The sequence below is a fragment of the Neolamprologus multifasciatus genome, chromosome 3 (assembly GCF_963576455.1).
Source record: "Neolamprologus multifasciatus chromosome 3, fNeoMul1.2, whole genome shotgun sequence".
NCBI classification, from domain to species: Eukaryota; Metazoa; Chordata; class Actinopteri; order Cichliformes; family Cichlidae; genus Neolamprologus; species Neolamprologus multifasciatus.
In genome coordinates, this window is record NC_140441.1 from 40,789,651 (window position 1) to 41,078,008 (window position 288,358).

The 288,358-nt window shown below is 41.8% G+C and overlaps 2 protein-coding genes and 4 long non-coding RNA genes across 7 annotated transcripts; 4 read left to right on the top strand and 2 right to left on the bottom strand.

Annotated features, from left to right (window-relative positions):
• Positions 1-2,891: 2,891 nt before the first annotated feature.
• Positions 2,892-5,713, top strand: LOC146523208 (uncharacterized). 2 transcript variants are annotated; one of them, XR_014870031.1, is made up of 2 exons: positions 2,892-4,564; positions 4,599-5,713. It is a non-coding gene; the product is annotated as an uncharacterized LOC146523208 (long non-coding RNA). The 2 variants fall into 2 exon arrangements; XR_014870032.1 differs by having other exon boundaries at positions 2,892-3,804.
• Positions 5,714-12,929: 7,216 nt separating this feature from the next.
• Positions 12,930-200,276, bottom strand: nlgn2a (neuroligin 2a). The gene is given in 10 exon segments (XM_085136744.1): positions 12,930-17,709; positions 19,621-19,682; positions 19,684-19,988; positions 20,775-20,928; positions 32,172-32,437; positions 36,958-37,143; positions 106,070-106,219; positions 146,632-146,685; positions 183,036-183,905; positions 184,083-200,276. Coding segments are annotated over 9 exon segments (2,514 nt in total). The 5' UTR covers positions 183,544-183,905; positions 184,083-200,276; the 3' UTR covers positions 12,930-16,880.
• On the top strand, positions 27,693-30,407 carry LOC146523210 (uncharacterized). The gene has a single exon (XM_085136754.1). The coding sequence runs from the start codon at positions 28,764-28,766 to the stop codon at positions 30,075-30,077; it is 1,314 nt and encodes a 437-aa protein (XP_084992880.1). The 5' UTR covers positions 27,693-28,763; the 3' UTR covers positions 30,078-30,407.
• LOC146523211 (uncharacterized) lies at positions 42,560-96,676 on the bottom strand. The gene is made up of 2 exons (XR_014870033.1): positions 86,830-96,676; positions 42,560-86,764 (listed from the first exon to the last, which is right to left on the bottom strand). It is a non-coding gene; the product is annotated as an uncharacterized LOC146523211 (long non-coding RNA).
• Positions 200,277-200,941: 665 nt separating the features above from the next.
• On the top strand, positions 200,942-203,547 carry LOC146523212 (uncharacterized). The gene is made up of 2 exons (XR_014870034.1): positions 200,942-201,033; positions 201,135-203,547. It is a non-coding gene; the product is annotated as an uncharacterized LOC146523212 (long non-coding RNA).
• A 4,823-nt stretch (positions 203,548-208,370) lies between these two features.
• Positions 208,371-211,838, top strand: LOC146523213 (uncharacterized). The gene is made up of 2 exons (XR_014870036.1): positions 208,371-208,763; positions 209,084-211,838. It is a non-coding gene; the product is annotated as an uncharacterized LOC146523213 (long non-coding RNA).
• Positions 211,839-288,358: the final 76,520 nt, after the last annotated feature.

A 288,358-nucleotide genomic window follows, 5' to 3' on the forward strand; every position in this document is an offset into this window, starting at 1 on the left:
TTCTCACTGTATTAACAAGTATGCCCTTTTTTAATTATTTCCCACAAGCTTTGCCATTTTTCATTGGTTGATTTATTTTTGACTTTTTATGCAATCGGGTGTACCATACAGTAAATGAAGTCCTATCCTGTTCCCTACTGCATTTTTAGCCAAACAATCCGCTCCTTTATTGCCTTCCAATCCATGAGTCAGATTGAACCCAGATAAATCCATTTCCCACTTCCACCCCGCTCTGTCTATTCTGTATAATGTTTCATATGTCTCTGATAGCAGGTCAGGTCTGGATTTGAAATTCTATTCCTTAATTGCTAACAGTATTTTTTGAATGATTTTGCTATTGGTCTTCAACCCACCAACCCAACTGTGATCAACTCTGCTCTAAAGAATGACATGATCTCTGCGAGCCTTTAACTTGAGGTATGTATACACTAAGGATGGGAATTTGAAACTGGTTCTCAGTAGTCCAATTCTATTGGAAGAAAAGGGAGAAAGCACAATGGTAAAGTGAAAACTTCATCCAGTACAGAAACAGCTGCATTATGCTGCTAACAAAAGTTTGTCTCTTCACAAGAACCTGCACAGACAGCATGTTAACACTAAGCTAGCCAAGAAAGAACTCAGCGTGGAAGCTGAATGACTTCAGCACCGCAGCCACACCCTGAATCAGGTAGCAAGCTGATAAGCAGTCAGGCTGCAGCCTTCATTTCTACCTGTTCATGTGTCTACAGTAGAATCACAGTGACGATCGCTTTTTGTCTTTTTGTGCTTATTTTCCTTTTTGGTTTGTGTTTTCAGTTTTGTGAACGATACGTTTGAGTCCTCATTAGGATAGGGATTTGTGTTGGTGTGTAGGGCTGTAACTTATAGGTTCATTTTGTTTAACTGTAATTATGAGACAGTGTGTTTCAGCTTTTTTACAGAGTAATATGAAAGTAATGTAATGATCAGTATGATGACTTACTTTCTTCATGGAATAATTAAGCACCCTATTACTATTACAATTTAAATAGTAATGCAGTTTTATTATAATTAAAACTCCATTCCTTTAATGAAATGTGTTCTGTGTAATATGTTAAGTAATTACTTTTTCTGAGTAATAACCCTAACACCAATCACAAGCAGAGCCAGTGAGAATCGACATATATATATATATAGAATAGAATAGAATTCAACTTTATTGTCATTGCACATGTTACAAGTACAAGGAAACGAAATGTAATCTTCATCCATCCAGAAAGTGCTTTGGCAATAATATAGATATATTACAAAAATGGGTCTATTATAGGAATGAAGGTATACACCTGGAACAAAACAAAGAAACTGGTACTGACATATGCTCTTCTCTCATGATCAGTAACGGCCGTTTTAGATGCAGTGCTACAAAAAGCACCCTTACAAGTGTTACAAAGAAATTTATCCGGACTGTAAAATCCCTCCAGATTCGAGCCTTGAGGCATCAGACTACTGGAAATATGTAATGGCAAAGTAAAACAAAGACTTTGCCAAAGAATATAAGGCAGAACCTGCTGATATTCCTGAAACTTTGAATGTCATCACAAAAGAGCAGGCAGAAAAAAGCCTCAAAAAACATCAAGTAACAACTTATATTCCTCCTCACCTTCTTCTTATGTACAAAAGAACATATTCCAGATATCATGTCATATCATTTAGTTTTAGTTTTTGTCATATAGAAGAAAAACTAATATTTCATAGACAAACTTTAATACATTTCTCATGCACTTTAATGACTATCATTTAAAATAAGCTTTAAAAGTGCAGTTATTCAGGTTTCTTTTATGTGTGTTTGCTTTTACTCAAGAATTTTTTAGTAACTGATTCAAGTAATTATAATAAAATTGAAGAAAATATATAAGGCTATTCACAAGCTTATTGACAGATGTACATGAGCTTATTTTTGCTTTGTCAGATAATAATTATGTTTGTTATAGATGACTGATTTATTTGTTATTTGTTTTAATAGGACAGTTAATTAAAAAGAAGTCCATACAAATTTTCTGTTGCTGAGGGATCTGATGGCAAGTATTTACATCTTTAGCATTTTAAACAATCATATATGTTTGTTTTTTTTTAAAGTATGTGACTTTCTTACTCAGTATTTAGAATTTACTTTTCTTTCACTTGCATATGTGATCTTACATATTTTCCCTTTTTAAATGTTTTACAGGATCATTTTATATCTGTATGGTCCACAGAGTTACATTTTCTCTTATGTTAAATCACTGAATTGTAACCTTGGTTACCTCAAGGTACCTTTTTATAATTTTCCCATAGATTTTGCCATTTTCATTTTGTAATTTATTTACTTGTGATTGGTGTTAGGGTTATTACTCAGAAAAAGTAATTACTAATTCCATGCATTCTGCTGGCCCATACTGCAAATAAAATCCTCTTCTGTGCTCATGTACTGAATTTTTGACTAAATAATCAGCTCCTTTATTGCCTTCAAATCCTGCGTGTGATGGAACCCATATATTCTGATTTCTTTCTCTTGCTTGCATAAGTTAACTTTGGAATGCACATCAGCCATGATGTGCAATTAACCAGCAGACTGGCCACACATTAAAGTTCACAACTGCTCACATATGTTTTGAAATTCCTTGCTGATCTCACATATTTCCAGTGTTGGCTAAACAGGGTTTAAATTTGAATAATTTCATTCTGTCCTTTTATTTGTATTAAGTACTTCAGTTTAAGTTTATTTATTTTCTTCTTCTTCTTCTTCTTTTTTTTTGCAATTTCACCCATATCTAGTAAAAGGGACTGGCCCTTACAGAATTTTTAATTTGGGTGATAAAAAATGCTACTTGTAGACCTTTTGACTGAAAGCTCTACAAGCTTCTTGAAGGGGCAGCTGGTCCATATGCCATACAACCAGGGGCGATTTTAGCCCAGTTTTGGAGGTGCTTCAGCACCCCCAAAATTAATCAAAGCACCCCCAAAGATGTCTTACTTTTTTTGAAAATATTTGCTGTTTGTGGGACATACTACTAAAAATATAAAAAGCATACAGTACTTAATTGAGATGGAACATTTTAACAACAAAAGTATAGATAACCCCTCCCAAAATGGTTTGTTCCAGCTCGGCTCTCTCCTACTTGCTTTAGCACCGTTGCTGCCAGAGCGATGGTGGCTGAGACGCAGCGGAGCAGAGGTGGAAGTGCCTGGCTTAAAACAGGACATATTAGCTGCATTTAACTTTCAGTTACTCTTTATATAGTTAGGTAGGAGTCAGACCATGTTTCTTTTTAACTAAAAAACATTACACCAGGTAACCTGCTGTGTTGAAAATAGGGCTGCCATGATTAGTCGACTAGTCACGATTACGTCGACTATCAAAATCATCGACGACTGATTTAATAGTCGATGCATCGTTTGAAGCTTTGTAAGATCACAAAAGACGGCAGCACTGCATGTACAAGGATGCCAGCTGCCGTTAAACCCCGAAGAAGAAGAAGGAGCTGTGTCCCAGAATTCATAGCGCAGCCCAACTCAGTTTCCAACAATGGCGGCAGCTAGTTAGTTTTAATATTACTCTTATTATTCTTTCTGGGTCACAAAATAAACGTTTAGCATATTTTCAGGCGAGAATGTAGCTGTGTAAACCTCAAATATCTGCTCAGTTTATCAAGACACCACATATTTTCAAAAGCGCTCCGACGTTTTCAGAGACGTCTGTTACCCACTAGCTTGATAGCTAGCTGAGGGCAAGGCTCTCTAGAGCCCGTGAGAACACCGGACTCCGGCAAATCGCTTTCAAACCCACTGCGGTCTTTCGCTACTCAGGTTAAACATATATAAGTCACTTAGATAACTTAAAAATGTTATTGTTTGGCTTTTTTTAGTATTTTATTTGTTCCTGAGTAAATCGGTTAGGCTGAGATTAAAGTTATAGTTTTTACACAGCTGAATAAATGTCATGCAGACAGCTGATTATCAGAAGTGTGAGATGCTCGAGAATATACTCCGGTGTCCCGTTATATTTTAGATAACAATAAGTTTATTAAACTTCACCGAAACAATCTGCAAATTTCATTCAAATTTAATAAACTATCATCTTGTCTTTATTTTTAGTTAGCACATACCTTAAACACTTAAAGCTGTAAGCTAATGATAGTTATATGAGAGCAGATGCATGCTGGTGCAATAAGCTGTACGCTGTACGTCCAATGGATGATGATCTGATTAGTCGACTAATTGCAAAAATAATCGGTGACTAGTCGACTATCAAAATAATTGTTTGTGGCAGCCCTAGTTGAAAACGTGTTTTCCGACGATGTTTGCTCTGTAGTAAAATTAGCGATATTTGACTGCCCTGTTGATCTCATTGAAATGTATACAGCCTATTTAAAATCTAAAACTTAACATTGTCCGTTGCCTGCTGTTGTTACCACTGTCCTGTTTGAAATGTAATGAGAGAAACTGGTTATTTTGCCATATGTGCCGATATTGAACCCAAGGTACTAACTAGCTAACTGACTGGATGCCCATTAACCTTATAACTCCTGTTGTGTGTGTGTGTGTGTGTGTGTGTGTGTGTGTGTGTGTGTGTGTGTGTGTGTGTGTGTGTGTGTGTACAGATTGTCAGTCCAAAGAGGGAGAGAGGAAAGAGGGGAACATGAGGACAAAGTACAAGATCAGGATGTACCAGGTAAGAAAACAGACAGGGAGTACTAACAGGCAAAACAGTAACTGTTTAACTGTCAAAGAAAAAGAAAGACAAACAACTAGTACAAACAACTCATACAATCTGGAAGTTGTGTTCTCCCTATATTAAAGCTGCTATACAGAATCTGCAAAACAAACTGGGTTGTCAGCCCTGGCACTGCATTACCATATTGAGCTTCAGTCAGAGGAAGTCACGGTTGCCAAAGACTTTATAAAGCTCAAGAGTGAGGCTGGTGCCATTCCAGATATGTTAACATTGTACAATCTTCTGGATAATCAGATCTTCCCCAAACTGAAAACTGTTATTCAGGTTGCCCTAACAAACCCAGTTAGCAGCTGTAGCTGTGAGAGGTCTTTTAGTGTCTTGAGTCAGCTCCATACCTGGCTGAGAAGGACCATGGGTCAAAGCAGACTCCAGCACCTGGCTGTGATGTCAGTTGAGAAAGAGATGCGTGAGAGACTTGACCACCAAAATGTGATAGACAGATTTACCAACATCAAGGTGAGGCAACATGTTAAAAGAAAAGAAAAAATCTGCAGAGCCATAGTAGTATCTGCAGTAAAGATATTTTCATACATTGTATACATTGTACCAAAGGCCAAGTGTCTCCATTTTCTAATAATATTTTGTATATTTCAAGGACTCTTCTATTTTTGGAGTGTATTTTTTATGTATCTGTATTGTATTATACATACACTTTAGAAGTGAATCTCTGTCCAAAAAATGCACACAGTTTACTTTTTACTCACTATGAGCATCTTTTATCATTTTTCCCCAGTAATTAAGGTTAGGATATGTATTTTTTTTTTTATTCCAATCCATTCTTCTTTGGCAGCATTTTAATAACCTTGATCAGATTTGATGGTTTTGTTACAGACTTTTCAAAAAGGTGTTTTGCTATTCTTTCAAAAATGTGGGGATTAAATTGTGTTAAAATGTACAAAACAGTGATGTCATGTTTTGTGACGAGGACCCAGGCACAGAGAGACTTGATGAATTTAAGAAACTTATGATTTAATAAAGAAATTTGCAGACTTGAACAGAGAGGGTAAAATTATGATGACTGATAATGGAGATGAAGACAACAGACGATGAGGACAGGGAGGAACAGGGGTTTAAATGCACCAAGGAGGCAGTCAGACAGAACTCTGGAAAACTGGAGGCATTTAGGGATGCAGGGACTGACAGAGATGGGGAAGAAGTCTCATTGTGATGAGTAAAGTTTACCTTGCCTGGATGGGCAGCTCTCTGGGTGCTCAGCACCCCCAAAGCTCTGATCCTAGAATCGCCCCTGCATACAACCATTGTGAATGATAGATTTTATCTTTATGTTAGCTCTATATATCATTACCAATAACTCTGTATTGGTACCCCCATTCAGATCCTTCCAATAGTAGGGTGTGTGATTTCCTTGGAAATGAAAGTGAAACTACAACCTAACCTTATTGAGATAAAACAATGAAAATTTGCAGTAGTTTTGGTTTTGTTTTCTTGCAAGCTTATTAATCATGCACTGTTCCTAGGAAAAAAAAGTTAAAGTAACTATCCTCAGAGATGATTGCTCCAAATGCACAGAAAAAACATAACATATGTTAGCTTAATTGGTTAAAATTCATTTACCACTTTAGGGAGTACTTCATGCAAGACCCAACAAGTCAAAATTAATGGCCAAAGCCATCATCATGAGATTCAAAGCCAGATTTAAAAATGGTATGCACCAGCGCAAAAACCCAGCTCAGAAATGAATGCAGCAAGTGTGAACGCAGGTTTTACATGTGTTTCTCTCTGAAAACAGTAAGGCAGTTCAGATAAATTAACAAAAGCTGGAGAAGAAAATCAATATGGTTTTATATAAAGGTCAACGTGTCTGTTAGTTGTTGGTGTGATGTGAAAGATCATGAGGAGACTTATCCAGAGTAGAGCTGCATTATCAGAAACTATTACACCATATAAACCTGTGTGTAACATCTGACCTGTATGATGTATAGACAAACATGAAAAATGATTTACCATCTACTCCCAAGCCATCTCCGTCTAAATACAAATACTGTTACAGTGCCATCATTGCTCTGTTTTTTTCTCCAGGCTATTTGAGGCTGCAGGTACTTCTTAAAGTCTGACACACTAATAACGCCAAATTTTGACAGACAGAAGTTTTAAAAAGAAACTATGTGAACGTCACTCTGCATGCATGTCATTTTATGTACTGATCTCCATGTGTAAATGCAAACAGCAACTCATAGATGTTTTTTCTTCTTTCCCCCCATTCATCCATTTTTGGATCCAAACTTTGAGTTGCCAGGGTGCTGGAGCCTAACCCATCTGTCATAGAGTGACACAGGGATAGATAAGAATAAAGCCATAAAGATTCTCTCTCTCAGGCTTTGGACAAATACCCAGTCTATCTAATAAGAAACAGGCAAAGAAAAAGAAAGAGATTTCACTTAAACCACACCCACATCAATCCAACACCAGGGTGTGTGATTTCCCAGAAAACGAAAGTTAGCATGACTACATCCAGCAGAATAAAAGGCGAGGGCTGAATTTGATAAGGGATAATAGTTATGCTGCATTCCTGCCCAGTGCTGGTGATGTTTGACAGGGATCAACTCCAAGACGAAAGAACTGCACTTTTCTGATTTTTGGACATGAAAATTTTTCTGTCAAAGGTAAGTCACTATTCTTAATCTCTTCTTCTTTATTCTTTATCTTCTTGTACTCCGAAATTATCAAAACCATTAAAGAAAGAAAAGAAGAGTTCAACTGAGGTCTGGTCAATTTCAATAAAATACTGGTATTGCTACTATATTAATAATTAATACTCTCCTCCCAAAGTTTTGCTCTGTGAAAAGGAAAGTCCTAAAAAAAATACCCGTGAAATAAGAAATAAGAAATAAGTTTGTCAGAATGCTTTAACTGATGGGACTCAAAAGGCAGAAGAATTCACCAACAAATGCTTGAAGCCCGCTGTGGAAGACTATGTTAATCGCTCCCTGGGTCCTAATATCATTGATGACATGCTGACATGTGAGCAGTTCAGCACACGAATGTCCTTCCAGTATTCAGTTTTACTGGATTTACTTTCAAAGGATGATTTTAAAAACTATGTGAGCTATATTCTGTCATATGAGAATTATGTCAAGACATGGATACACAGCAAAATAGTGGAGCGCTTTTCAACTGTGTCCACAATATCTGAGTTTGAGGACAGACATCTCCAGTCATGTATCAAAAGCATAAATGATGCCATCAATGAGGCAAAAACAGGAAAGACTCATGACTTGAAGACATTTGTTGAAAGTATTCGTAAAGATCTTGATAAATTGGTCATTTCCCAGGATGCTTTTGATGCTTTCATGTTCCTGAACAATGCTGACAAGGAACAGTTTGCTGATTTGCTCACAGTGTCTGTGGCTGACATGGGAAACAGTCTTAGGATTGAGTTTAAAAAATCAAACTTTAAAATAAAGATAAAGCATCTCAGTATGAAACCACACAGTGAGCTTTTTACCAGAGTGATTGGTTGCGGCAAACAGTGTCCATTCTGTGCAGTGCCCTGTGAAGCAGGAGGAGGAGCCCATAATGAGCACTTTGCTTCACTGCATCGACCACAAGGTCTGGGTACATATAGGTTTGTTAGAACACAAAAACTTGACACAGGAATATGTTCCTCTCTTGTGATCAGTGATGCTCAGTTTGGCAGCAGTTTTACAAATGATAACTATCACCCTTATAAGTGTTACAAGGAAATTTACCCAGACTGGAATATCCCTCCAGATGTGAGTCTTGAGGCATCAGACTACTGGAAATATGTGATGGCAAAGTACAACAATGATTTTGCTAGTGAGTATCATGCAAAACCTGCTGATATTCCTGCTGCTTGGAAAAATATCACAAAACAGCAGGCAACAGAAAGCCTTAAAGAGTCCTTCTGGATCAAGTAAGATGATCTTTAATTTTGTGTGATACATAGATAGATTTTTGTAAAGGTAAATGTACACACTAAGTTTGATTAAAGTCACTTCCTCAGTCACTTCATCTCAGTGACTGAGTTGTCTCATTGTGTCCTCATTTTTTATAGATCGAGGCCAAGTAAGTAACCCAACCTTAAGTGTTTATTAAGGTGTTTGTCACATAGATATAAAATAAGCTCAGAGATTAAGCGGATTAAGCTTTTATTTGAATACATCCTTCACTTCCTCTAATCAACTGTACCCGCATGTACAAACATATACTCACATTAAAACTACACAAAGCAGCATGTGTAGCATCTGTAACAAAGCAGCAGCATGTTACAGACAGCAACCATACATGCATATAAAGGAAAAGTATACATGAGCAGTCTTTGGCCTTATGTGAGGCAGTCTTTTGGTCTCCTTATTCCTGTGCCGTTCATAGATATGTGTGTGTGGAGAGAGAGCTCTTAAAATTAGGTGGTGTTCTTCATTGTAATAGTAAAGGTAACATGGGTCCCCACCGTTTCTCAAAGACATGTTTCTGTAGTCTGAGTATATAATTTGTTCCATCAGACAGACATCATACACTCTCTGGATCCTTAGATTATATCTGGTTTTAATCATCTGATAGTTATGCATTTTAGGGCTGCAGTGAGTAATATATTTAGCAGGTAAGTTTTGGCTTTGCAGTCAATATGTTCTGCAATCCTTCCCAACACTGCTACTGTAGGACTTAGTGGAATATTTACCTTGGAAAATGTCTTTAAGAGCATCAAATATCTGCCTCCAGAATACACAGAGTTTAGGGCAGAGCCACAATATATGAGTGTGTTTGGCAGAGTGTGTCCCACAGTTCCTCCAGCATGAACTCAGATGTGTTGGACCCATCTTAGCAGTTATTTCTGGTGTTCTGTAGAATCTGGTGATATTGTTTCATTTAAACTCTCCATGTGTTTGAACTAGTGGTTTGCTGTGCTTCAGTACATATTTCCCACCAGGTGTCATCAGGTATTTTTTTCATTTATTTCTGCCTCCCACCTTTCCCTCATCCTCACGGAAATATGCTTAATCATTGATGAGCCTGCATTATAGATTTTACTAATAGTCTTCCTGTCTCTGTTTACATTTATTCTTCAGATGTTCAAATGTCTTAAAGTTCCATTGTTCCAATAGTTGTTGTACATATTTCAATACATTATGTGCCCAAGTTTTAAACCCAGCATCCAGGTGATTATAGGAAAAGGTTTTCATAGATTCTGTGCTTGATAGTCAAGAAAGATACTTTGGTAGTCCCAGTGCTGACTGAATTTTGTTCAGAGTTTATAGTGTATTTTTGTCCAGGTTGCCATTTCTTTTATGGGTTTTTCTAAGAAATGTAGTGTTTCCAGTGTTTTGGGACATTTACTTTTTTCTATTTCGTGCCAGCGAGTGTGTTTTGATTGCACTGTCATGTCAGAATACTGCTTCCACCTTTACTTTGTGCTACACTCATGTTAATTAATCTTCATAAATTAATGTTTGCAAACACAAAATATAAAGTTTTCCACTCTGTTATTTGTACCTGCACAATAGATGTGAATAAAACTCAAACCTATATGAGCTCCTTCTCTGTTTCCCTGCAACATTTTGTATAGATCTAACTTTTTGCCACATGAAATAACCTTGTGATGTGTTTACAGTAACTGTATTTGATGTTAGCTTATTTTGTTACTTTTAGTGGGCCTATGCAATGTTCCCTCTAAGCTGCGCACGTGCGCAATTGCGCACTGCTGGCACAGTCTCTGCGCACAGAAATTCTGCGTTGCGCACAAAAAAAATCTAACCTGAATTGAAATTAAAATTAATACTTTAACAATTCTGTTTTGCAGTGTTAGTCAGTAAGTGACTGGCTGCTCCAATATGGGAACGATGCCACCTTATCCCATAGTCCAGCCAATGATGCAGCCAATCAACATCGTTGACAGGCTATGACAGCGTCCTTATGTGCCGACACCGGTGTTTTAGCTAGCAAAGCGGCGTGGCTGATGTGGAGTGAAGCCACGTTAATGACAACGTGTACAACCATTGGAGATGTGAGCAGGACAGACGGAACAATTGACGGAAAAATTGGGGACTTTATACCAGTTTTTAAATTGTGTTGATCGGCCACGTAAAACCAGAGTTGTGATAAAAACAAATATGCAATGTTTGGTTTTCTTCCTGAATACTGGTTGTTTATATTTACTGCGGGAAGAAACGGTTAAATCGGCGTTTTATAAGAAAAAATGCTCGAAAGCACTCTCCACCTGTGAGCAAAAACAAACCCCAACCTCCTTTGCCTTTCCTATTCGTCCAAAAAAGTACCATGTCGACCAATCAAAAAATGATATGGCAACGTGGCATCTAGTTGTTAAGAAACGGGGGAAGTTTTAGGAGTGACGGCGGTGTTTTGAGATCTTTGTAGTTAGTGTGTAGTGTAGTCAATAGTTTTGTTGTGTGTGTCAGAACAATGAGGCGACTGCTGAATGTTACAGGTGTTACAGCAGTGATACATCTCCTGTTGTCAGGCCTGCAGGTATCAGGCTGTTGTTCTCCTTTATCTCATAGTGGACAGAAATAATATTTTGGAGTGACACAAATAATTTGTGTGGCATCAAATTTGATGCAGAACAGCTGATTGTTCTGTAAATAGTTTGAAATGTTTATTTAAAAATGCCTTGGCTGCATTTAAAAAATAGCTGCAAAAAACTTTGTTTGCCAAACTGAGTTACTTTTTTGAAGAAGTAACTACATAATTAATTGCCCAGCATTGGTCATTATATACTGTATTTTGGAGACAGACAGTTACAGGAATCTCTCCCAGACCACAGACTCATAATACAAGTCAGAGCTTTATAAAAATAAAAAATAAAAAGTTGTATTTTCGAAATTGGAGTTCAAGTTATTTTTACTTCCAATAGTGTTAACATACTACACAGGTCATGAACAAGATTTTTTTTACATTTTCATTGTAAATGGGCTAAAGCAGTTAATTAAAAGTAGTCTAACATAAATGTAAATGCTGTAATTTGATTATTTTAATAAACCATGAAACTTGGATGGATTCGATGCCGGCGTGACCACAGTGCACACGTCTGATGTCGCTCACAGTGGTCCAAGGGACCGCTCAGGGAGTTTGTGTGTTCGCTCAGACACGTGAAAAATTAGAGGGAACATCGGGCCTATGACATTCAGTACCCAGTTATTAAAATGTTAAGTGTAAATCATCCCCAGCCCACAATAGCAGCTGAATTTACTACGATTTCAGATCTTTTTACACGTCAATAAGAAACCACCGATGTGTAAAACAGGCTGACAACAGAATGACGTAAACCACACTGCTGCAACTGTGCAGCTCTCAGGTTTTATCTATTGTTACTCTGTGTGGCCAGCAGGGGGAGGTATTTTGCTTAGTTTTTTTTTTTTAATATTAATGAAAACATTTTTCACGAAAATTGCAAATTTGTTATCTGTTTTTATGACATTCTTCACTGTGGATTACAACAACATCAACATTAGAAAATGAAATACATTTATAGTAGGTGATCATTAATCAATATTATTGGCACTATTAAAGGGCCCCAAAAATCAAACTTTGCTTAGGGCACCACGGAGGGCCAACCCTTTTTACACTTCAACGATTGTACACAAAATACAATCATCCATCCTTCTATCTATTTATTTTCGTCCGCATATATAATTCAGCATCACAGGGAAGCTGGATCCCAGTTGTTTTTCACAGAGGGCCAAGCAGTGGAGGGAGCTGCCGACCTCCCAGCAATACATGTAAAAGCTTTATTTTATACTGACTCTGGTCAACTTTATCTATCATAAAAATTTGCTTCACGATCTGAAACACGTAAGTGTGGCAAATATCTTCTCTTCATTGAATCATATCTGTTATTAACCTCTGTCTCTCTTCCACAGCATGTCTTTATCCTGTCTTCCTTCTCTCACCCCAACCGGTCGCAGCAGATGGCCGCCCCTCCCTGAGCCTGGTTCTGCCGGAGGTTTCTTCCTCTTAAAATAGAGTTTTTCCTTCCCACTGTCGCCAAAGTGCTTGCTCATAGGGGGTCATATGACTGTTGGGTTTTTCTCTGTATCTATGAAGCGCCTTGAGGTTACTTTTGTTGTGATTTGGCGCTATATAAATAAAATTGAATTGAATTGAATTGAATTGAAATATGCAAATAGCTAAGAAATCAGGATGGGGTAAATCGTTTCTCACTGCACTTCTGTTAGGCGACTGAATAAAAACAAGTCAGCAGTCTGGCTATGAATGTCTTTAATGTTTCCCAGATCAGAATCACAGCATACAGTGTATAATAACTTCTAAAGTAAACAGAAATATCATCACCTCATTTATTTATATAATTTTACTTTACTTTTTTTAATAATCATCTTTTTTTTATTCCATTATTTAACATTTTTCTTCATCTCAAGTGTCGAGTTTCTGAGTTCAACAAAGAAAGTAGAAACAAGACAACAGGTGCAGAATTGCAATGGACACCAAGCTGAGGGTTTCTCTGTGGGTGTCACTGTCTCTGTGCACGTTTGACACTGTGGACGTGACACGGGATCATCCAATCATGAAGTTTTTCTTTGCTGACCGTTTTTGAGTGTTGAAATAAAATAAATCCAGCAGTTATACCACAGAAAGGACAAAGTGTTGCTCTAACAGCTGTTGAACACACACAGACTGTGATGTACTCCACACGTCACCCATCGCTCTGCACTTTTCGAGCATCCAACTGTTTTTCTGCTACATAACATCACTGCACGAGAAAAACAACGGACAGACAGACAGCACAGTGTGGCACGAGCAGGTCAGACCACCTGTGTGATCTCATGAGTCTGTGAGGATATGAGGCATCTTATGGTATCAAAGCCCTGGAGTCTGTCAAACATGGCTACATGTAAACACTGCTACATGTTAGGTGAGCTAACATTTAACTGACTGCACTTTTTTTCAGTCTCAGTTTAGGTCATTTATGTCCTTACTGCGAATCACTGAAAGGCAAAGCTGGCTTTTATCGCTCTGATGTTACGCACATCATGCAGCACAGATTCATCTCTGATCACAAGACTCATATTTCAAAATAAAAGCGAGCTAAGGCTTGAAAAGAGGACGACGATTTTATGACAATGGCAGAGAAAAGAGCAACGAAAGGATTTAAAACTTGATGAAAATGTTTTTTCTCACTGAAAACTAGCAAATCCTAATAAACAGCATGACTGGCCCTCTGCTGTGAGGGGGCTTCAGTGGAGATGACTTCTGCTACAGCGACCTTCCTGCTACAGGATGGTCACATGATAACGATCAACGTTATGACAAAAATAAAATAAATGTTGAAAAAACAAAGACAAAACTGATCGGTGGTAAGGATGAACTCATTTGAAACCTCAAATGTCCATTTTTTTCTTCTCATTACAAACTGCACCTGTTGTCTTTTGTCATCACAAAATAAGCATATCATTCATTCACTCCAAAACAAAAACAAAAAACAAAACATAAAATAAACAAGAAACTTAATATTTACAAATATTTTGTCTGTTTTTTTTCTTACACTTAAAAATGTACAGTTCTGATCTTCCAGATGTTTCGTCTCCATCCCATCTCCCAGTTTGGTATTTTCTTCTCTGTCCAGTGACCTCAGAGTGAGCGCTGAATGTGCCACAATGGCGCCCTCTAGTGTTAGCTTATAAAACAGACAAGGAGAAAGAACAGAGCCGAATGAAAGGACTCGTTTGTGTCCTCTCCTCTGCTGTAGCTGTGTGGTGCTGAGGTTAACTACACAACCCCTCGCCACCTCCTTATACACAGGAGTGAGTACAAAAGGGTTCGTACGGACGCATCAGCCGGCCGTCCTTCTGCTCGACACTGTTAGCTGAAAGATGATCGGATCATCCTCTGTCCTGTATTTAAGGCTGAGAGTCTTTGTCCAGTCTCTTTTCCACAGCTACTGTCCACAGCACTGATCCACCTGCAGCACAGCCCCAGTCAGTTGTTTTATGATTTACATTGTGCACGTTTCCCTTCCAGTGAGCTTACAAAACCTCTGACAGGAGAAGTCAGGCATGTGTTTCCCCCACCTCCCCTTTTAGGCAGTAATAAAATAGAAAACAAACAATCAAACAGGCTAAAGCTAGAGCACAAGCAAAGACAGCACCGGTGACTAAGTTCTCTCATACTGGACGTACGCTACCATGTGGGCTCAAACAGCAGCACATCAGCTCAGTTTACATACTGTTGACATCTTCATCAGAGGATCAGCAGGGAGCGCTGCTGAGCTGCAGTCGTCTCCACCAGAGTGACGGAGCAGGAATCACAAACAGCACAAACCCACCGTGTGGTTTCTACCCTGTTCAGGAGATCTGAGCCCCCATCCCCTTTTTTTCATGTTGCAGCTCTGCACTGCAGGCCCTGAACGCCTCCCGGTTACCCTCAGTGTGCTTAGAGTTTAATTTACAACCGACGAGCTCACAGATCATCTGCAGGCAGGTGAATGAACCCTTAATGTGAGGATAATAGCAGAGCTGAACTGAGGTCAGAAATAGTCAGGAACGGTGTCGACACAGTGAAGTCAGGTGTTTGGGAATTTGTCTGATTATCAGTTTGGGGGGGTCGGTGTTAAATAACAAAGGTGGTGTAGGATGGAGAGTGGAGGAGGGAGGGAGCGGTGATGATATGGAGGAAGGTGATTGGTTAAGCAGCAGGAAGGAGCTCATGCTGGAGTCTGAGTTTTTACTGTTGGCCTTTTTCTGCTTTTTGTTTATTGTTGTCTGACGCGGGCCCGTCTACGCTTGAGTGATGCAGATGTGATATCACACTCACACAGCGACAGCTGCTCCTACACACACACACACACACACACACACACACACGTACCAGACATAAGGGGGTCAGACAGGAGCAGCATCAGTCTCTGCTCTGTTTTGTTAATAACGTAGAAAAATAATTTTGTACAATCAAGCTACATCGACGGACGCTTTACCTCACGTACCCTAAAATAAAAAAGTAGTGACAGTAAGATGAAGGCTGCACATGACACCATGACAGAGTTCACAGCTGTTGCTTTGATTCTAACGTTTAAGACTTTTGGCATCGACTCCGTTTTAATAAATGAGTGCTGGGAGGCGTCGTTTGACTTCAGGAGCTCCTGCGATGCTCTTACTCTGCGGGAGAAAACCAAAAACCAAAAGTAGCAAACATGGAGCGATATGACTCGTTTAGATTTTGGGAAACGTGCATCGACAGGTACAGTGTCCTTTTCCCCGCCTCTTTAAAAATAATTCATGCATAGATCCCCCACTGAGAAAACCCTTTTATATACTTTCTCCTTTGTACACATTTTTATATAGAACTATATATAATATCATTTCTCTATATCTATATTTTCAGAAAAATTCTTTCCACACAATAAAAAACAACAATTAAACAAATGCGTCAAACAAAACAACAAAAAAAGAGAAGATGAAAGAAAGAAAATCACGACTGAGGCCAGTTTGGCACTTTGTCATGAGAACATGACAGAATTCTGTTAGTTGACGGTAAATAGCGATACTCTGTTTTTCTTTCGTTTTTCTTCTCCCTCGATGAGAAATGAAACACAGCAGTACTTACTTGGCACCTAAAAATGCTGGTAGAATGAAAGATATCAGTGTTTTCATAGTTATATGTTTAGTGTACGCCTCCCCCCTCCAAACTGCTCAGCAGATCGGGAATTTTTAGAGAAGAGCAGGAGGGAGGCGTGTCAAATGAGAGGAAGAGAGCAGTAATAAAACACGGATGTAGAAAAGAGAAGCATAATGTGCACATAACACACAGGAGATGGAAAAAGAGATGACGCCAACGTAAAAAAGAGAAAACAGCGAGGAGCGAGAGAGCATTCGTCCCTTTGACAAATGTTGGAGGTCTTGAGCCTGGAAACAGCAGACCGTCTATGAAAACAGTATCTTTGAAAGATCTGAGTCACCCACCCCACCCCCACCCCAAACTGCTCATCTGCTGCTGTACACTTCAGTTGCACCTCCACATGCCACCAGTGGAGGGAGCTGCCAAGTTTTACAGCACATGACGCAGCAGGTGTAGTTGCTTTTGGAGAAAGAAGAGAATAAGAGGACAGAACGAAGGCCCACGTCTAGAGGCCTCCCTTCCAGAGCGGTAGCAGAGCCAGTGTTCCTGGTCCCTAGGTGGCGCTGTGTCGGGCCTGTCCCTACTATACCCTGGTGGTGGAGTGGGGGTGGGGCAGGGTGTTGTTGTGGCCGGTGGAGGGGAATGTGTTGAAGGCGTGAAGAGGCTGCATGCTGGTGATGGTGCTGGGGATCATGGTGATGGTGTTTGGCGTCATCAGCGGCACGTCGTCGGGGGCGCGGCGCAGCGCCAGGGTGTAGTCGGGAGGGCAGGCAGGCCGCAAGATGTCGTGGGGCCTCAGGGGCTCCATGTCATGGTGAGCGTCGTGCTCCGAGTGCTTCATCTGCAGGGACATGATCTCCTCCTCCTGGCTGTGAGCCAGGTCGTTGGCGGGGCCGCCCCGCTGAGGGGACAGCCGGTGCCGGCGCATCTCGTGTCGCTTGTCACGCTTGTAGTAAAGGGCGGCGAAGGCCAGGATGTTGAGGAAGAGGAGCGACGCTCCAACTGCAACTGTCACGCTCAGTTCGGTGGAGTAGTCGCGGGTGTCTCCGGGAAAGAGGTCCTGGGGCGGGCGCTCTGAGCCCTCGGGCTCAGGATCTGACGGGAAGGTAGGGTAAGGATGACGAGTGGTTCGAGGAACGTTGTTTCTGGGCCTCATGGTGCCGGGGTCACGGCCTGCAGGGGAGCGCGTAGTGGTGGGAAAGAGCACATCGTGCAGGCTGTGAAGATGAGGGACTAATTCCAGCCAAAAGGCCACTTTGTTAGCTCTGTAGTTGTCTCTGACACGAGGCTTCAAACCAATGTGAAGGTACTGCTTGTCCTTCGAGTTGAACTTGGTCCAGATGACCTCCTCGAAGCGGTTGGGCTTGGTATGAATGAACTTGGTGTCCTGAGGGACGGGCAGGTTGGGGTCCCTGGTGGAGCATAAAGGTTAAACGTTTCAGTTCAAAGTTATATTCAGTCTCCATTATAAGTAACATGTGGCATCAATACACTGAATACAGACAGGAGGCCGATTCTCTGTGCAACCTTTAAACTATAGTGGGGCAAAAAAGTATTTAGTCAGCCACCGATTGTGCAAGTTCCCCCACTTAAAATGATGACAGAGGTCAGTAATTTGCACCAGAGGTACACTTCAACTGTGAGAGACAGAATGTGAAAAAAAAATCCATGAATTCACATGGTAGGATTTGTAAAGAATTTATTCGTAAATCAGGGTGGAAAATAAGTATTTGGTCACCTCAAACAAGGAAAATCCCTGGCTCTCACAGACCTGTAACGTCTTCTGTAAGAAGCTTTTCTGTCCCCCACTCGTTACCTGTATGAATGGCACCTGTTTGACCTCATCATCTGTATAAAAGACACCTGTCCACAGCCTCAACCAGTCAGACTCCAAACTCCGCCATGGCCAAGACCAAAGAGCTTTCAAGGACACCAGGAAAAGAATTGTAGACCTGCACCAGACTGGGAAGAGTGAATCTACAATAGGCAAGCAGCTTGGTGTGAAAAAATCAACTGTGGGAGCAATCATCAGAAAATGGAAGACATACAAGACCACTGATAATCTCCCTCGATCTGGGGCTCCACGCAAGATCTCATCCCGTGGGGTCAAAATGATCATGAGAACTGGTGAGCAAAGATCCCAGAACCACACGGGGGGACCTGGTGAATGACCTGCAGAGAGCTGGGACCAAAGTAACAAAGGTCACCATCAGTAACACACTACAACGGCAGGGAATCAAATCCCGCAGTGCCAGACGTGTTCCGCTGCTGAAGCCAGTGCATGTCCAGGCCCGTCTGAAGTTTGCCAGAGAGCACATGGATGATACAGCAGAGGATTGGGAGAATGTCATGTGGTCAGATGAAACCAAAGTAGAACTTTTTGGTATAAACTCAACTCGTCGTGTTTGGAGGAAGAAGAATACTGAGTTGCATCCCAAGAACACCATACCTACTGTGAAGCATGGGGGTGGAAACATCATGCTATGGGGCTGTTTTTCTGCCAAGGGGACAGGACGACTGATCCGTGTTAAGGACAGAATGAATGGGGCCAAGTATCGTGAGATTTTGAGCCAAAACCTCCTTCCATCAGTGAGAACTTTGAAGATGAAACGAGGCTGGGTCTTCCAACATGACAATGATCCAAAACACACCGCCCGGGCAACAAAGGAGTGGCTCCGTAAGAAGCATTTGAAAGTCCTGGAGTGGCCTAGCCAGTCTCCAGACCTCAACCCCATAGAAAATCTGTGGCGGGAGTTGAAAGTCCGTGTTGCTCGGCGACAGCCCCAAAACATCACTGCTCTTGAGAAGATCTGCATGGAGGAATGGGCCAAAATACCAGCTACTGTGTGTGCAAACCTGGTAAAGACCTATAGTAAACGTTTGACCTCTGTTATTGCCAACAAAGGTTATGTTACAAAGTATTGAGTTGTATTTTTGTTATTGACCAAATACTTATTTTCCACCCTGATTTACGAATAAATTCTTTACAAATCCTACCATGTGAATTCATGGATTTTTTTTTCACATTCTGTCTCTCACAGTTGAAGTGTACCTCTGGTGCAAATTACTGACCTCTGTCATCATTTTAAGTGGGGGAACTTGCACAATCGGTGGCTGACTAAATACTTTTTTGCCCCACTGTATCTAAGACCAACCGGCTGCTCTGGGATCTGGATGCTTTTGGTGAACCAGTATGTTCAATTTGTCAAAGCCACACGGGAATTAAACTAGCAACCCAGATTCAAGTATTCAAGATGACTAGAAGGCTATCAGACAACATACAGTAACGTGTACAGTTTACACTACTATGACATGAGGCCTACCCAGTCTTTGCGAAGTTAGTCCAGTAAGTCATGACCACAGCGCTCAGCATCACATCGTTCTTAGGAGAAGTTGCACGGGAACAGGTCCGTGGCACCGATCATCGGTACGCCGAACACGTAAGGTATCTCGTCTCCGTGCGCGGCGTCGGCCCACTCTGGCCGCGTCTCGGTCTGGCAATGGTGGTAGAACGTGTAAAAGTAAACTGGGGACTGAAACTCAGCATGGAGTTTGGCAGTGGCCACAGCTGGTGCCACCCACTGGTGGTCCGTAAACAGGGCCAACAGAGTCTTCCGCCGCATGTCGCCGTTGTCCCTGTCCGCCCAGTCTGTGTACATGAACTTAATGGTCTCCCTGAGGATGTCTTTGCCTGGTGAAGAAGCACAGGAGGGGACAAAAGGAGCGGGGAAGAAAGATAAAAGTGAAAAACTGCTAAGAGTAAAGTAACAGTAGTGCAAGACATTTTTTTAAGAGATCGGTCTGATCAAAAGATATGAAACCAAAGCACATGTTGGTGAGATGAACCAAGAGCCAGGAAGCGAGTGAAACATCTAGAGAGGAAAAAAAAACTCTTTCAGATAACAGAACGAGTGACAGGCAGCAGAGAGGAAGCATGACTGCATTATCCAAACATGTCTGTACTGTGACTTTGGTCCGGCTGTGAGGAGTTCGCAGGCCGATCTGTCAGAAACAACGACACTGAGATTGGGAGCCGACTACCTGGGGGATGATAGCATTACTGCCCACAGAGCCTCAAAGGCGCAGACACGCCGTGATGTGGATGAGTGGCTCTCTTTAGCACGCTTGTCTTGTTTGATGCACTTCACTGGGCTCACATGTTACTGATTCCATTCTTTACTCGCATGTTTTAAACGCTTAAAGCACTTTCACAGGTTTTTATATTCTTTTGAAAATTAATGTGAACTCAAGCTGTCAGAATTGTAATGTAAGCTTTGATAATTGTCAACATTTGTCATTTTGATGATTATCCGTTTATTTTAATGAATACAGCAAACAGAAAAAAAAACTAACAAATCAACAAACGCGGCTCCTAATAAGACAAAACCTGATGATGCTGCAAAATGCAGTTAAGTGAGAGGAGGCTGTAAAATGGAATAACTGAAAAAGTGGCAGTTTACAGAGGAGGCGTCCTCACCCTCTGGGTATCCGTAAAGGTTGTCAACAAAGTTGGAGATGGTGTAGTCGAATGCCGCAGCTGAGATGCCGTCGTTGTCCTCACTGTCGTCCACAAACTTGAGCCCCTCTCCCTGGTTCACTCCTATCAGGATGTCATAGTTTAGGAACTCCCCCTGGTGGAGAAAATAAGGAAGAACATGCTGAGTGCTGGAACAGAGCCTGTGTGCATCACAAGTCTAATAACAGGAAGTGCAGCTGAAACACAGCTTTGTGAATTGGCAGTGTTCTGTTTTCAATATGTTCATATGCTAATAACACAAATAAGTGTAAAGTGTATTTCTATTGTTATACATCAGAAAATTGTGAATCTTTTATTTTGACATCTGGATAGACAGGAAGGCTTTTATTTTGACATGTGCATAGACAGGAAGCAGGAAATGCAGAGAACAGTGGGAATAGCATGGCTACACCTTTGTAATCATTCATGTGGAATCCAAAGCAATCCTTCAAAGGAGTCCTTCAGAAAGCAATAGTCATAAGTTCTGTCAGTTCTTTGTATACTAAGCAATTAATAATAGGGTGTTTTGAGACATTATTTTGTACCTTCTTTGAAGTGCAGCTATAGGGTGTAGCTTCTGAGCTAATGATACAAGTGTACGCTCACCCACTACCTGCTTGTTTTTCTTTGTAGTAATATCAGTTTGCATATCTACAGTATACTTATTTCATAGTCTCCTGTGTAAGTGCCTGAATATATTTACCTGCTGATTATATGACAATCGATTAAGAGTTTTGTATTATGTGTTTCTCTAGTTTCACACCAGTTCAATGATGTCAGTTCAAGATGATTGCTATGTTTGGAGTCAGTACGCTCACCTTCCTGGCTCTTGAAAAGGAGTTTGGCTGGCTGTTTATCTATGTTCACACTCAGGGAGTTCAACACATAGAGAGAACAGTACAGTGAAAGACTATATTCGTCAGAGGGATTCTCCAGCATAGTTATGGATGCCAAAATGGACGACAAAGTGTCACCGGTCTCCAGGTCCAAGCGCACCTCTTCTTCAAAGCATTCAGTAGCCAGCGCCGCTGCAAAAGCCAGGGCTATCGCTGAAGCTGCACGCACCAGGGCCACATTTGCACAGAGGGAGCTCAAAATAAAAAAACAAAAGGCCAAGTTGGATTTAGAAAAGGCTACTCTTGAGGCAGATCTAGAAGCATTGGAACTTGAAAAAGCAGCTGCCGTTGCTGTTGCTGAGGTTTTAGAAGCAGCAGCAGCCATAGACTGTGATGATATACACAGCAACAGGAGTGGCATCTCACCTTTGTCCATAAAACAGCAAACCGAGGCATACCTCGAAGATCAAGCTCGAATCAGTTTTAAACCTGCCATAAAGTCCCATCTATGTTAAGAAAGCATCGCTGTCAACAAAACAAGAACTCCCAGAATTCAACGTAGAATATCACACTTTATCCACAAACCCTGGTTACTCACAGCTAAGTGAGCATCAGCCAACTACAGGACTACAGGACAGCAGCCATTCTCGCCTCAGTCCACTCCATTGAGCTCTCGCTATTTTTGTAAGGCATCTTCAGAACGCAGTCCACACATAAGGCATTCAGATACTTCTCAAAGGATCAGCATACAGCAAAACTCTCAGACTCCATCTACAGGCATGTTAGACTTTGCAAAGTATCTGGCACGCAGGGAATTAGTAACCACAGGTCTCACTAAATTTGATGATCAGCCAGAATGCTACAGAGCTTGGCAGTCATCCTTCCTCAGCGCCATTCAGGATTTGGAGCTGACAACCAGTGAAGAGTTAGATCTACTAGTAAAATGGCTTGGCAAGGAGTCATCAGAACATGTAAAAAGGATCCGTGCTGCTCATATCACTAACCCTGAAGCTGCGCTTAATTTGTCATGGTTGAGACTTCAAGAATGTTATGCAACCCCAGAAGTGATAGAGTGTGCTCTCTTTAAGCGACTGGACTGCTTCCCTCGCCTCATGTTGAAAGAAAACATAAAACTAAGGGAATTGAGTGACCTACTGATGGAGCTTTTGGCAGCCAAGGAAGATGGTTATCTACCAGGTCTTAGTTACTTGGATACTCCAAGAGGCATTAACCCCATTGTCGAAAAGCTGCCAGTGAACCTGCAAGAGAAATGCCCCATTTGCCTTTTTTGTGGATTTTGTGAACAGTGAAGCCAAGGCTAGAAACTATCCCAGTTTTGTTTTGACAAACAGCAGCCATTATTATAATCGAAATGAAAAACCCATGGCAAATCATGATGGTGGGAGAACTGCCATAGCCGTTCGAAAGACAAATGTGTCTACAGTAGCTAATCCAAGCTCCAGACATAGAGAGAGAGAGAGGCGCAAATGATCTTGCTAAGTACCCCACCCTCTGGAAAAATGTAGGGTCTTTAAAACGAAACCACTCATGGAACGGAAGAAGTTATTAAAGGACCATAGACGGTGCTTCAGGTGCTGCTCAGTTACTCATGTTGCGAGGGAATGTCACATGAACCTACAGTGCAATGAATGTGAGAGTGATAAGCACTGCACTGCTCTTCATCCGGAGACTATTCTCCCAGAAGTGTCGCCTCCTGCATCAGTGTCAGATACAGACCAGCGAAACAACTCCACAACAGAGGTAACCTCAAAGTGCACTGAAGTCTGTGGAGATGGTGTCCTTGAACGATCTTGCGCTAAGATCTGCCTGGTGCGAGTTTTCCCAAAGGGACAACGAGAGCGCTCAGTCAAGATGTATGTAATCCTTGATTACCAGAGCAATCGCTCGCTGGCCAAATCTGAGTTTTTCCAACTCTTTGGGATCAGTAGCAACCTTTCCCCGTACTTGCTGAAGACATGCGCTGGTACTACTGAGATGACAGGGAGAAAGGCAGTCAGGTTTCAGATTGAGGCTTTAGACAGTGAAGTGTGCTTAGACTTACCTCCACTCATTGAATGTAATGACATCATGACCAACAGGTCTGAAATCCCCTCACCAGAGGTTGCGCGTTCCCATGCCCACTTGATGCCCATAGTGCCTTACATTCCCGAGATAGACTATAAGACTAGTGTCCTGCCGAATGGACGTCCATCTTTCATGGTGCCATGTCAGAATGAAACATCTGTGAAAGAAAAGTTGGCGTATGGTGGGGAGCCAAGACCCGATATTTACCCTTCCCTGTCCAGTTATGGCTCCATCAACATGCCTGCTGAGGAAAAACTTGGGGTAAGCGTATTCACAAGACAGACATGTGATAACGAACCGGCTTTGTCGTTTGAAGACGAGAGCTTTCTGAACATCATGCAGAAGGAGTTCTGTCAGAATGAACAAAACAGCTGGGTTGCTCCTCTACCATTCAGGTTGCCCAGACCACACCTACCAAACAACCGTGCTCAAGCCTTGTCTCGTCTCCACTCTCTGGATCGCACATTGGGCAAAAATCCTAAAATGAAAGAGCAGTTCATTGCGTTCATGAAGAAGCTCTTCGAAAATGGGCACGCTGAGAAGGCACCTTCTCTCCAAGAACATGAAGAATGTTGGTATTTACCCATTTTTGGGGTCTACCACCCCCAAAAACCCGATCAAATACGTGTGGTATTTGACTCAAGCGCACAAGAAAGTGGCATTTCTCTTAACGGCCTCCTGCTCTCAGGTCCTGACCTAAATAACTCCCTGTTAGGAGTGCTGCTCAGGTTCAGAAAGGACATTGTTGCCGTGACAGCCGACATCCAACAGATGTTCTATGGTTTCATGGTGAGAGAGGACTACAGAAATTATCTAAGATTTCTTTGGCACAAAGATCATGACCTGACAAAGGAAGTAGGGGAATACCGCATGCGCGTGCATGTGTTCGGGAATAGCCTGTCACCTGCAGTCGCTATATATGGACTTCGAAGAGCTTACCAAGAGGGTGAGCACAAATACGGACCTGACACACGCCAGTTTGTGGAGAGACACTTCTTTCAAAAAAAAAAAAAAAAAAAAAAAGACACTTATGTGGACGACGGACTGATCTCTCTCTCGACAGAAGCAGAAGCTATTGACCTTCTCAAGTGCACTCAAGCATCACTGGCAGAATCTAATCTTAAACTGCATAAGATTGCCTCCAACAGTATCAAAGTGATGCGGGCTTTCACCCCTGAAGATCTGGCTACAGGTTTAAAAGACTTGGCGCTAAATGAGGAAGTTCTCCCAGCACAAAGAAGCCTTGGTCTGTAATGGAGGATAGATTCTGACACCTTCACATTCAAAGTTGCAGCTGACGATAAACCCTTCACTCGCCGAGGAGTGCTATCGACAGTTAACGGCCTCTTCGACCCACTGGGCTTGGCTGCTCCAGTGACTATCCGAGGATGAGCACTACTAAGGGAACTTTCAGCTGACATATGCGACTGGGATACAGAACTTCCCACAAACAAGTTAAATGAATGGGAAACATGGAGAAGATCACTACAGGATTTAAGTAATCTTCAGCTTCCTCGTGCCTATATACAACAGTCCCTCTCCACTGCTATGTATACTGAGCTGTGTGTATTTTCTGACGCCTCAAACTGGGCCATAGGAGCAGTAGCTTACCTGAAAGTCATCACTACAGACGGACAGTATCGAGTCGGCTTTGTACTTGGGAAAGCCAAGCTAGCTCCTAAACCAGAGCCCACAATCCTTCACCTGGAACTCTGTGGGGCAGTGCTGGCCGTCGAAGTGGCAGAACTAATCCTCAGGGAACTTGATCTTAAACCTGATACTGTGAAGGTTTTCTGTGACAGCAAGGTGGTTCTCGGATACATCCACAATGATTCTAAACGATTCTATGTGTATGTGCACAATCGTGTTCACTGAATTCGACAGACAACTTCTCCTCAGCAGTGGCACTACGTGCCAACAGATCAGAATCCAGCTGACCTAGCCACCAGATCGGTCAAAGCATCTTGGCTTGGAGAGACTATGTGGTTTACAGGTCCAGATTTTCTTCACAAGCCTCCTGTGGCTGAAACACATGAGCCCTTTGAGCTGGTGGAACCAGATGCAGATGTGGAGGTAAGACCACAGCTGACATCCTGTGCTACCCATATAACTATGAACTTGAAGTTGACTTCAAATAGGTTCCAACGCTTCTCCACCTGGAGGTCTTTACTGAGAGCAGTTGCCTTCTTGAGCCACCAGACTCAATCATTCAGTACCAATCCCCCAAATACATGTAGAGGATGGTATATGTGCAACAAACTTCATACTCCAGAAGAACTGACCATACTTGGGTTGGTCCAAAGGGACGCTTATCCAGAAGAGTATGTTGCACTGCAAGAGAATAGAGCAATTTCAAAGACAAGCACAATCCTCAAGCTAGACCCTTTCATGTGCAACGGTCTTTTACGGGTTGGTGGACGTCTGAAACACTCCACTGTTAGTCTTGGAATGAAAAATCCAATCATTCTCCCAAAACAGAATCATGTGACCAAATTGCTAGTGACCCATTACCATGAAAAGATAAAACATCAAGGACGACAGTTTACAGAAGGGGCAATCAGAGCGGAAGGCCTGTGGATTGTTGCTGACAAAAGGTCGATTAGCTCTGTAATCCATTCCTGTATTGTCTGCCGAAAGCTGAGAGGAAAACTGGAAGTCCAGAAAATGGCCGACCTTCCCCCAGAACGTCTGAGCATGTCTCCTCCCTTTACATATGTAGGGTTGGATGTTTTTGGTCCGTGGGAGGTAATCACCCGAAGAACTCTAGGTGGAGCAGCTCAGAGTAAGCGATGGGCGATCCTTTTCACATGCATGAGTACCAGGGCTGTGCATATAGAAGTCATTGAGTCCATGGACTCAAGTAGCTGCATCAATGCACTACGCAGACTTTTTGCTTTAAGAGGGCCTGTGAAGCAGCTGAGGTCAGACTGTGGTACAAACTTTGTTGGAGCATGTTCTGAATTAGGAATAAGACAAGATGATCAGAAGGGTGGCTGGCCTCTCCCTTAGAGATAGGGTGAGAAGTTCGGCCGTCCGGGAGGGGCTCAGAGTAGAGCCGCTGCTGCTCCACATCTAAAGGAGCCAGCTGAGGTGGTTCGGGCATCTGACAAGGATGCCCCCTGGGTGCCTCCTGGGTGAGGTGTTCCAGGCATGTCCCACCAGGAGGAGGCCCCGGGGCAGACCCAGGACACGCTGCAGAGATTATATCTCTCGGCTGGCCTGGGAACGCCTTGGTGTTCCCCCGGATAAGCTAGAGGAGGTGGCTGGGGAGAGGGAGGTCTGGGCCTCTTTGCTTAGGCTGCTGCCCCCGCGACCTGGCATCGGATAAAGCGGATGAAGATGGATGGATGGATGGATGGACAAGATGATCAGAGTCAATGCAAGATCCTGAGATACCTCTACGAACACGGCTGTACATGGGAGTTCAACCCTCCACATGCCTCGCATATGGGAGGTGTGTGGGAGCGCATGATTGGTGTAACCAGGAGGATACTGGACTCCATGTTGTCTCACGGTAAACACAGTTCCCTGACTCATGAAGTGCTCTGTACCTTGATGGCAGAGGTGTCTGCTATAATCAATGCAAGGCCATTGATCCCAGTCTCCCCCGATCCTTCTTCACCACTGCTGCTGACTCCCGCTATGATAGTAACGCAGAAACCTGGTGTACCACCTCCAGCTGGCGAGTTTGTTGGAAAAGAACTTTTGAAGTGCCAGTGGAGATGAGTAGAGGTACTTGCTGATGAATTCTGGACCCGATGGAGAAATGAATACCTACACACTCTGCAGCCAAGACGCAAGTGGCAAGTAGCATGTCGCAACTTACAAGTGGGTGATGTAGTTTTGCTCAAACAGAAGCAGTCATCTCGTAACGAGTGGCCAATGGGATTGGTCACTACCACCTTTCCAAGTAGTGATGGGAAGGTGCGCAAAGTGGAAGTCAGAACATCACAAGGTAAAGTAAAGACTTTCTCAAGGCCTATAAGTGATGTTATTTTGCTCTTATCAATAGAGAGTCAGAAGTCAACCAAAGACAGTTAAGCATGAAGTGGCATATTTGGAAATGCCAACCGGGGAGTGTTCTGCTTTCAATATGTTCATATGCTAATGACACAAATGTAAAGTGTATTTCTATTGTTATACATCGGAAAATTGTGAATCTTTATTTTGACATCTGGATAGACAGGAAAGCTTTTATTTTGACATGTGCATAGACAGGAAGCAGGAAATGCAGAGAACAGTGGGAAAAGCATGGCTACACCTTTGTAATCATTCATGTGGACTCCAGTCCAATCCCTGAATGTTCACACTCCCTGAGTATGAACACTCAAGGAGTTCAACACATAGAGAGAACAGTACCGGCAGCATTTCATTTACCAGTAAACAAAATAAAGATTAGCTGTTGCCATGAAATTCCTACTATAAACTGTAAATACTGCAATATATGCAGGGTTCATACACATTTTTAGGGTCAAATTCAAGCACTTTTTAAGCACATTCATGGTCAATTTTTCAAGCTTTTCCAGCACATTACCAAAAAAGAAGAAAGCATGTTTCACTTTGCATCACCTCAGTAAGACCTTGTAAAAATTTAAACAAATCATCTTAGGTCGATTTAAATGTCTTTTGTTCCCCTTTTGTTAAAAGAGCAGCACACAAAAATAGTGAAAAAGGAAACGGTTGCCTTACATACATATAGTGTACAAGATGTTTGTGACAATTAATTTCTTAATCGGCTGGACTAACCAATAGTCCACAACTAGGAAACACTGAAATTTTAAGTTAAGTTTGAAAACAGTTTAAAAAAAAATACCCCATTCCAAAATGTCTTGTGACAATCTCATTGGCTTAGGGAGTGATGATGTCATAGATCTTAAGAATCTTAAGTCCTTTGATGTTTTTCCTTAAGTAGGGGTGAGAAACAGCAAGTTTTAGTTCGTTTCAGCAGCATCTGTGTTTGCAGCCTACAAAACGTTCACCACAGAAACATTTGGAAAGCTCTTCGAAGTCATCGTATAGAAACTCCAACATGTTTCTAAGAAAAAAACAACCAATTCAAAAAGATTACGCCGCCTCTCCTTCCTGGCGTGGCCGGACAATTTCCCCAAATGGCGTCTCATCCTTCCAAAGGGCATTAGAGGAGAGTAGGAAGGAAAACTACCTTCTCCAGAAAAAAATGCAACAAATTGAAGAAGAGAAACTTCAACTGGAGGACAAGTGTAGACGAATGGAAGCCCAAAATAAAGAGCTGGAAGAAAGACAACAGCGCCAGCCGGACATAAAAATTATTAATGAGGGCTGGGGAATCAAGTTTGCTCAGACCCGAGAGCAGATTGTGCACCTCATTAAAGAAAACAGGCAAAAGAGTGCAGAACTAAAAGAAATGACCAACCAGCTCCAAGACAAGAAAACGATGACTGATAAGATACAATGGGATCTCCAATACATGGACCGAAAAAATCGGCTCCTCCAAAGACAGCTCCATGAAGCTGTGGAAGAAAAGAGTAAATTCCTCCAACAGAAGGAAGAGCAGGACAAAAACCAACGAGACATGCAGCACGAACTGAAGAGCATGCAGGAAAAATACCACATGCTAAAAGAAAGCCTGGATGAAACACTGCGCCAAAATAAAGACCTTCTTCAACAGAAAGAGCAACAGCAGGAAAGACTGAAAGAAGGAAAACGTATCGTCCAGGACTTTGAGTCTAAAAATCTAAAACTGCAAGAGTTTTGTAATCAGCTGGAGGACAAAGTAACTAAAGTGGAAGAAGAAAAGGACAAACTGGAGAAACGGTGCTCACAGATGCAGAAAAGGATCGATCAGATAGCGAGAAACAACTCCGAGCTCGTTAAGGGGATTTTGGTGGAATTCAATAACTTGAAGCGTGAAAACACTCAAATGCAGGTGCAAAAACAACAAGAAGACAAAATACATGAAGACCTGCAGCTCACGCTCCAAGAAATCAAGAAAAGAAACGAGCAGTTAGAAGACAAGCACAAAGAGGTCCAACAGAGAAATGCAGACATGCACAAGGACAAGCTGATACAGGAGGCAACATCCAAACAACTCAAAGACAAGCTTGAAGAACAACAAGCAACATTGGAAGAGGTGGAACAAAGATGTGAGAAACTTGAAAAGCAAAACGCAGAAACCATCGATGAGCTGAGAAATCTCATCCTGGAGAAAAAAGCGCTCGTGGAAAAGTGTATGAAAAAAAAGAAAAAATGGTTCCGCTTATTCCAGAGGAGAGACGCTACTGCTTCCTCACCTGATGTAGTCTCGTCTTGCTCCACCTCCGTTAACCCCCCCAACCAGTCCCGGCAGTTGACTGTCCCCTCCTGAGTCTGGTTCTGCCAGGAGGTTTCTGCCCGTTTAAAGGCAGTTTTTCCTTCCCCACTGTCGCCAAGTGCTTGCTCAGAGGGGATTGTTGGGGTTTTCTCTCCTCTGCCTTTTTTCTTCATTTACTTGTTTAACTTTTTTCATTATTACTTCATTTTACCTTTTTTCTTCATTTACTTGTTTAACTTTTTTCATTATTACTTCATTTTACCTTTTTTCTTCATTTACTTGTTTAACTTCTTTCATTATTACTTCATTTTACCTTGTTTCTTTATTTACTTGCTTATTTAACTTTTCTTTCAACACATCTAAATAATAAACCAATTAAATTTATCCTTTGAGTATTTTTCATCTCATCTTTACAGAATCTTTCCAAAACATTTTCAAACATTCAGATCTGTCTTTTATTTTGAACTAAACCAAAAAAACTGTGAACTAAAAACCCGGAATATAGTTTGAAACATAGTTTCAGCTGAAACCGGCACAACATGCTTGAGTGAGAGTGTGTGTGTGTGTGTGTGTGTGTGTGTGTGTGTGTGTGTGTGTGTGTGTGTCAGGGTATCACTAGTTAGGTCATCATGTTTAGACTCATTCACTCCAAAATTATTTAGGCCAAATCTTTAAAACAGTATCATTTCATACACATTTTCAATTCACTTCAATCGCACAAATGCAGAAATAAGTATTTGCAGTATCTTACTTATTATTAGAATGTCATGACTGATCATTTGTACCTACACCACCAAAAATGGGGGCAAAAGGGAGGAGATCATGTTTAATCGGTTATAAGAAAAGGTCAGAAATATAAGTGCCAACATGAGCAGTGTCCACAGAAACCTCTGAATCTCAGCTCAAAACTCATTTAAACCATTTCTACAACCAGCAAACAAAGCAAAGACACCGAACAGTTAAAAGAGCAGTGACGTCACCACAAATCTGTGGTCAGGTAATATCCATATTTTGATTGATGATTTTCAGGAGTTAAATGTCAACCGAAGCATATTTTCAAAGGTGTTATATGCTATTAAATACTTTTAAATAAAAATAATCTCTAATTAATTAGGTTTGGGAAATAAAAAAATCTAATTTTTCTATGTTTGAGTCACAGTAACTTTTAGTTACAACACTTTCAAGCACATTTAAGAACCACATCTGAAATTTAAGCACTTTTCAAACCTTGAAAAGACAATATTAAAATTCAAGCATTTTCAAGGATTTCAAGAACCCTGTATATGACTCTTAAGTCCATGATCTTCATCATATTGCATGTTCTGCAGGTCACGGCTTCAGGGCCGATCCTTTAAAAGTCCTGCAGTGTCGATTAATGCATAGAGCTGCAAAACTCAAAACACTTCTTCCTCTCACACACAATATGTCACTGTAGTGATTTTCACGTTACTGCTTTCTACACACCTTTTGTTTGATTTTTTTCACCTTGCATAAAACACTTCCCCCGTCTCACAAAATGACTTTCACATTAATGACACTGATTGCATCTGCAATCTCTTCAAAATGTAGCATTTATTTAATCAAATAATAAAACTTTTTAAGAATCTCTTTTGTAATTAAAAATCCTGGTCAACCAGCAGTGGTTACTTACACTAATAATACACACAAATCAACTTTTTCAGTTTTTCACTCAGAAGTTGGTCCAAAATACCATCTGGATGGATGAATAAAGAAGAAGAAGAATTTTTTATTCTTGTCACATGAAAATATTCCAATCAAACTGAGAAGAGAAACCCGCTCTTTGAAAACCTTGACGACTCTCTGTCGGCTTTGAATTACAGGATCACATCTTGCTGCTTTAAGGTTCTGTTCCAGCTTAACATTTTCCAGGTCTGACTACATTTAGCTTATTTGCTACTGTGTCTTGTTGCTTCCTGTTTTATTTTGGTAGTGATTGTTGGAAGAAAACTGCTCTCCCAGTTAGTTTTACTTGTCCCAGTCAGATCGCTCTTTGTCTCTATAGTTGTGTCTCATCTTTGCGTGTACTTGTGTTTATACTTTTCTTTAATAAAGTCCAGGAGTTCTCACCACTTTGCTTGGATAATAAAACACAACAGAGATGTGCGGCTGCTGTTATCAGACCCTCACCTGCTGCATGAGAATCTCTGGATCATCAGGAACTACGTCTCCATCCACAACAGGCCCAAAGGCGATGTGATAGCGGGCCGGCTGGATGTCTTGGTCCACCAGCTCTCTGAAGTTCTTGCGCCTCAGGCAGTCAACCAGGTCAGCCGTCTCTGCGTAGGTGCAACCCACCTTCCGGGCCAGGATCTTGGTGTACTTGAGGGGTTGGTAGTTAACGGACCAGCTGGAGATGGCTGTGCCACTCTGCGCTATGGCCCTGTGGAACAAACCTGAAAGGAGACGTGGGAAAGAAAAACATTTTGGTGAGGTTCAGGGCGGAGGGAGGATGCCTGATGTATAAATCACATAACTTTCTTTCTGCTAGAGAACTTGATTAAAAATACAGTTTAACAATTTTTCCTCATCACGTTTCTTACTAGAGAAAAGCTGGTAGACACAGGATGGGACTACAGACCCAGAGCATCACTGACAGAGCATGCTATGGAGCTTTAGCTCCAAAAAGTGGAGGCAGGACTGGGAAAAAGCTCATCTGAGATGTCAAAAGATCTATTTTTTCCTTTCTTGAGCTGCTTTCTTCTCCTTTAGTTCTGGCTGTCCTGTGCTGTTTAAACCACTCAAGTGGCTCATTAAGGGGGCCGCCTGGCTCTCTCTCGTTTCCTCCCGAGCTCCCTTTTTCTTTCTCTCCCTTCTCCTGGGCCGAAGATTGGTCAGTTAATTATTAAGCAGAGCTGCAGAGCCTTCTTTCCCTGGGAAATCAATTATAGTAAGAAGTAGCTTGGAAACAGCTATACCTACATATCTGCACCGAGAGAGGCCGAGGAGGGAAGGAGAGACAGACAGAGAGGGTATATTTTATTCGTCTTCAAAATCAGTTTCTTTGTCGCTCCTTTAGTGCCTCTTGCCTTCGCTGCTTGAAACCTTGCTCTACTTGGCTGCTGCTTTTTTCGTATTTTCCATTTCAAAGCATTTTATTCCCTCTTTCTCCTCTTCAGCATAGACTCCTGTTTCTCATCCTGTCCTTGTCTCACTCCTCTTAACTGTGGATGGATACTGATTACTGTCCTCTGCCTCCCTCTAACCTTCATATTAGTATCACTAACAACCCCCTCCCTACGTCCTGCTATCCCTCCTGTAAGCCTCTGATGTCAGCCCTGCTCTGTGACACTGTGTTGTTGACATGATTGGTGTCCATTAAGTGTGAGGATGACAGACTCCTTACCTGGCACCCTGGTGGAGGGGAGAAGGGGGGGGAGGCATGACAGACAGGTGGCGTCTAGTGGACTGATGTAACGCCATTAGATGCTGATGAAGAGGAAGATGACGACGGGGTGATGACAAAGCGCAGGCATGAGGACAGACAGGTGACAGTGAGGGACGGGGTGAGGCTGGTTGTCAGCAACAAGACAAAAGGGGTTAAGAGTGGCATTCCTCGGTTTTTAAGGTTGTGCTTTAGATTTTTTGTTTTATTTGAGCTCATGTTGGAGCTGGAACATAATCATTATGGATTAGCATTAATACTAGAAGCAGAGCAAGTTAGACACTATAATTAGAGACATCTCTGGAGCTCACTTGTTGATTTAATCCTTGCAGAGAGAAAGAAAACGTGAAGAAAAGGTAACATTTTACATTAAAGCACATAAATCTACAACTGACAAGCTGCTTATTAGCATGTTAGCGACAGAATGGCTCCTCATCAGTCACAATGTTTATTAAGCATTAACGTCTAAGTCTGCATATTCTGCAACTAGAAGACCATTTAGAGAGTTTCCTCACTAACCTTCTTATTGCTGTTTAATAACTGCTGAGCAACCTGTTAGCCATGGGCACGATTTGACTTTAGAACAGGGAATATGTTCTGAGTTAGCTGTAGTTTTGTGGTCAGTCACCCACATTTACTACATGTTATTAATCTTGCAGGATGGCACCACCACCCTTTAACCCTCTCAAGGCAGGCGTTGCAGATTTGCAACAAGTAAAAGCTAACAACCCCACATACATTTTATGAGTTTTTTTACTCAGAAGTACCACTGCAGGTATTCTTTTGTGCATTAGCAACAAAAACTTAATTTGAGCCTGAGAGGGTTAAAGGGCTGTACACATGGAACTAGTGGTGTCATGGCAACCAGCGACCAATGACTTGTAGTCACAGTACTGAGTACTGAGGTAAACATTCCGCATCCACGAATGAGAACAAAGAATACCTCTGACTAACACATGACAGGGCTGTGAAACATACAATCTTAAAAAGTTAATTATATAAATAAACATGAAAAATGATATGTTAGCAAACAGACTTTACACATCAAGACTTAAAATCATCAGTCATAGCACTCATACTTTAACTGTTATTTACTGTTGTTATGCAGTAATGACAAGGTTTTTAAAGGATAACTGAAAGTGGAATATTGCCATGAATTGTAAGCTGTTATTACATCTTTTCATGATAACTAATAAAGAGACCAGAAGCAACTAATAATAATAATAATAATAATAATGGATTGGATTTATATAGCGCTTTTCAAGGCACCCAAAGCGCTTTACAATTCCATTATTCATTCACTCTCACATTCACACACACTAATATGGACTTATAATTAAAATGTGTATTTTCATATAAAGTATTCCCATTAATAAAACTACTACTAATAATGAAAGCATGTAAGTTACAATAACCCATTTAATATTAGTCACTTTGCAGGATGTCGGGCTAGTTATTTACCTCTTTTAACTTATGCTAATCACACCATGACTTAGCAACACAAAGAAAATACAAACTTTTCCCTCCAAAGTGTTAAAGAAGTGAAGTTAACAGGCTTTATAGGTTATATTTGTGTATATGCAATCAGACAGAGGTGCTCAACAGGAAAGTCTGGGGGTGGTCTGGGTTAATGTGAAGGGTTAACAGACATCAGCGGTAATTACAGACATTGTGTTAAACAGATACAGTGACACAGCAGCAGCGCACAGATGCTCATTCAAGCTTTGACAACACATTTGTTTTCAAGGCACATCTACGCAGACAGAATGAGTCAAAATTAGAGACAAGTCAGACGTCTGCTTGGTGCTTCAGACACGCACGCACACGCACACACGCGCACACAGAGCAGTAATTGAAACAGATGTGTGGTTGTGTGAACACACTCTCTAATCTCTCTCGTTCTTCTCACCCACCATTTCTTTCCTGTTTCTGTCCTTTGCAGTTTGTGTGTGCGAGACGGAAAATGAAGAGAGGGGAGACATATTGAGGGAGAGTCCTCGAGCAGCCGAGAGAACAGAGGAGCCACGACTGGAGGAGGACAGCTTCAAGAACAGCATGATCAAAGGCGGCGAGCGCGTGACCGTTTGGCTGCGGATCGTCGGCCACGCTGATCTCAGTTCCGATCAAAGTCGATTGGTCTGTCGGCCTCTGTCTTTTGGCGGTGCGGTGTTAACACTTAGCCCTCGGGGTGTGTTGTTGGTAATGGGGAGCACGAGGTCAGATAGATGTTGGATTTCAGTGGAGAGAGAGACTTCCTGCTGCAGAGCAGTGAAGCGCGGACAGAGGAGCGCACGCCAAAGGCAGGTAATTCAGGGTAATGCTGGAGCTCCCACGCCATTTATCCTCCAAAGAGATGAATAACATAACGTGGATCAAACCTCCGCTCGCACATTAGCTACACGACTGCTTAAATTGTTCAGTTCAAAGGACAAGCAGTGTTTTCCTTTGGGGATAAAGGTGTCAAGTGAACATCACAGGACTTAACCGTTTCTGGGCTGGAAGCTGCCAGCTGTGCTTCTATACGTGACAATCATATTTTAAATTAAATAAAACATGGCTCACTAAAGAGAGCTGAACTGACTGACTGAGGACAGAAACTTTAGTCATTCAGACAGAATGTATGTAATGTAAGGAGAGAAATATATTAGTCGAGAAATGTATGTTAAAGGAGGCATGGTCCTCCCCGTGGTCCGACCCGGTCTCTAGCTGAACCACACATCTTTCTATAGTCTGACATGCTTCACATTGTGTGACGCAGCAGAGCACCACAGATGTGCAGAGAACACAAACTGCATCAGTTTGCTGTAAATGAATAAAACTGCACAGATAAACAACTCTCCATGTTATTCACTAGTCCAGAGCACAACACCTTCATCCTGTATTTCATTTTTTGTTGCGCCTGGCCTGCACACATCTGGCCACTAAACAGACTGAAGGTGTGATTTAGCGAAGGATGTTGGTTCATTTAGAGTTTTGTCTCTGTGAAAAGAAATAAACGACGGGAAAAAACTACAAATCTTTAAGCTTATCAGATTCAGCCCAGAGTAAACGATATATGTGAAACTGATGTTGGTTTTTTGAGTTTTTTCTCCTTATGGCTCTGTGTGATGTCAGAGACAGCAAAAATCCTTGATGCAGTCATCTCAGGCACACAGCTATGAGCAATGAAGCTCCGCCCTCCTGCTGTTCACACCTTCTGTTTATAATAAGACGACAATCAGAAGAAAGTTGGTTTAAAGAAAGGGGGATAAGAGCTGAAATGGCTGTTTCAGTCTGAGGATGAACAGAGGAGCTGCACTCTGGTCCTCTATAAGACATCTCTGATCCATGTAAAGCATCTCCAGCAAAGTCTAAGAATGAAATACAGAGCTGGAAATAAGCTAACCTGGCCCTCTTTGATCATTGATTTGACAGGGTGGATCCAAGCTGGTAGCTGGTAGTTAATGATGGTTTAAATAAGAAAAAGCAGCATAGGTGGTGAAAAGATATTAAAAACTATGTGCTGTACAAGGAATAAAACATGACATTTACCCTCAGAGTGGTGCGAGAGGATGAGGAGGTTGACACAGGAGGCCCCAGCTCCAGAGCCGAAGATGGTGATCCTCTCCGGGTCCCCGCCAAAGTGGCCTATGTTCTCGTTGAGCCAACGCAGAGCCTGAATCTGGTCCAGCAGGCCATAGTTCCCCTTAGCAGACTGATCTCCGGTGCTCAGGAAGCCTTATGTGTGGGACACAAAGATGGAGGGAGGAGAAAGGTGAGGGAGTGTTTTCAGAAGAGCATGGGGAGGATGGAGGGGGATGAAGAGAGAACAAGACAAGATGTTATTGGGAAGTGTAGCTTTAATATTTAGCATCTGTCAGGAAAGTGATTCCCACTTTGGCCTGTAGCTCCACTTCTGGGAGGGAACTGCAAGAGTGTAGAGAACGAGAGCGCTCGAGTGTGCAGCACCATCAGTCATCAACAAGGAGTCACAGCCGGTGCACAGAGACAACAAAGGGAGGGCACAAGCAATTGCTTTTTCAGCCCCTGTCTTAATGACCTTTTCTCTCTCTAATGTCATTGAGCAGCAACTTCTGAACAGACCTAGTCAGAGTACGACAGCCGTGTGTCTGAGGAACGTAGGAGGCCCTGACCTGAATCGTACAAATAACCGGATCAAATATCATGACACATGATATGAAATAGAAACAGAAACATTTACCTTCACAGGCAGAAGATTTTAGGACAGAAAAAAACAAGCGACACAGGTGCCACAGAAAAATGCATGAATATTCAAGTTCAATTAAAGGACCCCAGCAACTCAAAACACATGCTGCGTGTATCCTATCACACCCATGAAGACTCTGAAATGAGCAAATGTCTCAAAGGGAGCGATCTGAATTAACTGAGAATGTGGTCTGATTGGAAAAGCCAAAGCCTCACAGTTCCTTACATGCATCCTCTCATGAGCTGTGCAGGGGCCTAATTTGCATACATAATGTGAACTATACATACCCCGAACACCTCCACTCTATGCATGCAGCACTGTTAGCGCATTAATTATTCATTCGGCGCTTTGTCTGATATAATTGAGTTTAATTTCTTCATTGTACCTCATAATGACACAGAATGCTGTTTTCAAATCAAAATCCCCCCGCGGAACGATAAAGCAGCCGACGCTTCCCGAAGTTTCCCCGTAAGACGACCGTCCCGTTTATCAGAGCAGCCGAATAATACCTCGCCCTTTATGATGTTCGCTGACATTTGCCTCTCACGATTACTGGTAAGTATCTTCGATTGTTCCACCAAAGACCTAAATCTTTCCTATTTGAGTACCCATTAACCGGCAGCCCCTGAGATCCTAACGGGACTTCTAATTAAAGCTTTATTAAAGACAAGTGCACTGGAAAGGTCATCAATTAAGCTGCTACAGTGGAAGCTGCACACTTGTATGCTGGTAGCTGCTCTGATCAGCTCTAACACAAACATACAGTACGTTATCTGCTATGGGTGTCTCAGTAGTGTTATCAAGATAAACGGAAATTTGGGAGCCAGCACACCAACATAAACATTTCTTAATTTATTACACATTTAATCTGTTCAGCGCTGGTTACACTGGGAAACAGCTAGGCCCAACTGTATTTATGGGGTCTAATGATCTGTCTGTGGAGGAAGAACAAAGGAAGGAAAATCTAAATAAAGACAAATAACTCAAGCCAAATTAAAAACTAAAAATACAACCAAGAACTGTATATATTATGTTATAATTGAACAGGAATTATAAGTGAGAGAGGGAAAGGGGGACTTACTAAGGGCTTACACATGAGGATGTGCTGCCACCTTGTGGTAAAAACAAGAAAGACCACCTGCATTTTCTCCAAATATCCCTCACATACTACAGAAACACATGCTTGATAAGTAATAAGGATTATAAAATAAAACCACATAATTATGGCATAATAATAATAATAATGGATTGGATTTATATAGCGCTTTTCAAGGCACCCAAAGCGCTTTACAATGCCACTATTCATTCACACACTGGTGGAGGCAAGCTACGGTTGTAGCCACAGCTGCCCTGGGGCAGACTGACAGAAGCGAGGCTGCCATATCGCGCCATCGGCCCCTCTGGCCAACACCAGTAGGCGGTAGGTGAAGTGTCTTGCCCAAGGACACAACGACCAGGACAGAGAGCCCAGGGATCGAACCGGCGACCTTCCGGTTACAGATACGCTTCCCAACCCCCTGAGCCATGGTCGCCCTACAATATGAATATGTAGTGGCTATAACTGAGAAATCACAGAGAAACCTGATGATAATTATTAAACACAAGAATAGCCAAAGAATTACAGTAAAAAGAAGACACAAGTTATTGGAATTTACTCGCATATTCGTCTAACTACACACCAGTGAACCTGCTGCACCTACATGAACGCATTAAAACTGGATAATCAAACTTCTTTCCATAAACCCCGAAGCCCCCACACTGCCGGAGCTGCTGCTGAGGAGGGAGGGAGTTTACTGCTCCGAGAAAGGTGGTGAGCTCATTACTGGCCACATGAATCCAGCTCATGGAGAGATGAGGAATATGAAGTTTGTTGCAGGGAGGGGGAGGGGAGGGGGGTGTTACCTGATCACCTTTTGTGCATGAATATTTCATTTTAATTGCACTGCACCACAAACGAGATGTCGATGCCGCACAGAGTTTACGGCAGAAACCAAACTAATTACGTCAAGTACATAATGAATCAATATTTTCCTACTTTCTCTTTCATTTTTACAGTTCACCTTTACGATCCATAAAACAAAACAGATCAAAGTGCGTCTCGAGAAGCATCTTATTCCATTACGGCTTTTGTGCTGCTCTTAAAAGACCACAAACACTCACAAATAAGCAGCATGTTTGGGTGCGTTAATTAAGCCGAGCACAAACAAGAGGCAAATAAGCTGCCTAATGCCCTACTGTAATCACCATGATATATTAAACATAACCAATTATGCTAATGAGGTCATTAATTTGGCTAATTACTGCAATGCATAGCAATATTTCTGTGTCAGCACAGTTTCTTGGACAAAGAAGAAAAAGGGAAAGCTCTGGCAGCAAAGTCCAAAGGTGGGAAATAATCATTATTGTGCAGCTTCTTGAAGCATCTATTATCACAGTGGCCGTGCCGGTGGAGCAGCAAAACAGAGAAGTGGGCCACACAGAGCCAGCAGACACCCCAGATCCTCGTGTTATCTTTCATAACAGCCGAAGCCGCCGTCTTCTCTGCACCTCCACGCTGCGTCCATCTGACAGAGAGACAGTGCACAACAGCAGGCCACTTCACCCGTCCTCCCCCCCACCTACCCCCGTCTGCTCTAATCTGATAAAAGGCTTGAGAGAAAAAAAAAAGAAATCGAGGAGCTGGTGAAAACGCAGAAATGCAAGATGAAAGGCGCAGCGCCGCATGAATAGCCTTTAAAATGGCTGTGGTAACGAACAGTGGTTGGGGGGGGGGGGGGGGATGAGGGAGGGGTAGAGCGAGGCAGAGATGAGAGTAAAGGAAAAGGCGAGGAGGATAGTGGGTGTTCTGTGAGCCCCGGATAGAGGCACACTGTTTCATCTGCCTCCAAGACACCAGGGGTTGGTTCACATACACACACACACACGTACACAGAGGGACACTGATCAAAGGCTGACGCCACAGAAAAGACTGCCTCCTTTTCTCTTTATCTCTCTCTCCTCTCCCAAAAACACAGGCCGCACACAACACACACATGTAAGCGCGCAAAGACACGGGGATCAAGCGAGTACGCACTGTAAGCACCCCTCCGAAACGCTCCACAGACTCCAAAGTGTGCACGCACCTCTTCGGGAATTGTGAGCACATGCACGGCAAACTGTGGTGCATCTATCCTGCACAAGTTTGTTGTTTGTGCGCAGCTATTTCTGTCATTGTGATCTGTACGTACAGGTGACAAACAGCACTCCTCGCAAACTACATGCCGCACAAAGCCAATGTTAGAGGGTGACACGGGTGCCAGGCAGCAGAGTAATTATTGTTCATCAGGTGTGTGCGAGCGTGTGTGTGTCGCTCAGAGAAATGAACAGATGTGGTGGCTCGAAGCATCTGAATAATGTATAGGACACACAATTTCAATATGTGGCCGCGCACACCCACACACGCGCACCGCTGCCTGCCTCTTTCCGAGGTGATGAAAGCCACCTGTGTGCTGGATAGACTGCACATCCCCAAACTGCTTCTAAGTGCATAATTCCAATTACAGCACCCCATATTTTATGCCACCATCGCCGAAGCTGGAGCGCGCGATCATCCCGCTGCCACGTTAAACGTTTTGCGATTTTTCAAAGGGTCACGCTGAGTGATGCAAGAAGAGGAGGAACGATTTGGAAGCAGGAGAAAAGGGGAAATGAGAGCGATTCCCCTCATTTTCTTCGACAGGCTTAAAAAGGAGCTTTTTTTTTTTTAATCCTCCCACAAACACCACTTTGGCTTAGACACAGCGATTGGCTAAGGGTGATTCGCTCTGCTCTTCTCTCTACTTCCCTTTTGTGCTGGCTCTCTATCTAAAGTTGTTATTGCTATTGCCAGCCTGTGACAACCAAATTATCTGTGAAATTATTCAGATTTTATGCCCTCTTACTGGGCAGGACCCCTGTGTATGTGAGTGTGTGTGTGCTGAGATGTGTTTGATGCCAGTCCTTTCCTGAGCAGAACAACACACCAAATGAGAAGGTTACCTGCTTAACATTAGAAGCAGGGAGTTCAATTCACGGCCTTCCTAACGCTTTATTTTGTATTTATCCTCTCTTCTTATCGCCCAAATCCTCCTTTTCTGTAACAGTCACGTTTGATTTTTCAGCACGGCAGAGAAAACAAACAGCGCGTGTTAATGGTGATGTAAAATAAAACAACGGCCTCTCGTTTTTAAGTTATAAAGCTTTGAATCAATCAAACCCTATTTTGTCACGCTGCCAATCAATGCTACTATATTCAGTAATTACCTCTCTGCCGGAGTCTGCGGTTTCTGGGCTGGAGTCGAAAAACCACTGATGCATGAGGGCTCACCAAAATCACTGTATGCATGGATCGATCGGGCCCAGCATTACACCCGTCTGATACCGTGTAGGTCCATCAACACAGCTCTGATTCAACAGGGCGAAAAACGGGACCTGTGGGGGTGTCCGGTGATGTTTGGCACGAGGGGATAAGCAGCTGATCCTGATGCTTCCCAGCAGAACATCACATCGTTATCATTCATTTTAACTCTTCATCTTGTTACGAACTTGCATGTTCATGTGTTTGTTTTGTGCAGGTGTTATGTCTTTTTATGTTAATTTAGCTGTGCCAGGGCCCTGCTCCGATTGGTGCATGGATACACTGCACCGACGTGACTGGTTCCAGCTGGAGGACCCGCCCATTAAAAGGAGGCTGGAGTGCTACGGCAGGAGAGGTCTTCGCGTTTCTCCTCACGACCCAGCAGTCTTCCCGTGGCAGCCGCTGGCTGCAGTGCGCTTGAGAGTTGTGGAAGTGGAGTGGGTAGGGGTGAGCTGCCGTTTCTTTTGATCACCCGTTTTCTCCTGTTTTGAGTTAGTTAAGGTTAGACTCTGTCTTTATTTTTGACTTTGTTTTGGTAAGGTCAGGGGTGCGGGATTTGTGTAGATTTGTTTTGTTTATTGTTTTGGCCTTGGCTCACCCTGAAGTGTTGACACTCCCGTTTTGGTTCCTTTTTTTTTACATTGTAAATAAATCACATTGAAACTAAAGGATTTGTTTCTTGTGGCTGCTTGGGTCTTGGGGGGGAAGCGAGTGCCTCACTCATGTTATTGCCTGGCCCTAGACGGGTCGAACAATCTCTTAACAAAAATCCACGCAGAAGGACACTAGTGGCTATGAGGTAAACCAAGATGGAAAGTCAATGAAATTCAGCAACTTGTAGCAATAACAGGTAAAATAACTGCAGCCATGTGAAGTGGGGAGATTTATATCAACCTATTTTACCAGCAGGAATGAAAGACATCATTGCTTGACATATGACAGGATATATCAGGGGGTTACCAAAGTAGTGTGTGAAAAACTTTACATGTTAACAGGTTTTAGTTGTTTCAGTTGCTGATTGGTTTATGATCCAGCTTTACTGATAGTTTACTGTCACTGGTATCGGCCTCAGTGTGGAACCTTTTAACACAGATCTGTACTGAGTTACTGCTATCGCTGCTAAACCGCCCCCTGAAATCATTCAGCAAACATGGGGTAACTTTTAACATGGTGGTGAAACAGGAAGTGGAATTCATTTGTTAGCAGAGAGCTAGATTTACTGAGTGGGAGTGGCAGATTAGCGTGGCACTGCAGTAACCAAGAGAAAAAGAAAAAAAAGCTGATGGGTGATACTAAAAAAACTCCAAAACAAAACACCAATCTGTGAACACAGAAGCAGCAGGTTCATTTCAATAATGATCAACACAAAGAACCGAGAGCAGGACAAATTAGCGAGTTGCAAACGAGCAGACGCGACGAGGTAGTGCTCTATTAACAACAAGCACCGATTGTTATTTGTAATCTCACAGCACATAATAAAGTGCAAGAGCAGGTTTTAGTCACGAGGAAAGGCAGCGGGAGAAAAATGCACATGTTTGGATGCAGGAATGAAGTTTTCCATCAGAAGCTAATAGGGAGCAGGCAGGGTCGGAGATGGTTGTTCAGTCTGTGTCTAACAGCTGATGGATGTCCAGTAGAGCACAAAATATTACATGCAGTGCAGACATGTGAACATCACACTCATCTGGTCGCAGCGGATGGCCCCGCCCCTCCCTGAGCCTGGTTCTGCTGGAGGCTTCTTCCGGTTTTTCTTTCCCACTGTTGCCAAGAGCTTGATCATAGGGGATCATCTGATTGTTGGGGTTTCGTAGTGGCTTGAGTTGACTGCTTTGGTAATTTTTTCAATAAAACTGACTTTCTGTGTGATACTGCAGGAAACACTAACCAACCTTCACTCATATTAACGGCTGTATTCTGACAGACATTTTAATAGAAAATATGTGAAGGACAGTGAGTGAAATGCTGATTTGTGATGTTGAAGAACTGTACACCCTCATTTCACAGCATCTCACCTGTCATTCAAATAAACGAATTCTCCTAGCGGCAACTGCGCAGCCGTATGAAGCTCAGGTAAGAGGTAAGAACAATAACGTGCACACATGCTGTTACCTCAAGTAATTTCAAGGTGTTAGCAAATAAACCAGGACATTTTTTTTTTCAAGAATCCAACTTTGAAGAAAAAAATCCTTTCCGTGTTTCGTATTTGAATCATTAATAGTTGAATATGCACCACCTTTTTTGCACTCTGTCTCTCTCCTCACGGACGCTCCTGCATTCACTCTTATGTCATTCATTCTTTCATCTGCCGCGTCCCTTGTGGTTCTGGCTCTTTTCCTTTCAGCGTTGGGTTTGGAGCTGGAGCTGCTAGCATCTGAAGTCCTGACACTGGTGAGAGAGAAACCAGGCCAGCTCCCAGCAGAGCACGACCATATGCACACAAGCGTTTCTCGTAGCCTTCAATCTGCCCATGCGGGCTTCTGTGTGTGTGTGTGTTTGTGTATGTGTATGTTAAGCATGAAGGGGTGTGATTGCTCTTGTTTTTGTCACAGGCCAGTCCAAGTGTGTCAGAGGGATACAGACGAACACACACACGTGCACACACACACACACTCGGTCATACTCAGAGGGAGGATGGCAGCAAAGGAGAAGTGGCTGACAGAGACAGAATGAGTCACAAAGGGACAAACACAGCGAGAGGAAGTGAGATGATAGATTGCCAGGTGTGTGTGTGTGTGTGTGTCCACAGGGATGAGAGAAAGACCAGTATCTATTTCACTCTTCTTCTTTAACAAGAGTCTTTATAGAGTGGAGGTGTGCATCTATCGATCAGGTTTTGTTGCCCTGTGAACACTTTTAGAGCCCTGAGGAACAATAGCTCATCCTCCTCATCACACACTCCCATCATGAGCCCTCTCCGTGTTGTGTGTGTGCACCTCCTTGTCTCCTTTTCTTTGTGTTTCTACAACTCTTCTTCAGCTGAATTCTTTCGCCCCACTCCTGTTTATCTTTCATTCAGCTCCTTCGGGTGTGTCCGTCCCCGGGGTCTTCCAACCAGTCGGAGGGTAATGGCGGGTGAAATAGGGGTGCCGTGGGCCAGATCGGACACGATGTATAGTATAGTCCAAGCTGTGTGCATTGCACTAGCACGCTGCTGCAGTAAGTGTTTTTAGTCACCGGCACGGCTAGCACAAGAAAACAACACATTGAGTTTCTTTATTCGCTCATTTGCCGAACCGTTCACAGGATGCGACGTTAGAGTCGATTAGTGTGTTCCATGCAGAAAATGCAATAATCGTTGGCTTGAAAAGGATTAAAGCTGTGTAGAAATGTTCCAGGTATTTAAAGGCAGTGAAATTGTGCCTAATGAATCAATGGTTGACCTTAACATGTCTAATTGTTTTCATGCTGAACTTTAAAACTGTTAAAAGGCTGAATAAAGAATTACAAGTGTCAAACTGAAGCAGCAGAGGATGAGATATCCATATGGCGCGTCCACACTGGAAGCCAGTCGCTGGTTCGCACATCGCTTTGAAGCTGATGTCATTCCAAATAAATGAATTCTCTGGTTGCCGTGGACGTTCCAGGCTCCAGTTTCCTAGGTGACTCTTTAATGTATCTACTACTATGTCATGTGTCAATCAGCGCCAGTCTTCAGTGTCACTTCAGTTGCTCGGCTGGAAGACATTTTTTAAAATCTTGGATCCCGCATGCTTCCGGCTGCCAGCCGTCGTCTTATTTGCTTGAAGTTTTGGAATGTCGTTCACTTTCTCTGGTCTCTTCCAGTGTGGATGCAGGTTTAGTTTACAGAATTGTAAAGTTCCTCGCCTTCTTCAAGTCATCATCGTGGGCAGAGATGCAAATGCTTGCAGCATACCTGCTAGTTTTAGTATGCTATGAATCTCATTGTGATGAATTGGGCTGGTTCATCTCTCACCTGCTATCTGCAAAAGTCTGATGTAGTTACACTGCAAGGTGCATGTGAGCAAGTGGTTAGATCGAAAAACAGTAAAGACTGAGAGCTGCACAAGGAGACAAAGCTGGAGGGAAAATTCAAATCTGCCACAACTTTTTTATTTTTTGCATAAAGCTTTGGTGTTTTTACCTTCAATAGCTTAAGAGCCTGTAATTCTTCCTGAGAGCATCTTTTATTAGCTCCTCGTTGACTGGTAAATGCAAAAGTGTACCAACGTCATGCCCCCAAGGGGCACAGCAGGCGAAACATTTAAAACTGTGCAAGCTACATATTAAACCTGACATAACCCCGAAGACATCGCTGGAGATCATTCTCTCCTTCGGAAGTTCCTTCAAAAACCCTTTCTACAACTATTCCTGCAGACTTGAAGTGTTTAAAACATTTAAGGGCAAATAAAAAAGGCAACACAAAGTGCCAAAACTCAGCTCCACAGAACTAGCGTCTGGGTCCAGCCGTGGAGTAACCACTTATACAGCGCTCCTGTGTCGAGACGCAGGGAAAAAGGAGCGAGACGAGAAAAGCGGGGAAATGAGGGGAGGAAAAACAAGAGCTAATGAATCCCTGAACTGGTGTCCGCGCCTGCTCCAGCAGCAGCAGCAGCTGTGCGGTGGTTAGATTTACCGAGCAAAACAAACAAACAGCAAAAATAAATGGGTAAACACTCCTTGTGGGTCTGCGGGGGTCTTTGAACGCGTGTCTCTCGGAGTATCCGACTGTACTTATTTGTATGTTTATCTGCATATTTATCTGTGTCTGTTTGTGTGTGTGCGTTTATCTAATCACAATTTCACAATTTCACCCTCTTAGGCTGCAAGTGGAATGAATGGATGTGACTCTGTGGAGCTAAAAGTAAACCTCTGCTATTCCACTACACGCTGGCAAAGTTGTGAAATACTTCAAATGGATCCCATGCTGGGTTTGGCCTACATACTGTAACTCCACTACACTGCACTGCATATAGCCAATGTGCTACAATTTAGCTGAGCTCGGGTTTTGTTTAGCTGCCACCGTTGCCACTTTTTGGAGTCTTGTTAATCAGACCATGTGCCGCGGCGTAGCACAAACGTCCCCTAACTATGTAACAAAAAGCAAAAGAAAAAAAGGCGATGACACAGACGGGCTCTGTTCTCGTTAACCAGCCTCCTTTGTTCGCAGCGTCCATAAATCAATCTGTTATTTACTATTGTGGAAGAAGTTTTTTCTGTGTTATGATGCATCACTAAATTGGGCTGAGAGCGAACAGATAGTCCTACAATTTTCACCTCAATGCATGTCAATGAAAAGGGACAGCTCCATATCTGCTCCTTTTGAAAATGTGTCTGAAATCATTATTCAGCTGCTAACCTCCATCTCAACTCAAAGAGCCGGCCTCGCTGGGGGAGTGTCAGTGTTAATATGCTCCTCTGCTGCAACCGCTTAAACCAAACCTCTCCAAGACTCACTCTGTGAGCTGACCAGTATATCGTACGTCTAATTCTCCCTCCCTCGCACACACACCTGTACGCATTTGTTTTTACACGACCATCCCACCCTTTTAAAGCACAACAACTCCGAGATGTCTGATGTTTTCCACTTCCGCGGTGTTGTAATTAAAATATGCAAATGGTATCATAAAATGTGTTTCACTCTAATGACTCAATGGCAGTCGTGCCCGATGCCTTCGGCTCTGAAAGGTTACCGTCAGATAAGACTGCTTCACATCAAAAGTGAGGCTGACACGAGCCCGCGTGTTTGAGAGACAAAGGGAATTCTGGGCTTTATCTCCGGCTCATAAAGAAACTAATCTGACTTCTGCTTCTGAAGTTTGCGGAAGACAGCTTCTCAAATCCCCCTCGTATTGCTCATCCTTGACGCAAACACCTCTGCACGCGCGCACACACAAACACACACAAGCTTTCAATTACTTTGACCTTCTATGTATTTTTGAGTAAACAACTTAGATAAATAATGTTTTGGAAAAATGCTGCAGCCAGCTCCCACGCTATTTGGTTGTGGGTCTAGTTTCACACACACAGACAATATTTTGACACAGTCATAGGGCTTAAACCCAGGAATATTGGTGTGACTAACACATGTTTGGCTGCGTGTGTGGGGAGGTCCTCCCCCAGGAAATATGTCAAACACGTAATATTCTGCATTCTTCTTTTTTTATGTACAAATTCCTTAATTTATGTCAGGAACACATTTTTATTTGTTCATATCATAAGAAATATTGTTCACTCGGCTGCTGTAACAATGTGAATTTCCCAACTCTGAGACTAATAAAGGCTACCTCATCTTATTTTATCGATAATGAATATTCAGTATTGTTAAAATTTATGTTACTTTGTTATTTGTTATTTGTTTGTGCAACTGAAATTATGACTTCCTGAATAATGTACTCTATGATGTATGGGGATGCTGGCAAGTATAGACTCACTGTTCGGATCACTGTCTCCAGCTACAGTGTAAATAAAGTTTTTCTTTAAGTAGGCATACAGCAGGCTTTAGATCTCACCCTCAGTCAACATGCCAAAGCTAAAGTATTAGTTCATTAGCAGGTCTCTGGAGAACTTCAAGACATGTCGAGGAGGTAATTTAGTCATTTAAATCAGCTGTGTTGGATCAAGGACACATAAAACCTGCAGGACACCGGCCCTCGAGGCCTGGAGTTGGATATGAAATTTAGCGTCTATAATTATATACACTGTTGCATGTCAATAAAAACAAATAAGAATATTTCCCACTGATATATATAATGAAATAAAAAAATTCCATATTTCAACATCTTTCAGCAGATCAACAGATCAGAGTTCATTTGATGTTTGGTATTCTTAGAATTATTAACGATTACGAACAACTAGAGATGAAAATTTGCTCTGCTCACATTATTTCCATAAACTCCAGAAGAGGTTTCGAAAACTAACTATACTAATGTAAAATTAGTTATACCCCTTTGGAAACAAAAATGTTACTTTTACAGTTGACTTACACTCGCCTTGTTAGGTACACTTTGGTGCCAGGTTGGACACCATTTTTCCTTCAGCACTGTCGTCATTCTTCACGGCATTAATTCAACAACATGCTAGAAACATTCGTCACAGATTTGAACATTTATTATGTTCAAGAAACCAGTTAGAGATGACCTGAGCTTTGAGACATGGAGTGTTAACCTGCTGGAACTGTGGTCATAAAGGGATGTACATGTTCAGCAACAACACACAGGTAGGCTGTGGCACTTAAACAAAGTTGAGTTGGTTCTAAGCGGTCCAAATTGTGCCACACCATTACACCACCAGCATCCTGAATCACTCACGAGGCAGGATGGGTCCATGTTTTTATGTTGTTTATGCCAAAACCCTACCATCAGAATGTTCCAGCACAAACAGAGGCTAATTAAAACCAAGTAACATTTTTGCAGTCTTCTGTTGTCCACCTTTGGTAAGCCTCTGCAAACTGTAGCATCGTTTTCCTAATCATAGCTGAAAGGAGTGGCTACTCCTCCCCTTCCTAGTAGATGCACTTAGGCTATGAATACACCGCCTCCTTTTCTAAGTATCAGATTCACAAACTTGAGTGTCCACGCCGCTCCGCCTGAACACTCGGCGGGTGACGACAATACCCCATCAGCCTTTTACAGCTGAGGGATAAAAAACAAAGAAAAGAAAAACCCAAGAGGTAAAAATACACCAAAACAGTAACAAACAGCTACAGTCCCCGGTGAATACTGAAAGCGTACATGAAGATCCCATCACACTAACAGCAGGATAACAGAGGTAGAGTGCATAAGCACGTGCTATCAACCTGAAGTTAAAGGCTACTGGAGAGCTTCCATTATTTCTCGGAATAATAATAATAAACAACAACAAATAAGTTTGCCGAAGGCTTTTGTCAGAGGTGATGTTTTTCTCTCTTCACTGCATCACTTACAAATGGAAAACGCCCCTCCTGCGTGAGAAGCCAGATAACTCTGTTTGTCGACCTCGTGATGTGTGCTTTGTCGTATCGCTCCGAACGCACACGGGGAAAACCGTGAATGAAATCACTCTCGGGAGGACCACGCTCGTCTCGCTGCATGATCAACTCACAAGACGGGTCTGTGTCGGGAGCACATCTATCACATCTGTAACGCGTGCAGAGGAAGTACCAGAAGATTTAGAATGTACAAATGGAACAACATGAGACTGTCAGAGGAAACTCCGTCATTTTTCAGCGCTTGCACTACTGGAAAAATCTACTTCATGTATGATGTAGCACACGGCAACCAATTACATCCAGTGTTTTCAATGTTCAGCCAGCCCCGGCAATGTTTAATGTGATGAAAAGGAGAGAGCGCAGAACATTTCATTCATATCCTACAATGATGCAGCAGCGCAGAACCAAAGAGAGAGCACTCCTCTTCAGTCTCATAGAAGATTGACGTAGCCACTATGACCTACATCCACTTTGCAGCTTAAAGTCTCCAGCGTTTGATTTCTTTTTTGGATGTAACCATATTTAGACTAGAGAGTGACGTAATCAAGAACAGCAAGCTTGGTAAGCGATCACATTCATAAACTGTATGGGTACAAAACATAAACACATAGAGACAAATGCTGCTAATTAGTGCTAATAGTTTAAAAATAATAATTTTACTTGAAGCACAAGCTTCTTTGATGGATTTTACTTGACGTAAAACACTTTATTTGACAAATAATTAAATTAAAAATGCCTGAAATAGATCGAACAACAGAAACAACGTGTATAGTTCAGGGACTTGAACTAGCTTCTACAGCTCCAAGCTTAAAGACTCAACACAATTAAAACAGGCGCGTTATGAAAAACGTCACCGAACATTCGGTTATTATGAAAGGGGGAAACTATTTATAGTTAACATAGTATTTAATACTTCAACATGGGAGTCTAAACATATGACATGATGACAGCCCAGTTATCACAGCTATGCAAAAGGCAAACAAAGAATAAAGTAAACTCATCATCAAACAACAAAAGATTAAATGTTGGAAGTCCCCAACATCTAAATGAAAGCAGTTACTGCAAGTATGTGTCATTTACCTTCAAAGACAATGTGGTATCTATTTCTTCTCCCTCCCACTGTCTCAGTGTTATTGAATGCACTGGCCCCTTTCTCTTCTCTAATTTGAGGTCTTCCAAGACAAGCCCAGGCATGAAACCTCCATCATGTGCACGTCAGACTGTCCCTGAGCTGGTGACACCACAACTCTGCTGACAGAATACAGTACATTTCATCTCCTTTCTTCTTTCTTCATCACACTGCTCATCACTCTTCCCTTTTATTCTCTGAGCCAGAATAAACTGCAGGGCTGTCTGTACACGACAACTGTCTGAGCTTCTAAATGACCCAATAAATTACCTGCTGTGTTCAATGGAAAGGAATTTTAATTGCCTTTTGCCAAAAATCAAGATACTTTATGAGTGCAAGAATGGCAGAGCCTTTGGATTATATCCAGAGCGTGTAGTTCGTTACATAATTACTCAACTGATTGATTGCTAGTTATAGTTAACTTTTTTCCAGAAAAAAATGAATTAATTTGCTCTAAAAGCTGCCCGTGAAACTCTCACATTATTATTACCTGCATTTAGAATTTTATAGAATTTAATGTTTTCCGAGATGCCATCCCATGCATTCAAAGTTACACTGGAAACTGGGCCTGTAAGAAAAATGTCAGCGAACCCATATTAAAATTTCCAAACTTGAGCATTAGCCACAGCTGGTTATTTTCAGAAAAAATAATTGAACAAAAACCCCAAAACACAAGTTTGAACCATTCAAATATTGCATTACATCCACAAGAGGGCAAGCCAATACAACAAAAGCTGCAACTACTGCTACAGGTTTAAAAAATCTACATAACCATGCAGTCCAAAACAGGCAAAGAAAACCAAGACTCCACCAGGAACCTATGTTGCATTTTCCCACAAACCCTATAATAACTGTGTAATAACAGTGGCACAGCCTCCTAACATAGCCTATCAACATATGCACACACTTGTTGATAGCCTACCTTAGCAGGCTGTGACTAATCTAATCTTTTACCACATATAACTATTTTCTTAAAAATTTAAATATAATAATATATTGTTGTATTTATTAACTTAGAGAAATAAGCAACAAAAAATGTAATTGCTTATTTTGAAAGTCAATTTTACCAACGAAGAAGAAGAACTGTGAAGTAAAAGAAAATATCTATTAGCATGTTTATCTAATGAAGGTTTATCTTATCTTATATTAATCTAGACCTACTTTGAAACAAAATTACTATAAACCTAGGCTCTCAGGCTCCTTTGAATCCAACCTGTGTCTCTGCAATTGAATCACAGGGACCAACTGAGAGGACCAAAAATGCCACTTTTGAGACCCTTGTACTGCCTAAGTCAGAGGTGTCAAACTCCAGGCCTTAAGGGTCGGTGTCCTGCAGGTTTTAGATGTGTCCTTGATCCAACACAGCTGATTTAAATGGCTACCTCACATGTCTTGAAGTTCTCCAGAGGCCTGGTAATGTACTAACCCTTTAGTTTAGGTGTGAGAGATCTAAAACCTGCAGGACATCGGCCCTTGAGGCCTGGAGTTCAACACCCCGGGCCTCAGTTAAAGGGCATATTAGCAAGGTTATGGTTTGGGTAGCATTTGTGTGTGCGTCGTTCTGTCAACTCGTTTAGGGTGGGGTCATGTCAACAACCCATTAAAATCTGTCTTACATCCACCACAGTCTTTAACCCTGGAGAACCCATGGGGTCGGCTCTGACCCCATGGGTTCTCCAGGGTTAAGGTCAACTTAAAGATTTATTGGTCGAAAATTGACAAAAAGCCTTATATTATTACGTTATCCCTCACTACAGAGGATTTTGAATTTTGAGATATTCACATGCATGACGATCGACAAGCTATACATTTTAATAAGTTATACATTTTTGGAAAATAACCAGATAAATCTTTTGACTTAATTCTACTTTGAATTAATCATTTATATCCGTCCAATTAAATTCCTAATTATATTGACTAATTATCACCTCTTTCTCTCCCCGTACTAGCAGCAGTGCATCTGAAGCCTGCAGCTACGCCACACAGCTGTTCCAGCTTTGCTACACAGCGTGCTGTATCACCCCCAGCAGCACCGCGTCTAACAGTGTTAGCATTCGGTAAAGCCTGTGAGAAAGACTGACAATGTTTGATTGTTTTTGTTTTGTTTTGGGGCATTTTCCCTGAAAAAAATCAGATATTGAGTTTATGTTTTTTTATGCTATAGCATACAATTATATGTAATGTAAAAGTATTGTAATGCTACATCTGTGTCAGACTTTTTGTTGTTTGTTTTTAATAAAAACTTGCAACTTCTTATTGATCTGTACTGAAAGTCCTGATAAAGCATATTTATCTCAGATAACAGTAATTAAAAAAACAAGGACGTATATTTCAGCAAATTAGAGAGAAATTAGAGACACATTTTCAACTGGCAAAGCTTAATAAGAATGTTCAAGAAATAAAAAGAAAATCTGTTTTTATCAGAACAAAGAACAAACACAACACTCCAACATTCTGACTGCAGTTCATAATGGAGAAAAAATAAAGTTACAGCATGAATACAAAGTAGGCTCATTAAAAGGCTTGCTATTCACACAAAGTTTCATCCCCTCCACTATGCACTCAGCTATCAGTCGGAGGGTGGGAAAAGTCTTCCTAGGAAAAGTCTGTAATGCGACCTTCGATTCTGAAAGTGGCTGAAATGCCAGAATCACAGTAAAGTGTGTGCTCTCTGGAAGCTCTGAGATGTCTCCTATGTTTATATGTTTCATGCACCCCCTGTAATCCTGCTGTATATCCTGAAAGGTCAGCAGGGTTTTTGGTACTGGCTCTGAGTGATGGGTAGCTCTACTGTGTGATCACTGTCATTGCTCTCTGAAGAGTCGAACAACAGAATAAATGTTAGCAATATGATGCAGAATACACACTAAAGTTTGGTGACCTGCCCCGTAATCCGGTCGTTCCTGTTGCCCCCCTGTTTGAGTGACAGTAACTGATATGGGGGAATGGGCAATGGGGTTAATGTGCACTCAGTGAGGTAATGCTATCCACCCTCCATAATGCACTGTGGCCCAGTGTAGCCAAAGACACAACAACACTCCACACAAAAGGGAATTAATTTACAATTTTCAACATGAAGACAAAGAATGTAGACTCTAGCTGCAGGAGAGCTTATTTTACATATAATGATGAATGACTCAGCCTACTAGAATTAGTGACCACTGACCTATAGCTCCACTAAACTCTTCTATTTTCGTATGTATGAAATGGCTCACCTGTTAGCTGTGCCTTCCCCGCACACTGGAATGCTAATGCATTAAAGGGGAAAACAAGCTAAAAACTGACTTCACTTGTTTAACTGCTCTAAGCAACTTTGGAAATGATTATATTATATTATTAGAACTTATTGATTTCTTTTTAAAACTGATTTCTTAAAACCTGAGCATATAAAAACCCCAATTTTGAGACAGTTTCTGAGTCTAAACTGAATAAATGAGTAATATTTTGTTATTTAGCTAGCTTGTCGAATATCTGCAATACCAACAAAGGAGAGTTATGTTAATATTTTAGGCTGCTTTCCATGGGCAGTCGCCATCAGCCGTGTGTGGGATGATACAGCACAACTGAAGTAAGCCAAACTGTGTTTGAAATGTTTGCTTCAGTGTTCAGTACAGTGTTCAGTACAAATCGAGCGCTCTACAGTAGGTGAGGGAGTGAAAAAGTGAGTACTTTGAGCACGGCCACGATTTGGGTAAAAATACCAAACTGTTCTTGGAGTGCAGCCTGTATTTTCCTTGCATGACTTCATTAAGCATCTTTGAGGTCAAACTATCACAAGGTGAAGATTCTCATAGCAGCAAAGGGGATTTAGCATTAGCATCCCAGAACAAGTGACTGCTCATTGGCCAGAATGGGCCAATCAACATGCCTGACATCATTTTTTAAACATCCGTCTACTTACGCAGAACACTGGTATGGTTAAAGTATGGTAGTGAAATAGAGCGAGACGGAAACTAAGCGAAAGAGATAAGTAAGTCAAAGTCAACATGTATGTGTGCCGTTCATCGAGACGTCCGAGGCTTTGATGAATAATTCATACGGCATAAATAGAAGCAGAGTAACCTAAAAACCCTTCACTGTGTAATATGTTCTTTATGGTTCTGCACACCAGAAATGTCCATTATTCAGATGATCTTAAATTGCCATAAAACATTTATCAGGAACCAAGCGATGAAGTCTTTAAGTTTAGCAGACCATAAAGGAACCAAATTAACAAATACACTTACAGATTCCACTCTGCTGCGCTCGAGGTTTGGACAGTTATTTACACTTCAGCACAGAGTGCGGGGATTAAATCTTCTGACCCATCCAAAGTCACAGTTTGGCCGATCAATTTGCGTTTTTGTGCCTAGTGGAAGTGGTGCCAGCAAAGATTGGCAGTGACATTGCTTCTGCTGGACTGACACATGAATGAATATTGTAAATAATCATGTTTTCTTCTGGCAGAAGAACCGCTGTGCACACCAGCATTCAGTCAATCTGCTTTTTGGTGTGGATACGTCCCACACCCACATCTTCCTCCATGTGAAGTTTCTCTGGATTATCTAGCAAAAAACAACAACTTACAATTCCTATTTTCTTCTCCTAGCTTCCTTAAAATCGTAGCCTTTTTCGTTTAAACCCCCGCCCTGCAGCACCAACCACAAACCATCAGTCTTCTAGGCGAGCCACAGTCTATCACCCTCCCACAGCATGAGACTATTAGACTTATCTTAGCCAGAGTTGCTCCTAATTTGGCATCCTCACAGCAATGGCTGTAGTGTGTTGAAAGTTATCAGAGTGAGACCAGCTCCCTATTTGGCAGGCAGAGGGGCAGTGCCACCGCTGTCTGTCTGCCAGGTTGATTAATAAGTAGCAGCGGAGCGGCTACGCTAACAGACTGGCCTGCCCGGACGCTTCCAGAGCTCTGCTAAATTAATGACACACACAAACTGCGTATACCCATATCAATACACACACACACCTACTCTCCCCTTACTTCTCGCCACACACATGTACTCACACTGAAGCAGACACACTGAAAACTCCGGGTAAAAACGCAGCACAACACAGGTTTGCTGATAAAACAGAGCAGACACACACACGGGCGAAAACGAACATAAAAATGAGGGAAGACACACACCTGTTCCCTCCCTCTTATCCACCCTAATATCAGCACAAACACACGCACGCATGCAAACGCACACAGGCTGTGCCTCCCTTTGTTCAGCAGCGAGGGGTTTGAGCGACAGCTCATCAGGGCTGTATTATCACATTATTGTGAATGCACCATTTCTCTTAAGCAGAGCGGGCAGCCAGGCATAACAGAACACTTCCTCATTCTGCCATTTGTTACTGCCAACGTGACAGGGGAGGGTTTGAGCAAGCACATGTGGAGCTTAACATATAACAGCAGACAAGAAAAACAAGGATATACAGTAAGTAAGAGTGCAAGTGACATTACAGCTCCGATAAGGTGGTTTTTTTAAATCCCCTTTCCCCCATTCATCTGTCATGTGTAATAGGTCAGACGGCACAGGATGAATGCAACTTTGAGGGGAATGATGCATTTCAGCAACACATTCCCGCACTAAAATATTACACGCCAGAGAAAGTTGACATATTAGCGTGTGACCGGCAAATACAAAGGAGCAGAACATTAATTCCAGGGATGACATCCTTACTGCTGCTTTGCTTATTTCCCTTTTAGGTTTCAGGCGTGCTGTGATTAATGTCCCATCTGTATTTAATTGTTTCTGAGTGAAAAAAGGACTCAAAGTGAGGGGTGTGATTTGGCTGAGAGGTGGGGTCAGCGTGTGATTTTCTTAAGAAATAAGTGAAATAATACAAATATACCTATTTGCTTACCCACTGCTGCCAATCATTAAAACGCTGCCATTAAAAACACTTTTAATGGCAACAGATTTGTGATGTTTGCAGATTAAACACAGCTAATTACTGTATTATCGCAAAGAGATTTCAGACTGACTCCATCTTTCTTTCATGTGACTATATCATTACAGATGACTGTAGATTTAGCATATATAGTCTAAAATAGTGCTTTCAGTAACACTTGGCCTTATTTGTTTTTGAATGATATGTGCATCATGGATATTGAACTTGTCTTCATATTATTAATGAACACATTTGCAATAAATTACTTTCTGGCGACAGATAATTTTACAAAATTACGTTAAATTTGATTCAGATTTTACACAGCAGAAACTTTTGTTTCACATGAACTGCAGAGTTATTTTACACATTTACAAAGCACATGCCACTGCTTCAGTGTTGGGAAGGTTACTTTTAAAATGTATTCCATTACAGATTACAGAATACATGCCCCAAAATGTATTCTGTAACGTATTCCGTTACGTTACTCAATGAGAGTAACGTATTCTGAATACTTTGGATTACTTAATATATTATCATGCTGTTTACAACTACATGAATGTACTATTGCTGTGATTTATTACTGTTACTGAAGGTCCGCGGCTCCGAACCGTAGTAAAGGGACCTCTGGCTAATACGGTGGGTTCTGTGTCGGCTCGTAGCCGAAAACTAGCTTTACTTTGTTGTCTGGGTCAACTTTGCTAGTGAGAGACAGAGAGAGGTGTTGAAAGGCTGCTCCAACGGAACTTATTGTTTTTGGAGGAAAACACGAACACGGTGTACAGTCGAGTCTTAATAGCTTACTTACAACTGGGCTCGTCAGGCACTCTTCTTGGCTGCAGTGGTTATTATTATATTTACATGCTTTCAGCTCCCGTTTTTGCTCGATGACAGCTCGTACTTTTCCTTTTTCTCCCTCCTCGCTCACAGACACATAACGTGTATGGCAGTCCATTCTCCCTGCAGCACGGACTACACTGCCCATGATGCTACATTCTTTAGAGCTATACCTGTAGCATTCTGCCTATTAGCTTAGCACAACAACAACAAAAAGGCCTCTCTCACCCAGGAAACACGCAGAGAGAGAGCGTCACCCTGTAACCATGGCAACCGTAACGCTGCCGCCTGGAACAACAGAACGTAGCTGTCAAACAAAACCCAAACAGTCCTGACCCGCCACAATATGAAACAGGGAAGTACCGCCGTGTAATCCATTTATTTCAACAAAGTAACTGTATTCTAAATACCACCTTTTTAAACGGTAACTGTAACAGAATACAGTTACTCATATTTTGTATTTTAAATACGTAACGGCGGTACATGTATTCCGTTACTCCCCAACACTGCACCGCTTTGACGTCAGTTAGCTTTCTTCTGTCTACAAATCAGATTAGCCCACATTTTTAAACCTCCCTTTCATGTTTCATGCTATGACAGACACCATGTAAATAATGTCAGTTTGAAAACAGCTTAAAATACTGTAGCTGCAACATTTAGACACACTTAACTGCAAGGTTACTTTAGCTATTGCATTAAAATAAATATTATTGAGTTCATGTTGATCATTGTTAATACATAAGACCAACACAACAGCAGACATGTTCAGAGATGTCAGTCCTCTCAGATGTCTTCTCATGTTTCATTCGCTTTCTTCTACTCAGTTACTCGCATCTGTCACTACAAGGTTTTTTTCTCAACTCCCACTGATAGTGCTCGCTCTGTGTGTGTGCACCATTTTTTTAAAATCCGTGCTTGTGTATCAGTGGTTGTATTACCATAAGCTACAGGTGTAAACAGTGGTGGGTCTCTGTTAAGGTGTCTGGTTGGAGACTAAAAAGGAGCAAAGCGCAGGCAGGTGGTCTCACACGCAGTGGGGGTGCACAGCCACTCGCTTATTCAAAGATACAGCATGAAACAGTGAGGTGGAGTAAATACAAACACGCACACGGACACACAACTGCAAAATGATTCCTTGCATTTTGGGGTGTGGCTACATGTGTTAGCGTGTAATTTTCGAGCCGTGAGCACGTCCTCTTCGTGTTGGTTTTATAAGCCAATTCTTTGCCGCGACTTTGCTGACGACCTCTGATCCCCCTCTGGTAAAAGAGGAGCGCCCTCTTTTTGACCTTGTGAGGGTTGGAGGGAGTGTTTGACACTGGCTCTCCTGCCACCGCTTGCTGTGACAGGAGAGCCACATCAACTCATCCTCAGCTGTTGTCAAGCACACCGTTGCCTGGCAACTGGCCAAAGGTAGAACATCGCTGGAGATAAGAAGGACGACCTGCCTGCATCCCTGCCGTTTTCCCTTCTTTCCTCCCCTCGTCCACTCCCATCTTCCTGCTTTCCTTCTTCATCTTTGCTCTCTGCACCTGCTGACACTCAGGTGCTTCATTATCTGGGCAGTGGCAGTTTCTTTCATAAATCTGCTGCTATACAACCGTCTTAAATAATGAAGGGAAAACTATCGCTTCAGCTGTTTAGGAGTTACAGTCACACATAATTCATTCATTTTAAGACCTAGCTGTGTCTTCGCCTTTATCAATTTCTCCTTACTTACGAGTGTATATTAAGGGCTTCCACTCCCCTGAATTGACATAAGACCTTTTCTTCTTTATCAAATAAGAAGATGATAACATCAGATTTGCCAGCGCTTGCCTCTCACTGTTGAAAGGCACAAAAAGCTGTTTCATTTTTTAAGACTTTCCACATTTAAAAGACTTCACATTGCGAACAAAAGACTTAAAAAGTGCAATGCAATATACCTACAGTGACAGTGAATGGACAACTGTGAGTGAAAACCCTTCCTTGTTCCCAGCTCGTTTGCTCCACTCTTCGTGCCTTTTTCCCTTTTAGCCATTCATAATCTTAGCGTTCCTCTCTCTTCTCTTTCAAACACAAGCGCAGCCTCTCTCTAACTTGTTTCATGCTCTACTTCCTTTCCCTCTCTACTTTCAAAGGCCCGGTAGTCCTGTGACTGGACTGCTTTTGTATAAAAACAGCTGGGACTGCATTCAACTACTGTTACAAAAATCAGGATTGAAGAAGCGAGATAATGAGTGAATACAGCTGAAGTATGTCGGCCCAGCATGACCAAATATGAAAGAAATGCTTCATACTCGTTACGTATGGACAGGTTATTTCAGCCCATTAATATCCACAGTAGAATTTCATCATTTCTTTCTAAGCCAGTGACTAAGGCAAGCACATTTTTCACCAAAACACAAGTGGAAATGTGGTTTCTGTGATGACATGAATAAAAGCAGGCCTTTAAGGACCAGACCGAATCAAAATGAATGAATTAAAAGATTTATCAAAGCAACTTCAGGACAAATTTATGTTGGAGTTATTTAAATATCCAATATGTGACAGTTGGTCACCGTCAGTCTTCTGCTAAAATTCAAATGGCCCTAATGAGATCAAAAATCAGCGCTGTAATATCGTTTTAGACATTTTTATATGACTAAAATGAAGATAAATGAAGTAAATGCTGCACTTCTAGACGCGTGCATGCCAGGCCTTGGTCAGACTGCCAGCCTAAATTCATTTTTTGGGCAAATACAGACAGGTTCAGAAAATCTGGACCACTAAACATCTCTTCGTCTCCAAACGCAAACCACATTTGGAGATTTTTTAAAAAGCATTTCCAAACCAAGGCGTCTCTGTTTTCTGTAACATCCGAACATCAGACTGACTGTGAATGATGAACAGAACTCGTGCTGGTTCTAGCAGTGTGCAACGAATATACAAATGGTGAAAATCAACTGTCTGTGTGAACATGATAATGCATCTCAAGAGGCCTCCTGGTTGGATAATGGCAAACAGCATACCATAATTAAACCCAGCAAAGAGAAGCATTTTATTATTGCAGACAAAAACACTCTATGGCAGGAGTATGAAAAGATAAAGAAGCATAATGGTGGGAAAACGTGGCAACACGGTCTCCTCTTTTGAAAATGGCACAAGTATAGCATCGCTTTCTCACGTCTCTATTTCAGCGTGTCACGTTTTCTCACCCTCCTTCTTTCTAGTTCCTCTCTCTTTGTTCTGTCTTCCTTTCATTCTCTTACACGTCTTCTTCTTCCTCTTCATTCCTTCTCTTCTTGTTCTCAGTCTTCCTTCCTCTCCACATCCTACAGGTCTGACGCCCTGGCTGTGTTTGCGCTGAGGGCAGCACTTTGTCACGTCCCTCATACATATGCAACATGCATTCCAGGTAAGACAGAGAGAGATGGTGGTGGGGGAGGGGAGGACTAGCATAAGCTAATGAGGAGATGGACCGGTAATGGAGGAAACAAATGGAGTAATGGAAAAGAAAGGCACAGAAGGAGAGGCTGACGCGTGGATATGTGGAGGTGATGAAGACACAGAGAGCTTAAGAGGGAGAGCGCAAACATTTGAGGAGGACAACAAAATGACAGGAGGGAGAGAGAGAGGAGGAGACAGGGAGAGATGGAGTGGACAGGAGTCAAAGCCATTAACCCACAGGCTCAGAGCTGCTGCTGCTGCTGCTGCTGTGTGTGTGTTTGTGCGGTCGGTAGGTGGATGGAGACATAGTCGTATCCCGAGGCCAGGCCAGCCAGGTCTGTTGTCAGCCTAACCCCTCCCGTCCTCTCCACCAACCAAGATGGATGAGCAGCAGCGCTGGCTAATCACGCGCTCCGCTGGCCAGGACACATACACCTGAGGCCAGCGGAGCCAAGCAACTGTAAAAAGGTACGATTCATCCCCGAGGAAAAATGTGAACTTATAGCTCTAATGTCTGTCTGTGTTACATAAATGTGTTAAACATGACAATATTTACATAAACGTAAGCACACAGAGCATGTGCAGTGGGAACAGAGTGCACGAAGAAGAAAAAACAAAAGAGATTTACGTTCACTGTGTCCTTTAACGTGGAGACTCACGTTACATCTGGTTGTTATAATTAGACTGCATCACATGGGACTGGATCGAGCTGATTGGTGGTGACAGTTGAGGAATGAATACATGCAGTGTTTGGATCTGAAGAAGTCAAAAGTGCCTGGCATCACAGTGCAGTGGCAGTCCATAGGTGCTTTGCAGAACTTTGCACATCTGCATGTTGCAGCTGTGTGCTCTGAGCAAGCGACATGGCCCCATGCACTGTTAGCTTTTTGGAGGATTATTAGTGCCTGTGTTGGTTAAATTCTCATAATTTCTCTTGCTGCTCGACTAAAGAGCTATACAGGGACATCATGGTGGCACTATAAAAGCTGCACTTTGAAGTATTTTGAACCCTGGTTACACTTCACACCTGTCACTGTATGCAGTTGTCTTTTAATGGCAAGTGTCACTAAATATAACACAAAATGAACAGAAAAAAACATAAACGTTGACACCCAATCTGTGTTTATTCTGTCTGTTAACACAAGCAGAGATGGAAATCCACCTTTTAAAAATAGCCTTGTGATTAATCCCAATCTAAAGGCTGGCTCACGATCAAGTTCACTATAATCTCTACTCTACGATCATTTCGTGGCATCTGACGTGGGCTAAAGTTTGCCATCTGCCAGCATTTAATGGCTGAGCTTTTTGAACCAGATGGAGTTATGTAATGTTGTGGAAGTATGATCAACTAGATGCTCGACATTTACGGGAGCAAGTCAACAAGTCACCAAAGCAGGTATTCCAGTCTCATTTAGAGGAGACAGTTTTAGTCTGAAAAACACTTCCAGAGTGTTTTTACTGGGCTTAAATCTAATACCAAGCTGAAGTCAAGATTTGGACACAAAGTATGCATGTTTAAGTTGTTCAGATCTCAGGTCTGACTGCGATCCATCTCGGCCTGCCTGGCCAACATGCACATAAATGTCAGCCCTCCTCTGGTTCAGAAGGAGCTGCTAACAAACCTGAAGCTGTTTGGTAGCTGCCAGAAACAAAAGAAGAAGAATTCTGCAAACGTACTAAGTCACACTGCTCCCTCAAAGCAGTAAGTGCTCTCATACCAACAAAGATCAGTCAGCGGCTGAACTGATCAGGGATCAGATAAACACGTATTTCATTATATGCAGAAATCGCTGGAGCTGTTTTTCATTGATCTTGCAATGAGACAAAGGTGTCAGTATCACAGCGCCTGAGGCGACGGGCAATAAGAAAATCAGACAGATCAGACAAGCGCTTCTTCTCAAACATGGAGGTTTGTCCACTTCTCTGTCCACCATGTAGCCTAGTGTTGGCATGTTTAAATATGGTATGCATTTATGACCTAACCACTCATCCTTTATTTGAAAAGAAACACGATTAGCATGATTAATACCACTTTATATTTCCTGCTGTATGTGCTTGGCAAAGCTCCACTGCAGCATCTCCAAAAGTCGATTCTGTTCATCGGGACGTAGCGTTTTGTGGGAGAAACGTTTCGTCACTCATCCAAGTGACTTCTTCAGTCTCAGCCGACTGCATGTTTCCCCAATCTTATAAACAGTACATTTGCATAATAACTGAAACCAGTCCACTGAAGGAACAATGGGCTGGGAGGTCAGGGAGGTCTGACGGTACGTCCGGATGAACAGAATCAACTTTTGGAGATTTACTTACCTGGATGATTGAGAATGCATCACCATATAGAACTGCAATATATAGACTGGGACTGGAATGATCTCGTCCTGGGTCTGTTAATACAAGTGCCAAAATTGCAGTTCCTCAAATGACCACATGAGGCAGCTTCCTAAAGTGAGTGAGCCCAATAGATTGTATTTTTAAAACAGACTTTAGTGAAGTCTTGCTGTGAAGTGTCAAGAGCGAGCAACTCAACATCACCACATCATCTTATAAGTCCAGGGTTTACATGATTATAAAAGTAAGCGATTCTGCACACTGATTGGCCGATGCCTTAAAAAGTCATTATGTGCTGCCTGTGTCGTTCTAGCAGGCTTTTGTATTGCCATACTGAGTTCCTGAGAAAACTCTGGCAGAAGAATTAAACATTCAGACAAACGTGCCTGCTCTTCTGCAAATATATAACCACTCTGATACACACTCATCCCTTCCTCCCACTGCCACAGAATAATATTGGACTTGTGACTGATGTATCTGTGCAGAGAGCTTGAAGAAGAGGCTGATTTTCCTCTTCCTGCGCCCTTCTTCCTCTCATCCATGCATATGAGAGACTCAAAGTCCTTCCATCCGTCTCTTATTGCAGCATGTCAGAACTTGGAGTTATTAGTCTACTAATTACCTCTCCGAATCCCTCATTTACCCCAGAATCCAATCACTCTCTGATTATAATGAGAAAATTATGATAGACTGCATTAAAGATAGAATATGGGATTGATTGGTCCGCGACAGAGATTGGGGGGGTGACGAAGGAGTGAGAGAAGTGGAGGGGATGGAAAAAGAAAATAAGGGAAAGAAAAAGAGCACGGGTGCAGAGAATTGTATGCTCAATGGCACCGTAAGCAGACAGAGAAAATGCAATCAATATGTAGTTTCATCTTTGATCTACTAGCAGACTCGAGTGTTAGGAGAAAGAACACGACCGAACAAAGAAATAATCAGTTGCCATCCTACAAAATACTCACTAATCACAGTTATCATCGTCAATACTGCGCCGGGGAAGAAAAAACTGTATAGAGCGTAAACGTCTGTATGTGTGTGGCTGAACCTCGCAGCAGACTGGCTGTGGTGATGTAATCTCAGTGAGTAATTATAGAGTGTTTAATCACACACTTATCGTGGACACCGGCAGGGCTTTGATCTTTACCAAATTCATAACGGAGGACGGCACATCCCTGTTTAAACACATGCATTCATCAATTCATCAGTTTTATTTATAACAACATCAACACAGAAGTAGAAAAGTTCTTTTAATAACATTTAGTTAAATATGAATAAAAAAGGAATTCCTGTATTGATTTCTGCGTCATTCTAATAATGCTGAGCTTTAATTCTCGCAGTTATCTTTGAGTTCCGGCCGCTGTTTGTCTTAAATAGTTGGCGCCACTTTTTATTGCTTTACTGTTTTAGTTTCTTGGTGTTTGCTGAGCTTTGGTTCCCATTTTTAGTTTATTACTTCTTGTGTTTTTAGTTCCTTCAGAGTTTCTGGGGGGTGTTTCTGTTTGTCTCTGTTATTCCCACATGTGCTGCCAAAGGTTTGTTTTCTGTTTCTTCCTATTTTGCTTGATATTTTGACTTCTTGAACTTTTTGAATCTTGGACTTCTTTTAGTAGTTATTAAAAGTTTGTCTTTTTTGTCAATTATTTTGCCTCCTTTTTCTGCATCTGGGTCCCCTAACGCAGCGGTCCCCAACCCCCAGGCCTCGGACTGGTACCGGTCCGTGAGTCGTTTGGTACCGGGCCGCGAGAGTTGAGGCTCAGGTGTGAAATGTATAGTTTTCAGGGTTTTTATCGGTTTTCAGCGTTATTTTGTTATCGTTTTTATCGTTAACTCAGTTTTCCTTGGTCTTTTCACGTGTGTTATGAATAAATCTCCTTTTTTCGGTACCGGTACTAGTTTTATTTTGTTGTATTTATCCGCGACACCTTAAAGGCCATGAAAATATTGTCGGGCATAAACCGGTCCGTGGCGCCAAAAAGGTTGGGGACCGCTGCCCTAACGTGCACGACACTTGTACTTGCACATTTTTCTGAATTCCTCATCCTCAGACACCATTTCAGCTTCTTCAGTTGAGGAATTCTCCTGCTTCACCGCTACCTATATGATCCCCACCCAGGTGACTGGCTTCTGCATGGAGAAACGGCAGATTGCATATAAAAAGCGTGCACCCTCTGATTTCGGATGACTCTGATTCACTAAAATACACATGGAGGGATGAGCAGAATTTTCCATTACACACATTTTACAAATTTGATGGTAATTTTGTGTGTGCACTTATTATGTGAGCAGAGCAGGAACATTTCCATGCACAAATTAGGCCCAATAACATACGCACCTTTTGCCCCGAGGACATAGATTTGCCAAACACTAATACGAATTTGCTATCACTAAATTCTGTAATTCATGTAGTAAATGTGGGTGTGCATGCATATCAGGCCGGAATGATATTAGCGTGGTATGCAGGAAGGAAAATGCCCCTCAGAGGAAATTAATCATGTTTTAATGACACCGTCCATGTTAGGGAAGGAGGAGCTGGCTGGTAGAAATTAAAGAAGATGGCGCTTGCAGCTACTCTGGTGTTAATAAAAAAAAGGAGGCTGATAAAGGTGTGTGTGTGTGCCTGAGAGAGAGAGGGAGAAATTGTATGCACGCACGTGTTCGTGTGTACATGTGCTTGACGTCATTACGAGCTGGAAGCACTTCAGCTCACGGCCCGGAGACAGCGCATGCATCAACATCCGACCTGCTGAAGTCACCGTGTTAAAAGCAGCTGATAATAATGAAAGGTGGGCTGCACAGCCCTGCCCTACTTCCAGCCTCCCATGCCATTCCTCCTCTATCACTCCCACCTCCACATCTTCCTGAGCACATCTTGAAAGAAGAGGGAAAAGAATTAAAAAATCTGTGGTGGTGAACGTGCTGCCAAAAAGCAGGGTGGGCATGCAGGCAGACAAAGGGATGGAAGTGCGACCGCACTGAAATAACACCGGGGAGGTGTGAGCACATCGTGGGTTGTTTTCTGGGGACGATGTTGGAAATGCAGGGTACTCGTCCTAAACAAAAGGCTTTGTGCTTTCATTGTTTTCCTGCCAGGGCAACCAGGGTGTCTGCAGAAAGGCCGATAAGAGCAAAAAATACAAAAAATAAAGCATAATTCCATTAAATAACGTCCCACTCTGACAAACTGGAGGTGGTGTGTGTCTTTCTGTGTGCGAGTGCAGGATGAGAGCATTAAGCCATCTTAATATCGTCGGTTTCTTTGGGGAGTTTGCACCGATACAGCGTGCATCCACATTTCCATTAGCACAGAAGCGGGATTAGGTGTTGTGTGGATGGTATGTCAGTGCTGATAAAATGACTTCAGTGGCATGTTTCACAGGATTACAGTGTGTGCCAGCATCAAATCTGTTTAGATAACCGCCGCTGCCGCTGTCTTGTCATCGGACTATGAGCAGTTTCTTCTGCATGTGCACCGCAGGGCTCTGATTATAATCAACATGCCAAAAAGGATACCAGTGTGTGACAGATGATATATTTATTTCCTGCTGAAAAAAAAAAAGAGTCTTGTTTCTGGAACACTTTTGTTCAGTTTGACTCTGTTGCTGAAAAGATCAGACGACTATTCAGCACTGGGCTGTTGAAATTGGCCTGATGGCTAATGATTAAGATGCTAATGATAGCCTAGCCATCTGCTGAAAATGGCCTGTGATGATACCCATTCATCTCATGCTTCCAATCTGCAACAGGTGAGGATGAAACACTTCCCCATGTTTAGGGTTGACTCCTAAGCTTCATTTAGATTTCTGCAGGAATGTCATAACTTATGATGTAACTGGAAACTCCTGTTATCCCTACACTGCAAATTTCCACACCATTCAATCCATTGTGGTTGCATCAACCCAATGTGTAGTTACGTAGAAGGCGACGTAGGGTTAAAATAGGGTTCCAGTTATGGCGTTAGGTATGACGCAGCTCTGATGCAGAAGTATAATTCACATGTTAGTGGTGACTTCACTGTATGGAGGGAGAGCGGCGGTCTCCTGATGCTAAAAGGAGGGAGTAGGCGCTAAGATGGGAAAGGCATTGGATTCAATGTGGCATTAGACTTACGCCTGAATTACCACGAAGTATACCACAGTGTTCACATGTTCACAATCCTTTCATTGTAAATTAGAGATGGTAATAAACATTTTAACATGCACCTGGTACCACTGGCAACCCATTAGGGTTAGGTGTTGTTTTGGCCCTGTTCTTTACAGACTAGAAGATCAGTGGGGTGGAAGACTTCAGTCTTTTTCCTGGATCGGGAGCATGCAAACCAAGAAAACTGTGCATTTTGTCTCTAGCTAAAATTCTTTGGAGGATGCTTAAAAAAAATTCCTCCCTGCAGGAAAAAACACTGCAGGTGTGTATTTCCTTTGTGCCAGCTGGGGCCAGACGCACTATAAAAGAGAGACACGGCACTTTTTTTCTAAATCAAATTTCACTGGTGACCAAGTGTCCTTGGGCAAAATGCTGAACCCCAAATTACCTTTGATGATTCCATTAGTGTCTGAGTGTGTGTGATACACAAACTGCTTTCACTGTTAGTGTTTTCATCCAAACTGTGGAATTTTGTAGTTTTGTCATTGTTTTTACTTGTAATACACACAAATGACAAAGTTTTTACCTGCTGTTGAAATTATTAGAGTTCTTGGATACTTTTATTAGATGTAGATTACGCAGAGATGTTTGTTCAGAAATATTTGTTTGTAACACATTATTTTATACAGAGAGAGCTACTGCCTTTTTGTTCTTATCTATAAGTTTACGGTTGGCTAGTTTAGACTTGGTGCTTTCTAGAAGTGATTCGTGCAGCATTTAAGGACATATACAATATATGGTAGGACAGTTTTTCTGCAGAATGAGTTCTTTTATTTCTGATATTATACATTTTGCTGATAGTGCCTCTGGACACTTAGAGAAGAATGAGGTTTAATAGAGGAATTATTACTTTCACCAATCTCAAGAGACTGTAAGTTAAGACAACAATGGCAATACTTGAATGAAAGAATGTTCTTTCTTCTTACTCACCATTACGTGGACACAAAACACAATTCAAAGTCCACTTTCAGACACAAACACTTGTCCCTTTGAAAGATAAACGACCTCTTGGTCATGGCAAGATGGAGTTCCAGCTAGAAAAACAAAGTGACGTGCAGCAACACAGAGCTCCTCAATGTGCTAATTGCTTTCGTCAACTCAATTTGTCTACCCATTCCTATCGCCAGACCTGTCAGCACAGGCCAGTGGGGACTACAAGGGTTCTTAGGTGTCTAAATGACAACAACACGTAACAACATGGTCGGCCACAGGGGGGGGTGAAGAGCGAAAGAGAGAGGCAGCGGGATACGAGGCCGACAAACAAGCCAAGTGAAATAAGGAGAACATGTCGGTTAATGAGAGGACCTGCCATGACAGGAGAAAAGTGTTCCAAATTAAATAGTCTCAGAGCAGAAACATAGCGGGGTCTCATTAAGAGAAGCTTCATCAACTTCACAAAGGAGAAGCGCGGAGACGGCGCCGGCGCTGAACGCTGTCAACCCCCCAATCGCATGGGATTTGAGCGAGTTTTTTTCCTCCAGGCAAAACAAAATGTTTTTTAGACACGGTACATCACAAGCGAAGAGAGGAGGCTTATTTTTTGAAAATGGCCTTTCTGAGTCTCACAGGGCGTTGTGCTGGATTGTGACTTAATTAGGGAAACATTTTGACCGCAAAAGACTGTTTTTGTCACCAACTTCTTGCACGTAACAGACACAAACTTCTCTGCCGGAAACATTCCTGAAGGTCTATTTGTCAAGCACCACTCAGGGTGAGCTGAGGCGATCGAGTGTCTAGTTCAGTGATGAAACTTTGACAGATGGATGCCGGGCGTTTCCCAATCCGACCTGTTCGCACTCTTTGCCCTGATTATGAGGCAGGAACCTTGTCGGGGAACACACACACACATATAAGCAAGCTGTCCGAATGCACACAGATTGCCATTGGTGAACTGACGTGGATGGAGCTCTGCCTCAATTTTGCTGATTACACCTCTTTCCTGTATCCCTCCTCTCACAGTGCGTGATGTTATTTTGTCAGTGAACGAGCGAGCCAGTCACCTGGAGAAGCGAGGCGAGCGAGAAACTGTATGTCACATGCCACTCAACGAGCCAGCCAGTGGAAAGTTTTTATTAATTCATCAACTCATGCTCGGAAATGAAGGCGAGGCTGAGGGGCAAACACATTCCACTCTCTCAGCAATATTATTATCATTACTAATAATGCAGGGTAATTACAGCTATATGCCACACTCTCTCCATGCTCCGTCCCTACAGCGTGTCCCTTTCTCCTTCTTTCAGCCACTCCACGCTCATGCCATCAGCAACCTGAATTAATAAAAGAAAAATTAGAATGCGGCGCTTCCGTAGGCGACGTCAACAGCTCAGGAGTTTGCCAGGTCTCTGGCACCTGGCTCGATCGACAGTGGCAGCAGCGTCGCCCTGTTCATCCGGGGCCCCGATTCATAATTTATGGAGGTTATAATTGCAAAGCAAGAGCATGATAGGCAAGACAGCGAATCAGAGAGTGGGAGGGAGAGACGGGAGCAATAATGAAAACTGAAAAACACACACATACACACACTCGCACACATACGTGCGCACAGTTGACATTTTGCACGGCTTTCATTTAAGCCATCCTTCCATTTCTTATGTCATTAACATTTACACACACGCGCAGAAACATGCGCACACACCGCTCGCTGAATGGCTAATGAAACCAGTGTCCTCTGCTTGTCCGTTTGAAGGTCTCAAACAATGAGTAAGGAGGTCAGTAGCTGAGAGCAGAGTTTAAAGTTTGCTCTCAAAACTTGAACAGAAAAATTTGCCGCTTTTTTCTCTGCCTCGGGATAAAGAAGTTTGTGTGAGCACTGTTAAGCAAATTGCATGAATTATCCGAGTATTTAATGATGCTCGGTATGGCCATAGAATACGTGATGTAACCTGACAGAACCCGCCTATGACACCATCTGTTCTTTTAAAGTTGTAAGAAGACCTCTAATCCACACAGTGATAACAACTAAAAGGGGTTTATAGAGTTCATTAAAATCCATTAGCTGTTGCCATGGCACCAGCTATTCTGTCATGGCATTAAAGGTCATAAAATAAGTATTCCTAATATATCCGTGCCGGAGAGTTTGCTCCCATTTCTCTGAGAACACGCTGTGTAAGGATCCAACACCCAGTGGCCTAAAGCACAAGAGAAAAATGGTCCAGTTTCATATTGTGAATACTGTCTTTGGTATTTTTGACTAGTTCATCTAAAGTCATGGACTGGTTAAAAAATGCAGTGCAGTCAGACTAAGGAAAACACTGGCTGGAGAGACTGTGGTATAACCAAAATTATTGTGACTGTGTGCAGTGAGCTTGTAGACAGGACCGGGTCTGTGACCGCTCACACTGAGTTGCCATTTTAAAGCAAACTTGTGTCAAGACAGCAATAAAATGTCAATAAGACTTAATCAGCTATCAGTTTGCGTTTGAATGGGGTCAAAGTGGCAGTTACATGCAGTCTGTGATAATAAATCTGTCGCTGTCTTCATTCACAGAAACTCACATTAAACACAAACTGACGTTAAGACTCAGAGTCCAGCCAGAAACGTGGCTCTGAAACAGAAATCCCCCCACAAAGAGTCACACAGTTGCTGCAGGATGGCAGCTTGGCAACCTTGTTTTTATCAGCCAGCCAGCTGGCAACCAGTTGAATCCAGTCACCTACTGCAAAAGGACACATCGCAGATGAGTCGCTCTCATCGGCACAGTGACTCTGAATGACTGCAACAATGTTTATAAATTACAAATATTTGCAAACATTCACCAGTCTGCCTGAGAGTGACTGCAGCCAGTCCAAGCTGGACCGCGACTGTTTGGGGACAGGTTGCCATCCAGTTGGTGAGCTTGTAATCTAAAAGGATTATCCAGAGGTTTGTGGTGCTACCAAGCAGTTGGTAACCATTACTAGTTGCAGCCTGTTGCAGAACACAAAAACAAACAAGCAAAGAAAACAAAACATAAGAGAAAAACAGGACTTATTGCAATCATTGGACCAATTTTCATAGTCATAAGAAGGTAGCTGTCCTATATTTACTGAGCCATTGACCACACGTAAACTCATGCAGGCTGTCCATGCAAAATAATGGCAGCCTGAGTATATTTGGAGTCCAGATATCTATTCTTCTCTTGACTCTTGACGGAGGTGGTCACACTTTCTCCTTCGCCCTCTCCCTTAGGACAGTAAACAACATCTACCAATTCAGAACTACGGTAACAGAGTTCTGGCTGATTGGAGCTGGCTTGGACCTGGCTTATCGAAGAACAAGAAGCGGCTACAGCTGTTCAAAATCCCACAAGGCTGGCCGACATGATAGACGATGGGCAGGGCTGTGAGTACTCAGACTGTTTTTGAGCGCAATATGGACAAGATCTTGGAGAAGCTCATGGCTCTGCTATATGGATAACATCTTGAAGAAGAACAACTGGAATTGAGAGACCTGTGACCAGTGACGGACATTAGACCAACTGTTAGACCAACACTGGATGCAGTTTGTTCGCACTAACCAAACTAACTACCATCTTTATCTCATGCACCACCCCCGGATGCTCAAGGCAAAAGCTGACAGGAATAACAGTTCTCCTTTAGTCTGTGTTGTGACTTTCTCCCCCCTCATTCAAGGCCACCAAATGATTGTTGACTTTTGCCTAACCGGGCAAAGGTACACTTTCTCTTGGCTGAACACGGAACAAACACACACTCTTAGGCACACATATGCATGTACACTGACACAGACCTACACCCCCCCCCCCCCCCCTCCAAACAGCTTCAAAGCTTATGTTTTCTACGTTGTGAGATGTGCTGATTCATGTGCTGAGGTGTTTTTTTTCTCTTCTCAAACTGATCTCCCTGTTGGAGCTCAGTCTGGGGGGAGTTCTATTTTCTCCTCGTCTTTCCTCATGTTGTGCATTTTCCATTGTTATACCTCTCTGACCTGTCTTCCCCATGTGATGTTGTAATGTATGTATGGTCAGAAGGGTAAGATGGCGCTGGCGAAGGTCGGCAGCCTTAAGCCAACAAATTTCCCACACATGGGACTAATAAAGGTTATCTTATCTTATCTTATCTTAACATCATCCACAACCAGTTAACAAGTGAGCAATTCACTCGCTCTGATTTTGAACCTACAGTTGCTGTTAAAGTGGCTAAATCACTAGTGTTGTGTTCCTCTGTATCCTTCAGCTGCCAAAGAGGACATGTGCTCACAGTTGGATGGACTCAAACTCCAACTAATCAGGACTTGCAGTAGCAGGAGAAGAGGTTCATGTGCTGCTACTCTGAGCTCACCGAGGCTGCAGTACAGTGACGACAGTCGCCAACTGCAGTATCAGATGTGAGACAGATGAATATAATCCTACACTATTTGTCACAAAATACTTGGCAAATAAAACATTTTGGGAAACAACTTAGCTCCACTTGCTCTGGGATCTACCAATCCCCACTTCATGTTGACACTTTACAATAGGTATCTGTTAACACACAGTACAGCTTCAATACGAGTGCTTCCATTTCCCCAAATGTGTAATCTGTAAACCTCGCTGTCTAAAACATTTTTAAAGTCATTTGTAAAAAGGTGATATGAAGCCAGGGATTGCTGTGAAACAAAAGCTGGAGATCAGCATTAATTCCTAAACTCACTCTTGGTGTATCCCTGCTAAAATTTGTGTTTTTACCCCTCCTTTTATTTCAAAATGTCACACCAGCTTCACAGTCAGCTTGTGTAATAAATAAGCTAAGTGGTTCTGATGCGCTTAACCACTTTAAAAGCCAATGTGTGTTCTAAAATAATGTGCCTAAAAGCAGAAGTGTTTATTCCCACATCGAATGGCCATGCTCACAGCTCGCATGCTAAGCCAGCATTCGCAGAAATGAATAAATTATACAAATGTGAACAATACAAACTCGTTTGAAAAGGCTCACTAAGTGTTTTGGTGCTAAAGTTGTAGACATAAAAAAAAGTAGTTGTGTGAAGAACAAGACAATGAAAAAAAACTGGAGAGATGGAAGTTCAGATCCTGCCTGTTTTCTCTACTTCACACGAGTGGCTAACTGCTATGAGAAGTGGGTGTGTTACAAAAAAGGTTACATGCACCCAAACGTGTTAACTTAAGAAAGAAGTGTGGGTTGGAATGCTAAACACCGTCTGTAGTTGCTAGATGATGACGCAAACTCTTCATTTAAAACAGTAAAGAGGAAACTTATGCTGTTCAAGTGAAGGAAATAATTAATTGATCCTCTACTGACTTTGGAAGTTTGCTCACTTATAAGAAATTAACTGTCTTTAATTTTTATGTTAGATTCATTTCAATGGAAAGAGACGAGAATATCAACCAAATATCACGGAAAAAAAAGCACGTTTTATAAAAGTTATAAGCTGATTTTCATTTCACTGAGTGAAATAAATATTTGATCCCCAAACAAAACGCACTGGGTTGACAAATCCTTTTTGGCAAGCTCAGCAGGTAGATATTTCTTATAGTTGGTCACCAGGTTTGCACACGTCTCAGGAGGGATTTTGGTCCTTTCCTTCTTACAAAAACTCCACAACTCTTGGCTGCCGCTTGGTAACTTGAGCTCCCTCCACAGATTTTGTTTAGGACTGAGGTCTGGAGACTGGCTAGGCCACTCCCTGATGGTATGTTTTGGGTCACTGTCATGCTCGATAGCCATCTACAACTCATGTTCAATGTTCTGGCCGAAGGAAGAAGGTTCTTCAAAATTTATATCACATGTCCATTGGCCCGTCATCCTGTATCCTTAGCAGAAAAACAGCCCCAAAGCATAATGTTTCCACCCCCACATTTGACTGTGGGGATGGTGTTCTTTGGGTTATACTCCGCATTTCTCTTTCTCCAAACATGGTGGGTCGCTGATGCCAAAGAGCTGAATTTTGGTTTTATCTGAGCAGAGCACTTTCTCCCAGGCTTTCTCTGATGTATTTTGTTGTTCACTGGCAAACTAAAGTGGGACCCGTATACGTCCTTTCTTGAGTGACCTTGTGGGCACTGAAGAATTTCAGTCCATTACTTTGTAGTGTGTTAGCACCGGTGCTGTAGGTGGCTGTGGTCCACCTGCCATCAGATAGTTAAAAAGTTCCTCCCATGTAGTTTTGGGCTAATTCACCAACCTTTCCAGCAGCTCCATAAGGCAAGATCTTGCATGGAGACTGAGGGACTGTTCATTTTAAATTTCTTCAATTTCCAAATAATCACATTAACAGTTTTACCTTCTTACCAGCCCTCTTGCTGATGGCCATGTAGCTGATCTGAACTTTGTGCAGATCTTGCCCACGGGGGTGGAGAGGTTGGAATGGAAGAAATGGATTCAGTGGACAGGTGCACTTTTTACATGTAACAAGTTGAGATCAGGAGTATCTGTAATTGACTGACTGATTGATTGGTTGCAATCTGTGCCCCACATGTGCACACTGCAAAACCTGTGGGAGCCACAATTCTGGCCTGGTTGTAGGGAATTCAGTATTTATTTTACTTATTTTGGAAGTCAGCAAACATCCAAATTTAGCAGATTATAAAATAATTATTTCCTCTACCATATGTTGTCCGTGTTGCCCAACTCTGGGTAAATAAATAGTGTAAATAAGTGTTTACAGCTGCTCAGAAATACTTTACTTAAAGGCAAGCGGAAAAACATGGACAAAGAGGAGAGACAGGGGAAGAATTTAACACTTAAGTACGGTAAAGATGTGACATTACTCATGGTTTGTTAGAGTTGTGGTACTAAGTGAAAAAAATAAATAAAATGAGACAGAAATTTAAATCCTATTAATACTCCCTCCTCCACACAATTGGCCTCTGTGTCAAGTGGGTGTGAATGTCAGACTGTCAGTTTGTGAAAGTCTAAACCGTGGCATGCAGCCCCTCACAGTTTCCACATCGCAAACACTTGTGTGCAGAAGGCCCCAGATTTTGCTCAACCATCCAGAACGCACTTTCAAAACATTTTGTGTCTTGTCTTTTCTTTATGGCTTTGCTGAATAAATATACCTAATAAATCCGACTATTAATTCAGCAAATGTGCACAGAAGCAAATGTCACTGCAGTGACACATGTTAAGAACAGGGAAAGATGAATTTATTATCACCAACAGAGAAGGTGTCAAGAAATGTTGAGGCTCCTGTTTAATTTCACTGAATTTTTCTCATGAATCTGAGCAATTGGGTGCAGGAACCTTGAACATTTTCTAAAAGTCAAAAAGCACAGCTTTTCTCAACTTCTGTTTTTCGAGGCTGAAACACTCCATTCAGTTTTCCCAGTGACTCACTCTATTATTTGTGCCTGCATTTATTAAATGACAGCAAGGAGACCCTCATTTCCTTGAGTTGGCCGCATTCACTCTCAGTAAAAGAGTTTGAGCCATTGGTAGCTATCTAACAGAGAGAAGTAGGACTTTGCAGAAGGTATGAATAAGAGAAATCTGTTATTAATTAAAATCCTTGAGAAGGAGAAAAAAAATGGAGACATAATTGAAAAGAATGGAGGACCAGAACACACTGGCTTCCCCTCACCTTGGAGTCAATTGATGGTCGGATTAGTTCACGCTTGTTTCGTTATTCGTCATAAGCGGGAAGAAGTAGCCAGAGGTAGTGGTCTACACATGACATTTATGGGAAATACAGTTTGAGTAACGCAGCATGAGTGCTTCTTCGATTCCTAAACAACAATCAGCAGGTACAAGTGAGTTCATCTTGCCTCTTTATCGAACCGACTGTCGGTATGGATGACTGAACTTTAATTAAGAAGTACTTCGAGGTATGTCTTAGTCCTTTGAACAGAAAAGGCATAGCTAAAGTCTTATTTTTTTGTTGTTGCTGCTTTTTAAAATTTTACAGCTGTAGGGTTAGATTTACAAAGCAGGGCAGAATATTGTGAGGCCACAATGAGAGAGAAAAAAGTGCCAGTTCTGTAGGTGATCTATTAGTCATGAGCAAATGTTTTTATGAACACAGATGCAGCCAGTTGATTTCAACACTGACCCATCTAATCTACCAAGATCAGCACAAATTATTGGGTCACAAGATCCTCACGAATGTGCTCAGGTTCATTTTTCATTCGTCGTTTACCAGCAGATCTGTCAGGTAGTGAACGCAGAACAGATCTACAACCAGATCGTCTGTTGCTTACTCGTCACTGACAGCACGATTTAACTGTCAAAGAAGAGTTTTGTAATGTTTCTGATTTTGTTTGTGTGCTACACACTGTTGCAAAGTTAACTTTGACCAAGCATATTAAAGTTTTCTCCATTTCTTATAGAAGTAGAGGTCCATATTTACTTTAGCTTCTACTTTAGACGTATAGTTTTCAGTTTTCAAACATTATTTCCTCTGGAAATCGAAATGTGCAGTTCTCATGGAATAAAATGGGGTTGTTGTGCTGTTAAAGATGTCCTCCTGCATGTGAATTTCATTCTGTGCTACTGTTATATTTTTACCAAGACCTTGAATGCAAATATTTAAGCCACATAAACTATAGAGCCATATTTTGGCCTAAACCAAACCAAACCCAACCACCCCAGTTAGCAGTTGTTGGGAACGCTCCACACTGCCCCATCTCCCCACGAGAAAGCAACCCTTATTTAGACGTTCAACCTCAAATCAGCCCATTCTCTCTGTCCTATCAGAGAATGGGAGGATGGACCATGATACAAAGCACACATAGTGCTTTCATTCACAGCCTTACGATCTTGACAAATGTAAGCGAATCTACCTTCAGGTAAAGATGTGACTCAACTGTAAGTCAGCTTTCCTTCAAGTCCGGGTGAGGATATCAATCTGTGATCATTCGCCTGCTTTTCCACTTTACAGCTTTCAATTGTTTTTTGCCTTAAGTAATGAGTTACATACACAACGGTTGAATGATTGATGGTGGGACAGATTGGCTAGTACATGCATTTGGGAAGCATTCATTTGTCAGCAACGACTGAACAAAGCTGAGCATCAAACCCCTGTGCCATCTCAGCTCATTCCCCTGAGTGGCCCGCAGAGAGATGGAGAGCTGGGGGAGGATATGACACTCCTTTGTATTCTCTGACGAGTGTCTGGAGCTGTTATCTTTCTGTTCTCCTACACCCTCTTCCTTCCCCTTCCCCAAAGATCGATATTCCTCCTGGGACACCTGAGGCAATCAGGAGGTGTTGATTGGTGTCCCTTTCGCTTGCTTGATCTGTCCTTTCCATTCTCGTCAACTCAGGTCCTTCGCATACTTTCTAGGTCTCCATCTCACCTCTTCTCATCGCCATCCGTCATCAACCCTCTACCCCCTTTCTATTTGCAATCACTCTCACTGATAACTCACTCCAGTGCTTTCTTCTCCCTTTGTCTTTCTTTTCACCCCGGATCTCTTTATCCCACTACAGTGTGATCTTTCATGTCTTCCTGTCTCGCAATGCTCAAGGACCATTGAGCAACACTGACTCATGCCACAAAGATTCTTGGGAGTATTCCACATCAACTGCAGATGGTTTTATTACAAATAAATGTTGGCTTAAACTGGAAAATGAAGCAGCATTGGTCAAACAAGCATCTGAACATAGCAAAGCAATCACAAATGCAGACATTTTTCATACTGAGCATGAGTCATGTGTGCAATTTATTTTAGTTGGGAGTAAAAATCACCAAATAACACAAAAATAGCCATCAAAATCCTCTGAACATGATTGTGAGGAAAGTGCAGTCCCAAAGGGATTTATTCAGGCAGTCACTGGACTTGGACATAATGTAGGAACAGGAGATAAAAGAAAAACTGTTTCCTGTGGGCTCTTCCCCAAGCCCCATCGGAGGTTGATGATCTTGTGAATGCGTCAATGTGTACCGGCCTGCAAAGAATACACCGATGCTTGATTGATTTTAGACTAATATCGATCCTAATATTGATCTTAAGTGTTGTGACTACTTCAGCAAACCAAAACACTTTAAATTGCTAGTAAACTTCAATATGGGTTAGATATACTGACCTCAATTTGGTCTTACTAAGATCGGCGTGTGTGTCTCTGACACACGAGCACGGGCCTGACGGCTTCAGGGTGCTTGGCTCTGCTCCACCCAGCTACACTGTCAGTCTCGGTAATGGAAAGGGAAAGCTGGGGCTAAACAGCCGCTAATGGGAGGTGACTAGGGAAACGTTAGTTCCATTAATGCGAACCAATGAAGAACTCCTGACTGAAGGTAAATCGCAATTTAAAGTAATGAAAAGACAATGTGCTAGGAATGCTATCCCAAACCAGCATGGATAGAACAATTTACACTAGCAGAGCAACATTAATGGCTCATTTTCTATCTAGAAAAAAAAGGCCATTTGCTAATTTAAGTGTGCAAACTAATCAGATTGAAAAGATAAAAGTGGTTCTAGCTTCAATGATTGCTGCTGATGACACCAATTAGAGTGATAATCATAATGTGACATACTATTGATTCCTCTCAGGGAGCCGTCTTTACTCTTGGCCACAACAAGAAGTTAGACGTCAGGGTCAATGCAACAACTTCACTTTCTTACTTTCATGACTTTAATAAAGGAGATGTCTGACTTGAAGCAAAGCAACAAATTAGGTGGGTATTTTTGGTATTCCGGATTCATGAAGTTAAAGTTTCTTTCATTTTTCTCTCTAGACAACATTGTGTGCTGGCACAATGAATTTCTTCCTACCACAAAGGTCACCCGTCCCTTGCTCCAGGCTTCACATTGAGCTGACGGCCATGAATGTAACCATGAGACGACAACTACTGTCAAAAGAATATTGGTATTTCCAAATGCAGTCATTTATATTTAGCAGCAAGGATCGGTTCTGATGAGAGCAGCTGCAAGAGTCCAAAGCAGCCATTAGTAACAAATAGATATGACAGTGATTAAGTTGTGAAATGAGTAGCCGGGCTGGAGGTGGGATGTAAAGTCCTTGCAGATGCACAGAAACTGTAGGCAGGCTGAAGCAGCTTAAACAGGGTGCATTACAGGGCGATCGTGGCTCAAGAGTTGGGAGTTCGCCTTGTAATTGGAAGGTTGCCGGTTCGAGCCCCGGCTTGGACAGTCTCGGTCGTTGTGTCCTTGGGCAAGACACTTCACCCGTTGCCTACTGGTGGTGGTCAGAGGGCCCGGTGGCGCCAGTGTCCGGCAGCCTCGCCTCTGTCAGTGTGTCCCAGGGTGGCTGTGGCTACAATGTAGCTGCCATCACCAGTGTGTGAATGTGTGGATGACTGGATATGTAAAGCGCTTTGTGGTCTTTAGGGATTAGTAAAGCGCTATATAAATACAGGCCATTTACCATTACATGAGATTTTCCAGTTGAATGTGTAAAACGGCCATCGGCCGGTGTGGCCAACCATTGAGATAGGCCCATCAGGTGGGACTGCATCTGAGCTAAACTTTGTGACCTGCCTCAACTAACATATTAAATTTTTTAATAGCTACCTGTGTTTTGATGCTAATAAGCAGTGAGGATGTCAGAGTCTACACTGAGAACTGAACAAAAAATGGATTAAAAATATGCAACAATTAAAAGAAAATGCATAATTAAAAAAAATAAAGAGAAAGATTTTTAAAATCTGTTATTTGCTTTTAAAAAATAAGGATCAGCTTGAAATTGCACACATTGAAACTACATTGTCCTCCACTGTTGTTTGCATTAAGCTCAGTGAGAAAGACTCTCCATATGGAATATGGAAAGCATACTTGCAAGAAAATTTTATATTGTAAAGTATATTGAATTAACTCGAGCCAAATTCCACTCCATGTAAAAGCATTCTCTTTGCTGAATGTAATTATATGTGGGCCGATGCAGACTGAAGCTGATCTTTATAAGGTTTTATTCTTACCTAACATTAAATGTTAACTGCTGAGTACTTGTAGAAAGCATTAGTCCAAATGAACATGTAAGAGTAAATCAATCAGGGGATACATCTCAGATGGGAATGAGTTTAATCCAAGAGTTTCAAATTTGGAGGAGCTGGATATAGAGACAGATAGATGATAGATAAGAAAGAGAAAGACAAGAGGAGAGCTAAAGATTAATGAACAGACGGCCCGCTTGTAACGCAAGAAAATGAAGATGAACGATTCCCAGGTTCAGAACGAATGGATCTTTTCATTAGGGGAAAAGTACAAAAACAGAAGAGAAATGGAGGGAAAAAAATGAAGGCAGGGACAGACGCGGGACCCAGGAAGGGGGATGGTGGTGGTGGTGTACGCAGAGTGGTGCAGGAGGAGACAGATGAACTGGGAAAGACGGAGACGGAGGGACAGCTTTTAGGTTTGAAACATATGCAAGGCAATGAGAGAAGACAGGTTGAGTATGTGATGGATGGGAGGGCCAACGCTGTGTTACAAGGGAGGAAGAGAAGCTGACAATGGCTGGATGGAGTAGAAGAGGATGGAAAAGAGGGCAAGAGTGTGATTGCAGTGAGAGATGAAGGGTGGATCAGGATGGACTGAGAGTCCAGCAAAGCTGCATTTTACAGAGATAGAGAGGAAGGAGAGCTGGAGGAGGAGGAGCAGGAGCAGAGGAGAAGGTGTATTCACTTTGACAGGCTGTCATAACAGGAGCTGACTGCTCAGCCTGACGCTCTGAACTGGCCTGACCCGCACTGCCAACGACGCAGAGGGCGTGAAAATAAAAGGAGGGCACGGAGCCATGGTTTCCACCAAAACTGTTATTCAGTGGCTGAGATTGGCCCGGAGTGGGTGGGGCTTAATAATAGGACCCTTTTCAGATAAATCAACCATGTGCGTATCACTCCTGAAACGCATCTAGGCTTATCAGTGAGACACACACTGAGGCACAGATACTCTTTCTCACTGCTTCGTCATGACAACCATGGACATATGCTGTGTGGGACAGACAGCACAGCAACCCGGCATGCTCCCTTCCTTCTGTGTGCACACTCAGTGCTGCTGACGATTAGGTCATCGGAACAGCATCTGACAAAATCCCAGATAAACGGTCACGTTATGATTACTCAGAATGAAACTTAGAAGTAGCACGCGGGTTCCTGCTGGGTGCTGCTGCTTGCTGAGGGAGCTGTTCCTCCAGAGGCTTTTGGAAAGCAGCATATTTTGAGGTAAAATTGAGCTGAAGCATGAATGCCACTGCTGTGAGGTGGACAAGAAGAGGTGGTAAACATTTCCATTTTTAAAAACATGCAACCTGCAATTACCTGTACAAAGACACTGAGAGGAACACACACAAGAGTTGATGATAATGGATGTGCTATATTTACATAATCACTGACAGAGAAAGCCATAAGCAACAGAATGTGTCTCACTTTGCTCTCTAACATGATGCATGGCCTCCACATGGCTCTGTTACCATCCTGGTCTTTGCATTGCCTTTCTCACATGCTTGCTGTGCTCTGTCTTTGTCTCCCTCGCTACTGTCTGTGTGAGTTTGGTCTTGGCTTCTTGTTTTATTTTAAAGGTGAGCTCATCGTGAGCTTTTCTGTTTTATTTTCACATCATTCCTTTGTTCACCTGTTCTTTATTACTCTATTACCTCCTCCTTTTCACCAGCTTGTCGTTCATGGTTTGTGTAAAAATTGGCTATTGTTAGGCAGTTGCTGTAATTTAAGGACGTGCGGCAGCTGGAGAACAGTACTTGGTAATATGTAGTGGGTGGTTTTTGGTTTTTGGGGGGGGACACAAAAAACTTGCTAAAAGGAGCAATTGTCAAGCACCCAAAATGAAATGTTAATCTAGTAAATTTTTAACAATGTTTACTGAATACTCAAATATTATGTATATATCTATATAGCTGTGTAACTTTAATCTTTTATTCCAAAGTAATTTAAATGTAAAAAGTCTACACAGTGCTAATGGAGAGATGCCAAACTGCCTTTCATTGTTCTTGTAACAGTAACTATAAAGATCTATTATATCTTATATTATTATGTAGAGCTCTACTCATTGCTGTGGATGGAGCCACCAGCAACTTTATATCTTTCTTCTGGCTAAATTAGAAAGTAGCTTATTTCAGCTGGATAAGAGTGAAACACAATGAAAGTCGTCCACATGCCGCATGATGTTAAAGATTTGTGTTCCCAATATTTATCAACATAGATGGACGGACATCTTTAAAACAACTGAGGCTAAAATGTATAATCTTCCCATGAGTTTAACTTCTTCATCATCTTGCTCTTTCATGCTGTTGTTAAAGCCTTTTTACATAAACACTGAGCCTGTTTAATGGTTCTAGCTCATATGTATATAAAAAACCCTTAAAAATCTTTGAAATAAATAAATAATTACAATGTAAGATAGGAAAATATTGTTTTTCCGTGCTTAAAATGACTTATGCAGTACTGATTACAGTATCATTTACAGTCTGTAAAACACACAGTTAGCTACTATTACAGATACTTATGTGATGCTATTTCTTCTTTGCTGTAAAATACACAAATTTGAGCAATACTTAACATTTCTCACGCTTTATGAAAAAGTACTTCACCGTTACTTAAAATGACTTCGGTATAAGTACGTACAGTTCTTTGCTTCCTGTAAAAGCTTGATTCGTTGCCCCCTTGTCTGAGTGCGCCTTCCTTTACCTGTTTGTAGGTAAATATAATTACACTGTAATTTCAAATAAAATACGCTGAAATTACATTTAATTACAGGGGAATTACACAGTTAATTGCAGGTCATATTTTAAAGTGTTAAAAAAAATACAAATAACCCCGAGTCCTGTACCTATCACAGCTCCAGGCTTGCAATACACTGGCAAAAAGACGAAAAATGAAGTGGAGAGATGGAGGCGGCAGGGCAAAAAATGTGAAACAGAGGTGTACAACACTAGGAAGTCCAGTCTGATCTGCTTGACTCCGGATACCGCGGAGAAACTGAGAGGTAGAGGATGCTTGTCTGAAGTGATCGCCTTGCTTTGCAGCAGAGAGGGTGATGGAGGGATGTGATGCAGGGAAGAAAGGAAAGGTTGGAAGAGAGCAGTAGGCCAGTTTCTCTGAGGTGACTGCTGCCAGATTCACACTTCAGAGTAAGTTAGCATCAAATAAAAACACTTACTCACTCGTGGAGAAAAAAAAAGAAGAGGTTTGCAAGGTGTTTTGTAAACATGTTGCACATCGGAAAATGTAAATCGACGGAGTCACTGATGAAAAAAAAATTTGATTCATTATTCATGCGCAACTCATGAGGTATGGGATTTCTTGGGCGGTATGTTTTATGAGTGGGCAGTCAAAAAAAATGTGTGTTTGATTTGCTACACATAAACATGGGCTCTGGGTTGATCTGATACATCAATGCTAACATTATCCACTGATTACTACAAAATGTATTATATTTCAACAGTTTTGAATCTGCAGTAAATGAGCAAATAAAACTCTCTCTCCGCCATCCCCTCGCTTAATTAAGTGCATCTGGTCCCTCCAAATTCCAGATGGAATAAATGTAAACATTTCAGGCGGCTCAGTGCTGCATCAGCTAAGAAAACAATGATTCATTAATATAAGGAGAATTCTTATTAGATATTTCAACTCTAATCACAAAACCTATTCACGAGGGCCGATAACAACAGTAACAACTTCCTTTTTTCAATTACAACTAATGACTGAAGTAGTAATCAGACACACATGCCAAAAATGTACTAATTTAATTTCCTTTTTGCGCAGACAAACCATTTGCCTGGAACATTATTAATACATATTCACACTTAAGAGAAAGATGAGGGGGAAAAAAACGGAAGGAGACAACGAAGGTGGCGTTAGCGAGGAGGGAGGCACATCGAGGGAGATACAAAGGCGTGATATCACACTGAGGAATAAAAAAAAAAAGGAGGAGGAGGAGGTTGGAGTGGAAGGTGGAAAAAAGGTGAGGTGGGGAATGAGTGAATGTTGGAGTCTAAGGAATTCCCGGTGGAGCTCTCTGCAGCTTTCCCCACAGCAGTAGAGGAGGAAGAAGAGCCCTTCTATTCTCTCACACATTCACATCAATTCTGCCAGGAAATCTGCCACGAGGCAGAACTGTGTAAGCATGCGAATAGACTTTTTTTACTCATGAATACTAATGGAAGAATACATAGTCATAGTCTTAGCTATCAGCCCCCCACACAGCTGTATTCATCCTCCCTGCGAGAATGTAAAACTCTCCCAGATGCAGCTCCGTGCTGGGAAATCAGCCGGGGAGTCGGGACGATCTTATAGCACGAATGTACCTGCACGTGCACACAACAGCCCACACAGTATTTGGGTAATGTTGGAAAAGGAAAGGCCTCTTTGGAGCTCCCTCAGCTCTAGTCATGCATTACAGTACACTGCTCGTGTAAGGGAGCAAAATGTCCTGCCTGTGACACCTAAATGGTTTCTGTCATGTTAGCTTTACACGTGTCATGTGTGTGTTTGTGGCACCATCCTTGATATTAAAAGACTAAGTTAGTTGACATTGTACCAAGCAGGAAAAAAGTTTCTGTCCATTTATAGGGTGAGAAGCGGGTACACCATGCCCAGGTTGCCAGCCTGTCACAAAAGACAGACGTCCATGGGCAGTTTGAAATCACCAGTTAACCTAACCCCAATAACTGCATGTGTTTGACTATGGGAGTAAGTACCCAGAGAGAGCCCACCCAGACACACAAAAACAGACCTGGCTAGTTGGTAGCTGTGAACCCAGAGCCTTCTTGCTGTGAGGCAACAGTGCTAACCACCGTGCCACCCGAAAAACTCTCCAATTAGCTGCTACTGATTCATTTATTTCACGAGTGAAGATGTTAGCAGTATTTTGAAAGACTGCAGACATGTATCAATGTGCAAGAAAGCCAGAAAAGGAGAGGAAAAAAAGAATCCCCTCATCTTATTCCCATACTGGGCCGCACTCGGTTTACCACGCTCATATTGAGGACGGGGGGGTAAGACACTTCCAAGTTGTCAGATCGAGTGCCAATTCCAATTTGCTTTTTCCATAGCTCACATCTGCTCGAGCCCACTTGGAGCCAGCTCATTTCTTCAAAGTCACCCAGACATCTCATGTTTACATGTGTAAGGCTACACCCTCCGTTTGATACAATTCTGCTTTCTAAAAAATACAACAAACGGTCCCGGCGCTTTGTTTTTAAGCAAGGATCTTCGTGCATGTGAAAAAAGACGGAATATTTTATTCACCCCATTTCCTTCATCAGCAGAGCTGAATGTTATTTTTTTAATTTCTGTATCCTTTCTCATTTTCATCATCCAGCTAATGAGCACATTTATTTCTAATTAAAATAAGCACGAGGAAGCAGGGAAAACATGTAAGGTGACCACGGGAATGAGCGAAGGTGGAGTAAATAAACCTTACTAAAGAGGGACATGATGACACGAATAAAGTCTCGCTGCATAAACAAGTGCAACAATTAACGGATTTCGAGGGCCGGGATTTATTCAGCACGACTGTTTCTTCTGCTGCATTCCAATAAGAGTGAACACGCTTCTCACAAAGGGCACAACAGAGACTACCAAACGTGTCAAAGCAAAGATCAGACGGAATACGGTTAATAACGTGTATCAAAACACTCGTGTCTGCATTTCATCTCCACTATTGTGCTGCATGAAGGTTCTTCAAAACACACTTGACATTATAAAAACACCACGGAGCGAATGAATCTCACCCCACCTTTCAGAGCACTCCGAATCCAAATATTTTACAGAAGCAGTCGTTTAGTAAGTGAAAATTCTGCTGAAGGGAAGGTTGGTGCAGTCTGTGAATCTTGTTGTGGGTTAATCCCCAGGGGGCTGAAGTACTAGTGCAAAGTATAAGGATGGCTACATACCTGCAGGCTAGAATACATTGCTGAAAACTTTCCAGCCATAGCTGTGAATATATCCAAGGCATGTCACAACTCACATAAGAAAGGACATATAGACATCGCTTTTCACACATAACTGTTCGACTGAGGTCTCTCACACACACACAAACACCTGTCCTCTTTCAACATGTACGCTCACCAAGCTCTGCTCCTATGCTATCTACTCCTATGTCTGTTAAGCTAACCATTCTAGCCATGACCACAGTTAAATATGAAGCACTATGAACATCTTGCTCTCAGCAATGCAGTAGAATCAAATCAGTTTTCACCACCGAGTAGCTGGCATCGCCACAATTAATGAAGCAACTATCTAAGACATAGGTGTCAAACTCTGGCCTGCGGGCCAAATGTAATTAGGCTGCGGGCCAAATTTGGCCCGCGGGCCAGAGTTTGACACCTACGCGAAGCCATACCAAATTACTATCAGAGCTGGCCTACTGGTATTATACAGCTAATATATATATTGTTTAGTATTAAGCTTTGCTTGTTCCATATTCAGTTTTCCAGCAAAACGTGTTTGAGTCCATAAGAAAAGATTCATTCTTATATCTGGAGGAAGATTTTTTTTTTTTCCAATAAATATTAACGTTGCAACTTTGTTCCAGTTTTGAATTTTGGCCCACTGTGTATTTGAGTTTGACACCCCTGATCTAAGAGCAACAGGTTGCTTTTTCAGAAATATAAATGTGTTTAGGTCTAAGCTCGTTCACACTAGAGCTGCCAAGGACATTTTGACAGTCATGTAACCCTGTTCAAATAAAACCGCATCATCTAAAATCATTTGAATTTTTTGGATACACCAACAGAGCCGTTTTGACCGCCACAGAAATCAATTTAAAACGCTGCACTCAACAATCGTGGCATGTCTGGTTGCCTAGCACCACGCTGTGTTTACACACATTTTGATATGAAGCCTGCTATATCATGGCCCAGAGCTAGCTAGATGTGACTGATAGATAAATATATCGGGGCCCGTAGCTAGATGAAAGATGAAAAATCTCCGCAGGGCTGAACGGGCTGTGGATGGGATATTGCTGCCAGGCGGAGCAGAGCACATGACGGATGCACGGAAAAAATCGGGCGGGGTGCTGGCAGCGCAGCGGGGGCCAGGTGGAAGAACAGACATAACTGTTGTGATTATCAGGAGTCATGCAAACCATGCTGGCATATGAAAGAAATCCAAAGCTTAACTGCGGGCCCCTCTCGTGCCGGTTTCTAAGCTGTGATTGGATATAGCTGTTTGGGAGAGGGGTTTCCAGAAGGACAGCTGGTTGATGGTTTTGTCTCCTCTTTTCCCTTCTGGATTTTAGGAGCTGAGGATGAAGCTGTCCATAATTGTGTACATTACTAATTCAAGAGTCAACTGTTGTGAGCAGACTCCTGTACGTACAAACACTGGCAAAGCTAGTAGAGGGTACAAGAGATACAACAAGATTCTGTAGAGAAATACGCAGGGAAGTGTTCACATGCATGCACACGGATCGTAAACATGCCCCCTTCCATTATTTCTTAGTCTCTGTCAAGCTGAAAGTGCATCCAGGCTTTGAAATCTACTTCATGAAATGAAAGCTTTCAATAATTTTCATTTGTGTTTCCCAGATCAGGCTGATTGTGCAGACATAACAGTTTGAAACAGTCATTCATTTAGTGCACTTTGAAATGGAGATATGTTCCAGGAGGGTTCAGGAAATAGCCAACAACAGAGAGGGAGAGAGCGCAGTTCCACACAGGAGCTCGAACTTGTTGTGGCACCACTTTAGAGGCACCATCTGCCTCATTCATTGCTCAGCAGATCACAGTGCTTTCCATAGAAAAACATAAACTCCTTTCAGAGCGTCTACGTCTGCGCGCCCACACGCGTCCATCCACAAGACAGCGCTGTCTGAGGAACAAATAAACGTTCATTATCATCAGCCGTCTTTGTTTCAGCCGAAGACACGTGTGAGTGGGCATGTCAAGGCTGCAGAAAGCAAATGCGGCAGAAAGATACACAGCCGGCTGCAGCCTTCCCTTTAGGTTAGTGAATGCAGCTCATTGAGGCTTGCTGATTGGCAAAGGGGTCGCTTCCTCGGGATAGGCTGGTTAATTAGATAATTAGCTGCAGCAGCTCCTAATGAGAGCCCTATACCGCTTCATCCAGCGCAGGTGGATAACGCATACATACTCACCGCCTCTCTCCTTCTACATATTCATAGGCTATTCCATCACTGCCATGAAATTAACACCTCTGCATAAATTCTTTAATGTGTTGAGCGCAGGGGAGTCAGTGCAAATGCTCCTCACGCACACACACCTCTGGCACCTCGGAGAAACCAGGTAAGGTTTTCAATTAAAGAACCAGGTGTTGAAACAGGTTGAAATGAAGTGTGTGTAGGTATTCAAGATGTTAGATCCGAACATCTAAAACTCACAACCTGGCTCTAATAAACTGACAGAAGCTTCTTGGCGTGCACGCACACTTCTTAGGCTACGTCCACACGTACACGAGTATTTTTGAAAACGAAGATTTTCCGTTTTCATTTATAAAAAAAATCCCGTCCACACATAAACGCCAAAAACGAAGGAAAACGGTGCTAGGAACATGCCAAAGCAGCAGGTGGCGCTATATCCATATCCGTGTAGAAATGTTGGCCAATCAGAAGTCAATAAGCCTGGGTGGGAAAGAGTAAACAAAGATGGCGCATAGAAGCAGAACTGAGTCGTATGTGTGGAGGGACAGTAACTGTGTGTGTATATGTAAGCATTTAAACACTGCAGAGAGAACAATTAACAGTAACAGTATTTTGTCTACGTCCGCCATTGTAGAAATTCATTTCACCGAAACAATAACGTGACGTCAAAGAATGCGCACACTTTGACGCTGCGTTTTCTCCGTTTACCTCGTCCACACGTAAACGCAAAAACTGAGTTTTTGAAAATATCCACCCTGGGAGGAGTTTTTAAAATCTCCGTTTTTAGTGACCGAAAACGCTGTTTACGTGTGGACGAAAGGCGCAACGCATAGAAAAATCTGCGTTTTCAAAAATACCCGGGTACGTGTGGACGTAGCCTCAGTGTGTTTACCTGTGAACTGCAGCAGACAGTGACCAACTCTGTATATGTGTGTCTTTTGGGGCTAATGATGCCATAACTTGATTGTTGTCTCTAAGATGGCAGATGAATAGCCAGGAGGGGGGATGTGGCACATGGAGGAAGCCTGGCTCAGAGGTGACATGGCTGGGTAAGGGGAGAGGCAGGAACTGCGTCTCTCTGGGTCTGACTGTGTGGACCAGAAAGGAGGTGGAGGAGCAGGCAGAGGAGAGGAGAGCAGGTGTAGCCTGGCTGCCACACTGCTCACAGCATCTGTTACTGGGCCACTGAGTTACTATGATCAGTGTGTTTGGCATGTGTGTGTGTGGAGAAGAGTGAGCTACACGGATGGGTAAACTCTATTTCTCTCACTACTCTCTCTGCGCTGCGCTTGCTTCCCTTTTGTCCACCTCCTTCTCCCTTCTGCTCTCTCATTCAATTATGCATGTGTGTGTGTGTGTTGATGTTAGGTGTTATCACCTCTGCCATGATCATACTTTTCCTCCTGTCAATCACGGCCAACACAGTCAACACCGGGCAGTTCTGTCCTTGACCTCGCCCGTCCTAAAATGCAAATGACTTGAGTGGCCACACATATTCCCGGTGTGCGCAGCAGAAGAGGGGAACACGTAACACGAGCAACGAAGCACGCACACTTCCCCTTCTGGCCTCAGGTGCTGTGTTAGCCAGCGCTGATAGGTTAATGCAGCAGTAATAGCAGGACAGACATGCGTTTGCGTGCGTGTTAGTGGAGATCTAGGGAAGAAGAGCGCAGATCGACTGTGATGTCCAGCTGTGCCCCATCTAAAAGACTACTCCAAGAGAGCTGGAGCCCCGGGATGACCTGGTGTTTCTGGAATGAAAGATGTCACAGCAGAGCAGGCTGGCAGGAAGAAGCGCAGGGTGGTGTAATGGGAAACAGCAGGCGGTGTGTAAATCAGTGAGGAAATGATGCGAAGATAAACCGGGCACAGCGGCACGGTGGAGCAGCGGTTAGCGCTGTTGTTTCACAGCAAGAAGGTCCTGGGTTTAAATCCAGCCTGTGAGTTCCTACCAAAATCCAAAGATATGCTGGGCTTAGGTGTGAATGCGAGCGCGGTTGTCTCTGGGACAGACTTCCACCCTGTCCAGTGTGTACCTCGAAAAAAACATAGTAAGTCTCAGGGACAGGGCCTCAAAATGATGTCATCATCGCAGACACTCAGGAAAGTAAATACCTGGAGCTGCTATATCATTTATATTGTGAGATGACACTTTTTTAAAGATGTAAAAATCTATCACAGACAGTATGTTATAGCACCGGTCCCCAACCTTTATTAATGTCAGACAATATTTTCACGGACAAATACAACAGGATACGACCAAGACAGAAACTGTGGTATTTTGTAAATATAATAATAAAAACCGCAAATTCACTGTGTAATTGTGTAAACTTTAAATTGCCAACAACATTGAGAGCAACATCCCCCTCTCTGCCCCTTAATGCTCTCTGGGCGCTATGGTAACGCGTAAATATTTCTTTGAAAATAAGACACACAACTACAACACAGGAAAAGACCCAGGGAAACCGAGTTAACGATAAAAACCCTGAAAACCACAAATTTCCGTACCAGTCCGTGTACCGGTCTGTGGCCTGCGGGTTTGGGGACCTCTGTGTTGTAGCATTTGTAAAAGCTTTTACTATTTTTGCTGTGAGCCTGGGTTGAGGACACAGTGGCCAGGACTAGTCGGCAATACCTTTTTTTTTGACTGATTATCCGGCACAAAGAATAAATGTTTGGAGGTACAACGTTCCTCGTATTCCTGGTGGTTCTGATATGAGACCAGTTGACATTAAGGACGGCGTTCCCAATCTTTTTAAAGATCTTAAGGTGTTTCTAAAAATATCCCCCACATGTATCGAAATTCTAAATACTGTGCAACAATCTAGCAGCTGAAACAACAGAAGAAGAAATTACATTTTTTAAGCGCCCAAGGCTGCAATCCTGCTGACCGAGAGCAGATTATTGAATTTCTTTCTAACCAATTCTTCACATTATGAGATGCCTTTAGGGCCAAACTAATTTATTGGCAGCTTTCACCTTTATTTCACTTCAATCCTAATTTTACAAAATGTCAACACTCTGCGTGTTTTGTCATTGCTCTCAGGTCCAGATGGCTTCATGAAGGGCTCCTGGTTTTAGACATTAGATGACATTAATGTTTAACGCCCAAGCAGGTAATTTACAGCAGTAGATGCACTGACTTCAAATAAAGCCACACAACATGGATACTGTCAGAGGAGAGGCAAAAAAAAGCCATTTTAATTCATTCGGGTGAAAAATCCATCACCTGTCATTCATAACTCACACATAACCAACAGGTGACAGCATCAACTTCACAGGATCATGGAGAGGTGTTTGGGAATATTCGGAAAATCATTAAAAAGAAGCTCAAGCTTAAGACGAAGCAGAACAGAAGGCAAAAAATAAATAAAGAAAGAAATGAAGAAAAATCACATTTAATGGTGTAACACTGTCAATGGGGGATTGCTTCTTGTTCACAGAAAAGTCGGCTTGTGTTTGTGATTACATTAGTAATTCACTGCAACCAAAGCACATACTTCTGTTTGAGTGAATGCTAAGAGAAACAAACACGCACAGCCTACAGTGCAGTGAGCATTAAATACACAGCACTGTAGAATCCTAATGCCATATGTTAATTATTACGTCTTTGTGTTGGCTGCCTGCAAAGAGAGCTCAAAGGCTGACACAAACATCACACGGCACCGCGGCGGGTTCCACATACAAATGCTGACTGCTTTTCTTAGCAGTGTTTACACTCGCTAACAGCCTGTCTTTATGAGCGCCAGTCTGAATGTACAGATGCACGCCGATGATCGTTTGGTTCCCCAAACAACTCCGCTATCCCCATGGGAGAACTAAGTCCCCCAGTTAGCCCTGTAGCGCTGCGCGATGATTCAAACGGCTGTCATCCCTCTGTAATGATGATCCATCCGCAGCTATTACCAGCCCATGGTTTCTCACTTACCAAGCTGATTGTTTGACATGTGAGACATACATCAGGGTAATTTGCCCCATAACTCTTTTTTTAAAAGAGCACCCACAGCAAACCACGCACTGTGTGTGAGGATGGGAGTCAGAACTTGCAGGTAAATGAAACGGAAGATGAGCAGAGGACAAAACATGGGAGCAAATGGAGAAGAGAAAGTAAAAGTAGTAAGAAGGTAAAGAGGGTGGCCGCCTATGGTTTTATAGCCAGGTCTCAATGGGAATTAGCAGATTTGTGCCCAGTAAAGAAACACGTCAAGTGTTATATAACCCCCAACAAAGCCCAGTTTTGAGTCCAACGGATTGGATTACGTCAATGAAAAAGATGAAGAGACAAGAAAAATGATTCACTGCTTTATGTCACTAATATAAACTCTAAGACTGTCATCCACCTCTGTTAAGTCTCTTCTAATGCAGTTCAGTTCAAGGTTAATTCAGTTTCATGTAGATATAGCACCAGTACCCAAGAACATCTCGAGAACATCTTATCTCAAGGTGTTTTCAATAAGGCCCTACAATATTAGAGAAAACCCCAAGAATCAATGAGGAAGCACTTGGCAACAGCGGCAAAGAAAAACCCTGCTTTAAGAAGAAGAAACCTCCTGAAGAACCAAAAAAGCAGAGAATAAAGAGACCATAAACAAAACATGACAGGAGAAAGTAGACAAAATGGCATGCAGCAGAGGCATGTAAGCACATGGAGAGTAAAACCGATGGGAGTGAAGAAGAAATTGCATCATGGGAAGTTCCTCAGTACCCTGGGCATATGGCAGCGTAAGTAAGAGATGGTTCCGGGTCAACTAATCCTGCCTTGACTATTAGCTTCATTAGAAAGTAAAGAAATGGTTTCTGTGTCCTGAATCCAAACTGGGAGCTGATTCCACTGGTGAAGGACCAGATCGCTGAAGGACGTACTTTTAAAAACTTTAGGAACTACAAGTTAGCCTGCAGTCTGTTGGGATACTATGAGGTGTTCAGGCTACAATGAGGACTGATCGTTTGCAACAGTGGGAAAGGCAAGCTTTTGAATCATTTAGAAAAAAAAACCCACTGAAGTTTTTATGACACTGTGGCTGTTCTTTATGATTAAATCTAAACTGAAAGTCTTTACAGATTTATAATGTTGGAGATGTGAAGGTAGGAAGCACTGCTGGATAAAGTGACCTTTGAAAGTAACTTGTCACATTATAACATTACTGCCTGAAGGTAACATAACACCCTGTTGCAACTCCTTGTGCATATTAGTTACATAGTCCAGAGGGCATGCACACGAGTGCCTCTGAATGTACTGAGTGGGTCTCGCTGCACGACATTATCACTCTGTGGATATCCGTAGCATCTTTTAGAAGAGTAGCAGTTTTGCTTTGCTAAAAGCCTATGTTTAGCTAGCAGATGCTAGTTTCATGCAGACGACAGATACAATCTGCATTTCCATAAATCAATTTCAGGTGCTTTTTAAATAAACTGGTAATACAAGGATTACTTTCATGACGTACAGACTGTCCTTTGTGCCACTTCGCTACACAAGCTTTATTTTTATGGCAACAAAAGGAACAGTGAAATAATAACCAAACTCCAAAACACACGATTCAATACTGCCTTGCAAGAGAAAAGAGACTTACAATACAATACTTTTACTGTATTGTATTGGATTAATTGAAAGAGAAGCCACAGCTCTGACTTGGAGAAGAAAGAGTGGGTGTTGGCATAAGCAGCGGGTGTCCTCTTGAAATAAGAAATACCGTCACTAGTGGGAATGGCTCCCTATTAGGATTATTGGAAGTTCCTTTAAGGTGAATTATGATGAGAGCAGAAGAGAAGACGAGAAAGTAGGAGTCAGATCAGCTGACTGACTGGCTGAGCATCAAGGCCATGGACAAACGGAGGAGAAACAACGTCTGGGGACAGATGAAAAGAAGTCATGAGGGATGTCTGAAAACACGCCTGAAACTGTGTTAATGTGTGTGTCAGCGCAGGAGAGCGTCTCACCTGTGCGTGTGTGTGTGTGTGTGTGTGTGTGAGACAGAGGCTAGCTGAGGTGCTAATCCCCTCTCAGAAAACAGTGGACCAGCCTGTCCTCTTTCTCAAAGTCACACTCTATACCGCCCAACACACACTTAAGACACTATGGTCCCCCTTTCTCTCCTCTCACACAGAGTCAATAGGACTTTGCTCATCAATTCTGTCGGGGGTTGCTATGGAGACTGAGAATATTGTGTGCGCGTGTGCGTGCAGTTGGCTGTGGTGAACAGCCCGCGAGTGTCTTAATATCTTCTCTGGTCCTGTCAGGTCACGTTTCACACTGATGTCTGCCTGTAGTACGGCACGCGCAGCCCACCCCCCGCAACTAAAGACCCCCCACAGAAGCCTGGAGGAGACATTTTTCAAATCCACGCTCTATGAATACCAATTCAAAAGTAACTGTGTAAAAAAGTGTGTGTGTGTGCGTGCGTACTGTAATGAAGAGTCAATGCCATCTCTCCTGCGTGCGTGCGCACAGACAGCAGCACGAAGCATATATAATTGTGCCCTAGCTGAATGTCTACTCTAGTGCACACTCAAAAATATGCAAGTTTTATTTTTAGCATCGCAGGCAAATAGAGCCCCTCTCCTCCCTCATCTCCTGCTCTCTGCCCTCACTCTCCCCCACTGTCACTTCTCTCATCTCTTAAAATCTCTCACCCTGTATTCTCAGAGCGTCTTGGCCGCGCACACACACAGGCGGCATACATTACATCCATGCAAGGGGTTGCAGCACTAAAAATAACAAATTCTATAAGCTTTGTCCCATGCTGTTCCACCTCTGTGCTCTTATCATCATTGTTAATGTCTGAATGAATGCACAGTCTCATTTTCTCTCCTCTCAGGCAGCCGAGGGATGTAAAAAGCTTGCTGGGGTGGAGGTGACGTATGTACTGTAAGCACGTCTGTCTCCACGGCAGCCGAGCCAAGGTCAATTGCTCGGTGGCCCGGTGAAGCTTTTCATTACATATTTAACTCGGCCGAATTCCCTGCGGAGACCTCGCCGGAGACTGCCTGCTGCTCCTCTCTACCCCTTCGAAGCCCGTCTCGCTGCAAGCCCGCCTGTCTGGCTGCAGACAGGTACGACTCCACCGCATTAGCATACGCACAGAGTCAGGCGTGTCCTGCTAGGTGAATAATTCCACGGTGGTTAGCATTTGTATAGCGCCGCCACGGCTGGCGAGGCAGCTGTTAAATAAGGGCGTCAGGGAAGACAGAGAGAGAAAAGATCACATCTCTCAATCAGCCAGACGGGAAAAAAAAGACCCCCAACCTCTATTACTGCCATCCTGTCTGTGCTTGACTTTCATTTTGTTTTTCTTAAATGCTCACGTATCAACTCTATCACGCACACACAGACACAAACATATAGATAAAGCCCAGAGGGGAGAGATTAGCAGAGAGAGTGAGAGAAACTATTTATTTACATGCTAATGGAAATGTAAATCCCAGCTATGCCTTTATTCCTTAATAACTGTTTTTGAATAATAATAAAAAAAAGAAGCAGAGTGGGGGAATTTTTACATTATTATTAAAAAGAAATTATAATAAGTCAAGACCAGTTCTTTCAAGAAATGGTTTTTGGAGGTTTTCTTCCCACAGGACACAGAGCGACTCTGCTGTCCTGACTGGGATTGTAACTCGCTAAATGAGATGCTGTGAAGGGTTTACAATGGATGGATTAAGGAGCAAGTTGCCACAAGGGAGAGGCGATCTAAATAGGCTGCAGAAGTAGCAAAGCACTAACCAGGATAAAGGCGGGAGCTGCAGTCTGGAATGAAGGTAAGTGTGGAGTACTTCTCACTAATTGTGTAGTGTCAACATACAAACCAATCAATTACATAACTTAAAAAAACAAAAAAAACAAAACATGAGTACGTGAAAATACAGTGTACAACTATTACAAAGTTGACAATGTAAACTAAAGACAAAAAAAAAAAAAAGGTCTCTGCATAACAGTCTTTGGTCTCTCCAAAGCAATAAACCACAATAAATTGGTTTCCATCAGAGATGGAAGAAGATATTTTTCAAAACAGATTCAATCACAGAAAAAAGGAAAGAAAAAAAATTTGAGACATCAATTAAATACAATAACTGTGTTTTGAACAGTAACAGAACAGTATTGCTTTGAATTGTGGGTAAGATTAGAAAAGCAGTATAGAAACACTACCTTGGTCCAACACGGAGAACAATTTGACTGTCACCTGCTTCAAATATTTTTAGTCCTTGAAAGAGGATTTTTCCCTTTTTTAATTGGAAATCAGGACAAAATAGTTTTTTGCTCAACAGTAGACATTAGCCTAGCGTGTGCTGATAAAGAAAACTTTTTTTAAGACTGAAGACAATGTAGAATTTTATTTTTCATATTAAACCTAACAAACAACAAAAAGAAAAAGACTGAAGAGAGCGCTCGACTCCGTGATGCATGCATGCAATGTACAGGGTGGGCCATTTATATGGATACACCGTAATAACATGGGAATGGTTGGTGATATTACAGTCCTGTTTGTGGCACATTAGTATATGTGAGGGGGCAAACTCCTCAAGATGGGTGGTGACCATGGTGGCCATTTAGAAGTCGGCCATCTTGGATACAACTTTTGTTTTTTCAATAGGAAGAGGGCCATGTGACACATCAACTTATTGGTAATGTCACAAGAAAAACAATGGTGTGCTTGGTTTCAACGTAACTTTATTATTTCATGAGTTATTTACAAGTTTCTCTTTGTTCACAGCCATTGACATGTCGAAGAGGTTAACACGTGAGGAGCGGATCGAAATTGTGTTGATATCTGGTGAACGCAGTAACCGGGTCATTGCAGCGGATTTCAATGCAAGACACCCTACGAGACCACCCATCTCCCATGCTACAGTCAGCAAACTGCTTGCTAAGTTTTGTGAAACTGGTTCAGTGTTGGATTTGTCAAAATGTGGACGCAAGAAAACTGTCACTAATGAGAAACATCAGTGGCTGTCCTAGCTTCATTCAGCAAGAGCCCACGGCGTAGCACTCGCCGCATGTCACTGGAGAGTGGCATTAGTCGAACATCCCTTCGGCAGATATTAGCTACTCACAAATGGCACCCTTACAAACTCCAGCTACTGCAGCATCTCAACGAGGATGACCCAGATCGGTGCACAGAATTTGCAGAATGGGCAAAACAAAAATTGGAACAGGACCCTCAGTTCACGCAGAAGATTTTGTTCAGTGATGAGGCAAACTTTTATGTGAATGGTGGAGTTAACAAACAAAACCACCGCTATTGGTCTGACACTAACCCACACTGGATGGATCCCTCCAAGACTGTTGGTACAACAAAAGTGATGGTTTGGTGTGGTATATGGGGTACAGTGATAGTGGGTCCATTCTTCATCAATGGAAACTCAAGGCCACTGGATATTTGAAATTGCTACATGATGATGTGTTTCCCTCTTTGTGCACTGAAGCTGGCACGTTCCCTGAGTTTTTCCAGCAAGATGGTGCACCACCACATTATGGCTGCCAGGTCCGAGCATTCCTAGATGAACAGTTTCCTGGAAAGTGGATTGGTCATCGTGGGCCAGTTGAATGGCCCCCAAGGTCTCCCGATCTGACCCCCTTAGACTTTTATCTTTGGGGTCATCTGAAGGCAATTGTCTATGGTGTGATGATACGAGATGTGCAGCACCTGAAACTACGGATACTGGATGCCTGTGCTGGCATTTCTCCTGCGGTGTTGCTATCAGTGTGTGAAGAGTGGGAGAAGAGGGTTGCATTGACAATCCAACACAATCGGCAGGCACATTGAACACATTTTATAAGTGGTCAGAAACTTGTAAATAACTCATGAAAGAATAAAGTTACGTTGAAACCAAGCACACCATTGTTTTTCTTGTGACATTACCAATAAGTTGATGTGTCACATGGCCCTCTTCCTATTGAAAAAACAAAAGTTGTATCCAAGATGGCCGACTTCTAAATGGCCACCATGGTCACCACCCATCTTGAGGAGTTTGCCCCCTCACATATACTAATGTGCCACAAACAGGACTTTAATATCACCAACCATTCCCATGTTATTACGGTGTATCCATATAAATGGCCCACCCTGTAGACAGTGTTGAGTGTATTGTAACAGTAATGACGTGTGAATCCTGCTTCCAGGTCCTCTCTGTGTTTATTAAAGCTGTTGCTTTTTTTTTTTAACATGTTTTAATGCTTTGTATTCCTGCAGCATTATATTAATGATTAACCTCGTATTGTGGATGGATTATCTCAGTTGTTCTCCTGACTGAAGTTTAACTCAGGGTTATATATCCCTTTTTTTGCATGACAATTCTGTACGTTATACATCAAACCATTGTAACAATAGTAACTTTAACCTTGGTAGGATGCAATGTGCTATGACTATCATCACAAGGTGGCATCTAGAAGCTACTTGCTAACTGCTACTCAACAACAAATTTTGAATAACACCCTGTTAACAAGAGGCATCAGACCTGTTAAACATGCACTAAAAAAGCCTGAAAGAAGAGAAACTTTCAAAGCCACAGACAACTACAGCTGTCAGAGTGTTGCGTGGAACTAATGTCCTGTAAAAACTCAGCTAGCTTTTAAAACACGTCACAAGTCTGCCTTTACCAAAGAGCTTCTAATATTCTCCACTATGCATACATGTATATACACTTGATGGGGCGACCGTGGTTCAGGGGGTTGGGTAGCTCGTCTTGTAACTCGCGATATGGCAGCCTCGCTTCTGTCAATCTGCCCCAGGGCAGCTGTGGCTTGCCTCCACCAGTGTGTGAATGTGAGAGTGAATGAATAGTGGAATTGCTTTGAATGTCCTGAAAAGCGCTATTTAAATGCAATCCATTATTATTACTTGAGAAATAAAAAGAGAACACTGATAATTGATGACAGAGGGATTTTGACTCAGTCTGCGCTCCAGTTGGGTTAATTATTAATCGCGTTAGTCGTGATGACGGCGCGTTAACGCTCACAGCACTAAAAAATTGTAAGGTTGCCATTGGCTTTAAACCAGATGAAAGAGGTAAACCTAAGAATGTAACCAAAGCGGTGTGCCACTTGTGCAGACGTATAGTGCAAGCAAAGTACTCAAACACGAGTAACTTGCATGAGCATGTACGTGTCCATGATAGGCTATCACCAGCTTCTGCACCTCCATCAACAAGCAGATGAGGTGGGGGCAGATGAAAGAGGGTGCTGTTAAAACAGCACTACTATTCTGTTGACTGCTTCTATTAGCTCCATCATTATTAGCAAACTTACTCATGAGCAGATAAATTAATAAATAAATCGCCCTTGTAAAAACAATCGCCGATGGGCTCAGCCTATCATTGATAGTCGTTATTTTCATCCAGTCGCCCAGCCCTACCTGTGCCAAAAACATTTACTATACATTAAATGATTTGAATTATATGTGTTTATGAGTTTTGACAACCAGATTCAATTTCAGGAGCAGAATAAATTGCACTTCCTTTTGCTCTCCAGATACAGTATGGGCAAGGCATGTTTCAAAGACCAGCTTTAAGTCCTAATTAGCAGCAGTGCATTCCAATTAACTCAACTCCAGCTTTAATCATTTATATGATCAGGGTAATTAAATACATCACTACGTCGAAACCATACAGCACAGGAAATTTTGCGAGACCCAGACTAATTTGTGGTAGGCTTCATAAACCAAGACCACAAAACTGAACTCTTGCACTGCTGACTGCAGCACCGGAAGACTGCATCGCTGATGATATCGAATATAATCTCACGCGAAGACGTCGGCCTACGCAGAAACACACGCTGTTTCGAGTTTTCATATCACATGGCCACATCTAGCTTCTGTATCAATAAGTCCTGCATCGCCCTTCCAAATCGACATGTCGGATTGCTGAAGCAAGAACACAAACAGCAGAAACCACCGCACAGCGTATCCACAGAGCAGACATTGATATGCATGACTGCATGCACCTACACGTGCCTGGTGCACACCACCTCTAAACACACAAACGCTCGCTTCTAACCCCACACTAGCTTTGCTGCGTGCCTCTCTCTGTCAAAGGAAAATGCCATCCATCATGCAGGATGCATGGGGTGAAAGATTACTCACATTTCTCCCAATCATGGCCAAATTGCTCTGGATGGCTCTCATATTTGGGAGATGGCTGTGGCCGTCTCTTTGCATACAAATGACAAAGTCTCCCCCGCAATTTGCTTTCTCCTTGACTCAAAGAATGTGATGAGAGAGTTACAGACAGGGTGCAGGAAGAAGAAAATGCAGAAATGCAGCTGGAGGACTGGAAGGAGGGAAAGAGATGTAACATACAAGGACAGATAATTAAGTCCAACCTAATGCTCACGTCATTAGGTAGTGCGTGAATCTAATGCCGCTGAGACACCTGACTTATTTTTATCATCTTTGAAAACTACATTTGTAATCCACACATTTAAATGTCTTTTGTACAGGATTACTTTCATCTAAAAGTCAACACACCAGGTTCAAGCTGGCATGAAACAGTACTATGAATATCCTCAGTATGCAGATATCATACAGCATTGCTCTATAAGAGTACTAACAGATATATGCATAACATATCAAAGAGGGCTGGGAGCACGAATTAACAAGTTAACAAGCCAACAGTGTTGCCAGGTTTTAGTCTGGAGGTAGAAACCTAATGCCTGAAAAGTTACCAATCCCCTTGTTATGATGAGAAAAACAGGAAACTAGCCTTTGCTTTCTATTCCCAAGTTCATCTAACCTGGAACTTTGCTAGAATTGCTTTTCCTTTCAGAAACAGGGTTTCTGCCAGTCTATTACAAGCTTGGTGGCCCATCTGATCTAAACTGATCCACTGCTGGTCCTAAGCACTGTGGATTTTTTTCCATACATACACAAAAATATAAGCATTAAGCTGACTAATATACAGCCACGGTTAAACAAAAATACACACAATGATTAAAAAGCTCTTTTATTTAGTAACTGCTTTCTGTATGACTTTATCAATCTCTCACATGTTCGCTTGCTTTGCTTTAGATCATTAATGCCACGTAACAGACACACAGACTGATGGGCAATAACAACTGTTGATAAGGTTCCTCTGTGGCATTGTGGTAACACAAACCTGAATGCGCTTATCAACAAGCTGCCAAATTTTTCTTTTATAGTGGTCCTCACTCTTGATGCACTTCTAAGGAAGTCAAGGAAATCAAGTACATTTGTTTAGCAGGGCCTTGCTGCTTTTACCCTCTTAGTTCCTGTATTAACAGTGACAGTGTACTTCTACTTCTTCAACATTTTACTCAGTAGCCTGCTGTTGCCATTAGCTGTTAAAGCTATAAAAATAGCTCAAATAACTACATCAGTTTCAAAGGGAATAAAGGATATGGCAAATATGCTGTAATTTACAATGAGTTTAGCTGTTCAGATGATATTCGACTACCTCCAGACACAAATTGAGTCAGATGAGTAAAGTAAAGCTAACTGTGATTTGATTCCCTCTCTATTAAATGTTGTAAACATGAAATAATGAGAAATACTAGCATGCTCCCATGTTTCTCTCAATCATTTCAATTTGACAGAAGAAAATACCTTTTTCACACTTTTATAGTTGTGTCAGTCAGGTTAGCTAGTGTGATAGCACTCAGGATAGCCATGACATTGCAGTAGTAGTCACATTATTCTGTATGATAACAAGTGTGTGCCGGCTGCTAATGAGCACCACTTCACCTGCAAGCTAATTAGAGCTAATTACAGCTCCACAAGCCTGGTAGCAGCACTTTTAGAAGGAGAATGACACCAGCGCTGACTCTAAACCACAGCGGCTAGATTTTGGCCAAAACTGTCACTCTTAACGAAGTAACAAACTCGTTACCAGCACATTTCTGTAACAATTAACTTGATGAGAAGAATTATACTTTATAGATAGCAGCAATCAACAATAACAAAAGCAACAAAAAGGCCTTTTAACAGTCCTTTAATAGATATTTCATATTGCATTCTGTTATTCACTGTAGCAAAGAAATGCTGATGAATTCAATAGGGAAGCACTGAAAAGCAAACACTTTAGGTAATTGCATGCAAATGAAAATGTGTCACCGCAGTAAAGGCGGTTTAAATGCTCCAAAAACAACACAGCAACATCCTTTAAGAAAGAAACAAAACAAATCAAAGCCAGGCTGCCTATTTTAAAACAGCTTCCAGGAGCCCGCTCTCTCTTCGGCTAATGAAATATCTAAAGCACTTAGTTTCCTTTAGTTAGCACCTGCCTCCTTAGAGGCATGTTCCTCCTCTCCAAGCTAAATTACTTGGTCTCAGTGGAGCGAGACAGAGTGCGGTAACAAAGAGGAGAAGTCGAGTGTATTTTCAAAAAAGGGATGACGCGCTCGTGCTGGAGAGCTGAGGTGGCAGACAATAGTGTGCTGGCAGATCTCACAGTGAACTGAGCAGACAGGTTAAAGCGTGCTACACCGGGCCTGTAAAGCCACTCTAACCACTTTCCAAATCCCTCACTTTCCCTCAGTGCTGCTGCTGGTACTAACAGCTCAAAAGTGCATCATAACCAAACCTTCCCCTACCACAATACTCTGCAAAGGTTTTTTTTTTTTTTTTTACAATGCCTACTCTCTGTGGAATGAATTATACATCTGCAAAACAGTCACCTGAAGGTTGGAGGTTCTGGGCGAGGGCGTGCAGTTAAAATGAGGAATTGTGAGGTGCATTTCCACGTCAGTAAAAATGCCACATCTGTATATGATTTGCATGCTTGTTCTCTTCTTCCACTCCTACGTTTAATAGACTTCCTGGCAATGCAGGACTCAGTAGCCAAATAAAAAAACAGGATGTATGGTGACAAGAGTACGAGGATTAAGCAAGTAAGCTAAAAGATCTCACAAAGCAACACATCATGCCACCACATAAAGAAAAAGCTGACATACTTTTATTATCAGTCTGAAAAGAGCCATTTCTAAGGCTTTAGGACTCCAGTGTTGAAGTGACTGGCCTACCAAGATTCCTCCAAGAGTCTACTGATGACTCATCAGGTCACAAAATAACACAGAACAATATTTAAAGACCTGCAGGCTTCACGTGCCTTAGTCAAGTTCAGAGTTCATGATTCTACAAGAATCACACCAGCAGTCAAACATGCTGGTAGTGTAACGGTCTTGGGCTGTTTTGTTGCCTCGGGATCTGTTAGACTCGCCGTAATTGAGGGAAACATGAATTCTGCTCTGTATCAGGAAATTCTGAAGGACAATGTCCAACCATCATTGTGCTCTGAAGGTGTTGCATTTGGGTTATCCAAGTCCACCTCTGAATAGCTCAAAAAGAAACCAAACAAAATAAGATGCTTTGGTATCACCTTAAGGAGTCTGTTAATACTCAAAAACAATTCAGTCTGAATTATAACAATTCTGCAAAAAAGAGTGGGCCAAATTTCCTCCAGAGCAATGTGAAAGATTCACTGCCGGTTATCACAAATACTTAATTGCAGCTGTTGATGCCAAGGATGGCACAACCAGTTATTAGGTTTAGAGGGCAATTACTTATTAACATAGTGCCGCAAGGATAATAAATAAGCAAAAAAAAAAAAAAAAAGAAAGAAAGAAGTCAGGAAGGGTGTAAACAGTTTTTCGCAGCACTTTAACTTTAACTCTATGTAAGCCAGTGTTTCCCAACCTTTTGGAGCCACGGCACATATTTCACTTTAGAAAAATCACACAGCACACCACCAAACAAAAATGTCACAAAAAGGATATTGATCACTTTCCCCATGCGCACCAGGCACAGTGGAATTGGTTTGGTTTGTCCCCAGTATACTTGTTTTGCTTTCTTTTGACCACTACTCATGCTAGGGCTTCATCTGGGTCGGAATTTTCTCCAGGATCCAGGTCAGATTGACTACGTTTTCTTTTCAAATATTTATCTATTTATTTATTACACGCTTTGTCGTCTCACTCACAGCATGACTATTATGTAATTTCTTCTTCGTCTTCTTCTGTTTTATTGGCAGTTGGCAACCCATTTAATTAGAGCAGGTAGCTGTACTGCCCTCTAGTGGAAGAGAAAGTAATCAATCTGCCCGTTACTAATCAGGTTGAACCAGATAATCTTCCACGGCACACCTGATTATTTCTCATGGCACACCTATGCACAATGGTTGGGAAACAATTATGTAGACAAATCTAGACAACATTTAAGGTAAGATTTTTTTTTTAATTTTAGGAGAAATCTAGTGCATATGAAGCCATGTGCTTCATTCCTCCCAACTTAAAATAAGTCACTGCTGATTATGGCTCCATATATGTCTTCGACCACATTTTTGAAAGTAAAATTCTTCTGATTAATACATTGCAAAACCATATCTGCCTTCTCTTCTACCTGCTCTTCATTCTACTTATTCTGCATTCTTCTATTTTAAGAGAAAAGGGTCCATGATGCACGGTGGGACGGTGGTTAGCACTGTTGCCGCACAGCAAGAAGGTCCTGAATTCAATTCCACCACTAGGCCGGGGTCTTTCTGTGTGGAGTTTGCATGTTCTTATGTGGGTTTCCTACGGGTACTCTGGCTTCCTCCCACAGTCCAAAAACATGCAGTTAGTGGGGATAGGTTAACTGATCAATCTAAATTGCCCATAGGTGTGAATGCGGGAGTGAATGTGAGAGTGAATGGTTGTCTGTCTCTGTGTGTTAGCCCTTTGACAGACTGGCGACCTGTCCAGGGTGTACCCCGCCTCTCGCCCTATGACAGCTGGGATAAGCTCCAGCAACCCCCGTGACTCTGAAAAGGATAAATGGAACCGAGTGGATGGATGGATAAAACTGTGCACATCTTTATAAATTACAGTCCTCCTAGAAATATGTGCAGATTCAACCTGGTTTAGACTTCAGCATTTAACCATAAACACTCAAGGAGTCTTTGCACATTTTTATACTTTGATCCTTCCAGTCCCATTGTATCAGGCTCCACCACAATACTTCATCCACAACTTTACCAAATGATCATGATCTATCCTGGCACCATCACCAAGGGATACCATGGAAACTAAGCTTGAATTGTAACATTTTTTATCTCTTTTTATTCACACTGCACACTGGGTAAAGACGAGCCAAACTTCCTTTCTGGTGTGTTTCAGCTGAGACAGTCTGGCTAGTGTCTTCATCTCAGCTCCCCCTGTTTCCAAGAAAGGGTTTACAATGCAAAAGTTTTGTAAAAAACAAAAACAAAACAAACAAAAAAAGGCCATCAGTATTCAAAGAAAATTAAAGAATTACACAATCGGTGTTTAGACAGTGAGGGGAAATCTATAAGTAAGTGAGCTGTAACGATCAGGCCCTGGACTGGTTGTCATTACAATGATGGGTTCTATTCATGTCACCCATCATCGACTCCGTTTAGAGAAAAGAAGAAACGTTCTTTTAGCTCAGCGTTTGGGCAGATATGGAATATAAATCTAATCTATTTGTTGGTGCAAATCTGTTAGCATGAAAAAGTCATGAGGGCCACTCACCGAGCACGCCGAGCCTGTAGTTCATGGTTACCACGATCACGTTGCCGTAGGCGGCGAGGACGCTGGCATCAAACATGTTTCCTGTGCCTTCCATGTAGGAGCCGCCGTGAATAAACAGCATCACCGGCTTCTTCCTGCGGTCACGGATATCTACATGCACAAACAGGGAAAAACAGAGTGTGAAAGAACAAAAAGTCAATGACTGCATTCACAGTTATGATTAGACATTGTGTTAGACCATAGTTTATGGAACTAACTGCAGCGTGATGAAAACACAGCACTGGATCAGTGCTGCATTACTTCCTGCGGCTGGATGCCAACCTTTAAAAATGGGGTTGAGCTCATTTAGATTTCAGCCAATGATTCTAACAACAGGCAGTAACGAGAGGCGCCACCATGAGAATCTTGTCAAATGTTTCCTGGTGATTAAAGCGAGAAAAAAAAAGGCTTGAAGAAAATTACCAGCTACTGTAGTGCTTCACATTAGAGCCTGTCGTGCATCAGTCTTTACTTCACACTGAGGCCCAGATTGACTAAAACTGATGCAATTTCTAGCGCAGTGCAAAAGCATCTGTGTGTGCAACTGAAAATTGATGGCAGCCTGAGGCAATTAGTTTCAACAGAGAATGTCCAGATAAATTCACAGAATATCTGCACAACAGCTCTTATGATGGGGTAGCTCAACGTGTTGGTGTCAGAGTTCACTCCAAAGAGCTCTCTGCTGCAGAGAAGAGATGTTTAACACTGTGCAAACAGCCACTCTCTAGTAAACACACTCAAAGCAATGTGTCACAACATACAGAAGGTAAAAACGAAGGTACCAGGATGACTAGGAAACATATCAAAGCCGGGCCCCAAAGAAGTGGAGCTGATGTCTGTATCCCCTCTGAAGAGCATTCAGTGAGCAATCAACACAAAATAAAAGGCCACTGGCTCTCAATATATCATGTGTGCAATAAATTTCCATAATTTCCTCGTTTTATTTTGCACCTTGGAACTCGGAACCCCCATAAATGCAAATTTCAAGTCGCCTTGAGCTGCAGGGACAGCTATAGAAACCTATTTCTAGGTCAGCTCCCCTGTGTGGAATCTCTAGAAGAACACAGTTTTCTTGGACACTATCATTTTGCACTGGCACAAATTGTTGGTGGGTCCCTCCTTGAGGTGAAAAATGGAAAGATAGCTAAAAAGTTACCCATGGAAAAGTTACGCAAGAACATTAGAAAACAAAGTTTAGTTCCAGAGTTGCTTCCTGTAAAGTTTTCTGTATTTATTTTACTGAAAATAAGTATAAATGTGCATACTGGAGGCAGGATCTGTGTATTATTAGCTATAGTGATTTAAGCTAACTTGTGGGGATAGGTTAATTGGATAATCCAAATTGCCACTAGGTGTGAGTGTGAGTGCGAATGGTTGTCTGTCCCTATGTGTTGGCCCTGCGACAGACTGGCGACCTGTCCAGGGTGTACCCTGCCTCTCGCCCTATGACAGCTGGGATAGGCTCCAGCACCCCCCGCGACCCAGAAAAGGATAAGTGGAAGCGAATGGATGGATGGATTTAAACTAGTGTTGCCTGGACAACACTAACTTAAATAATAATGCTTAAAAAATGTGAAAACAAGTATTGAAAAACATATTCTCTGCAATATATTGTAAACATGAATTTCTGAGGCAAGCTGAAGGTATTCAGTTAATGTAGACTTACTGTGTTATTTATTTCCTTATTTTCTCTTATATATAATATATGATGATATATACATATAATATACTGTTACAGTGGTGGATGCTCATATTAAACAAAAAATACAAACAATGATTTCTCTACCACTAGCTTGAGGGGATGGCCTGCCTCCCAAACAGAACACTTCTTTGACCCCACCCACTTTCTGTTCAGATCTTTTGTTTGTAAAGGGTAGCCAATCAGAGGAACGTTGGAAAAGTAGCAAAAATGGCTAGTTTCAGACACTGGATGAACTGACAGGTTGCACCAAGACCTGGTAAAAGATGAATAAAGGCTATTCTGAACCACAAAACACTTAAAGCTACTCCAGTGGAGTCTAATTATAAAATTATGAAGCTGAAAATGAGCATAACAGTTGCCCTTTAAACTCTATGGTTGCTCAGGGAAACTATGATGATAAATTCTGGCATCCTCCACTGAGAAACTCATGCAGTTCATTTCAGAAAGCATCCAATGTCAGTCCTGAGAGTTTTCAGCATACGCCCTCTCCTGCAGCGCTGTGCGTGCACGTAGGACGGTCCCCGATGGGCCCTCGTTGGCCTTTGAACCAGTCTCCTAGCTGACTGTGAGCAGCGTCGCTCCTGCCTGCCAGGAGCCTACGGTAGCATATGGCACAGAAGACTCAGAAGAGTGGCACAGTGACAGCTCCTGTTGGCTTCTGTTTGTGTGTCTGCGAGTGTGTGTGCGTGCAGGCCTGAGGATATGAGCAAACAGTAGTGGCGAATAACCACATAAATAACCACTACTGCATCTATTATAGAAGGCAGGAGAGATGGAGGGCGTGCGGCTCTCTTTGAAAGCTGCTTATATATATGTAGATGCTGTGTTAAGTACACAGACGTATGTATGGTGGCTGCAAATGTAGCACCGTAAATCTCCAGTGATAGACTAGGGTGTCACAGACACATCCATACAGAGCTATGGCGCTAAAACCAGCGCATCAGTCAGGCAGACACACTCACACCGGGGAGAGAGAAATTCACAGGCAGTTGCAATGGAGAAGTCGCTATGGCAACTGCTCCACTTTGACTTGTTTCCGCCTCTCCTGCCTCTCCCTCTCACTTGGACAAAGTCTCATTGACTGTTGCTGTGGCAACATATTGCTGTCCTGCATGCCTAACCCCATGATGCCCTTCGCCGTGCTTCTACCTGCATGTCATTTCATTAGCAGCGAATGACCACATGCGCACCTCCTGCATGCATGTTTCTCCATTCTGCTGCAGGGGATGAAAAGCGACAGCCCCCGGCATCGAGGGACAGAATGCAGATGCACACGCACACAAACCCACAAGATGCAAACACACACACACACATGCACAAAGCAGACTGTCACAGTTGACCTGTAGACTCGGCGTCCACGGATCAGTTACAGGGCGAATCGTTGTGGCACAGTGACTGATAGGACCGAGGCCCTCAAGGGTAACAAGCTCCCCTCTCTTTCTCTGCCTCTGGCTTTGTTGTGTTTCTACCACAACTAAAGCTTAGCGTGCGATGCCCACAGATGGGCTGGTGGTTAGCTCTCCACCCACAGCTTCCATACTTGAACCACATGTGGGTTGAAAAAAATTCAATCATTCATCAAAGCGTGCAATGATGCTTTAAAAATACTTTTTGCATAATTTGTTTCTCTTCAGTTATTTTGTTGACAATGTGAACAGGTGCTGCATGACAACAGAATGTCCCATACCATGGAGGCAGCTGGGGAAATGGGATAGTGTCCACGTATACATACAAAGCCTCGACCAATCCTTAACGTCCATGTTTACAATGGGCAGATGGTGAAAACTCTCACACAGGCATGAGCTAAAGGAGGGGCTTAAAGCTGACTCATTTGTTTTACACTAACGTTTGCATGTTCGACTAAAGGAATTAAACAGATTTATAAAACAGGTCAACACAGCCACTGTACGGGGCGAGCGACTGAGGTTTACTCTCGCTTTGTTTCATGGCTTTTATGGCTTTTCAGAAGTGTGTGTTCCATCTCTGCTAAAGTATGTAAATATTTCCATTTCAACAGGGAACAAAATCATAAACTTTTTGCTCAACTGCCTTAATCTGATAACAGCTATAGGCCACAGCTGTTTAACAGCATTTGATATTTTTTAGATGATTTGTAATACTATTTTTTGCGTATAAGCCCTCAGTGAGTTATGTAAGTAACCACCTACAGCTGGTGTATAATTCCAAATGATTATATGTGTATTTAAGACCCTAGTAAAAACTGTTTTTTGCCAATATCTTTAAAAAAAAATTTTTTCATTTAATATTTCAAGGGAAAAAGTTCCAAGTTTCTATTTTTTTCCCCTTTTTCCTCCCACAACTGATCCACTTCATATCAAGTAAGACTTTCTGTGTTTTACTTTTAGCTATAATTATTAGTTTGTAGCTTTTCAACTTCACATACAAATGATTTAGCATTAGAGGAACCTTTTGCTTATTTTAACCTCTAATTTTAATCTTAGACTCTGCTAGAGTAGAGGGCGCAGCACCCCAGCTTTCCCTCTGAAATAAAATGTATTAACAGCCTGCTCTTTCAGGGCCTCGCTCCCTTTATGGCAGCTTTTATCTGATTGGCCATCCCTTGTAAACAGAGGGTTTGACGGCATTTGGGAGAGAGGTCTCTGCTCAACGCTTTGCTCGAAGTTTAGCACTTGGCAGGTTGATATTGGGGAAACCATCCATCCATCCATTCTGTTCCCCTTATCATTATCAGGGCTGCGGTGGGGCTGAAGCCTATCGTAGCTACCATAGGGTGAGAGGCAAGGTGTACCCTGGACAGATCATCAGTCTGTCGCAGGGCTGACGCACTGACCATCTGCACTCTCACTCACACTTGTTAAGAATCCCCAATTAACCTAAACCCACTTACTGCATGTCTTTGGACTGTTGGTTTTCACAAACATGGATGTAATTATTTGAAACTCTCTCCCTGTATGGTCATGGCAAATACTTGAAAAATCTCTTAATAACGTAACTTTTGCTTTTATGTCATTGTGGAATAAATGATGACAGTCTTGTCTTCGCGGTTGTTGTAGTCATTTTTGTGCAAAAACTGAGAACCTTGAATATTTGATGGTTCAGCACCTCAAATGCAGGCTGACAGCTTAACAGTCTAAAAGATGTCAAACTCAAGGACAGGGCCAAACCCGTCCTTTAAGATCTCTGCAAGTTTTGGCCCTTCTGTGTGTACGCAGCAACACACACCACACCGCAACTTTGCTTTCACTGTAAACTAACAAATTAGCTGACAGAGAACGGCACAAAAAGGAAAGTTGAAGATGAAGGCAGACAATCTCAGGTGGGAGACAAGTGCATCTTTAAAGAGAGGCCCGTGTATCCATTTACTACGAGTCGATGTCTGCGTTCAAAGACACAATCTGCATTGTCACTTTGAATCCACGCAGCAGCCGAGATACGAAGGATAAGAAACAGAGTCTTCAAAAAGTTGCTGAACCGAAAGAACACATGCAGCTACGACATCACGTGCGTCCGCGAGCCAAATCTCAAAATGATGATGCTGTAAACGGGACATGAATTTTGCAAAAAACTACAAAGTTTATTTTAATTTTTTTGTGTGCAGCCAATTTCATGGCAGGAAGCTAAGCTGTCCAGCATATGTAAACTACGTGATCAAAGATGTTTTCGTTTTTAATGAAATTTCTCAGCCAGCTGTTGGGTTGCCATGTTCAGTTCTCTGAAACAAGTAGTTGTTAGACGGCTGTATAGTAGTCAGCTGTAATAAGGGCGCAAGACACTTTTTTACTAAGTGAACAGATGGAAAAATACATTTTTTGCTGACTTTTGGGACTTGTTACAGGCTTTAGGTGGAGCAAATCACTAAAGGCAGAGTGGGACATCAAACATTAAAAATGTGAGTGTCAATATGTTTTATGTGTCTGGATATAAAACCTAGATTTTTGGGATAATGCTGAAATTCCCTACTAATTTACTAACAGGATTCCTTCAGTCATTCCAAATAAACTATGAACAAATCAGTTATGGCGTTAGTTCAGATAGCCTGCAAAGTCATATTGAGTTCAAGTAGATTCACTGATCCCAATGTTAACCAACAGCTGATGGCTCAAGTGTTATTTGTCTGTGCATCCAGATGTGAATAGGGTGAGCAATTTTACCCACTTTAGCCCACACATGTTGTGTATCTCCAAGCCACTTTGCAACCCAACTCCTGTTTAGCTCCTCTTTTCATTCTTTATCTGACATACTGAGTATCATACAGTGCTTAACAAATCTATTACACCACCCACCCAGTGTAAGGTTTGCGCCACAGCTGATCTAAATGAACAGCAATGGTTTTTCCACCAGTATGTGCAAGCTCTTAAACTGAAATTATATTTTTAACACTAAAATATTACTAATCATGTTACCCGTGAATTTTCAAATTTACTGTTTTATTAAAGGAACATATAGTAAATCAGCGGTCCCCGACCCCCGTGCCACGAGAGCTGAGGCTCAGGTGTGAAATGTATGCTTTTCAGGGTTTTTATTGGTTTTCAGCGTTATTTTGTTATCGTTTTTATCGTTAACTTGGTTTTCCTGGGTCTTTTCACGTGTGTTATGAATAAATCTTCTTTCTTTCCGTGACACCTTGAAGGCCGGTCCATGAAAATATTGTCGGGCATAAACCGGTCCGTGGCGCAAAAAAGGTTGGGGACCGCTGTTGTAAAGCACATTATTACTTTTTGATTAAAGAAGAAGAAGTCCAGTGTGCCAGCTCAACACACAAAGTATCACATCACCTGCCTTTGTTCAACAGATTTCTGCTACTACGTATAAACGATTACTGGCTACAAGACGTCTACAAAGCTGATACCTGCACCTGCATCGTGATGGTGTTAAGATATATTCACGATAAAGACGGTGTGATACATCACTAAGAATCGCCTTCCACTTTCCCAACATTTGGAGTCAGAGGCAGGAGTTATCAAGCATTTACAGCTTGATAATGTGGCATGCAGTTCTTTCAAGTCATCCATGAAGACATGTAGAGTCATCATTTTATTCCTCCCTCCAGCGGGTTTTGGATACCCCCTCTATGTAAGTATCCTCTCTCCCCTGGTAGGATAATTAATATACTGATGAAAGCGGGACAACATCTGTCTTACTGAGCAGCCACTGAAGTCCGCTCATACAAATTTTGGGAGCTCAAGAGCAACATTTTCAAGCCTAACCACCGCATGATATATTATATCTTCAGCAGGCCTAGTATTTGGTCTCGGATGAATATAAACAAGTTATAAATAATTTTCCAAAGTCCTGAGGGACGTAGAAGGGGAGAAACTCAATATACTGACAACTATATGACTCTCAAAGTGTGCAGTTCTTGCACCATCTCTCATTAACATAAATACACACCTGCTATTTTTCCCCGGGCGACCATAGATCAAGATCCATTCTTATGGGAAAGCTAAACCCTGCGACTTGAAGGCAGAAACTGTCCCTTGTATCCTATAGCAGTGAAATACCTCACAGACTACTGGAATATGTTGCTAGTTAGTTGGGACAGAATATGTGATAGAGAAAGGATCAGTGCTGGCTCGCTACTACGAGTCTGTGCCCTCCACTGCACACCTGTACACCGACCACTTCACCTTTATACCGGAAGGTCCTCTGCACCAACCCCCCCGCTCCTCTCCTACGCTCCCTCGCCAAGCTTTAAAGTCAGCATACCGCCTCAGCTGCCAAAGTTGTTCTCGGCTATAGTGAAAAATGCACGACACTGTAACATAATCTGCTCAGCCACGGAAATGTTGTCAGAGCTCGCTCTGGAGCCCAAAACAAACATCAGGCAGCCATGTTTGTGCTGGATACATCTAAGTTCTTTCAATAAATCCGAGGCATCCGATGATCCCAGGCAATTTGAATACAGGCGAGTAACGGCAACAGAACACTCAAACATGAACATGAACATAGGAACATGTCTGGCAGGCATCACTTTGTGCTGCTCTCGCACTTTAAACAGTCCATGCGCGCACGTGGACGGGCGTGCCATCGAACCTATCGTGACTTAAAATCCATATTTCAATTATTACTGATAAAAAGAAATGCATATTCACTCCAAGGCCAATAGTTACTATGAAGGATCCCACGATGCACAGGTTAAACGACAATTAACTAAAACACAAATTCAACAAGACGAATGAAATTTAATAACCGAAAAAAAAAAAACCACTGCTTGGCTCAGTAAACACAAACAACAGCAGCAAAGACAAAGCAAGATGGCAGAGAGCAGCTGAGTGCTGGTACCCCGAGGAGCTTAGCACGGCTGCTGATCCTTTCAAGCAGAACGGAGACAATGAGACGATTAGGCCTAAACTTGTGTCGAGCATTCCAGTTTAGCACGCTGTCCACCGCGGCCCTCGGAGACACCACCCCCTGGTCCCACGATGGAGACAAACAGCTTCCTTTCCACTGCATCATCAAATGAGTGATTAGTCATGGGGATGGAGCGCAGTCGGCCACGCTCTGTGCGTCACCGTCGGCCGCTGATTTTATGGGAATTGATGTTTGCTGACAGTAAACACTGACACAGCCTGCTGAGAGGGAGGGGAAACTCTGACATGCGCTTATTTCAGACAGGATCTGGAAAGATGAAGCGCCTTCGGATTTAAAGGTCTGCATGAATATTTTAGCTGTTGATTTTTTTGGTGGGGGGAATAAAAAAGTAGGACTAACCCAAGAATCAACTGCATCACGATTTGGTAGATTCTCCCGTTTGAGCCACAGCAGCAGATGCTATGCTTTCAAAAGCATATTTTACTTTGTAACAGAACAGTGCGATATCATCTTCCCATATGTTGACCTGAGCATGGAGAGATGGTGAGTGTAGGGCCCTCTCCTTTCAAAAGCCATAATTAAAAAGATATTGAATCACATTGGGGCGAAGCGACAACTCGGGAAGAGGAAGAGGAAATCATACAGAATGTAGTATGAATTAACATTTTCATTTCTTCCATGCAGGCTTCGCTTAATGCGTTTTTCCACCATTTCAACTTCCAAAAGAGCGTGTGACCAGCGAGCATGCACGCACGAGCGCATGAGGTGGAGATAAATTTTTGGCCTTTTACACTCAGGTTCCAAATCGTAATAATAGTGAAATTGCTCGCAGCAAACGATGAGCTGTCATCTGTGTGCAAATGCGCAGAGGCCCTTTGTGTTAGTGTTCCAATTAACAGAAAGGTTACAGAGTAGTGGAAATATTGCTACAGGGTAATGGAGAGAACACATCAGGGCATATTTCTTTAATTCTGAGCTCTGTAATTTCAGTCATGATGGACTGGAATTATTTCTGAAAGCTTATCTTCAGTGTGCAGGTCAGGCCTTTTTTTTTAAACAAATACGCATATATGTGAATTTACTGTATTTCCCCAAATTATGGTGCTAAATATATTCTGGGATAAATCTTCACTCTGAATATGCAAAGAAGCTTCCTCAATGAGAAAACACTCGCTGAAAACTAAAAGTGCGTCTTTTGCTAGAATCCAAAATGCAAGGCACCACACAGTGAGTCAATGTTGCATATTCAAAAGCCTCAGAGATTCATTTGTACATCAAAAACGTCCTTTTTGAAACAGGCCAGATTTTTCTAAATCGCCACACCCTTATGTATCTGTAACTTGAAAGAGAGAGCGGTGAAGTTGTTCTTATACAGACCCCTGTCCACTAAAGCAAAACAGCAGGAAAACTCCTCGGCTGGACTTGGAAGAAAAGCAGAAAAAGGTGCATCCATCCACAGTGTTTCCTGGACACTGGCTTTAACAAGCAACAAAACAAAAGGCAAAGCAATTACTGAACAATAACTGAAAAAAAGGGATGAACTGAAGAATAAAGAGTACCTCAGAAAGTAATGTCAAATACTGAAAAAGTATGGGTGAGATATTGGGAAATAGTGGGAAATAAGTGAGTATCCTTTTTTTTTTAAAATGATGGCGTATTTAAAATGCATAGCATATAAACTTTACTTGTTAGGATTTGTATTGATGAAGCCTAGAAGTGGACGGGTAACCTCTTGGAATAGAAAAAAGCTTTTCAGTTCATATGTTGTGTTGTTTGTATTTAATTTCATCCCTTATGGTTATTTGTGTAATTCTAAGAACAGAGTTTTAACCTGCTGTCCGTCTGGCCTTCATCATTTCTGATGGGAGTGTGCGCTTAACTGTGAGGCAGTTTGTTTTGAATGAGATGAGTGTACACGTGATTCGGTGGGAGGCCAGTAGCAAGCTGATGTCACAGAGGGCTGCTGGAGGTGGAGACAGATGTGCGGTGATGAATGGGCTGTGATGAGATGCAAAGCAGCAGAGCTGACCCACCGAGCAGGGGTGTAAGGCTTAATCGTTAGAGCACAATGGATCAAGGCAAAGGCCATGCTGATTGCATCTGGGACGTGCGTGTCTGCGGTCTGGTATAATAACGCTTGTGAGGACCAACAACTTCTGCAGTGAAACGAGGAAAGTCAAGGCATTTTATTAAGGTGGTTGGTCAGACCACCTTAATAATTTGTGGATTTGTCTCAGAAATAAAATGACCAATTATCTCTGTTCTGGCACATAGTTAACTTATAACACTGACTCCTCACACGCTGAACATTTCTTGCTCAGAGCAGGAGAAACAAGCAGACATGTGAGTCCTTTCTTAATATTCTGTCATATATGTACTGCTCACATTAAAGATGGCCAAAGTTTCAGAAATTAAAGTCAGTGTACGAACATCTACAGTGGGGCAAAAAAGTATTTAGTCAGCCACCGATTGTGCAAGTTCCCCCACTTAAAATGATGACAGAGGTCAGTAATTTGCACCAGAGGTACACTTCAACTGTGAGAGACAGAATGTGAAAAAAAAATCCATGAATTCACATGGTAGGATTTGTAAAGAATTTATTCGTAAATCAGGGTGGAAAATAAGTATTTGGTCACCTCAAACAAGGAAAATCCCTGGCTCTCACAGACCTGTAACGTCTTCTGTAAGAAGCTTTTCTGTCCCCCACTCGTTACCTGTATGAATGGCACCTGTTTGACCTCATCATCTGTATAAAAGACACCTGTCCACAGCCTCAACCAGTCAGACTCCAAACTCCGCCATGGCCAAGACCAAAGAGCTTTCGAAGGACACCAGGAAAAGAATTGTAGACCTGCACCAGACTGGGAAGAGTGAATCTACAATAGGCAAGCAGCTTGGTGTGAAAAAATCAACTGTGGGAGCAATCATCAGAAAATGGAAGACATACAAGACCACTGATAATCTCCCTCGATCTGGGGCTCCACGCAAGATCTCATCCCGTGGGGTCAAAATGATCATGAGAACGCTGAGCAAAGATCCCAGAACCACACGGGGGGACCTGGTGAATGACCTGCAGAGAGCTGGGACCAAAGTAACAAAGGTCACCATCAGTAACACACTACAACGGCAGGGAATCAAATCCCGCAGTGCCAGACGTGTTCCGCTGCTGAAGCCAGTGCATGTCCAGGCCCGTCTGAAGTTTGCCAGAGAGCACATGGATGATACAGCAGAGGATTGGGAGAATGTCATGTGGTCAGATGAAACCAAAGTAGAACTTTTTGGTATAAACTCAACTCGTCGTGTTTGGAGGAAGAAGAATACTGAGTTGCATCCCAAGAACACCATACCTACTGTGAAGCATGGGGGTGGAAACATCATGCTATGGGGCTGTTTTTCTGCCAAGGGGACAGGACGACTGATCCGTGTTAAGGACAGAATGAATGGGGCCAAGTATCGTGAGATTTTGAGCCAAAACCTCCTTCCATCAGTGAGAACTTTGAAGATGAAACGAGGCTGGGTCTTCCAACATGACAATGATCCAAAACACACCGCCCGGGCAACAAAGGAGTGGCTCCGTAAGAAGCATTTGAAAGTCCTGGAGTGGCCTAGCCAGTCTCCAGACCTCAACCCCATAGAAAATCTGTGGCGGGAGTTGAAAGTCCGTGTTGCTCGGCGACAGCCCCAAAACATCACTGCTCTTGAGAAGATCTGCATGGAGGAATGGGCCAAAATACCAGCTACTGTGTGTGCAAACCTGGTAAAGACCTAGAGTAAACGTTTGACCTCTGTTATTGCCAACAAAGGTTATGTTACAAAGTATTGAGTTGTATTTTTGTTATTGACCAAATACTTATTTTCCACCTTGATTTACGAATAAATTCTTTACAAATCCTACCATGTGAATTCATGGATTTTTTTTTCACATTCTGTCTCTCACAGTTGAAGTGTACCTCTGGTGCAAATTACTGACCTCTGTCATCATTTTAAGTGGGGGAACTTGCACAATCGGTGGCTGACTAAATACTTTTTTGCCCCACTGTAACTGCCATGGTGCTGTCTTTAGTTACTTTCTTTTCTACATTTAAATCTGTTTGTTACTTTGTTACATATTCCTTTAGTCTCACTAGTACGTGTGCAGTTGTGTCAATCAGTTTTGTATTTAATAACTAAAAATCATATTTTGTTTGGTTGAGATCAGCTGACTAACTTGACGAATACCCAGTTTCTTTGTCTTGCTTGGGTAGCTTTCGCAGTATGCGATGGGCAGTGTTGGTCAAGTTACTTGAAAAAAGTAATCAGTAACTAATTATGGATTACTTCCCCAAAAAGTAATCCAGTACTTTATTGATTACTTATTTTCAAAGGTAATTAATTACTTAGTTACTTAGTTACTTTTTAAAAACACGATTTACAACCTGAATAGGTGATAAAGCGATAGATCTTTCAGCCCAATTCTCCTTTTTCTACATAATCCATCAAACAAAATGTAATCAAATGGAAAAGTCTCTTTTTAAAACTTGTTTTATTAGTTTTAATCTTTTAACTTTATGCATCAAGCAAAACTTAATTATATGCAACATTCTCTGACTGGAAGAAATTAGTTTAACATTTAAACCTATTTTCTGCACATTCCAGCACATAAAATAATTTTTTTTGCGTGTTTACACTCAGTCGTTCAAGTAAAACACAGCAGAAGATAAATAAAATCAAAGACTAGCGGTCCTGTTGCTCTATTTTCACTTGTAAAGCAGGAGTGGGGTAGGGGGAGGTTTACCCTGGTGCAGGTGTGCCGCAGCGGTCAGTGGAAGAATCCGCGAGTTTCTCTGTGAATTTCCCATTACGTGGTAGCGCACTCGGTGCTTGCTTGGAAGTTTAGGGGTTTTTTTCGATGTAAAAAGACGTTTTCTTCCCACGCACAACGAACACTAATGTTTTTGTCACTTTTTATGGAATCAAACTCAAAATAAGGTCAGTACTTCCACGCTTTAAACGCTGCACGCTCATACTCTCTCCTGCACTGGATATGTTATCCATTGTTGATCTGCACACAGCTGTTGTCACGAACGTCGCACTCGCTTACATCACTGTCATGAGACATTCTCGCAAAAGATCACGGTTTTAGTAACACAGTAACACAGCGTTCCTACGGAAAAGTAACGGTAATCTAATTACCGTTTTTGCAATAGTAATCCCTTACTTTACTCGTTACTTGAAAAAAGTAATCGGATTACAGTAACGTGTTACAAGTAATGCATTACTGCCCATCTCTGGCGATGGGTCATCATCGACTAACACTCTGAAGCGCTGTCCACTCAGTTTTGCAGCATTTGGGTGAATCTGAGCTGAGAGTATAGCCGTCTACACTTCAGAGCTGCTCCTGCTGCTTCTATCACCATGTCTGAGAAATAATGTGGCATGCTTCAGATCACGACCTTTCTCCATATTTTCCTCTTCCCATCATTCTGCTACTTCTTCATTTGTACCCTGCCTCCCAGGGTGTCTTCTTGCCTCGATCAAAAGCTGCGAAGTTATGTGATCACTCACTTTAGTTGTCTTGTGCAATCTTTAAAGTCTTGGTTTATTTTGGTTTTTCAGCCTCATGATGACCTCTCTCACCTGCACTGGCATCTGTTTGGATCTCATATTTAATATTAAAGTGAAAAGCTCTAACAACACACACGCACTTAATCAGATTCAGAAATTCTATCTGCTTTATTTGTCTTGAAATAACAAGAAACGCCCATGAAATTGCTTGTTGCATGAAACTGGCTCTAATTCCCACATGGTTAATGATACATTTTTATAGTGATGCCACTCGCTCTCCCTTACATGGTCATCTCAGGCATACAGCTGTGAGCACAAAAACCCCGCCCACCTGCTGTTCATACCCTCTGTTTGTGATGGGCAGCCAATTGAAGCAGTCGACTGATATGTGTCCAATATTAGTGGAGGGCAAAACGTCTTGTTTCACAACAGGGACATTGCACCGTTTGATTATATTTTCAGTGCATGTACACACATAAATACATATATATGTATATAAAAGAATGCTTTGAAATGTCATCTATGCAAAGCTACTCTACTAGAATACCTCAGTTTAATATCAATGTCAGACTCACTTTATTGTTTTTACTATAATATGATTACACGTTATTTGATCTCTTCTTTTATGGCTGCATTTAAGTGTTCCTAAATATGTTAGATCAGTAAATCCATCTTTTCAAAAAATATGAACTGTGCAGAAGGCACACTGAGACAGAGCCTTTTTAAAGAGAGCTCCATGAAGATCTTAAGATGATATATTATTGTGCTGCCTTTTAAGTCAGCAGTTCTATTTTAATACTTCTAAAGCAGCTGTTTAAACCCATTTGAAAGCATTTAATAACGTCAGTGCATCTATCTAACACTTTATATTTGTGCATAACGGAGAAGATTCATGCAATGACAGAAACTACTCAGCCCAGTGAGGCACGAGTACAAGCAACAACACTGCAGTGCAGCTCAGCAGTCGTCTAGCGTTGTATCGCTTTACATTAAGCTAAATTTGATTTGCTTGTCGGTGCAGACAATTACAGGAAGGTTCGCCCTCACTGTGTCTGTGTGCAGGCTGAAGAGTCACACTCGAACACACACACACACCGAAGTGTTCTCTCCGTCTGCCCGAGCTTATAACGCTGGGACTGCAGGGACCAGCATGAAGTTTAGATGATCCTTGCTCTTGTACTGTTTGTACTCTGTCTACACCAAATTCACTGCCTGCGACAGCAAGCAAACGCCCACCTCACAGCTCAATATGCTTCCAAAGATCAGATCAACAAACCATATTTCCTAAAAAATAAGCAAACAGCTTGTGCTCGAAGGTATTGGACTAAACCGCAGTATTTTATCTGACACTGGATAATATCAGAGATATTATACTGGATATAATTCCATGAAACCTGATTCATAATCTAGAATCAGCACTTTAGATCACCAAAAAAAACCCCAAACAATAAAAAAAAAAGTCGCAATGTGCCGAGCGGTTTCTCCGCTTGCTCTTTTTGAGCTCAACACCTCCTGCAACCACTTTCCCTTTCCCAAATCAGACAGCAGTGCTTCTTCTCTCCGTCGGCAGATTAGGAGTGGGCGAGGTAAAAAAGGAGCACAGGGAGCAAGAGAGGAAAGACGAGTAGGGCCGCTGGGAATAAGAATAACCGCGCCCTGGTCTGTCTTCCAACAACCAGCTCTTATTACACTCAACAACATCTCCAAAAACATAAGGACTCCCTCATTTTCTCTCTCCCTGCCCATATATCACTCTCTGTCCCTCCTTCGTCTTCTCCGCCTCTCACTTTTTACCACCACAAACATCCTGTTGATCAATCTAGCTCAAATTCTTTCCATTCACACTTCACTTCCTCCAGCAGCAGTCACTCTCTTGTCCTCTCTCTGATCTCCATTTTGCCTGATATCTCCTTTCTTTTATCGTTTTTCCCTCCCATTCCTGCCTCCATCTTAATCTGCAGCTGGCTGGCCTCTTGCTGGGAGACTCTATTTCGAAAGCCCCTCATATGGCTGGAAGCCCAACACGCTCAAGCTTCTTGTTTTTATTCCAACTGCACCGAGTCTTCCTTATTCTGTCTTTGTTCCACTTCATTTGTCCTCCTCTATCTTTTTCTCATCTCTTCATCGCAGGCTTTTGGAGCACTTCTACTGTTAAATTGTATCCCTCTCCTCTCTCCCATCTGTGTTATAAATAGTGGTTGGATTAGGCGGACTTTCTTTCTTTTTTATTTTGTTTTGCTCACTATTAGGGAGCGGATCAATTCCACAAATTGAGTGGATGGGGAAGCGAATACACACAGACGGCCCCTCTGTCCTCCGAAATGCCACAGTGACAAAGACGAGACAAACACGGCCATTGTCCTTGTTTTCCCACTGCGGGCTCTCCCTTTTACTCTCGTAACAGTCCTCTTCTCTTCCATTTGCCACATCCCTTTCTTTCAGCCTTAAGCCTTTTGGACTTCAGATGACCCCTCTCATTTTCTGCCTCGTTTTCCCTTTCTTTCTCTCTGCATTCATTAGTCATATTCATGACTGGTAACAAAATAGCCTAATTTTATATGAACGTGTTTGTTTGACTCTAAGATTATGCACGGTGTGAGATAACAGGATCATGTTTGAAGTGCCACACGACTGCGGAAACACAGAGCAAACAACACAATTGCTCATATAAATATAAATGCCATGCTCATAAATCAAACTCTGCTTGAGCCTTAAAATTTATCCCAACCTTATTGCTTTCTACCTTGAGGCACTCTACCTGCTAGTTCATAAAACTACCCATACACATAATTACTTAATGCCATTGGAAGTCCCTTTTTGCTTGGAGACCTTCATAACTTTTAGTTTTAAAATAAACCATTTTGATGTCCCTACATATTCTAAATCCTTGACTATGTAGACAGATATCTTCTCATTCCTTAGAGTCTGAGCTTAATGTAACTATCATTACCAAACACTAACCCTAACACTAGATGGGTGATCAAATAAAACAAATAAAACTATCCAAACTACAATCATTTTAAACTTAATGTTTAAAAATCATCTTTGGTCCTGATTTCTTACGTTTTTAGCTTCCTTCTTCGTCACTGTGGCAGTCTGTTCCTTTCCTGCTTATTATATCTAGACGCTCACACTGACTCCTTATAACTTCAGTGTTTATTGATTAAAAACGTGCTTGTTGTTGCTTGAATTATTCTACCCTCCTTGTGCTTAGAGTCTATCCGTACTCTAACGGTTATTTGCTCAACGCTGTTTGAGGTTTCTGCTTAAAGACTGTCTTCATAACTTTTAACCTATAAATATCCTTAATCCCTTTTTTGCTCAAATGTAATCCCGTCTTCTTCAGGCTTAAATTCATTACACCTGCTTTTAGACATTTCTTATACATTAATACTTGACGTCTTATTGCTTAAACACTAGTCAGTCTCTGATTACTTAAAAAATATAAACCTTATTTCTGGTCACAGAACAATCCCATCTCCATCACTTGAAGATCCCACTTTGGAATCATCCGGAATGGTCAAGGATTCGGTTCAGTCCTTTTGCCTCAATGCGTGCACTGCTAATGGCTAATGTTCTTCTAAAGACTTTACTTACTATTTATGACATTAAAAATAATCAACTGACTCATTGTTTCAGAAACTTTTAAGGTAGTTATTTCTTAAAAACTGCAATCACTTATTATCTCTTAAGTCTTTAACATTCCTATTAACTTTTTATTTCTGAAAGACTGGTCTGTTGTGAGATGCTTCCAGTTTCTATTGCTCCTCTTCAAAATATACTGACAAGAACTCAGAGTTTTCCTCAAAGAGCTCTCTGTAACATTGATCCTTACAAATGGTTCACCTGCACTTGACTACCACTAAAACATCACTCAAGCTCCAAATTATTTAAAATCATTTGAACTCCTTATTGTGTATAGTTTTCGATGTGCTAACCATAAGGAGTAGCTACCTTCTCTACTGCTTAAACAAAACTTTGACCTTTCCATTTAACAATAATCTAGATCACTGTTTGCTTAAGAACAGATCCATATACTAGAACAGTGATTAACAAATTTATAAGACCACTACCCAATATAAGGTTAATCCCACAGCTGCCCTGAATTAAGACGACTGGTAATTACCAACGTCATTTTTGATCTTTCTGTAATGGTTAATCTGCCAGTATGAGCACGCTCTCATGAAAATGATTTTAATGCTGAAATATAATTGTTGTTGATATCCATGATTAACAAAAACTAATTAACAAAAAAGCAGCAAACATTAGCAAAGCTTATTGTTGTTTTTTCTTGACTAAGATGCCAAATTATAGTTATTTACTTCCTGAACAGAAAAATGACTTTTAGTGCTTCTCAGAGACGCCCAGTGTGCCGTCTCAGATTTGGGCATAAAAATGGGAATTCAGTAAGTTTTTGATTTTATGACACGTGCTCAAGTTTTAACACTGAATGATTTACAAAAGAACAACAGTAATAGTTTATTCTGCATATGCACGCCAGCATGTGGGGACATAAATCAAATGATTTCCTTTACTTTGTACATTGTGTCAATAAATAAAGTGCAAACAGCCATGCTCTAACACTCCACCCCATCTATTTCCTTCCCTGTCCTCATGCAACCTCTCATTATCCCCAGTCCACCTCCCTTGTTCGGCCTCTCTGCCCGCACCACTTTGCGCTCTCCTGTAACGATCTGGTCATTACTGGGGCTACCGTTCCAGCCCTGTTTCACGGGGGTGTGTGGGGTCTAATTGGGACTGAATGAGCACGAGTGTGTGTTGCTGTGAGGTCTCACTGAATGGGAGGCTTGGTGTGTCTATCCCACCCAGGAGTGGTGTAGTTGAATGGAGTCTTTACATAGAAACACGCATTCTAGCATATTTTACACACAAACACCCACTTTAATTCATTTCAACAATCCCTCTCTGACTTTGAGAGGTCTATACTGAAGTATTGTTTTTGTTTTAAACTTACTTTCAGGGGTTTATTATAACAAAGGAGGCAAATATACATTTTGTATTCGGCTCCCCTGTGGTAACAGCAATATGCAAAACTCAGAATAGCTGCAAGCTCGACGATCCATGGCAGCATCACACTGTGGCAAAACTCCTGCAGTTCTTCTACCATTTTTATTCAAGTCACATAAAAAACAGAAGTCTATGTCAGTAAATGTTAGAAAGCTCAAAATGTCCCTTTCATCTGGCGAACAACTGGAATAGTACGGCTTTTTTTTTTAACATGGAAAAGTATTTTTGTGAGATATCTAACAGCAAACAGGAAATATCTTTTTAACACCGAGGGAAGCTTTAATATTGTTACGTCCAGATTAGTGTGTACCAATCCTATGTTCACATGTAAAATAATACAATTGTGTCTGCAGCTAAGATTTTGTAATCATCAGGTTAGTTTGAGAATTGTAATGGAAACATGTCCACAGTGTGTTTAAAAGGAGCCTCAAATATGGTATATATGTAATTTTTTGACCCAATTAAACCGCTCTTACTTTGTGTGTGAAATGTGCTGTCTATTAGTGTCATATTAAATGTTTTAATTATTACTATTACTACTATTACTATTAGTGACATTAAATGGCTGCACTGTATCTTAACAGAGTTATAATTTACATTCTAAGTATTAGAAAAATCCCACGCTGTGCTACGTTTGGCTGTAATTTTCAGTAAAAAGAAATAAAAAGGAAGTGATATTAGTGTTCACAGCTTTCCTGTCAATAAGGACAGAAGAAAGAGTATAGGCAAGACAGCTTTCAAAGGACCTATGGTTGTGTTCACTTTAGTCCTAATGCATTTCATTCATTTAGCTGAATAGAAGAGCTCACAATGCTGCTGAGTATAAGTGACCACTAAAATCAAATGTTGCGCCTACAATTTTGTCCAACAACAAGTGCAAATGCTTTAAGATAGTGAGTGAAAATTGCTTTAAGAAGTGGAGAAAAACTAGATATATTAGGTTTCTCCTGCTGGGCAGTAAACCATCCACTACAAGATGCTCCCTCTAAAAACGTAGTAAATGTCATACGTGTACATGATTCTTCAAGTAAGTCTGATGCAGTTACACAATGCAAGCAGCAACCTCAAATGCTAAAATGTTCAACTTTAAAACAAAGCATGCAAACATGCTGTTCACAGTCTGATACAGAAAATGTTTTGAGTAATTTTACTGTAAAAAAAACTGTTGTTGTGAATGATGTTGATATGTGCATAAAAATGTGCAATTTATTTGTGGCCTTCAAAGGAATCTACAAATATATTTGAGTTACATGTGAGAATATTGTTGCTATTTTGTTTGTTAATTTTATCTTTAATGATGAGAATATAGGCCAGGCATAAATATAAGCACTGCTTCAGCCTGAGCCTGTTCAGCCACTATTTGTAAAACAGGCATGGATCTTAGATGGATTTTTTTGTACAGTCTATGTAATATGTGATAAATGAATGAATGAATGAATATCAAATGTAAGTGTGATAAATGTGAGGTTTTTATACTTTGATCTGGGTTGGATTGTGGCGAATTCGACTGACATGTGTCCTGACATAGATGGCTGTAGCTAACTGTTTTATGCTAGGCCTGAACTAAACTAATTCAAATTATTTGTACAGTAATTATATGGTACTCAATTTCTTTCATACAGACTGAAGAAGAAGAAGAAGTTGTTGGTTCAGTTTTGGTGAAAGAAATTCTACAACAGTGATCTAATTGAAAAACACGTCATGACATGCGTGTCAAATTATATGTTTTGGCAGTGCAGTAATGTAATGCACTACTGGACTAAATTCAATAATGAAAAATATCATTACAATTTTCATTACAAAGTTTCTTCAATTATCTACACAATATGCAATATAAAAAAGTAAAAACGACACCATTAAAAATCTGTCATCTCTCTTGTACACTAGGGCTGTGCCACATCATACAGTCTGTGAAAATACTAGTATAAGTATACTTTTTTTACATCATATAAAAATTTTATATCACAATATTATTGCTATGGCAACCCCATGGGTTTATGTTCCCTTGTGCGTGCAACAATGAGACAAGCCGGGACATGTTAAAGAGCTGCTCGTCAGTCTACGGTGACAATTTAGTAAAAAGGGAGCTACTTCAATAACCTCCAACAAAACACAGCACTTTGCACAATATGCAGAAAAAACTTTGCCTGCTGAAGGTGGAAGCAACAAACTTATTCAACCACTTTAGGCTAAAACACACATTTGAGTACAATCAAGCTACAAAGGAGATGCTAGTCATTTGTGGAGATGTGCAATCCAAACAAATGATTCCACAGAGCATCCATCCACCATTCACTGGCTGCGCTACATGTGAAGAGTGAACGGTGAATGAAATTGCTGGTGCAGTTGCACTGTGGAATAGCAGTGCTTTAAGCAGCTTTGGACCCATGACACAAAATCCCAGGTAGAAAATATTTTTAGTTCTATGATGTGACAACAATGTGCAGCTCTTGACAAGTTACAGGGTTAACTTAATTTAACTGTTGTTAAACTAAAGTGTAAGGCAGTTATTATATACATTTACTTAAATATTCCAAGGACAGTAGCTAGACTAAATTTTGCTTAGATTTGACATGGTGTGTCACTACTATTGCACCATAACGCTGCTGTTTCTAGCACCCAGTTTCACTTTAAATGAGGTAGTCTGTCATCAGTGACAGCAGCTCACTGGATAAAAATGGCTTTCATTTACACTTATAATGCTGTTAAAACGTTGTTGCCTGCAAGTATCAATAAAACTTAAGCTTTTTTTTTTCTATTATCCAAAATATCACTATCGCAGTTTTTCTTGAAATATCGTGATATAACTTTGAGGCTATATCAGCCAACTTTAGAGAAGTGAAGACAGGTACATTATTTATATTTGTATTGCCCCAAACATAATCGTAAAGCAGACGGTAAAACAAACACAAAGCTAATGAAGGATGTTAAATGTGAGTGTATGCAGACCCCAGCACAGCTGCCAGAGACAGACCTTCAACAGACAACAAAGTGATGAGCAGTCAAGCTTGAAGCCTCCATTTCTACCTGTGCATGTTTCTACAGTACAGTTTCTGTGTTGATTGCTTGAAATCTCTTTTGGTCTTTTCTTCAGCTTTGCTTTGTGCTTTTGGCTTAGTGTTCAAATTTACACACTAAAAGAAAGATTGTAAGTATTAGGACAGAGGCCTGTGTCAGTGTCTAGAAACATAAAATAAGGCTTAGATTGCTAACCAGTATTCATGGCACAATACATTTCATGTTATGGAGTAAAGCAAAAGTACAGTACTAAGCAGTGTAGCGATTTAGTAGCGTAAGTTTTTACTTAAACTGGAAAAAAGTAATGTGTAATACATTTCGTTTATTTACATAACAAACTTTTAACAGTATACAAATAAAACTGAGCCAAACTGATTACTGGTCTGACACTTAGCAATAATTAGTATCTGTATCTACACATTACGTCGCAGTTTTTGGTTGCAGTTTGCTAAGAACTTGCTAGCATTAGCTGGTAACTCCACAGAAAAACAAATATGATCATTTCTGGACCAGAAAGTCCAAAACAAACTGATGAAATTATGCTAAATCCATCTTTTACACAGTGCATTGGATGCAGTCAACAGTGGTCAGCAGATACGTGTGAACTGATGTATATGAAATGAAAATTACTTGGATGAAAAAGTAGAGGAGGAATTAATGAAATGATAGTTTTTATTATAAAAGGCTGATTTTTTTTATTAAAAAAGGAAATGTCTTTTCAGTATGAAATTGCTGACTAATGCCAGCACTTACATCAGTTTTTGCTGTAAACGTTTTCCTTTTAAAACTTAAAATGATGCATTCATATAATAAATATGACCATTAAACCAAAATTCAAAATCTGTCATTTTGCAATCACGTATAAACACCATTACATTTGATGACAATATACTAATAACACATTTGTCTATATAATTATTGATCAATTAATCAGAATAACGCCCTATTTCATGATGTTTTCAAGTTTAAGGTAAAGTTACTGTTTAACTGAACAACAGGGGAACATGCGATCCCCACACAAGCAACATCTTTTAGATGTCGTGTTATTTATTGATCTGCAGAGTTTATTACTTCGAGCGTGTAATGTATTCTTTTTCTATTTGTGAGTTGCAGCAGGAAGAGCACAGAAACAAGAAATTGGGTGTGAGAGAGCCTGTGCTGTCGTCTCCTTTCAGGCACCAGCGTTTCCATTAAGTAATGCTGTCAGCTCTGTCACTACCCGCCGCTCTCCATCTCATACATAACAATACCTCCTTAATTGGAATGCTCCTGCGACAGTTACAACACAATCCAGGTGAAAACACACAAACGCAACGTGTACAATGTGAGGAAGAGACAACATACCCTGAAAAATGCAGCAGCTGGCCAAACTGAGTGGAACTTTTGCAACTTAAAGCAACTTAGCTCAACATGTATCAGCAGAACTGCATATGTGTGTTGAGGGAAAGAGTTTGCCTTTTCTTTAAGTGTGTGTGTGTGTGTTTATCTCAGTTTGAGGAGTGTGGATAGCGCAGTGCGAGTGTGTGCGTTGATGTAAAGGTGTGTGTGCAGCCGTTAATCTTTAATCAAACGCTTTTACATGAATCCAGATCTCATTGTTTGTGCTACATGTCACCCCAGTGGGAGTATCTGGTTTGTCAGCAGCCGCTTGTCTTGTCTGTCCTGAAAGTTAATCTGATGCTAGAGAAGTAAATTCTACTTCTGTTCCCAGAGCTGATAGACCTTCTGCTGTGACACATATACACCAAACTCCATACTCCCCTTTGTACTGACGCAGCCAGCAAAAAGAATCCCGGTGAATCTTCTGGTGTTTAAAAGCGTCTTGGAAGTATGAGTGCTGCAGTCCCACCCGATCACAGCTGTCTCCTGTGATGATACAGAGTCCAAATTTCATTTTTTCGGCTTCCTCTCCACAAAACTAATAAATAAACATACCTGCCAAGAATATTTCCTCAGGGTACACTATTTATATGCAAAATTAAAACTAGGCCACGCAACCTGTTTTTTTCTTTATTTACATCAGACGTAATTTTACACTACTTACTTTGATTTTGTTAGCTACCAGAGAGGTTACTTAAAACCTTTAAAAATCCAAAAATATCAACTTCTTCTCTCAGAGGTTTTGTCTGTATACTAATTATTTTTGACTCTCTTATTATTTTTTAAGCCAAGCAGCAGATGCTTTCATCTATTAGACTGGCATCACAGATTGTAGGTTGGTGGGATTCGGAGCCAGATATTTCACATTAAGAACTGAGAAGATATAAATACCTAAAAATGTCAATTAGTTTTGCTTTTACTACCAAACCAAAGCCACCATCTTTTCTCCAAAAGAGAGTAAAGTGTAGTTCTGGCAACTGTGGCCCAAGACGATGGAGTTGGAGGGACGTTGGAGGGACAAGGACGTCTACAAAAGGGAGCTAACCAGCTCGCTTCAAGGGAAACACAAGACAGGACAGACAGCAACTATCTGCTTAGCGCCAGCTTTCAGAATAAAGAGGTATCCACACTGCAGCAACGTTGGGACTAATGACAACAAAAATATGTCATTCAGTGATTTCAGACGATTTCAAAGTTTCTCTGCTTCAAGGTAGAGCTGGGCGATAGAACGATAACGATATGTATAGCGAAATAACTTTTTCTCGATAGAAAAATTTAACTATTGCGATAGGCCTCGCCGCTCTTGTCCTCTTAAAAAAAAGAACAGCCAATCCAAATTAAGTAGCTCAGAGCCGAACCAATCACAGCTGCAGCGTCACGTGACTTGTTACGTACAGCACAAGTGCCAAGCCGCACATGTGTATTTGTTTTGGGAAGCACCCAGCCGCTGTGCCGCCCGGGTAATGGAGGAAATGAGTGTGCCGACTAGAGAAAAATCAACCGAGAGCGTGACCGAAGGTTACCGAAGAGAAAACAGATGATGGTTCCAACGCCGTTCCAAGAGCCAAAGAAGTTCTGTAGTGTGAAGGTATTTCGGCTATTTCAGGTCTGACAAAAAACAGAGCATTTACACACTGTAAATTGTGCCGAAACAAGTCTGGAAATACAATAAAGCGGTGCATGCTCAATCTCTGACTGGAAGCGCTAATTTATCATTCGGCTTTTGTCAGACTAAAGTAACTGTTAAAACTGTTTGAAAAGCTCAGCTATACAACAAGGAGAGATTGAGAATTTCCTTTTAGTTCTCAGTTTATTTGATATTGACAAAAGTTAGTCAATTTTGTCTGTTCTTCTGTAAAACAAACTAAGATTTATTTTTAGAATTAATATTTTGTTTCTAAGTGGAATTGACAATTTAGTAGTCTGTTTCGTTTGTTCTATTTTGAAACTTAGACGTTTAGCGGCTGCCTTTTGTGTAGTTTGCAATATTTGCCTTTATTTATCTGAAAAAGTCTCATGTTCCTTAAGTACATCTATCCTGTTGAACTTATTATGGGAAATAAATATTTAAATCAAAACAAGCTGCTGATTATTTCACATTTTACTTGTGAGCAACGGCACATTTAAATCTTACAAATATAGTTATTTGGCTTATATCGTGATATATATCGTTATCGCCTGAAATAAAAAAAACATATATCGTGATATGAAGAAATCTTATATCGCCCAGCTCTACTTCAAGGTGAGTGATTAAAGCAACATCCAGGGAGAAGTTGTTTGATGAAGTGCCAAATACCTTTTAGATTTAACAGGTTTTCGTAATATAAACGTAACACTTGAAGTTTCAAACCATGTTTCTAAAACTGAATATGACGTGGCAGCGAAATCCAGTATCATATTTTAACTCCTGTATTTCATGCTAAACACTGAATTACAGTAAGGACTACCAGCAGCTGATAGACAACAGTGTATAAATTAATTACAAGCTCCCTTGCCTCTATATCATAATCAGCATTATTTAATGTGCTGTTTCTCTTCTCTAATAGAGAAAAACAACATAGTAAAAGATTCTACAATGCTTTACTTATACTGGCGATGTCAACAATTCCTGCTGGGAGGTCCTGTCTCCAATACAATTTCCAAACTTCATTTGTTTCAGTGAGCACTTTAAAGTTTATTGATTTGGATTAAATAGACCCACAATAGCTCTTGGCTAGCACAAGGCCAGCATCGGGGGTATTCACTGAGATTCAGGAGTGGAAGAGAAGCTGAGCCAGTTGCTTCCCTGAGTCCCTTATAGCCATCACACATGGCAATAAACCCGGCCAAGTGAAAAAAAAGAAAAAAAAGAGACTGTGTGGAGCTTTTTCCCAAGCACTAAGCTAGCTGACAGGCCACACAGTGCCAGCTAGCTCTTTCTCATCCCTCCTTTTCTTTCCTTCTCGCCTGTCCTGCTCCATCTCCCTGTACCTTCCAGTCCTTTTCAACTCCTTCTGTTTCTCAGCTTCCCTCCTTTGCCTCCTCTTCATTTTCTTTGTCTTGTCAAAGGGTTTCAAGCTCAATAAAATACTATCTGTCAGCGTGCGATGGAGTAGGTGTATTCGACACGATATTGACACAACCTTGACACGACGTGGGCCGAGCATTGAGGTAACAGGGAGGTAGGGAGCTTCGGCAGCAAATAACCGACAGGCCCACAGAGAGACGGAGTGATGGAAAGAGACAAGAGATTGAGTCTCTATAGTAATGTTGAAATAAAGTTGCTTTGACAGTACTGTTGATCCTTTCCTGCAGAAAATTCTATTTGGTTCTGTGCTGGGCTCCTTTCTACTGCACCCAGCTGTACTGTGCTAGTTTATACCCTGACATGCTAATACGTCCAGTTTTCTACATCAGGCCTTCCTGTTTTTTCGTTTTATTTCGTGTATTTTCACTGCTGAGTTCTGCTCCATCCTTCTGCACCTTCCTGTTTTTCTTTTCATTCTCCTCTCATCATTTTTCAATACACAGGACTACTCGGTCTTGTCCATGCGCCACATAATTCCTTTCAAAATCCTCTTAAGAAGTAATTTGTGCTCAACACATAAGGATGTAAAAATGGTGAAATAAATCATATAATGGATGCTGCCCTGCATATTTTCCATCGCTGATTGCTTACAGCCCCCTTGTCTCTTTGTATTTCAACAATTTGGAGATTTGTCTGGATGAATGTGTTATTGTACGGCACACTGGATATTACACTTTGGCCATAGTGAAAATCCACCAGGAAAAGGATGGATTTAGCACAAAAATATCTCCCTGGATGCTCCTAATTATACAAAAAATGATGAAACGTGCCAAGTCTGTGTCCTCGCATGGCGCTGTTTTCCAAAACGAAGGATTGCGAGCGAGTAGGGTGGGGGTGTTTTAGAGCAAATGCATACGTGTGAAAGCATGGGAAGAGAAGCTGACATAGAGAGATGTTGCATTGCCTACAGGCCAGCGTCTGTTAGAGGAGTTATAACCAGAGTGGAAACGCCACATAATACAGAGAGACAAAGCGAGGAGGCAAAAAAGAGGAGCAAATGGAGAAAAACACATCAATGCAGACAAAAAAACAGTGTGAAGACAAAAGCTTGTCTCTATCTCACGCAGACAACGACGAAATCTTATTACTCCTTCACCCGATCTACCATCTTGCCATCCAGGAGGGACCATCGTGAACGAGACATCTCTGCGCCAACATAAAGAATCGAGAGCAGGTTCCTCCAATGCCTCCGTCACTAACTAATGCCCCTCTGGTGTCGTTTTTTTCTCTTATTCTCATCCGTATCAGCCTCTCCTCTACGCTTATAATAATTCATCAACAATCTGGTAAAATTAACCCCAAGATCTCGAACACGTCTCTGCCAGGCAAAAAAAATACATTTTCCTCTGTGACATCAAAGCCATTTTCAGCCGTTACTGTAAGCAACATGTTCAATTAAGAGACATTAATTAAGAGCTGATTCAGGGAGCTGTGCTCACACATGCAGCCGGTGGAGAACAACTTTCTGTGGAGCCACCGCTATGGCTGTTTATCAAAAGCCTAATGCAATGTCATTGTTTTGCTTTGAGCAGACGGCGTTCAGCCGGCACAATAAATTTTACAGATAAACTTTCACAAGCATTTGGTGCTCAGCACATTGTAAACTCAAATATTCCATGTATTTAAACAGATTAACCAGAATAAACTTTTAAACAAATAAATATATAAAATGATAGTATTACTTATTCCTTCTAAGGGTTCCTGTGTAACATTTTATTGATTATGTTTGATTAACATAATTGTTTTGCTGATTAAGTAAGGACTTTAACATTAATTTGAGTCTGAACTAATTATATCAGTGGCATTGGTGTGTTTAGTTTATTATTATGGAGCATTTATGGACCAAGAAAGACACGAAGAATTTGACAGCCAAAAGAGACCTGTTTGGTTTTTTGTTTGGTTTTTATTTCTTTTAAAGATGTAGAGTTGTGAACTATGAAAGCTCCAGGTGAAGTAGCAAAGTTTACACATGAGCTACATAACTTTTATGTAATCGTCAAACTGTAACATTGTGGGTTCAGTGGGTTATTAACAATCACTCTGTTAGTACATACACTGCTAGAGATGCTAAGATGAAGCTTAAAATAAAGGCTTAGAAATCTAAAGGTTAGTCTGTCCCACTGACGCCAAACAAGGGTGAGCAAGACCAATGTAACAAGTAAAAATTCAATTAAATCTCCATAACTGTGCAAAAAACTAATAACGTAATTTTAAAGGTTAATGAAAAACGTAGTAGTAGAACACAGCAAAAGAAATTCGTGATCTTCGTTTAAATAAAGCTTAAAATAAATAGTTACATTATTTGGTACTGCATTGCTTGTGTGCAGTTTAATAATTAAAGTCAATAAATGCATATGTTTGTTTTTTAAAGAATTATTATTTTTTATTTTTTTTAATTCTGTTAAACATATCCCACGGGAGAGGTGAATGGAAACTGTAAAAATATTATATAATAACATAATTTAACTGTAATCAAACGTATTACACAATCGTGTAATTGAAGCGGACATTTAACTTCTAAAATTATCAAATAAATCTTTTAAGGGATCAGTTACTCCACTTTTCAGTAACTGGATTTACTCATTTGGGTCTACAGTACAGTAATTATTGTAGTAACTGGTCATTGGTACTTAGTCCAGTCTTTTTCATATCTATGATTTTTTTATTTGTACACTGATATTTGGAACGATACAAACACAGAACATCTTTTTTACTTTAACCTGAAAATATGTTGAAATTCAGAATCATTTCTGCAATAAAAGTGTTTTTATGACTGTATTATAGTCAAAGCAACTTTATTTCAACATTTTTATTGTAGACCGCAGACAATGTAGAGACAGTTATTTAATAAGAACTTCACTTTTTTCTCTGTATTGTCGATTTGTGCAATATTCCTGCTGTGAGTGTTTCCTGCTTAGTTAGTGGATTGTTTATAAAGAGGCGTTTCATTACAGACACAAGTAGAGCCAACACAGAGTAAATATTTGTTTTGTTTAGCAGGTGGATAAAATTAATTAATATATTTGTTACTTAATATTCTTAACAAGGTTATTATATGTCAGCATTGTACTTACCACTCATTCTTTCGTTGGCTCTTAAGCAGTGAAAAATAACACCTAATGCAAGTTTAATCCCGATGCTTTTATATGTATATATATGTATATAATATATGTATAAGCCAACTTATACATATATTATTCCAAATCGGACTTAAAAGTGTCACATGTGCATGTACTCACATAAACTTAAATTACATTGCCATGAAAAAATATTTACCCTCTGACGTCTTTAGTTTTTTGCATATTTGTCTCACTTAAACGTTTCAGATCATCAGGCAAATTTTCAATTATTAAAGAAAGATAGCCTGATTAAATACAAAATGCAAATTTTACATGATGATTACATTTATTAAGGGGAAAACAAGCTATCCAAGTCTACTTGGCCTTGTGTGAAAAATTGTGTAATTTCTGTGTAATTGCCCCCTAAACCTAATAACTAATTGTGCCACCCTTGGCAGAAAAACTGTAATCAAGCATTTGTGATAACTCGAAATGAGGCTTTCATGTCGACGTGGAGGAATTTGCAGAACTATTTATTCAACCACACATGGACGGCCTGTTCAAAGTCACGCCAAAGCATCTTACTCTGATTTAAGTCTGGACTTGATTGGGCCACTTCGAAACCTTGCTGGTGTGTTTCACATAATTGTCCTGCTTCATAACCCAAGAGTGTTTGAGCTTCAGGGTATCAAACGATGGCGGGGCATTCTCCTTCAGGATTTTCTGGTAGAGAGCAGTACTCGTGGTTTTTACACTTACCGGAAGTCGTTTGAGTCCTGAAACAGCAAAGCAGCCCCGGACGATCACCATGTCTGACTGTTGGCATAATGTTCTTTAGATGAATCAGATGTGACGGGACTCAAACCTTCCACAATGTTCATGTCTGATCCCTTTCAACACGTTCTCATCCCAAAGCATAACATATTACGCCATGTGACAACACGTCTCTATGTTATGCGTTCGGAAACGTCAGGAAACATGAGAACCATTTGGAATGAATCTACACATGTACATTTCATTTTACTTTCTCATCATGAATCGCTTAGGAAAACACAATATCTAACATGATTAAGGTTGTAGTTAAGGTTAGGGTTAGGGCTGGAATACATGGCTGGAGCGTGTGTTACTGCCGGGAGCGTCATTCTATTCCATCCATAATCCAGCGCGTATCATAGGGATGTGGAAGGGTACCTTTTGCGCTCCTATGGGACGCCTCGGAACGTGACAAATCGTCGGTATGTTACGTGTCAGGAATGACAACAGTCTGTCTATTCAGGCTTTTTTCCAGTCTTGGGGATGATTGAGGTTTTTTTTGGCAACTGCAAGACAACCTTTTTCATCTTTTTGGTCAGCAGTGGTTTTACGATTACTTTTACACATAGTGCCAGTTAGGAATGGGTAGCTTACTTACCTTAATAAATATACTCATCATTTCAAACTTTAATTTTATATTAAGTCTTTTTTGACTTTTAGAATTTGTCTGATGATCTGAAACATGAATGAGGCATATACTTTTTCACGGCACAGGCAGCCGTGTGTGCTTGACATCAGAATCAGAATCGCGTTTATTGGCCATGTATATGCACAGACACAGTGAAATGAATACCACAGAATGTACATAAGGTGCAGTTGCAGTCTGCTAGTGGGAGCAGTGTGACAGTTCAACTGTTTAGAGGGGGGATGGCGAGGGGAAAGAAACTGTTCCTATGTCAGGTGGTCCTGGTCTGCAGGCTTCTGTACCGTCTGCCAGAGGACAGCAGATCAAAAAGTCTGTGTCCAGGGTGTGAGGGGTCTGTGATGATTTTCCCTGCCCGTTTCCTGGTTCTTGAGAGGTGCAGGTCCTGGATGGAGGGCAGGGGGGCGCCGATAATCCTTTCTGCTGTCCGCTGCAGTCTGCTCCTGTCCTGTTTAGTGGCTGCAGCATACCAGACTGTGATAGAGGAGCACAGGACAGACTCAATGATTGCAGTGTAGAACTGGATCAGCAGCTCCTGTTGAAGACTGTACTTCCCAAGTTGTCTCAGGAAGTACATCCTCTGCTGGGTCTTTTTGAGGATGGATTTGATGTTGGTCTCCTTCAGGTCCTGGGAGATGGTTGTACCCAGGAACTTGAAGATCTCCACAGTCGACACCGGGCTGTCTGATATGGTGAGGGGGAGCAGAGTTGAGGGATGTCTCCTGAAGTCCACTGTCATCTCTACAGTTTTAAGCGTGTTCAGCTCCAGATTGTGCCGACCGCACCAAAGTACCAGCCGCTCAACTTCCTGCCGGTATGCAGACTCATCACCATCCTGAATGAGTCCAATGACGGTGGTGTCATCTGCAAACTTTAGGAGTTTAACAGCAGAGTTCTTGGAGGTGCAGTCGTTAGTGTAGAGGGAGAACAGTAGTGGTGAGAGGACACATCCTTGAGGGGCACAAATACTGAGGGACTGAGTTTCAGAGGTGATCTCCCCCAGCCTCACTTGCTGCTTCCTGTCTGTCAGGAAGCTGGTGATCCACTGACAGATAGCTGGTGACACGCTGAGCTGGGAGAGTTTGGAGGAGAGAAGTTCAGGCACGATGGTGTTAAAAGCCGAACTAAAGTCCACAAACAGGTTCCCGGGTGGTCGAGGTGTTGCAGGATGTAATGCAGCCCCATGTTCACTGCATCATCCACCCACCTGCATGTTTGGCTATATCCTCTAACAGATGTTATGATAAAAATGCATTTGAAGGCCAGCGACTGCTCTTAATATCTATGTCTGTTTTATGTTCTGTGCAAAGATGCAGATGAGCCACTTAAGAAGACCGCGGCTGTTAAAATATCTCAAGAATCTTTAGAATATAAATGGGACTATATTAACTGCGTAATGTGGGCAAGTCACAAAATTATTACCTGTTACATCCCAACTCATAAGCCGCAGCATTAAATAATTATTACAAATGCAGCAAAGGCTAACAGAATAATTGTGGCAAATATCAACCTTTGATCACTTTGTTTGATTAATGACACTATTACACTGTAATTTAAGCAGACGGATGGTTCATATTCATGTGCTTAATAATCATGAAGAAAATTGACTGCATTATTGGAAAAGGCTTTCATTAAGTCCACTATATAATTTACTTAGATAATGTCTGAAAAAAAAAAGACATTTTGCTCTTCAAAGGAAGCTAATCAGGCAGGGAGTATAGGATATTAAAGTAATAAAACAAATTCAAAACAGCAATACTTATGATTTTTTTTCTGTTTTTCTTTGGTGGTGTGACTGGGTGAAAAGCATTTTCTAGAGTTTAACTGTCTCCTTCATAAAATATCCTCATTACTTTTTAAATATGCTCTCCTTTTTTTAGCTAGACAAAAAATCTAAAAGAAGGAGCCACTGATTTATGTTAGGGAGATTAAAAAGAAGTTATTCCAGCAGGAATAAACATTAATGTGTCTTCTGAAAACAGGAAAACAGGAAAGCAGAACTCCTTCACGGCTGATTTCTAAGGCAGAAGGCACTACCTGCTTTGGTCTAGCTACTTTGTAGCAGCATCCCGCCAGAAAACTGAAAATAAACAGGAGATTGTTGGTCCTACAAACATCACCATAACACAAACAGCTACACAGAAACCATCTTGGGTTTCTTGATTTGTTTTTTAGGTTTCAGTGTTACCACCAAAGATCACTTTTCTTTTCCAAAGCTGTAGCAAAATGATTATGTCATCCAGTGAGTCTGGTGGATCACACGCTAATGTTTAACGAGGGAAATCATCGTAAAATCACTGCTCGGGCTTTTCAATAGTGCTTTTACCTTTTTTAACTGATTATGGACTTAACAGTGAACACTATGCTGAAAAGAAAGATAATAGCTATCATGTTATCATGTTAAGATATTCTTATGTTTTTTCAAGAAATGTAGCTGTAACTGCTTGCGTGAATCAAAGCCTCTTTTTATTCACAGCTATATAAATGCGTTTTCTGTGAGGTTAGCTTTGATGGGATATTTCCTTTAAGTGGTATGTCTTATTTTATGGGGGTTTGGTCTTTTTTTGTATGCCTCTGTGCAAGTGAGACTGTGTGTGAGTGTGTGAGTGTGTCACAGAGAGGTGACATTGTTCCTGGCAGAAATATGTTCCAGGTTTGGGGCTCAGGTGGCTCTGGTTTGTCTCTGATCAGGGCTGACACACAGGACAGCACAGTAACACACAACTGCTGTCTCTTTCTTGATTTAGCACAATCTCACTGTGGTTTGTAATTCCCTCCCCTCTCCCTCTCTCTCTCCAAACACACAAGCAGCTCTAAGCTCTATCAATCTTTCGGAACATTGATCGCGAGCAGCACGGAGGCCCGATAGCTTTTGCTTTCTCACACCTGATGCAAAAAGCAGGGGTTGGCTTTCTTTGAAGCTGTCTGCACTGGTCAAGGATGCATCTTGAGTGTACTCATAGTGAGCACTGTTTTACTTGAAAAGGCCTGCTTGTGAATACACGGCCAGGAACATCCCGCTTCAAAGCAAGCACATTTGAAAAGGCTGCTGAAAGAATGAGGACAAAATGGTGGCTAAAACAGATGAACTGACTGTGCGGGCTGTTATCAGACAAAAGCTGCCCAAGGATTCGCCAGGTTCCTTCACTTAAAGGGCCATGGTGGCTTAGGTGGAGAGACACACTTCAACTAGCTGTCTTTTATCTACACAGGGAGCAGGTGCTCAAGTGTGGAGCCTGATGTATTGGAACAGCATGTTTCTACAAATCAAACAGAGATGACCTCTCATATTCTTAAGTTAAACCAAGGCCATCTGAGGTTCTCATACATGTTTGAAAAGAGAGGGCTGAGGAAGCAGGTTGCAGCTGACCACCACTAAATCGTGCACAGCAAATTCAAAAGTGTTAAATGTTTTGGTGTTAGTAGTCTTAGAGTTAATTTTACTCTAAGTAGAGTCACATTCTTTTAATGTAACTCTGAGGTGTAAAATGATAGTAGTTAAAATCGAGTGTTAAAAATGAGTGTTTCTATTTCAAATCTGGAGGTGTTACAATGGAAACATTAACTCTTGACCTCTTAACTCTGAACTCCTACAGGGGCTATGACACCAATAGAGTAAATTCACAGACTCCGCCCCCAGCACGGCTCCAATCGAAGCTGAAGTGAAGCCGTTTCAGAACATTTTGCTCTACATATTTGAGTTGTTTGCCATGCTTGGTAAGTCATGTTTTCAAAGATTGTTTCAATTATTGTTATTAGCTTTTACTTCTGTGGCTCTTGGAGTTGAGACAAAGCTGTGTGGAAGGCATTAGCCATGTTGCTCGCTGATAGCATAATATTCTGTTTTAGCTAGCTGAAAGGTATTGTTTGCGGGCAAATACCACAGCCTTGAAAAAAAGCTTGCATGTGAATTTTCAGTCAAATTTCTTGGTCAAATACACTTAAAACAATGTCTAGAATGTGAAATGTTGATATAATGGTGCTAATTGAAGCCTGAAAACGATCTCCCATAAAAAACGAGCAAACAGCAGTAGCAGACGTCCCGACTGAGTTCTACGTTAGCACTTAGATTCCTCCAGAGTTTTGTGCACACGGTTTAGGTAAAAATGAAAAAGGTTGAGGTTTTACATTTAGTTCAGTATTACCTGTTGTCTGTGTCCTTGTCTTTTGGGAAAATACTTTACACAAGTAATCGCTCAAAAAGGATTCCTTTTTTTTTTTTACTGTGCTGCAATTGATTTGTGCCATTAATTAGTGTCAACTAATTTTTATTCAATCTCCACATAGGATATGCTTGTGAAGATGGAATATGGGGGAGAGCAGAAGTGCGTTGAAGTTCCACAAAGTGATGAATGAAGGACATGCATATTGTATTGAAGAAATAAGTGATGAGAATGCTGTTATTTGCATTTACCAGCTCACCTATGTCAGACCTTTTGATAAAGGAAATTCTAATGAAAGTGAGAACATGTACACTGTTACATCTTTCAGAAAATGTTTTGAAATTGTGGTGCACAGTTCAGAATAAATGTTTTTCAAAAACCATTGCGTCTTTTTAGTAAATGTTTATTTCCAAAAGAAATTTCTAGAAGTTCAGAACAGTAAAATTCCCGCTTTTTAGAATTAATTAGAAGATAACTCTTACGTAGTTAAACTAAAATACTCTTTGAGAGTTAATATATAAACTCTTAACACCAAGTGTTAAATTATCAACTCCAGAGAGATTTGGTGTTTAACACTAAATCAGAGTTAACATACCAACTCTCCAAAAAGAGTTAAATTAACACTCTCTGGTGTGGACCCATATAGACACTTTAAAAGTGTTGAAATCAAATCTGACAGTGTTAATTTGGACATGCTGGATTTGCTGTGTGCTCACCAATCCTTCACAATTAATCAGCCAGAAATTGATTAACAATTATCATCTAATCAGACACTTAACCTGGATGGCATTATTGTGGCTTTGTACTAAAGTGAGGAACCGTGAAGTCATGTTGGCACTTCTTTTATCTGCGTAACACTGCCAAAATTAGTGACATCATATCAGTGATGCTTGAAGAAGTACCCATGTATTTGTTACTTCTATGCTGGACTGCTATAGTTCCTCATTATAATGAGGTTGTCCCTGAAAAGCCTTCAGTCAATCCAAAGAGCACCACAGCGAGAGGCCTAAATGGGACGAAAGTAACGAATAGTAAGAAAGATCATTCTTGTTTCATTTCAGGGTCTCCGTTAAATCCAGAACTTTAAAATCCTTTCTATATAAAAAGTCTTGAATGATCAGACCCTGTTATGCCATTTAAGGCTTACTAGGGGCGATCGTGGCTCAAGAGTTGGCAGTTCGCCTTGTAATCGGAAGATTGCCAGTTCGAGCCCGGGCAAGACACTTCACCCATTGCCTACTGGTGGTGGTCAGAGGGCCCGGTTGCGCCAGTGTCCAGCAGCCTCGCCTCTGTCAGTGCGCCTCAGGGTGGCTGTGGCTACAACATAGTTTGCCATCACCAGTGTGTGAATGGGTGGATGACTGGTTGTGTAAAGCACTTTGGGGTCCTTAGGGACTAGAAAAGCGCTATACAAATACAGGCCATTTACCAGTTGTTCCTAGAGTTTCTAAAAGTAAAATGGGAGGCAGAGCTTCCTTTAAAACATTCATTTTTTTAAGAAGATGGATTAAGATTAGGACTTGATCTGGATTACTGTTTACTGTTTAAAAGGCTCAAGGTCCTGGGGGACCAGGAACACTGCTTCTTTACTCCTCTATTTTTACTCCCAAATGTGATTACATGCTACTAATAAGATCCATGATGGTGCCAGTGTGCTCGGCAAGCCGTCTCTTTGAGCTCTGTCTACTGTTTGCTATCCTATTTTCTCAGTGTTATCCTGATGCCTTTGCTAGAAAGCAATGGCTCAGTTTCACCATTGTCGATATGCAACTTGTCATAACCAGTGATTAATAGGCATGATTACCATTCACAGAGAGTCAAGGAATGGCTGCAATCTCAGCATTGTAAGATGGTGAAAGATGTACTCTTAATCCCCCCTCCCTCAGTTTAAAGATGGCCATTTGCCACCTTGACGCCCAGCTCAAACTAGCAGTCCTGCTTGTCCAGGATGTGTACATCCTCATCATTGAATGTTACTGGACTGTAGAGTCCTGAACTGAACTGTTAGCTGTTTTATACCATGTGCTTTGTATTAAATTTTATCTGCTATATCCCATAGTTCGTGTTTTGTTCTACATGTTGTTCAGGGTCTCTCTGTGCTCCTATTTTCTGTCTTCTATTTGCTGTCACATCTGCCTTCCCTGAACCTTATTCTATCCTACTGCATTACTGCTGAATAGATTTGGTTGGCTACATAAAGATATTTGGTTTTAAGGTAGGATGATTGAATTTTTGGAGTCTAATGCTTCCAAGAGGTTTTGGATGGTAGGTACTGTGTGGGGAATCTATTTGGTCAGCTGTAGCATGGTGGTGAATTTGAATAGAGCTACATGCTCAGGAACAACTGCAGTGGTTATAGTTGGCTCACTGGTGTAACCAGTTGCCTAACAACTCTGATACTAGGTTACCCCTCCCAATTAACTGCCAAAAGACCAGGGTTGAGTTGGTGAGTAGTGGGACTGTTCCTCAGTTTTCCACTCTTGCAGAGCCCACAGCAGCGTGACTTGCTCCTGACTTGTAGGTGATTTTGAATATCGGTTCTTCGGAAGCTCCTCCATTGGAATCATTTGATCAATGCTCAAAGGACTATCACTTACAGATTGTTGAACATTTTGTTAGCAACTTGTTATAGGAACACTGTTTGACCTTTGTGTTAAGACTACAGGTCACCTTTGGTTAGGGTCATTTGCTACTTAGCAAACTTTCCGTGTAACCCTTCACAGGTGTAACCATATAGAGGCAGCTGCCATCCGGTTAAGGTGCCTAGCATATAACTGTTCGTTTTCCATGTTTTTTAGTTCATCCTCCCATCTCAAATATGCTCCAATTACTAAGGTTGCAGAGAAGGTAAGCGTCAGCACTACAGGCCAACAGTGGCTGTCAATCTAGACTCTTAATATACGACAAGTGCAAGAATAATGCATTTTGGCATATTTAGCTATTTGTGTTTGGGTAAACCGGAGACACTTTTGATGACCCCTCCACTCTGCCTGCTTGATCCTTCCACTTGTTTTGGTAGGAGCATTCTCACACCCCACATGGCTGATCTTGCCACTCAAAGCTTCCTTTCACTTTAAGTTTTTTGTTTGTTTGTTTTTTTGTTAAAATCTATGTGGAAATCTTTTTTTGTTGTTCTTTTTGTCTGAACTTTGAGCTGGTTCATGACAGTGTCTCTGAATCATTTCCAGTAGAAGGATACTCAAACAACTGGCCATTATTATGTCGTACATCTATTACAGTATTTTTAGATAATAGTAGCAGTCAATCTTTCACTGTGCATTGTTCCCCAGTAATGCACTTTTCTCGAAAATAAACAGCTACTCAGTAAAACACTGCTGCATATTGCAACAGATGTTGAAAGTGCCAAGACATGCAAATTGGATTTTACTGCTTTTAAGATAACTACCAACCAGAGCACCAGTTTAAATTTAATTTCACATGTCAGGTTTTGAAAGCTCATTCTAATTTATGTTTTAAATATATTAAAACATCCACTCCGGTTTTCAAAACAAAAATGCTTCAACAATAAAGCATTTTAAAAAATCACTATTGCACAAAGTTTAAACGCATTATTAAAATGACTTCTTCACTGATCATAATGGCAGGTAATGTCTAAATTGTTTACTGGATGAGTTTCCATCCACATAGGTTTTCTTTGTATGTGGACTGCATATTTCAAGTATGTTGCATAAGCAATCATGACTGGCCTCCAAACTACTTTCGAATTGACCTTGTGTGTTCATATCAAACCTTTTAAAGGTTTCTCCCTTCGTCAGATGAATGAAAAAAAAAAACTCTGCAAATATCCAAGGGAATAAACAGCAAGCCAAACATGTCTTTGAGTGAAGAGTGGTTTTATGTAAGTCTCTTTTCTTTGGATAAAATATCGGGAAAACAACACATTTTAGTCACGGCAATTATAATCAAAAGACTGATACGTCCAGCATCAGTTATTCATGTCTAATGACACAGCTCTGTCCTACATGAGGCATCAGCACGGATCAGTGATAACAGACACTGAATAAGTTAGATACAGGGTGGAAGGTGGAGGTGGGTTGCAAAGCGGTGTGCAGATGTACTTTTAAGCAGGCTAAACCAGCTTGTAGAGCTTGCCCAATTACTAAGGTTGTGTGAGACAACAGACTGGATGTATAGAAGCGTATCAGCAGAATCAGCAGCTGATGTGGGCTAGCAATGAGATGGTAGCTGAGGTTGAGTTTCTGACCTGCCTGAAATAAGCCTATGCTAGATTACAATTTATTGGAATGATTTGGCATTTTTTCAAATAGAGTAATAATCAGGGTTGCTGTAGAAGATTTTTGAAACATTTTGAAACCATATGCACCTTAGATATGTTATGAAGAAGACTATAATTGAATGAAATATGTGCACAAAGAAAATGCTTTATAAGCTGATTTGGATTTAAATTAAACACTTCTAAATGCCTGGCTGTGGCCCAGGTTACCAGTGTAACTAAAAGGCTGCCAGTATTCTTCACAGCTATGTGCATGGATATTGCCAAGCAAAGACGAATATAAAGAGCATGTTTTTTCTTTTTGTTTGTTGTTTTATTTAGACAAGTTTTCTGGATGTGTATTTTAGTGTGGGGACAGGTAAGTGGGGGGATTTTCGGTGCTAAACTCCGGTTTAGGAGTTTAGCAATGCTAAATTACTGCATAGGGATTAGCAGTTCCCAAATCAAATGAGGTTAATTGCACATTGCAACAGAGGGATGAGAGACGTATTTAGAGGATGGGGGGAAGGGGGAGGAGGGGCGTCTCGACTGGCCTCGACTGTGTTCCTGACTGTGGCAGCTCAAAAAAAATGTTGTGTCTGTGTTTGATCACCAAGAAAATCCTCCTGTGTCAAACTTCCTCCGACTCCCAACTTCAAAAAAAAAAAGAAAAAAAGACCCCAAATCAAAGAGCAAGAAAAAAATCCACCGCACAACCCTCAAAATAGCATAAAGAGAAATATGTATCAAAATATCATCAGTCATCTTTCTCCAAGAAACAAGTCCAAAAGAATAAGGAATGATTGTGTGTGTGTGTGTGTGTGTGGGAGGGGGAGGGGCGGCAGATGAAAGTGCAGATAAAATCACCTCCGTGATATCAGTGCTGCAGGTAGGAGATAAATTAAAAGCAGGCTGAGAGTTCTGTGCCCTTATTCCAACAGCTTATTAGACCTAAATCTTCCAAAGCGGGGCATGAGTGTCCTTGCATGTCCCCACCCTCCTTTTCCTTTTTTCCGCTAACTTGATTTGATGTTATCATCACTGACTTGGAATAGAGCTAGCTTAATATTTGTGTAGCTCCTTATTCAACAGCAATTTGATCCTTGAGCCGGAGGTTGAGGCGCAATAATAATGCACCTTATTGTGTAAGCAGGTCTCAATAGGTGCTTTGTTGCTCAAAATCCTGACAACAATTTGGTTTCGGGGACAATGCCGTTCAGCTGGCCAATGTATTTTCAAGGGCACGGTGTTGATGGTGGTAGCCGAGGCCGGCTATTATTTGAGAGGAAGAAAAGGACCTCTGGAAAACAGTGGAGATGGCTTAATAATGGGTATCTGGGTTCCATTAGCCAGCCGTTATGATCATCCAAGGTTAGCTGGGGCTAATGATTTGCATATGAAAGACAGCTTTTTAATTGCAGCGGTCAGCACATACACTTACACCAACACATCGGTATGCATCTGATATTCCAAAGTCCCACCTAGAAGATGTTTCACCTGTGTGTGTGTGTGTGTGTGTACACATCCCCCAAAAAGACTTCAAAACAAGAAAAAAGGAAAAACATGCAACAAAAATACCTTCGTCTCGAGGCTTGTTCATTGAAGATTCATCGTGTTTTTTTGTGAGCGGACCTAGGGTTAAGAAAAAAAGGGGGGAAAAAGAGAAAAGAGAAAATTTCAAAAAAGATTACTGGCAAAAACCGAAAAAAAGAATATCAAAAAAAGAAAAGAAGCAAGAGCAAAAAGGACAAATCAGCAAGAGTTCATGTTTGCTTATTGTGTGTGTGTGCGTGTGTGTGTTTTTCCTTTAAAAAGAGTACCAAAAACAAAAACAAAAGGCATCACAGACACAGATTTATCACAAGAAAAGACACAAGATCAAAGAAAACTGGTTCGGATTTCCTTTTCGCCCCCTGCAGAAGAAAATGCTGCCACTGTTTCTGGGCCCCTGGTTTCTCTCTCGCCTTTAAACCCTTTTTTTGTTCCTGAGTCTAACTTGTATTGTTTTTGTTGGAAGCTGGGTGGGTGGAAGGGAAAGGAGGTGGAAGGTCGGGGTTGGGGGTGGAGGAAGAGGGGGGGAAAAAGGGAATGTGGATTAATAAGACCTCGGTGGTTTGAAGAACAGGACCCAGCCCTTTCCTCCACGCAGAAAAAAAGAAGAAAACACCTACAGGACGGACGGCAGGTTTGGGTCCTGATGCTCAAACCTCAAAATGTTAACGCTGAGCTTTTAAGGAGCCAGAGCACCCCGAAAATCTCCACGGGCTGCTGCACAACATTAGTCAATTAGAGCTTTTTAGAAAGACACACAAAGACACCTTTAATTAGACAGCAGGAGACAATGACCCTGGAATGTTAAAAGGCATGTTAAACATGTTTCAGATAAAACAGGGAACAGGTGCTTTAGCGTTTTGGAGGGTTTTTGTGAGCGCATGTGTGTGTGTGTGTGTGTGTGCATTATTTAGTGGGTAAACCACAGCGTTATTCCCCAGGCGGGTAAATAATTACATAACACAACAGCAGTGTGTCAATTTGAAATGACAAGTAAGCGTGGTACTAATTGCGCAGAGGAAAGCAGGTAAAAGGTGAATGTAATTTGATCCCCATCTACCCACGGGCTGTTTTTTTTTTTTTTTTGTAAATTAAATGAGCGGCAAAGAGAAATGCAAAAATGCAAGAAGATGGACAAAGAGAGAGATCTGCACAGAGAGAAATCAAAGAGTGAAAAAACAAACCCTTCTCATTCGTTGATGGAGCCTCACTGTGACATCAAGTCTTTTTCTTCATCAACACAAAGTGAGAACTTTACCAAAAACTACTCTGTAGATCTCGTTGGCTTTATCTTCCACCCACCTGTCAGGTTTCTGAATGCTTCGGTCACGTCCAGCTCAGATCTCACAGGGAAAAAAAAGGAAGACAAATGCTTTTCCTAGTTCCAGCAAATGCTACGTGTGCATATGGTTCGCCTCATCTCTCAGAAGGTGAGCGTTTGTAGAAAATACTCTTCACCTCGGCGCTCGGAAAAGTAAGTACTACAGCAAGATACTCCCTCACCTTTCATCACTTTGGCTTTCATCTGATAAATCCACTTTTTGAACTTGAGGTTTGGCAGAGGACCTTTTTTTCTGAAGGATTTGTGGGGAAAAAAAGAACTTATATAACAACAACTTACTGAGAGTATCTGAAATTCATCAGGGGGAAAAATATTGCCGGTGCACAAACTACAAGGTGAATGCTGAATGTCAATTATCTGCTAACAACCGGGCAGATATAAATGACTAAAGTCTAAGGAACACTTCACCTCCAAATAGGAGTTTCAAAATAAAAGTCTTTATGAAACTATTATAACAACTTTTAGAGCTGAGTAACATTATGTTTGGAACTATGATGAAAACAGCGCAGGTTAAAAAAGATATCCGGTCTTTAAGTCTGACGTCATTAGCCGTTTCTGGGTCCAAACTCTGCTTCAGGTCCCAAAGTCAAACGAACACTGTGGCATCACTGAGAGTTAAAAACTTATCTAAAACATATCTAAATTCTTTCATCTGTAATAAAATGATCAGCGTTGCTGCTCTACCAGGTGTAACAATTAACTTTAACATTTAACAGAGTTAGAAGCTAACAGGGAGTTAGCTCGCTAGTTTCCACCCAAACACAATATTCCATGTTCTGACTGAGAAATTTCTGAAAAATCTAATACATATAGCTCTGCTGTCACTTTTGACATAAAAGAAGAAAGAAAACTAAACAGCAGTGACGTTTGTAGGGTTACTGAAGTTGGGCTAGCTGGTATATAATGATGTGCTACGTGGTGGCTAGCTACACAGCTATGTTAGCATAATATAAACACAGCGAAGCTGGGGGATGAACGCTAACTTTTTTCCACTTGATAAAGTGGAAAGGAGTAGCAAGGAGTAGTTTGGACCCAGAAGCAGGGTTCGTACGTCATCACTTAAAAACCAGATAGAGAGCAGGTTACAGCATTATAGAAAGGAATTATAAAAAGATAAAGAGCTCATCCTCCCTGTTATTATAAATATGTATTTAATATTTTTGATTTTTATACTTTAAAACTTGGCTGACTTGTGCTTTTTTAACCCTGTAAAGCCTGAAGTGTTAAATAATTACCAGAAAATTCTATTTTTTTAATATGGAGTGGGTTTTTTTTGTAACTTTAGACAATAAAAAAATTAAATAATACTTTATATATGTGTGTTTTAATTTGTGTCACTTTTTAGTAGTTTGCTCACAGTAGCACTTTGTGTGTCTGAGAGTACACATCAGGTTTTTCAGGACAAGAAAAATCACACGGGAGATGTAGAGGTCTCAAAAACTCATGTATCAAATATGATATGCGTTCCATTACAAGGCTAAAAGTGTTTCAATCTAGAATGTGTTACATTGCACCAGATTTATAGGCACAAGGTCAGGGGTGATGGTATACATCACAAGTGTCAAATTCAATTTCAACAGCAGCTACGCTGGAGCAATCATATCAAGAGCTCAGTGCATACAGTTTAACATGCTTTCATTTTAATCTAGAAAGGATGTTTCTTAGAGCCTTTCCAGTTAAACGCCTCACAAAATACTCTATTAGTTTACAACAGCCCTGTTCACAGCCTCACTTTGATAGTGCGGGGCAATTAATAAAACCAAATATAACCCGATTATAAAGCAATCAAATTCATCTTTATGTGCACATCTGTCTACAAATCTTAGCAAGCCTGCTTCAAAGGCCTGAAAAAGACCAAGGCCAACAGTTGTGTAAGAAATGTCATTTAAAACAAGAAGTCAGAGATCTTAGTTCATGTAATATACATGTCCACACGCTGTAGCTTTCTGCCATTAAATCGGTCACACACAAAAATGACACTTGCCTTCACAGCTCCATCACTTTGAGACTTGGGCTCAATGCACAGACTATTGTGCTGTAATTGCGCGTCTTTTATGTCTTTGACTTTGTGAAGCCTCTGTTCCTCGTCTATGGCTCCAAATCTTTACTAGTTTGTGGATTTCAAACATCACAATAACAATGCGAGTTATGTTGTTTGAGAACAGAAACTGTTTGCACCAACCCAACATCAGATTTTTGCTGTATTATCTGTTAGCTGGCCATGAATCGCTGTGGAGACGGTTGTTGGTGTGTTGGTGTGCTAAAAGTGAAATGTGGGCCAGGTTCAAACTTACAAAGGGCCAGATCTGGCCCGTGGGTGTGGATCCTGACACATGATATATAGAACTGTAACTCAGAGACATGGATTTACAATCCGAGCGAGGTTAGGACAGAAGGATTCATCATGTGGACAACATTATGCTTTTACGAAAGTTCATGAAAGTCCTCCAGCAGCTAATGCTGAGCTCATCTGACATATGAAGCCTTACAACCTCCACACTAGTGTAGTGCCAGTCTACCACACAAAGTACAGTGGAGGTAGTATTTAAGACCGTAACACGTACAGGTGAAACAGTGAACGTGTTACAGTTGCTGACTTTTTTTTGGCAAAAACATGGATTTCCTTCTTAACCCTTTAAGACCCAAACTCGTCCACGGCATGCATTTTTAATTTCTCTTTGATATTTGGTCACATTGGGGCCCGATGAATGTAAAAACAAAGAATTACCAGATTTTTTTTTTTACCTTATTTTTGTTTTTTTTGTTTTTAATAAAAATAAGAGCCACATATGAGGATATTCATTTAAAATTGTGATAGAACAGTAGCAGTATAATGTCCTCATAAGCAAGGTTATTATCGTTAACGAAAACTAACGAAATAACGAAAACTAGAAGTGAAAAAACATTTTCGTTAACGGAAATAAAAATAAAAACAAAAAAAGGAAAACTAACTAAAACTGGAATGAGTGTTCACTAAACTAACTAAAATTAACTGAATTTATAGCAAAAATGTGTTTAGTTTTCATTGATGTGTGCGTGTCATACAAGAGTCAAGGGTGAAAATGAAGTTTAGTTTCCAGATTTTTTTCTTGCTGTGTCTCATTATGCCAGCAGGTGGCAGTACGTTAGTCGAGTCGTCTGTGTTGCTGCTCCGTCCACGCGCAGAATCATGTCAGGAAAAGTCGGGAGAAAGCGCCAGAGTCCAATTTGGGATTACTTTGAATATGACTGTGTTTTGGATAAAGCAAGTGTCTTGTAGTGGAAAGAGACAAATTATGAGGGACATTTCTAAAGGGAAAAAAGTCCCACAAACCTTAAAGTGCACTTGAAAAGCTCACACAAGAAGGCTAACCTAGCTTACCTTGAGAAGGTAAGGGAGCACACTCAAACCTCATCCCCAGAAAACAGAAGCTAACCCCAGGCAAGGCAGCGTGATACATCCCGAGACAACAGGACTGGGATATCTACATAACTGTGTGAGTCAATTACCTTCAAAAAGTTTATCAATTCACTTGAACCACAATTACGAACACCCGGTGCTGCAAGAGTCTCATTGGGGCCAAGATATACGTTTTATAGTTGCCTGGTATCAATGGTTGTTCATCTGCCTTTATTTATTTATTTATTTAAAGAACCCATAGGTGGGAATGTGAGTTGTCTGTCTCTGCGTGTTAGCCCTGCGACAGACAGGCGACCTGTCCAGGGTGCAGTATGGTAGCTGGAAGAGCAACATACCCAAGGATAAGCAGAAGAGAATGACTGATATGATGAAACTGGGATTTTTGTTACACTTAATTATTGCAAACACAACTAAAACTATAACTGAAACTAATCAAAACTAAACTGAAACTAAGGATTTTCAAAAAATAAAAACTAAACTAAACTAGCAAACAATTGGTAAAAACTAATTAAAACTGATATAAAATTGAAAATCTGAAGTCAAAACTAAATAAAAATAAAAACTAATGAAAATTGCAAAACTATTAAAACCCTGCTCATAAGTGGATATCAGGCCCTTGTAGAGCAAAATTCAGTATTTTGGTCTAAATAACCCAAAATGTGATGTCCACATATGTGGACGCCAGGTCCTAGGAGGTTAAAAACAATTTAAGTACTTACATTTTAAAATACAAACTGCTTTCTTGTTTTGAGTTAATCATTAGGAAAGACTTGACAGATGTCTCCAAGCAACAAAAAGAGTTATGATGACTAATTTAATGGAAACTCAAAGACTGGTGACCTAAAATCAGAAGGTTATAAGTATTTAATTAGTATCTACCACATGGAAGCTGATTTTTCAAACATTTCCACTTATATTTAAAATCCTGAGGGTGAAACATCTTTTGTAGCATTTCCAAACTAAAAACAGATTTTGCTTTTACAACAAAAAATCCTGGGAGCTGAGAGTCACCAGTTAGATCCTTGAGAATGGAAACTCTTTAGTGGAAACAACACCAGTGGAAACCTGAGTAAACTCCATCCGTTTGTTGACACACATGGATTTTTTTTTTCCTTTACTGAAACACATGAGAGTAAAAATAAGCCCCTGACTGACCGCTTCATTGATGAAGTTCAATATTAGCTGTGGGCACAAAAAGTCAACCAATGTGATTGACGCACATCAAAACGACGTCCCGAAAAGCTGTGAAAAAAGTTTAAATGCTGAACTGCTTATCAAAGAAACAGGAGCGAGCAGGGTTTTTTGGGTTTGGTTGGGGGGCTGTGACAAAATGGGAAGTAAGTAAAATCAAGCAACCATTACTAGCAACATGCTGAGGAAAAGTGTAAAAGTGTAGCTTGATTGACATCTTTTCGCAATGAGTGGGCGAGGAGCTGAGCACTGAGAATCAAGCTATTGGTGGGAGAAATAACTGGTCTTCCTGACGTTTAAAGTTCTTTTTTTCCTCCCCACAATCAAAAGAACTGCAGTGATGGGCGTGTGAGCAATTTCCTGGAGAATCAAACCCTAACTCCATCAACCCCATTTACCCCCCGCATGCACCGACTGCACCTGTAGAGGCTAAAAATACCAGCACATGTCATTAAAGCACACCAAAAACAGACAGAAGGGATTAACACTGCACAGACTAGTTCAGCCCCAGGACTGAAACAAAGACATCTGCTAACTCTTAGAAATAAAAAAGCCTAATGAGGCTTTTGTGTACACTTTTTCAGATATTAAGATGTATTTTAATCAGGCATGCTACATAAAGCAGTGGCTAAGAATATTTCAGACCTCCAGTTGTTTACACCCTCTCGTTTTACACAGACCCATCATTTTATCCTCCCCTCTGTGAAACGCTTTCCTTCTTCCTCTGCTTGCGTTATTCTGTCTGGATCGTGGGTCGACCGCAGCTCGCTTTGAAGCCCGTTATGTAAGGTTTCAATTTGGCTCCACTTCTCCCGATGGCCAGTCCTCTCCAAAACATGGAAGGTGCATGCAAAACGGACTGTTAGGACACACTGGCAATGGAGAATGTGAGGAGATGCTCACAGATTCATGCACAAGGTGCGAACAGCAAAGAAGATGGGGGAAAGCCAAAGGTAGTGGAAACGGTACTTATGTGTCTTGCATTGCTGAACATATTAAACTATATTATTTGTGCAGCTGTGTCTGACATTTAGAGAAACAACAGGTTAAACAGAGGGTTTTGTTTGTCATATATTGTCTTTCAGTTTGCTCAAAAAACATTGAAATCATTTGAAAGTTATAGCACACATAGACACGGTCGAGACTATCTGCTGAAGTTTAAATGGAGAATGTGTAACAAAGGTGATTTAAGTGAGTTTGAAGGTGGTTGGTTGTTCGTACCAAACAAACTGATCTATTTCAGAAACTGCTGATCTGCTGAACAAACAAACAAAAACAACAAAAAAAAAAACCTCACATATGACCAAGAGAAAATATCCAGTAAACAGCAGCTCTCTGGTAAAAGAAAATGTCTTGTTGATGCAAGACTACAGGAAAGCAACAGTAACTCAAATAATGACTTTTGCAGAAGAGCATCTCTGAACAACAACCTTAAAGCTAATGGGCTACAGCAGCAGAAAACCACGGCAGGGCCTACTCGGATCAGCTAAAAACAGGAAACTAAGGCGAAATAGTAAATAAATATAAATATAAATAATATCTGTTTTTACAGGGTCGATAGCTTTTGATGCAATTACAAGTTTTCACGAGTGTCATCTCTTTTACTTTTTGCGCTTTTTCAAAAGGAACATAATTATTAATTAAGCTTTTATTTTGGTCAAAATAAAAGCTTAATTGCAATGGGTAACAAAGCCCTGTTCATTGCTTGGATTTTTCTTTTTTTTTTAAAATAATACTATATTTTGCCCTGTTTTGTACATTCATATCAGTCTGTGTGTACCACACCAGTTGGTGTCATTATGCGATTTGACGCAGACTGAATTCCCAAACACCGGAGAGGCTTATTTCTTTGTGTTTATGGATATGAGTGAACGTGCGTAAAACTGTTTATGTGCCGCTGCGCGAGTAACTACGTGTTTAGTAGCTCATTTAGGCAGTCCGGCGTGATCTACGAGGAAACGTTAGTGTGCCTGACAGCCTCTGAGTGAGCGGCGACCGTGCAAGAGATTACGCGTGTGTCTGTGTGAGACGGTCGTAAAGACGGGAAGATAGGATCCCACCATTGTCCTCGAGCTAAAGTATAGCAGCAGAAATGAAATGAATACCTCAATCGGATTTGTGAGCGAACGTGTTAGAGACGAGCAACGGGGAACGGGTGAGAGTCGCTCACCCACATTCCCCTATTTCACACCTTGTAAGTCCATGTTCTGGTGCGAGTGCATGCGTGTGCAATAGAGCTGCACAATGGCAAGATGTGCAGACAATCAAGCAGCCGGGCAGGCAGACATATAATGCTGCCATTTATCACGCAGCACAGCTCCCTGAGCCGCTAAAGTCTGCATGCGTATGAGTAGCGCGTGGGCCGGTCGCACATGAATAGCTGTGACTACATTACAAAACAACTGTGAAGTCCATTTTCGGATGAATGGCAGTTAAAGTCGGAGCCACCGCGAGCTTGGCGGAGCTTCTGTCCTTTCAGGTGATGTTCGAAATTCACACATCAGAAATATTCCGAATGGATTTACACAGCCGTCATTAGTCACCCTGTCGAAAGTAGTTTTCCGGCGCTCCCGCGTCATTAAGTCTCAATTCAGTTCTCTCAATTAAATGAGGTGATTTGCATGACTGTTTATCAGACAACACCGGCGCGCCGCGCAGAATTCGAAGACGTAAAGCGTTCGAACGAGAGGCACTGTGAAATCACACGGCTCTTTAATGTTGGAGGAGGGCAACAAAAATTAAAAATCGATTTAAAACTGGACGACACAGAACAGGACGGGTGCGACAAGGCCCTTTTCCAATCAGATGCTACAGTGATCTGACTTTTTTTGATTAAGAAGAATAAAACCAGAGCTACTTTCTTTCTCTTACGTCTATCTCACTTAGCACACAGTAACCTTGCCTGTCGGAGTGTTAGGTGAATAATAGGCTTTGTGGGGGATTTTTAAACCAACGGAGAAAGATAGATGAGGCTGTCATGCTGCTGTCCCGTGATGCTCAAGGCCACCAGAGGGAAAACCACAGCACACTAAATTTTAGCAGCATGTTGCGCCAGGGTTATGAAAGGTTATTATTTTTTCGTGAAGTTTCGCCTCTCACATGCCAAACTGTTTACAAGACATTTGTGCATTTCCCTAAGTTTTAAAAGCAAAACATAAAATAAAAATAAAGAAATAAATGGTAATAGAGATGAAGCTCCATGCATTATTTAAAAAAATTGGTTACATCTCCATATTTTAGAAGTGCTTGATAACTTAGGGATTATGCTGCCCATCTCCTAATTTTGAACATTCGAATTATTCATAAGACAAGTGCGCACTCAAGTTCTGCTTGCTCTCCATCCTTATTTTGAGCTATGAGAAGTAGATCTGTTGTGCTTGAGCTGGCTTGGGCAGGCTTTAATCTCATTCTGTATTCTTCTCAGGAGAGTATATGCACATAAAAAGAGGGTAAGAGATTTATGCGCGGAAGGTTCTGACAGCTTATTATTGTTTACATCTGTATACCACTTGGGTTGTTTCCGAGACATCGACTGGTCAAAACTTGACAGGAAAAAGTGGGACTGGGTGATGTGTTTTGAAATTCATAAATAAAAAGTGATTCATAAGATGTTCAACGTTAATAAAAATCATTTAAAGTGCACCTAATGTGCTCATTTTATACTTGGACTCAGTTGGAGTAGCTCTGCACTCTTCGAAATGATCCATCCTACACTGGGCCTCGGTCCAATCCCTCAGCTCATCCTGTGTCTCAAGCAAGCTGCTTTAGCTCCACCCACTTTAAGACCACATTTCTGTATTAAATATGGCCATCCATCACTGCAGCAGTACACACACTCATTTATTTAGGTACAGCTCTTCAACTACCCATTAATGCAAATATGTTGAGTTGCATGGCAGCGACTTAGTTCGTCATTGTTCAACCAATTTGCTGAATTTCAAAATTGAGCATGAGAATGGGGAAAAAGGGTGATTTGAGTGTATTTTAATGGGGCACCCTCCCCCTACCCTCGCCACCTCTTTGAGCTCTTCCAGAGAGCCTTGGTCTTGGTCTTCCCAGTTGGGTTCCTCTGAGTTGGGCATGCCCAGATAACCTCAAAAGGTGTCTGCGAGGTATCCTGGTCAGACCCAAACCAGCTCAATTGCCTCCTTTAAATTTGGAAGAGCTTTGCTCCAAGTCCCTCGTGGATAGGGTGAGCTCCTCACCCTATTGATTTGGCTGAGCCCAGACATGTTGATTATTTTTGAATGTCTCTTTTCATGTTTCATGTTTCATGTGCAGGGTGTACCCAGCTTCTCTCTCCATGGTTGAAGAGAATGGATGTAGAAACGTGAATAACGCGACTATATTCACACATCTGGAAACTCAAAGTGTAAGTGTCCTTCCAAATATGTCTAATTAGTGTGAGTTAATGTACTTTACATTCATTGCTAAGGTTGTATTCATCTTGAAATTACGACTTTCAGAATCGTATCAATGTGCACTGTATACTCCACAATGACAAAGCAAAGCCCGCCTGCCAGGACTCTTTGTAAATTTACTGCTGCTGCTGATTTTATGGCTCCTTAAGTTATTACACTGATCTGACAATGTAGTACTCACTGCTTTGCTTACAGAAACCCAACTGTGGGCTTTTCTACAACAAAATCCATATTGTGATAAAGGTTTCAGCTGTGCTTCGGTACAAAACAAGACATATATCTCAGTATTTTCCATAAAAAGCAAAAAGTGAGATATCAAAGGGACTTTTATTTAACAGAGACCGAACAACACAAAATATTTAAAACTATTTCTGCTAGGAGCTGCTGGAATTTGTAGCAATCTTGTTAAAGCCATGCAGTATGTTTCTTTTCAATAGTACCCATTTCACTGGGTAAACTGTTTCCTCTCAGTTGGGAATAGCGCCTTGTCCCCTAAGGAGGCAGGAGCACCGACCGGCACAGAAACCGAGGCCACGGATTGCTGTGATCACACTGAGCTGCAAAACTGATTTTAGTTTCCTAAAATAAATCGATATTGACTTGAGTGCATGTTAGATTTAGAACATTTTCACCTTTTATTTGCTGTCACACTGATAGGGAAATAAAGCCGTTACACTCCACCAGACTGCACTGAGGAAATCTGCAGTCTCGCCTTGCAAAATACAGGAGCTGTTCATGTACTGCTTGATTGGTTGGTTTGCGATAGCGTGTAACTTTTGACTTTAGGTGGAAAAAACACAAAGTAACCAATAGTTTTTTGTTGTTGTGACGTAGTGAAGAAAATAGTCACTATTTTTGAGCGTGGTTGTTTGAATGTAAGCTTTCTAAATATAAGATATCATAGACTGTTGGGCCACACTGTCTCCCTCCACTCTCTGCACGAGAGCTTTGAAATCGTGCAGAGGGAAAGCAGCGACAATATTGTCTCATTTTAATTCTCTCGAAGTTACATAAATACATTATATATTTACAAATCAATACAGCGTCCAATGTATGTAGTAGATAATCTATGTAGTAGATAATATGTCAGCTAATTAAGATGCAAAGTGAGAAATAACTGCGCCATAAAGCAGCCCATTATGAGTACACATGCTTCCGACTCAGAGTCATTTCATGGTAGCCATGATTCTTTCTGCCCCTCCTCCTTCCTTTTCTTTCTTTTTATACAATCTATCTTTTCCATCCTCCTATTTCTTTTCCCTTTTCTCCAATACCGTTCCCCCTCTCCTTCCTTTTTGTACACCATTTTTCTCTCGCTGTCAACTCTCTCTCCCCTTTCAGTCTCTCGGTGCCTCATTCTCAAGCTTCAGACTGAGAGCCTGAGAAATATCGATCCACCCTGGCTGAAGGGCCAGAATCGAGTGTGCAGAAAAAAAAGGAAAGAAAGAAAAAAGAAGGATGGAGAAGACATGGGAGAATAGGATGCTGACACAAGGTTTTAGCAATAATGTGTGTACGAGAGAGACAGGAAAGACGCAGTAAGACGAAGCTGAAAAAGAAAAAGAGAAAGAGGCTGATATTTGGACAGGTATGGGGAAGTAAATGAGAAGAAAAGGTTGGGCGTGTGTGCATGTGTTGTTCGGGTGGGCATGTTATGAATAAGGGGAAATGTGGAAAGCATGGCTGGAGGGTATTTGTAAAAGAGGTGGGAGTTAAAGGAAAAAAGACAAGAAATGAGGTGAAGGAGCTGAAGAGGGAAGAGGAAGTCAGGGAGGAAAACAGGATTCTGAGAGGGAAAAAAAACTATGGATGAAGAGATGACAGTGAAAGGAGATAAAGAGATTATGTGAATCTGAGGGAACGCGAGGTAAACAGAGATGTAGGGAGTGGTGGAGGCAGATGGAGTGACATTTACGGAGTGGTGATGATCGCGTGGGCATGAAGGTTAAAGCCATTTTCTCCCCATGTAGCCAGGCGTGCACACACACACACACACACACACACACACTAGTAGGCTTATCTGTTCATGCATTCATGCATTCACTACACTGACAAATGTGTTCTTTAGAGCTGAATCTGAATCACTACAGACCTCAAATTACAACAGTTCAGGGTTTTACAATGACCCGTGATCACAAAAAATGAAAGGAGGATTATCAGCAAAAAGGATTACCATCAACCACGAATGAGACATTCTGCTATTCTTAACCCACGCTGAACCTGAGTGAGGGGTCGTGCTGCTGCATTAACTTTTCATAAGGTGAACAAATAAAGAAAAAAATCATTATATTGCTTCATATGTCACAGAGAACACCCTGTGCAAACTCTGTTCACTGCGCTCACATTTTAATGAAGAAACCTCCACAGCAGCCCAACGTTTCTGCAGTGAAGTGTATGACAATGTCCCTGTTACATTCAGAGCCCAACTGATGTACGATTTTTAAGATCAATATCCAATAAAAAATCCTTTCGTTTTACCTGCTGCCCAAATGGAAAGTTGCAGAGCACCCTGAGCAAACCAAATAGCAACACTCATATTACCAGCTATTATCAATGCCAATACAGATAAATCACTAAAACACTAATAAATCAGTCACACTCCACTTATACTAAACAGAAAATGATATAATCAAAATTGTGATTAAAAAAGTAACAAGTTTTACGTTTCGCAATTATTAAGCGCTCAAAAAATGAAAGACTTTTGCCCATTTCCTTGTTACTCTTTGAGTTTACTAAAGTAGCTTTGAATGAGTTATATAACTGAACCGGGCCTTGGCTCCTCATTTCATCGACTGACTGCAGACTGAAAGATGAGCTTTTGGCTCATTTGCACATAAAGTGCTTAACAAATGTATTTGTCCACCTGTGATGAAAACAAGAAAGAAAAGAAATCTGTCAAAAACTTTATTCTCACATTTGAACTTTCAAGGACTAAAACTAACTTTCTGTTCAAGACTGCAAGTAAATAACTGTAATTAATTAATAAAAAAATAAGCATAACAGTGATAATAATATTTTAGCATTAAAACCATCATTTTGTTTAAAGAGCTTGGGTACACAGATGGATTAACCATTACAGGAACAGTGATGATTCTGGTAATTACCAGTGCTGGTAACTGAGGGCAGCTGTGGCATAAACCTTTCACTGGGTGACGGTCAAAAAAATTGGTACACACTGTATGCTGACTTAATTCATTCTAACTTTGGCCATGGTTAATAATCTAAAAGTAAAAAGTATATAAAAGTAAAGTAAAAGTATATAAAAAGTAGGGCTGGGCCATATTATACGGTTCACGGTAATACCGGTGTAATGTCGGGCAACGATAAGAAAATGAAATATCGCAATAGAATATGGGTAAAACGCGCATGCGCAGTGCTTTTGTTTTCATACGCACATGGCGGAAAAAGCGTGCTGGCAACAGAGAATAAGAAGGTTGAAAGCGGATCGTTGAATGAAACGGATGAACCAGAATTGGTTTGTAAAAATGCTACAACTTAAGTGGCGTGGCACTGGCTTAGCTTTCGTCCGTCAGATACACAACAAAGCACTATTTTTGGTAGCGCATGCTAGCGGGCCGTCGTTATTACCGTGTTGTTTGGAAAATACGGCACACTTAAAATCAATCCTTTGATTTTTCTGAAAATCGACAGAGCCCCTATAATCCTGTGTGCCTTATGTATGAATTCTGGTTGTGTTTACTGACCTCGAAACGATTTTATGTACACAGCGCTCAAAGATCTGTCAAATGTTTTAGTACGACTTTGCTAAGCTACGAAGCCGCACCACTTGATGGATTGTCGGAGCATTACGGCTATCGTAGGCAGGAGCCTCGTGGAGTGATACGTATTGTGCTTCAACATAATATTACCGTATTATGTGTGTATAACCTCTTTTTAAGTTTTGTGGATATTATACATGGTTATGCTGAGGATATGTCGGCCAATTTCCACTGGAAATGCCTTTTGGTTAAACTGTCAGCAAGGAATTTGCACTGTTACATTTTTATATAACTTTAATGCACATAAAAAACAGCTGCTTGTTTAAGTGAAAATACATTGATTTTTTTTTTGCACGAATAAAGTTGTGGAGTTGTAAAGTATTTTGTCTAGTGTCAATTATATCGTTATCGCAAATTTTCAAATGTATATCGTGATAAATATTTTTGGTCATATCGCCCTGCTCTAATAAAAAGTATCCTACTAACCTGGTGATCATCTCACATCAGCTTCACAAAGCAGCGAGCTCATAACTGTTAAATGTAAATAGAAGCTGGGGAGCAAAGTGATATTAGGTCTAAAACACACGTCATTATTTCTAGGCTTTTCACTGTAATTGAGGACTCCAGCGCCAGTGCAAACAATGGCTTCAGCAGGTAGCAACTCCAAACATTACACTGACGAGGCTTGCCAGCTCACCACTTCACCATTATTACTGTACCGAATATTGTGATTATATCCGATTACTACTGACTTATGGTCTGCCTTTCAAAAGAAGGCTATCCTATTGTTCTGAGTGTAATGAATCACAGCAAGATCGCAACAAGCAACGGCATTAGTTTGAAATCAATTTGTGCAGAAATGATAGATTTTTACAAACACAACCTCTTCTTTTTCTTTGAAAGCAGTAGTTATCAAGGTCTGGAGTTCAATTTTAACAAAATAATCACAATTTAAGACACACATACTACGATATTTCAAATTCCCAATTCGCACCTGTGCTTATCTAGCCAATTTCTACTCTTAATACTGCAGAGGTGATAAGATACTATAAAGACACAGACCCCATATCCCAGAATGCCCTGCATCTTCTGTTCCTCACTCCACGTATAAGATAAGAGCTCTGCTCAGAAAAGTTTGCTTTTTAACCATTTTGACATTTGCAGTTTTGTCAGCAGAGATGTGTGTGCTCTTTATTAGGCTAACCTTTGAAGAGCAACAAGTCTTTATGTTGTCTGACATATGGGGAAGGTGGAGGAGGTAAAGGGGAAACAAGAAAAATATGGCGGGAGGCTGCTCTGTTGAGCTATCAAAACGCCGACAGGCTCAGCTGCTCTGTTCATGTAGTATTTCATCTCAGAGGTAATCTCTGCGGTGTATTGTCTTCTGTTGCCTCTGTTCATGAAAAACACAAAGGCATCAATCTGTGTTTGTGTGTTTGAACAGTCATTCAACCCCTGGGCTATTTCTGCCCCAAACAAAGGCTTGTTGGTGATCTGTGCAATAACCTTCTAATATGGTCCAAGATCACTGTGGCTGTTTATCCATCTATGTGGGCTTTAAAGACTTCTTTAGCACCAAAGCTGCTTCCACTGCATGATACACAGAAGCAGCCTGTTCTCCTAAAGAGACACCAAGCAGACAAGAATGTCTTTATTCAGCTGAAGTGACTGTGACGCCGAGTATGGACTCAAATAGTGTTGGGGACTACGCTCACGTTGTGCTTCTCTGTTTTTATATCGCTACACACTGAGAACAGAAAAAGTGTCAAATAAATAAAATCACAGGTGAAAGACCAAAACAAGACCCAAAGAGAGATTTAAGCACATCATTTGGCTAGATTTATATTTTACAGAGGCAACAGTTCAAACCATAGGATGCCTCAATAGGTACTGGATCACAAAATTCTGCCTCTGTAAAACTGCTTTAGACGATTAAATGATTCAATTAGAACTTTTTCCTTTACTCACCTCACACTACAAAGACTGTCAGAGGCCCAGGAAGCTGCACTTGATATTTCAGGTTACTAAAGGTTAAACACTTAAACTCATAACACTGCACAGAAATCCAGAACAAAATAATTTAAGAGAATAAACATTACTTCACATGAAAGTTTAATCCATCTCTGGTTAGTAACCAGAACTTAACTGGAACTCGGCTGTATTGGCATGTAATCTGGTTACTTTTAGCTCCAAAAGGCAAACACAGCAGCAGCCAAAATCCAAAAGTTGATTTCAGTATTGTGTGGTCTCTAATGCTGTTTTCTGTGAGACAAGTTCACTGTTTCCTCCAATAGAAAAGCCAAATTTCTGACAATGAGAACACACATGCAAACACACATTTTCACATCTTAGTGAGGACATCGAATTGACGTAATGCATTCCCTTCCCCTCACCATAATCATTGGAAATGATTATGGTTAGCATAAACCTAACTGTAACGCTAAGCCCAAAACTACATTATGAGCCTCAATAATGCCTTCAAATTCATCAGGACTGGCATTTGGTCCCCACAAGTGAATGTTGGACCCGCGGTGGTCCACCCAGTAGCCCGCATAGCTCCGCATTGACCACACATGAGCAGGCCCTAAACACCACGGAGATGCGCATGCTCCGATGGAGCCTGGGAATTAGCGACTAGGTGTAGCCTTAATTAAGGAAAAGATGCTAGAGTCCCGCCTGAGGTGGTATGGACACGTGATTCGAAGCTATGAGAACTCTGTAGCAAAAATGGCTATGAGGATCGACCCAGAAGGAAGCCGGCCTCGAAGCAGACCGAAGAAACAGTGGATGGACAAAATCAAGGAAGACATTAAGGGTGTCAACGCATCACCTGAGGACGCCTTGGAGAAAACCAAATGGAGAAACCGTTGCCGAAGAGCAGACCCTGCACCAGCGGGAACAACGCCAGGATGAAGAAGAAGTGAATGTTGGACCCCACAAGTATAGTGGCATGCCAATTTTTGGTCCTCACAAAGATGTTTAAATAAGTATACATGCACACACACAGAGTCATGTTTTCGTATCCTTGTGGGGACATCTAATTGACACAATGCTTTCCCGAGCCACTTACTCCAAACCTAACCATCAAAAATAAATGCCTAACCTAAATGTAACCCTGACACTAAAAGCACAAAAATGCCTTCAAACTCCCCACAAGTGTAGTAGACTTTCAATGTTTGGTCCCCACAAAGATATGTAGACATAGTACGCACACACCCACAGAATTGCCCTCATACACCCAGCAGTGGCTGTTGCCTTATTCAGTATTTCCCTGACTTCACATCAATTGCGTTTGAGTTGGGACCTCTTGTTGTTTCTAACTCTTCATCAGTCTCTGCCGCTCTTTCTCCTTATTGTTTTTTTTCCTCTAAATAATCAGCTATAGACTGCTTCATCTCTGAAACACGCTAACAGCTAAATGGATTGTTTCACGCGTCAGTGCATCAGTGCGCACGCATTGATAATGAAAGTGCCGGCAGAGTGAGTGAAGAGACAAAATGAGCCAGTGAAAAAGAAAAATTACTTCTTTCAACCACAATGAGCAGTAGCTTCCTGTAGTGGAGGAGCACCAAAACAGGCACACACACAAATAAAACCTCATAAAATCATACCTTGCACACAAACGCACACACACAAGCTAATTTTAAAGGAAGAGAAAAGAAGAATATATACTCCTGAGCCTTTTGCTTCACATAGATCATTATTAGGCTCTAAATAAAAACACAGTTTTAGAAAACAATTACATCATTACAGTTTGCTAAAATTTGCTAACCATTAGCCACCATAAACCAGTGGTTGTAGCAGAAGTAAAGCTGCAGCAAAGCCTCGCAGAAGTGGAATCAACAGAGGTCAACGTTTTATTTTCTGTAAATGATGGCGTACATTTAAAATGAAATTCTAAATAGTGACACATGATCCTACTTGATACGTTCCACTAAATAAAAAAAACTTTAGGATGGAGACGGTCAGTGCACACAGCAATCTGGGCATGTCTTAATAAAAGAGCCTGAGTAACTTCTGCCGGCTGCTCTGAGAGCGATGACGCAAAGCAGTGAAGCTGGTTTGGGGCAGACACTTTTTTATTTTCCACCATCTAAATCCATCTCAGCGCTCAGTCCTCTCAGTGCAGCCTTGTAAGAGCTTATTCCACCGCGGGCTGCAGCACTGGGACATTACTAACCAGTGAGCAGATGAGGCACAGCTCCTAATGCTGACAGAGTGGACCCCTGACGGAGTACTGAGATGGAGCAAAGGGTCAAAAGGCCAGGAGGGAGACAAAGACGCAGAAACATGCTTATATACATACTTTTATACCTTTTGTGTCTTCCTTTGGGTTTTCAGCCTCTCTCCTTATGTTTGTCAGTTGTGCATATTCCATTGAAGGAAAAGTCCACTCTTAAATAACCCTGCTAAGTCTGAATAATGAAACCATCTGAGATTTTTCCATTAATATTAATTTAGCTCAGTAAGATCTTCTAAAATAGGAGTAAAATCCTATTAAACTTGAGCGCAAAACTAAAGGAGACGTCTGGGAAATAAGGCAGAGCTGACAGCAGTGGTAGAACATGTTATTTTAATGCTTTTGGACAGTTCAATTGCCATCTCTTTTTCAAGCCACCTTATCTCCCCAAGCTACATCATACATACAACCCAACAGTGTAATGTGTTTTGTCAGGTAGAGACTAAACCCGTAGCAGCTGCATTTACTGTAAAAATCAAGTGGGGAACAGCTCTGTTAGCTTTAAAAAGGTATTTGATTAGACCCATAAAAAAAAGAAAAACTTTGATAAGAAATTAAAAGTTTAGCACTTCATGGAAAAAATACCTCATAGAATCACTTGTGTCTCTATTAGTTATTAAAGTTTTCTGCCTAAATTTAAAGCTAAATAAGCTAGTAATCAACATCACCTACACGTAGACCCATGCTCTATCTGTGATTAACTTGACTTTCTTGCATCATGCAGAATGTTTCAACAGTTAGTTCATTCATATGTTATGGTGATGCTCAAGACTTTAAATTGATTTGCATGTAACTGAGTGACATAAATGTCTTATCGCCAAGCAAAACAAGATTTAGCACTCGGTTGAGAAAGCCTTGTTGGCAAGCACGGAGGTAAGGCATTTGTAGTCAGTCACCGAGTTAGCATACATCTCAGGAGGGATTTTGGCAAACTCCATGCTAGCGATGGGTACCGGTATCCGGTGTCATTATGGCACCGTTTCTGACATAAACGGTAGTAACCAGACCGAAAAGCAACGCACATTTTGGTGCTTTATTTCGGTGCTTTTTTTTTCCTGAACTGTGATACACTTTAGATTCTAGCCAATCATTTTACGTTTCCGGGGATAGTAGGCGGGCACAGATACGTACGTTCTTTTAGAGCAGAGCTACAGATTAAAAATGCCCAAAGCGAAGCGGTCAAAGTCTGGCTGTACTTCACAGCAAAAGATGCAAACTCAGCAGCCTGCAACAAGTGCTTTAAGCTGATACTGTCAAAGGAGGTAACACCTCGAATCCGATGAAACACCTGGCGACGCATAGCGTTTTTTTAAAAGCCGAGAAATGCGCTGTATTTGATAGCTTGCTGCAAGACCTCACACTGTGCACATCTACTGCAGATGTGGTGCCTGCTATCTGACCCGGAGTTTGCAACATCCCCCAAAAACCCGAAGCGTAGAGTCCTGGCCCCTAGCCCTGCCAGTGTAGCAGAAATGATGACGGATGATGATGGCAGCAGCAGCCGTTCTTCTCTGCGTGAGTAGCTTAATGTTGTTTGTGTGTAATTTACGTTGAGTAGGCTAACCACGTTATTACATTAATGCATGTAAGGTGAACTAGCAAACACCGTCTTAGTTACATGCGGCTGTCTTGTTTGTTTGATGGCAGATACTCCCTTCACCCTGGCCAAAAAGGCTAAAATGACCAAAGAAAAAGTGGAAAACAGCTAAACATCAGAGGTTTTTGGACAAAGTTTGTGTTCTCCATTCTTTAAGCACCGGTTCGAGCACCATTTAAGCACCGGCACTGTTTCAAAAGTACCGGTTTGGTACCAGTATCGGATAAAACCTAAACAATACCCATCCCTACTCCCTGCACAGATTTTCTGTAGGTTTAAGGTCTGGAGACTGGCTGGACCGCTCCGTGACCTTATTGTGCTTCTTCTTTAGCCACTCCTTTGTTGCCTTAGTGGTATGTTTTGGGTCTCTGTCATCCTGAAAGACCCATCCAGGACCCATCTTCAGTGTTCTGGTTGAGGGACGTAGATTCTAGTCTAATATTTTAGGATACATGAACAAATGTCCTGTGCCCAAAGCAGGGGAAGGTGTTGTTTTGGTCATACTCAGCATTTCTCTGGCTGGGTTTGTAGGGGACCAAATACTTATCTGACTCAGTGACATAAAACTTTAAATTTTTTATGATCCTTTTTTATGTCACTGTGTCTGTCATTTCTGTCCCTTTTCATTAAAATTTAACTATCATAAAAAATAGAGACTGCTCATTTGTAAGTGAGCAAACTTACAAATTCAAAAGAGGATCAAATAAATATTTCCCCCACAGTAAGTAGAGAGGTTGGACTTCAGCTTGCAACTACTGATACAGGTGAAATAACAATAATATAACACAGTATTCATGGCTGAGGATTACTGTAATTCATACTAGTTTGAATTGTGATGATATAGAAAACTCCTGTGACATGAATAGTATGATAGATGAGCATAAACTCTGAATAGCAAAACGTTCCTTTGTTTTGGTTGTAACAGCAGATGGTTACTTGAAAGCTCACTTGTAAGCATTATGTGAGGTGAATTTACATAAAGCCCGATGGAAGGAAGAAGCAGAGTGTCTTCAAACTGCGATCGGTTACAGTTTCTGTGACGCTGTCCGTGGTGCTGAAATTTGCAGCGCTATGAGTGTGCGGCACGTGCTGCTGGTAAAACGCCTCCCAGACGGCCAAACTGGCGTCACTGTGGGTAACGGCAGTGAGCTGCTGGTTAGTGACAACTGAATGTGCGCTGTTTCTTAATTTCATTACAGAACAAATTGAGGACAGAGCCAAAAGCTGCACGTGATCTCGCAAAAACACAACACTGCAGAAGAGCGTTGACAGTGATATAAAACGGAAAGTGTTCCAAGACTGAAAACTGCCTAATGCAATAACAAATACAAGCTGGTAGTTTGATACACCACATTCTGATGATATGATATTAAATGTGCCGTTGTGTCCTAATGCTAGCTTACAGGGTGTGGGTACAGTTCTTCTAATCTGTTTTAACTTCAACTATCAAATAATCCAAACTTTGAAACTGTGAATATATAAATAGTTCATTTTTTTGTTATGTTACAGTAAGCACGAGATTCAACACTGTACATCTGTGCACGTCAGCATCTGTGTGCATACGCATGAGTGCTTTAGTCCAGGTGTTTGAGCCGCACTGAGAACTGAACTGAATTTTCATCTCCAACAATCAGCGTCTCCCTGACTTGAGCAGCGTCTCCTGCTAACCCCTGATGAATTGGGTTGCATGTGATTCATTGACTTTCTCCTGCGTGAGGATATCAATGGACTTGTTCCTCCAGAGGAGGCCTTACCTCTGGATAACCTCCTGCTCTCTGTATCTATTCCTTCCTTTTTTAAATCTTCTTTTCCTCTCTACCCTTAACATTCAGTGTTGTGGGAGGCACTGTTAGCAGTGGGATCTGGCATAGGAAGCTGTGCGTGTGTGTCTGTGTGTGTGTGTTTGTATCTGTGTGCGAGTGTGTGTGTAGGAGGGGTAATTTGCATTCACTGCCACAGGCGACCTCGGCTTCAGAAGCCCTGAAGAGATGGCCCTTTGAGCTGCACTGAAAGAGACGACGGGTACGTGTGTGTGTGTGTGTGTGTGAGTCTGTGTGAGTGTTTGTGAGTGTGTAAGCAAAAAGGAGAGAGAGAGGGGGGCGGATAGGAGGCAGCAACATACCTCTTAGTGCACAGTGAGCAGTGTGACTAAATGTGTATATGCACCAACAAGTCTGTGACTGTGTGTGTGTGTCTGTTTGCATACATGTGCATCTTCAGTAGCTAAGCCTTGAGGCAAACTGCAGCCATTATTAATCCTCAGACAGCTGAATTCTTCTTCTTGCTGTATGCCTCACAGGTTGCTGGGCTCTTTGATCTTCCTATATCTTCTTTTCTCAAGGTTACTTTATTAACACTTGCAGTGCACTTTCAGTCGGAGAACACGATCTGTTTCTAATTTCCAGGGACACCTAAAACAGAGGTAGATCAGATCTGTGCTCAGCCTGAATAAGGTTTTATCATGATTCGCTTCCGTTACAAGTAAAAACACAGTAAACATCAAGCACAAAGGGATCAAATCGACTAATTATAACCAGAAAGTTTGGGATCAGTTTCACTCGTTTCTGTGCTGCCATTCAATAAAATCCTTCAGCAGGACACTACTCCTCTTCTATACTCTGAGCTTATCTCTGTTTCACAGCGTTGCTGAGTAATTTCCCACCACTGTTGGTCTCATCAACATCATGGTAACAGGGCAGCTGACCGTGCTGCACCGAAACGCCTGACTCAGCAGCTCAAAATGTGAACGATATCAATAAACCGGAGGATTAATTATAAAAGGCAAATATACTGCGAAGTGTGCGGCGATTTACGACTGTTCTCTCCCGCTATACGTTACACAAAATCTGAGCTGTGTTGAGGCTGTGCCAGAAAAACACAGCTTCACAATCCTAACAGTATAAAGGGGCTTACTCGTGGCGTTATCCCAAAGATACAAAGCTGTGGATATGTTTGCGTGCACGCAGGATTTTATTTTACCATTTGCTTTGTTTAAGTTTAATATTTACTTGTGTTCCAGTTTTCATCAACCAGTATCTGACGTTTTAGTAGCCAGACGCTTATCGTGACACAAAATGAAAACAGGATGAAGTGAGTTTAAAGTGCATTGGAGAAGCGCTTCATAAAAAGACTTTAAATTGATACGCTTCTTCTCTGGAAGTATTTTTGTTCCTGCTTTGTGACATTTTAACAAGCTAAGAAAAGTAATCAGTTGCTCCTCCAGTGAGTCTTCCTTCCTGCGGATGAATTCTAACCCCGCTGTGTTCGACTGCAGCACGAGAGGGCGATCCTTGTTTTCCTCTGTAGCCTCACTGAGATCAGCACAGTTCTCCTCCGGCTGCAAGCTGTGCTTTACAGAGGAACGCTGGCTATTGACATCAGCTGCTGAATACATCTCAGGCAACAGCGACTATAAGGTGGGAGTCACTGCTAGCAGTGACTGCACAAAATACTAAGACTGGGACTGTCCACAAGCAAAGGCATTATGGGTTTTCCTAGACAGATATATATATATATTAGGAAGGTAGGAAGTGAGGAACTAGGAAGTAGGGGTGGGTGATATAAACAATATACGATAGAAACGATATAAATGTGGCCAACGATAGAGATTTTGACTAAATCGCTCTATCGCGATAGCGCATGTTGATGATGTCATCAAGCTGGGCCTGTTTTGGTCGAAAGCATCGCAGAGGCTAAAACCATTATCATCTGCAAATTATGGCGGGCGACAGTCATAGCAAAGAGATGAAGCACTTTTGAAATATGGGGAAAGCCAAAAACTGCGCTTCCTTCACTTCCGTAACATTGATTCATTAATGTTAAATTCTCTCGCAGCTGCTCTATCCCCATGTTGTTGCAGTATATTAATAACTAACCTCATGTTGTGGATGAATAATCTCAGTTGTTCTCCTGACTGAAGTTTGGCCCGTGTATAGCATCCTGCTATGCGATTGCATTTGTCCCTGACCACCAGAATCCCTCACGTTAACTTTTGTCGAGTGGAAAAAAGTTGGCGTTCATCCTCCAGCTTCACTGTGCTAATGTTATGCTAACATAGCTGTGTCGCTAGCAATCACGTAGCACAACATTATATACCAGGTAGTCCAACTTCATTAACCCTGCAAATGCCACTGCTGTTTAGTTTTCTGTCTTCATTTATGTTGAAAGTGGTAGCAGAGCTGTACGTTTTAATTCGTTTCAAAAATCTCTCAGAACATGCTATGTCATGTTTAGGTGGAAACTAGCGGGCTAACTTCCTGTTAACTTCTAACTCCGTTAAATTTAATAAATTCTGTTTTCATGGATGCCTGGATGTAAAACTTTTTTGTTACACCTGATAAAGCAGCAACGCTGATGATTTAATTAAAGATGAAAGAATTTAGACCGTTTTTAACTCTTAGTGTTTGTTTGACTTTGGGACCTGAAGTTGACGGAGTTTTGGACCCAGATTACTCCGCGAAGCTCCTCACTACGGCAGCCGTAATGCTCTGACAATCCATCAAGCAGTGCGGCTTACCAAAGTTGTACTAAAACATTTTTTAACAGATTTCTGCAGCCCAAATCGGTTCGAGGTCAGTAAGCACAACCAGAATTCATACATAAGGCACACTCTCGATATTTGAGAAAATTAAAGGATTTTAAGTGTGCCTTATAGTGTGGAAAATACGTTATACAGAAGAAAAGAATACATCGTTACCGCACATGCTTCAAATTATATCGCGATATGAATTTTAGGCCATATCGCCCAGCCCTACTAGGAAGCTATTAATAAAGTGGCCTGGTAAAATAATAGTTAAATAAAAAGGAGCTATCATTACATGTGGCTTTAAAACAAGCAGATTTAAAACAATGCATTACCAACACGAGGTTACTTTTTTGTTTCTTTTAAAAAAATAAATAAATAAAAATAATAAAAGATAAAAACATCTTTTGAACAGGTGGACATTTTTCACTTTGAAGAAGTGCCACTGGAAGGAACAGCTTATCGAGTATTTTGGGGTTTTAAACCTACAAAAGGCACACGTGTGGGAGCGAGCGTGTTATCACAGGGAATGTCTAATTGATAAGACACGGAATATTAGACTTCATCAAATCACATTAAATGCACTCCATCAATCCCCGAGTTAATTCAGATGATATCCCAGATTGTGCTGGAGCGCTGCTACAGAAGCCAAGCCAAAAGAACATGGATAGTCAAAGCCTGAGAGCTTAATATTTAAGTACTGTTGTAAAGTCAATTCACTCTCCTGCGGCTAAAAAGATCATTTAAATGGACTGTCTACTGCTAAATCCTATTTCTGCCTTCATTGCTCATCCAAAGCATATGGTGATGACTGGGAAGCTGTGAGAAATGCAAGGAGGATGTGGGGGGGCTGAAGAGAGAGAGCGAGGAAGGAGGGAAGGCAGCAGGGAGGTAAAATGGTGGGAATGTGAAATGAAAAGAGGAACGATGTAGTAATGCTGGGAGAGGACAGGAGAGGAGGGCAACCATAACGACAGAAAAACAGCAAGATGGAGGAAGGACAGGAGAGTCGATCAAATCAATGACCCACACGAATGCAACAAAACATTTAAAAACACACAGCAGATTGTTGGGATCATGTGAAGTGCATGAACATGCATACACAGCACAAACATCCATGCACACATTCCCTTTCATTCTCTCTCTATTACAAGCTATAAATAGCAGGAACTGAGCTGCTGCTAATTCCTTCATTCAGAGCCGAGCAGAAAGGCAAAATGCATGCAGTCTTTGATGCACACTCTGACAGGAAGACACAGGAACTAGTAGACGGTTGCCAAGACAATCCCTCCATCCCCTCCTTCGCCTCTATTCCTTCCTTCACATGACTTCAATCTAAAGTCTGTACTCCTTGAATCGCCCTCCTTCCCTGTTTCTCACCCTCTCTTCATTACGGCGTCCCTCGCTAACTACACCATTACTCCTCAGCTTACTCAAGAGGCTTACCGAAATGGAGGGAGGTGTGTTTGTTCAAAATCATGAAGCACAAGGGAGTTTCACTGCTTTAACCCAGGACTGAAAAACAGGAAGCCAAACTGCAGGTCTTCAGCTGGCTACTTCAAGACTGCTCTAAAAATCAGTCAATCTCAAAGATTCTCAATAATTTTACAGCAGAAATAAACAAAAAAAACAAACACACACAGTGAATTGACACTTCAGTTTCTCCAGTAAGTAAAGCAAATTGGTTTAGCTTGTTTTGTTTTTTATGTTAATTAAAAATAACAGTGACTTGAAATAGCTACACTTTCAAACAAAGCTAGCTAGCTAGCACTAATTAGCTCATTAGTGCTAGCTAATGGTGGAGACCTTTATTCAAAACACCAAGATAGCCATGGCCAAAAGACAAACGTTTAAACTTCAAAACATGTACCCACAAACCAGTGGGTGAGGCCACTGTGGCTACTGCCATCTTTTACACAGTCAAAACTGGAATCATTAGCTTATCTTGCTAATTAGCCTACCAGCAGTGAAGAAAGCCTAATGTGCTAATGTGAGTTCCTTTAACAAAATATAAAAGGTGGACTAGCAGTACGTTAATAACTATATTAAATTGTCATCTTTATGACTATGATGCCCATTGGGGCATACTTCCCTTATCTTTATTGAGGTTTTTAATAACATTAGCAGCTCTCACCTCCTTTGCACTAAATTTAACAAAAGCAAGTGGATAGTGCAATAAACCCGAGTCAAATATGAATAACTGTATGTTCACTTGTGACAATTATAACAACTGAAGCGCTCAACGTTTTGTTTTGTTTTTTTATCTAAAGAGCAAACTAAGTGAATATTAGCTTAAATGGCTAGCTGCAGCTAATAAAAGGTTCTTACAGACTTCATCTTCTATACTTAACAGTTGTCCTCCAATTTATTTTTTTATTAACTTCAGAACCATTTTAGTTATTGATCAATATTATGATGTGGTGAATAAACACGTTACAGTAATGAAATCCCTACTTTTAATGAACTGCTGGTGAGACTGCCTTTGCTTTTGCTAAAAGTTTGCTCAGTGTGGCCATAGCATGCCAAGAAGAGCTTAGTATTTTTAACTGTTTTTGTATTTTAAATCAACTTTGTGATATAACACCTTGTAATATATGATGTTGTCAAACTGTTTTTTTAACACCAGAAAATCAACAAGTGGTGGGCAGAAATTTGGTAAATGTACACTACACATTCAAATAAATTCATGTCTGCTGAGCTGCCAACTGCGTCAACTTACTGAAGTAAAATTTTAGACTTTGATTTCAAACCACAACCAATTATGGTACTGGACTGCATCCCACACCCAAGGTGCAGTTTTACAGATAATATACTACCCAATGCAGCCCATACGATTTGAAAGTAACAATCCATCACATAAAACCCAATGAAAAGATGATACTTTTTTGACAGACCCTCTCTGTTTCCGGCAGACGCTCCTTTCTTTTCTCATGCTTTTCCCACCAACTCTACACTTTTTCTGTGCAGATTTGTCTTGTAAGATATGTTAGCCTAAGTAGTTCTGGACACATTTCTAATAACCTTTCCTCTCTTTCAACAGTCCATCAAAACCCACAAGCTACATCAGCTTAGCAGTCAGCAATTTAAAAATCTGCTCCTCTTCCTCTCACCTCATGTCTCATAAAGCACTTGACAGTGTAGCAAAGAGTGATGTTACCGTCTTCAGATTTTTGCAAATATCAAAAATGAGACAACCCTTAGTCCTCCCCGGAGATCGTTTGCGGTTTCTTTGCTGACAAGTTGATGCTTTTTGTCATGTAAATGTCAATTATTTCATAAGCTCTCACATTAAAATCAGAATTAAAAACCTAGGCGTATAACCAGAGGTACTACATCAAAGGAATCTAGAGTTCATCTTTTAGTATAGAAAATGTTTTTGCCGCTCATCTAAGAGTTTTTATCACTTCCTAAGGGTAAATGTAATCTGATTATTCTGGCTTAACGTCAACTCAGATACATGTCACACATTACTGTTTACTCCTGCCAATCTCTTTAAGCCACGCTTCTGTACTTTAACTCAACAGTTAGAAATATAAACGTTCCTGACTTATATGCCTACTTTTTAGCATCTGCATTCGCTGCAGTACAGTCAACAGCATTATCACCCTACAACTCTGCACCCTATATCCACCTCCCGACTGTCAATACACATACAGGCAGGCAGCACAACACATACACAAGAGTGACTTCACAAATATAACTTTTTAATCCAATTGTGAGACCAGATTTGGAACTTGAGGAACTAGTCTTCAGATTTTTCAACAACCAGCCGTGTGGTCCTGTGTGTTTTGTGATCCTACATGGATGATGGGAACAGTTGAAAGGCAGCGACTGACCCAGGCTGATGCTTTTGTCCTCGCCACCTAAGTGTAAGATAAGGCCTTTGACCGAGCAGACCATTCGTTGTCTGCACCACCGTGCCTCAGGACAGAGAACAGAGCAGAGGGGAGCAGACTGATCGGGAGAACGGGAAGGTGAAACAAGAGAGGAGGCAAAAAAGAAAAAAGCAAAGATGTCAGATGTGGTTTGTAAGGGCTGGACCACAGGCTGGATGAGGCCTTCTGTTCTAACCTCCATCTTTGACAATACAACAACCACCTCAAGATGCTTGGCTTAAAATCTAACTCTGCTCTCATTGTGTCCTTGTCTTTTTATTTAAGCCTCTGGTTTGTCTTTCGGTTCTGGCAAGCGCACCCTCACATCAAAGAAAACTTTTGTCAAGTGTGTGTGAGCGAGAAAGACAGTGGATATTTCATCTGCAGAGGGTTACAGGCGCCCATACTGTATGTAACAGCAATTTTTCATTCTAGGGGAAGTGTATTCAGCCTGCAGAAAGATAGTGATCTATTTCCCCTCCTATAATCCCCTTTTCTCTCCCATCTTTGTTCTTTAGAGGGTATCAACCAGGGTAAGGAGGGGGAAGAGGTGACATAAAGAAAGAGATGGAGCAGAATAATCAAGGTTTTGCTGGCATCAAAAGCAATATCTATCCTACATCTACTGCTGTACGCTGGCACTTCTCTCACTTTTTCCCATTATTTATCTGTTTGTTTCTATCTCTTATTTATGCATCTCTAGCCTTTTGACGATGCTGCAGAGGGGCGCTCGGCCACCGTGTGCATTATTGTATTAGTATTGAACCCTTCTTGATGAATCTCCTCAGAAAATTGAAATACTGCAGAATGGGGAGATGTGGGAGCTTGAGCTTGATGCATGGAGATAGATGAAGCATCGGATGTAATAATTTATAAGGCCCCCAGCATGCACCGGGAATCTCTGCCAAAAAGGCACAGCATTGACAACGCTGAGGTTAGCGGTTCAAATCCCAAAGGGTTCTCTGGCAAAACTGACGTAAACCCACTTGGAAGGGACTAATTGAACAGCTTTAAAGGCACTTTTGTAACAGCTTATTGGGATTTAACCCCAGCCTACCACCAGTAGCGTTCTTGTGGGAGCACTGGAGTTTGTCTCATGCTTATCCATACAGTTATTTATCACTGATAGCAATACATGAATGCAAGATGTAAGAATTTCATAACTAATTCATGTGAGTCTTTAACTGTTTCCACAGTGCTCCCTTTCAGCGCTCGCATTCTTGATTGCAGTTTTTGTGAAACTGACCGAGCTTGTGAGGAGCGCTAATTCATACTGCAGCCTCTCTGAATAAAGGTGAGCTGAAAGCAACACCTCTAAGCTGCTGAGGAACTGTCACATAGATGGGGGTAATATGTAATAGTGTGTCCTACATGTGAGGTGTTGCATTTGTTATTTCAGGGCAAAAACTGTGCTAGAAAAAATACCCCAAGGGTGTCAAACATAAATCCCACGGGCCAGGATTGAAGAAGGCGTACATTTTGGACTTCTCAGTTTTACAGCTGCTTCCTTCTAATGAACACCTGCCCCATGGCGATTCATTTTTAATTCATAATTTCACACCAACATAAAAACGTTTGGCATCACTGTCCTAGATCATAAACCTCCACCAGAAGCTCGTCTAGGGTGTGTTTTGTTTTTAACTATTTGTTAAATGGCCAACTTTCAGAAACTAGAAGACAAAGTCTCATATATTCATTGCATCCTAACACAAGCCCTACTGCTAACCTTAGATCAGATGCCACTGATGTGGACACTGGAAAAAAGAACATGTTGGATTTACTTAATTCAATAGTTTTTGCTTTGGCAGCAACTTAAACAACTGAGTTAACTCGACATTCACATATTCACATTCAATAAGCCTGTGCATTTTGTGTTGATAAGGTGATTGAAACATGTTTAGATAAAGTAAGCAGAGCTCATGGAATATTTTAATCCTTCACAATTTTCTCAACAAAGTCAAAGGAACATAAAATCTTAATGGATTTACAAAACCTCCAGTCCACCCATCCTTTTATCTTTACCAGGGTTGCACGGGGGCAGGGGCCTATCCCAGATGTGATAGCAGTAAAATTCCTTTTTTGAGTGGAGATGCTAAAAGGTTTCAAGATGCCTGGTCCTGAGCAGCTAGATGCCAGTGAAACAGTCACATCTGGGGCTGAAACAAGCTGCAGCTCAAGGCAAAATATACATTTTTCTTCAAAAAGATCAAAGTGCTAAAAAGCTGAAACGGAAACGAATGCAGCAAGTGACTCCAGCTTCAGTTGTCAATTTAGGCTTTTCTAGGTGTTGTGGGTATAATGATGGGACAAACTTTCTTTAAAAAACTTCCTGCTGCTGACTTCAAAGCGATGGTTTCTTTATTCCCTGTGTCTAACTCCACAAAGCATAGCCATAATGGATTGTGTATGCCGGTAAACATTTATAACGAGTTTCCATTTGTGGGCTGCTGAGTCCAGCTACTCCAACTTATTCACCATGAAGGCTTGCTCTGTGTTAACAGCGGCCGACTGCTGAGAGAAGCATGTGATCTGTCTGTGAGCCTGAGGCGGCATCGGTTGCCGGTCCTCCCCTCGCCTCATCCATCGATCCAGCGTGACTCTGCAGGAGTGAGATGAAAACCTCTCGCTATGATTTATGGGATATCATCTGCAGGAGTACCAGTGGAGCTCCTGCCTCCCAGCATTTGATGAGGAAACTACCTGCCAGACGCAAAAAACCAAGACGGAGTCCATAAAGCCTCACTGGACTACTTCTGCACTGCAAAGCCTTTATTATAACCTAGTGGTCATTTTATTCCTTCAGAGGTATTAATAAATGGAAACCAAAGCAGATCTTAATTCTTATGAATGTTGGACGGCTCTTTGTTTAAAAACCACTTAAAGCAGTTGAGAATGTTTCGAATTCTCCTTTAAAGGTACTTTGCAGGTAGCTTGTTCCAAACAACTTGGAAAACTCATCCCGTTTGTAAGGATTCGGCTCTCTTCTGGTTCTTCATTTAATTTCTCTAACTGACTCCATGATGGTTTGATGGACTCGGTGCATTTTTGTTTTTCTTGTTAATAAAATAATTACTTCCACTAAGGAGGCTATTATTTTGTAGTATCTGCATGCATGTCATCATTCTGCCTGTAAACATGATAACTTGAAGGAATTCTGAGAAAACTTGGCAGGGGTGCAGAGTGCAGTCATGTTAATCATCCATCAAAATCTGGCTTCCAGTTCAAGGTCTTCAAGGTCAACTTTATGATTTATTGGACAAAAACTGACAGAAAGCTGTATAACTTTGGAACCAGGTCTATTACAAGTGCAGTTTAAGATTTAAGATATCATGTCACATTTGACCTCTGACCTCTCCTTCAAGGTCAACAGGTTAGCCTAAAAGGTCAAGATGATAATAATACTATATAGAGCTGTTTGAAATGAAGATTCTTACTGCCATTGTTTGTACTTTCAACATACAGGTATACAGGAAGTGACATATAGGCATTCTAAACACATCTGACCTTTGACCTCATCTTCAAATGCAAATAAACTCATAAATTGTTAACTTTGCTTCAAATTATACTTTCTTTGATACAGGTCTATCAGGATCAGGAAATCTTATATTATAGTCTGCGTCCAATGGCATGTTACATTTGACCTCTGACCTCAATTTTACATTTTACATGCCTTTCTTTTAAGCTGAACCCAAAATGTGTCACATCTTTAAATAAAGTATGAGAACGAATGGCCTACTTGGAAATATACTGTAGTGCAGTGTTCTATAATAAGCTCAAGCTATTTACACATCAATACCTATCACCCATTAACCCACTCCTACATATGTCTGTGTAATCAAAGCAAACATCCGTCATGCTTCCTTTATCTGACTGACTTTACTGCACCACCAACTTAATGTTCTTTTAAAAGAACAAATAAACCAAACAAATATATACAAACTAAAATAATACAATATACTTAACAGTAAATACCTCCAAGGCTCGCCTTGCCTTCTTGTTCTTTATGGTTCTGGCTGTATGTTTTGGGTCGTTGCCGTGCCTCCCAGAGGCCACCATGTGTTGGATAGAAATGTAGTCTCTAATTGAAATCCAAAAGGTGCTGCAATGTGTCTTTTCTGTAGCAATATATACACAATAAGTTATTTAATGTGTTTAGAAAACATGAAAACCCATTCAGTGATTAGCATTTTCTGCTCAAAACTATTCATATAGTCAAAGAATGTGATATGAAATTACTAAATTAGATGAAGCTGTCTTTAATCAAATATTAAAAAGTGTCATTTTTCATTCTTTCTTTCAATTTGTTTCATTTCTTGATTTAGTTTTTTTCTAAAAGACTGACACATTCAGCAGCATGTTTATTCAGGAGCGCCATGGGATGAATGAAAGAAATGGCAACACATGGCTAGCTTTGCAACTTACTAAGCACTTAAATATTAATTAAAGAGCCATGAGTACACGCCAAATGTTAGCATATTTGTTTATCTATGAACAAACACACATTCATGTCAGTGTCCCACTTTCTCCTACTTGCACCGACGGCAGCATTAAGACGTAATTCTGCCAACTTAATCCACTTAAAACCAGAGTTTTTTTAAGGATTCTGTCTTAAGGGTGCCCTGCGAAAGGATACAAGTACAAAACTCTCAGGAGACGGAGAATTCATGTTTTAAAAGCAAGAAGAAAGACAGTGACAGACGTGGTGTGGCAAGAGAAAATGCATATACCCTTAGTCTCCTCTCCTTGTTTTTTTATCCTCCTTTCCTCGTTTCCTTCCATCTCCTCCATTGCATGTGTAACAAATGATTTGGAAACCAAAGCGGGAGAAAAGGCAGAGGAGCAAAGACAGCGGCAACCCCGGGGCTGCTAGAGATTGCTGAGGCTAGCAATGTCATGCCTGACTCGACCACAGTAAATATAACAGCAGTGATGATGGAGGACGGGCGGGGGAGGGGGTGAAGCGAGCTCATATGGATCTGCAGTTCTTTTTTTTCCACACTTGGGATAAATTATGGCACGTGCACCGGGTGGGTATTTGCTGGATAATGTCTTTCTAACCTGGACGCACCTTATAAACAGTGACCGTGTGGTACACCGACGCCGCCGGGCGCTCTGCTGATTTTTCACATTGATGAATGAAGGTCACTGTGGGGAGATGTTCAGCACCTGTGTGACATTTGCAGAAGGCGCGCTGCACGGGAGAATGTGAGCGAGTGTTTATATGTTTCAGAGTTATGACATTTCCATTTCCGCATCGCACATCTCAGGGAAAAAAAAAGTGAAACCTGATGTATAATGCTCTAAATTTGCCCGCGGAGCCGTAAGTGGCAATGATGGGGTGTCGAGGGCTGAGGCTGCGGTGCTGGAGTGGAGAGGCGGAAGAAATGGTTTTGAACTGCGAGGTGGGTAAAAAAAAACATTGAAAGAAGTTCTGATGGACGGGCAAAGAGGGAGACTTAAAAGTGTTGGTGAGAAAGACACACACAGACACTGTCAAGCTACATCATGGAGTATTCTTTTTTTAGCCTCAATACAGATCTTTAGTAACACTTCATTCCTCTTTGGAAAACGTCCAGTTAGCTTGCAGGTCTTATTTTCTTTTCCAAGCAAAACCCAAAATGCTTACAAGTTTGTCTCTATAAAAAGGTGTTGGGAAGCGGTGCAGCTTTTACTCGAGATATAGAAATGAAAGACAAAAATGTGAAGCACAATATCCTCGGCAAGGAGAGGAAGGGAGGTGACGGGAGTCTCCACTTTTTATATCACACCTGCCGACGAGATGGAAATCTTTCCCCCTTATTGCTCGTACACCAAATAGTCCCCAGACTGACAAAAATGTCCACAGTTTGATCTGAGTTGAGAGAAGAGAGTTCTTGACTGGAAGAAAAAAGTAAAGTCAAAAGTCACCTAATCCCTTTTCTCATAAAGCTGCTCCAGTCCTGGCCTTTTTGTTTTATAACACAGAATTGGAGGTACCATAAAAACAGCAAAGGGGTAGTTGAAATGGTTTTTGATTCTCCGTGGAGTTTTATATTGTTTCTTTTATATGTAAGTCCAACCCAGACGCAAGCATAATCCTAAAACTAACAGTCGTCATCTACATTATGTGCAAGGTTGGTATGAAATATTAGCTTTTAAAGTTGTGAAAGACTCTAAAAAAGAACTTTTATACAACCACTCAGACCATCCCTGTAAAGAGTGACTGTTCACTAAGCCCCTCCTCTAAACAGATAAATCATCACTTCATCATCATTTGTTTCTTCAAATGTAACTAAGTGTATTCAAAGCAAGTCAGAAGTTAGACTGAAACACGAGTCTGAACTTAACACCAGGGCAAGCTAACAATACTGGAAGATATATTTCTTGCTTTAACTGTATGTCTATGGTGGTGTGGGGGGCACAGATTATTGGCAGATAAAGGTGCTCCTCTTCACCTATAATTAGGCCTTCTTTGTGACTCTCAAGCAATGCTCAGCCAGTCCTCTGCTTAGTCTCTCGTCCTGAGGTCAAATGTCAACTCCACCGTCTCAGTGCAGCAGCTCATGAACCAGTTCTCTGCCTACTTGAGGTTCTGGTCCGAGTGGCTCTCCAGCTCGCACAAGATCACAAAGATCGAGGCTGCTGTACATGAGAACATGAGGCTGAAGCCAACAGGACGACAGATTAATGTGAAATGATATCGAGGACGCATGGGCTGATTAACAGCAGCTGAACTTTTGAATTATCTGGTCTTTAAATATGACGTGATTAGCTGTGTCTGGGCCCAAACTCCGCTGCAGGTCCATAAGTCAAATGAACACTGCGGCATCACTGAGAGTTAAAAACTGTCTAAATTCTTTCATCTGTAATAAAATGATCAGCGTTGCTGCTCGACCGGGTATAACAATTACGTTTAACATCCAGGCATCCATGAAAACAGAATTTATTAAATTTAACAGAGTTAAAAGTTAGCAGAGAGTTAGCTCGCTAGTTTCCGCCTAAACATAATATAGCATGTTCTGACTGAGAGATTTCTGAAAAAAGTTAAACGTATAGCTCCTCTGTCACTTCCAACATAAATGAAAACTGAAAACTAAACAACAGTGACGTTTGTAGGGTTACTGAAGTTTGGCTAGCTGGTATATAATGATGTGCTACGTGACCGCTAGCGACACAGCTATGTTAGCATAATATAAACAGTGAAGCTGGAGGATGAACGCTAACTTTTTTCCACTTGATAAAAGTTAACGTGAGGTTTCCTGATGGTTAGGGACAAATGCAATCGCATGGCAGGATGCTGTAAACGGACCAAACTTTAGTCAGGAGAACAACTGAGATAATCCATCCACAATATGAGGTTAGTCATTAATATACTGCTGCATGGGCTGAGCTGTACTTACATCACAAGGTTTTAAAAACTGAGCTTTGAAATTAATAGTGGTAATAAAAACCGAGAGAAGCCGACAGTAAGTGTTTTTAGGGGCTTGTTGAGATTAAATACAACAAGATATAAAGCAGTAAAACATGTTAAAAACACAACAGCCTTATAAAACGCAGAGTAGTTTGGGCCCGGAAGCAGGATTCATACGTCATCACTTAAAGACTGAATAGGTGAGGGTACTGTTGCCTAGCAAGCAATCCTGGATCTATCAGTCAGATGGAAAAAACACAACCAAAAAAACCAAAAAGTAGCTTCTAAAATATATTTAAGAAAATATATAAATATAAAAATATATTTAACAACGGAAAAGACTGTCTTCTACATGGAGCGGCTGTTTGTGCCTGGAGCTTTACTGACCCTACTAAAGCTACAAGCTAAAAGGTGTTGGTTGCAAACACTGAAACAATCTGTCAGTTATCCTCAATCAAACAACAAACTTCACATATAATCTTCTATTTGGCAGCCAGACAAAAAGATGAGTCGGCTTTTTCTACCAAGAACCTGATGTTGCAGAGTTAAAAAACACATGTACAGCAGTAACTGTGTGCCTGCTGCGTGAGCACGGAAAGCTCAACAAGAACGGTACGGTAATAGTAACTAAAGGGTTTGGAGCTTAGTGAAAAGTCCACTTATTCCCTGTGCTAAATGTTACCCATCAAAGTCCCACATCCACCAACCCTTCATTGCACCCTGTCCCCACTCACCATCCTCCGTGGGCACGTAGACATTGAGGTAGAGGCAGTCCTCGCTCTGGTTCTGGATGTAACCGGCCGCCACGTCCAGGTTGTCTGTGAACCACACGGGCAGCATTATCTCCGGCAGTACACCGTGAACATTTTGAGGGCACACAGGGGCAAAGAGGGTGGCGTTGCGGATCTCCTGCCAGGATCCCGGGGCCTCAGGTGGCTGAAAGCGGCGATCGCCGATGGGCGCCGTGGCGTAGGGCACACCCAGGTACTGCTCCACAGGGCCAAGAATCTCATTGTTCAAGTCCTTCTTGATGCCTCTGAGCTTCCCATAGTTAGTGGTCACGATAGGGTGTTTAGAAGGATCCATCTTCTGGCTCGAGGCTAGACTGAAGAGCAGAATGAAGCCTAGGACGCTCATGAGGCACCAGTCTGTCATAAGGCTGAGGTGGCTTGTCCTGGACGACAAACTCCGCCGACTCTGTCTATTTATAAAGAATGGACGGGGCTTCATGACTGAGTTCATACTGTTCAGCCACCTGCTTTTAGTCAGTTTGGGAAAACGTCTCTCTTTATGAGCAAAAGCGGATTATATCCAACAATCTGGAAGGTAAAAAACCCTTAATGACTAAAAAGGAGCTTTTTTAGAAACTCGACCAAGACTAAGGGCGCTGACTGAAGGTGAAGTGGAGGACAAGGCAGCTGCTTGGGAGAGAAGGGTCCTTTGGGCTCTGGGTGCCGGATAAAGGGGTTTGGACCTCGGAGTGGCTGCCAGGTCAGTGGTGATTCTGAGCAACGGTGATCCGAAACACTTCCCAAGCCATGGCTCTGTTGCGTTCCATACCTATTCGTCCTCAATTATCCAGATAATTGGATTGATGATGAATTCTGCAGAATGAGACAGAGAAGCAGGGGGGAGGAGGGAAGAGATTTAAGGGACGGTGATAAAGAGAGAGAGAGAGCGGGGGCGGGGGGAGGGAGGGAGGAAGAAAAGATAAAAGAGATTAAGCTTATCTGAAACAGAAATATATTCCATTAAATGTTGTCAGTTCAACATTTTTTCACCTTCAGCTGTTGCCAAGGGACCTTTTTTCTTTTTTTTTTTCCTGAAATGAAAGATTTTCTAAATCCAGAGCCACTGTTGTGGAGATCAAACTAACAAGGGTTCATTTTGGGAGCATTTCATGCGACGATCAACGTGTTTCACTTCAAGTCGTTACATCACGAGGCTGAAAATGTTTCTCTCCAACATGGACGGGACAACAAAAACAAACACAATGACACAAATGCAGTTTCTGCCATCATGTTTTTACTTCTTCTGGCGTTTGCAACATAATCCCATATATGCTCCTTGCTGAGTGCACATTTCTACATGTCTCTCTATTATGTATGAAAATCCTGCTGTCCCAGTGTGACCTGCATGAGGGCACGATCCCTCCAGGCGGGCCGAGCTCAACCTGGCAGCTAGCACGCACGCATCTCTGCCGAGTTTTCACCGAACAACGCCGCTAGCGATGTCTCAATATTTCTGGTTATTAAATTCCTCGAGGCTTCAGAGGTTCTCGTGGAGGCAACACTACAGACAGTACAGTAGACAGCGTTGGTGGACGAGTAGAAGCTGGAGATTAGGGCGAGCCTTTCACTGCCCAGTAAGGTCAAATGTCAATAATGTGCGCCTGTAAGCAGCTTAGAACAGCCCAGCTGGGGCGCTCTCTGGCTATACGCAGAACACAGAGACACACTCGTAGCATTAACTGAGCCACACATGAATGAAAGCCCACATTGTGTACAGCCATTCATGTAATCTACAGCGGAAATGTGCAAATCCTCATCTAACAGATCCAGAGTCAGGAAATGCACGAGGCGAGGAGGAGATTAGGCTGCCGTTACGTTGTTGCGTGGTGTTATGTAACGGTGCGCGGCGCACAAGGCCCGGCAGTAAGTAACGCTGGGAGTACAGTGAGATATCTCCTCAGTGTTCACGCACTCTTTTTCACTCTTATCGCTTTTTTTTCACACTCGCCCCTTTGCTTTATCGCCCTACCGTAATTGTCCCCTTTAAAGGCATCATTAAGGATATTACTGCATCGCCTGTACCCACCTCTGTTTTTGTTTTCTCCCCCCCCACTCCCCCTTTCTCTCACACTGCCAATAAAGCCATTTAAAATGTAAAAGTATGGGATTTAAGAGGCTTGAGGCAAGACGGCAGATAATTAGAGTCTATAGGCTGATGAGCAGATAACACGAATAAGGAGGCTCATTCATGTAATAATAGTTTCTTATGTACAACAAACTCTTGGAGAGGATATATTCGGGCTTTTGGGGAAATGCGTGGTGAAAAAAAAAGTTCAAAAAGAGAGAGCGGTAATTGCGAGCGGGCCTGTAGCGCCTCTAATCTCTCCTTGTTTTTGTTTGTTCCCGCGCGTGCACACTAAATATATTGCCGCCTGCCTTTGTTCCTCTCCGAGTGGACTTTGTTGTTCTGCCCACGTCGCCCCCCCCCTCCCCTGTGTGTGCATCTAGGTGTGTATCTGCTCGCTGAGAAGCGGGCAGCACGACGCGCGCTCTAATTAAACCACGGAGAGTCTGAGACGAGCCCTTCACCCACACACCCAACAATCAAATATAACCATCTACACTGCTGTTAAACTTCCATCCTCCGACGTACATAAAAGAGACCGGCGAAGGGACGAGTGTCGGAGGGGAAGGGAAAAAAGAAAAAAGAGCAGGGACGGCGAGAGAGCCAAACTGGAGATGAAAGGTGAGAATAACGATGGAGAGGAAACAGGTCCTGTTAATGAAAAGCTTCTCTGTGGTCAGCAGAGGCCCTTCAAGAGGCCTCGAGTCAAAGTGACACAAGGAGGAGAGATTCTCAGGGACGTGATGAGCCCAGGAAGGGGGACAACTGGACTCCCTTTTGCCCAAAACTTGCACCTCGTGGCACATGTACGTCAGAATTCCTGGTAAAAGGCCAAGCCCCTGGCAGACACGAGTATGCCTGCAGGGACCGCCAGAATTTTGTGGTGCATCTGAGTGTTTAATTGCTAATTGGCTCAATTAGAGGGTTTAATTGGTCCAGCTCTGCCATGAGCAGTGGGAAAGCTTAAGTGATTGATGAAGCAGAGAAAGAGAGAATGGGGGTGGACTGGGGAGAGGACGCTTCAGCGTGTCAACAGAGCCACACACAAGATATTCATGGGAATGTGTGTGTGGAATTTTGGAATGCCACTGGCGCACGCACGCTATCACACTAACAGACGCAGATTTAAATGAACAGGTTCTCCCAGAATACTGTACTTCTCTGTATGCATGCAACACTATCTCACACTCACACACAGATGCACACTCATCCAAGATTCATGTCATCAGCAGAATGTTTTCCTCAACTCCCAGGAGGCAGTGAGACTGAGGGAGACTGCACAGGCCACTCCGTGGCAGACTGTCAGTGGGAAACTCATCTTCCCCTGCACTTCTTTTTCATCTCCTACTTATTTCTAATCTAAATGAGAGAGGCAAATGATGCTGCAATTCAAAAAAAAGAAAAAAAAAAGATTTTCAATTCGAAACCAGTCTTTACCGCAAGATACTTTGTTAAAGGTCTGTGTCATTCTGAATCATCGAAGATGAGCAGCACAAAAAAACATGCGAATCAATTGCATCCCAGCGTTTTCCACAGTTAAGGATTTTTCAGACTGGATGCACATGTGGGCCTTTTGTTGAGCAGTAATACAGGAAGACAGATGTCTGGCATCAAGCTCCAGAGCATGTTTTCCAGGGCTGAAAGCATGACGCCAGTGTGGAAGCTGCACTTCCCGGAGCGGCCATTTGAGGCTGGCACCAAAAGTGAGTCACTCCCCATTTACTGTACTCACATGTACAAATGGCATGTTTAAAAAGCATGTTTACAACCTGTTAGGAAAAAAGTGTTTGTGGTGTTGATGGTGAAATTATATGACAAAACATATGGCCATAAATACTGTGCTGCACACACTGACACTCAATAAGACCCCCTATCATCCAAATGTGGTTCCTTCTAGCCATGTTGGAAGAGTATGGATGCTCCCTCCATGGGACTCTGGAAGAAGGAAATTGCAGTCTCTCTAGGCCTGGAAAGACTAACATATATTGCCAAGGGCAAACAATGGGACTTTGTGAATATGTGGAAGCCATATATGGATATTTTAGGGAGTGGAGGTGAAGGACATTTATGAAAAAGAAGAAGGGAAGGAAGGGAAAATCTTGTCTATCCTAACCCATTGTATTTTTGTATTACTGTGAGAACTATGCTCATTTCTACATTTGAATGTGATGTAGGCAGGTTTGATGTATGGATGGATGTGTGAATGTGAGGGTGTTCAACATTTGTTTGTATTGTACTATAAAAAATTTCAATAAAAATATATGGAAAAAAAATGTGGTTCCTTCTGGTTCTTGAAAACGAAGATGGTGACAGGTAATCCTAACCCTAACGACAAGTCTTCAAAATATGGGCTTCTGACACCAGCAAAACGGCAGCATAGTGTCCATCTTTGCCACACAGTCTGTGATTACAACCTTCCAGCCTCACTGCGACCTTTACACCACTGTGCCACACATTCATCAACTGAGCAGGCTTGAGCAAATCAGGATCACAGCTATTGGAAAGATCCGGCCACTCAAACACTTTCATTTGACCTATACGTCTGTAAGTGATATCATTTTGCTGCTTAATCTGTTGATGTGAAATGACGCTCGCCTGGTACGAGGTTCCAATAGATGTAGTTGTCATTGGGCCAACAGCTATAACAATAACAGATATCACCATTACTCCGCGCAGTCGATATCACATCGGCTACAAAAGAAATGAATGCCTCAAAGAAGAGAAAACTGAGCAGTGAACGGTGAGCATATATACATATAATGGACGACTAAATGCTTCTAAGCAAGGTGGAGAAAAAAGCGGAGTGACTGATCTGACAGGAGCAGCTGCCGAGGAGAATATCAGATAGATATTATCCAACATCTAAGCTAAAAGAACTTAAAAGTAAAGGGGAAAAAACAACAGCTAACGTCTCAACTGGCACACTTAGAAAGCAATGAACGACACAGATGTAAGAAAACTATTTAAATGTGTTTAGAAGACGACAAATTACAGGAATAAACTGACAAGTCAAGAATGTATGTTCACTAAAGATTAAAGAAATGTGAAATATCGCGTATAACAGAGCATCTGATATTGGGATTGGTTATTGGTCCATACCTAGACAGCTGATTGTTGACAGCAGTCCCATCGATAGGAACTATCTTTATAATTCAATTCTATGTTATTCTGTTTTACAGTTAGCAGATTGGAGGTATTCCACAAGTGGGACACCTAAAATCTTTATTTTAGTTTGTTTGTTTTTTTAATAGAACACCAACCCTTTTCAATTCAATTCAATTCAAGTCTATTTGTATTGTAAGGTAACAACCCTATACAATAATGCAATAATACTATGTTCAATTGAGCTGAAACAACTGACACAGATTGAGAAAAATGTTTTCCTTGTAGATTTTTCCCCACTGCTTCCTCACTTTCAACTCCCCCATGGTGGTTCCCAAGCCTGGATGAGAAAGGATTAGGGTTGGCTGGCAACCCTATCCCGTAAAACCCCAAAAATATTGACAAGAGAACATCAAGGAAGCTTGAATTTGGAAAAACGACCTTCAACCCAAGGCCAAAGCACGCCATTCAGTAAAAGTCAGGAGTTTTTGGAAAATACAGGACCAAAAATCCTTCCTCCAACTAGGATTAAAATACATGGAAAGTCCAAACCATGTATCAAACTGGAAGGGCTTACTAAATTGCTAAAGCGATGCAAAATTACCGCCTTGCATTATTAGGGACCAGCGAGACTAGGTGCATTCAATCAGGACAGAGCAGAACAGGGGTAGGAAACTCCAGGCTTCAAGGATCGGTGTCCTGCGGGTTTTAGATGTCTCCTTGATCCAACGCAGCTGATTTAAATGGCTAAATTACCTCCTCAAGATGTCTTGAAGTTCTCCAGAGGCCTGGTAATGAACTGATCATTTGATTCAGGTGTGTTGACCCAGGGTGAGATCTAAAACCTGCAGGACACCGGCTCTCGAGGCTTGGAGTTCCCCACCCCTGGAATAGACTGATAAGTGATGAGACATGAAGAAGATGATGCCTCTCACATGGAAGTAGTTGTGCTAATATTATCTAAAAGTAGAGAAAGGCACTACTAAGTTGGAAGGTTCATGCTGCATGGCTCATTACAGCAACATTCTGATTAAACAAGACCAAGATCAAGATGCATGACCTGTGGGAAAAAGCGAATAAAGCATCTGTAAAGAAAGAGATAGGAGGAAGAAGATGGAGGTGGATAGCCCGTACACCGAGGAAACCAGGCAACACCATCACCAGACAAGCCCTGATGTGGAACCAAAGGCAGGAAAACGAATAGATGGTCAAAAAGGTGCAAAAACAGGAAAGCTATGGATCGGAAACTTAAAGAAATGAAAGCATAAGTGACATGAAAGCGCCATGAAAATGAGGTCAGTTGATGATTCTCAATGATACTGTGTGAGTGCAATCAATCGTCTATTGAGGTTGCAGCAGGAACGCTGTTCAACACCATTCAACAGAACGCTCAATTAACTTTGCCTTTGTCATGAGAGAGAATTTAATTTCCACCAGGTATTTATACAAGGTTAGGTGTATTTTGCAATGGTTGGAAAAAGTCAATCATCTGTGAGGTAGCCAGCAACAAATGCATCACCACTTTAAGAAAAATATCCCCCCGATGAGGACAGAAGAACGAGTAAAACAAATAAAGCCTCTCCATGTGAAAGAAGTGATTTTTCTTTTCAGCAACAGAAAGTTCTGTGAGCCACCACCCCACCTTCCTTCCATGACTAATGGCTGTGAGGTGGTGTTTTGAAGCAAGTAAAGTCTTGGATTTAGTGTAGAAATAGTTCCAATACAAGACTAAAAGCCATGATCTGAAAATCTGTCATTGACAAAACTAATAAAGACTCTGCACAGACAATTAGATTTTATCCGATTTTGCAAGCGTTCTTTTTATTGTTTTGTTCTCTCCAACATGTTTGAACAATTTTCTCCCTTACTAATTACTATAAGTCTCAGCAGGTATCGCATTCCACAAACTGTGTTTTATTTTGCCTATCTCTGCTTCAAAACTGACACCACACTTTGATGTTGGTGCCACGAGGGGTGGGGGAGTTGCTTCGCTGCACACATTCAGGGAAGAATTACTTAAGTGCTTATGTTTTCAACAGCAAGTCTACTTTTGTTATCTTTAATTACAGGGAGGAGTGTTCAGCACCACTTTTATGACAGAGCCTTCCCCCAATTAACCTGCTGTTAATCTTCTACGTGTAGGTCATGTCTCTGCTCGTGGAGACTGAAGCGCGATCAGTAAGTGTGATTGAAATTACACCACGCTTAACAGGAATAAATTGTTCTCCTTTACAGTTTCTTAAGCAGGGTGAAGAACTGATTAAGATTAGTCATGGATGTAACTGACTCATCTACACATCAAAAAGGAAATGTTTGTGTGTACTTGATCTGTGTATACGTTGTTCCTCATGAATTATTTAATCATTATATAGTTTTTGATCATTTGAGAACAAATGTCTGATGAGGGTGAGTGGCATGGTGGTTAGCACTGTTGCCTCACTTCCACCATCAGTTCAATTCCACCATCAGGCCAGGACCTTCCTGTGTGGAGTTTACGTGGGTTCTCTCCGGGTACTCTGGCTTCCTCCCACAGTCCCAAGACATGCAGTTAGTCAGGATAGGTTAATTGGAAACACTAAATTGCTGATAGGTGTGAATGTGGGAGTGAATGTGAGTGCGATTGGCTGCTATTATGTGTTAGTCCTGTGACAGACTGGTGACCTGTCCAGGGTGTATCTTTTCACCCTAAGACAGCTGGGATAGTCTCCAGTGCCCCCCGCGACCCTGAAAAGGATAAGCGGAAGCGAATCAATGGATGTCTGATGAGATCTGAAATTGTTCAAGTAACCAGCCAAACAAGGACCAGAGACTAACTATGTTTAATCCAAAATATGGTAGAGACAAACATCAAGCACCATCGGCGCAATTCATAAATACCAATACCAAAACGATGCTTTTAGATAATTAAACTTGCCAACAAAAATGTCAAACTTTTAATTTTCATTCAAATATATCAAAGTTCCTAAATTACTTTTGTGAGATTATTATACTATCTTATGTCACCTTATACTTCTAATCAAAGAATTGTTGAATCATTATATGGCTATAGGCCACATTATGCCTTGGATTAATCATTACACTGTTTTATGACGCATTAGCCTGCTGAGTTATAAGAAATGCTGTTTGTTTAGAATCATGGCCTTCCTTTTCTGATTACAAAGAGAACAGAACATACCTTAGAGGTTTTCTCCTCCATCTCATCAGGAGGAGATAAAACAGGAAGTCAAGGCCATCACTTAGGCGCCGTAAGAGAGAAAGATTGTGGATGCTTAGTGTGGAGGGAGGCCGAAGCTATAAGAATGTGAGAAACGGTCAGACACTTCGAGATCTGGCAGACACCCTCCTGTCCACATCTCCCATCTGGACGTTTATGCTCAAAGTGTTGTATGGAATAAAGAGATTGTTGATTGAGCATTTGTACACCGTGTGTTGTTCTTCCTTCAGCCCAAAGATCAAACAATTGGGATATTTAACAAGACATCAACAATCATATCAGAACTTTAGCTAAATAAAACAGCCTTAAGAACAAGAACAAACCTTAACAAAACTGAACTAAAACAGGTCCACGAGATTAGCAGCAAAACGATTTAACCCTTTACACATAAGTGTATTTGAAAAATAAAGCTTTAATTGGACTCTAACAAATGCTGTTAAAATCTAAGTACAGTCTTACGCTTTCCATAGGAATGAAGAGGGTAAATAAGAGCTAGGTGCTGCTACTCAACGCACTTTATTAATTGATTATGAGCAAATGTGAGCACCTTTTATGTCAGTTTGTTAACACAATGCTGCAATCTTCCCAGTAGTGGATATCCCAGCAATTTAATCTCAGATCTGACTATGCAATGCTCAGACAGATTGCAAAAAATCCAAGAGCTACATCTCAGACTCTACAGACCTCAGTTAGTATTTAAATCTTGGAGTTCATGAGAGTACGATGAGAAAAAGTCTAAACAAGTTGAATCTGAACAAACCCGAAGACTTCTGGACTAATGTGCTTTGGATAAACGAGCCCAAAGTGGAGATGGTCGGCCGTAATGAATGTTTGTGTTTGGCCACACTGAATATCAGGGCAAACAAACATGTCATATGAACATTAAGGCACGTTGGTGGAAGGGTCTTAAATTGGACTTGTTTTGTGGCCACAGGACTTGGGCACCTTGCACTCAATGAGTCGAAAATTGGATCATGCAACAAAACAACGGCTGAAAAAGAAAAGAATCAAGGTGTTGCAATGGCCCATTGAAAGACAAACCTCCACCTGACAGGAATGCTGTGGGGGAGAACTATGCATAAACGAATGATTGCAAACATCTATGAACGGAATCAACGTTTGAAAGAAGAGTGGGCCAGAATTCATGCACGGTGATGCGAGAGACTTCTTGGGTCTGAGAAATGTAATTATGAGATGGTCAGTAAAAGGCTCTGTGTGGACGTCGCCCTTCAGGACTTCCAAAAATAGAAATGACTGCTTATGGCTGATGTCTGCAGCTCTCTTTGTCCGCAATCAACTATAATCACCGCTTTCAGCATCCAGTGCCTTTGACCAGTTTCTGATGCAGACACTATCCAGTCCACAATATTTCTCCTTCTAGGAAGCTTCTCTAATTCTCCTGCTTTGTTAAATCTAGAGACCACAGCCTCACAATCACATCCATCACCGTTCTGCCACATACCTTACCAAGCACAATCCAAATCCCAATAAAACCAATTCCACCCAATTCTACTCGAATACAGCTGCAGAATCGCCCACCACTTCCTTCCCTGTAATTGCCTACCAACTCTAGCTCCGTGTTGTGTTTCCAGTCGGTCTGTCAGTACACTCACCAGACTCAACTTAATGACAGATAATAAACCGACTTTGCTGTGCCAAGGGTACTGGCTATTAGCTGGAATTCAGGGAGTGAAGTTTTTGTAAGAGGTCAAAAGGAGTCACTGTTTTAAAATTGTTTTGTGGTTAGAAAGAAGAAATATGAAGTGACTGGGAGAGAAATGGAGACAAATCAAAGTAGGCCTATAACGCACAAATGAAAAATCGCATACACTACATTTACCTTGTCAATGTGCAGCCAAGTCAAGCCCACGCACACAAATGCATCACGCTCGTTATCATGTCAACCCTGACAGCCTCTGAATCAGCACAACTCATTTGTTTTCACATTTGCTAATTAACACATCAAGGCTGTGACAGGAAAATTGGATAATGAAACGCCAATGTATCCCTGTGACTGTGTTTGTGGGTATAATACACGGTTATCAGTGCATATACCTTGAGAAAAAAACATATGCTGCTGTTTGTACTTTATCTGTATATCTGCAGCCCTGGTGTGTGTTTTATCTGCACCGTGCGAGTTTGACGTGTTGATTGCAAGGTAATTGCGAGGGCACGGTAGAGTGGATGCTGAGTGGCTGAACAGAAAAGTGCCGTTTCATCTCAGCAGATGCCACATTAATGCCAATAGATGGGGTGGACATGTATGTGTGTTTCTGTATGTTTGCCATCCTGCTGACAGCCTTTCTGTGAGCTCCGAAATGGCAAAACCCAAATGGCAGGTAAGCGTTCGCTCACACTTCTTCCTGTCAAGCCCTTATCACTTTTTTATTACCGTCCTTTCTCCCAAAAAGAATCAAATTCAAAGCACGCTGTAAGCTAAGAGTGTTAAGCACACTGATCAACTAAATTAACAGCAGCTAAATGGGAAAACTATTACAGAAAAAAGGAAAAAAAAATTTCAGCTCATGGAGACGCCAAGGCTTTGATGTCTACATAAAACAGTAAAGTTATTTTTCTTCTGCCATGCAGTTACAATGGCACTGATAAGGGCCCCTGTAAAGTTAAGCTAGCTAGACAATCATCCCATCATGCAGGTGATCTTTCTGCTAATCAATGAATAAGTCAAAAAAATGAAACAACTATTCGCTAAATCCACATTTAGGTTCAAATGTTGGCTTTAAATAAAGAAAACCAGATTATTCTCATCTATTTGGATCAAGTTTGAAACACTTTAAACACTCTTTCACTAGTGTTACCAGACGTTAACCACCATAGCTAATAATGACTGGCTAGCTAACGCAACATGATTGTCATGGCTGATTAGCACTTTCCAAAGATGCTTCGCAACATGTGTGCATGCATAATGCTTACACCAGCAACAAAGATTTGTGGATTTACATTACATTGCAAAACCAAAAATGTTTTCTTATAAACTGCAGAAACCCGTTTACTGTTTTAATTCAATGTTTCTAGCTTCAAACAATGCTCATTGTCCTTCCTCCCCACCGTATACTCTTTATTCACTTCCTACAGAGACTAGGCTTGTCTGACAGTGGGGGGGAAAAAATGGGCTGATAGACTGCCAACTGCAAAACAATGGGAGGATGCGGTTAAGACGAAAGAAAGGAGGGCTAGACAGAGGAGGTAGCGAGTGTGTGGGCTGATGGTAAACTTGTTGACAACAGTAAATGTATGCACAAATGCATCCGTGGTGGGCAGAAAAGTGTGCATCTGTGAAGGAGGGGGTGTCAGGGATGCAGACCAGTGAAGCGCAAAATTGGAAACAATGTGTCTGCAAGAGTTAAAAGCAAATATTTACAGGGCTTTTAATTTGCATCGGGAGCACCGAGTTTCCGGCGTGGGTCAGCGCGTCTACGGTGGAGCCAGCGAACACAGAGGGGCATGGCTGGTAATTAGACAGACAGTGGTAGATTAATCACAGGCTGGGAGCTCAACCTCGCAGCCACACACACTTTCACGAGCTATCTGCCGCAGCCCCATCATTTAGTCTGGCTCGTCCACTAAAATGCTCTGGATGTTTTCTTCTCGCCCAGAGAGGATGAGTGTATCGAGCTTTGACGAGCGTACCTTATTCTCCACGATTTTTCAAGCACATGAACTTGTAGGGAGTCACTGCCCTGCCGTCTTGCTCTGATTACTTGCTGCTCCCTCTCCCTCTGTCGCCTTAATAAATCACCAGCTATAAATCTACCCCTCCCCTTGCTTAAGGACAGCTCCTGAGCCGCTCAATTCCCCCTGCTGGCTCTCCAATGGGAGCATCTAGGAGAGGCAGAGGACGATGTGGTCCTGACCCTGGAGGAAGAGCTCATCTGTAGGCTGGAGGACACGGCTGGAGCTCAGCAAAACGTCAGAGCGAGGGGGAGACATAGTAGTTGGCTAAGGGTGCCACCATTAAACGCGTACCCTATATCATAAATATTTTACCGTCCACTAAGTGGTTTTGACCTTGGATTGGAGTGCTGTAGGTTATACCACAGTACGGGAGAAACATGACCAGAGTTTTAAAAGTTTTAAAAGTTAGCGGTAATTAAACTGGGCTGAAATGGGTCTTCTTAAAAGTGCTTGTGTGCGTGACTAAAAACCTACCACATACCACCGTTGGACACCGCACTCTACAAGTAGTAGAGCACCATCACACATTTCTATGTGCATTATTCATGAGAAGGTCTGATGTGAGCAGAAGTTAATAAATACATTTATAATAAAGTGATTTTATTAAAAAAAAACTCATTTTATATAAAAAATGCTTTCGAAATAACTGCAGCAATAAAACTTTAAAGGCTCACAAACTCTCCTCCATCAATTTCTTTTGTCACTAAAGGTCTAGTCACGTCAACATTTAAAATATTAACATTTTTCCATCCCTCAGTGGAAATGACTGATTACAGATTCTCTCTTAAGATAGAAGTGAATCAACTTTGATTAATTTTGACACCCCCTGTCATCCTCTCTTGACAGTTTTAACCTCTGACCAGAGGGAGAGCCAAAGTGTCAAAAACTAAAAAGGCTATACAAGCTTTTTATCCGCTAGTGTAAATACATCTTTGCTATGTGAAATTATCACATTAGGTCCCAAGTAAATAAATTACACACATTAGGAAATTCGTCATACAGTAAAAATGGAGTAAATAGCATCAAAGAGAGAAGTAAAAATCTTCACAAAACCTGTTTTCTCTGATTAGCAACAACACGAATGCAACAGCAGTGTTAGCTAACACTGCTAACATTGCTGTTGCAGCAATGTTAGCTAACACTGCTAACATTGCTGTTGCAGCAGTGTTAGCAGTTTGTTAGCAGTAACATCACTTCAACAAGCTTGTCCCTCCTTCACAAACTTTAGCAGATGGTTAGCAATAATATGCAAAGCAAAACATGATGGCAAGGGTGTGATATTTAAATTCCAATCTGGGAACCTTTTGGCTAGCTTGCTAACTTAGCATCTGTTGGAAATAGCCACATTTTAGGGTTTTTGATATATGCCCAGGATGTCCAGACAGTAAATATCATTTGACCCTATATTGTTTCCTCTGGCAATTTAAAAAACAAATAAAAACAGTTTTTTGGTGAAGGAAAAAAAAAAATTATATAAAAGGGAATCTTGGCTCAGTGAAACCCTTTACACATGCCCCTTAAAAAGGCATTTGGATAAACTGCATGTTAAAAGGTTATGTTTATAGGTTATGTATATATATATATATGTTTATAGAAATGATCTAGATGTGCCTGAAATCCTACAACTGGTAAAAATGAGCAATTAATTTTTAACTAGGTGAGGGCGACGCCAGCACAGTTTATGAGAAAAAAATATGTTGCTAAAGAGAAATGAAAGGTAAAGCAACTGAGGCAGGATGGTACAAAGTACTGTTCCCCAAACAAAGCTAAAGATGATGAATGTCAGCTGTAGCTTCCAGCTGCTCACTTGACAAGCAGAAAAGCACTTGGACTTTGTTTACAGTCTGACAGGGACTTGAGACCTGGGACAGATAAAAGTTTTCCATTAAAATATTGACTTAGAGGATTAGGCAGGTAGAAGAAGTTGTGCAAATTGAAATAAACCTGCAATTTTCCAACTGAGAACCCATCGTGGCTCTAGAGAAAAGAGATATTAAGCTGTCAACAGACTAATGAAATGCTTAATCTGAATTTGTTGGGTGTAATGCAGCATACATGGATTATGCTGTTAAATTCATACTTACTTCTAATGCGATCCATCTCCCAGAAGTTATTTTGGTTATTCGGTGATATAAGAAATGACTGAGGCATTTATGAAATGATTGAAAAAAGAGAAAAGTAAACATAGGAGGGGCTATGGGACTTATTTCCAGAAGTACTCCAAATTTTTAATTGCCACAGAAGCCGTTAATACACTGCTCTCTACCACAAACACTTGCATATCAAATAACATGTCTACAAAAACCAAAGTCTGAAGAGAATATAACCCACTTATTAAAGTGTCACTTTAAGGGTTTAAAGTTTTCTCCACTTGCAAAGAGCAAGTCGAATTATGAAATGAAGCAGGTTTGCACAGTGATACCGCTCGGTGTGCGGGCAGAAAATACTTAGTGTAAGTAAGTACATTTTAAAAACACACACATATTAAGTTAAATCTAATAATCCTGGGTGAATGTGAATAAAATGGAAAGCAAAACAATTACATTTTATTGATGTAATTGTGCAGCTATAAAAACATAAAAAGCGGACTTAGGTTTGAATATTTTAGCATCATACCGATGCAATAAGTTGTCGGGTGCAGAAAGCACACAATACTGTGTGAATGGAAATAGGCCCCTTAAGTAGACATAACTGGGGTAAAGTGTATGTTAATGGGTATTCTTATATTGTAAGCAGTAAAAACAAAAGGTAGAGATTACAGCGTGCGTGTCGTGCTGTATAAGCCGTTTTATTACAGCAGAAAGTGTAGCACTGCAGCTACATTCACATTACAGATTCTCGGCCCTGAGACTGTTATTAAAGCAGGACTGAAGCGGCCAGATGAGGACATGAAACTGAGATATTAAGTCACACTCATTTGACTCGTAATGACCGTTGAGTGAGAGCGATACGCATGCCGCCGAACGCCACAGAGAGCGTGAGACAGAGCGGAAGAGGGAGGCTTTGGAGAGCTGCCATCTTGATCTAGTTGTCCCTGACAGATGGCCGGTGAGACACACGAGCAGCTGATGCGTATGACTGTCTGCTTCCCAAAGAGGGTGCAACAACAATCGACACCTCCCTCACTACCTGTTCCTCCACCCGGTCTATTTTGGTCTTTAATTAATTCAATTTATTGCAGTGCAGGAGTTTGTTGATGCAGGTTTCTAAAGCCAAGGAGAGGGTGAGGGATAAATATCAAAAGAAAGGGCACGCGGAGAATGAGCCTTAGATGATAATCAGCTTTATTAATAACAAGCTGCAGCATCTAAACACTTGTGCCTCTCTCTCCCAAATCTTTCCCCCTCTTCTCTTCTCCTCTCCTGGCTATTAATATGAGCAATGAATATTCATCTAAGGCTTCAATCTATAGCTGAGCTCATCTGGAAAAACTGTTTGTTTTATAACTGCAGGAGGAATATTTGCTCATAAATATGCTTTACATGATCAGCACAATAATATTGCTTTTTTATGCATATGGTATTCTTGACATGTTGCGTGCTCAAACAGCTGCACGAATAACTGATTGACAAACAACAAGCTCTCCTAATGAACACATTCAGACTGCGACACAAAGAGGCCAGAACACACAAAGATCTATAATGTGATTGCTGATGTATAGATTTTCTCTACACCCCATCTGTTATTGTTACCACGCCTGTCAACATTTCTCTTCTTTGCCCGTCACGAATGTGGGTTTTTATAAAAAAAATAGCGTCAGATGTGTCTTTAGACATTCTTGGTTCCTTTGGAAACAAAACGGCTCCTGATTCCTGACAGAAGTCAACAAAACGTTCTCATTTCGAGTGCGTACCCGCCAATTATGTCAGCTGAAACGAGTAGCTGTTACTAAAAGACTTTATCACTGTTGCCAGATCAGGCAGTTCTCTGCCATTACAAAAACTTCCAATAAATCCAATCCAAATAATCTGATTTTCCTCCAAACAGAAATTAGCGGAATCTTTTTAAAATCACAAATGGCCGACCGATAAAAATGAAATGTCACTTTGAAGATTTTCTTTTGTTAAATTGTTCAAACTGTGGGGTTTATTGTCTGTTTTTAGGCTGCTTATTCCTGCGTTAATGACGATCACATGCTGTTGTACTGATCATTGTTCTTTTTCACTTGGAAACGGGAAAAATATTTAAAAGAAAAAAATTAAACTGTTACAATGTTTCAGATTTTACAGCCTAAAACTATTGCCCAAGACTATTTGGCACACAGACTGGAGCAGCCAGGAATTGAACCAGTAGATGACCTGCTCTACCTGAGCTACCTCCTTAACTACAGACACCCTAGTTTATACCAAGAATACCATGACTCTGCCCAGTGGCAGCATTCCTAACCTGTTGCATCACCTTTGGTCTGGACACTGTGGAATAGCGTTAGCACTCCAGTGCCCAGAAGAGAGTCCACAGACAAACTTGAAAGGAAAACCAGTCAAATTCAAGTCAGCTACATATATATCTGTTTTGCTGTTTTCTGGGGGGCCATGTGAAACTTTTCATTCCCACCTCACATGGTAACGAGTTTAAGGACTAACATGCTAGCGTGCAAGGTGAAGGTGCCGTACTTTTCATCAATGTCGACCTCACCAATCTCCCAGGTGAGATATCAGGCTTTATATGCAAGGCTCTACCACAAAGGAAATTATATAGATGTGGGTATGACAAGGAGAAAAATCTCCTCCAATGTGCTAATAAAGTGCAAAAAAAATCCAATAAGTCAAGAATCATTCTTACATTTGGCCTTTGGAGGAACTCTGGACTAAATTAGTCAACTAAACATGTCGCGTGTGCAGACATGATAATATCCATGTTACATACTTTTACTTTTAGTTCAGCCTGATCCAAAAACAGAACCTGAAACTAAAGCTTGTCATGCCATTTTCTGTTGGACCATCCAGGCCTGGGGTGTATTTATCTAGGCTGCATGTGAGTAGCTGGTGGAGGAAGTCTAGGACTGAATACCTGCAGCTCTGAATGACAGAATAAGGTTTGCTGATTTGGACTGGCAGCCGCAAACAGAGAGACTTGCGGCATCTCTTCAGCTACTGTGGGGTTCGCTGGCGAAACGAGCTCTTGCAAAAAGTTTCACTCTGTTCTCTGCCTGCCTTCCACGCCTCCCTCCGCTGTTGCTCGCTTCTCAGCCGACACTTTTCTCCCTCTTGGAATCCATCTCAGACAGTTTGTCTTTCCCCTCTTCACCGCCTCTGCCTTTCTCTCTCTTCTAATCTGTTCCCTCCCTTTCCCTCTGCCTCTTTTCTTCATCCCTCCTCCTCCTGCCGCTACTGTACTTCAATCCGTATGTGCGAGTCTGAGACATGTTTGAGGTGTCTCGTCAGCGCGGCGGAGCACAGTGGGGAAACTGAATGGCACTGCCGCCTCCCTCGTCTCGCTATCACTCGTCTCTCTTTCTATCTGTGCATCTGAGGAATCGGGAGCCTTTTGCCCCTCGGCGCCCGAGGAAATAATGAGGTGCCAACGGAGAGTCACAGCTCCACCGCTAAACAGCGAGTGCAAAAACCCAGCGAAGATTGTGGCACGAGGAAGGCGAGGCCTGAGAGACTCGTTCCACTTGGTGCTCGGGGGGCGAGGTCACGCTCGATCCTTAGCAGCATGCCGCTGCGCAGTGCCAGCGGTGACGCCGTGTGCCCGCCAACTCTTTTGTTTCCCTCAGAGTTGTTCCCACCTCCAGGATCCACGCTCCACTGTTCACGTGCACCAACTGGAGCAATTACAAGTGCAGCGATTGCACACGAGTGTCCGTGTGTGTTTGTATTTCGTTAAGCGCCGACATATCCACCCAGAGAGGGGAGGAGGAAAAAGTAGGTTATTCTGTTTTTCTTCTCCCTTCCTTCCCCCCCCCCCCCCCCCCCGTCTCCCAGTGTGGCTGCCTCTCACTCCTCCTTTTCCTTTCCCTCCTCAGTGAATAGGAGGATGATAAAAAATGAATAAGACGGCGCGGCTTGTTTGATCCTCTCTCGCAACCCGTGCCGTAATTTGAAAGGGGTGGGAGAGGAGGACGAGGACGAGCATGGAGGTAAACCTTCTTTTTAAAAAGATGACACAAATTTTGCCTCCACCAGGCCTCGCCTCCATCTCGCTCGACATCCCTTTTAAAACGGTCTCGTGTCTTTTCTTCTTCTGTTAAAAAAAAACTTTCCTTTGCAGCCAGCTTCCTTTGTTTGCCTTCTTTTTGGCCCGCGCTCGCTCTCTTCTGTCCCCATGGGTGCAGTTTTCAACGAGATATATTCCATGCTCAATACTCATCTACTTTCCTCCTAAATCTTGCTGCCTGTGTGTGTGTGTGTGTGTTGTGAGTCCCTTTTTAGTGTGTGGGCAGACAGCAGCAGCCCTCTGACCACAAGGAGAGGACAAATCCCCTGCTCATAAACCCATAATCTTTATAGCTCCCGACATGAATAATTGCCCCTTCAGGCCAACAGTAGGCGCTACCAATGACTATAAAGTGTGCGTCTCATATTCAATTGCACAGTTTAAATTGACAACTTAATTTAACAGCTAAATCCTTTAAAGTAAAACCTAAGATAAAGCAGTCGTTCTAACCTCGGACCATATGCTGGTCTGAAAGACTTGAGACCAACGTAAGGCTCAGCTGTCGCTGCAAAAAACCAAAAGCAAGGCCGTGTGCTTTCCGAGACACCGACGCGAGCGACAGCAGCCACACGGAGCAGTTTGAAACGCCAAATGACACCACTGAAGTCGGGGAGTGATCCTGGATTATGGCCGCCAGCCGCTCAGAGGCTCTGTAATTAATTACAGCGGCCAATAATAATTAAAGCCGGGCACCGTCGAGCGGAATGCAGAAAAACTGGCGGTCGATCTGGTGTCTGTCTGCGGCCTCTGAGCCCCGTGGGCGCTTCCAGGCCACGCTAGCACCTGCTCACCAACTGCAGCAGCTAACAGATTTCAGTCTGTGTGTAGGGGTGTTGGCAGGCGAGTTGGGTGACACGGACTGTTAAGAAAGGGAGGGGAGAAGGGCACGGTACGCTCTGAAAGGGTGGCTGATTCACAACAATGTGCCGGCATGAGCCACTCAGACTTACTGGACTGTGGAGCTGCGATTCATCTGCTTTATTTAGATGTAGCTGCGGAGCTTTGCGGCCGAACGTGTGCGCGAACCGCTGTGTGTGCTAACTGTGCGCACACGGGGGCTGGAATGTAGCAAACACGCTCGACTTTATTGTGCTGGCATGATGTGGTCTTAATTTACTTGTTCTTGCACAGAGGGCGTGCGAGTACACAAGCACACAACACACGCCGAGCAAACGCAATGCATTAAATATGAGTGTTCAAGCTGCGCATGCTGGCGTTTTAGGTACCCACAGAGATGTGAGTGTGTGTGTCAGTGTGTGTGTGAGTGTGTGTGCTGCAGGGTAGAAATATCTTAAAGCAGACCTTATTTTCTGGGACACAGTAAATAAGGACTGTTGTGATATGTAAAGGGACTGGTTGCCCATCGATACTTTTGCATACAAATCCAACTCGAGTAGAACCCGAGAATAGATTTCTGCTTTTATTGGCTTATTGGACAACATAATGCATTAATTTTTGTATTTATTATCCCTTGAGTATCTCGTCCATCTGAATATGAGATAAATTGATAGGTTACGATACCCTGCCTACACCTGCACACCCTTCTGTTTATTCTTGTTGTTCCATCTGTACAGTTAATTATATGAAAGGCCCATTAGCTCAGCAGCACATCTGCCTGTAACCTGTAAACCTGTCACAGTGAGGCAGTATGTTTTTAAAGCATATTTGTATTTGTTATTTCTGAACGCTTGTAGGTGGTGGTTGTTGTTGTTTGTGCTCTCGCATCAGTTTTGTTGTGGGCTGATTATAATTGGTATTATTCAAACCGCAGTCGGGCAATCACCAATCAGAATACTGAAGATAAAAGTGTTTGTCCAAGTGTATTAATGGCACGCCGCTCAAATATAGAAGTTGTTGATATGAGTATTAAATGCACTTCAAGCAGACATGGGCTGACTCATCGATGGCTCACCACTCAGACTCAGACTCGTTGCTTTGATGCCGGCGACCTCTACTTTGCATACAGAGGTCGTTAACTGCGCCTGAGATGTTTCCTGCAATCTGTGCAAATGAGATGTTCGCTGTTGCCCCACTTTCCTCACCAGGAAATCCCACATGTGATTTGTTTACATCTGGTCCAAAAAACCTTTTAGCGTTACTTGCGCTACATTAGGAAGGACAGCCTGGCTTAGCCCCACCCCCCTGAAACCAAGCTCCCCCTGTCTATAAATGTACCTTTCACACCTCGTGCCAAACTGAGGCAATTGCCAAAATATGCAGCACTAATCACACCACATTAAAACACTCTCCTTAACGCCTCCCCACTCTTTTGCCTGCCTCTCTTACTCTCCCTCCCTCTTTTTGCGTCTCGGTGGGCGATTTCCCTCACGTCCCACCCGTCGGGCCGAGCTCACCGGCATCTGGCAAGCTTGCTTGAAGGCACATGGAGCACTCGTTTGCATATCGCTCGCCTGATGTGCTCGCAGTCGCAAGGGTGTTCATTTGTTTGCCAAACTAGGAGTTTTATTTCCTGCTTTCTCTTTTTTTTGCATTAGCGTTTGCTTTCAGTGGCTGTGGTGGAGCCAGAGAGAGGGGAGGAGAGAGGGTGACCTGGCCACGTTTGGAACATTTGGTTCGCGCTGTGAACACTATTGCGCAATAATGTAATTCAGATAGTGCTGGGCAGCATGGTCTTTCCTAACAAACATTGTCCGTGTGTGTGTGTGCATCTGCTTGAGCATTATGCCATCACCCCACCCACTCACATATGGCTACCTTCTGCTCCAAATATTTCAGCCAGAACTCGCCTCAGTGTCAATATAAAGCCATAAATACATCTTAGAGCGTAAACAGTGTAGTTCCACTCACCGAGCATTTAATGAGGAATAACGTGTTTCCTAATATAAATAAAAAAGAGACCAGAAAGTGTTTTTTTTCTATGTTTCTAGGGAACTGATTGATTAATGGAAAGAAAAACACAATTTAAAATTAATATATTCAAATAGAGGTGATCTCTTACCCTTGTTAGGCCCAAGTTTTGGAGTTTGGCCTGATTATATTGTATATATTAACCTTACAAACTGTATGGTGATAGCCCACCCATGGGGTCTTTGCCTGACTGCCTGCCTGAGTAAGCACCAAATTTTTTTTAAATCTAATACATAAAACAAAAGCTGCAACTCTTAAAATGGCTAATGAATCCTATTAGCCTACTATTGCAGTTGACAGTCTTAATAACAGGTTTAAAACCCTATTATTAAGTTTGTTTGTTTTAAATGAATGAACAGGTACATCTCATAACACCGTGTGTCTGCTCAGCTGATATCTGGTGTTTAATAAATACAGATTACAGCAGGGAAAGTCATTCTTTGCCATATGTGAACAAGACTAACCTTGAGTTCTGGTGCCGGTTTGTACCATAAAGTGGGCAATAAACTCTATGATCTCTCTCTCACCTCACCCTCAGTGCTCTGCTGTTCTGTCTGTGCCACACAATTAGCATTTTAGCAGATTGATGGTGGTACATTACAGTCGAAGCCGCCAGGAATAACAAAATGTCAGATTACTCTGGTAATTGTTAGCACTATCAGCAGTTACACAAGTAACCTTTGGATATGATAATCAGGTTGAATTTTATACATTTTCAAATGACTGCAATATATATTGCGGTGGCTGTAGCTCAGGAGGTAGAGCAGGTCACCTACTGATCGGAAGGTTGGAGGTTCGATCCCTGGCTCCTCCAGTCTGCATGCCAAGTATCCTTGGGCAAGATACTAACCCCAAGTTGCTCTCCGATGCGTCCATCGGAGTATGAATGTGTGTGAATGTAGTTAGATAGCACTAAGTATAGATAAAGTGCTTGTGAGAATGGGTGTGACTGGGTGAATGTGGCGTGTTGTATAGAGCGCTTTGAGTACTCCGGGAGAGTAGAAAAGCGCTATATAAGAATCAGTCCATTTACCATTTACCATATGTGAGTTTACATTAAAGCGGATCTACTATGCTCATTTCTAGGCTCTTTACTAAAGTAGCTGTGCGTGATTCGCAATTCGAAATAATCCTTATCCATCTTATAGCGAGCCTGGGTGCAGCTCCCCAGTTCGCTCACTGCTTGAAGCAAGTCGCCTTAGTTCTATTTAAGCTTACTGTCATCTGATTGGCTGCCCCTCATTTTTGCACATTTTAAACTACACCTGCCAGAGCTTGCCTCAGATGATCACATTAGAGATGACCCCTCAAGCCTTTACAGCCACTGAGCTGATTTCAGACTACAGCCATGTTAATATGTAATGGTATATATGTTTATATTACTTATCAGATGAATTAAAAGAAACCGTTTTTGTTTCTTGCTGTGAAAAAAACAAAGGTAAAAAGTGTTAAAGAGTTTTCTCCCAGACTGTTTGAGTTACCTCCTCGGTCATTTCTGAGCAGATTTTCTTCCATAATGCGCGTTTAAGTTCTGATAAAAACACATTTGAGCTTATTCTTCTGGAAAACGATACGTCTTTAACACAAATGAATGAGCTAGCTGGTGTAGCACTAACTGAGATAACAGGGATTAGCATGATATTCTGAGCAATGATTAAAGAAGCAGTTTTTGAGTGAAGCTGGACATGCATGATAAGTGCAGGCCATTAAAATTCCTCAAGTCCTCAAAATGACTCAAAATTAATGTTATCATCAACAATATATATAGTACCACAATTTTACATTAAAAACAGACAATAGGAATTTCTTTCTCTCGTTTTCATCGGGCAATCTTTATCCATCCTTTATTTAAGCCCTCAATTACTCCAGCTCATTAATGAATGACAAGACTTTAATTAGTAAGAAGCCTGCCTCGTATTAATCACTATCATCCTCAGCTCAGCTGTAGAAGTCCAAACATTTAATGCAGCATTACTGCTCAGCCATCAATCGTTCTTACACCATCACTGCAACGTTAAAGAAACGAACCACCCGAATCATGTTAAAGCAGACAAATCATTTTAGATTCATGAGCCATGCGCTCAAGCTCCGCCCTGCATACGGCACATATGCGTTCCCCCGCTACTCAATTACACTACACGCATAGAAAAAACACCGTCAGCATGCACACACAGCGAACCCAACCGAGGCCAACGTAATGACAGCGGGTGTTCGTTACTGTCAGCACAATCAAACCGTGTTGGGTAAAGCAGAAAAGTAGAAGCCTTTGCTTTTAATTAATTTGCTGTTTTATGTCATATTCCATTGATTTACATTATTATGAAACTTTGTGTCTTTATGTATTGTTTTACTTTTGCCTTGTCACACCACCACTCTTTTCACCTCCTTTCATCCACCCTTGAAAAAGTTTACATGACCACTTTGCACTTTTTAGCCCACTTTATATTTTCTTTATATGCAGACATAATACCTGCTTCATTTGACACACATACATTTTTTATTCCTATTAACTCAGAATATTTCTTATCAGCCAGAATTTAAAAATACTCTTAGTCCACATATTCATTTCAGTACATTTGTTTGTGGTAGCACGTCATTTTGTTTAATATGAACTTAAAAAAGAGCCCAGAGAAGTAGTTTACTGTGGGAAGTTACTGATGGGGGATCAGATCAAATTTTTGATTTGAATTTTGCTGATCATACAGGGTGGGCCATTTATATGGATACACCGTAATAAAATGGGGTCATCTGAAGGCAATTGTCTATGGACCAGTTTCACAAAACTTAGCAAGCAGTTTGCTGACTGTAGCATGGGAGATGGGTGGTCTCGTAGGGTGTCTTGCATTGAAATGTGCTGCAATGACCCGGTTACTGCGTTCACCAGATATAAACACAATTTCAATCCGCTCCTCACGTGTTAACCTCTTCAACATGGTAATGGCTGTGAACAAAGAAAAACTTGTAAATAACTCATGAAAGAATAAAGTTACATTGAAACCAAGCACACCATTGTTTTTCTTGTGACATTACCAATAAGTTTGATGTGTCACATGGCCCTCTTCCTAGTGAAAAAACAAAAGTTGTATCAAAGATGGCCGACTTCTAACTGGCCACCATGGTCACCACCCATCTTGAGGAGTTTGCCCCCTCACATATACTAATGTGCCAACGAACAGGACTTTAATATCACCAACCATTCCCATGTTATTACGGTGTATCCATATAAATGGCCCACCCTGTACTGTGCTAAATCACCAAACACAGAAGTAAATCGACAGAAACAGTACAGATTGATGTCTTTAGTAGGGCTGGGTATCGTCACTGATTTCTAGAATCGATTCAAATCCGATTCACAAGGTCCCGAATCGATTCGATCCACGATTCGATTTAATTCGATTCGATTCACTTCGATTTGAATCTCTATAATTCAGATCAGTACATTTACATATTTTTGTATCTATAAAAAGGAAGCTGACACACACAAGACTTTATCAAAGGTGTGAGCATCACAGCAGATGCCTTTGTGTCAAAGTAGCTGAAGATAAAACACAGAAAAACATGAAGGTGATTTTCCTGTTCTGGGATTTTATAAAAATATTCTGCAGTACATCAAAAACGAAAGAAAACCATTAATCAACACATGAACATTACCTCTGATGTTACAGCGGTTTTATTAGAGACACGGCTAAACGTTTTGCATTTTGCATAATTTTAAAAAGTTTAAATTTGTTCAGTATTGAACGGCAGAAATTAGGTTTTCTTTTCGGAAGTATATAAAACGGGAAAAAAAAACGTCGGCGACAGCGCTGTAAACAACGGTAGACTTGTGCGTAACAAGCAAGCGAATAATGCAGAAAACAGTACAGAGAGAGAGAGAGAGAGAGAGCTGTACATCGTGGTCGAAGCAAAACAGCAAAAGTCAGAGTGAATACATGACGATGTTTATGTGAAGCGTAGTTTGGATCTTCTTTTGCTGCTGGTTCGGTCAATATTGTTTGGAGAGAGATAAAACTAACAGCTTTGGAATCAGCGCATAAAGGGCGTGAACACAAAGCGGAGCCGCCGACAGATCAGAATCAGCGCGCTGTCGGCTTTCAGCCCCAACCGTGAGAAAGGCGACATCTACCTGATTCTGATCCGCGGGTTGCGCTGTGTTTAAGTCTTTGTGCAGAGTCCGTGTTCCTGCTCTCATTTACTGTCTTAGCTGTTTGGTGGTTGTTGAAATTTTGTGAGATTTCACCAGAGATTCTGGCATTTCGGGCAAAATAAATTTATATTAAAAAATCGATTCAGGATTTTAATGAATCGATTTTACGTTATCCAAGCCAGAATCGATTTTAATCGATAAATCGATTATAAAAACCCACCCCTAGTCTTTAGTTTATCATGCTTTGTCACTTAGAGCACTTTGTAGCTTTTTGAAGCCCTCGGACGATGGATCAGGCTCCTGATATCTTTCAAGATCATGCTTCTGCTCGTGGTCATTCAGTGGATGGCTTTTGTGGCACATCAAAGCAGGATTACCAGAAGCATTTTGTGCTTTATGATTATCGGGGAACCTAGGTTACAAGTAATCATGCATTTGCGATCGGGAGTTGGGAGTTCGCCTTGTAATCGGAAGGTTGCCGGTTCGAGCCCCGGCTCGGACAGTCCCGGTCATTGTGTCCTTGGGCAAGACACTTCACCTACCGCCTACTGGTGTTGGCCAGAAGGGCCAATGGCACAATATGGCAGCCTCGCTTCTGTCAGTCTGTCCCAGGGCAGCTGTGGCTACAACTGTAGCTTGCCTCCACCAGTGTGTGAATGTGTGTGTGAATGGGTGGATGACTGGGTGTGTAAAGCGCTTTGGGGTCCCTAGGGGGGACTAGTAAAAGCGCTATACAAATACAGGCCATTTACCGTTTGTGATTAGTCGCCATCACACCCCAAGAAAAGCAACTGGATCATGAATAACTGGGTCCAATCCTATGCCGAGTACCAACTGTGTCCTGAGCCAATAAACAAGTGAAATGCCATTATTTTCTCTTTTGTGCTAGTTTACTATGAGTACAAAAGCACAAAATTATCAAAAGACTTGAAACTGGTAAACCACGTGAAAACAATTCAGCTTCAAATTTTCTTGCATAACTAATGTATAAAAACAAACAAAAGCAAGACAAAAATCATATCAAATGTGAGTTTACAGGGTTGACTTGAATGTTTTCTGCAAATTAGCTTACATTTGATCACCAGGAACGATTCTTTCAGTAAAATTCTCAACACAAAACGTGACCTTGAGAACTGTGGATTAATACAAGCAAATATTTTGACTCCATGATTTTGTTTCTGAACAATGCTACTGCATCAAAGGCAGATTTTTGGTACATAATGCAGGCCTGGTGTGCATGACTGTGACACCAGCAGGTGTGTGTGTGTTTGTGTGTGTTTCTGAGTCTTTAGTTAAAAGGCATCGTCTTTAACCAGGTCAAAGCTTTTACTTTATGTCTGGCTGTGACTGTGTGTTTAGTGCGTGTTAATGCATGTGTGTGTGCATGCGTGTCTCTGTGTGTGTCCACACAATGCAACTTGATGGACCAGCGCTGAGAATAATTAACTCTGGTGACCCGAGCACCGCGGTGACGGGGCAACCGCTGTGCCTGTAACGCCTGTCAAAGAGGCTGGTCATCACACTCCTCAGGCGGAGCTTGATGAAGAACAGGCCTCACACACACACACACACACTAAAGCAGAAACACACATACAGAAATGGGTACAAACAGTTGAGCTACATGGTAAACATAGAGCTGTCATATATTAATTAACACATTTACCAGGTCTGTAGCCTGAACACACACACACCACGTCACAGCAGTAAAAATGGCTCCATAGGTCTCCTCACAGCAGCTATGTATACATGGGTATGTGTCTCTTTAGTACACTTGGCACACACTCTTTCACACCACGTTGCAGCAACAGCACTGAAGTGCTAACACGCACACACACACACACACACACACACAAATACACGGGCATATGGCAAGAAGCTGGCTGTTCGTTAGCACCCCTGACATCTCTGACAAATTGACTCCTTTATCCGAGTGGAAGTGTGCGGCAAGGTGGGGGGGGACGGTGGTGGAGCTGATGTGGGGATGGATGCAGGGAGGCCGCGAGAAGGTGGATCATCTCATTCACACGGTGTGAAGGAGAGCAATATCATTCTGAGACGCACACACAGACACACAAACACACCTGTGACATCACCGGCATGCAAAAGACCTGTTTCGGTAATGACAAGCTAAGATGGAGGAAATGAAGGAAGAAGGAGGCGAGGGAATGAGGAGCGGTGGAGCTGATGGAGGGAGAGGAGGATGGAGGGCAGGGGCAAATGAAGGACAAGAGAAAGAAAGATGTCAGAGACGCTGACTTCAGAGGATGAGAGGAAGCGAAGGAGAGAGAGTGAATAGGCAGAGCGCTGAAGAAAAAGTAGACTGATAAAGAAGCCATTGAGAGGAGATTTAAGGGGGAGAGCAGCAGCAGCAGCAGGGATGTGCTGCAGGATGACTCCATCTTAACTCTGTTTACCGTGCTGTTTAGTTCTGAAAGAGAGTTCCCTCGCCTTTACTGTGCTGATATGAAGCCTCGTGATAGTTCATAGCATGAGGCACAAAAAAATATCCATTGGGCACTGATATGAGACAGTAAAGTAAAAGTTTTTAAGAAATGCTACGTTGAAGGATTTTATTTCCCCTTTTTTCTATTTTATCAACACTTTGGAGCAAATGTGCTTTTATAGCCTATCCACCTTGTGACTGGTAGCACTTCATATTACAGCACAGCGATTACTAGTGGGGTAATAGTTAGAAAGCCAACACAGGAAGTGCCAAAACAGGTCACTTACCACAGACTCCAATATTAAAATGGATAGTTATACAGCTTTACAGTCTACAGCCTATTACACAAAATGGTTTTGGCCTCTATGAATAGCTGTACAGTGGATGATTTTTCCTTCTAAATTTTTGTATGTTGTAATTGGAAGCATGGCTACTTTGAGTGAAAGGTGCACAAACACAGCCGATAGCTGTCTGCTAGGCCTTAGCGCCGCTAATTTGTTAAACCTCTGGAAGTGTTTGTTCAAAAAGAAGAAAAAAACAAAATGTGCTTCAGTTTTTTTTAAGTAATTATTTTATTAGTCTCTAATACACTAATAAGCATTCATGAACAAACGCACTTCCCTTGAACAGTTTATGAATCCAGCTTGCTACCCATGTTTGCTAGCATTAGCTGTTCAGCTAGCGCTACGACCTCTAAATGTGGTCATTTCTAACTAATGTGTTAGAGTATAAAATATACTGCATTGCCTCATTTGTTATTTTAAGACAATGTTTAAATTATTCAAAAATAGCAGACGTAATAATGCCCCCTAGCAATGTTGTAGCACAATGTGCTAACATCACAATCGCAATATCCATCCAATTTTTGGATAAAGAGTCTAAGGAACAGTGTTCCCAACTCCTCAGTAAGGAAAAATCGTTACTGGCTGTCCTAAAAGTCGCTAAATTACGTCCTCACCTAATTTGCATAATTGGTCATGCTAATGTAATTATAACCTACGTTGTTGGAGACAAAAATGACATCGTGGAAGAGACATAAAGTGAGTAAAAAACGTCCTAAATGCATTCAGAATTACAAACTACAAGTTAAATTTCTTTTAGCAATTATTGTTTTTTTTATCTCACAATTCCAACCCTGCCCGAAATAGGCATTCTGGTGGACTTACTGTGTGTGTGTGTTTATAAGTAGTTTTAAACCTTGTGGTCCACAAAACAACATAACAGTAAAAGAAGAACTGACAGTGACAGTCAGTGCGGGAGCAGCGGCTTTGCTCATGCGCGATTCATTTGCAGTTTGGACGCATAGGTGTGAACCTGTGAGCGCTTTGGCACGGGCGAGGTGCCCACGGCAGCACCCGCTGCTTGTTGAGAGTACGAGGGTTTCATGTCAAAAAGTCGTCATAAATAAGTCTCCAATAACACCAGAAAAAGTCACAAGATTTGTCGCTTGTCGCTTCTTAGAAAAAGAGTCACTAAGGGGGTCTGAACACCCACTAAATATAACGACAAAGTCGTGAAGTTGGCAACACTGCTAAGAAGCTTGGAAAGAAACGTGTCTGGACTTCTTTAATGGATAAAGAAATTTCCATTTCTAACCAGGTGATATTAATGGGGCAATAAGTTGATAATATATAGGTAATATATTTTCTACCCCATTTAACAATGTTACTTTTTCTTTGAGCTGCGGGTCACCGCAGCTAGTAATCTGTATTCATCTTATCCTCTTCTGTCATACCAGCCTTTTGTACATCCTCCTTCACTCCATCCATGTGTCTTCTCTGTTGCCCTTTTCTTTTCCTACTATCTGCCATCTCCATCTTCAAAATCCTTTGTCCAGTATATCCACTATCACTCCTCTGCACATGCCCAACCCATGCCAGAATTGCCTCTCTAAACTACTGAGATGTAATATAAAGTTCTAAAAAAATCTTTAAAAATGTATAAATGTAACCTAACTAATTAAATAAAATCTACATTGGAACTAAAAGTTTCAAAGTCAGTCGTGCAGGATCTTCTGATACGAACTTGCAGTAACAATCTAATTCTGATCTGTTTTGTCAGAACAGTAAAACAGCGTACGATACATCAGTAAAATATTATGCATTCACACCAGATGAATGGTTTTAATATCACAAGAGTTTATGGCTGGAGGAACACATTATGGGGGAATAATCACTTCAAATAAAAGTTGCAATTCTTATTTTCTTCGGAATCAATTACCAGACTTTAATCATTATGAACCTTTGTTGCACAAAGTCATTCTTCAGTGCGGGAAAGCATATTTGGATTTCAAAGCTTAAAAAAGTAACACTACCTAATGGAGATTAAGTATTATTTAGATTTCTGGAAGCAAAGTTGGAGGGAAGCAGTTTTTTACAACGATGAAAGCAGCTCAAACCCTTCAACATATTCTCACTATCGTCTGATAACAAATGGACACTCGGACACAACTTTGTGATAGACGCCACATTTGAATGGACCGAAAATCTCTTTGATTATAATTGTTTTTATTATTTAGGGTTTAGTCACTGCCAATGCTATAGATATTCATTCATTTATGGACCAACTCCTCTTATTTCATGAATAAAAAGCTACATAAGTTACTTTCTTCTTTTCCTTGTACTTTGGTTGACCTTCATCAAGACAGGTTTCCGTGAGTCCAAGCAACGTTTTATGTTGCAAGTCAGATGAAGAAAGAGAACAGAGAAAACTTGTTCGATCAATGTGGACCCAATGGGCTAAATGATGGAGGCCCTGATCAAACATCATCATGTTTCTTGGAATATGGTATTCCCTCCAGTAGCTGATGTACTTCTGGTTGCTAAGCAGTAAATTAATCTCACATTTAAGTGATCCGGTGTGTTGGAAAGGCTTCCTCTACAGCTGCTGTTTTCAAATTCTTCCCACTCACTGTACACTGCACGAGCTCCGATTTCAACATGGACCTCAAAGAGAGCAAACATCTGCTTTTGTTTCAAAATGAGCCAAACCTGAGGTAAAATCCACATTTTCAAAGCCTGAAATCAGCACGTCAGGTGAGGTGAGGATGCTTTTTTTCCCCACCCAACATTCATCCAGTTGTGAACTGTGATTTAGTCCTGACGGTGAGGATGCTGTCACATCCTGTTTCAGGAAAAACACTCAGAAAACACTGTCTTCAATCTTCCCTCAGCACCTGGACCACTCACCAGACTTTCTGTGCAACAACATCACCCACTTCCCAAAAATCAAAACCAAGCTGTAGAATTGCTGTTTTGACACAGCGGAGGAGGTTCGGCACACGCATAAAGAAACATAACTGGAATCAAGCTTCTTTTAAATCTAAAAATAAAAGCTGCGCTGAAAAAAGAAAATAGCAAGAGAAGACGATCTTGACCAGAAGATTGGCCAATTTAAATCTGATAAGGCTTTTGATTGTTACGGACCTGTTCTCAGAACTTTCTGATCACACCTCTTATACTGTTGCTATAGTGGAGGCTCATATTAAACAGGGGCAAAGATTCAAAAATTGAGGTCAGCGTTAGTGCAGGTAACAGCTCTTTATAATAGAGGTGGGAATCACCATACATCCCACGATACGACATTATCACTAGGGATGGGTACCGGTATCCGGTGCCATGATGCGAGACCTCACACCGAGCGCATCTACTGCAGGTGTGGTGCCTGTTATCGGACGAAGAGTTAGCAACATCCCCCAAAAAGCTGAAGAGTAGAGTCCTGGCCCCTAGCCCTGCCAGTGTAGCAGAAATGATGAGGATGATGATGGCAGCAGCAGCCGTTCTTCTCTGCGTGAGTAGCTTAATGTTGTTCGTGTATAATTTACGTTGGGTAGGGTAACCACGTTATTACATTAATGTATGTAAGGTGAACTAGCAAACACCATCATAGCTACATGCGGCTGTCTTCTTGTTTGATGGCAGATACTCCCTTCACCCTGGCCAAAAAGGCTTAAATGACCAAAGAAAAAGTGGGAAACAGTTAAACATGAGAGGTTTTTGGATAAAGTTTTTGTTTTTTCCATTGTTAAAGCACTGCTTCCAGCCAAGAGTGATACCATATATGCCCTATAGCTGCAGAAAAGGCTAACATTGTTATCTTTTTACAAAAAAAACAGCTGAACATGAGAGGTTTTTGGACCAATTTTGTGTTCTCCATTCTTTAAGCACCGGTTCGAGCACCGTTTAAGCACCGGCACCGTTTCAAAAGTACCGGTTTGGCACCGGTATCAGATAAAACCTAAACGATACCCATCCCTAATTATCACAATACTTAATGCACGATTTTATCAATATTCATTTTATCTAATATCAAAGTCTCACACTCAGTCTTTCTCTCATTTCAGTTTTATTGTTGACAAACTGAACGGTTTGTATTACAGTCTAGTCCAACTTAACTGAACGCAACCATCTGGTACAATTATAGCTATTCTGAACTATGCAATTTATGAAAACTATGCAGCCCATTCAGCAACTGAAGAATTTGAAAGTAAATTAAAACAAAATATGATTTTACATTAAATAACAAAGTTTTAAACTTAATTAAAATAAAACACATCTTAAATTAAAATAAGTAAACTGTCATGTTTATTGCTGCCAAAAAAAAGTTAAACACATTTGGACAGTGAAGGAATGTCAGGATTCTTGCTCAGAAAAAGGATCAACATGCTCTGAAGTCAGAGCACAAAAGCTTTTTTGTAACAAAATATCAATTTCTGCTGTCCCTGTATCGATACATTATTAGCAAACAAAATATCACGATACTACACAGTATCGATTTTTTTCCCCCACCCCTACTTTATAACATCATTGACAGCTGATATTCCTGATGTGGTCATCTCAGGCACGGCAGCGAGGGACAGCCAATCAGACAAAAGTTGGGTTAAATGGGGAGAAAGGCGGCTCAAACAGCTCCTTTGAGACAGCAGATTGACCGAGAGGCTGGACCAGAGCCCAGTACAAGACGAATAAGGTTAGTTATTAACTGTTAATAAACTCTAATAAAATCCCAGAAAAGAAAAGGAAAAATACAGAGCAAGAAATAAGCATAATAGGTCTGATTTAAGGTAGGATCCGTATAGCTTGGAGCGTGTGTGACAAACCCACCGTGTAATCTAAACTAGTGGTAGATAGCTCATTCTGGAATGAAATTGGCATGTCTGTGGGTTTGCTGATTATGTAATTTTCCCCTCATAATGGGCTCAGCTGTCTGCTCCTTCTCTTTGCGCTTCTTAATCTTAGTCTTGTTTGTAAAATAAGATATTCTTCGCAGCTCTGTGCTGATGACAGTAAATCTGAGGATTAAAAAACAACCTGAGGAAGAGACGGAGATAAATGAGACGCAAGAAATGGATGAGGAACAGGGCAGCCTCGCAACTCTTAACTAATTCCTTCGGTGGGGGGACAGCGCAGAGAGCGTGATTCATATCCGGCATTATGAAGAGAATTATGAATCTACTGCCGTTAGCATTGCATTGTCCTCGGCTAAGAGCAAGAGTATTCCCTACATCCAAACAAGCTGTAAAGTGTTTCGCAGTAACCGCAGCGCACGGTTTGAGTAAAAGATTAAAATGCAAAGATGCGACTCGTAACGGTGCAGGCACTCGGCAGCAAATTTCACTGTACCACCTCATTTAGCTGAATAAATATATCATGGAGGGGAAGAAGGGGAAAACACCGTCAGCAGCAAATAAAAGGCACACGCATTTCCTTTTAATTACAGTCTTTACTGTGCTGCTTAACGTATGGCGGGCCTCACAAATGCAAAGTGAGTTCTTTAGCGTGGATGTTTTTTCTGTGTAATTCTGTTGGCGATAAGTGGTGATAACCTCCTCCAGTTTATCACCTCTAACTGCCCTCTAGTACGGCCTTGTAGCAGCAAAAAAGAGATGATGCAATCATCAGTAAGACAATGATGTAAATTCCTCCCCTGTGCCCACAGCACACCTGAACATCATTCTGCTTCCTGCTCACGTCCAATATACCAAAGCTACTACGACGTCTCGATTTCGGTATCAAGTTCTTGATGAAAAAGCCGACCGAACTCGACCAGCGTACCTTTTGACATTTCCAATTTGTTTGGAGCTTTCCTCCTGCCTGCTCCGGGCCTCCTGAGGTGGCCCTCGGCTGTTTGGCAGTGGCTGGTGAGGAGCACGTGGCTGGCTGCAGAAGTGTTTGTGGCGCTTGCTTATTGCTGATGCTGTTTGATATCTTGGCTGGAGTCTTATCTGCTTGGTTGCTGCAGTTGCTCTGATATCTTGAAAGGCGGCTCAGTTTGGGCAGCTGTCAATGCCCGCTCCTCCTTGTCTCTCTTCCTATCTCTTGCCACCTTGCTCGCTCGATGCCTCGCTCGCCCTTTTTAATCAGCAAGATCAAAACAAGTGGGGCAGGAGTGTGATGGCAGCAGAATTGTAAATTTATAGATTTACAATTTCAGTTAAAAGCAACTGTAGACTCAACCATCTCAAAGTCATATGAAACTGTTGATGCGTCTCTCTGGAAAATCCGTCCCGACTGTACATATGCACCAGGCAGGGGCATAAATCCAGTAAATAAGTGCTTAAATTTCTGGTGATAGTGCTTTTCCCAAAGCCGCCTGTTCACCGTGTTATCTTATCCTCCACAGCACGAACAGCTGTTGAGATACAACCTTATCCAGATTTGTCTATTTGAGCCTTTTGTTTGTGTAGTATCAGGGTTTGTGGTGCTGACTGACAAGCAGGGAGTGGAAGTGTTATAGGTTCTCATAGAAGGCTATTTCAGCTTCTGAGTGTTTTCTATATGAGCAGATTTATTTTGTGGCGCTCCACGGATGGATGCCACATGCATCTGCATCACTGTTAAATCACGGCTTGCTGACAGCAACACTATCAACTGTAGGAAGCTGAAGGAGCTAAATTGTGGCACCAAAAAGTGAGTGGAAATATTGTGGTCAAGGTGCAAAGATAGGTGCACAAACTGGAGCAGAACCAATGTAATATTGACCAAACACTGCTAGTATCAACCTTGTTGACTGATATCAGTACAACGGCTGACAGGATGACTGATGTCAGTCAGATATTTATCTGTTTTGTATTGGCTAAATTAGAGCAGGGCGATATGACCAAAAGTATTTATCACGATATACATTTGAAAATTTGCGATAACGATATAACTGACAATATAACTGACACTAGACAAAATACTTTACAACTCCTCAACTTTATTCATGCATTAAAAAAAAAATCAATGTATTTTCACTTAAACAAGCAGCTGTTTTTTATGTGCATTAAAGTTATATAAAAAGTTAACAGTGCAAATTCCTTGCTGACAGTTTAACCAAAAGGCATTTCCAGTGGAAATTGGCCGACATATCCTCAGCATAACCATGTATAATATCCACAAAACTTAAAAAGAGGTTATACACACACAATACGGTAACATTATGTTGAAGCACAATACGTATCACTCCGCGAGGCTCCTGCCTACGATAGCCGTAATGCTCCGACAATCCATCAAGCGGTGCGGGTTCATAGCTTAGCAAAGTCGTACTAAAACATTTGAGTGCCGTGTACGACATAAAATCGTTTCCAGGTCAGTAAACACAACCAGAACTCATACATAAGGCACACGGGATTATAAAGGGCACTGTCGATTTTCAGAAAAATTAAAGGATTGATTTTAAGTGTGCCGTATTTTCCAAACAACATGGTAATAACGACGGCCCGCTAACATGCGCTACCAAAAATAGTGCTTTGTTGTGTATCTGACGGACGAAAGCTAAACCAGTTCCAAACCACTGAAGTTGCAGCATTTTTACAAACCAATTCTGGTTCATCCATCCGCTTTCGCCCTTCACATTCTGCGTCGCCGCCATGCTTTTTCCGCCATGTGCGTATGAAAACAAAGGAACTGCGCATGCACGTTTTACCCATGTTCTATCGCGACATTTCATTTTCCTATCATTGCCTGACATTACACCGGTATTACCGTTAACGGTATGATATGGCCCAGCCCTAGGCCAAATATATTTAGCTGTTGAAGAGCTAAAAGGTTTTGAAATACTGAAAGTTGTTCTTTAGAGTGAAATCTGCCCACATAATAACTGTATCGGCATCATCTAACAACTAAATCTTTAATGTAAAGATCAGTGTCAATATCGGTATTGGACTAGAATTGGCTCCAATCGATTTTTGTTGACGACAAATTTCCCCACCTGGTTCATTCCAAGAATCAATCTGATCTTTTTATGAGGCTCTTCGTTTTACCAGTTTTGGCTGGTTTAAAAGCAAAAAACTTAAACAAGAGATGGGACTTCCTCACCCTCATGCATGTGGCACTTCTGCAAACACACTAACAACTCACCCAAACCTTAGCCATCCAAAAAAGTACTCCAATTGAAGTTTTGATGACAATATTAAGAGACGTCATTATGAATACACAAATCTTGTTTTTTCAAGACTCAAAATTCACCCAACAGGATTCATCCAATAACTTGAGATATCTAATCAAAGTAGGATATATCATTATATGTATGGTGGTGCTGGGGGTACACCCAGTAGATGAAGTCCTTGAAATTACTCATCAGGAAATCACAGAAGTACATGCAAAACGAGCAGATGTTTAAGCTACGCGGTGTGTTAACTTCCATCAAGATGATGATCGACTTCAAGGTTGTACCAGGTAATAAACATGAGCGTTTTAGGACCCTGGGGGAATCATGGTCCTCCTGTGATCATGTAGGTTTTCCTGACAATTAAACCTCCGTGCAGTTAAGGAGAAACACAAATGTTTCAGTTGCCACCAAAGAGGTGGATGCTCTTTCTTGCACGAGTTCATCATGAAAATAATTTCTTCATTACTTCTATTCCACTCATCTGTGGTCAGTTTAAGCTAACAATTTAAAACTCTGCAGGAATTATTCCGAGAGTGGACAGAGCCATTTTCCAGGCAGCAGAGGCAGACGGGGCTCTAAACAAAGCAATCAGCTAGTTAAACGTTATCAGAGCACCTCGAGAAAATGAGTAGTAATGCCCCCAACATGTCTCTCCTTAGTTCTCTTTCCAGCCGATCAAAAAGCCGTCACGCCACATTGCGCCCCGTAATGGTTTTTTTGTCTGGACTCTGTGGTATTTAAATGAACAAAAGGAAACGGGGTGCCAGGCTGTGGGTATTCTCTCCGCATGTGCGTGCGCACTTAATTTGAGATATGCGTGCGCTTAAGAGAGAACGGGAGAAGATTGACTCATTCATATGGAGAGAGACGGGCAGGCTGACGGAGCGTGGAGAGTGGACACAGTGGACAGGGTGACTGATCAGGACACATCAATAATTATCTGTTTACTCGCTGCAGCCTCAGAATTTCACAGGGCCTCTTCAGCCTTCTGATAGCTAGCAATTACATTTTTTTAGATACCAGTGTGTTATACTGTGAATGAGAGAAAGAAAGAAATGTCAAGAAAATGCTATTTTGAGCCTTGTGCAGCCAACAGATGTGTTTTTCTGCACACGCACACGGCTAGGTTGATGTTTTTGTGTCTGTGTGTCACACGGTTTGTTCCATCAAAGCGGTTCTATAAATAGCAGCAACACCGCTCGACTGCTACGCAGCATAATGTGTTATATAACCTCGTCCAAATGCATACTGAGACCACATCAGCATCAACAACTAGGGTGCTACCTGTTATAGTGCTGCAAGGCTCACTCACATGCACCAACACGCAGATTACATGCTCTTCTTCATTATTCATGCAGCATTTCTGCCTTTGCTAGAAAGTATCAAGGACCAGGGGAAGCAAGGACATGTGAAAGTGAAGTCACGTATCCTCCCGTCTCCACAACCACGTTTAGTTACTCATTAAAAATTACATAATGGTTACCATTGTTCTGTCAGTCAAAAATCCTTATGCAGGCAATGGTAGCCACAGTTTTCCTGTTCAAATATGCTGCTTTGTCAAACGGTCCCAATAACAACCAAAAACACGTTGTTGGAACATATTGTGTTGCATTTTTACAGCCCACAGCTTTATAAGACCAGTTTAAATGTTTTAAATGACTCTCATTGTGTCACTTTCACACCAGGACTACAGACAAAGTGAGCAAGAGAAACGTAGTGGTGATCAGAGATCCAAGCAAAGCTAGAAAAATCTATTTGACTTAAATTGGATGGCTTGAAGCACAATTTGTGATGAAACCTAATGTAATCTACTACGAGCTTTGCATCGTAAGGTTGTTTTTCCCCCCCTCAGATAAGAACATAAATACCCTTTACCGTTGCTTCTTGCTGGTAAAGCCTACATTACTTTCTCTTCATGCTGTTATTTGAACTATAAATGAATCAGCGTTCTTTCCACCACCCACTACACCTTCACAGCTCTGCTAACAGGTTTTCTGGCCTAAACCCTGAACGTAAACATAAAAATTCTCATTAAAAATATTAAAGCACTATGCTGTCATTTAAAATATTTCAAAATCTTATAACACATAAATAAAATTTACCCAGATGTTTTATTTTAGGAACACGTGTGTTGTGAAAACACCTCATCTAGGTTAGCATGAAAGAACGATTTCATCTACTGATCTTTGTTTATTCCTATGAATTTTTAAATTGAGGAATCAACCTGTGTCTGTTCTTTGAATTATTGTGGTTAAATAATGATGCAAATTTATTAAAACTTAACACATTCATAAATGATTATGAATCTTATTATGAATCTTCAAGTATTTGCAGACACTGAAGCTTCCTAACCCTCAACCCGGCAAGAAACATCCAGCAGAAACAGGGAGGGGCAGCCATCTGCTGTGACTGGTTGGGGGTGAGGGGACGAAGACAGGACAAAGACACTGTGGAAGAGAGATGGAGATTAAAAATAACTAATGATTAAATCAGAGTGGTGTGTAAATACACAGTGAGTGAAAAGAAAGTTGAGTGAAACAGAAACACCCCAACAGATCTAAACCTATTGCAACATAAATAACGAAGGATTCAGGGTCACCTGGTCCAGCCCTAACTATATGCTTTAGCAAAAAGGAAAGTTTTAAGCCTAATCTTAAAAGTAGAGATAGTGTCTGTGTTCCAAATCCAAACTGGGAGCTGGTTCCACAGAAGAGGAGGCTGAAAGTATTCCCATTCTACTTTTAAATACTCTGGGAAATCCACAAATGAGCTCAGAGTCTGCTCTAATGGGGTGATGTGGTACTACGAGGTCTTTAAGATAAGATGGGGCCTGATTATTCCATACCTTTTGTGTGAGGAGCAGGACTTTCAATTCTGGATTTAACAGGGAGCCAATGAAGAGAAGCCAGTATGGGAGAAATCTGCTCTCTCTTTCTAGTCCCTGTCAGTACTCCCGTTGCAACATTTTGGATCAACTGAAGTCTTTTCAGGGAGTTTTTAGGACATCCTGATAATAATGAATTGCAGTAGTCCAGCCTAGACGTGAAAAATGCATGAACTAGTTTTTCAGCGTCACTCTGAAACAGGATATTTCTAATTTTTGCAGAAAGCAGTCCTACATATTTGTTTAATATGTGCATTGAAGAACAAATCCTGGTCAAAAATGACTTCAAGATTCCTACTTATACTGGAATAGTGCATCAACATGACAGGCATGCTGGATGAAGACAGTGCCTCAGAATAAATGAAAATCGACTAAAGCACAAGGTCCACCCGAAAGACATCATAACTTACTGAGTTTTTAAATGATTTTCAAGCAAGTAGCTTTTTGATGCAAATACACATTCGCTCAACATCAGCATAGACGAGGCTAAACATCTTCCCGCTCCATGACTTTGCTTAACTTGACATAAGGACAGAGACTTAACATTTCTTGAGCTTTTGGTGCTAGATCAAATTAATTATATTCATAAGAGAAATCTATACTGTACAACAACATGCCATCTGTGAAGTGTTACTGCTGCTTGCTTTCATCACGTCTTCCATTTTCACTGAAAAAGCAGCACAAAAGTTGAGAGGCCGGAGTCAGAACCCAGGACAAATCTCACGAGCTCGTACATATGCAGCGTCTACGCGTATACATCTGTGAGGCCGAGACACCACAGCTACAATTATCTAGTTCAATTCACAGATCTGTTTTTTATCATCTGCAGTAAAACATTTAAAAAACATTTCAGGATTCAGTGAATTTCATTTCATGTTTTCAATGAGCCAAAACACGGAATATGGATCGGCTATCCATAAAACGCTCACATTAAGGACCTCACAGACATGGGGTGTCATACTGCACACATGCACACACACCCCAGCCCAATTTTTATCACACCATTGGCTCCTGCATGATTCCCTATTTATTTTTAATCCAACGAGGTGTGTAATGGCTGCAGCGATGGGGGTGTGTGTTTAAAACGACTGCTGCAGTCACGGCTCAGGAGAATATGGCTCATCTGCAGGGGATTCAGGCTTTGGTGACAGCGCCATGCCTCTTATCTCTAATCACTTAGCACTGATCTAAAACATGCTGATAGGGGAAGGCTAATTGGAGCAAATGTCACTACTGAACCGTTCAGCGGCCATAAGGAGGCGAGAGTTTACAGCAAACGACTGTGACCGGCCATCCTGCGGTTCTTTCCGTGTGTCCCCTCCAACAAAAAATACTCATCTTGTTATATTTTTGCAGTGTGTGTGTGTGCAGGGTGTGTGTCTTTGGTCAGCCGCCGCACCCGCGCTCATACTGTGCGACAAGGCCGGCTGACTCAGATTTAAAGACTGAGGTGAAGAAGGAGGGAAACTGTTAAAGTTGGAGGAGAGCAGGAGGGAAGTGCCTCGCATCCTGCGCGAGAAGCAGTTGGATTATTAGAAATGTGTGCGGTCATGCGGGAGAGACACGGCTCGGTAAATGCGAGGACTTGTGTGGGAGAGTTTATGCAAGAGCACTCTTATCTTAATTGAGATTTCCACATCAATTTTGGATTTATCCAAAAAAGAAATCAAATCACTTAATTATATTTACCGAGGTGCTCATGCGGGTTTCTCTTTCCTTTTATATACAAACGTACAAAGGAGGAGCTATGACTTAGTTACTCAATTTTCAGCTTTTATTTACTACATGCATCTTTTATCTCATATATTTCATCCCATGATGCCTTGCGTACTACTACCCTATCTGCTGTCCAGCTCTATGTGACCATTTTCATTTTTCCCTCCTCCTCCTTTCTCCTCCTCTTCTCCTTCCCCGTTGTCGTGGTTCAACAGGCCCACAAAGCCAAACCACTGACCGCAATCTCTACTACAGCAGCACCTGGTCAGAGCCAGGCACACCACACACTCAGATACAAACATGTTTCCACAAGGGCAAATTCTGTGGATGTGCCGTTAACGCATTTAAACGTGCTAATCAAATAAAAATCCCCAGAATGAAGGTAAATCTATCAACTAGTTTCACAGCACTAGAACTGTTACTAAGGTCTGCTGCAGGAATTATAAATGAACACAAACTCATAAATGAAATAAAAAGAAATGGTGTTTTTCATTTAAAATTGTTGCCTCTGCTCCCCTTACAATCGTTGTATCGTTATTAAGTTTCAAGCTGCACAGCATTACACATATAATACAACTTTAGTTTAAACACATTTTAGCTAAAGTAACAATGAGGTCAGGTAAAACGACGGCTCTAGCCATCTCTGATCTGCGGTTACCACAATACAAAACACATCACTGTGATAACATTATCACAATAACTATAGAAAATTTGAAGAAAATTTTTTTTTTCTTATTTGGCAAATTAATTAAACCCAAAATACAAAAGGTGGAGCGAGTAGAGTCGGAGCGATGCAGAATTCAGATACAGATATTGGCTGGTGTCTTCTTCCCAGACAAACACAAACAGATCTGCTTATTTTTTGTTATTTGTGGTTATTTATTTACATATTTACACTCTCCAGCTTGGCTGTTTGAGAAGTTCCGAACACTTGTTGTCAACGGGGACGCTACAGAGCGCCCCCTGGTGAACAAACTATGCAATGTCAACACTCATAACATGATTGAAGGGTGTTTTTCTTGTCCATTCTTTAATTTATTTATTTTTATTTTCACTTATTGGCCATTAGAAATGACAAATCAGCAAACAGCTACTATTGGACGATAAATATGAGGGCCCTGACAAATCAATCGGGCTCTAGCGGTGAGAGACAATAACTTTAACTTTACAAAACTACATATTGCTTGTGATACTTCCACATGTTCTTTATTTATATTTTATTTATTTTGAAATATCATTGTCAATACGCAGTTGCTGTTACAAAATGACTTTGACTAAATAAGATTTCAATTATTTAGCACGATTGCTCATTAGCTTTACAAATTGTAACTTTTTAACATATTAATAAATTGAACATATCTTTTAAATATTTTTCTTAAATTTTCAAAATAATTCAACTGAATAAAAAAACATAAATATGTCTTATTAGCGAAAACACTTCATTAGCATACAATCTAGTCTTTTGTGATGTTTTAACATCTTTATAAATTTTGCTAATGCTGTTAGATTATGTATCATTTATTCCTTTGACTTTAAAGATGACTTTCATTACTTTTTTGTCACATTCACAAAATGTGACAAAAAACGTTAACGTTAACATTCACAAAGTCACGTGTCATCTGTGGCCTCCACAGTGGGAAGTGTGGGAAAGTCACAGGGTGGGGATCTCCACAGGGCCACCTAAGCCGACCTTTTTCCAACTTAATAAGCTCAATCCTCTAGATGGATCTTAACCACCTGTCATTTGTCATGCTGAACTTACCTTCAAGTGTCAGTTCACTCAATGAAAGACAGACGCCTTTATTTTTTTATTAAAGTCAAAACTAATCGACAAAACGAACTTTTTTTAACCCATCTCCACTAACTTACAAAGCTGTAGCATGCACACGGATCTATTTCCACTACCAGAGGTTGCAACCCTGGGTCTTGAAAACACGGATGGTCACAATATTCAATTATCCATTAATACTGACACTGAATCCAGGTAGCCCTCGGTCACAGATTCTGCAACAGGAGAATAAGGAAGTGCAGTAAAAGCATGCAGCAGCAGTATGGACGAGATCAATAAAGACATGTGTTTATTAGATTGAGGTGGGCTGTGACAGAGCCTGGCCCGGGAGTGGAACAGTAGCGTGTAATCTTGTACTGTTTTCTCTCTCCCTGCAGAGCGGCAAACTCACTCACTCAGGCCTCGAGCCACAAAGAAGCATGCAATAAACAGCCGTCAATCTAGTTTGGGACTATTGACCGGGGAAGGGGAGACAGTGGAGACTGGATGATTGGAAAAAATTGAGGCCTTCAAAGGTGCTTATGTTCAGTGGGAGGACTCCAAGTAATGCAATGTTGTTATTGGGAGCGCTGAATCCAGTTTGGGGAAACAGCGGCCCAGTGTCTGTTCAACGTGGACTTTAAATTAACCTTTCAACTGAAGTATCCCCATCTTGAGTAGCAGACAGTTTTAAATAGTACAGCTGCCCAATTAGTGCACCGCTACATTTGTTTCTTGATGTCCATTGGCCATTAGTCTCAATGCCAGTATTGATGCTTGTGATTATTCCTCAGCTAAATGCACCATTGGTCTCTTTAAACACAGCCAAAGGGCTATTTGTAAAAACAGGCTTTGGCACGCGCACGTCTCGCATTTTATTTGTGTAATGAATACGTGGTGTATTATTCATTCGCTATGCTTGGTGACATTCCCAAAAGTAACTGGGCTGGAATGATAATAGGGGAATCAGGTGATTGAGACAAATGGAGCTCCACTGCACGACGTACAGTAACAATACATCAGCCTTAAGCAACAGGCATGTTGTTCCAAAAAGGATTGATGGAGAAAACAGTGCAGAATTTGTCCTCTCCTCCATTACTACGCTTATTCTACACAGCAATGCGCCAACATGTTTGAGTCAGAGTGAGTGAGGGTTTCAAACAGCCTGGACTGAGGCACAGCTGCACTTAGACAAACCTATAGGAGTTTTTTGGAGCTTGTGACATCCGCTGCCTTTCCCCACCGAGCCTTAAAACAAGGGTACATGTGCAGATACTCAAAGTAAAGGTCACCAAGTTAAACTCAAAAACAAAGGGAAGGACATAACCTTTAGAAAACTGCTATGTGTGCGGGTCTGTGGTCTGATTCTGAACTGGCTAGGTGTATTAAGGTAAAACTGCGGCACAAACTTTTTTCTAAACCGTTTTTTGTGCTGCTCTTCTGTCAACCAACAGCCAACAAAACACAGGACACACTCACCCATTCATATGAATAGATCAGTGTACGCAAACCTTTGATCTTTCATAAAAACAAAGCATTGTCAGTCACAGAGAGGTTCTACTAGACACAAAAGGAAGTAAAAAAGTGAAATCAGGGTTAAGCTAATACCTCAAGGCCTTTCTATTAGGGGTGGGGGAAAAAATTGATACTGTGTAGTATTGTGATATTTTGTTTGCTAATAATGTATCGATACAGGGACAGCAGAAATCGATATTTTGTTATAAAAAAGGTTTTTGTGCTCTGACTTCAGAGCATGTTGATCCTTTTTCTGAGCAAGAATCCTGACATTCCTTCACTGTCCAAATGTGTTTAACTTTTTTTTGGCAGCAATAAACATGACAGTTTACTTATTTTAATTTAAGACATGTTTTATTTTAATTAAGTTTAAAACTTTTTTATTTAATGTAAAATTATATTTTGTTTTAATTTACTTTCAAATTCTTCAGTTGCTGAAGGGGCTGCATAGTTTTCATAAACTGCATAGTTCAGAATAGCTATAATTGTACCAGTTAAGTTGGACTAGACTGTAATACAAACCGTTCAGTTTGTCAACAATAAAACTGAAATGAGACAAAGACTGAGTGCGAGACTTTGATATTAGATAAAATGAATATTGATAAAGTTTACCTTTATGTACAGAATCAGAATATCGCAAAATATTTTTTTAAAAATCGCAATAATATCGTATCGTGGGATGTATGGTGATTCCCACCTCTACTTTCTATGAGTGCAAACACATTGCAACTGTGGTACAGATAACTGATATTGGCTTTGTTGGTTGAAATTGGCGTATTGGCAAATAGGATGACATGTACGTGTTTGTGGCCAATGACAACCTGTTGTGGAACATCAATTTTGCACCGGCTACATGTTGAAACACAGCATCATACACACAAAAAAGGAAAACCACCGGATTCATAGTGGATTCGGGTCACATTTGTTATGAAAATGCAACTGGCAAAGAATGAGGCCACCTACCACTACTATGGATTTGTTGTGATTCATTGATGTAGCATCACATTTGGCATAGTGATTAAATGTAAAACAACAGTATCAGCGTCATTGACTCACTGAGTTTAAGCTTTGATTTATTCATTTATTAGAAATTGGATGAAAAGTAAAACTATCAGTAATTTAACTTTTTTGGCTCTCAGGCTGGACTGGTAACAATAACGAGGAGACTTTATGATTGTAAGTAGATGATAAGATGCCGTGGATGCCTCTTGTATTCTGAAATTTTAAAAACCTCTTATGTAACAGATGTATATAATTAATGGGGAACATCAAATGCTGATTTTCTTTTCTTTTTAATGTATGGTGTGTATAATAATGTCGAAATATTGTGAAATATTGTCCTATTATGGCAATTTCAAATCTCCAGAGTCTTCTTTTCCTGGTTAAATGAGGTTAAACTGTAAAACATTTACCACAGCAAGTCTTCAGTCTGTGGCCTGGAAGCAATTTGCACATTTATAATGGGTTTGGTACCAAAGTGGCTCCACTCAACCAGTGATCTGTATCCATTCAGTATCTGCTCTGAAGCAGGCTGTACTGTTCCTTGTGACAAAACGCAACAAGACCAAAGGAACACAGCTGTATTGTCTTATGCAGAATAATTGGCAGGTACTTCTGAACAGGTCAACTGAGCCTGTGCCTGAGCACCCCCGTGTGCCCTCTGCAGGAGAGTGAGTGGAGGTGTGTGTTTGTTCTCTACTTTTTTAGCATGTCAAACCAATAAAAGTAAGGCCAGTACAAATGATGCCCCCACACAGATACACCTACACACAGTGGCCTCGGAGAGCACAGAGCACTGCTAAACAAGTCCCTCTGACATGAACACCATAGCAACGAAACACATGTTGCATAATCATTTTGACTTTTTCGTGCTTCTTCTTTAAAAGTCGACCAGCACTCCTGATGGTTCTGGGAGCAGTCACACCAAATCTGAGATTTTAAAACATATTATGAGTGATGTGTGTGTGTGTGTGTGTGTGTGTGTGTGTGTGTGTGTGTGTGTGTGTGTGTGTGTGAGATCTTTATTTTGCTTGGCCTTTTACAGCTGATAGGGCTAACAAAACAGCAGAACACTTATCAACATTGTTAATAATGATCCTAATTTTATTCATTTTTTACAATTAAAATTTGGGCATTTACAAGCTTTAATGCAAAGACGCACCCAATGTAACAATTAAGACTTTTCCACTTCCACTGTGTTCTTTTGCTGTTTGGATGCAAGCACGTGCGTGCAAACATTCACACATTCACACTATAAATCAGCCGCCTGAGAACAAGCACGAGCGTGCATATCTCTCTTGGCACATGATATGTCCTTCAGCAAAGTTGCCCTTTTGCCTGTTCGCTGCCCAAAATGTCTCATTGAATATTTAATATGTGCACCGATGTAATGATGACAGAAGCGAGCAGGCCAGAGCATGGCTCTGATTATTCAGGCTTCTACTGCTGTGTCAATGAGGCCACCACGGGGGTCATGGCTGCTTCCACAAAGCCCTCTCACCTGTGTTTTCCTCCTGCTTATCCTCCCACCTCTGCTCCCTTCAGTAGCTGCCACTGGTGAGTGCATGTCCTCTCCCTACGGTTCAGGTGGGAGACCTCTGCGCTCTGTCTCTTGAAGTGTCCAAATGGCATTAAGTGCATATGCACGTCCATACAGAGTAAATCGGTGCTGTTAGGAGGCAGGCTGTAGATGGTGGAGCTGTATTTAATGTCGAATGCTGCCACAGCTCTGACATATGGCAAGTCCATGACTGTGCTGCTACAATGTGTAATTTATGTGTAATTTACACAAAAAGTGTTTGTTGTGTGTCTGTGCAATAGTGTGAAAGGGCCAGGGAAGGAAAGCATTTTTCCAAAATGATCCCATTCTCCTAAATCCCTGCGAGATAGCAGCTCATCTATAGAGAGTCCTGCAGAGCTGAAAATAGACATATAGAACCGCGCTGAATAAAAGGCAACAGGGCGGCTCAGCTTCGCCCCTGTGAAAGCTGCTCTGAGTACATGTGTATGTTGGCTGAGCTAACAGACGAGCACTTGGCATGTGCAACATGTCCCCATAGTCCTATGCCTTTAAGCTAGGCTTTCCTTTTAGCTCACTTACACACTGTATATGGACAAATACAGTACCCTGTTTAAAAATAGAGACGGACGTCTGAAAAAGCATCTCTCATCCACATTAGCACGCATGAGTAGATCCCTTTCATCCTCTTTATCTCCAACTGACCAATCAAGCGAAGTGAGCTGGGGAAAAACATAATGACTCGTTCCGATTAAAGCCACCGACATGCCAGTAAATTAAACCGAATGAGAAATCTTCACTTGTTCGCCGTAAATTTCTAATGTTTCTTCCCATCATTTCGGAGATGCCATCAAGTGTTTGTCCTCAGATTTGACCACGCTCCAGACTTGAAAAAAGTAGTAGAGGTGACAGCGGCTACTTCCCTTTCAGCTAATCTGTATGCTTTCCAGTAGGGAGGCTTAAATCCCTCAGTCTGCCTGCGTGCCAGGGAAAATAAAACCTTCACCTAATAACGAATCCCAGCCATATTTCACACAACACTTTGATTTTGCTTTTGTTACCCGAGCACGAACTTGCCGGCTGCTCTGGGGATTGAGGGAGGATTGGAGCCGAGGGACAGAAAGAGAATGTGCCCGTTTGTTTATTGAGCGCGAGTTAAGAAGGCAATTATGCCAATATTTGCACGCAGAGGCTTGTGTACGTTTTCTGTCATAGGCCCAAATTTGTGACTGCTTCATTTGAGACTGGCTGACCTCAATTTGACTTCAGTTATATTGCGTAATACCCAGGCTAAATGTGTCTTAATTAAGGTTAAGGTTACAGTAAGTGGAAAACCTCAAGTATCTACTGTGTTTGTGCGTCTAACCAGCACAGCCACCGACATCCTTCCAGCACTGGTACATCTGTGTGTCTGCAGCAGTGACCTTTGGCCCAGCATCTATCTGGACAGTCTGTGCCATCACTGTGCCCCCGTGGTCCCCAAAGGTTTCCCTGCTTCCTGACAGAATGCCCAATCAGATTATTTTGCCAGGCGACACAAGCTCTTCAAGACATCATGAGGCTAAGCACTGAAAGCAAAATGCTCACTGACTCACAATACAATGTGTGAAAGGGTGGAAGCCTTTTACTAGCCTGTTATTGTGATGCAGCCTTTATTCTAATGTATAGCCGCCTAGCTGCCGTAGAGCTGCACTTGGCAACATGCTGTTCACCATCTTTATGTGTGAGTATGCTAACGTATGCTAACTCGGCTACATTCAAAAGACTGTAGTATTTAGTCAAACAGCAAACCAATACAGAACAAGCTAACTCATGATCTCAGCAATCTCTCCAGCACGTCCGTGACCTACACTGAGGGCTGATCCTGGTAGGACACGCCCCGAACAGTTCATATTTAGATCCCCTCTGCTGTGCCTAAACATTTGTTTTAAAAGCTGACTTGATATTGACTCCAATTTTGGCAGCAGGACATCCTACATTTTGATTCCTCAATTGATTTATGTACTGAGATCGATTTTGCATCCTTTGTTAAATACATTTTAAGGCCAATATTTGGAGTTAATGTCACTAATGACGGTCGCGGGTCATTGCATGGTCACCATTTCTGGTGCTTTATTACCACGTCGGCAATGTTGGATTTTGTTTGTTCGAAAGCAAATAGTTCAACGTGTTTTTCTCAAATTCTGAGCAGCATGCAGACGATTCTACACAGCGAAGACTCTGCTGAGAGTCTTCGCTGCTGGTGCAGAGGTCACCATTAATGCTTTCTTCTGTTAGTAGTATCTTCAACTCAGTGGGACCATCACTGGCTTTTTTACTGTGTTTTCTAACAGCTTAGTTTGGTCTTATTGTTGCACACAGCTGATACAGTCTTTTGTGCCTAACTGTTTTAATGCAAATGCTGCTGGAAAGGAGGGAATTTATTCTCATGCCAACGTTTGTGTGCATTCTGTGAAATTTATTCCTGCTGTGCACCCAGCACTAGATGAAAGCTTAACAAATCTATTATTATTTATCCTGAGGGGGGAATGCTAAATTTCATCTTGTCACAACATTTCAGTCAAAAATATAAATGTCAACCTTGAGGTGGTTGTCACACAATTACCAAAGACATTAATGAAAAACAAGTGACAACTTTAATATCTGTATAAATTTTAATGACTTCAAATTGTTCTCCGGCTGAAATGAGATATTTCAGGCGTACCAACCAACCTGTTCCCTATGCAGCACAGATGTATATAAAACTACATCTACATAAAAGGCCTGGACACATCAGATCCCGAAAATCTGTTTTTAAATGTATTTGTTCACACGGATCGTGTAATTTCATTGGATGAATTTGCGGCATTTATTTTGTGCAACATACAATTTTTTCAGATTTTTCTGATGCAAATAAACAGATCTGACTAATCAGACCACCCCATTTGCCAACAAGTGTGATGACAGATCAAAATGCACACGAGCACTTAATATATAAGTTTTAAAATAGTGCTATTTTACCTCACACACAGCTAAACGCTGCTCCGGGTCAATTAGCTCTGAAATGATTTCTCCACCAAAATTTTAATAGAAGCAGGTATCAGACGTGAATTATTAATTATACAACTACTAAAACAGTAACAGCAACAGTAATACGTTAGTTTTAACAGTTGCTTAACTTTTCCGACTCAAAGCAGTGCATCAAAGTCACCTTTAAACATTTCCTAACCTTCCATATCCACGTGTGATGTCTTCTGTGCCATTGGCCGAAAGACAAAGCAAGACATTTTTACAGCAGGCTGCTGTAGATTTTGGAGAGAACTGCTGACCATCAATTCTAAAGCTATTCTCCAGCTAGCTTAGCCCCTGTGATTTCACAGCTCTTCTTAAATCCTTTCCTGCACCTCAACCACATCTTGGATCAGTCTGCCCACTGAACACTGACACCAAACTGATAGATCAACCCTCTTGAGGGAAATGAAATCTAATTAACTCATTCTGTTCTTCTCTGAAAAGAAATGGCTTCCTTTCACAAACAGTACGTGACACTCATTCACTAAGGATGTAACTGCTTTCGACCAAGGACTTAAATAACCTCTCCTGCGTTCAAGTCTGTATAAGAAATCTCTGTCATCAATTATTTAGCCAGCAGGGTGTTCCTTAACCTTTCAAGACTCATATCAGCAAGTATCTGCCGAATTGTCCTTGAGCAATACGCTGTATCCCTGCTAACTGCGGGGTGCTTTTACTGCAGCCGATCCAGACCGCTTCTGTCACAGTGACCTAAGTGGGCCAACGAGGCAATTTCCCTACAGCAATCGATACAGAATGAGTGTTGTGCAGGATAAGAGTCGTGCAGGTCCAAGCTCGCATTGCAGAAATTCTGAATTTTCGCTGAAATTCTTACTGAGCTTTTGTATTAATTACTGTCAAAATGACAAAAAGTATTTGTGAGATTTGAGGTTTCAATTAAATGTGATCTACTTTCCATGCCAAAATGGACAGATGTCAGTTTCTCCCCCTGCCATTACAGCGGCTCTTTGTAACGAGAGAGAAAGCCCCGGTGAGAGAGGGAAAAGAGCGAATGGTGAATCTATTATTCCAGGAGACTTCAAATCTTTCGCTTCAGGCAAATGTGACTTCACAAAAGCCTGTTTTGAGAAAGACTGGCGACTCTGAGCTATTTTTAGCTTCTGCATACCCCCGCCTACTCTTCCTTTCCTTCACTCCTCTTCCTCTGTTCTTCACCTCCATCCACCCTTTGCTGAGAAGGGCTCCTCTCACTGCTGAAACACCCCTGTGCACACAGGTATTACCAGGGCTTCGTGGTTCACCTCAAAAGCTTTGTGTGTGTTGAAGTGTCTTTGAATGAGAGCAAAAGAGATGGTATGATTTACCCTGACAGACAGGTTTTGTAATACAGTACTTCAAATTATATTCCCTCTCCACCAACCTGCCCGAGCCACTTACTCATAACTGCGCTTGGTCTAATGGAGGTTACAGCTCGGGTTCATGACTTCAGCCAGTGTCCGAATCATTCAAAAACTGTCTCTGAGCTAAGCAACACTAATGCTGCACATGCAGTACTATAAAATATAAATCACCAGCAGATGCTAGTGCCTCTCTCATAGAGCACATCAGCACAGTGGTGGCTACAGCTAAATGTTACCACCAGCATGTCTCTCACATACAACGGTTACCATACCAACAACTGAGTGTTTTTGCCCTCTGAGGTCCAAATTTTGCTTTTCATTAGTTTGAATTATTTTCTTTGTTTTTTAATTGCCATGACTTTGGAGAGAAATTTAATAAACGCAATAAAAACAAAATTATATTTTGTGTTTGCCTAGGGTTAGAGTTAAGGTTGCCATCAAAGCTCAGACCTCAGAGGGTTAAGGTCTCGCCAGAACATCTGCTATATGCTACTGAATATAATGAACAACATTGGCTTTTGGTTGAAAAAAATAAGGTATAACAAATATAGATATATTTAGTTGTTTTCCAAATAGACAAAAATCCTAAAAGACTATTTAGTGCTTATATTCTGCCTTTACAGCTGTTTTTATTGGCCCCGCTCACATAAAACATGCCTTGAAGCTAGGTTTTTAAAAACCTCATGGCGTACACCACAGGCCTCGGGTTTAAGATGTACCACACACCAGTTTTTTAATGCTTCAGAAGTTAAGCACTGTGTGGGCAACTGAGATTTAGATTTAAAGCGTAGGATCATTGCTTTTTGGTAGAAAATAATTCAAATCAGGCAGCAGCATGTGGTGTGGATACGGTCGGGTCAAGCACTCTCTTGGATAAAGTTTTATCTGGTTTCAGTATTCAGTTTATTTTGTAAAATACCACAGGGTCATAAATGTAAAGGAGGATTGTTACGTGTGTGTGTTGTTGGTTTGTTTGTTTCTTAATGTGTGTATGCAAATTCGCCTGTGCAGGTGCTCGGCTGTGATTGGTGGACCTAAGGAACGGCCTGATGTAACTGGTTCCTGCTGTGGACGTGAACTATAAAAGGACGACTTAAGAGCTGCAGTGTGGGGTGTGGCAAACTTCCTGTGCACTTGCCTCAGGTCCAGACGGAGCATCCGCAGCCATAGCTACTTAGTTAAAGTCGGGCATGTGTGTAACCGAAGCCTAGGTTGAGTTTTGTTTGTTGTGTTGGCCTTAGCTCACCCTGAAATCATACACTCCTACTACCGTGAGTGCCATTGTTGTGAAAGTCCGATGCTGTGGCTGTGTCTGTTTGGGCGTGGGAAGTCGCGGGACACCCCTCTCTTGTTACGGTCATTTCGAGCCGGGTCGTAACATGATTTGGGGGCTCGTCCGTTTTGTCTCGTTTTTGTGATCTGTGGTTTGTTCGGTCGGCTTTTCTTTTGTGTGGGGGGAAAGTGAGAGGTGAGTGTTTGGGGATGGAGTTTTCTTTAGATGACTTCGTTACATCGCCTTCCTGGGATAAGATAGGGAGATGCAGGAAGGCGGATTTGCTTATTATAGTGAGTTCTTTTGATATTCAAGTGTCCTATGGTGCCCGCAAAGCAGAGGTGAAGGCCGCTTTGTGTGCAGGGTTGGTGGAGCAGGGCGTTCTCCCTTCCCCGTCGGTCGCTGTAAAGCAGCCTGGCAGGGGTGGTGTGGAGGTGGCTCTGGAGGCTGAGCCGGAGCTAGATGCCAAAGGACCCATTAGTGTGTCTCCAGCTGAGGTGGAGCCTGGTGCGGCTGAGGCGGGGTCGGATGCAGCCGAGGTGGAGTCTGGGGAGGCTGAGGAGCCTCGGGCAGTAGGGTCCACGGAGGACCTCCGTTTGACCCTCTGTATTAGGGAGGTAGAGGTTCGCGCTAAAGAGCTTGAGGTGCAAGCTATGCACTTCCATGTCAGAGCGTTGGAGTTGGAGCGTAAGCCCGTCGCTGTCTCGACACCTGTTTCCGCTGCCTCCACACCTGTCTCGAGTCGCCCGGACTCATCCACAGTTACTTCAACAAGCTTTGACATCACCAAACATGTTACACTAGTACCTCCGTTTCGGGAGACTGAGGTTGATTCCTATTTCAGCGCTTTTGAGCGTATAGCAGCTGCATTGAGTTGGCCTAAGGAGTTTTGGGGGCTGCTACTCCAGTGTAAGTTAATCGGCAAGGCTCAGGAAGCATGTACTAGCCTTTCCGTTAACGACAGCCTCCAATATGATATTGTAAAAAAATCAATTCTGCACGCGTATGAATTAGTTCCTGAGGCTTACCGTCAGAAATTTCGTAAAAGTGAAAAGACCGCTGAACAAACGTTTGTGGAGTTTGCCCGTGAGAAACATCGCTTGTTTGAACGCTGGATGCAAAGTGAAGAATATTGAGGGATTGAAGGAGTTGGTTCTTTTAGAAGAATTTAAAAAGTGTCTCCCAGATCAGTTAGGAGTTTATTTAAACGAGCAGAAGGTGCCATCCCTGGCAAAAGCAGCAGTTTTAGCGGATGAATTTACCCTCACACATAAAGTCATTTTTTCAACCGGGGCAGCACGAGAAGTGAGGGGAGGGCAGGAAAAGAGACAAAAATCTCCTAAACAGACCCGAAGGGCGAGACAGGAGGAAACTGAAAGGCAGGAATGTTTTTATTGCCGTGAGTCTGGTCACCTGATTGCCAGTTGTCCTGCGCTGCGGAAGAAAGAGCAGCGCAGAGGGTCTAAGGGACCCGTGGGGCTCATTAAAGTAGTTTCCCCACCTATCTGTCCTGATCAGATGCAGGGGTGTGACCCAGAAATGGAGGTAGAGTCACGTTTTAAAGCATTCCTTTCCCAAGGCTTCGTTTCGGTGGCAGGTGAAGAGAAGGACAGGGTTCCTATCACCATTCTCCGAGACACCGGGTCACATCAATCTTTTATGTTAGATGATGTGTTGCCACTGTCGGATAAAACCACCTGCCACACGGATGTGTTAGTGTGGGGAATTGAAATGAGTGTTCTTCGGACGCCACTCCACAGAGTATATTTACACTCACCTATCACAACTGGACCTGTGAAGGTCGCCATAAGACGACAGTTGCCGTTTAAAGGTGTGTCGTTTATCTTGGACAACGATTTGGCCGGGGGCAAAGTGTTTCCACCGCCTGAAGTGATGGATACCCCTGTTGCTACCGCCTCAGATGTTACTGACCCAAAAGCGACAATTTTTCCCGTTTGCGCTGTTACGCGGGTGCAAGGTGCAAATTTGCTGATGTCGTTAGTATCGCAGATACATTTGTGGCTAGGGAGCAAAAGCCTTCTGTAGAGGAGAAAGACAGTATGGGGGATAAATGCAATGTGCTAAATTTAATTCCGGAATTGAGCGGAGATGTGAATAAAGAAGGTTTGGTAAGCGCTCAGGAAAATGACAAGTCTTTGAGTCCCTGTTTTGCAGCTGGTGTCACGGCTGGGGAAAGCACCCTTCCCCGTTTTTTCCTGCAGGATGGCGTGTTAATGAGGCGGTAGTCTTCTGATCAGAGTGGAACATCAAGTGTTACACAGGTGGTGGTACCATCTCAGCATCGTGATCAGGTGCTAAGCTTAGCACATGAAGCCGGCATGGCTGGGCACCCCGGAATAAATAAAACTTATTACCGAATGCTGCGCAATTTCTTTTGGCCTGGCTTAAAAAAACATGTAGCTGCTTACTGTCGGTCTTGTGCCACCTGCCAGTTGGTGGGCAAACCCAATAAGCCCATTCCACCTGTGCCGTTATCTCCTATTCCAGTAATGAGTGAATCTTTTGAAAAGGTAATACTAGACTGTGTGGGACCGTTGCCGAGAACAAAAGCCGGTCATCAGTATATTCTTACTGTAATGTGCTCAGCAACGAGATTTCCGGAAGCCATTCCAGTGCGTACGGTGAAAGCCAAAGCAGTAATTAAAGCTTTGATCAAATTCTTTTCTGTGTTTGGGTTGCCGAAAATCATTCAAACGGACCAAGGCACCAACTTCATGTCCAGAGTCTTTGCACAGGTTGTTAAAGAACTACATGCCAAGCATGTTACATCCAATCCATATCACCCCGAAAGTCAAGGTGCTTTGGAAAGGTTCCACCAAACTCTCAAAGTTATGTTACGTAAGTTCTGTTTGGAGTCTGGTAAAGAGTGGGATGAGGGGTTGCTCCTATTGTTGTTTGCCATTAGAGAGGCTAAACAGGAGTCGCTGGGATTTAGCCCTGCGGAGTTGGTTTTCGGACACGTGGTCTGAGGCCCTCTCTGACTTTTGAGAAAAAGATGGCTGTCGGAGACCCCGGAGGCTTCGCCTAGCGTGGAAAATAGCCGGGGAAAACCTGAGGCAAGTGCAGCAAGCGAAGCAAGAGTGATTCGCACTCCAGATCGGCGGCGAAAAACCAGGGTTTGTCATGTGAATTCTATCCCCGTAAACAAAATACAACAGCACCCCCGGTGTGCGCTGTTGCCATCCTCCCCGCTTACAAACTGTCGGATGACGGATTATCTGGGAGGGATGATGCATTAGGTAGTGGGCTGAAAAATTCAGTAATTTTAAATGATGAATCATCTTGAATCATTTGTTGCCGATTTACCTGAAAATGCTCAAACTGACATCATTACTCTGATAAAAAATAACTTGTCACTTTTCTCTGTAAACCCGCGCCAAACGACTATCTTATGTCATGACATTGATGTGGAGGGGCATAAGCCAATTAAACAACATGCGTACCGGGTGAATCCAGTGAAAAGGGAAATAATGCAGAGAGAAGTCAATTGTCTCCTAGAGCATGGCTTAGCCGTTCCAAGTGCTAGCGCATGGAGCTCCCCATGTGTGTTAGTGCCCAAGTCTGACTCCTCGATTCTGCACGGATTATCGAAAGGTGAATGCGGCCACTACTCTTTCCCATTACCTAGGATGGATGACTGTGTTGATCGGGTGGGATCCGCTACTTATGTGACCAAATTGGATTTATTAAAGGGATATTGGCAGGTTCCTTTAACTGCAAGAGCGTCTGAGATCTCTGCATTCGTTACCCCCGATCACTTCCTTCAGTATACCGTGATGCCCTTTGGCTTGCGTAATGCGCCAGCGACATTTCAGCGCCTGATGGCTAAGGTTTTGGCCGAGGTCCCTAACTGTGATGCCTACTTAGATGATGTGGTCATTTATTCTGCTTCCTGGAGCAGTCATCTCCAAACCCTCTTAACGGTTTTTAAGAGTTTCGAGGAAGCATCGCTCACTGTAAATCTGACCAAATGTGAGTTCGGAAAAGCCACCATCACCTACCTCGGAAAGCAGGTGGGTCACGGGCGAGTGTGCCCCGTAACCGTGAAGGTGGAGGCTATTATTGAGTTTCCGATTCCACAAACAAGGAGGGTGTTACACCGCTTCTTGGGAATGTGTGGTTACTACCGCGGTTTCTGTAAAAACTTTGCCTCCGTAGTCACTCCCCTGACTGACCTAGTCAGCCCGACCAAACCCTTCACATGGACTGCGCCGTTCCAAACTGCTTTTGAGTCAGTGAAAACTTTACTGTGCAGTGCCCCAGTTTTAGCAGCACCTAACTTCGCGTCTCTTTTTAAGTTGGAGGTGGACGCCAGCGCAACTGCAGCGGGTGCGGTCCTGCTGCAAGTAGATCAACATGGTGTGGACTGTCCAATCTGCTATTTCTCGAAGAAATTCAATAAACACCAAATGAACTATAGCACCATCGAAAAGGAAGCGCTTGCATTGTTGCTAGCCTTGCAACACTTCGAGGTCTACATTGGGTCTAGCTCCGTGCCCATTCAAGTTTTCACAGATCACAACACACTTGTGTTTCTTTCGCGAATGCAAAACTCCAATCAGCGACTCATGAACTGGTCCCTCCTTTTACAAGACCTCAACTTACAAATTAGTCATAAAAAGGGCCTCGATAATGTCCTCGCTGATGCCCTATCTAGAGCAGTGTAAACAATAGGGGTGCAATGATACTCGTATCGATATTGAACCGCTCGATACATTGCTTTCGGTTTGGTACACATATGTATCGAACAATACAAAATTTTTAATTTCTTTTATCAACTTTTCTTCTGACGATGCTGTCTGTGTTGAGAGCTCAGTGAATCTGCGTTCAACTACTCCGCCTAGGCTGCACTGTCGAGCGCAGATCCACTGAGCGCAGCACAAGTTAGCAAGACAGAAGCTAAGCTCGTTGCAACGTGGCAAATTGAACCTCCCCCACCCTCATTTAGATCTGGCGTTTGGAACTATTTTGGTCTTCATGTGAAGTATGACCCTGAAGGTAAGCGCGTTATGGACAAAAGTAAAACAGTATGTTGGATGTGCCAGCAATGCTCAATTACATTGGTGGGAACTAGTGTGTTAGCGCAGTTAGCTCGTTAACGTGTTGACGCCGTCCAGCCCCACGCACGGGGCGAGCCGCGGTAGCTCGTTAAAGGAGATTTGCCGTGTTGTGGTGTTAACGTCATTTGAGATTAACGCTGACAGCACTAGTGGGAACACAACAAATATGACTGCACATTTACTCCGACATCATCCTAGTGCAAAGACAAGTGGAAGCAGACAAAAACAACAAGCACGCATGCTACAAACTTTACCCGAGTCATTTAGACAGCCGTTAGCACATGATTCTCCTTATGGGGACCTGATATGTTTAATATGCTGCTGAGAATATAGCCCAGAAGAAGCGTATAGTATAGCTTTTATTTTGGAAAGAGCCATTTCTCTGTAATAAACTCTCTTTTCCAAAGATGAGTGATTTCTCGATCAGATAGATTTATTTTTTTATTACTTTGTTGTTTCAGCAACATTAAATTTAAAAACTGTACTTTAGAGTTAAAATATATTTTTATAATTTTAATAAGTGACAAATTAAAAAGGCATGAACATTTTTTTGTATCGAAAAAATATCGAACTGTGACACCAAAGTTTCGAACCGAACCGAACCGTGAATTTTGTGTATCGTTGCACCCCTAATAAACAGATAGGAATTAAACAAGCAAGGGATTGTTTAATTCTTATGGTGGGGGGTGTTACGTGTGTGTGTTGTTGGTTTGTTTGTTTCTTAATGTGTGTATGCAAATTCACCTGTGCAGGGGCTCGGCTGTGATTGGTGGACCTAAGGAACGGCCTGATGTAACTGGTTCCTGCTGTGGACATGGACTATAAAAGGACGACTGAAGATCTGCGGTGTGGGGTGTGGTAAACTTCCTGTGCACTTGCCTCAGTTTCAGACGGAGCATCCGCAGCCATAGCTACTTAGTTAAAGTCGGCCATGTGTGTGAAGTGCGCAGCAAGTAGGGGTGAGCTGCCGATTATTTTGGAAAGCCTTCTTTTCTCCTGTGTTCTTAGACCAGGGAGGTCAGACTGTGTCATTTCTTTGTTTTCTTTTCCTTGAACAGGTCAGAGAGGAACCGAAGCCTAGGTTGAGTTTTGTTTGTTGTGTTAGCCTTAGCTCACCCTGAAAACATACATTCCCACTACCGTGGGTGCCATTGTTGTGAATAAATTGTTGTTAAAAGTCCAATGCTGTGGCTGTGTCTGTTTGAGCGTGGGAAGTCGCGGGACACCCCGCTCTTGTTACGGTCATTTCGAGCCGGGTCGTAACAAGGATCTTCTTAGTGGGTTAGAGTAGGGGAGATGAAATAGAGAGGGTGGGGGGTTATGAGATACTTGCTGGCCTGGAAGTGAAGACAGGTAAAAGGTGGACTGGGGTGGAGAGCAAGTGTTATTGAGGAGCTGCGTGTGAGGGGGGGCAATTACTGGTTTGGGAGATGTTTTCCAGGGCAAAGAGGTGGAATGTGGAAGGCAGGGTGCAGGTGTGCAGATGTACTGGTCAGGCCCTGCTGCTTCCTAAACCAGGACCTCTGCCATCCACACCACCTGAACTCAGCAACACCACCACACCACCCCTCTGCCACCTGCTTTATATGCTAATAGCTAATTTTGGATATGTTCAGTAGCATGAGATACTACAATGCTTTTCACCCGAGCTCTGTCACACTCCATGATGGCCCATTAATGAAGGCTCGTTAAAATAGATACTCTGAATATCTTTTATAGTATGTAATTATTGGGGGGGGGGGGGGGGGGGGGACATATCTTGGACCACAAGTGAAAATAACAGAATAATGGACAGTGGTAGACAGTGATGTAACAGCAGAAGAGGCTTAGTCACTCAGTACTGTCAGGCAGACACCAATGTGTACCAGGGGTTTGCTAAGATTAGCTAATATTAGTCACTATACCGGTGATACCTCGGGTGGGCGGTATACCAGTGTCACATTCTGTCATGGCATGGATTTAACAGTGCTCTCATTACCGTGGCAAACACACACACACACATACACACACACACACACATTTTGGTTTCAAGTGAACCGTGGAGCAATAACAAACTGAAATGAAAGTTAAGAGTGAATCCAAACCAATCTGAAATTGTAAAATACTTGCCTTATTGTGTCTGTGCAGCCAGGTGTATAATTAGCTAATAACAGTCTAATGACCCTACCAGTTAGTTAAAGAGACGGCTTAATATTTATTAAGGTGATAAGAAGTAATAGAAATGAAAACACTACATGTCAGGTGATTAAGCTGGAAAATCTTTCATTTAATCGGGCGATCGTGGCTCAAGAGTTGGGAGTTCGCCTTGTAATCGGAAGGTTGCCGGTTCGAGCCCCGGCTTGGACAGTCTCGGTCGTTGTGTCCTTGGGTAAGACACTTCACCCGTTGCCTACTGGTGGTGGTCAGAGGGCCCGGTGGTGCCAGTGTCCGGCAGCCTCGCCTCTGTCAGTGCGCCCCAGTGTGGCTGTGGCTACAATGTAGCTGCCATCACCAGTGTGTGAATGAATGAATGAATGGGTGGGTGGATGACTGGATATGTAAAGCGCTTTGGGGTCCTTAGGGACTAGTAAAGCGCTATATAAATACAGGCCATTTACCATTTAATAAATCTATAATAAAAATAGTTGTTAGTCACAATTGCATTTAAAGTGTCTGACATCACACATGAAGGGAATAAACATCTGCATCAATCAACCCCATTTTCAGGAGATCAAAAGCTGTACAGTCGACTAATTTCACGGTCAGGTGAGATCTGCTGCCCTGGTCAGTCCATGACAAATAAAACATCTGGAGTTCAAGTGTTGAACGTGCATTTGGCAGCTTTTCACTGAACTCTAAAGTAGAGATCCAAAGGAATGTCAGTGCATGAGTGCTCAAACCAACAATCTGGTACCTTCTTAAAAATAACAAACGCCCTGGCCAGCTCAGCAGCACCAAAACACCTGGAAAACAATGGAAGACAATTAAAGTGCAAATTTTTTCTTTGGTTAAGAAAAAACCCTTTGCAACTTCTACGCAACTCAAGAACACACAGGGAGGTTGATAAATTACTGTCACAGGATAGAATAAAGACATGCCTTTATGGATCTTATACTCCAGAACAGGAATTTGCCAACAAAAAAATTCCCAAAGAGTTTTCACAGTTCTATAAAAACAAAAATCCTTGGACAGACGACACTAACTTGTACCAGGAAGAGAAAAGTATGGAGGAAGATGTCATAATCTCAGTCATGCCACATCACTGGTGCAAATCATGGTGGAGGCAACCTTATGGTACGCGCACGCACAAGCCAGCAAAACAGGGTCCGAACTGTTTACTGACAATGTGATAGCTAACACATTGTCAGTAACACACACATTGTCACTGGTTCCCTCTTCTGTGGAACCAGCTTCCAGTTTGGATTCAGGAGACAGACACTATCTCTACTTTTAAGATTAGGCTTAAAACTTTCCTTTTTGCTAAAGCATATAGTTAGGGCTGGACCAGGTGACCCTGAATCCTCCCTTAGTTATGCTGCAATAGATGTAGGCTGCCGGGGGATTCCCATGATGCATTGAGTTTTTCCTTTCCAGTCACCTTTCTCACTCACTATGTATTAACAGACCTCTCTGTATTGAATCGTATCTGTTATTAATCTCTGTCTCTCTTCCACAGCATGTCTTTATCCTGTCTTCCTTCTCTCACCCCAACCGGTCGCAGCAGATGGCCGCCCCTCCCTGAGCCTGGTTCTGCTGGAGGTTTCTTCCTGTTAAAAGGGAGTTTTTCCTTCCCACTGTCGCCAAAGTGCTTGCTCATAGGGGGTCATATGATTGTTGGGCTTTTCTCTGTATCTATGAAGCGCCTTGAGGCGACATTTGTTGTGATTTGGCGCTATATAAATAAAATTGAATTGAATTGAATTAACAGAAGTAGCAGGATGAATTCTGGGGTGCAGAGAGCTATACTGTCTGTCTCATATACAACCAGTCGCTGCAAAACCAATCAGTCATTTCTTCACAGTGCAAATGTGCAATGACACAAAGCATTCTGCAAAAGCAGCCCAACAACTTCTCAAGGCAAAGAAATGAGATATTCTTCAGTTGCCAAGTCACTCGACTAATCTCAAGCCAATAGAGCGCGCTTTTTAATCACTGAAGACAAAACAGAACCACAAACAAGCAGCAATGGAAGGCAGCTTCAGTAAAGGCCTAGCAGAGCATCTCAAGGGAGGAAACACAGCATTTGGTGATATCCATGGATTCTAAACCTCAGGCGCTTCAGACACTGCAAAGGATTTCCAACCAAGGATTAAAAACAATCCTTATATTTAAATTACCTTAACTTGTCCAGTGACTTTTGAGCCTCTGGCATTAGGGGACTTTGTATAATGCTTCTGCAAAACTCCTTCAATTAAAGCTGAAAGGCTGCACTTCAATCACACCTTGATTGATTTAAACTCCTCTGTGCTGGTGTACAAAGGAAAAACTACTAAATGTGTCCAAATCCTTAAACCTGACACTATAGACCAGGAGTCTGCAATCTTTAACACCCAAAGAGTCATTTGGACGCGATTTGCACGCAAAAGAAAACACTGGGAGCCGCAAATACTTTTTGAAATCTAAAATGAAGATAACACTGTATATATTGTTTTTTTTTTACCTTTATGCTTTGTGTGAACAACTAAAGTAAGTAAGTAAAGTTTATTTATTAAGCGCTTTTCACAGACAGACAGTCACAAAGTGCTGTACACAAATATTAAAATAAACAATACAATCAACAGAAATTATACACAATTTAAAAGATCAAATTAAATAATGTAAAGAATATAAAATATGTAGATCAACTAAAGTGTGTTGCTTATGAAATCCATGAAGTGCTACAGAGAAAATTACATTTTATTTATGTAATTAACACATTTTTAACTCTTAAAGAAATATAACAAAAGGAAAGACACCCAGCTGAACTAAAATGATCCATGTAGCAAACAAAAACTGTTGTGAGCCGCCACCCTTATATCGCCTAATAATTGGAAAAAAAGCACTATGCTGCTAAAAAAAAAAAATATATATATATATATTTGCAAAATTCTGCCTAAATATGTATTTTACCTGGTCAATGTGTGTGGCGGGGCGTGGTCTGCAGTGCTGCTGCAGGGGAGGCAGACACACCTGAGCAGCACCAGCAATCACGCCTCGCCACCTTAAAGTCTGTGCTCTCTCTGCTGTTGTGTTGTCGGGCTGTGAGCTGAAAAGCTACAGCCGGCTGTATGCGTACAGCAACCGCGTGTGAAAAGTGGTCAATAAAGACATGCTGAAAAGCAGCGGGTCTGCCGTGGTACGAAGTCACTTTCATCTTTACGCAGGACTGTAAGCTGTCATCTGTGAGGCGTGAGCGGTGTTTGTTTTTAACATAGTTCACGGTGGAGAACAGCTGCCGACATAATGTGGATCCGAAGATCCATAATTGGCCTACCTGGGGTCAAAAGTCTCGATAAATGCACGGTGTTTCGGCGGGTATACCAGCTTCCGCAAGTGTGACACTTATTTTGAGCGATAAAAAAAATAATAAGATATAATTTTATTTTTATATTTCAAAATCACAATAATCTTCCAATTTAGAACTACAAGTTAAAAAAAAGAACTAAACACAAATAAAATACAATTCAGCTAAATACTTCTAATTTATTTTCCCAAACCACCTGGAGCCGCAAAATAAGGACTAAAGAGCCGCATGCTATAGACCAATAGACAGTCAATACTATTTCATGAGTCGTTCCCCCCGCCCCCTCATCCCCCACCAAAAAAAAGAAGGAAAATCTTTCTGTTTGCCGTCCTTCGTCTCTTTCTCTGACTCACTTTCCACTCGTCTCTCTCCTCTTCTCTCTCTTTTTATCTAATCCCTCCCCACATGCACTGCTGCATTGACTCTTGCCTTCTCAGCAGCAGAGCAGAAATTGAAAAACAGAGGGGAGAGCAAGTGGATGGCAAGTGTTGAGGAGAGGAAGCATAAAGAAAAAGATGGAGAACACAAAAAACAATGAACCAGGTTAAAACAAAAAGACAGAATGATTGCAGTCGCTCAGAAAAAGGAGCAAGACAAAGCGGGTGGATGAGAGAGGGCGGCTGCGTCACAACTCCGATCAGATATGACCGAGAGAGAGGTGGGGGGAATAGAGGGAGAGGAGGGAGGATTGATAGGTTTAGGAGGCAGGAAGCCATAAAGAGGCAGAGGTCTATTAAAAGTGGAGTGCTGGGACACGGGTGTAGTGGTGATTTAAATTAAACCTGTGTGTATGTGTGGCAGTGCTCTTTATGTTTTTGTGTCAGCTTGGCTTGTGTCTGTGTGCATTTCTGTCTGTTTGCACATCAAAGTCTGTGCGTGCCTGTATTTGATGTGTGCATACGTGTGAGTCAGTCTGCCTGTTTATCTTCGTGGCGTGTGCTTGAGTGTGTCTGCTGATGAGTCAATAGTCTTTTTGGAATAATCAGACTCTCCGCTCGAGAATTTTTCAACACACAACCCTCAAAACACAGAGGGAGGGGAGAGAGCAGCGGCTGAGGGGGAGAGGTGATTGAGGACAGGAAGAGATGGAGGGATAGAGTAATGAAGGAACTGCAGAGCAACACTGTGCCACTCACAGTGGCTCCCTGCCAACTGACCATGGCTCTGAGTCTATTTCATCCTTCAGTGCTGACTTTAGGACGAGTAATGAATCTTTCATGCGTACCGTAGTACAGAAACGAGCACTTGCAATGGTCCAATTCTTTTTTTTTGAATGACTGAATGAATTAATCACAACATAAATACAGATGTCTTGCAGATTTGTCTGCATGCATATTAAAAATACCTGCATTACATACATGTGAAAGATTTGTTCCAGTAAACTGATCTATAAATTCCTTGTTATTTTGTAACACGCTGTTATAATCAGTGACTGTCAATCATAGTTCCCCTCTGTCCAAGGTGACACCATCAAATCAGCTTAGGTAATTCCAATACCTGATAGGTACTGATGGCCCAATTGACCTACAAGACCATCAATACTGTTGACTCGTGCTTTTTACATGTTAAGCTGACTCAGTGCTCAAAGTCAAGCTCAGAGAAGAAGCAAGGGTTTGTACGTGGTTACCTGACAGAAACCTGACAATCTGCAACGATGGCCTCTAAGTAATCATGGCCACAATGTAAGCAGATGATAGATCCTGCTTACATATCCTTCATTGCACTTTGGATTTCACCATCCTGGGTTTTTTTTCTTCTTCCATTCGATCTACTAATTTATCGGCCACTTAAATGTAAGAGTAAAGAAATGTCTGCCACTTTTCAAATGCACAATGTCAGATTAGTTTACTGGAAGTGGCAAATTTTAGTATCCTTACAGCCATCGTTCATCACGTCCCACATAAAAATACTCCTAGACACATCTGATCTGCGGACCTTGCTTGTTTGAAACGTCACATGACCATTTTTCCAGGATCCAGACCCCAGTAGATATGATTACATTAATAGAGTATTATTACTTTAACTGAATAGCACTTGCTGTTTCTGACTAGCAGCTCCCTACAGAGAATCCACAAACTTGTACTGGATGCAAACTCAGCCAATTTCCAAATAACTCATGCAAATATATCTGTCCGCTTTATTTTTTATTTTTCTCAAATTATTTTAAGTGCATTTGTCTAAACCATTAGTATCAGCTTGTCTCCAACTTTAAGAACCACAGAAGCTCACTATCCAGAATCAGACATCCTGTGAAACATCAGTTATCCTCATGTACGCCACTAAAATGTTTATGCAACAAACCTCTTAAGCTCACCTCGACGAGATTATTGTAAACTTGGCCACTGAGCCACTCTCCCCTCTCACTTCAACTCAATTTTAATTGTAAATCAAGTATAATTACCTTCAAAGAGCACCACAAACCTCTGCATGTTTTTACCTTAACTATTTTTCTTGTCTGATTATATTTGCATATGCATGATTACAGATATGGATTTTTCTTTTCTTTTTTTTTTTTTAAATCGAATTACACTCGCGTCAGTATGACATGTAATCAATTTCCTCCCCGAGCTTTGTTGGCAGAAGCAGGTCTGGGCTGTCCTCACCAGTGTCTGCCCTTCAGTGCCTACTGATGCCCAGCCAAGCCTCGCAATGCCCCCTCCCTTTGCTAATGGCGAGCCTGGCTAATAACTGCTTGTCCGGCTGCAGCACTGTGCTCTGACACGGGGACTATAGGTAATATCTGGCCGGGAGATGCCAAGTCAGGAAAAATGGAAGCAACGGGGAAGGAGGAGGGCTGGCATCAATGAGAAGTTAAAAGACATGCAACAGTGGTATAGGATGTGTACCTAATGTTAACCCAACGTCAAGTTCATCACTCTAACTTCTGATGTGGCAAACTCAGGAAACTGTTTGGCTTTTTTTTTTTTAAAAAAAAGGTTTATTTTGTTTGGAACTGTAATTAATAAACTAACCAAATTATCTAGAATAGAACTAAATTAATATCCACATCTTTACTGTAATTCAGTTATGCTAGATTGAGAAAACAGAGTCCAGCCTATTGTGCAACTGACAAAAGATAGCAATAGAGAATTGCTGCAGATCATGATGACCAAACGTCAACTACCCGTAACAATGTCAGATACACACTTGGAACTTGATGGGTTTACATACGTGCAGCGATGACACTAACCATCGTGACTTCACTAAGACATACAACTGTTTTTACAGGCTGAGCAGTACTCTCCATAATGAGTAAACTCAACTAGTGCACAATCAACGGAGTGCCTCCATTACTTTCATTACTTTGCGTCACAGTTGCATGCAAGATTTTAGTACCTGACAACATACAGTGGGGCAAAAAAGTATTTAGTCAGCCACCGATTGTGCAAGTTCCCCCACTTAAAATGATGACAGAGGTCAGTAATTTGCACCAGAGGTACACTTCAACTGTGAGAGACAGAATGTGAAAAAAAATCCATGAATTCACATGGTAGGATTTGTAAAGAATTTATTCGTAAATCAGGGTGGAAAATAAGTATTTGGTCACCTCAAACAAGGAAAATCCCTGGCTCTCACAGACCTGTAACGTCTTCTGTAAGAAGCTTTTCTGTCCCCCACTCGTTACCTGTATGAATGGCACCTGTTTGACCTCATCATCTGTATAAAAGACACCTGTCCACAGCCTCAACCAGTCAGACTCCAAACTCCGCCATGGCCAAGACCAAAGAGCTTTCGAAGGACACCAGCAAAAGAATTGTAGACCTGCACCAGACTGGGAAGAGTGAATCTACAATAGGCAAGCAGCTTGGTGTGAAAAAATCAACTGTGGGAGCAATCATCAGAAAATGGAAGACATACAAGACCACTGATAATCTCCCTCGATCTGGGGCTCCACGCAAGATCTCATCCCGTGGGGTCAAAATGATCATGAGAACGGTGAGCAAAGATCCCAGAACCACACGGGGGGACCTGGTGAATGACCTGCAGAGAGCTGGGACCAAAGTAACAAAGGTCACCATCAGTAACACACTACAACGGCAGGGAATCAAATCCCGCAGTGCCAGACGTGTTCCGCTGCTGAAGCCAGTGCATGTCCAGGCCCGTCTGAAGTTTGCCAGAGAGCACATGGATGATACAGCAGAGGATTGGGAGAATGTCATGTGGTCAGATGAAACCAAAGTAGAACTTTTTGGTATAAACTCAACTCGTCGTGTTTGGAGGAAGAAGAATACTGAGTTGCATCCCAAGAACACCATACCTACTGTGAAGCATGGGGGTGGAAACATCATGCTATGGGGCTGTTTTTCTGCCAAGGGGACAGGACGACTGATCCGTGTTAAGGACAGAATGAATGGGGCCAAGTATCGTGAGATTTTGAGCCAAAACCTCCTTCCATCAGTGAGAACTTTGAAGATGAAACGAGGCTGGGTCTTCCAACATGACAATGATCCAAAACACACCGCCCGGGCGACAAAGGAGTGGCTCCGTAAGAAGCATTTGAAAGTCCTGGAGTGGCCTAGCCAGTCTCCAGACCTCAACCCCATAGAAAATCTGTGGCGGGAGTTGAAAGTCCGTGTTGCTCGGCGACAGCCCCAAAACATCACTGCTCTTGAGAAGATCTGCATGGAGGAATGGGCCAAAATACCAGCTACTGTGTGTGCAAACCTGGTAAAGACCTATAGTAAACGTTTGACCTCTGTTATTGCCAACAAAGGTTATGTTACAAAGTATTGAGTTGTATTTTTGTTATTGACCAAATACTTATTTTCCACCTTGATTTACAAATAAATTCTTTACAAATCCTACCATGTGAATTCATGGATTTTTTTTTCACATTCTGTCTCTCACAGTTGAAGTGTACCTCTGGTGCAAATTACTGACCTCTGTCATCATTTTAAGTGGGGGAACTTGCACAATCGGTGGCTGACTAAATACTTTTTTGCCCCACTGTACATGGAGCGCACGGCAGGCCTGAACGCAATCACAGGCATTAGCTTTAATCCATTATGTTTAAACATACACACAGAAATCCCGTCTTCTCTGTCTTTCCCCAAGGCAGCACTTGGACGACCGATAGCTTGTTTAACAACGAGTTTAGCACTGGTATTGCTGAATGCCCTTTAACCCTAAGAGCTAAACCTCCGCCCACCAGCCACTCCAGCTCCTCTCCACGGGTACTTCAGCCCGTTCATTGTGGCCGAGGGGCTGCTGGAGTTGTCATTATCATCTTTACACAAGGAGGAAAAACGCCTCCTACTTCCTAATCAGCCGGGGCCATCTTGACTCCAAACCTCTCCAACTCTTTTCTCAGCCACTTGTGGCCTGACAGGTTTTGGTGTGAAGTGCAGGCAGAGTAAGAGGTAAGAGTGAGTGCGTGTGGATGTAAGAGTTTGTTTTGGGAGGTGTAGTATGTGTACTGGTCTCCCATCTCACCATAAACTTGCATCCACTTCCATGCACATTAGGAACATTAGGATACGTAAGATGTTGTCTTCCTGTTTGCACACGTGCATGGATGTGTGTGTCTTATATAAACGGGTTCACAAGCCAACCCCCACCCCACTCGCCCAGGGCCTCCCAGCACCTCTCTAAGTGCGTTTCTGGTGCCAGGGATGAGCACCGCACAGCTCTGCTTGAGTTAATGAAGCGACTGGCAAAGCAAGTTCCATTTGGGCCACCATGAGAGTGCTCCAGTCATCACGCCGCAATTTGGAGACATCTGTTTAATCTGGCCCACTTTTAATCAGACACCCAAAATGTTGCAGTTAAATGCAAGCAAATGAATTCTGCCAAGATGATACCAAGATAACAATTTTGGCTCCCTTTTTTGTGTTTTTAATTTGTGCATGTTTGTTCTAATTACTGGAGATCTCTCCGTTCCCCGGCTCTGTGATCGATTATGAGGTGACTGCTGAGGCAACTAGCATTTTGTCTCCACGGCGCCGCAGTGACGATGACCCTGTGGAGTCGGCTCATCCAGAGCTCATAAACAAAGAACAGTGGCCAATTATCGTGATTACTCTAACTGAGCAGAGACACAGTAGGCTTTGCAACTCTTTCAAACAAAACAAAACAAAAAAAAAGGAACAATAAGAGTAATCTGCCCCACTCGATGTAAAAGAGCATAATCTAATTCTTTTTTGTGAGTGCCAACTCATGACGTAGCTACCCAGCAATTTATAAAGGTACAAAATCAAAATCAAAGCATACAGCGTTGGTGATATCGAGCAGGGATCAGTGACAACAAGCTGACACTGGCTACGCCCTGATTTAGACTGCTGTGGTGAATCTTTGTAGAGCCTATGACGTAACCTACACAAGTGACCGAAGTCGTTGGTAGCATTTCTGCTTGTGTGTGTAGCATTATATATGAATTATCTTGTGCTTATGACTCTTTGTTTTATATGCAGTTCCAGCCAATAGAAACAAAATGCTGGGACGTTTCTCTTTTCACCTCTTCTTTGTGCGTTTCCTCACGTAATTTCTGCTCATTTCAGCAATATCCCTCCAAGAATTTGAAGACAGTGACTCATTACACTGATGCTGTAATTATTATTCCTTATAACGAGACGATGATTGTTATTCTCTCACTGATGAATTCAAAAATTGCAGGAACTATACAGGAGAATCAACGGTGCTGAACAGGACAATTGCAAAAGTTGTGAATTGTGTTCACGTAATGTGTAGTTATTTTTAGATTTTTAGGGGGTGGATGTTAGGTTGCACTTTAGGATGCGCGGTAGGTCACAGAGTAGTGTTTCAGAGGGGTTTGTGGTTACGACGTAGCTATGGAGTGGATTTCCTGGCAAAACGTAAATCAGTAGCAAATGAAAGACAAGGATACATGGATGGAGGTAGGTTGCAAAGAGGCTTGCAGATGCAACTGTGGATGAGCTAAAACAGCATCATTATAGTATAGCCACTAGTACCTACTCGGCTCAGCTCAGCATGGCTCAACTCGGTTTTTAGGGTTTTCCATTAGGTGGTTACTTGATACCTGGCACTTTTTAGTATCTACTCGGCCGAGGTTCCAAGTGATCCTAGGCAATCTGAAAATGTGAACAGACTGCATGTCACTGATTGGCTGGTCACTCGATGAGTCATGATAGTGATTCTGTGTCACGAAAATCAAAACCATCATTTTTGAAACCCAGCAACAAGGCCCACATTACTATAATGTGTACTCAATTGTAATGGAAACCTACTGAAATGGTGTCAAGTCGAGTGGAGCCAAGCAGGTATTAGTGGAAAAGGGCTAGTAGCGTTTGACAGCTAATAAGCTTCGAGGAAGGGCATTGGCTCAGCCATCAGCTGATGTCATCAGGCAGACATTTCTACAGTTTGTATGACCATTAATTGGGGACCTCATAAAAATGATGAATAGTGTATCAATAGAAATAAAGGACATTTTTAATTTAGGGGTGAACTGTCCATTTAATGTAAGGCCTTCAAGTCTCGCTTTCTTCTTTTACTTGCCCACCTTTTACTGGACATACTGCAGTGTCTCTTACAAGACTGCTCAGCAAAAAGCTATACTGTACTTATGAATAAGTAACGCTATGTTCAACCTGCTGTTTCACCACTTTGATAACAAAATGTTCTTCCGTGCAGCGGTCTTCTCCAACATCAGTGTAATAAGCAGCAGTGCGGTGTTATCAGAAATGCTTTTCACGTTCAATGCTTTACACTTTAGCATGAGGGGGGAAGTACTCCCTTAATGCATTCAACATGGCCTTCCGCATTCCCTACATGCACTCCACTTGATGTCTCCATTTATTTGTTGATAACATTTACATTACCTTCTCACTCTGCAACACTTGCTGCTGCACCGCAATCACTCTGTAGTTTATTTCTCCATTAAATGTGTTGATACACTTTATGCAAAAAATAAATAAATAAATAAATAAATAAAATAAGCTATTCCAAAAGCAATTTAACTTTCCTATATCACAGTTTCTCTTTCCTTCCCTTACAGTTTTGGGTCTGAAAATGCCTTCGGGGAAATTAGCAGGTTAAATCTACAACCAATAGTTTGGTGAAATCGTGGCTCTGACACGATATTATACAATAAAATTGGACAGAATTGCATTGTGCATAGAGTGTTTAAATGGACACATACCTCCTGGTATTTCAGAAATTAGCGGGGAAGTGCTGTGCGTTTACACTGTGTGATACTTCTCTATCACTTCATCCCTCTTATTGCTCTCCAGTCAATTTAAACTGGCACAGATTGATAGTTTTGTGGCCATGCTGGCCCCAGACACCCCTATGCAATCCCAGATGGCCCAAATTGATCAGCTAATTGGATGCAATGAGACTAATTCCACGAACCCTATTGATACCTCACCACCATCATCATCTCCATATAGACAGGTATGTGGTTATCTTGATCATGTGTGTCTATAATAACGTGTAAAACCTTTAGGCACAAGAAAAATATTGTAGCTGATGGTTAGCATTTTTCTTTGGGTCAAATAATGAAAGACCCAAAGAAAAATGCTAACCATCAGCTCCCAAATGAAAACACTGCTGTCACCACAAGAGCAATCTGCATCACGTAAGCTGTTGTCTCATTACTTAGCCTCAGGAGGAAAAGACCAGTACTTTGGGGGCTTTCCAATGAATCCAGCAGGTATCTGGTCCAAAGGGTCTGGTTCTACCCCTTAGTAATTGCTTGCGAAAGTCTCCATGTACATTAGCCTGCGGTTTAGAGATTGCTTTTCATTAAATGCAGGATTTTTGCCAAATTTCTATCAAAAATATTTTACATCTTTTTAAAGTGGATCTATATTTACTGAAGCAGAAGTAAGTGCTCGTTTTTGTTAATCAAATAGCAAGAAATAATAAGAAAATGCACGCGCACCAATCATGAATAGGCATCCCTCCGTGAAACAGAGCAGAATACATTCTGTCTTTGCTCTCCTTCTTCTAATTACAACCAAAACTTCCTCTAACATGCTTAGCTAACTGGACTCACTAAACTTCTGGTGCCTACACTCTAGTCCCATTCATCTGCACTTATCCATTTAAGCCCCTTTTCAATTAGCACCTACTCGGATTGATTCAGCATGGTTCACCGTGGTTTTCAGGTCACAGTACCTGGTAACAGGTACTAAAATAGTGTCTGCTCAGCTGGGGTTCCAAGCGATCCAAGCAGGTGCTAAGATGTGATGTCGTCAGACTGCATGTCACTGATTGGCTCATCAGTGGTGTCATCTGATGAGTCACGAGAGTGTCTGAACATCTATTTTTGAAAACCGGCAACAGGAGAAATAGCTACAAAACAACGCTGTGATCCCTGAGTCTGATGAAAAACCACAGCCTGAGCAGCAAGTATATTCTATCCTCGACGTCCACCTTTGTTGTAGCATTCATGTTGCATATTTATTACGTTGCAGGATGTTTGGACACATTGCTGTAACAACATCCAAGTCGAGTCGTGGCGAGTCGATCCGAGTTGGTGCAAATGGAAATGGGCTTTATAGACTGAGTGGAATTTTTGTCATGTTCATAATCCACACAGATGTGTGTCAGTGATAGAGCCGTCCAACACGACAACAAATGTGTAATAATTTTCTCTATGTTTTTGGAAAAACGGCAAGTGACATTTAGAAACGTAACTTCTAACAAAAGTAAAGGAAAAACTGTACTTTTCAATTTTCCAAGTATAATTCTGACTATAATGATAAAATTGCCTTGACTCTAATTATATTTAATCACAGCTTTTTTGAATTTTATAGCCTCCTCTTTAAATACAACATAATCACTTACTGGCATTTGCTATTTGACTTGAATTGTCTCCAATCTCTCACTGTTCAGCTCACCTAACTCCTACTCATGTTTGGGTAGCAGCTTCTACTACCTTTAATGCCTTCATCTATCATCAGAGAAACTGATCTAATTTCTCCCCTTCTGACTTTGTTACAGCCTTCATTTTTACTGCATTTGCATACTGTTGCTAAAAAGCAAGCGCGAGCTTCACATTGTATCCCGCTGGCTATATGTGATTAAGGCACTGCCCACTCCAGTCCAGTGTGTATTTTTAACTTTTAAGTCACTTTCCAGTCAGAACCAACACATAGTTTGCTAATGCAAAGAGATGTGGCCTCAAGGTGCTTTATAATGTAAGGTAGAGACCCTACAATAAGACAGAGAAAAGCCCAACAATCCAATGACCAACTTTGAGCAAGCACTTGGCGACAGTGTGACACTTGTACACACTCACACACACAAACACACAGTAATTTCATGCTCTATGCTCCTATTTCCAGCTAACAGAGCTGTATAGTGTCGACCAGGCCATGACTGGACACTGTGACCCCATAAAACAAATCACTAATCTGATGTTTGTTTCAACAATTGTTTATAGTGCCCTTAAAGTCTTCTGTTAGTCAGCTTTACAAAATAAAAGCCCTGAATTTCATAAATACAAGTATGGCTGATATAAGGTTTTGTGTTTGCAGTGCTGAGGTCGGGCTCTAAATCAGGTTGTATGTGTGCTTCTAAGTGCTAATGTGCAGGTCACAGGAATCATAAACAACAAAGCCAACACAGGAGCAGACAGGACCCTCATTAAATCAGTGCAGGTTCACCCCCTATGTGTGCATGTGGACCCCAACGCTGGATCATCCCACAGGCGACAGAAAGATTGCCTGTGCTCGGTTGCACCCATATTCTCTGCTTCTCTTCTGCACGTATGCACATAACCTTCTTCATTCTTTCAGCCTTTATTTATCTTCTCCTCCTGTCACAGTGGTCCAGGAATAAAAACTCCCCTCTGTTACCTCTAATGTCACACACTTCCCCTTCATTCCTTCTTTTCTTCATTTCACTGCCATCCACATTAATCCTACATCTGCCTTTTGTTGCCAGCAGCCTTTCTTTTCCCTTCTTATAAAATTCTCTTTCCGACTGCCTACACCCTCCACTCTTCTCCTATAGCCCCAATAACTCAAACAGTCCTTTCTTTGATGCATCATTCATGGTTTTGTTCCCTAATGCACTCTCTATCTCTTTCACAGCCACACTATCAAATCTTCATCATCGGCTTTTATCTGGTATTCTGCCCCCCCCCCCCCCCCCCCCCCCCCCCCCCCCCCCACACACACACACACACACTCCTCCACTTGTAAAGTCTTGTCTTGACTTCTCTGGTGCTTCTTGCCCCTTTCTATTTCTATCCATGCAGCAAAGCTCAGCCTCTCATCCCTGCTCTTTCAACCCTTTCTTTTATGCTACCTCTATCCTATCTCCCTCTCATTCCTTTCCCCATCATTTCCACCCCCCACTCCCCCCACCATCTTATATTGCCCCTCCATTTTCTCCCCTTCTCTTCCTTTCTGTCCATCTGCAGTTCCCTGAGGTGAGTGGCTGAGTGCTAATGCCCAGGTCTCAGTAATGGGATAATCCTTTACATCAGCGGCAGCATCAGTCCAGCCACATATCGCTCTCTAAAACCCACATTTATCAATAGTAACGGGCTGTAATCTCCGCATCACATGCCATTCATGCACCGAAATGAACACACACAGTACACATGCGCTGACCGGATGCCTCGATGTCGAGGCCTAGCCCCGCTCCAGGTCCCATTTTGTTTCTTATCAGCTAAATGTCACAACAGAGATTGCTTCTGCACCACTTTTACCTGCTGATAAACAAGCAGCCTATAGGATGTTTATCATCCATACACAGCAGTATGTCGTGTGGTATGATGGAGCAAAGTGTATGCTGTAAAGACAGATATCCAGCCTGAGGCTACTAAACTAATGTCACAACAGCATTTAAGTGCAAGACAAATGCACTAGTGACTACATGCTTATAGATGTCATTTACTGCCTCGCATCAGCAGTTTCTCTGCAGACGTCAAGGTGAAGTATGTTTCGCACTGTATTCAAGTATTTGCAAATGCATACACACAAACGCACGCGTAGGTTTATTCCTGTCACAGCTGAAACATCTGCGCTCACGACTGACAGCAACGTCTGGGGAGCGTTGATGTGTTGCTTCCACTGTCCGAGTCCACCTGTGCCCAGAAATAGCCTGAAAAACACAATCTCTCTAAAACACCTGCTCTGGGCCTTACATAACAGCTGGGGGAGAAAAGACAAAAAAGCACGGAGGGTGAAGAGGAGTTTAGGCCGAGCGATGTCTGAAAACACCCAAAAACCTGCAGCACGACTAAAACTAGGGGTTGGGGTCAGTGAGGTGTGGCGTCACTGCTGCATCACTGGAATATCTGCAACCGAAAAGTTATGAGCCGTAAAATGCCAGAGTCTTCTACACCCGAGCCTGAGGGCTCCACCAGTTAGTTGTTTAAACACTTAGCCTAAAGGGGTGCTACACCTGAAAAGTGTTAATATTTTTTTTTGAACCTGTACACGGATAGAAATATAATTAAACAATTTTGTCATGCAGTTTAGCCCTGAGACAACTTTTGGGGGGGTTCAGTTATGCACCATGATGCTTAGTTCACTTCAGCAAACAACCCAAACTCCTGGTGGTCCAACAACATGGCCTCTGATCCTACTGAATAAGTTTGTGATAATATTGTCATGAAACACAAAGTAGTACCACCTGAGACGTATACAAATAAATACTAGGGGTGCAACGATACTCGTATCAATATTGAACCGTTCGATACAGTGCTTTCGGTTCGGTACGCATATGTATCGAACAATACAAATTTTTAATTTATTTTATCAACTTTTCTTCTGACGGTGATGTCTGTGTTGAGCGCTCAGTGGATCTGTGCTCGATAGTGCAGCCTAGGCTGAGTAGTAGAACGCAGATTCACTGAGCGCAGGGCAAGCTAGCCAGACAGAAGTTAAGCTCTCGTTGCAACATGGCAAATTGAACCTCCCCCACCCTCATTCAGATCTGGCGTTTGGAACTATTTTGGTTTTCATGTGAAGTATGACCCTGAAGGTAAGCGCGTCATGGACAAAAGTAAAACAGTATGTTGGATGTGCCAGCAATGCTCAATTACATTGGTGGGAACTAGTGTGTTAGCGCAGTTAGCTCGTTAACGTGTTGACGCCGTCCAGCCCCACGCACGGGGCGATCCGCGGTAGCTCGTTAAAGGAGATTTGCAGTGTTGTGGCGTTAACGTCATTTCAGATTTACGCTGACAGCACTAGTGGGAACACAACGAATATGACTGCACATTTACGCCGACATCTTCTTAGTGCAAAGACAAGTGGAAGCAGACAAAAACAACAAGCACGCATGCTACAAACTTTACCCGAGTCATTTAGACAGCCGTTAGCACATGATTCTCCTTATGGGGACCTGATATGTTTAATATGCTGCTGAGAATATAGCCCAGAAGAAGCGTATAGTATAGCTTTTATTTTGGAAAGAGACATTTCTCTGTAATAAACTCTCTTTTCCAAAGATGAGTGATTTCTCAATCAGATATTTTTTTTTTATTACTTTGTTGTTTCAGCAACATTAAATTTAAAAACTGTACTTTTGAGTTAAAATATATATTTATAATTTTAATAAATGACAAATTAAAAAGGCATGAACATTTTTTTTTGTATCGAAAAAATATCGAACCATGACACCAAAGTATCGAACCGAACCGTGAATTTTGTGTATCGTTGCACCCCTAATAAATACTACATAAAAGTATATTTCTGGGAAGAAGAGAGGAGGTAGTATGAAAGGCAAAAAGTTGGAAATAACACAGACTCATCATGTTTTGTTATATTATCGCCTTAGATCAGGTAGAAGGTCCAACTTCTGTGCTTTGACCTTTTAGAAGTAAAACTAATATTGTTCTTGACAAATGACGCACCGAGCTGTGATTCCTGTGAACTTGTCAGTTTGCCTCACGTCAAATATCCCCAAGCCAGACATCGATGTGACACCTGTGCCACAAAACAACAAATTAATGCAACACTTAAATCTCTTACATATAAGCAATTATAGCAGGACTGAGCTCTGCAGCATACGCAAATGTGTAGCTGTATATGTGCGGTTGATATGCAGGTATCCAAGCCTTATGTGTGCATACGTTCACTAACCACCCGTTCAACTGATTATCAAGGGAAATATCTAAGCAGCCAATCACAAGGCAGCAAGTCAAGGAATTTGGACATGCCGACAACCTGTTGAAGTTCAAATTTAATGAGAGTGGCAAAGGACAATGTGAATGTGGCTTGTCTGAGTATTTCAGAAATAGTTGATATCTAGGATTTTCCACACAGGATTTTTGGGGATTAGAAAATCCCCGGTGAGCGGCAGTTCTTTGAGTAAAAAACCCTTGTTAATGCCAGAGGTCAAAGGAGAATGGCCGGACAGCTTCGAGCTAACAGGAAGGCAACAGTAATTCAAAGAGCCACTCATTACTTCCGAGGTATGCAAAAGAGCATCTCTGAACTCAAAATGCATCAAACCTTAGTAGTAGATGGGCTACAGCAGCAGAAGACCACACCATGTGTCCCTGCTGTTAGCTCACAAAAGGAAAAAGACTACAATTCGTACAAGCTTACCAAAGTTGGAAAACAGAAGACTGGAAAACATTGCTTAGTCTGATGATTCTTCATTAGTGCTCTGACATTTGGGTAGTAGGATCATGATTTGGCATAAACAACATGAGACCACGGACCTATCCTGCCTTGGTGTGGCTGATATTTGCTCGGCACACTTTGGACCTTTTATTACCAACGGAGCATCATTTAAACACCACGGCCTACCAGAGCATCGCTGCCGTTCATCCCTTTAAGCCCTGAGTGTACTAATCTTCTAATGGCCACTTCAAAGAAGGGCAACACTCCTTGTCACCAAGCTCAGATCATCTCAAACTCCACAGATCTGAATCCAGTAGATCACCTTTGAGATTTGGCGGAACAAGAGATCATGGACCAAGGAAAATTACGGTAATTCTAAAGGCAAAAAGGGGTCCAACCTAGTGTACTTATAAAGTGGCCAATTAGGGAACAGTCGAGGTGTTTCAGTTGTGTATTTACCCCAAATCTATGAATGCTCACAGTGGCGAGATATTCCGACTTACTGGGAACACTTTGGAAATGACTGCAGGCCTATGCACAAAGCAGTTTGTACTTGTAGCTGTAAGCTATGCAGTCTGGGTTTGTGCAGCTGCAAATTCTATTGGTCTTTTTTACCCCTTTCACTTCACATTTATCCACCCAGGATCCTTTCACTTGGTCTCATCATGCATCATTTGAAGATAACGCAGTAGACTGGATGTTAGTTCCCATTTAGTGTTTCTCCGGTTAACAAGGTGCACTGGCAGCAGTGAGGTGGCATCTAACCTACTATTTCGGCTACATGAAGATGCGCTAACAAATGAAATTCACACTAAACAGATGTACAGAAAAGAGGCAAATAGCTATCAAACGCTATAACGCTTTGAATATTCTCAGATAAGTTGGGAGACTGCAAAGAAAGAAGCCTTTCTGCCTGCGCCGTGCTGGGTACTTGCAGACGGGGCTGTGAGGCTGGCGTCAGCTGAACAGAGCATTATGAAGATGACTGACTGCAAGTCATAATTTACCACCTCTTCACTGCTTCCAGGTTGAGGATAATGATGGGGATTAAGGTACAGTAGGTAGAAGGGGTGGGTTCTAAAGGAATCGGGTGTCAAAAAGTCTTTTCATTTATCACACTCCGCAGGTCACATCTGAAAGGTCTTCCTGGAGATAGACTCTTTCTACCCTCGTCTAGCAATCTGACAGAGTTGTGGTTCAATATGCACACGGGGTGCTTTTAAGGTCAAGGCTCAGAACGCTTTCTGTAAAGTTTTCTTCACGAGTTACATTTTCCAGTTGTTCACAAAGAATATTCTTCCAACTTAATGCTTCAGCAGCAGTTCATATGAAACATTTGAATGAATTAACCACATTTTTGAAGGAAAAATAACGATTAAACTCTACTCGACGGCATGTCCTGTCCAGTTTTGTTGTTATGCACTAAATTGTGTAAACCATTCAACGTGTGCATCCCTTTCCACCACTACTACCAGACTGGCTGGAAGTTTCAAAAAAAGCCTAACCAACACTTGCTCGGTGGATTTCACACTGTTACAACTGTTATAACTTCTCAAAGACCACCAGCTAATCAGTGAACCATTTTTGGCAATCTGTCATTTCTCACAACCAATAAGTGAAAACTAAAAAGTCAAGAAGAGACATGATAAACACCTCTCAAGCAGGAGCAACTTCCCCATTGGCAACAAGCAATTGGATTGCACAAACACAACAACCAGGTGGTCCGAGCAGTGTCGGCCACAACATAAAAGAATAAATAAATGATAACCCGTAATAAATGCTAGGAAAATAAGTTCATGTTTTGTGTGTCTGATAGGGCTGCCACGATTAGTCGACTAGTCACGATTACGTCGACTATCAAAATCGTCGACGACTAATTTAATAGTCGACGCGTCTTTTGAAGCTTTGTAAGATCACAAAAGATGCAGGAATAAGTAGAAGGATTTAAGAGTGTAATAACGGACTGAAACAGAAGATGGCAGCACTGCATGTACAAGGATGCCAGCTGCCGTTAAACCCCGAAGAAGAAGAAGAAGCTGTGTCCCAGAATTCATAGCGCAGCCCAGCTCACCGGACTCCCGGCAAATTGTTTTCAAACCCACCGCTGTCTTTCGCTACTCGGTTTAAATATATATAAGTCACTTAGATAACTTAAAAATGTTATTGTTTGGCTTTTTTTTAGCATTTTATTTGTTCCTGAGTAAATCGGTTTGGCTGAGATTAAAGTTAAAGTTTTTACACAGCTGAATAAACGTCAAGCAGACAGCTGATTATCAGAAGTGTGAGATGCTCGAGAATATACTCCAGTGTCCTGTTATATTTTAGATAGCAAGGAGTTTATTAAACTTCACCGAAACAATCTGCAAATTTCATTAAAAGTTTAATAAACTATCATCTTGCCTTTATTTTTAGTTAGCACATACCCAAAACACTTAAAGCTGTAAGCTAATGGTAGTTATATAAGAGCAGATGCTGCTGGTGCAATAAGCTGTACGTTTTATGTCCAATGGATGATGATCTGATTAGTCGACTAATCGCAAAAATAATCGGTGACTAATCGACTATCAAAATAATCGTTTGTGGCAGCCCTAGCATCTGACAGAAAAAATATATCAGTGAATATTTGGGATTTTTAAAAACCACCAGTATTAACCAGTCAGTATTAATATCAGTTGGGCTCTATTTCCAATCATCTCTCTTGCATGAATTTTGGCTTCACAGTTGGTCTGATCCCCTCTGGGAGGGCCAGATATGTAAGAAATCTGTTTAAATCAGAAGAACCTAACCCCTAACTCTTCCCCCAGCTCTGAGCTGCATTCCACCGGCAATCTGGTGGATGTTAAGAGATTCCTATACATACACCTAAACTGAGTTAGACTGATGAAACGAATACTGCTGGGGGCACAAACCAAAACAAGTCAAAAGAAACTAAACTAAAAGTCCAGAGATGGTTTGGTGGTTTCTCAGAGAACGGAGCAACTGGAATTTCTATGATATTGATTTCAGGCTTTCCTGGTATACTCTGAAATCATGATTGTGCCCAAGGCTGGCTGTAACATTTCTTTTGAGAAGCATATATGTGGTGTTATAACTCTAGTAATCACAAGTCTGCAGTGCTGTTCGAAATGTTGCATTTTCATGGGAATCAAGATCACACAGGTGACGGAAACTTTAAATGCAAATACACTCAAACAAATTAAAAATGACCTTGTAAATAATGTCAATAAAATCCCTTATCAAGCATTACTCAAATGAACTGAGGCGCTGACAGGTATGTCAATCTCTGCAGACTGTCACTTCGGTGGGGTGGGGTTGGGGGTGGGGTTTAACATTACGCCCACCCTGCCTCTTTCCTCGAGTCACCCCTATGCGATAGTGTAATCGCTGACCTTGATTTGTAAAACCCTGGGGAATCGCTTTTCTGTAACGGGTAAAACCTCACTGTTTAACTTGTTCTCCGCTCAGACTCTAAATCCCTGTCTGTCGTGACTGACCTTGAAGTCTGGCTTTGACAAGAGTAAATGTAATAGCATTATAACTGTTGTACAGAGGAGACTCACGAGCTAGACAGGGCACTTGGCATATCAGATTATTCCCCAAAACATATGTACGCCTGCGCTGTGGTGACAGCTATAGTGGAATATGCTTAGGGCTATGAAACCTGCATGTGTGTACGTGTGTGTGTGTCCTCGCATGTGTGTATGTGCGTGACAGGCTGAGCCACAGGAGTCAGTGGTAATTCAATATACAAGACGATGTCGTCGGACGACAAGGAGAACAACTGTTCTCTGCATTTCCCCATTAACAGCGGGTGATAAAAGCCACTGCTCTGCCTCGTTGTCATAACAATTTCCTGAAACACCCACACACACACACACACACACACACACATTTTGCTCCTACATCAATAAGACACCACACACAAAGACGGATAAATGGATAAACGAATGAGCCCATGAGTTTGATCTCCTAAGTTATACATGGCAATAATGTCTTCTGCAGAATCTTTTCCCTCAAGCCTTAGCAACAGCAGGCCACCGCATGAGTAGAAAGAAGACCATTCATCACACCCTTGGGCATGCTCAGCTCCTCTTAGCCCTGGAGGCATTTTGTACCTTTGAATCTTCACTGTCTTTGACTCTTTTTTTGTATTTGCAGAAGGGCACAAAAGGATGTACGTTTTCATTATGACTGTAAAAGCCACCCTTTCATAAAGAGGCACCACATGTCAAGGTGAGAAGGAACAACAGCATACAAAATGGTTGTATAACAGATATAAATACAACTATTACAGGAGACTCTTTTGTTATTTTTTAGTTTGTTTTGCCCAAACATATGAGCATGTGCCACAGGACAAACACTACAAAGTCCCATTCCACTACAGGCAGTCCCTTTTACCACTGCTGCTCTTGTGCAATAAAAGAAATGATTCCTGACTAGGTTCCCCTCCCAAATGGTATCTGCCAAAGGTGCTGATGGAGCATCCAGTAGAGCTGCAAGCACCCCAGCCAAGGGGCAAACCCAGCTACCCCATGAGAGCTTAATGTGTGACAAAGTTCCTGCCACTACGTAGAAAATACTTTGCTTCTATTTGCAATCCCCTCCACAGTTTCCCAAAGCATTCTATATTTAAGTGACTTACACAAGTGCACACATAGCTTTTGGTTCAGTAAAGATTTCCATGCCTGGCTGCTGGCCTAGCAGGACACCTCGGGATATGAATGAATTGTAACAGTGAGCCAGGTCTTTAAATCAAACCATTCACCCACTCTGAATTGGACCGTAGCTAACTCATTTTCCTGGTTCTGATCCATTGGGCGCTCCTAAATACCCATAAGGTGAGGCTGAAAACTAGACAAGGGGCAATGGGTGTAATGCACCATGGGTTAAGGAAATTCATGTGCCCTCGGTACAAGAGCGTGAACATGACACTGCTATCCAACCAGGTCAGAAATGAAGAGCCTTTGTCATTCTGGCCTTACAAGAAGGTGAAGAGGTGGACTTCTTTTCAAAAGAAAAATACAGTAATAATTAACAAATGGAACAAGAAATGATTTGGTAAAGTCAGAGGGCCGTGTTTCCAATGATCATTTTGGAATCCAGTGCTTCACACATACAAACAGACTGCACTTGGGCAGGCTAACTAGTATATTAATGACAGGGCAAGAAATCTCCACCATCCATGATCGATTTACAATCGCCTCCCTCCTTTCTTGAAAGTTCAATTGCTGCTAATCAGCTAGCCCTGGCCCTTCCTGTGTCATGTTTCCTTGAGAATAGCTCAATATCAAGGTTGCAGCGGTCCATGTGATCATTCATTTGCCTCTCTATAGATTTCGTCCCACAGTCAGATGACGTGGACTGCAGCTGGTGACTCTATTGCTTCTTACGCTCTGCTGGCTTCAAACCAGATCCTACAACAGGGAAGAAACGTGCCACGACGCTTTGACGTGTTAGAGCACAACAGCAAATACCACTGGCAGTCCAAGACACTGGGATCCAACAGCACCGCAATATCACTTGACTCATTTGAGAGGGAGTCCGTCATATTTCCTTATTAGTAATTTTTCACAAAGAACTTGACGGATTTAAAGGAGTCCTGTAAAAAACTAAGTACATCATTACCGCTTTTATAGGAATTAATAAGCAGCATCCAGGAGCTGCAAAGTGTGAGGACCTCTATAAAACCAGACCTTTTGGCAGTTTTCTAGTCTGTAGCTTTCATGTGTGAGTTAACTCAATCCTATGATCCCAGAAGTGGACATTCTTACAAATTTACTCCAGATTCAGACCATGCAATGCTCAGAGAAGTTATATCAGCGTGTTGAAGTTGGCTTAGGTTTGCAAAGTTGACTCTGAACAAAGCACAAGACTTCTGGATCAATGTCCTTTGGACAGATGAGCCCAAAGTGGAGATATTTGTCAATAATGCACAGGGTCATGTTTGGTGAAAACCAAACACAGCAACTGTCAAGCACGGTGGTGGAGGGGTAATGTTTTGGGCTTGTTTTACACACAGGACCTGTGCTCCATTACCTGCTCTGTAAACCAAAGTATTCTAGAGTCAAATGTGAGGCCATCTGTATGACAGCTAAAACCTGACTGGAACTGGGTCGTGAATGAACGTGTTGCAATGGCCCAGTCAACCTCATTATAACATGACCATCAGAGAGCTTCACATAAACGAATCCCCACAAACCTCAATGAACTAAGGCAACACTGTAAAAAGGAGCGGGAGTGAAGTTATTGCTGCTAAAGGTGATTCTGCAAGCTACTGCACAACCACATTTTATGGTGTGTACTTAAGTTTTTCATCAGACTGGGTGAAAATGGTCTCTCAGATAGATCAGTGTATCTGCAGAACACCTTAAACAACAATAAAATAACATTATATTGCATATGCCTGCCTTTCTTTCCTCTGTTTTACAAATGAATACCCCACTTAACAGAAAAGAGGATTTCACTGCAGGGGAAGTGAAGCAAATGTGGATAATGAATGTTAACGGTAATAAAAGGAGTGAAGAGGTCGTTTCCAAGAAAGACTAAAGGCCGGAACAAGAGGTACAAGAGATGCAAACAGAAAAAAAGAGAAAAAGGATGGAGAGGATGTTGTGGAGGGAGTGGTAGAGAGGCTTCCTTCCAGGCTGACCTCTGAGCACCCCCTAATTGGGCAAATCTTTAAGTAGGTGCCTGGCACCCTGCTCTAGAGAACAGGTTGGACAGAAAGCAAGAGAGACAGAGAGACTTAAGGAAGGGGGGAAACATTTACAGACACAAGAGGGGCGCCATGGAGAGGTTGAGCTATGTGAGCACAAAGAATAGAGCGGTAAACTCACTAATCTGTACTTGCCTTAACTCCTCATTCCATGCTGCCCTGCCTTCAACCTATGAATAGCTGAATGACTGCTGAAAAAATACATTTGGCTTCCCATGTTGACAAAGCTAGTGCAGAGACCAGGGACTGTTTCTGTAACAGTGCGGCCAATGGAGGTGAAGGGCCGTTATAGAAAGGGAAGAGTGCTCTTTGAGGGCCTCTCCAAAGGACTAATTTATGAGCATGCTGATCAATGGGTTAATTAAGTGGAGAGAGGAGAAAATGGGGCAGCCAAGGAGCTGAGTAACCACTGGAAAGGGTGATGGAAGGCCAAATGGGTGGAGGTTAGGCAGGGAACAACAAAGAGGCAAGCAGATTTTCCCAGCTGAACACCCAGCGGATGATGAGCCCACAGTGGGATTTGATTTCCCTTGTGTACTTAACTCAATCGACTGGGCCCATCCAATAACTCTCTGATGGAAATGTCTCCATGTTAGCGATGATCGTGAACTATCGGCTCACCTGCTGGAATCAATACAGCCCCACCTCTTCAGATTCATCAAAGTCTGGCAAAATAAGATGTCACAACGCAACCTGTGGCTCAGACTTTCACACACATCTGGAAAATCAATTCAGGTATTTATGAACGCAATCTGAATGGGAGGAATGCGCATGCCAGGTACACACATACTTCCATAACGCACACCCTCGTGGCTGTTGTGTCCTCCAGAATGCAAAGCATGTCCTCTAGTGAGACGAATCCTTGAACTGTTTTTATTCTCCACGAAAGAAGACAGAGGAAGGGACAGTGAAGAAATAGGCCTTGGAAATCCTGCTGACTTGCAACCTTCTGAATCAGCGCCCTCTTCTCCTACACCCCTTGTAATTTTCAAGTCGCTGGAGTTTAAAGCCGAAAGGAAAGAGACTATTTAATGTCGGCACTCACAGAGATCTTCCCAGGTCTCCATCTTTGCAGCAAAAATGCCACCCTAGTCATTTTAACAGTGTAAAAGGCATAGTCGTAACATCCCTCCAAAACAATCTCACTACTCATTAGGCAGCAGCACCGGTGTGTGATCAAGGTTACACTCCCTTACCCTGCCTAATTAAAATGACAAGACCCTATCTTTTTTCCACTAAGTTGTTACACTCTCTACATGTAGCCTATACATTACTGTACCTATTACCTTTATAGCTCATGCTCCCTATACTTGCTTTTCTAATATTTTATATTCATATTATGATCACTATCAACCTCTTATATTCGTGAATCTGTTACACCCAAAACCTGAAAAAGAAAGTTCAAAGTTCTTTTATTCAAATTCTAGACAGTCAGAAGGGACACATCAAGGGCACAGCGCAGGGAACATGAGTCATTTTTACCAAGATACTGTAGCCTGAGGGTAGCAGATAAGTGCACTCAATAAAGTTCGCTACGAGTCAGAACAGTGACATTTATGTTCCCGGTGCTGGGAGCTGCTACCTGTGAAAATATGTTCCGAGAAAATCTGCTCACGTGGGGTTGTTTTTGGTCCAAAAGCGAGCCACACAAGACTGGAATTTAGCCTCTTTTTCCTGCTATCATTTGTCAAGAGAGGAACTGCTACAGCCTTGAGAGACAATGCGAAGAGCCACAGATGAATGATTCAAACAACATGCATTGTTTTCCATGAAGGATGGAGGATACACATGCTGCATCCTTAAATATTAGGACAAAACAAAAAGAAAAGTGCCTTTAGTTCAAATAAATCAAAGGAGAAAGGCGTGCAGAGGGCTTTGAGGCATTTGCTTAGCGTGTGCATAAAGGCGAAACCTTTTGTTTCCGTGTGTGTGTCCGTGTTGATGCGTGTGTTTGTGTGTGTGTCCCTCTTCATCCTGAGGGTTTTCTTTGCTGATTGTGACGATAACAGTGACGATCATCGCCTGCTCTGCATCACTGAAAGTGCTAAAAGTGTAACGCTGCCATTCTGCCGCTCATTCATCACTGTCGCTCCACTGCTTTCGTTCATAACCGGCAAACTCTCGTAGCGAGAGGCTGTCAAGTAAGAGACGTTGTAATTCACAATGTTAAAATGGGCTTATTCTTTTCATTAGCATCTGCCATCAGGACAGCTAAGGCCTAGCAGCCTAACAATGCGTCAACTGGAGCTAGACAGCATGCAGTGTATTGAAGTGAACGCTCGATTTATTCAGAGGAGGAGGGGTGGAGGCTCGGTTTTTAAGGTGAGGTTGTGGCATCTTGTATATGCCCACACACTTCCACGCCTCAATGAGAAATGTTTGAGCTGTATAGAAGTTAGTGACTATGGTGTGGTTAAGAGTCCATCCACAACTCCTGCAGGCAGCTCTCTAAACAGCAGCGGTAACCTCTGGGAGGAGGACAGCAGAGACCGCTATATCTGCATCCTCAAGTGTTGCCATTAGCTGGCAGCTCTGGCCATGCCTCCAACACAACCACCGCAACCCACCGTCACTTATGTCAGCAGATGGACATCAAATGGGTAAAAGTCTATGGAACAGCCACCAGCTATGCCAACTGGCTAGGCTCATTATGTTTGACTGACTGAGATCTGTGCCTTTTTTGTGTGTCTGTGTGTGTGTTTGTTCCAGCTCCAGAGGGAAATATGTGTGTTTTATAACAACCCACATCATTATACAGTACAGCCACAGCGATAACACTTCAGCATGTTGGCCAACACAGCCACAACTGCTGCTGCTGCTGCCTCCTCCGCCAGCATTACCATTCAACTGGTCCTTCTCAAGCTAGTTGTTAGGGCTTCGGCTGACAGCTCATACTAATATATGTGGTGGTGTGTCAGCCAATACTAATGTGACTAGAACAGCAGGGAAGAGGGAGCATATAGCAGATGTTAGAAGTGCAAAATAGAGATGGTGCTGTTGTAATGTTGTGGCATCCCTCTCCCCGCCTTGCTCTCCCGGCTCTGCAGTCTGTCCCTTCACAGCCCACTTTCCTGAAAAGCTCTCCTATTTGCTCTTTAGCAAATAGTTTCCTCCACTCTTTTAGGGTTTTTTTTTTTCCAGAGTGCTGTGGTCACTTGACTTTCCGAGCACACTTCCTCCTTCCCTCGCTCTGTATGTGTCTGAGGTAAGAGAGCAGGGACAGCAGCATGCCCACCTGCCTCCACCTGCACCTTGACCTGGACCTTGTTTGCAATTCTGTGGGTTTACTGTAGAGTACTGGCCAGGACGTGGCCAGCCCTGCCATTGAGATACTGTCGATATTATCTCACTCAAATATAAATATATATATATATATATATATATATATATATATATATATATATATATATATATATATATATATGTGTGTGTGTGTGTGTGTGTGTGTTTTATTTAACTACATTTTTGCCATCTCAATTATTTAGCATGATTCTTCATGTTATTGTAAACCAGGGGTGTCGAACTCCAGGCCTCAAGGGCTGGTGTCCTGCAGGTTTTAGATGTCCTTGATCCAACACAGCTGATTAAAATGGCTAAATTATGCACTTAACATGTCTTGAAGTTCTCCAGATGCCTGGTAATGAACTAATCATTTGATTCAGGTGTGTTGACCCAGGGTGATATCTAAAACCTGCAGGACACCGGCCCTTGAGGCCTGGAGTTGCTCACCCCTGTTGTAAATGATACACAGGTTGGGCAATTCATTTCCTGAAGCACCAACATGAGTAAATGGGAAGCTGTCAAATGCTTTGACTGCTCAGGTAGAACAGAAAAACACTACAACCAGTCCATTGACCAGTGAGTTGAACCCAATTCTGCTCAATATTACTTTGATCTCTTTTTAAGCTTCATGGTGCGATCCTCCACAACAGTCGTAGGTTCTCATGTTGCCCTTTGGAAACATTTATTACCCAGCCTGTACTATAATATAGGGCTGTGCGATATGACCAAAATCTCATATCCCGATATAAGAATTCTATCGTCCCGATAACGATATAAATCACAAAAATGTAACATTTTCTGTAAATTCTGTGAATCTCAGGCAGTTCGACTTGCGGGAAGTGTTTCCATCTGTGCGTCATGTACTTGGAGTCGAGTGTTTTAACCGATGCATGAAACTATACAGTTATAGACATAAGTTGTAAAGGCCGCCGTTTTCTTTGTGAGTATTTATTACACGGCGTCTAAGTCTAAGGTTTATTTTTTAGCACCTGGCGGCTCTTTTTTACTTCTCATCCGTAAATAATCTGCTCTTTCACGTGATTCAGTTTATTTTGAAAAGCCTCAACAGGATCTTGAGCTTTATTGTGAAAGGTTTATGTGGAACATAAACAAGCGGGCACGCGATGGTGTTACCGTCGTTGTTGCTAACCACAACGCATAAAAACAGGCGCTTGTCCATCTGTAGTGTGGTTATATTAAATATAAGAGAAAGAGAGAACTGTAAGAAATTAATATAGCCACTACAGCGACCATCAAAACGATGACAAAAATTGCCGTAAACAGTTTCTTTTGCGACACCACGAAACAAACGATAGCGTAAAATGAAACGATAGACGTTTTTATATCGTCATCCGATATATATCGTTACATCAAACAGCCCTACTATAATATAACTAAACTATTTCCTATAAGTTTATTTAAATTACAGAGTTGGTCCCAGACTAGTGGTTCTTTATTCCCAAGGGCAACTGCCAGGAGACTCAACACCTTTGTAGATCACCGTGGCAGTGACAGGGAGAGATACATCGGTCATGTGTCAACAGAAGCAGTGCCAGATATATGATGCATTTAATCCAACCCGTTGCTGACCCCGCTGCTGTTGAGTCCATCAAAACTGTATTATGCTTCTATTAAGGACTTGATTGTGCAATACAGTTCAACAGAGTTCCAAACCTCTGCATGTTTTCTGTTTAAGAGGAAATGTTGAGCTGGAGCCAGTCTGCTCTGTGAAACCGTCAGAGGGATGTTAGCTATCCTGATAGCTGGCCGATGGGTGTTCTGGGTGGTTTCTCACCATCGCTGTGTCTTCCTTTGGCTTTTATCTTTCTAAAGAAATAAGAGGAGTAAATGTTCATTGATCTTGGCCGGTGGTCAGCCTGGTTCTAGCAGGGGGTAGGAGGAGCAGTGATGTGAAGGTTGCTGCTGCTGTCGGCAGGAGACTCGGAGAGCAAAGGTTTTGGTTCTCCCCCCCCCCACCTCCACAAAAATGTGTCGGATCATTCGACCTTGATCTAACCTTAATGAGTGCTGAACGCCTCAGGTTGATAGACGGCCTGAGGGTTTGAAGACGAGCACGAGGCAGAAAAAAAATGAGGAGTGTGCAAGCTTGTGTGAGTGTGAGAGTGAGTGAGAGATTAACAAGTGACAAACAGCAGAAAATGCTGCAATATGAAGAAATAGAGGAAGAGGGAGGAAGAAAAGAAGTAAGACGAATAACAGCTCTAAAACCTTATCTCCATCTTGCACCCCGGCCATCAAAGATCTCTTTCACCAGTTTCAAAGAAGAGAGACGGGCCTCTGTGGTGGCACTGTGGGAGAGCAGCACTCTGTGAGAATAGCAACAAAACAAGACACACTGGCAGGCTGAGCACACAACATGGAGCTACGCACGTCACAGAACAGTCTCTAGAATATAAACTCTTACCTTTAAATGCAAAGGTCCCATGTGTGTTAATGTGTGAGGGAAAGAACCTCCTACTTCACTGTATATACCGGAAAAGACGAGACAGGTTGGTGCTTAGGCTTGCAAGTTTCTAATGGAATAAAATATCTGGTCATAATGATTTCGTGTCAAGCTTCTGCACAGCACCAGGGAACATTGTTTATTTGGCTTTATCATGGATAAAGAAAAAATGCAGCCTGCAGCATTTTGGGCATTGCAGCAATCAATATGGTGATGTCATTTGTTTATTTTATTTACTTACTTATTTATTATATTTATTACCTATACAAGAACATGTGCTGGTGCATTCTTACAAACAACTGGAACTGAGGAAAAAAAAAGAAGACCTTCACGTTTGAAATCTTTGAGGGGCTTAGCCTTCCAAAATGATGCTGCCATAGCAACGACACAGAGTCCGTTACAAAAAAAAAAGAAGAAGAAAACATCCAGACTCTTCTGAAGCAGATGAATGACTGCCACAGATGGATGCCGAAGAAAAATAAATGGATATGTCAATGAGAAATGAGGCATTAAAGGAGTCGTGCAGAGTATATATGATGATACAAAAGCCTACTGTCATTATCAGAGAGCGCAAGCAGTCCAAAACTCATCTTATATCATGTGTAGAGAGCAGTGTCCTATTAGTGCTGGGCTACTGGACAAACACATCGGCAACGAGCGAGAGTCCATTTACACTTTTTTTTAGTCAATAATTACAAGTAAACAATTCACTTCTTTCTAATTGCCACACACAGTGGTGCCTGCGTCCTCCCGACCGATTCTCATTGTTATCATTATTATTTGTCCTCTGCCATATGTCTACAATCCATTTGATCCAAAAAGCCTTGATTTCAGCCTGGTCAAACACTCAGTTTTAGACTGTTTTTTTCTACTAGTGGCTCTGTGTGACATCACTGAGAGGGGCCCGCCCTCATTTAAACATTCAGCTCACAAACCCCTCACATCTGCAGTTTGCAAAGAACTGCCAATAAGAAGAGCTTTTGCTCACAGGGAGGGGCGGGGCAGTCGAAGCCTGCTGGACAAGATTATATTGCCAGCATGTTTGAGTACAGTGACATAACACACCAGTTTGGACTGTGCTCATGTGTCCGATAAACTAACAAGCGATCCAGAAAACCATGCTAGGTAATCTAGCTGTGCATCACCCGCTCTTCACAGAAACCAATGCACTTTAGTGTCTGCGCACTCTGACTATTAAACATTTTGTAATGCCCATTTGTTTGTCGATTCAGACGCTGCAAAGCGCCCTTTATTCCATTTCTTACTTTGATCCATCAGCTTGCTAATTTTATCCTTTTTTGTAATCTGCCGCAGCGACGCACCTCCACTAACGTATTAGCAACAACCTGTGTCTGGACTGACAGGAGCCACTCTACCTCAAGAACTAAGAAGAGGCACGTTCCCATTTTAATCAGCCTCTTCCAATTCTTCAAGCTTTTCCGGTTTAAAGAGCGGATCCACTGTTGAGCTAGTCCGTTTCAACAGCGTCACAGTCAATCGGTAAAACAGAGAAAACAGGTTCGGCTTGTGATTAGCAGTAACCCGGATGAGATCACAACGACTGGTCATCAATTTAGAATGTGCTTACAGGCCACGTAGTCCCGTGAAGGCGTAATGAGATTCAGTGATACATCCATTAACTCTATGTTCCACGCTCCTCTGAGTCTTAGATCCTTCATATGTGCAAACAGGCTGCCACAGTTATTTAATATTTCCCTGTTATACATCCAATAATTGTCCAGTTTGTCACAGTGCTTAAAGTTAGCTGGAGAGTAGAAGGCAAATTCACATGTATGCAGATTTTAAATTCTTCCAGTAGTCCTAAAAATGTCTTCATGCGCCTTCAAAGTAACGAGTGACACATATACAAACTTCTTCTAACAGAAGGAAGGTATGAACAACAGCGCCTCCCTGAGGACTTCTGTGTACACCCAGCTTTACTAATTCATTCCAACTTTGCTAGACAAACATTTAATTTCCCCAGCATTCATCAGATGAGTCTCCAGTTCTCCAGACAGCGCGTCAGCTGTCATAACGCTGAAGATCTCGCAGCCTAAAATTAGCACCATCTCCGATTACTCCACAGCGAGAAGGCTTCCTAACCCGCTGGGAAACCTGCTGTCACTGATTTGTCAATAGCAAAAACTAAACAGTGAGGGACAAAATCAGACGCAGTAACACTGACAGGTAGGGCTTTTTAAAGCGCTGTGAAAGCGTGTGATTGTGATGACCATTTCATCGCACTCTGTCACAACACTGCCATGCATCTGTTGACTGCTTAGCGACCCGTGCTAGGAGACATCAATCTACCCGTCGGCATGCTTTGAACACTTCAGCCCCATCTGCCTCTGGCTCTGCTGCGTCTTGCCCGGGAGGGCTGGCATTGAGCAATGATTTCATGGGTTCTGCATGCATTTGATAAGGACACACACACAGAAACACCAAAAAAAGTATGATTTCTTGCAAACAAAAGTATATAACAAGTTCCCATAAATGGATGAACAGTATATGGCAGAAACACTCAATCGTATCTTGTGGGGCTGTGTTTCACAAATCTATTTGTGAAATGATACTGTATAATGCTTCAACCAAAAATCTGCTTAAATAAATCGACAGCAGAGCACTGACTGCATTCTACCTGCTGCACTCTCCTGCTTTACCTTGATGAATTATAGATAAACATAAAAACCCAGCATATTAAATCATTTTAACCTAGTTATTTTACACTAAAGCAACACCAATGGACAGCTGACCTTCTGCCCATGTTTATAAGATTTCCAAAAACAGAACTACGGTAACCGGTGATCCCAACACAAGATGAAGATGGCTAACAGGCCCCATTACATGCTTTTCTGTTTTTAAGGGGAGAGAAGGCTTCACATCCAGCTCGGTCTGGGTCTAGCTGCTGCTACTGGCAAATTCCAGAGCTGGAGAAGATGCTAAATGCCAAAGACACTGAAATATGTGCCAACTCTGATACATTTACTCCCAAAGCCTCAGGCCTGAAGCACAAAAGTTGGCCCGCCATTTTCAGAAGATATACTGTTTTGTTTGTTGAAGTGAGATATAGCTGACGCTTGACTCTTTGGCCTTTTTGGGGGTTTTTCCTCAGAAAAAAACTGTTATGCAGATACTCCAAAGTCTTATTTAACATGTCCCTCTTTTCCAATAATCTGTGGTTCTGAGAAACAGCCCATGTATGGACAGGTAAAACAAATGATTTTAACCGGAGAGTATCAAAGGCGGACACAGCTTCTGGGTCTACGAAGGGAAGCCAACACAAAGTGCCTTCAACCTGCATTCTTTCTAATGGCAGGCAAGGTGTGACTTTTCCACACAACCACAAAACAGTGCTTGGCTCCTTTTGTCTTTGACCTCAGTACACTTCCCTTTGTCCACTTTGCAAAGCTAACAATGAACAGAGCTTTCCATTCGATCAATTATGGTCATTCTAAGAGGCAGAAAGAATGATTATTCTGGACATGCTCATTGGCTCAGGATTTGAGATTAACAAGCTTTTATCCAATAAGTTTGTCCAGTTAGGGTGTTTTGACACCTATAGTTCGTTTACTGTGGTCCGAATCGCTTGATGAGTTTGTTAACTTGTAGCTTCTTCCTGTGGTTTGGTTTGTTTTCACACAGAGAAAAATCCAAGCAAACAAAAATGCATGACTACAAACCACATGAGAATGAGTCCCCTCATTGGACAGATGGAGTTTGTTTGGAACCATACAGAGACCAACTCCTCCAAAGGATCTTGGTGGATCCATCTTTTGCTCTGTCTCAAACCGGCTTCAGCCACTCCCAAGACCATATACTGGGTAAATGGTCATGGATCCAACCCAGAGTGCTGCTAATGTAACGTTTCCTTCAGAGGTTATACCTCTGGCTGTCCAACCAATCAGAATATGATCATATGTGGCTCAACCCGACCAGCCAACCTCGAGATGACAGCGATAACATCTAGAGGCCGACTAATGCCAATTTTTAAAGAGTAAAAGATTCTGATCTTCATATACATATTTATACTTACATTTATACACTCTGCAATGCCAGGTGCTCAGCTGCAATGAGCACTGAGAGCATTGTAACAATGGAGCTAGGATGTACTAATGTCTTTCCCTCTATTTCATTTTTATCTCTCTCTGTGTGTACGTATTGCTCGCTCACACAAATGTCTGCAATTCCTCAACAGACTGCATTAGCACGCCACCTTTATCCCCCTTAAACATCTCGGCGGGTCTTCAAAGTTTCTAGCCGGTCGCCGGCGAGGTAAATAACAACTCCTCTGTGACAACATCTATTTAGCACAAGGACACATTTCCACATATTTCCCTCTGCCTCCATTTAAATGCTTTCTCCCCACGGAGGAGATGTCCCTATCTGCTATATAGGGCAGGATAGCTGCCTAAACCAAGGAGAGCCTTCCCCTTCTCTGCTGTAGATAAGAACAGAGGTCTTCTTGTCCCTGTTGAATTCTATCATCTAGAAGGCCCTGCTGATCCGAATGCCCCACAACATCAGCCACAGCATATAAATGCACCCCATTCTTCGTGCTGTGTGTCTGTGTGTGTGTGTGTGTGTGTGTGTGTGTGTGTGTGTGCGTGTTTGTAGGGGAGCATTTAGGGGAATATGTTCTCATGGCCAAGGCGCTTCCTGGGGTCTTTTGAGAATAAAGGTCAGATGAAAACAGGCTCAATTTAAGTTGCTTGCGAGAATTCCCATGGTTTCCTCCTTCATCTCTATCTTCCAGATAATGCCAAAAAAAAAAGCACAATGAGCAATTCTCTGCAATCTCAGAGAAGCTCTATTGATTAGAAAATGCTACAAATGCTGCATGTAATCCAGGGGCACAGGAATAAGCTGAGCCTGACCAAATGGCAGCCTCTGTTTCTCTCATCCCACCAGAAGAGATCTGAGTGCAGGTCCCTCATTAATTGCACAGCGGATGCATCTTCTGTGTGATTATGGAGGAGCTCGTCTGCACGAAGTGTGGTTCATTCTCAACAGGTCCACAGCAAATATACATACTTTTTTTTAAAGCATGCTGGGGAAAAAGACTGCAAGTAACACAACATATAATTCATTCCAGGCATGTTTTTTAGGGGTGGGGGGGTCAATGCATCCTCTCACTCAGCTGCTGACACACACTTTAGATATGAATCAAATTAGAAGAATTTTCAGTGAGAATAACCTCAACCAGCATCCACCATGTAAACCTCAGCCTACCTGTTAATGTGGGATCCACGGGTGCTGGTAGGGCGCCAGATTCCCACTGCTGTTCTCTTCTTCAGATTTCGTCCTTCTCCTTAAACCTTCCGCCAGCTCGCGGGAAAAACAAAGATAAAAATGAAAACAAATAAAAAGAAAATAGCTCAAATACTTTGGGGAGGGAGGGGAGGGGGGAGGTCCCCCTCGGCAGAGCTCTACCTCGTTCAGTCCAACCGGGCCGGCAGGTGGGACTTCATGGCTGGAGACGATGACAGAGTGGAGACTGAATCCCAAAAATAAAGCTGCCTCTACTGCAATACCCACCACAAACAGCTCGGTTTAGTAGGAGTCTCCATACGAGCAGCCGAGCTCGGGTTGGTCCCCGCAAGAAATGAATTTCTCTGCTGACAGTCCAGCGTGCCACAGGACCAATGTCTCTTTTTATCGAGGCCTTTAAACTGCAAAATAACCCCGAAATAACCCGGACGTGTCTGCGGGGACTCGGCGGATTTGACAGCCGGAAAGTATCACCTGTGTTGACCAGTGGTCTCAGCTACTCAGGTTTACTCTCTCGGACTGTGTTTTCTTCTTATTTTCCTAGGACGTCGACGATAAATCCAAAATAAATCCCAGTAAAGACAGCCAAGACGCTGCCGAGCTTCCGGCTCGGCTCGCTTTAGCTTGTGTCAGAAACGGCGGACGCACAAATCGCGGTGCTCCAGCAGTCTTGAAGAGAAGGATGCTGCCTCTGCCGCTGCTGCTGCTGCGAGGATGCCGTGACCGCTCCGGCTGGCCGTCGCGCGCTCGCGCACGTGCGCACCCTCGTAAGGCACGCAGGCAGGCAGGCAGCTACGCTCGTCCCCGGCGTGTGACGCGCGCCGCAGTGTCCTCCCTAGCAAGCCGGTCGCCCTGGCAACGCTTTCCTCTGACCTCAATATGGTCGCTTTTTCTATTAAAGCGTGTGGCGTTCAACGTGCTTTCGTTGACATGTTCACTTGCTAGTGACAATAGGTGTTAATCCGCCCTCTTGTATAAAGGGTGTTCCTTCTTCTCTTCAAGGGGACTAAAAAAATAGTGCTGAGGAGTTTCTTTTTTTTGTCGGCATCACTCTCCTCCTTTCCTCCGCTCGCACCCAGCCCGGCAGATCTGCATCAGCATGACGTCAGAGGACATTAAAGGGATACTATCCCATTTTTTTTACATCCTCTCCTCCATCACTCTGCATCTTTCTTTCCCTCTATCTCTTCACCATTCTCCTAACCTCCACCATTTCCTCATCCATCCACTTCAGTTCATACTGGCAGACTGGCTAGTGCTTACTGCAGAGACATATTTGAGGCGTGAATATCACATTGCCAGGGCCAAATGAGACAATAAACTAATTTTACAGTGAAATCGCGGGAGATAAAAATGACACTCCCGACTTCACCAGCTTGCATGATTATTTATTTTATATTTTACTTTAAGGGATAATAATCATCAAACATCCAGCACGGCTGGGTCCCTGATCTCATCAGTGCAGATGGTAATGGCAGTGTGGTGGCAGCACCTGCGCCTCTGGATGCAACACAGCCACATGCCTGTCTTATTACCGGGTTCGTAACACAGCCAAACATCTGCCTCCGTCACTATTCCACTGCAGAGCCATGTATCCACAGTTGGTGGCTGATGCCTGCCAGGAATTCCCAGCTCGCTGAATAAAACTTTTCATTTTTTTTTTTGCTCCATCGTCACCTTCTGCTGTTTGCAGTCACTTTAGTTAAAGTATAGTCTAACAACGGTAACTCCTAGGTACAGCCAGCTGATGCCTGTGCTCCTAGACAGATTTATGGCTTTACATCCGTTCACTATTCACATCCTCATAAACCACAGAGAAACAGGCTGTTTCTCCACCCATGTGGGGAGCTGATCTGTTGTCAGTCAGCCAAAACATCATGTCCACCCGTCTTGCTTTTTACCTTCAGACATCTCAAAAACACATGAGAAGAGGCGGAGAGAGAGAGGAGGAGGAAAGGGGGAGAGCGGACACTGTGGGGCTAAAATTTCCACTATTGAGACAAATGGTCTCTGCCGGTCGATGTTCATTCCCCCCTTTTGACATCCCAAGGCCAATCTGAGGAGGCAGAGGGCCTGTAAGTGCGTGTCTGCATGTACAGCCGTGATTTTGATGTCCTACACTTGATAGACCCTAGCCAGGCATCAGAGGTAATGGCCCACCAGGGAAACCTGATACCTGAGCCTGCATGGACCATCCATGCCTGCACGCAGCTCATTCCTAAAGCCGTGATGCTCTTTTGTTAGAGGTCAGTTGTGCGGTTGTTAGGCCCCAGTGGGAGCTGCTGTCCCGAGCAGAATTCATGTGTTTATGTGTGTGTTCCAACATCATTAAAGCCGGTTGTGCTTGATTACTGCAGCTCTCTGCATAACTGACCAGTCAACCGCCCCTTTGATGTGCCCCTGGGGTCCCTGCAGACACCCACCTCAGATTCTTTTCTTCTATTGTCTGGATTTTCAAAAGAGAGCTACTTTAAAATGAAATAGTTGGTGCCCACAAGGGAAAACAATGCTTTGAGACTTACAGGGAATACATTGTTACACTGATGTGGAAAAAAAATAAGTACATCCAGTGGGGATTTGAACTTTTTCATCATATTTTTTTCCATCAAAGTATGAATTCTGCATCTTAAATCTCCAAAAGAAGAGAGCAGAGTTATAGAAAGGCCTGTTCAAAGCCCACACAGCAAATTCAAAAGTGTTAAATGTTTTGGTGTTAGTAGTCTTAGAGTTAATTTTACTCTAAGTAGAGTCACATTCTTTTAATGTAACTCTGAGGTGTAAAATGATAGTAGTTAAAATCGAGTGTTAAAAATGAGTGTTTCTATTTCAAATCTGGAGGTGTTACAATGGAAACATTAACTCTTGACCTCTTAACTCTGAACTCCTACAGGGGCTGTGACACTAATAGAGTAAATTCACAGACTCCGCCCCCAGCACGGCTCCAATCGAAGCTGAACTGAAGCCGTTTCAGAACATTTTGCTCTACATATTTGAGTTGTTTGCCATGCTTGGTAAGTCATTTTTTCAAAGATTGTTTCAATTATTATTATTAGCTTTTACTTCTGTGGCTCTTTGGAGTTGAGACAAAGCTGTGTGGAAGGCATTAGCCGTGTTGCTCGCTGATAGCACCGCTCGCTGTTTTAGCTAGCTGAAAGGTATTGTTTGCGGCAAATACCACAGCCTTGAAAAAAAGCTTGCATGTGAATTTTCAGTCAAATTTCTTGGTCAAATACACTTAAAACAATGTCTACAATGTGAAATGTTGGTATAATGGTGCTACTTGAAGCCTGAAAACGATCACCCATAAAAAACGAGCAAACAGCAGTAGCAGACGTCCTGACTGGGTTCTACGTTAGCATTTAGATTCCTCCAGAGTTTTGTGCACACGGTTTAGGAAAAAATGAAAAAGGTTGAGGTTTTACATTTAGTTCAGTATTACCTGTTGCCTGTGTCCTTGTCTTTTGGGAAAATACTTTACACAAGTAATGGCTCAAAGAGGATTCCTTTTTTTTTCTGTGCTGCAATTGATTTGTGCCATTAATTAGTGTCAACTAATTTTTATTCAATCTCCACATAGGATATGCTTGTGAAGATGGAATATGGGGGAGAGCAGAAGTGCGTTGCAGTTCCACAAAGTGATGAATGAAGGACATGCATATTGTATTTTGTATTTATTGAAATAAGTGATGAGAATGCTGTTATTTGCATTTACCAGCTCACCTATGTCAGACCTTTTGATAAACAAAATTCTAATGAAAGTGAGAACATGTACACTGTTACATCTTTAGAAAATGTTTTGAAATTGTGGTGCACAGTTCAGAATAAATGTTTTTCAAAAACCATTGCATCTTTTTAGTAAATGTTTATTTCCAAAAGAAATTTCTAGAAGTTCAGAACAGTAAAATTCCCGCTTTTTAGAATTAATTAGAAGATAACTCTTACGTAGTTAAACTAAAATACTCTTTGAGAGTTAATATATAAACTCTTAACACCAAGTGTTAAATTATCAACTCCAGACAGATTTGGTGTTTAACACTAAATCAGAGTTAACGTACCAACTCTCCAAAAAGAGTTAAATTAACACTCTCTGGTGTGGACCCATATAGACACTTTAAAAGTGTTGAAATCAAATCTGACAGTGTTAATCTGGACATGCTGGATTTGCTGTGCAGATTTGAATCCAGCTGAAATGTTGGGGGATTTAAAATGAGTTGTATATGCAAGGAAATCCTGCATATGAAGGGAATTTGAGTGATTCCAATCTTTTGACATCCAACATCTTAGCCACTCGTTTATTTTTACTTGCATCCAGTTATGTTTAGGATCAGTGTTAAAATTCTCAGCCTCATATTCTGAGCATTTCACAGTCAGGCTGATCTCACTGTCGTTCTTTATGTTGCCTAAAACTCTACCTAAGCTTTCCAGTGTATCGTAGCCGATTCTGTGGTTCAAAAATCAGCTAAGATATGGATGCATCAGACTTTTGTATTATGCTTTTTTAATTTGTATTTCTTGCACGTGCAAGAAATATATCTGTATCACCTTTATTTCCAGTGGTCTTTGTTTTGATTTTGAATCCAGTTTTCTTTCTATTTTTGCTTTAAAAATCTGCCTTCAAAATCATTTATGCATGCTGTGTATCGACTTTGCAACGTGCTTTGCTTGTTTAGAAGCAGAGGCTAAATTAATAACGGATACGACGCTAACTTAAGAGGACAAAGTGTACATAGTTTTTTTTTTCCACCAACGCTTTTTTACAGCTATTATCTTTAAATACATAAACAAAGGAAAAGCAAGCTTCTGTTCTTCAAGTACACTACTAAAAAGCTTGCAGTTTTTTCCACCATTAATTTTTACATCCATTGACGTAAATCAGTTGAAGTAATTTTCTTTGTAGTGTTGTTTCTTTGTAGTGCAAAACTCACAATTTAGCTTGCACTTGCTACAAAATGTTCCTTTTGTACTACAGCCAGTAATGCAAGTGTTTGAGTCCAAAGTGTACTTACTTATTTCACTGAATAATTTCACACATAGTAATAAATCTGTTGAATAAATAAGTGAAAAAAGCTAATTATCCTTATGCTACTGTTGAGGTAGACCACCAAGAACCTAAAAATGTCGCTGGAAAGTATTAAACTGTTACGGTTCTGGGTCGGTGTTGACCCAGCATTTTGAGTTTCTTATATTTTGGTTTATTTTTGCATTATGGATTGTTTTCTGATGTTCTGGCGCTTTGTTTATTATTATTATTATTATCATTATAGATCTGTTTCTGTTATTCTTGGCGAGGGATCAGTTCTTAGGTTTTGGGTTCTCATGTGTATTGCAGTTTCTGTTCAGTGTCTAGTTTGTCTCTCAGTGTCGTGTCTGCATCTTTGTTTAGTGGTTTCTTGTTTCCTGTTTTATTGTGAAAGTCTTTGTCTTATGTTAGTGTGTGCAGCTTAGCTCCCCCTGTCTCGTTAGCCCTGATCTCTCCCAGCTGTGTCTCCCTCCTGTTACCCATTCCCTGATTACCACCCTGTGTATATTAGCCCTGTGTTGTCCTCAACCCAGTGTCGCGTTGTACCCTCAGATCCTCCCTGTGTGTTCCACTTAGTGTTTTCATGTTTGGTTTCTGTTTTGTTGGTGCCAGCAATAAAGCTGTGGTTTTCAGTTATATTTCCGTCTCAGAGTCCTGCACTTGGATCCACATCTCCACCTGCCCGCACACAGAGCCCTGACAAAAACAATACAAGGATGTACGTACACGGCACTGTAAGGCACAGTTACACATATCCACACCCTGTGGATTTAATATTCCATTAACAGGCAGGCACAACTGCTACATTCTTCAATATCACAATCAAATAATTTGTTTGCTCTGAGGTGTTTGCAATAATATGTCACTGCAATCTCATAAAGCCATTAACCTTTCTGTCTCAGACACCCAGAGTATTTTCTCTCCGCCTAATTTACTTTCCAGCAACCTGACCCAGTAAGTATACCCACAAATCCCTTCTGTGTTTGCAGACTGAGACGTACGACACTGTCACACACTTTAAAACCGACTGTCCAGGAGAAATACGTTATTGATCCAAAGTAATTAATTCACAACGACTGTAGTATGCACTCACCTATGTACACATAGTCGGAGGGTATGACTCCTCTGTGGGTAGGGAAGGCCTGCAAAAGTCTGTTCAAATAGCTGGCAACAAACTCAGAGCCAAGAGCTTTTAACTCACAAAGCTGTTTAGGGGAAAAGAGACAGAGCTACTACATGGCTGGACCCTAGCTTGGCAGGAGAAGCAGAGGGACTGCACGGTACAGACACTTTAAATGCACTCATTCTCCTCTTCTTCTCGCAACAGTAATTATCCTTCTGTCACACAGCGCAACAATGAAAGCTCAAAATCTTGCCCCTCTTATCCTCCCTCGGTGGCCTTATTCCATTCTCTGTAGTGTCACCATTACATCTTTAAAGCTGTTATATATCACACAGTGTCTGTTCTTTACTGCTAAAATTGTCCCAGATAACCTTTGTTGACTTGTGCATTGCTTCCCCTTCCTTCTCTTCAGTCTTTATACCTCCGTGTTGGCTGTGAGGCACCTGCCTCAATCAGCTTCCCGCTCTTTACCTCCTGGTGTCATGCTGTGTTTCTCACATTCTCACTTATTACTATAAAGGTTGTTGTTGTTTGTTTTTTTTACCAGAGAGTTATTTATTGGAAGTGTTGCTCTGCTGCAGAATGCGATGTATGAGTCAAGCATAGAAAGATAGCTTAAGTATTACTTAGATCTGTGGAGCACGGTGTCATTGTCCATTCTCAGTATACACTGGAGATAAAAGATGGAGTAGTCGCTGTGAATGGTCTAACATTGGCTATGGGTGTCAGCTAACGCTAGCTATTTGGTTGCATTCAGGCATTTTAACATGGAAGCTAACAGGGTTTGAAACACTTATGGAGCCAGCCATAAGTGTTCACGAGAGTCATTAAAAGTCTTTGGCACTCAGAGGTTGTGTACTTATTTTCATGAAGAAAAAAGTATTTCCTCTTTGTCACATTACTGATGTGTTACGATCAAGGGTAATAAATGCTACCTGCTAGCCAAAACTAGCACTAGACTAGCATGGTTTTTATATGGGCTACAGAACTTTAAACTGCTGAGGAAGCTTAATTACAATAAATGTATATTGATAATTTATCATATTGCACAAACACATCTTGGGTGCACATCTTACAACAGTAATCTTTCCTTTTATAACTGAAGTTGGAAGATTTCTGAGTCATGAAATGAAATGATCATGATGTTTATAAGCTAGGTTTGTTTTTGCTTCTAAGCCTTGAAAAAAATATCAAGCTTGGCTGATTATTTTGTTTATAATATTTAGTGTTTATGTTGTTTGTTTTTTTAAAAATAAATAATGGAGCGGTAAGTCCACATTAATAGATGCATGAAACGTTTCGGTCTCTACAAGTTCCTGATAGTAATAACCTGTTTCTTTAGCCACTGCTGTAGGTAGTGTAGAGCAGCTTGTGTGTGGGAGCTCATCACAATGTCACATACATGCATTATTATCTCTGTGATAATAAAAGTGTTTATTATTGACTCAGGATGTGTTTGGGAGTTGTTTTCCCATGTTAAGGTTGAGAAAGATGCTGGCCTCCTCCCGAAGCTGCTAAATCAATACATTCAAGGTTAAGTGAGATCTAGAGGGGAAATGAATCCAGTATGTTGTACAAGATGTTGTAATAATTGCTAAGAGCATAACTGTCTCTGCAGAGAAACCAATACCTCCACACCACAACCTCTTGTTCCCCCTGCACTCTACCCTCCTCATCCCTCATCCTCTCCCGTTGGACACCTGTTCTCGGTTCGTCTTCCTTCCCTGTTTACTTTCACTCCCTTGTTACACTTGGCCTCCTTCGTCTTCCTTTCCACATTGCAGGCAAAGAAATCACCACAAACCTCAGAAGGCTTATGACCTGCTGAGGTTTCTGTTGATTTATTTACCTGCTTTCTGTCTTCCCTCCATTTCCCACCCACGCTCAGAAACCCTCTGCCAGCCTCTCCTCTTACCACTAAGTCTCCTTCCCTCCATCCAGCCATCCGTCCCTCCCTCCGACCCTGCTTTCTGATATCTCTGCTCCTCAGCAAGCTTTCGCCCCCTTGGGGTCGGGGATCGTATCCCTCTTCTCTGATCTGAAGCAGCAGGGAGCCCAGCAGATTACTTCTGAAGTAGCAACGCTTGCATTGGTTCCCATCATATGCCGCACCTTCTCTCGCTCTCTGTAGCAGTATCTCAGTGCCACACGCAAACACATGCACATCCTATTAGCTGGAGAGGCATCTGTTTTTAATTGTACCCATCTGAGCACTGGCATAGTTTCCACATCCATGAATCGGCCAGAGCTAATTGCAGCGCCACATGTCCCTTCGATGCAGGCTGTTGCACTGAGATATAAAGAAAGAGGAGAGAGGCCTGCACAGTGTGACTTTGCATTTTTTCATTGACTCCTCCGAACTTAAAACTTTATGGCCTAGTGATCACATATGCACATGTAGTTTTTATTGCATTAATAGGTTCATATGTTGCAACAGTGAGTGAGAGTGGCTTCGGCGAGAGGAACTCTGGACGCATGCATTATTCATGGTAAGGAGGCAGTAAACTCACATAATGAACAAGCGAACATGTGCTCGATTGATGCAAGTATTGAGCTTCCCAACACTTTATAGTGCAAATGGACAGCAGCATATGTTCAGCTCATACAGATGGCACACATATGGTATACAGAATGGAATACACCTCTGTAATTAAATAAACCACATGATCTCCAAACCAGACAGTAGAATAACTGCACAGTTTATATCTGATAAACTCAAAATAGAGATCTCACTGCAGAACTCATCACACCTTTATTAAAGACATTTGCTTTTTCTGTACTTCATATGACCACTTTAATTTTTGGTGACAGACTCAGGCCTCTTTAGCCTGGAAGATAACCGGTTTAAAAGTGAAGCCAGTGCAGGTCCCTTACTGGTGCAAAAAGAAAAAGCAGTCCCTTCTTTTTAAAATTGGAAAAATGCTTGTAAAAATTCCCAACTTTAACAATCAAAATGTTTACAGTCTGGTACAATAAATGTGTTGGTTTATATGAATATGTTCCTTCTTCATAACAACTGTACATGGATGACTTTTTCAACTCATCTATTTAGATGCCAATCCATGCAGCTGATTCAAGTATAAGAGGGCTCACTCTGGCAGTTAGAGCTTCGTTGTAAAGTCGACCTCTTGAACGTGTTTGTGCCTTCTTGGGAATTCTTTAATGGATTAATGCATCTCTAGCAATACAATTCAAGGCTTCTTTTTGCTTTTTGTGGTTAAAAACAAAGCTGCAGCATGTTTATGGCTGTACAGATGATGCCGCCATCTTGGATTATTAAGGCACAGTGAGGACTTCCAATTTTCCGAGTTGAAAGTCCAACTTGAGGGGGTTAGGGTCCTGACTGAACTTGAAAATTCCAGCTTCAAATTTATGCACTGTTAACACTAATTAATAGGTTTTTAGGACATGAACTGGACCCATAAGGTTTGTTTGCTAGCATTAACTGTGCACCCATGTATCCTGGCTCCTGCAGTAGTAAATAGCAGTAGTAAAAACACCAAACAAGAAGAACTAAATGAGGAACAAACATTCAAACATATTCAGGAGGGCTTAAGGGCTTCATAATATCACAGACTGTTCAAAAATAAATAAATAAAAAATATGGGTTGCTATGAGGTAGAGCCAGTCCAAGAAGTTTGTGCTTGCTTCTTGCTCTGTTTATATTTCTGCCTCTTTTTTTTTTTTTTTTTTGGAAACTTTGGAAACTGTGATTTTGGCAGCGTGTTTTGGGTTGTTACCGGGCAGGAATATTCCTCCACTGCGAGGTTTCTGGAGCCAACCTGTCAGCCTGTGTTTTTGCATATTCACAGGCATTTGTGGTGCCATCTATAAATGTCACATCATACATCACACTCATTCCTCTGAGCTTCATTGTGAGGAAAATGCATTCACTACAGCAGTCTTGGCTCCTACTAGGCCACGCCACATATTGAATAGTTTAACTGATACGTTTTCAGAGTAAGTTTGATCTTGTAGTTCTGTGCTACAGAGGGAGCAAGAGTTTGTTTTATTAATGTCTTTTTTTTAATGTCATGCATATATGTTTAATTATACCATGCCCTATAAAGTCCATGAGCTGTCACAAAATTTAGATTTCAGCTAATAATCCCTGTACCTGCTAGGTTTGAAGCACTTGTCCATCTGTTTTCCACAGCAAGACTATTCAAGT

What these genes read in the sequence shown, in the direction of transcription:
- LOC146523210 (XM_085136754.1), top strand. Translation starts at nt 28,764, where the DNA reads ATGTTTCTAAGAAAAAAACAACCAATTCAAAAAGATTACGCCGCCTCT.